Source organism: Peromyscus californicus, unplaced genomic scaffold (assembly GCF_007827085.1).
Source record: "Peromyscus californicus insignis strain IS unplaced genomic scaffold, ASM782708v3 Scaffold_7__1_contigs__length_154581171, whole genome shotgun sequence".
NCBI classification, from domain to species: domain Eukaryota; kingdom Metazoa; phylum Chordata; class Mammalia; order Rodentia; family Cricetidae; genus Peromyscus; species Peromyscus californicus.
In genome coordinates this window covers 93,247,475-93,511,957 of record NW_026294595.1, presented here as the reverse complement: position 1 = coordinate 93,511,957, position 264,483 = coordinate 93,247,475, and the positions used below count along the sequence as shown (strand labels likewise).

Here is a 264,483-nt window from a genome sequence, read left to right as displayed (position 1 = left end):
GCTCTGGACAGTCCTCCTTTCTGTCTAGTTGACCGACAGGTGATTCCTGGCTTCCCTGTTCACCCACAGGAATTCATTCCCTTTTGTTTGGGCCTCTCCCTCGTTTTGTGTTAACATTTCCTTTTGAACTCTTCACCTTTTATTGGTAAGTGGCCCCCTTTCCTGAATCTCAGGGAACCCCCAATGAGTACTTGACCACTCTCTTCCCCATAAATTCCCTGCTTGGACACGTGGAGGCTCCAGCTCACTGAAGGGCTGAGTTAATGCCTCTCACACCTTGATGTCATAAGTGAAAAACACTCAGGCCATTCTCTACATTGCAGAATTCATTAGTCTTCTTTCCTTTCAAATTAATATATTCCTGAGGCAGGGTCTTGATATGCATCCCTGGTTTCGGCCTTGAAGTCACGTTCTTCTGCCTCACTTCCTAGTGTTGGGATTACAAAGAGGAACCACTGCACCTAGCAGGATTTGTCCTGTTTATACTCCTCCCCCCTCCGCCCCACAAAAAAAAAAAAAAAAAAAGAAAGAAAGAAAAGAAAGAAAAAAAAAAAAGGAGGGCCAGAGAGGTAGCTCAGCAATTGAGAGCACTTGCTACTCTTGCAGAGGACTGGAGTTCAATTCCCCAGGCCCTGCAACTCCAGCTCCAGGGGGTCTAAAGCCCTCTTCTGGGTTCCTCAAGCACCTGTGCACTTGTGGTATTTACTCACACTGACACACACATACCCACAAAAAACATGTGTATGAGCGCCTGTATGTGTGTGTACCAGGTGTGTGCCTGGTGCCTGTTGAGACCAGAAGAGGATATTGGATCCACCTGGGACTGGAGTAAAAAGACAGTTGTGAACTTCCATATGGGTGCTGAGAACCGAACCAAATCACTTCGTTGTTCTTTTGTTTTCTGAGACAGGGCTTCTCTGTGTAGCCCTGACTGCCCTGGAACTCACTATGTAGACCAGGCTGGCCTCAAACCCAGAAATCTGCCTGCCTCTGCTTCCCAAGTGCTGGGATTAAAGGCGTGCACCACCATTGCCCGGCTCAAGATTCTCCTTTTCATGCTGGTGTAACCCTCCACCCCCCACACCGTGGAAAAACTTTCCCCCATTGCTCACCCAAAGTAGTTTCACATGGACGATCGTGGAGCCGAGAATCATTTTTCCTTTATCAGTTGCAAATCTTCCAGCTGCTCATGTTACAGGTACTGGAAGCAGAAGTAGTGGATGTCAACCCCTCTCTGGATAGTTTGGGGTTCCACAGCCCCTGGCATAGTGATGCCCGTAATGGTATGCTGGGGAAGAAACATGATTGTGCAGTTGCTGGGAAGGAAGGGTTTTGTCACGGTTTGATTCCTACCTTCCCTAATAGCTTATACATAAGAGAATATACTACCACCGGAGACATCACCTTATGCTAATACTACATTGCCAGAAGTTTATGATTACATTCATTATGTACACGATATTAGAAATACCTATATTTAAAGCTGGGTGTGGTGGTACATGCTTATAATCCTAACATCGGGTAGGAGGAGGCAGGAAAGATCAGAAGTTCAAGGCCAGTCTTGATTAAAAATCAAGTTTGAGGCCAGCCTGGGCTATATGAGACCCTATTTCAGAGAAGATGAAACAAGTCGAAAGGAAATGAGACCCTTGTGTTTGGGCTGGAGATGTTAACTCTCAGTGGTAGAGGATGTGCTTTATGTGCACAAAATCTGGAGTTCGGTTCTTCGACACTGCAGAGACAAAGTAAACGCATTTATCAGGCACTGAAAACGTCCAAACCTTGTTCCTGAGCCTGCCCACAAATTACCCGGTGTAATCCGACCGAACCAAGGAAGTAGGTTCTGTTTTATTTCCATTGTACTGTTGAACAAACAGACTCAGACAGGTGAGCTAACATGTTGGGTCATACAGCAGCTAAGTGGCAGAGTGGGGCCTGGCTCGAGGCAGGCTAACTCCATTGCTTCCCTAGCTAAACCCTGGGCTTTATTGCGCTTGCAAACCTGACTTCATCTGCAAGTTCCACTCTTACTTCAGATTCACCTGGCCTGAGATAAAATCATTTTCCAGTGATGAGCAGCCGATGTTTTTGTGATGCCTTCTGTACGGTTTGGTCCCCTGGGAAGGTCGTGTTGAAATCTGCTGTTGCGGTGGTGTCCAGAGGTGGAGCCTTTGAGTGGTGATTAGATCATTAAACAGGAGCTGGGTTCTTTCTTGAAGGACTGAATGAGTTACCATGAGAACAGGTTATAGAGTGAGCTGCTCCGTGCATGTTTCCTCTTCTGAACACACCCATCTGCTCGTCTACTTTTCCATCTTTGTTAGGACCCTGTGACAGGCTCCTGCCAGGGGGAGGTGTCAGATGTTTGACTGAGTCTCTGGAAGCATGTGCTAAGTAAACGTTTTTGTTGTTTTGGTTGTGGGCTTGAATTGGATGTCAGGAATCATGGGCCACCACTCTTCCACCTGGGGTTTCTTACCTTGCTAGCCAGCTTACTCTGGGGGTCCCCTCTGTCTCTTTATGAGTCGGGAATTCTAGGGAAGGTGCCATGCCCACCAGGCACTTAGGTGGATTTCTGGGGATCCAAACCCTGGTTCTCACACTTGCATAGCAGGTGTTTTAACTGCTGAGCCATCTCTTCATCTCTTGACCTTAGTTTTTCTTTTTGTTTTGGTTTTTCGAGACAGGGTTTCTCTGTGTAGCTTTGCGCCTTTCCTGGAACTCTCTCTGTAGTCCAGGCCGGCATCGAACTCACAGAAATCCGCCTGTCTCTGCCTCCCGAGTGCTGGGTTTAAAGGCATGCGCTACCACTGCCCAGCTATTTTTTTTGAGATAGTGTCTGTCACTGAACCTGGAGCTCACAGATTCGACTGACTAACCAGCCCCAGGAATCCTCCTGTCTCCGTCTCCAAGTGCTAGAATTACAGGCCTGTGCCACCTGCATGACTCCTCTTCCTAGCTTTAAAAGTATTTCCTGGTTTCCCTTTAAAGAGCATGGATGTCCCTACTAAAGACAGGAGCACAGAATGCTGTCCCTCCATTGAGCCCAAAGTCACTCCCCTGTTTACATTCTCTCCTGGTCTCTCAGTTCTAGTCTCTTTGCTAGATCTCTGGCCCCTGTTGCCCTCAGCTGCATGGCTCCAGGGGTTTATCCAGCTGGAAAATGTCAATAATACCTGAAACAGAAGACTAGCATAAATACAAAGTAAAACTGACTTTTTGTTGTTGTTTGAAACAGAGTCTCACGTAGCTGAGGATAGCCTTGACCTAACCCACCGGCTCACACTTCTCAAGGTCTGGGATTACAATCTTAAAACATTGTATCCAGCTCACTTGCAAAAAAATATTTCTTAGTTGAGCTAGCCACGGTGGCAATTGGCTTTATTTAATTTCAGCACTGGGGAAGCAGAGGCAGGTGCCTCCCGAGTGCTGAGATTAAAGGCATGTACCACCACCGCTGCCCGGCGCTTAAGGTTTTCTTAATGAGCAAGGTGTAGTTATGCACATCAGCAATCCTAGCTCTCTGCTATAGTGATTTTGAAACATGTCTTAAAATTTTTTTTCTTTTAATGATCCAACTAAAAGTCTATTAATTCTCTTGGTTAGTGTAGAAACAAGTTGTGTGTGTGTGTGTGTGTGTGTGTGTGTGTGTGTGTGTGAACATATGGAGCAGGTACACTTTCACACGCGTAGAGACAAGAGGACAACCTCAGTTGTTTCCCAGACATTGTCCATTTTTATTTTGAGACTTTTATTTTGATCTCGCATGGCCTGGAATTCACTAAGTAGGCAAGACTAGCTTGTAGACGGAGAATTTTTCTTTGGGCCACCAGCTCACAAATAACAACATGGAGACTTAAACAGCTTGGCCTTAGCTTAGGCTTGTCCCACTAGCTCTCCTAACTTAAATTAACCCATTTGTTTTCATCTACGTTTTGTCGAATGGATCCTTTTCTCATCTCTCCGTCCTGCCTGTGCTCCTTCCTCTGCCTCTGACTGGCGTCTTCTTCTTCTTCTTCCCAGAGTTCTCTCTCTTTCTCTGCCCAGAAGTCCCACCTAAACCGCCTACATTTTCACAGTGTGCAAATATCTCACAACAGGTGTCCGTCGTGACGCATCAGATGGAGCCCAGGAGAGCCAGCCTGCCCTGGAAGAAACCCCCTCCCTGCCCAGTACTGGGGACTGAACCCAGGGTGCTTCACACATGTTAGACAAACACCACTGAGTTACATTCTCAGCCCCAGGCTGTTCTCACATGCCTCTCCTTCTCCATACAAAAACGTTATTATAAATAAATATGTTACCTGGGCGATGGTGGCACACGCCTGTAATTCCAGCATTCAGGAGGCAGAGACAGGTGGATCTCTGAGTTCAAGGCCAGTGTGGTCTATAGAGTGAGTGCCAGGGCTACATAGAGAAACCCTATTTTGAAAAACCAAAATATTAAAAATTAAATAAATACCCGGCGGGCCGTGCGCAGTGCCTGAGTGCTCAGTGATCTTTCCCTGTCTAGTGGATTCTGTTGTGGCCTGTGGCCTTGGTCTTGCTGAGATGCTTCAAAGCCTTATTAAGAATGTCTGGGCCGGGCGGTGGTGGCGCACGCCTTTAATCCCAGCACTCAGGAGGCAGAGACAGGCGGACCTCTGTGAGTTCGAGGCCAGGCTGGACTACCGAGTGAGTTCCAGGAAAGGCGCAAAGCTACACAGAGAAACCCTGTCTCGGGAAAAAAAAAAAAAAAAAAAAAAAAAAAAGAATGTCTGGGTCCCCATGAAACCCTACTATACCCAGGTTTACCAGGAAATTTGGATGGGAATGGGGTTAATGAGCTACATCATTTATAAAATCAGGAAGGCTGATAAAAGAAGTAAAGCTTTGAAAGGCTCCAGTCCTGCACCTGCCCATGGCCATCATTAACTGCTCCCTGAGTCCACTCACGATGAATCCTGTCGGCTAAACTTAAGCAAGCTGTGTTAGGTGGGAACATGGAACATCGCTGTGCACTTACCTAAGTACCGTTTACAATGTGGCATTAATAAATGTATGTGAGTAGCACGAAAAAATAAATAAATAAATAAATAAAAGTGCTATTATAGTAACTTTTCTAAAATTATGTCTTAGTAATTTCTATTGCTGTGACAAAATATCATGACCAAGGCAACTTATTTTTTTTATTAAGAAATTTTTTATTCATTTTACATACCAACCACAGATCCCCATATGTTCCCTCCTTCCACCCCCAACCAAAGAAACTTATAACAGGAAGCATTTGATTGGATTTATGTTTTCAGAGGTTTAGAGTCCATGATGGTGGAGCACATGCATGATGGCAAGAACATCTGAGAGCTCACTTCTTGATCTGAAAGTAGGACGTAGAGGGAGACACACTGGGAACAGCATGAATCTTCTGAAACCTCAACACCCACCCTGAGTGACACACCTCCCCAACAAGGCCAGACTCCCTAATTCTTTCCAAACAGTTCCACCAACTGGGGTCCAAGTGTTCAAATATATGAACCTACTGGGGCCATTCTCATTCAAACCACCACATGGACATTGTGGCACACATCTATAATCTTCAACAGAGGCTGAGGCAGAAGGATCCATGTGAGTTCAGGACCAGCCTGGGCTATACACTGAGACCATTTTTCTTTTTTAAGATTTACTTATTTTATGTATATGGTGTTATATCTGCATGCCAGAAGAGGGCATCAGATCCCATTATAGATGGCTGAGAATTGAACTCAGGACCTCTGGAAGAGCTGCCAATGCTCTTAACTGCTGAGCCATCTCTCCAGTTGACCATTTTTCAAAACAACAACAGAACACCCTTCCTTGTGCTGCAAATAACATTCCAGTTACTCCCCAGCCCATTGACCTCTTGCACTGTAATCAACCTGCTCTTTTTAAAAAAGTGACTGGGTGTGGGGTGAGCTAGAAAGATGGCTCAGAGGTTAAGGAAACTAGCTGCTCTTGTAGAGGACCAAAGTTCAATTCCCAGCACCCACATGGCAGCTCACAGCTATGTAGCTGCAGTTCCAGGAGATCTGATGCCCTCTTTGGACTTTCGTGGGCCTCAGACACAAATGTGCATGTACATACTTCAGACAAAACATACACATAAAATAAAATAAGTACTTCTTTGAAAGTACTATATACAGTTTTTTGGAATATTTTTATTTGGTTTTTTTTTTGTTGGGGGGGAGGTGTTGAACAAGGTCTCATTATGTACCCTTGGCTGTCCTGGAGATCACTATATAGAATAGGCTGGCCCTGAATTCATAGAGATCTGCCTGCTGGGATTGAAGGTACACACCACCATGCCTGGTGGAATATTTTAAACATATTGTTAAAGAATGGTCTTTTGTATCCCAGGCAACCTTCAAACTCTCTGTACAGTCCAGGATGACTGAATTTCTGATCTCCTGCCTCCATCTCCCAGATGCTGGGATTACAGGTGTGCACATCCACGCCTTGTTTATGTGGTACTGGGAATCAAACCCAGGGCTCTATGCATGCTAGGGAAGCATTTTCTTTGTTTGTTTTTCAAGACAAGGAGCTCTCTGCACAGTCCTGGCTGTCCTGGAACTTGCTCTGCAGATCAGGCTGGCCTCAAACTCAGAGATCTCCCTGCCTCTGCCTCCCAAGTCCTAGGAGTTAGGATTAAAGGCATGTGCCACTATGACAGGCCGAGTGTCACTTTCTCTGTCTCTCGGTCTCTCTCTCTCTCTGTTTTTTGTTTTTTGTTTGTTTGTTTTTGAGACAAGGTTTCTCTGTGTAACCCTGGCTGTCCTGGAACTTGCTTTGTAGACCAGGCTGGCCTCGACTCACAGAGATCCACCTGCCTCTGCCTCCCGAGTGCTGGGATCAAAGGCATGTGCCACCACCATCCAGCAATGTGTGTGTTATTTTTTGTGTGTGTGTGTGTGTTATTTTTTAAGGTTGGGTCTTACCCTGTAGTTCAAGCTGACCCAAAACTCACTATGTAGCCCAGGCTAGCCTACCATGTGTGGCAATCCTATTGTCTTTGCATCTAAGATGTTGAGATTTCTGGCATGAACCTCCACACTCAGCTATTGCCTTTACATAAAAGTTAATGATAGTGGCCTGTGGTGGTTTAAATGATAAATGTCGCTCATAGGCCTGGGCATTTGAACACTTGGTCACCAGTCCGAGGTGTTCTTGGGGGAGGTTTAGGAAGTGTGGCCTGCCAGAGGAAGGATGTCCCTGGTGGCTTTGAGAGAACCTAGCCTCACCCTACTTCCAGTTGGCTCTGTCTGCTTCTTATTTGTGCTTGGAGATGTGAGCTCTCAGTTTCCTGACCCTGCCTCCATGTCTGCTGCTTGCTGCTGGACCTCCATGCTGTGAGGGACTCTTACTCCCCTGAATCCATATGTCAAGTAAACCCTTCCGTCTAGAAGTTGCATCTGGTTATGGTGTTTCATCACAGTGTCAGAAAAGTACTTAACACATGGCCTTCTCTTGAAAAATATTGCATTATTTCCCCCATCATTTATTCTAAAAATATAGTTGGACCTGGTGGCACATGCCTATCATCCAGGCACTTGGGAGGAGAAAGGCTGGTCTTAGTTATTTAGCAAGTTCAAAACTTCAAGATTAGCTTGAGCTAAAAACAAACACACACACACACACACACACACACACACACACACACACACACACACACTAAACCAAGGATAGAGACCAGCGGATTTCTGGGGCTCTATGGCTAGCTAGTGTTGTGGGATGTTTGTACACTGTAAAAATATATTGCTGTGGTTGGTGTAATAAAAAGCTGAACGGCCATTAGCTAGGCAGAGGTAAAGGTGGGACTTCAGGACAGAGAGAACTCTGGGAAGGAGAAAGGCAGAGTTGCCAGGCAGACATGGAGGAAGCAGCATGAACAGTATGAAGAGATGAACTAACAAGCCGCTTGGTGGAATGTAGATTAATATGAATGGATTAATTTAAGTTATAAGAGCGAGTAGGACAAGCCCAAGCTAAGGCCGAGCTTTCATAATTAATAGTAGGTCTCTGTGTCATTATTTGGGAGCTGGCAGTACAGAGAAAGACTCACCACAGACATCTTCCTCTGCCAGTCTTTTATCCTCTTTGTCTTCCTTTGTCATTGGGCTTGACAAGTGCCCATGCTGCCTGTTCATACAGAATCTCTCCATCCCCCATCTTCTTCTTCTTTTTTTTTTTTTTTTTTTTTTTTGGTTTTTTGAGACAGGGTTTCTCTGTGTAGATTTGTGCCTTTCTTGGAACTCACTCTGTAGTCCAGGCTGGCCTCGAACTCACAGAGTTCTGCCTGTCTCTGCCTCCTGAGTGCTGGGATTAAAGTTGTGTGCCACCACCGCCCGGCTTTCCATCCCCCACTTAAAAACAAATAAACAGACTCAGAGAAGCCCATTGCATGATGCCATGTGCAGGCATCTATGATGTTGGCACATTGGTGGGTTCCAGTCCATTACCAAATTCTGTAAATATTAGCCCTAACTAGTAAAAAGAGAAATCCATTGAGTCTATTTAATGAGCAAAGGAATTTATTTGGGGGTTAACTCACAACCACACGAAATTTATAGTAGGATCCGGGAAAGCTGAGCTTTGTCCAACACTGATCTGCCTGGTCCAAGATCTCAGCATCCAAACCATGAGGGAGCCAAGAGAGAGCCACTTATTGTATTCCAGGTCTTAAGGGTTCCCAGCAGCCATGCCCCAGGGGCAGATACTTCAAGGTCATAGGCAGGTATAGCAGTCACCTGCTGCCTCACTAAGGGTGGTGCTTTAAGGTCAAAGCTGGAACAGCTACCCACCACATCTCCCCCTTTTGTCTAAATAGGAAGGTTCTAACCTAATACAAAACTATATACAATAGGAATGATTATATTGTATATAGGGGAATATTGTCCAGGGGAAATAAAGGGTAACGACCTTAACAAGATGCAAGAACAACATCAAACAAGAGACGCATACTAAAATCCAGAGATGTCCAGAACATAAGTGAATGGCATGTTACAGAGATCACTCCAATAGCTGTCCTATCTTGAAGAATCTAGTACTTAATACATTCTAGCTAAGATATGAGAAGATTGTAACTATTAGTCTTCAACCCCATCAAAGACCTGAGAAAATGGGAAAATGCATGCAAGCAATTTTCAAAAATCTTTCAAGTATAGACAGAGAAATCTGGCTGCCTGGACAGTCACCTAAAATTTCTCAGCATTGTTGGAGCACCCAATTTGGCTACAGGCCTAGACTATCTAACAGACCATTTTCAGAAGCAGGAATTGCCAGGCAGTGGTGGCAAACGCCTTTAATCCCAGCACTTGGGAGGCAGAGCCAGGCGGATCTCTGTGAGTCTGAGGCCAACCTGGTCTACAAAGTCGCAAAACTACACAGAGAAACCCTGTCTCGAACAAAATCAAAAACAGAAGTAGGAATTTTGAAAGACCATCTTACCCTGTCTTGGCAGGGTTCAGTAGTTGCTTTTCCTTGTGTCCTGCTTGTCCAGAAAGAACAGCATTCATACTGTCAGCAGTTGAGGCAAGGGCAGTTCTTTGCCCAGCAGGCCATTTTGCATCAAGAAGAAGACAAACTTCCAAGTGGAAATGTCTTAGAAGCTCAACATTCTCTCGGGATCAGACCTGTGCTGCCAGGAGCAATTGTGTCTCACATCAATAGAATTCTAAGTTATTTAAATGCCATATTCTCTAGGTCTATGAAGTGTTTGAAGATTACCTACCCATCTGACCTATGTATCTGTACATCTGAACAATCTAACTAATGTAACTATAGAAATGACAAGCGTGGGTGACTGAATCTGTAAGTCTTATCTACCTAAGTAACCTAAGGACTAAGGCTTCATATAAACAAGATAAACAGTCTGTAAACAGATGTACAGTATAAGGACAATGACCTCAAAATTGTGACAGTTCACAAAATATCTTAAACAGAGGTAGAAATGTATAGTGCAATATGCAATATGATAAAAATCCTAAATATGTATCAATGTATAAAATATCCTAAACAGAGGTAGAACATACAATATGACAAATATAATTGTACATTTGTATTAATATACAAAATATTTCAAATATTAGAAATATATGTACAATACAACAAATATAGTTTTGTATTTGTATCAATATACAAATTATCTTAAATAGGAATATAAAAATAGTTTAAGCCAGGTGGTGGCGGCGGCGGCGGCGGCGGCGGCGGCGGCGGCGGCGGCGGCGGCGGTGCACGCCTTTAATCCCAGCACTCGGGAGGCAGAGGCAGTTGGATCTCTGTGAGTTCGAGGCCAGCCTAGTCTAAGGGTGATATTTTACTGAATTAGTTTACTAGTAGATACAATAATCTACCTTAATATTTTATACCTATCCATTCCTCTTTTCTTTTTTTTAAGGAGAATATTGAGTCTGATTTTTATTGTTCCATCCCCAATCCTGTAACTATTATGCATAACCTGGAGAAAAATGAAATCTTGCCAGGTGGTGGTGGCGCACGCCTTTAATCCCAGCACTCAGGAGGCAGAGACAGGCGGATCTCTGTGAGTTCGAGGCCAGCCTGGGCTACCAAGTGAGTTCCAGGAAAGGCGCAAAGCTACACAGAGAAACCCTGTCTTGGAAAACCAAAAGAAAAAAAAAAGAAATCTTTGGGAGAGGGGTGTTGTTTTTTTTAGAATTGCTTCCTGCCGTTTAGGGGGCAACAGTATCTCTGTGGGGGCCTGTGAGAAAGTTCAGATAATTAGGTCTCCATAGGGCTAGCTGTAGATTCTGTAGCCAGTCTCAGAGTAATGGGTAAGGTTGTCTGAGATTCTGGCTAGAAGTGTAGCATGATGGACCATCTTGTCTTGGAACTGTCCTGGAGAGTTTCAGTCCAAAGTTGATCACTGAGTAATGTTCATGGGTACCATGGCATCATTTGGGACTGGGTAGAGTCATTGTTATGGGGCCTCATCTTCCTTTTGGAGCCTTCAGAGATTGTTATTGGAAAGACTTTTTTTTACTGTGGAAAACTTGAATATTTTTAATATCAAAATGAAAAGTTTGGATTTATTCTGGATAGAGAAAAGATTCTCTGAAAGCAAGGACGAGCATGGGAAAAAACAGAATCATAATGACAATGGTCCCTCGATTATTGGTTTTTCTTTTGTCCCATACCGGGTGGCTTTTCTGATATGAGACAGAATCTCTTAATTTTTTTTTTCTTTTAGCAACATGCTTGGGTTTAGAGAAGGAGAGAGTCATATTCCAACTCCAAAACCAGTTTGATTTATAATTGAATTGGGACTGTAACTTTTCTAGAGTTAAAGAGATACAGACATTAGGCAGTGAGATATCACCTTGTATAGATTGGTACCAATAGGTTCTCTACTTCTGCTGTAGATGTCTGGGTATCCAAGGCCTTATGATTTCTGGAAGATGGGTATTTTTCGAGACAGGGTTTCTCTGTGTAGCTTTGCGCCTTTCCTGGGACTCACTTGGTAGCCCAGGCTGGCCTCGAACTCACAGAGATCCACCTGGCTCTGCCTCCCGAGTGCTGGGATTAAAGGCGTGCGCCACCACCGCCCGGCTTGTTTTGTTTTTTGAGACAGGGTCACTGTATAGCTCTGGCTGTCCTGGAACTCACTCTGTATACCAGGCTGGCCTCAAACTCACAGAGATCTACCTGCCTCTGCCTCCCAAGTGCTAGGATTAAAGACATGCACCACCATTGCCCAGCATGGTATTTTTAAACTCTTTTTTTTGAGACAGAGTTTCTCTGTGTAACAGCCCTGGTTGTCCTGGAACTCACTTTTTAGACTAGGCTGACCTCAAACTCACAGAGATCCGCCTGGCTCTGCCTCCCAAGCTCTGAGATTAAAGGCATGCACCACCACTGCCCAGCTAAATATTTTATTTTGCTAAAAAAGCCGGGTGGGTGGTAGTGCATATGCACTTGGGAGACAGAAGTAGGCGGATCCCTGTGAGTTCAAGGCCTTCCTGGTCTACAGAATGAGTTCCAAGACAGCCAGGGCTGTTTTGCAGATGAACCTTGTCTCAAAAAAAAAAAAAAAAAAAAAAAAAAAAAGAAAAAACCAAAAAACCAAAACAAAAAAAGAAAGCAGATTAAGACAGGCAGCTCACAACTGCCTGTAACACCAACTCCAGGGAACCTGATCCTTTCCTAGACTCTGCAGTCACCTGCATTCACATGCATACGCACACACACACACATACACATAAAAATAAAATAAATATCTTAAAAAGAGAAGTTCAAGGTCATTTTCGGCTATGTAGCAAGTTTGAAGCCAACCTAAGCTATGTTGGTATTAAATATGGCGCTTTTACCGTGTGAAGGTCACAAGGCACAAGGCACGACAAAACCCAGTATCAGAGCTTTATTAGGAAGAGGCAGTGGGACAGAAGAGAACGTGGCCAGGCCTGTGGAAGGGACACGTGAGGAGGAGGGTGAGAAGGGGGAGGAGAGAGCAGAAGGGAGGGGAGGAATCTGTGACCGGCTTTTTTAAGGATTTCCCTGCACATTCGCATGTGGGCTTATGGAGCTCCACCATACATGCACTGATTGCACGACTGTGGGCTTATGGAGCTCCACCATACATGCACTGATTGCACGACTGTGGGCTTATGGAGCTCCACCATACATGCACTGATGGCATGACTGTGGGCTTATGGAGCTCCACCATACATGCACTGATTGCACGACTGTGGGCTTATGGAGCTCCACCATACATGCACTGATGGCATGACTGTGGGCTTATGGAGCTCCACCATACATGCACTGATTGCACGACTGTGCTGCATGAATTTGCGCAATCACGCGGCACACTGATGACGTAAGACATAAGACCCCTTGCTTAACTACTGAACTGTGAATTTGTGGCCATGTAGCTGGAGTGGCGGCAGAACCTTAACATTGCAGAATTTTTGCTTATTATAAAAAAGCAGGTGAATAGGAATAGGGGCGTCGTTTCTCCCCAAAAAACTGCTTCCAGCTGGCTTGGTGGGTGTTGGTTGACTCTTCTCAGGGGTAGGGAAGGGGGCTTCTGACATAGACAGGTGTCTTGGGATGGCGGGCTGTTGTCTGCTGCCTTGGAGCTGTCTTTCTTGGCTTGGCACGCTGGCTGCTTGTGTCTGAGAGAGTACTGGTGAGACAGACAAAAGCTTAGAAGAAAGGATTATTATTATTGTTTTTATTTTTTTCTTTGGGGGGTTCCCAGGATGAGAGAGGGGGGGTTCCAAGACCAGGAAAGTTTGGCTTGCACCGATCTGAAGCAGATCCAACCTGTCAAGATGGATTTAAGCTGTTTCCAGAGCTTGCTGACTTGTCCAGGTGGATTCTTTGGAGCTCAGAAAAATTTTGAACATATTAAGAAGCAGCCATTGAGAAAATTAAAGTCTTGGGCTGGTGACCATGACATGACATTGTACTGTTTAGTACTCTGCTTATATTGGTTAGTGTTAGTGAGAGAGAGGGAAAGAGAGATTGGAACATGTTTTTAATTTTTACCTGAGATAAGCTTTATCAGAGACAGATTATTTTAAGGCACCTGTTTCCAGTTTAGCATCCAGGAGACACAGGTGATCAATTATTGAGAGCCTTTAACAGTAATAGATTGTTATATTAAAGTCTGTTTTTGCAGAGCCCAGACACTTTTGGGTCTGGGGGTGTAAATACCTTTGGACTGTTACTGCTCCTTTACCACCTGGGTATACCTGATGGTCCTTGGACTCCAGCTCTATGGTGATCCTGTAACAATTAGCTGAGTAGTTAATTAGAAGAGAGAACCAGGAAGAGAAAAACTTGTGGGGTGAAACCTCATTCTTCTGGAATTGATGACAAGGCAGTGGATCCTGATGTCCTCTGGAACTTGAGAGAGAGCAGGGCCCTGTCTGTGTCAATGTGCATGAGGAGGAGACGCTTATTATTATTTAAAAACCAACATTGGTGCTGTGACAAAACAGGCTTTCCCAGTGCTCTGCGTCCAGAACCCTGTATGGAGGTTTCTTGGACCCATGACTGCCCGCTCTGCTTTTCCCATTTGCCCAGCCACTGGGACTGCGCCTCACAACACACCGGCTACATGAGACCTGGCTCAAAAATAAAAATAAGTAAAGGAAGGAAGGAAGGAAGGAAGGAAGGAAGGAAGGAAGGAAGGAAGGAAGGAAAGAAATAGGGCTGGTGAGACGGCTCAGTGCATCAAAGTGCTTACTGTGTGAACAGCTGGATGACTGAGCTCAGTCCTCGGAGCCATGTAAAGCTGTCCCCAGTGCTGCACAGCTGCAATCCCAGCACTGTTATCAGCGATGTGGCATCAGAGAGACAGGAGAATGGCCCAGATCACAGGCCAGCTAGCTGGGAGTACACAGTGCCGTAGAAACAGCAGTGAGAGAGACTGTTTCAGTAACGAGGGAGGAGAGCTGTCCTCTGACCTCCACACATCTGCTGTGGCATGTGCTCGCCTGCACTGACACACAGGATCATACACAGAAATCAACAGGTACAAGGCCCAAGATTCAGTCAGTTATTGATCAGTGGTAGAGTGTTTGCCCCGTAAATGTAAGGCCTTGGTTCCATCCCCAGCACACAGACAGACAGACAGACACACACACACAAAATATCGCATAAAAGGACAATCATTATTTCGAGGACAATCATTATTTTGAGACAACTAAAGTCAAAAATGATGGTAGGAGTCGGTAGTTACATCTGGAGAATGGAGAAAAACTTTTTTTCCATTTATTTGTCTTTCTGAGCTGTTTATTAAAAAGAAAAACAAAACAAAACAAACCATAAAACCCTAGTCTTCTATAACTTTAAGTTATTTAAAAATGTTTTATAAAGAACTGAATAAATGAAAGCGCTCTCTTTTTCGATGGCATGTTGTTTAGATGGCAATCTGAGTCTCGACTCCCGTGTGAAGTTAGGTCTGCAGGTTTCTTGTATCAGGAAGAAGCTGAATCAGGGGAGGGTCACATGACAATAAACATGCCTCAAGAATCATAACGTGCAGTGTAGGCCAGGCTGCATAAATTTGCCTTAACAATCACAGTAGCAGAGCCGATACCAGAGCAAATTCAGACACACCCAGACACAGGGCCCGGGGCCACGGGGTCAGAGGTAGCCATCTGCCAACTCTGTCCACTGGCTGAGATTACCCTTGGTGGTGCCTCACTCTGGGCAGGAATCCTACTCCTGCAAGAACCAGAATTGTCTGGCCACAGCTGCTCAGGCCTGCAGTGGACCATTTAGTTCCAAGAAGATGGGCTGCTGAGGGGACTGAGGTGAGTGACTTTAGTCACATTCTAGAGCTATCCATGAAGACAGGTGGGAGCCCCACACCCCCTCAGGACTCACAGGCTCCTTCCTCCTCTTCTCAAGGCCTGGCAGCCTCTTGACCTTTGCTTGTCTGAGGTTTACGTTTCTGTGGGCCTCAGCAGCTGCAGAAAGGAGGCTGGGATATGGTTGCCACTGGCTGGCAGAGGGAAGCCAGGAGACTCATTCCCGGCACTAAACAAAGCCCAATTGATCTTTGACCCCTGCCCCTCCCAAGAGCTTTGGCCCTCTTCCATCTCTTTTCTTCCTTGTGGGCCTCTCCCTGCATTCTCTGTCCCCTCACTTTCCTCTGTGCCCTGGCCTGCACTGGCAGTTTCCCCCAGCTCCTGGCCCAGTCCAGTCTGTCCATGCTGTCCTCAAGTCCTGCTTCCTGTACATCTCCCAACCCTGACAGAGACAACCCAGACAAGAAGGTCCACTGGGCTTCTGAGAAGAGAAGAAGAACATCATCCACAGACTCAGAATCAAAGACTCACTTGGACATTTCTAAGTTGCCCAGGTCCCGGAGACCCAGCCGGCTAACGGTGAAGTATGACCGAAGTCATCTGCAGCGCTGGCTGGAGATGGAGCAGTGGGTAGATGCTCAGGTCCAGGAGCTATTCCAGGTGGGTAGCTTGAGGTAGAGGCTGCCGGAGATTGTGGACCTGGGGTCAGGTCCTGAGATCCAGCGAGCTTTCTTAGAGACTTCCAGGGGAGCTGGGGGGCTGATGTGAGATGCTGTCATGGAGCATGCTTTCTTCAGATGGAAGAAAAGTCTTTAACCCCTTTGTGCTACAGAAAAGGCCTTTTAACACTGCCTGGACTCAGTTTCTGAGCTATACAACGGGCTATCCATGTCTGATCTGTCTCTCTGCTAAGACTCTGCGATTCAATTGACGGTTAAAGAGTAAATGCTTGGCCAGACTACTACACATCTTCTATACATCTATGCATAGAGCTACATTGTCCGGTACTGTCCCTATCAATACTGTGGCTACTAGCTTTAAATGAATTAAGATGAGATGAAATTTTAAATTTAGGTCCCAAGTCCCATAGATATGGTTGAGGTGCTGACTGTCTCATGTACCAGCACAGTTGTGGACCTGCTCCACTATCTCAGAACGGGCAATGCAGAACTAGACAGAACAGGCAGGGAAATCACTGGTGCCATGACCCCACTGGCTTTGACATGTGCCTCTGACTGCCTTCCTTCAGCCTCAGCCTGGGAAAGGATGGGTCTTGTCCTTGGTCACAGAAGGGAGTACTTTGACTTAGACCCCATCAACTCTGATCCCAGAGTGGTAGCAACTGATTCATCAAGAACAACATTTTGACCTCTTAACAGTTCTTAACCACAGTGCAAGCCCAGGCATGCATTATTTGATTTAACCCTCCCACCACTCCATCAGGTAGGTGCTGTCTTACAGCTGAGAGAAGAGACTTAGGGCTGGAGTGCTCAGCTGGTCGAGTGTGTGCATGAAGCCCTGGCTTTGACCCCTGGCATTGCGTTCATGGTTCATGGGGGCACATTCCTAGGGGAGGCAGAAGCCGGAGGGTCAAGAGTTCACAGGTATCCTCGGCTACCTAGTGAATTCAAGGCCACCTTGGATCCACAAGTGACTTGTTCAAAGTCATACAGCTAAGAAGCCATGGGACTAGAAGTACAGATTGACCCCCTGAGAGTTTGGGCATTGATTTGAACAGCCAGTGAGAATTTAAATCTATTAAAGTAGGTTCAAGCATTGAGCAGTTATAAGCCCCATGGTGGGTTCTAGGAGATTAACCCACAGGACCAGTGCTCTTTGTTCACAGGAGTGTTTGTTAGCCTGCCTGTCTCCCTCCCTCCCTTCACTTCCTCCCTCCCTCCCTCCCTCCTTTCCTTCCTCCCTTCCTCCTTACTCCGCTCCCTTCTTTGGGTCCTGTGTTAGGGCCTGTGATTCTTGCAAGCGAGGAGGCTGTCCTGCTATGGGAATAGGAAAGGATGGGCAGATGGGTCTGGTCAGTCTTAACTGTATCCTGTGGCCGGTTAGCACACATTTGCTCTCGTCTGCTGAAGCATCCTAAGCCTACTTGTAGAGGGTAGAGAGATGCCCCGAGCTGGGAGCTAGAGGGGAGGACTTTCTTGGTCCCTATGTGTTGTGGTTTTGCAGGGCACCTCCCGCCACCCCCACTTTACTGCTTCCGGCCCCTCCCCACTGGCTACAGTTCCATTTCCAAGGTTTCTTGTGCACGTGCATGAAAAGTCTCATATTTCAGACACCTCAGGGCAAGTCCTGCCGGGCAACAGAGAAAAGCAGCAGCTAGAGAACCTTGTTTTACAAGGTGAAGATGGAGGAGGGGAGAGTGCATAGTCATGTACCCATAATACTGGAAAACAAGGCCTGTGGGAGGACCGCTCCCAGGGAATGACTGGCATAAAATGCCTGGCCTGTAGTTTCCATGGCAATTGTCCAAAGGTGCCAGCAGGAAGCAGCTAAGTGCCTGGGAAGCTCCTGGTGGCTGGGCATCTTAGACAGAGGTCAAGGTAAGTCTGAACTTGCTCAGCTTCGGTTCTACCTTCGTAGTGCCCTCCACCTCCATGGCTCTGGCCTGCCTACCCTGTCCTGCTGCACCGTTGGGAATGGTTACAGGGATGTGCCACTTGTTTAGTTTGATGACACTCAGAGGACATCCTCAGAGGACCAGTGTTCCCTTGGGTGTGTAGCTTGGCCTGGGGTCTGTGGGGAACTAAGTCTGGGATGCACACAGTCTGGGGGCCCAGAAGCTTCTGTTCTCTAGAAGTAACCTGAGGATTTGGCTCCTAGGCAGGGACGTAATCGGCTGTACATTTAAGGAGATCCCTGTTTAACAACCGGCTCATACACTATTTCTACCCCTTAGGTCTTCACTTCACATCATGCTCCTTAAAGGATTTGTCCACACTCACTACTTTTACTGACTTTTCCCATTCTTACTGTGTAGCCTAAACTAGCCCCGAACTCTAGACTTCAGAGTAGCTGGCGTTACAGGCATGTGCCATCTTGCCCTGGCTCTTCCCCTGCCCTCTGAGGTTCTGATACACTCACTCACTCAGGCTGACTGATCTGCAGACCAGGCTAGATTCTACATCCCGCTCAGCATCCATCCCCTGGGTTGTCTTCTCTAGGCTTTTTTTTTTTTTTTTTCAGAATTAAATGTGGGGTTAATCCCATCCAATAAAGCTTTTACTTAAAATATTATCACTTCCAGATGCTCCACTTGACTCTTATTTTATTTTTAGTGTTTCGACACAGGATCTTATATGCAGCCGTGTTTGGTCTAGAATTCACTATGTAGCCCAGGCTGGCCTCAAACTTTCAGCAATCCTCCTGCTTCTGCTTCCTGAGTGCTGGGATTATAGACATATGCCACCGCACCCAACCATTTTATATGTTTTATAGCTCCTGAGTGCTGGATTACAGGTTTGTGTCCCCATGCCTGGTTTATGTGGTTCTTGGGGTTCAACTCAGAGCCTGTGCATACTGCCCAAGCATTCCACCACTTGAGCTACATTCCAGCCATCCTATGGCCAGTTTTTTACTTTACATTTTGAAACAGGCTTGCTAAATTCTCCAGACTGGCCTTGAACTCCTGATCCTCCTGCCTCAGCTCTTCTGAGTGCTAACATTTTTATTCTCTCCCCCCACCCCCGACAGAGTTTCTCTGTGTAGTTTTGGTGCCTGTCCTGGATCTCACTCTGTAGCCCAGGCTGGCCTCGAACTCACAGAGATCCGCCTGACTCTGCCTCCCGAGTGCTGGGATTAAAGGTGTGCGCCACTGCTGTCTGGAGCGCTAACATTTTAAAACATGTACCACATGCCTATGCTTAATTTGGATTTTATCTTCTATTTTTCTCATTTATTTTTCTCATTTCCCTATCTGGAAATTCCATCATATCTATCATTTCTGCAATCAGTGGTGTATGTATGTGAGTGAGTGAGTGAGTGAGTGAGTGTGTGTGTGTGTGTGTGTGTGTGTGTGTGTGTGTGTGTGTGTTAGTGGGAATCAAACCTAGGGCCTCTCACTTCCTATTCAAATTCTCCACCACTGAAGTTACACCTAACTTTAGGTGTAGACATTGGGTTCTGGGCATTGTGAATTGAATGTCAAGTAGCTAGATATGTTTTAAGATTTATTTTTTACTTTTAGTTGTGTCCATGTCTCTGTGTACTCTGTGTAGGTATATGCATAAAAATATTTGGTGCCCTCAGAGGCCAGGAGCATCAAATCCTCTAGAGTTAGAGTTACAGGCAGTTTTGAACTGCCCAATGTGGATGCTGGGGATTGAGTTTACCTCCTCTATAAGAGCACTATGTGCTCTTAACCTCTGAGTCATCGCCCCGGCTCAAGTAGCTGCATTTAAAAAAAAAAAAAAAATCTTTGTTCAAGTAGCGTTTGGTTTTATTCTGTTTGATGGTAAAGTTACTGGTGGGTCAGTTTGATCTGACACCTGTTTCTTTCTTTCTTTCTTTTTTTTTTTTTTTTTTTTTTCCGAGACAGGGTTTCTCTGCGTAGCTTTGCGCCTTTCCTGGAACTCACTTGGCAGCCCAGGCTGGCCTCGAACTCACAGAGATCCGCCTGGCTCTGCCTTCTGAGTGCTGGGATTAAAGGCGTGCGTCACACCGCCCGGCTCTGACACTTGTTTCTAAGCTTTGATGGGATTAGTGCAAAGTTGCCTTTAATCCAGGAAATCATTGGCCCTCCCAGAGTAGAGTGACCTTTTTGAGGTCTCTGTATGATCAACAATGACTGTTCAGCTCATTGCTCAGACTTGATTTGTGTCCAGTCCTGTGTTAGGCCTGAGAACTGCCCACCTCTGGGCCTTCAGCCGCTCACAGTTGGTTCTGAGTGTGCATCTTAGTGCTCAGCAGAGACTCAAGAGAGTCCCTTCTGCCAATCACCCTAGCTCTTTCTGCATAGCTGTCCTTACTCAGAAATTAGTGCAGTGACTTCTAGCTACCTCAGCCTTCTCCAGGTCTCATCTCTGTCACATGGCTTCAGGGACACCACTGTGCTTTGCTTGGATCCTCTGGGAAGAGATCTTGTTTCTTTTCTTTCTGGACTCACAGCCCTGAGTTCCTTATTGTGCAAATATCTGACTATATTGTTCAGGTTTTTTTCTTGTATTACGTTATATGTATGACTGTTTCTGTCTTGTGCCTGGAGAGGCCAGAAGAGGTTGTTGGATCCCTTGGAACTGAAGTTACAAACAGTTGTGAGCTGCCACGAGGGTGCTGGGAACTGAACCCAGGTCCTCTGGAAGAGCAGACAGTGCTCTTAACCACTGAGCCATCTCTCCAGCACATGCTCTGTTTTCTTGAGACAGCATCTCCTTCTGTAGCCCAGACTGGCCTGGAACTCATGATGTAGCTCAGGCTGGCTTCCTGTTTTAGCCCAAGTGTTGGGGTAACAGGTATGTACCACCATGCCTGACATTTAATTTTCTTCTTCTTCTTCTTCTTCTTCTTCTTCTTCTTCTTCTTCTTCTTCTTCTTCTTCTTATTATTATTATTATTATTATTATTAGTAGTAGTAGTAGTAGTAGTAGTAGTAGTAGTAGTAGTAGTAGTATTGTGGTGGTTTGAAAGCAAATGGCCCCCAAAGGCACTATTAGGAGTGTGGCTTCGTTGGAGTAGGCGTGGCCTTGTTGGAGGAAGTGTGTCACTGTGGGGGCGGGCTTTGAGGTCTCCTATGCTCAAGCCACTCCCAGTGTCACAGCCCACTTCCTGCTGCCTGCTGATCAAGATATAGCCAGCATCATGTCTGCCTGCACGCTGCCATGCTCCCCGCCATGATGATAATGGACTGAACCTCTGAACTGTAAGCCACCACCTCAATTAAATGTTTTTCTTTATAAGAGTTGCCATGGTCATGGTGTTTTTCACAGGAATAGAAACCCTAACCAAGACAATTGTGTGTGTGTGTGTGTGTGTGTGTGTGTGTGTGTGTGTGTGTGTGTGTGATTTGTGTCTGACTGTAGGCTCACACATGTCATCATGCACATGTAGAGATCAGAGCACAGCTCTCTGGGAGTTGGTTTTCTCCTTTCACTGTGAAGTCATCAGCCTTGGGTGGCAAGTGCCTTTATCTGCTGAGCCATCTCGTTGCCCCTCTCCCTCATGCCCGTAGACAGGGTCTCACTGTGTAGCACTGGCTAGCCTAGAATTCACTATGTAGACCAGACTGGTCTTGAACCCAGAAGGATAAGCCTGCCTCTGCCTTCTGAGTGCTGGGATCAAAGGTGTGTGCTACCAAGAATGACCAGGGCTTTTTTTTTTTTTTTTTAAGAAGAATTTTGCTGTGGAACCCTTGCTGCCCTTTACTTGCTATATAGCCCAGGCTAGCTTCAAGCTTCCACCAATTCTTCTGCCTTAGCTTCCCAAGTGCTGAGATTACAGGTGTGTGCTCTGACATTTGACTTTTGTTTGTACATTTTGTGCAATTTCCTAGTTACCTACATGATGAGAATCATCTAGTCCTGTCATCCCTGCCCCCCACCCAGCATAAGCATAAGGATTTGGTGAAGTTTGTTTTTTTATTTATTTACTTTGGAGACAGGGTCTCATTTCAGGCTTAGTAGCCAAGGATGACCTCCTGTCTCTACCTCCCGGGTGCTGGGATTACAAGTGTTCTGGGTTTATGCTGGTCCTGGGGACTGAACTGGAGCTTTGTGCATGCTAGGCAAGCCCTCTCCCGGCTGGTTTTTACTCTCTAGATCTTAGAGGATGCTTCTTTCCTTCCAGGACTCTCCCTGACCCCCGTCTTGGTGAGCATTCCTTCCCATGTACTCCTATGATCTCTCATCCAGGCATCTGTCTGTCACCATCTATTGTAACTGCTCTTTCACTTGTCTACTGGCTTTTCAAGGGCAAGATCATGTTGTCTGTCTGTCTTGCTGTTATGGCCCTAAGACTCATCGTCATCTTTGATCCACAGCATGCCTTTAATAAGTGGATATAAAGTGTGTGAGTGCTGAATGAGATGAGTTCTAGATGGAAGACATGAAGGGGGCAGGTCTAGAGCTTAGGGAAAAGGGGATAATTCGAGCAATACTGATTTGGAAAAAGTGCAGACGTCCCCAAGTGTTAGCAGTGTCACCTGTTAGTGAGAGGAGGGAGGTAGATGAGGCCCCAAGTGTTAGCAGTGTCACCTTAGTGAGGAGGAGGGAGGTAGATGAGGGTTCCTTTCCGTTTTACTACTTCATTTACCTGTTTTATTTATTTGTAATTTACAATGCCAACTTTAATGAGTATAAATTGACATAGAGTAAAATGTGCCCTTTTGCAGTGTGCATAAAAATACAGAGAGTGCATTTTTCCCTTTATAAAATGTCCCACCACCAAGGTAAGAAATATTTCCATCACCCAAGAAGTTCCCCAAATAACATTTACCTTTAACCAAATTATGTAATTATGTAGTTTAATTGCTATCATTTTTTACGTATTTTATTTAACATAACTTAAATAGTGTAATTGAATTGCTATTGTGTCTGGCCTTGTTGCTCCTGTTGTTACCAGTTTCTCTTCTGTTTTGAGACATGGTCTTGCTATGTAGCCCTGGTGGGTCTGGTCCTCTCTATATAATCCAGGCCGACCTCGTACTCACAGCAGCCCCGTCTCAGCTTTGTAAGTGCTAGGATTACACTGGTGTGCCGTCATCTGGCCTCATATCTGTTTATGCTATGACTCATTAACTGCCGATAATATGGAGGCTGTGTGAAGGCAAGATCTTTGTTCCCTGAGGTCCCCAAGCTCACAGTGTCAAGTTCACAGCAGCTGTTAGACTCATGCTTGTGGAAAGGCAGATTCCTAATGATTAAATAGTCAAATGGACAAACAGAAATTTTGAAACCACTAAAGAAAAGTACAGACGGGGCCAGTGAGGTGGGTCAGTGGTAAAGGTGCTCGCTACACAAGACTGGCTACCTGAGCTGAATCCCTGGAAGCCATGGTAGAAGGAGAGAACCAAGTCCACAAGCTGTCCTCTGACCCACATCATGTGTTCCTGCATACACACACACACACACACACACACACACACACACTTTTTTAACGATGATTATAAAATACCCAGCTAGGTATGGTGGCACACACCTCTAATCCCAGTACTCAGGAGACTGAGACAGAAGGACAGCAAATTAGGGGCCATCTTGGGCTATCAAGGACTCCTCGAACTCACAGAGATCTGCCTGCCTCTGCCTCCTGAGTGCTGGGATTAAAGGTGTGCACCACTACCACCCGGCCCTTTTGTTGATTTTTGAGACAGCTTCTCACTATACAGCTGTAGTTGGTCTGGAACTAGCTATGTAGACCACGTTGGCCTTGAACTCTCAGGGATCTGCTTGTCTCTGCCTTCTGAGTGCTGGGATTAATGGGCTGAGCCACCACACTGGGCATTTCCCCCTAAAAGACAGGGTCTTTCATTGGCCTGAAACTCACAAGTAAGCTAAGCTGGCCAGAGGCAAGCCTCATAGATCTACCTGTCTCTACCTTTCCAGGGCTGGGATTACAAGCACTCACTGCCATGCCCCATGCCTGTTTTAATTTGTACATAACATCTATTTATTTGTATGTAGCCACACATCTGAGGTGCACATTTAGAGATCATAGGACAACAACTTGTGGGAGTTAGTTCTCTGCCTCCACTGTGCCAGTCCCGAGAATCAAACCTGGGTCCTCTGAAGAGCAGCCAGTGTCCTCATCTGCTGAACCATCTCCCCAGAGCCGTTCTCCCTCCCTTCTGAGACAAGGTCTCCCTCTGAAGTCTAGGTTGCTCTGGAACTCATGATCTGCTTTCCCCCGCCTCCATACTGACATTGCAGGCACAGGGGAAGTCACTCTTCCTGAGTAACTCTTACCGCTTTTGTGTAGAACATCGTAGGTGCTGAGGAAAGCTTATTGGACAGAATAATCAATGGGCCTTTTGAGTACGCCAAGGAGGGGATCACTGTGGAAGACCACAGATGAAGGTAGACATGGGCAAGTCCTTGACAGTAACTGCTGTTCTAGCACCAGGTGGTCAGATCTCTCTGTTACTCTGAACTAGGGTCAAGAAGCTCCTTCTGAGCCCGAGATTGATCTGGAAGCTCTCATGGAACTATCCACAGAGGAGCAGAGGACTCAGTTGGAGGTAGGATGGGAGCCTGGGGCCTGCTTCCCTGGGTGTCATGAACCGACTTCCAGCAGCACCCTAACCAACCGAGCTAACTGCCAGCTGCAGAGAACCAAGTTACAGGGGAGGGATCTTGGGAGGCTGATGGGCACTTGTGGGGAAGTCGTATGTCTCAGCTCACCTGGCTCTCTTTCACCCAGGCCATTCTCCAAGACTGCCCCTGTGACAGAGAGGTAAGACATATTCTGCTTCGGCAGTGGGAGGAGGCCTACTGGGGCGGCTAGGATAAGAGGAGCATCTGAAAGGAAAGCTTGGCCCTTGCTAACTCTTTTCTTGCTCTGGGGGACATTCGAAGATGGATTAGGGAGGGCAGCTGTGAGTTCCCGCTTCATCTTACTGCTCTTTCTCCCTCAGCCTTTTATCTCTGAGCTGCTCAGTCAACTCAAGAAACTTCGGAGACTCAGCAGGCCTTCGAAATAATACTGGAGAGACCATCTGTAGCCTACAGAACTTCTGTAGCCTCAGCCCTGACCTGGATGCTGGCTGAAAGGTCTTCAATACAGACAAGGGATGCAGAAGACAAGGAGAGACACTTGTGCAGCTCAAGTGTGTGTGCAGCTACTGCTGGGCTCTCTCTGCTGGGCTCTCTGCAAGTCACTTGTGGCTGTTGCCTAATGCTTTCCTTGGCAGCCAGGATAAAAACTTTAGGAGACCAGCTAAGTGTGTGGCGTGTGGTGTGTATCTATGCTGGGGGAAGGGAGAGGGGAAGTGATATCTTGGAAGACCAGCATCCTAAGTCCCTTGGCTGTGCCCGCATCATCTATCCATCCATCTACCACTCTCACCCCACCCCCAATGCCAACAGGTGTTGGGAATTCAAAGATGGAGATCACAGCCTGGCTTTGAAGAGATTGGGATAGAGAGGCCCAGAGGCCATGTGCATAAAGCACACAGCCCCTGGCATCACCAACAAGAGGGGCCCAACTGGTAAAGATAAGTTTTGAATTTCACCGAGGAGGCAACAGGAAGTGCCTCACTGGATCTGGAGCATTCAAGGAGGTTGAGCCCTCCTCCACTCACAGTGTAGCAGGGATCTCTAGCTGGTACTCCAATCTTGGTCACCCATATCAGTCTCTGCCCTTAGTGAACGTGGAAAAGGACAAAAGCAGAGGATATGTAGAGTGAAAGGGAGTGCCAGAGGTTGCGCAAAGTTGTTGGAAGACAGATATGGGATCTCTAAGGAAGGCAAGATGGGACAGGAGCCAGGAGGTAGGTCCTTTGTGATCAAGGCAGGAAGCAGGGCATGTATATATATAGTGTTCCTACATTCATTATTTAAGTACTAGAGAGACAGATATCCAACATGGAAAGGTCTTATGGCTAAGCTGAGCTGTCCTGAGTAGAAGGCACAATTCACTAAGATGAATATTCATACTTACTTGGTATGAGACCACCAGGATGGTGGAACTGTCCTTGCTGGGAGCTTACACTTTTTCATGAATTCCACAGGAATCTGCTTCTAGCCTACTGTGTTATTAGCACCTCTCACAGGCCTCAGGCTCAGGAGCCACAAGATTCTGGATATAGATGGTGTTGGGTGCCTGGAGGTACAGGTCAGTGGAAGAGCATACGTGTAGCATGTATGAGGTGTGGGTTCCATCCCCAGTACTACCAGAAACAAATTCACAAATAAAAAGAGTCTGGAGCTAGGGCTGTAGCTCAGTGGTAGAGTCCTTGTCTAGCATGTGCAAGACCGTGGGTTCAATCCCCAGTACAGACAAACGAATCTGGGGCCAATGATTGAACAACTTATTTTTATTAGATCCACTATAGGCCAGGGCTGGGCCCTGGAACCAGGTTTCCGGGCTCCTCCTTAGGTTCAGTCTGCTCTTCTCCATCTGCCTCTCAGTTTCAGACCAGCCTCTAGGAAGAAGGCCTTTACTTCTCTTTTCCTCTGGCTCCTCTAAGAGTCATTATCTTCAATGGACTTTTTCTTCCTTACAAGGACTGTGAAGCTCAAAAGAGATGTGTTTACCATCAGTAGAGCCAGATCTGCTCTCCCAATGGATGCCGAGACTGGGCCCAGGTGGCCATGCCAGTCCACTGGCTGCCTGTGGCAATGCCACCTCAGGAGGTCATCAGGGTTTTTCCTCAGTGTTCTCGGCCAGCAGTTCGGGGGTGGTATGCAGAAGTCTGATGCTCTTTAAGATCAAAGTTATCGTGGCCCTCCCTGGGGAGCAAAGGGGTGAATGGCAGAGATCTTGGCATCCCTCAAGCCAAGATCAGTCTACCCTTAGAACGTTCTACCCGTACCCACCGGAAGCAGCGGGCACAGTAGAGGTCTCCATCGCAGCCAGCACAGCGCAGGGCAGCATCCTCATTGCAGATACAGCACCAGGGGAGCTCTTCTTCCTCAGCCTGGGGCCCAGGAAGCCGAGACTGGGTCTTCAGGAAGAGAGAGGAATGGGGGAAGTCAAGTACAGATGAGCAGTGAGCCAGGTGCAAGGCTGTGGGCTGTGTGGAGATGCCTGTGTGGGGCTTTTCTCACCTCAGTCTCTGCCCTGCTGGGTTGGGCCCGGGGTCGGGGAGCTGCTTCCACAGGGATGTTAAAGCCACTTGCCTCATCCAGGGCAGCTTCTTCAGTGAGCTGTGAAGAGAGAGGAAGAGAACTACTTCCTGCTCTAAGCCCAGGCTCCCCTCCCAGCATTTCTGGCCTAACTTCTCAGCTCTTCACCCTTTACCTCCTGCTGTACCTTCCTGGTTTCTTGAGATAGGAAATAGAGAGCCCAACTAAAATTGGAGCTGTGGAATGTCCACTCACGTGGCCCTAGAGGCCAGTGAGTAAGAGCAGACAGCTGGCACAACAGTGAGGCAGAGGCAGAGCAGGGCAACGGGGTGGGTAACAAGGCTACCTGCTTCAGGACTCTCTGGATGGCCGTCTCTTCCTCCTCCTCCTCCTCACTGTCTGGCAGGTGATAGTCCTGGAGGGTCACTTGAATGAGGGGGCAGGAACAGAGGAAGGAGTGAGGGGAGAGAGTTCACCAGATGGCTGCCCCCCTGTCTTCTAGAACTGTTGCTTCCCTGGGGGCACCTATTTCACAGCTGAGAATCAAGCTGCTTCCCTACCCCAGCCACCAGCCCTGAGCACAGAGGGCAGTAGAGAAGCATTAGCACCTCAAGAGACTGAAGGTCCCACTGCCTCTTATAGCTGCCTCAGAGTCCTCATTCCCTGCTCTGCCCTGTCATATCTCATGGCTCTGCACAGGACACGACAGATCCTTTGGCACAGGGACCCTTAGTACCTGCGTTAGCACTGGCAGGGAGAGTGTAGTTTGGGGTGGCAGCAGGCCTCGGCCAGGGGCCGGAATAAGGAGGCTGGCTTGAGCCTTTACCTCTGTCGGGGTCCTGTCCCTGAAGTACAGCCAATCTTTTGGCAAGAGCCAGGAACCGTTCCTGCCTCGTGTTCTCCTCCCGTAGCTCAACTGCCGCCTCAGCCAGCAACCTGCTCTTCTCCTTCTCCAGGGATGGGCTGGCCTGCCCCTGGGAATCTGTGTGCTGGTTCCTTGTACCTCCCTTGTTGAGGTCATTCTGGAGGGAGGCCACTGGAAGGGGTAAGACAGTTAGGAAGGCAGAAGAATTCCAGAACCCATTTCTCAACAATTTTTTAACATTATCAATTTTTTGCTCAGTACTAGGCTTATATTATAAACAAAATTACTATTTCTTCCATTTTTCCAAATATAAAGTAATTTTGGGTTTTTTTGTTATTGTGATCTTTTTTAATTAAAGATAGGGGTTTGCTATAGAGTCCAGGCTGGACTGGAACTCTCGATCTTCTTGCCTCTGCATCACATTTCCTAGGATTACAAGTGTGTACCATCATGCCTGGCAAAACCAGTAATGTTAGTTGTGTCTTTTTCAAATGCATCAACCCCCACCCACCTGGTTAATACAGGGTGGCTATCCTAGGGTTTGAGAATCAAGGCTCAGATATGGGAGGCTAAGGTTTAGCTAGTCTGTGTCTTTCAGGGCTGGAATTAACATTTTCTGGGAGCAACAGTGAGAGGTCCTGAAGGAAGCAGCAGTCTTAGATAATGGGCAAGAAGAAATCTGACCAGAGTGGACGTGGTTCTGACATGGTCACCTTTAGTTTAGAGTTTCAGAGCAGGAGCTTTAAAACCAAGTCGGCCATGACAGCGCACTCCTGTAAGGACTTCCTGTAATCAGGAAGATCAGGAGTTCATAGTCATCCAAGTTTGAGGCCAGCTATACGAGGGCTACATGAGGCCCTGTCTCATAAAATAAAACAAACAGAAGCAAAAATAGCCGGGTGGTGGCGCACGCCTTTAATCCCAGCACTTGGGAGGCAGAGGCAGGCGGATCTCTGTGAGTTCGAGGCCAGCCTGGACTACAGAGCAAGATCCAGGAAAGGCGCAAAGCTACACAGAGAAACCCTGTCTTGAAAAACCAAAAAAAAAAAAAAAAAAGCAAAACCAGCTTTACGTAGAAGGCTCATCCCTGCCAGTTAAGGGCTGTGTGCCCGTGACTAAGCTTACCAAGTCTGTTTCTTCCGTTATACATAAGAACAGTCCTCCGTCAGATCAGTGAGGGCACCCACTGAAACTGTGTCTACAATGCAGTGTATGAGTCTCAGTTCTTGGGACACATTTAAGGGGACAATTCCCTTTTAGGGGTGGGGAGCAGACAACTGCACATGCCCAGTGGCATCCCTGCCTTCCACCTACCAGATGCCAGTAGCACCTGTGAACTGTGATAACAAAAATGTCTTCAAACATTTCCAAAAGTGCCCTCGAGGTAAAAATCATCCCGAGTTGGAATACTGCTCTGGAGCCTCCATATACCACTGTCCAAGAATCCCCTGTGATGTTGGGAACACTCCATAGCATGCCCCAGGTTCATGCTGTCTGTGATGTCTGCCGCAAGCGCACGTGGGTAGCCAGTGATTGAAATGTGGCTGGCAGTAGGAGGCAACTGGAACTTAACTCTTTTCATGTAAGCCTCTTACCCATTACCGGGGTCTTCACTGCAGACAATACTGAGTACTTAGTAGGAGCCAGGCACTGACTGTGTTATTCCATTTACTCCCCATGACTTCTACCACCTTCTACCGGACAGGTTTTATCCCACGGCTTGAGTCTACAGATTAGATTTAGACGGGTGAGGGAACTCATGTAAGGTGGTGGAATTGGGATTCGCCATCTAACTGTAGAGCCGGTGCAAGAGGCTTACACTGGCTCCCCTTGGAGCAAGCACTCGGTACACAGAAGCTCTTTAGTGCTGGCCATTCTCTGACTCATATTCACCTCCCAAGAGGGTGGGCAGGAGAGGCAGGGCATGACTTTGCAGAAGCCAAGTGGACAGGTTACCTGGGCCTCTTCGTTCCCAGCTTTCATCAATAGCCACCTCAGCTGCCAGCTGTGTGAGCAGATCCTGCGTCTGCTGAGCCTGGGTCCTGGTGTCTGGTGCCTGGTGTGCCTGTGCAGAGGAGGGAACCTCAGTGGGGAATAGGAGTGTGGGGAAGGCCACACCAGAAGTCCAGAAGTCTGAGTCGGGGCTGGTTGCTGAAGAGTTTTCAAAAGCCCATGGGAAGGGATGAATTCAAGGTCCACATAGGTGAGTAGGTCTGGCAGCTCCCAACAGGACTGAGTATCCACTCTCTGCTGATGCACTCAGTCCTGCTGCTGGGCACTTGTTCTTTGGCTTGAAAGCAGGCCTAAGGCTCAGGAGGTAGGGGTGGGAGGCCTTACTAACTCCTGCAAAGCACATCATCGATCATACATGTATCTGGGCTTCTGTAGGGTGCTTGCCCTAGGAAACCCTTCTCCCCACGCCACGACGCTCACCGGTCTCACGGCGTGAGAAGGTAGCACTCTGCCCTGTAATGCTGCAAGCCGGTTCTCCATCTCCTCTGTGGAAGGGATGGAGCCCTGGACTTCACCCTTCAGTGCGGCTAGTCTCGCCTCTATCTCCGCTTGTGAGGGCACCGACTCTGCAATTGGCAAGCAGAGGGTTTGCAAGGGTCAGAGGCAGCGCAGTCCCAAGGCCTGCACTGTGCCTTTGAGGTCCCCCTGCCCACTTCAACTCACTGGGCTTGTTTTCCTGCCGGAGCCGCGCTAGGCGCTCAGCGATGGCTTGGTCTTGTGGAGTCAGGCCCTGGCTCTGGAGGGTGCTGGGCTTTTTCTTGGCTTCCAAGGCTGCCACACGCCTGGCAGGACATGAGGTAGAGACTCTTACGGCAAAGGGGAAGACTGAAGGCACCCATCCAAATCAACTGGGGCCTCTCGAGGCAATCGTCTATGGCCTCTATTTATGTGGTACTGCAGCCCCGCCCAGCTGACCAGCTGTAGGTCCGCCTGAGAGGGAAGAACTCCCAAATGCCTTTTCTGAGAACAGATTAATGAGCTGCTTTCAGAATCTAAGAGGGGAGCCAGGAGCCTGGAGGTGGGCATTCTCTTTATCCTGCACCCAGGTGATCTGGGGACCGGAGGGTCCCGCCGCTGGGGTCCTTGTCCCTTGCCGTCCCCACTTGCCCTCCTTTCAACACTTACTTCTTGTAGTTCTGAGGTGGCGACCACTTGGAGGTATTGTCAGAAGATCCTCTAGAGAGGAAATGTGGGGTGAGAAGTCCCATCATCCCACCCATCAGTGATTTCTACCCCAAAGACTTCCTAGGCAGACCTCTGGCCAGGGATCACAAGGCCACAAGGCCTGCTCAGATGCTTACTGTCATGTCTGTCTGAACCCTTGGTCACGCCCTTCTCTCACCTGGTCAGGACGGCGTGGCACTGCTTGCAGACTTTCTGTTGAGTGTTGCCAGCCCGAGGTACCAGAGCGTTGAAGCTAAGACAGCCATTACAGAAGGCCCGACCACAGTTCTTACAGCCGTACTATGAGAAACACAAAGCAGGAGGATCCATCTCTCACCCACCCCTATTGGCTCTTCTCTGGGACTCTCTAAGTAAGCACTCACAGAAAGAAGAAACTGAAGTTGTGACCAGATGTTGGAGGAAGGAAGAGGAGTGGGATCCCTAGGGTCCAGGGAGAGATAGGGGTAGAGGGCACAGCAATTCCTTGGCTTTCAGGGTCTTGTTCAAGTCAGATAAAATTTCAGGCAAAACTCACATGCTTTCTACCATTTTCAATGTCTTACCATGGGGGTGAACAATGAAGACAAACAGAGCCCTGGGAGTCAGGTCACTGGCTAGTCAACAAAAGAGAATCAGACCCAGTGCAGATGCTATGCTTTCTCTGCTCTGGCAAGATGGTGGGGGGATTGGCTCAGGAAAGGGTGGTAACAATAGCTTCAGTTATTAAGTACTTAGTGTGTACCAGGCACACAGCTTGGACCTTAAAATCCATCATCTGACCTAACGGTCATAATTTACACACATTATCATATTTGATCCTGATGCCCACCATTAGTATCTCTATTTTAACAGGGGCCAGAGAAATTACATGACTTGTTCAATTTAGGTCTTTCCGTGCATAAGACAGGGCAGCTGAAATTTGAACCCTGACTCTGAAATTCACGCTCCTGAAGTGCTCTAGTCCTGCATATCATGAATTCATCCCACTTATTTCCAACTGTCTCCCCAGAAGCTTACAAGGAAGACCTGGTAAATCTGTGTTGAGAACAAGAAGGCCTTTCCATTGCGCCCTGGGAGAAAGGAAATATTGTAATCTAACCTGGATAAAGGCAGGCTGCCTATGAGGCAGGTTTCAGAACAGAGAGTAACGGGCACCGTGTGATACACAGCGATCATAGGACATTAAAAGACCGAGATGGAGAAAAGCAGAGAATGGAGAAGCAGGAGGCAGATGCTCCACTTGGTGGTAAAAAAGAAAAAAAGAAAGTGTAGCTTTTGGAACCTGGCAGTAATACACTATCATTTACAGAGTGCTTTCAGCTCCAGCACCTCACCAAACCCCCTTAAAAATTTTATTTTAATTGCATTATTTCTTTGTGAGTGTGTGTGTGGACATGTGCATGCCATGGCACGTGTGTGGAGATCAGGGAATAACTTGCGGGAGTTCTCTCCTTCCTGGGGTTCGAACTGAGGTCATCCAGGCTCAGCGGCAAGTGCGTTTACCCGCAGAGCCATCTCAGTGGATCTCATCATACCATCATCTTAACCCAGAAAGCGAGTGGGCATTCGCCCCACTTTACAGAAATGTTAACGGAGTTACTTCGTCAAAACCACACCACTAGAAAGAAGCCGGCAAACTGGGTCTCTGGCCTGCAAGTCCCGTGCTCTTCCCTTCGCCCCGCGTCCTCCCTTGACCCTCCATCTCTCGAGGAGAACACTCGCCTCCTTCTTGAAGAGGGTGAACTTGACAGCACAGCCGTAGCACCTGCTCTCCATGGCGACTCGGCGCCACAGATCCGAAGGATAGCCTCTCACCAGCGCAGTGCAGGCCGCTCAGACCCTCAAGTCTATGCAACCCAGCTCTACACGCCCACCTGCGCCGTCCAGCCGCCGCCCTGCGCGGGGGAATTCTGACTCCGCTCACCACCCCGCGGGCGGTCGCGGAGTGTGGGTTGCTGGGAGTCGTAGTTCATTTTCCGCGGCGCGCTCCTCCATAGTCAGTCAAACCTCAACCGGATCGCGCCGATTCCCAGGGGGCTTAGCGCCGTTGGGCCGGCTCCAAGCCAGTACCCCTCCCTGTGCGCGCTCAGACTCCTGGGAATTGTAGTACCCATTCGGTCGGGGCTGGAACCATGGCGGTGACTAAAGAGCTCTTACAAATGGATCTGTACGCGCTGCTTGGCGTTGAGGAGAAGGCGGCAGACAAAGAGGTGAGAACCTGAGCGGCATGGCAGCTCTTCGGTCCTCGCGCCTGGTCCGGGCTGTCTAGGCTCCGCCCTGTACTGGACCGGCAGCGAGTACCAGCTTAATGTCTAAAAAGGGGGTCCTCCGGGCATTTCCTGACAGGCTTAAGGACCTCGTTAGGGAGGGAGGCACTGAGGACTTAGAACTGTGTGACTGCGCCACAGTGTGTGGAGGCCACTTCGAATCTGAGAGCCAGGCCTGCTTTTCTGCGCCTGCGCAGCCCCTGTTGCACGCTGTTTTACCTGTGTGTGGAGGTGTTTCGTTTCAGTTTCTAAACTAGCTGCTTTAACTTCAGGTTGACCCTGGGAGGGAAGAAAAGTCAGCTGTCTAGGCTTTTCACCCCCTCCTCCCCTGGATTTGGCGTTGAGACCTAGGACCCAGAGAGCACGGTTTTCTTTTCCGCTTTTTAAAAATATCAGATGCTCAGTGTTGTTCTCAGCGTGTGCTATTTAGCGGGTTAAACAAGAGGATCGGAAGGCTAAAGCCGGCGGTGCCGGAGTTCACTGATTTTCAGTGCTGGTCAAGGTGCCCAGGGTGAGACAGATCAAGATGGACCTGAGGTTCCTGTTACTTACTCCTGGATTGTGTTGGTAATTCTAACAGGATAGGCAGAGGAGTTCACCGGGCTGGGCATGGTGGTGCGAACCTTGGGAACTGGAGAGAGGAGAATCAGGAGTTGAAGGCCAACTTCAGCTTGTAGAGTTCAAGCGCAGCTGGGTTTACCTGAGATCCTGTCTTAAAAAAAAAAAAAAGAGGGAAGAGAGAAGGAAGGAAGGTCATCTTTGACTATAATGTTTGTTTTTTTGTTTTTTGGTTTTTCGAGACAGGGTTTTTCTGTGTAGCTTTGCGCCTTTCCTGGGACTCACTTGGTAGCCCAGGCTGGCCTCGAACTCACAGATCTCCGCCTGGCTCTGCCTCCCGAGTGCTGGGATTAAAGGCGTGCGCCACCACCGCCCGGCAACTATAATGTTTAAGGAGTTTCAAGCCAACCTGGACTCCAGAGACCATGTTTAAGAAACAAAACAAGCCGGGCGGTGGTGACACATTCCTTTAATCTCAGCACTCGGGAGGCAGAGCCAGGCGAATCTCTGTGATTTCGAGGGCAGCTTGGTCTACAGAGCGAGATCCAGGAAAGGCACCAAAACTACACAGAGAAACTCTGTCTCAAAAAAAAAAGAAGAAAAAAGAAAAACAAGCAAACAAAAACCACAAAACAAAACAAAGAGCGGAGAGAGGTTCCTTAGTGACAGAATTGTGTGGAGGACCAAAAGCTAGGTCCCCTGATTCATAGCTCAGGTCCATGCCCCTTTCATCTCGTTTTCCTGTACAGGTAATAATCCTGAGGAACACCAGCACTCCATTTTACTTCATTTAGTTTTTTTCTCTGAATTACAAAAATATGAATCCACTTGTCTATTTCCAACATCTATCTTCCAACATCCAAAATTGAACTTAACTTTTCTGCCCAAACCTGTTCCCTCCTTGGAATCCTCTATCTTTATAAATGCCACCGCCATCTGTCTACTCAAGTAGGATATTTATTTTTTTATTCTTTTACATTGCTGAGGATTAAACCTAGATTCTCTTACCTGTTAGGTGATGCTGTACCACTGAGCTATGCTCCGGCCCATCCATTCTGAGTTACTCTTGATACCTCCTGACCTGACTCTCTCCCCACTGCCCTCTTGTCCATCACTGGGTCCTAATGATCTAGCCTTCCAATGATTCTCACACTTGTTCACCATCTCTGCCTCCTCCACCGTCTGTCTAGCCCACTTCTCTGTTGCCGGTCTGTTCTACTGTAATCTGTCATGCCTCTCCAATCCATTCTCCTCACAGAAAATTAAATGATCCTAGTACTTCCTTAAAACCCTATAGGGACAGGACTGTAATCCCAGGCTAAGGGGATTTGCAGTTCAAGGCCAGGCTGGGCTACATAGGGAGACTTTGTCTCAGTAACAATAATAAAGCAATCACAGAACAGTCAATACAATTCATCACACACATCAGTGATGTTTTTTCTTCCCTTCTGTCCTTCTGTTAGTTCATTTTTGTTTGTTTGTTTTTTGGAGATAGGGTTTCTCTACACAGCCCCGGCTGTCTCAGGACTCACTATATAGACCAGGCCAGCCTTGAAGTCCACAGAGATCCACCTGCCTCTGCCTCCTGAGTGCTAGATTAAAGGCGTGCGCCACCACATCAGGTTGTTAATCCACCTTGCTTTTACTTATCCTTCAGAACTCAGTTTAGGGTTGAGAGAGAGTCTTTGCCTAGTGTGCATGAAGCCCTGGATTTAGTCCTCAGCACCACATAAACTAGGTGTTGTGGTATATATCTGTAATCTCCACATTTGGGAGGTGGAGGCAGGAAGATCAGAAGTTCAGTGTCATCCTTGGCTGTATAGCTAGTTTGAGACTAGTCTGGGTCAGAAACTGCCTTAGTTTGCTTTCTATTATTTTGAAATCCATCATGGCTGGCCAAAAGCAATCTGGGGAGGAAAGGGCTTATTTTATCTTAGTCTTCCAGGTAACATTGCATTGCTAAGGGAAATGAGGGCAGGAACTGAAGCAGAGATCATAGGAACGTCGCTTATTGGCTTACTCCTGCTGGCTTGCTCAGTTGGCTTTATTATACAACCCAAGATCACCTGCCTAGGGATGGCACCTCCCACAGTGGGCTGGGCCCTCCCACATCAATCGTCAATCAAGAAAATGACCATCAGGCTTGCCTACAGGGCAGCATAATGGAGGCATTTTCTCAGTGGAGGTTCCCTCTTCTCAGCTATCTCTAGCTTTTTTCAGGTTGACAAAAAAAACCTAACCAATACAGAGACACCATCTTAAAACAAATAAAAACAACAGGAATGGAGAAATGGCTCAGTGGTTAAGAAGGCGTTTGTAATTGGAGTTTTCCCGTCCTGATGCCCCACTCCCTGTCCTGGTAGCTGCTTCCCAATTACCACACAGAGATTTTATATTATTTGTAAATACTCGGCCAATAGCTCAGGCTTATTGCTAACTAGCTCTTACATTTTAAGTTAACTCATACTCCTTATTTATACTCTGCCACATGGTGGTACCATTATTAGCACGACACATTATCTCCTGCTCCCTCTTCGTCTTCCTGTTGACTCCTGACTCTGCCCTTCTTCCTCCCAGCATTCTTCTAGTCTGGCTCTCCTGCATAACCTTAACCTGGCTGTTGGCCAGTCAGCTTGTTTATTAAACCAATCACAGCAACAAATCTTCACGGTGTACAAAGGGATTATTCCACAGCAGCATATACTGCTCTTCCAGAGAGTATCAATGTTTGGAGGATCTATAGCCAATAGCCTCTGCAGACATCTGCATTCCTGTACATGCATACACCCATGTACACACACACACACACACACACACACACACACACACACACACACACATATATATAAAAGAACCCAACTCAGTTTAATTGGTTAAGAGGTTTTGCCTATTATGCCTCAACCCCCATGCTGGATATGAACCCAGGACCTTGCTAGGCAAGTGTTCTACTGGGCTACATCCCAGGCTTTGCATCTCTTTCATAGCAACTGGCTCCCCTCCTTTCCAGCAGTTAGTATTCATTTCTGTCATTATTGCCTCATGCCTTAATCCTTTCTCTGCATCTACCTCTGAGAAGCAGATCTGGTTGATCAGCTCACTTCAGCAGTAGTCATCAGCTGGGCAGTGGTGGTGCATACCTTGAATCCAAGCGCTTGGGAGGCAGAGGCAGGCAGACCTGAATTCAAGGCCAGCCTGGTCTACTGGTCCACAGAGCAAGTTCTAGGATAGCCAAAACTACACAAATAAATTTTGCCTCAAAACAAAAAAAATAAAAATAAAAATAAAAAACCTACACAACTTTAGCCATTCCTAACGTGTTCTCTGCCTCCTGCTTGTAGCTCTCAGTGTGAGCTCTCAGCTTGTGTTCCAGCTGCCATACATGCCTGCCGCCATGCACGCCTGCTGCCATGCTGCCACCCGTGATGGTGTCGGACTCTCATCCCTCTGGAACCATAAACCCAATCAACCCTTGCTTCTCTAAGTTGCCTTAGTCAGGGTGCTTTATCAGGTTCTCATGGAGCCAAGGCTGTTCTTGTTTGTTTGATTGATTGATTGATTGATTTTGGTTTTCAAGACAGTCCTGGCTGTCCTGGAACTCAGTTTGTAGACCAGGCTGACCTTGAACTCACGGAGATCCATTTGCCTCTGCCTCCTGAGTGCTGGGACTAAAGGTGTGCGCCACCACTACCCAGCTCCCAAGGCTGTTCTTGAACTCCTGATCTTCCTTCCACCTCCCAGGTACTGGGATTCCAGGTGTATGCCTAGCTTCTGTTTATGTTTTAAGTTGTGGTAAACATGTATAACATAACATAAAATCGAGCATTTTTCCCTTTTGAATAGAATTTTCAGTGGTATTAAGAACATTCACATTGCTGGACCACTATCACTACCATTCCGTCGGCAGAACTTCTCCATCATCCCAAATCAAACCTTGTACCAAATAAATATAACTCCCATGTTCTCCTCCCCAACCCGTGAGATCCTAGCTGCTGTCCTCCTTTCCTTTGTGACTGATTCTGTGCACCTCCAGTAACCTCTGTCATTTTATTTGTGGCTTATTTCATGTAGTATAGTGTCTCCAGGAGTAAACGTGTAGCTTGTGTCAGAATCTCCTTCCTTTCTAAGGCTGAATTCCATTGCATGTATTTGTATTCGTTAACCTGTTGATGAATATCTGGCTTGTTTTGCCTTTTCAGTACCATGTATAAGGCTGTACAGATCTGTTTGTGCTCTGTAGTCTCTGGGGATGTAGCTCAGTAGTAGAGAGCTTGATTGTGTTGCAGCCCCTGGAGTTTGACCTCCAGCACCACCACAAAACAGAAAAACGTCTTTTGGATATAAACCCAGTCCAGAGCCACTAGGCTGTATGTGGATTCTGTGTAGTCTCTTGGGATCTGTGGTGTTACCATCCCCAGCAGCAGTGCCATAACTTCCCTCCTCCTCATTGCCAACATGCTACTTTCTATTTTTCGTGTTTGGAGTGACAATGAATTGGGCCACCTATGAGGAGTTGTTGGTTTTTTTTTTTTTTTTTTCCGGGGGCAGGGGCTGTTGAGACAGGTTTTCTCTGTGTAGCCTTAGCTGTCTTTGAACTCACTCTGTAGACAGGGCTGGCCTCAAACTCACAGTGATGGTCTGCCTCTGCCTCCTGAGTGCTAGGATTAAAGGTGTGCGCCACCACCGCCTGGCTTATATATATACATATTTCATATGTATGGATATTTTGCCTGTATGTGTGTCTGTGCACCACATGCATGCAATGCTTGAGGAAGTTTTACTCATTAAACCTAGACTTTTAAATCTTAATTCGGTTTGATTTGGATTACTACATCAGCAGGGAGACTTAATTGTCGGGGTACGGGAACCTTTCAGGTGTCCAGTCACTTGGAATTGCAATTACAGATGGTTGTGATCACCTTCGGGTGCTGGGAATCAATATTAGGTCCTCTGCACGAGCAGCCTGTTTTTATTTATTTACTTATTTATTTGTTTTGTTTTTTGTTTTAAACTCACCTTAACAGACCTGTTTCAGAGACTTTTACACCTAATACTTCTGCAGAACATTCTTTGCTCTTGGCAGCTGGCCATCTAATTGACCAGTGGGAGAGGCTTTCCCTGATGAGCTGTTTCAATTAATTGTCCCACACCTTCAATGAGCCTTGTCTTTCCAGGTGTGAGACCTCACAGGTGCATGTTATGTTAATGTCATTGGCTCAGTTTTGGCCTCTCCCATCAGGGCGTAAAAAATCCTGGCAGAGACTTCCTGTTTTGTTTGCTGCAGTTTCTAGCTCCTAGAACAATGCCTAGCTCTTGACAGATGTTCAGTAAACACTTGGGGGACGATTGAAGGAGCATACACAGTTATTTTCAGGCAACGTGAAGTTAGTAGACCAAAAGTTAATGTATTTACAAGATTTTGATTCAAATGCAAACTGCCTTGCGGAAAGGTACTGGTTTACATTCCCACCAGGTAGGTAGAAGGTCGTCCATCTCTGCTTGACTCGCTGACTTTTGACAGCAGTATAGCAGGCACCCAGTGCTTTGCCAGGGCAGGCACACCCTGAACCTTCACAAAGTCGAACTTTCTTGTCCTTCCTTCTTGTGTGTTTATAGAAACACACTTGTGTTTACATTTCCTGTAAACATTACTTCCGGTGCTGGGAACCAAACCTAAGGCCTTGTACACACTAAGCATGCCCTCTTCCACTGAGCTGTCGTCTTGTAGCCTGAAAATTTTTTTTTTTTTTTTTTCGAGACAGGGTTTCTCTGTGTAGCTTTGCACCTTTCCTGGATCTCGCGCTGTAGACCAGGCTGGCCTCGAACTCACAGAGATCCACCTGCCTCTGCCTCCCGAGTGCTGGGATTAAAGGCGTGCGCCACCACCGCCCGGCGAAAATTTTTTTTTTTTTTTTTAAGATTTATTTATTTATTATGTATACAGTATTCTGCCTGCATGTATCCCTGTAGGCCAGAAGAGGGCACCAGATCTCATTACAAGTGGTCGTGAGCCACTATGTGGTTGCTGGGAATTGAACTCAGGACCTCTTGAACAGCAGCAGCCCCTGCTCTTAACCTCTGAGCCATCTCTCCAGCCCAACCTGGAAACACTTTTATTAAGTGCCTGCTGGGTGTCAAGCTGTGGCTGGTGCTGATACAAATGTGAACAGAAGTTGTCCCTGGTGAGTGGCCACTTCTGTTTTGTTTCTAGCTTCTGTTTCTTGCTTCTGGATCTCATTTTGAAATTCAGAGGCTAGTGGTAATTTTCCTAGAAACTCACATTTTCTTTTTCAAGTTTTTTTGTTTTGTTTTTTATCATGTGTATGTGTCTATTTGTTGCGCGTGCACACATGGATGCAGGTGCCCATGAAGGCCAGAGATCTCCTCCAGCAAGATTACAGGTGGTTGTGAGCCACCTGATGTGGGTGCTAGGAATTGAACTCAGGTCCTTTGCAAGATCAGTAAGTGCTCTTAACAGCTGAGCCATCTCTGGCCCCCCAAAGCTTACATTTGCTAATCAGGTGATTTCGTACAGACACATGCCATGCATAAAGTAAGTTTTTCTAACTTATATTCAGTGAGGTCAAGAGTTACTGCCTTCATAGCGGCCATGGTTTGAGGGTGGGTGGACGCCAGTGTAGAACGCCCTGCCCTGCTGTGAACTGTAAATGTGTCCCCAGTCTTTGCACTCACTTGCAGTCGTGGCTAAGGAACGGACTTTGGAGTCAGGCTGCCTGAGTATGACTTACCTCACTGGTAACTGTGAACAAATATTTAGTTCTCTGTGCGGTGGCTTCCCCACCTGCCCAGCGGAGTGATGGCAGCCACTCCTGAAGACGTTGCTGTGAATCTGGATCCGTCCAAAGCGTGCCGTGCAGCACCTGGCGTACTACCAGGTAGTTCTGTTGTTTGTGTTCTCTTGCAAGTTCTGTATTTTGTTTTTTGAAACGGTTCTTGTAATCCAGGCTGGTCTCGAATGCCTGATCCTCCTGCTTCTCCTTCCCAAATAATGGGATTGTGACTGAGCACCACCATGCCACACTGATTGCGTGTTTTAAAGTTAAATACTTATCCGTGAGGTACACACCTGTAATCCCAGCACCTGGAAGGCACAGGCAGGAAAATTGCCCACAAGTTTGGGGCTATCCTGGTGTACACAGTTCCAGGCCAACCAGGGCTACATATCAAGATCGTGCCTCCGAAAACCTAAATAAGAGCCTGCAAGATGGTTCAGCAGGTAAAGGTGTTTGCTGCCAAGCCTGATGCTTGACAGGACCTGATTGACAGGATCAGGGAAGGCTTCCTTGAAAAGGTGTTTTTGTCCAAAACCTTAGGGAAAAAAGATTATCAACATATTTGGGGCCTGGAAAGATTGCTCAGTGGTTAAGACCATTTGTTATTCTTGTGTAGGACCTGGGTTTGGTTCCCTACACTCATGGTAGCTCACAACCATCTATAACTTCAGTCCCAGGGAATCTGGTGCCCTTCTCTTGCCTCCATGGGTATCAGGCACACACATGGTACCCATGGTATAGACATAAGTGCAGGCAGAACCACCTAAAATGGGATAAACAATCCAACCCAAAACCAGAACACCAGAAACAAGTCCTCTTGATTATTTACTGTGTCATTGATCTACAGAGGCTCTGAGACATGTCCAGGACTATCCAGTGAATGGGTGTCAGCCTCAGATCAAGGCTCAGTTTCATAGTCTTCAGTCCCTGTGAGTTTTTCCTTTGGTTTTTAGCAGCCTGGCCCTTCATTTGAAACCTTTGAAGGATATGTAGCTTATTTGATCTTGGCAGGTATTACTAAATAAAGCAGCGTTCTTAAAAAGACATTCTGATCTTTAGTTATTTTATTGTGACAGAATCTCATTAGCCTAGGCTGCCCTTATGTCTGAGACTGGATTTGAACTCCTGGCCCTCCTGTTTCGTATTCTCAAGTGCTGGGATGACTGTTGTGTGCTATCATGCGCCATCAGCCAACTTCATTTGTTAGTAGGTTTTTTGTTTTTAAGATTTATTTTTATTTTTTAAATTAATTTATTTGTTATGTATAGTGTTCTGCCTGCATATATGGCTGCAGGCCAGAAGAGGGCACCAGATCTCATTACAGATGGTTGTGAGCCACCATGTGATTGCTGGGAATTGAACTCAGGACCTTTGCAAGAGCAGTCAGTGCTCTTAACCTCTGAGCCATCTCTCCAGCCCTAAGATTTATTTTTATGTGTATGAGTGCATGTTTACATGTCCATCACATGCATGTCTCTTGCCTGTAGAGACCAGAAGAGAGCACTGGATTCCCTGAAACTGGAGTTACAGAGATTTGTGAGCTTCCATGTGGGAGCTAGGACCTGAACTCTGGCCCCCTGCGAAAGCTGCCAGTGTTCTAAACTGCTGAGCAGTTTCTCTATATGCTTACTGAAAATTTATTTAAACCACACATTTTTCTTATATTATAGACTGTGATGCATCAACATTATTTCTTTTTTATTGTTGTTGTTTGTTTGTTTTTGAGATATATCTCACTGTATAGCTCTGGCTATCCTGGAACTTGCTATGTAGACAAGCCTGGCCTGGAACTCGCAGAGATCTGCTTGCCTCTGCCTCCCTAATGCTGAGGTTAAATCTGTGCTCCATCATATCCAACTCAAGATTTTTTTTTTTTAATTAAAAATCATCAGGGGCTGAAGAGATGGCCCAGCCATTAGGAGTACTGACTGTTCTCCCAGAGGTTGTGAGTTCAAGTCCCAGTACCCATGTGGCATCTTACACCTATCTATAATGGAATCCAATACCCTCTTCTGGTGTGTAGATGAAGTACCCAAATACATAAAATACATAAATAAATCAATTGTTTGTTTGTAGTCCTTGCTGTCCTGGAACTTACTCTGTAGACCAGCCTGACCTCAAACTCAGAGATCAGCCTGCCTTTGCCTCCCGAGTGCTGGGATTAAAGGCATGCACCACCACTGACTGGGTAAATAAATAAATCTTTAAAAAAGTAAAACCATCAGTTTTGAGGTCAGATGCCAGGAACGAGCTTGAAGGAGTAAGGTGAGGTAAAGTTGTGGCAGAGGCAGCCATGCCGTGCAGGACAAGGCACAGGGCTGTGCCTAGTGTTTGTTGAGGATTCGACAGGAGATGAATCTGGAAAATGTGGTGGGCTTTGACCTAAACTGGATTCTTTGGGTATCTGGGGGTCATTTGTAGATTTGGGGTGTGTCTGATGGATGGTGTCTCCAGAGAGAGCGCTTAGCTCTTCACTGGAAGACACTGGTTCTTTTCATCAAGGTCCAGGCATGGTGGGTGGTACCCAGCCTCCAGGTCCTGTGGGTCTCTATGTTTAACTCAATTCTGGCTGAAGTTCCAGAGTTTTGAAATTGCTCAGCTGCCTGCTAAAAAGCAATGATCCTTTGTGTTTGGGAGCTGCTCATTAGCATTCACAATGATGCCTCCCATTTATATGATACCAGAGAGCTTTCCCATGTCTACTTCATTTGATGTGATCTTCAAAACAAGGCTGGGAGGCAGGCAAGGACTATTAACTCTACTTTATAGATGAGAAAACCAAGTCTCAAAGGGGTTAATTGATTTGCCTGGCATAAGGCAGCTAATAAATGCAGAGCCCCTGCCCAGACCTGAATGTTCTTCTCTCTACACTCCAGGAGCAATTAGAGCAACCAGAGATGGTCTGTGGGCCCCAGAGATCCCCCCATCTCTGTATGAGTGACAGAGACTTGACTCCATGTGAGTAAAGCCACCTGACGTTACCGAGCCCAGCAGGTGTGAACTGAGCTGGTTGGCTTGAGGAAATGTTGGACACCACAGTTTCCATTTCAGCTAAGGCAGCTTTCAAAGTAATTCCCGATTGTATGGTCCCTTCCTTTACTCTTGCTGTTCTTGAGCAGTAGAGTTTGTGTGTATGCATGTGTGTTTATGTGTTTATGAAGGAAACCTGTCATGTTTATGAAGGGAGGGTATTATGATGAATTCACTGTGGGAAGGCCAAGCTCAGAGAGAGGAGTTCTACCCCCAGGAGAGGCAGAGACAAGGCAGGATGGCTCTTGATCTGGGCTTGAGGGGGACAGCAGGCAATGGTTGAGTAGGAGCAGCCAGACCGGGGTGTCTTGTGGATCTGGGGGTTGGGAATCCACAGCCTGAGGCAAGAAGGTGAGAAAGGTTTAGGATGCAAGCTTGAGACTGAGGTGCTTAGAAAAGGTAGGAAGAAAGAGCTGAGGCCCCGGAGAGGGTGGCAGGGAGAAGAAGAGAGCTCATTCAGGAAGGAGTGTTGGGAGGGCCAAAGGAAGGGAGGACTTAGAGAGTAAAGGGATGGAGAGGCCAGAGAAGATGGACTGAGGACGCCTGCTCCTGAGTGCCATAGAGGCCCGGCTTTGGGAAAGCCAGCCAGGCTGAGCACATACTCCAGTTGTTCTGGTGCAGTAAGAGATTGGCTAGCATGAGAGAGACCTTGGTGTGGGGTCCAGGCCCCCAAGAATCATCTGAAGCCCACCAGTGGGTTCCCATTTGGGGACACTGAGCTGAGGAGGCTCTTGTGGGATGTCTGCTTCTCTACTTGTGTCCCCTGGGAGTAGTCCACAGTCCCTGAGTGCCCACACAGTTGAGGGGTTCGGTATTGTTTCTGTGTGGACAAAAAGAATAATAGTGACCAATCTCAGGCAGAGGACACTGTTGCTCATTAGTTTTCTTTGTTGTTTGGTTTTTGAGACCAGGTCTTATAGCCCATGGTGGCCTCCGTATGTAGCCAAGGCCGGCCTTGAACCTTTGGTCCTTTTGCTTCAGCATTATAAATGCTGGTATCTCGAGGGTGTGCCAAAATGCCTAGTTGGTTTGTTTTATTTATTTTATTTTATTTTATTTTGTCAAGTATTATGGTGGCACATGCCTTTAATCCCAGCACTCCAGAGGCAGAGGTAAATGGATTTCTGTGAGTTCAAGGACAGCCTGTCTACACAGAAAGTTCCAGGCCAGCCAGAACTACACAGTAAGACCCTGTCTCCAAAAACAAAACAAAAGAAAACAAAACAACTTTATCTGTATATATGTATATTGATGTTTTACTTGCATGTATGTCTGTGCATCACATGCATGCATGGTGCCCACAGAGGCCAGAAGAAGGAGTCAGGTCCCCTGGAACTGGAGTTACAGACTTGTAAGCTGATATGTGGGTGCTGGGATTCGAACTTGGGTCCTATGGAAGATCAGCCAGTGCTTTTAACTACTGAACCAGTTCTCCAGTCCTTGTTTGTTTTATTTTTTGAGACAGGGTCTCATGATGTTGCTCAGATTGGCCTTGAACTCTTCCCGAGGGGAGTCTTAGATCTGTGTGCCCAGAGCCCTGTGTTGCCTTTCTGCCTGTGACATCAGGCAGTCACTAACCCCTGGTGTTCCTGCTAGCAAGGGAACGAGGAGATGTGTGCCTCCCCCGGCTTGGGGAAAAGAGTGCCTAGGCTGTGGTCACAGAGTGTTCCCATTGCTGAACTGGGCTGGTAGTGGATGGTCTGTTCATTCTGTCCCTGTTGTCACGGCCTCCCTCCCTGTGTGTCCTTGTCTGAGTGCTGCTTGTTGGCCTGGCTCTTGAGAGCTGGCTCTAATTACTTGTACCTCTTACTTACCTGGCTCCAGGTTTTACTACAAGAAAGGACAGCCGCCTTTAAAAACTAATGATCTGTTCTTTGTAGGGTACCTTTCTTTTAAGTTAATGATGGATGGCTATTTCTATTTATGGGAGCCCTCAGCCCTTGCTTTTCTGGCTGAGTCAGGAGTTCCCCTGAAGAGGTGGAACTGGAGACAGGAAGATTGTCAGAGGCCCTGTGGGGTGCCTGGGGCAAAGCACCCTGAAGCTATCCGGAGCTCCAGCTTGTGGCTACCTCCGCTGCTCTGCTGTGATTGGTGGAACCAGTTAGGGGGCTTCGGGAGGGGCTGATGCATGACAGGCAAATGTTCTGCCACTGAGCTGTATCTGGTGTTTGAGTCCTTGATGTTTGGTTGTTTGTTTTTTTCTTTTTCTTTTGAGGGGTTTCACAAAGTGACCCATCAGGCTTTGAATTTTTTGTTTTGTTTTGCTTTTTTTGACACAGGGTTTCACTATGTAGCTCTGAATCCTGGAACTCACAAAGATCTGTCTTCTGAGTGCTGAGATTAAAGGCATGAACCATGACACCCAACTATGCCTTGAATTTTTAATCCTCCTGCCTCAGCCTCTGAAGGCCACCAGGTCCAGCTTGAGTAAGCGACATTGAGAATTGAGACCACCACATGGCTTTCGAAGAGTTGTGTTTACCTGGTGACAATTTCTTCAGCTACCACCCGTGTCAGGAGGGCTGGACAGAACTGGGATCCAGTTTGTAAGAAAGCACCAAAGTCCAGGCCAACTGGTTCAAAGTCAAAACCAGCCTTCCAGCTTCAACTGAAGACAGCGCTCTGCCCAGGGCAGGCTTAGCAGCTAAATACAGTAATAACTAGTTAATCCAGAAAGACATACTTGAGCAATGGCAGTTGGTTCATGGCCACACTGGTAGATCTCAGGCTGTGTACCTCAGCTCTACTTTTTTGGTTAGAGTATTTCAGAGCTCCTAAGGGCCAGTCATAGACTTTAGGCCCATCTCCAGCAGACTGAAAGCATTCCTGCCCACCCAGAGCATTCAGATTGAGATCACCTGTATGCTGGGTCCACTCCTGGAGTTCCTGCAGGTTGTCATGTTCCTAGTCAGCTGGAGTGGCTTACTTACTCTGTCAAGGATTGGGTGAAGAGGAGGTTTGGGGGCTTGTTTGTTTGCTTGTTTGGGTTTTCAACACTATCTCACTCTGTAGCCCTGGCTGGCCTCTGCCTGCTGAGTACTGGGATCAAAGGTGTGTGCTACCACACCAGCTTTTGGTTTGTTTAGGAGACAGGGTCTCATTTGGCTCAGGCTGCCCTTGAACTTGCTCTTTGGTGTAGGGTGACCCTAAACTCTTGATCCTTCCGCTTCAGCTTCTCAGATGCCAGGATCTCAGGGATGTGCCCGCACACCATCTTTAGGTTTAGGAACTTGTGTGGAGTGTCATACTGTTTCATTTAACCCCCCAGTAGCCTAAGGGATGGGCACTTTAGAGCCCGAGTTCAAGTGAGATTTTGTGATTTGTCTAAAGTCTTGCTGTTAGTGCAAGGAAGATTCTGAATTTGAAAATACATCTGCCACAATTCTTGAACCTTCTCTTGCTGAAACATGTTGCCTCTTAGAGTAGTGTGGCAAGAAGGCCTTATTTAAGTTTTTTTCTTTTATTACTTAAACTCATTGTAGAAAGTAAATACCAACTATAACCCTTTTTCATGAATATTTTTATATTTTTATCTGGTAGGGGTAAAGGAATGAATGGGCTGGGAGTCATTAGTGTTTCACTGGAGTAGATTTTGTGTATGTGTGATCCTGGGGATTGAACTCAAGGCCTTGCCCATGCTAGGTGAGCATTCTGCCACTAAGTTAGCTCTCCAGCTAGAATAGGTTTTGTCAAGTAAAGTAATTGTATGGTTTTTGCTGATGAATCTTCAGTATATATAACTCTATATATACTGTATAAAGTCCTCATTATACCCATTTCTTCATTTGTTACATGAGGGTAATAATATCTACAGTAGGGATTTGTTGTTGCTGTCCATGGTGTTTTTTTTTTGTTTTTTTTTTTTTTGTTTTTTTTGGTTTTTCAAGACAGGGTTTCTCCATGTAGCTTTTGGAGCCTGTCCTAGAACTCACTCTGTAGACCAGGCTGGCCTTGAACTTACAGAGATTCACCTGCCTCTGCCTCCCGAGTGCTGAGATTAAAGACATGCGCCACTACCGCTGGCGTCCATGGTGATTCTTAATTGTTGAAATTTTTCTTAATGTTCAAAATTTTTTAATTTTATTTTAGCCTGGTGGCGGTAGCACATGCCTTTAATTTCATCACTTGAGAGGCAGAAGCAGGTGGATCTCTGAGTTCAAGGCCAGCCTAGTCTACAAAGTGAGTTCTAGGACAGGCTCCAAAAGCTACACAGAGAAACCCTGTCTTGAAAAACCAAAAAAAAAAAGATAATAATAAAATTATTTTAAGTGTATGGGTGTTTTGTTTTGCCCGCATATATGTCTGTGTGCCACATCTGTGTCTGATGATCTCTGAGGCCAGGAGAATGCCTGGAATGTGTGCTGGGTATCGAACCACAGCCCTCTGGAGGAAGAGCAAGTGCTCTTAGCTGCTGAGCCATCTCTCCAGCCCCAGTTGCTGATTTCTTGAGAGAATTCCTTGGCCTATATATTCATGTTTCATAGTCTAGGAACATAGATTAGTTATAAACATCTATGGTGCTGAATCCAAAAAAGTTCTTTTTTTTTTTTCTTTTGGTTTTTTTGAAACAGGGTTTCTCTGTGTAACTTTGTGCCTTTCCTGGAACTCACTCTGTAGCCCAGGCTGGCCTCGAACTCACAGAGATCCACCTGGCTCTGCCTCCCGAGTGCTGGGATTAAAGGCGTGCGCCACCACTGCCTGGCTCCAAAAAAGTTCTTTACAGTCCAAAAATCACTCTGTACTCTGGAAGGTACTGGCATTCATCCCTCATCACCTCAAAACTTTTTCATGGACATAATTTCTGTAGAACTCTAGCTTCATTTCCCTTCTTGGTATACCCATACCAAACTCTACCCTGGCATCCTTCCAGCTGGTGGAGAATGGGTGGCATTTCAGCAGCACACAGGTGCACACGTGTCTTCCAAGGGGTCCTTTGGGACTAAAGGGGTGGACTCATGTAAAGCACTGAAAAGGCCTGTCTGTAAGCACTAACTGCTACTTTGTTTTGTTTTTGTTTGTTCGAGACAGGGTTTCTCTGTAACAGCCCTGGCTGTCCTGAAACTCACACTGTAGACCAGAATTCACAATGATCCACCTGCCTCTGCCTCCCGAGTGCTGGGATTAGAGGTGTGCACTACCACCATCCAGCTAGTTGTTGTTTTTATTCTTTGGGAATTTAAACAGTTTTTACTTTCTGTTATGAATAATGATATAAATTAACAGCAGCGTTTAGAGATATTGTATGACTTTCTAGATTCTAGAGTCTAAGGGGGCTGAAGAGATGTCTCAGCAGTTAAGAGCATGTACCAGTCTTTCAGGGGGCCCGGATTCAAGTCTCAGCACTCATGTTAGGTGGTTCACAGCTGTCTGTAACTCCTCCAACTGTGTCTGTAGGGGGAGAAGGGCAGTCCTGACGTACACACACACACAAATAATTTTAAAAATCTTAGACTCTTAGAAGAGGTCTTGTTTGCCAGATGTGGTGACACATACTTATAATCCTAATACTTGGATCCCAACTCCAGATACATGGTAAGCTTCACGGCATCCTGAGCTATATTGTGAGACCCTGTCTCAAGAAATAAACAAGGGGCTGGAGATGGCTCAGCGGTTAAGAATGTGTACCGCTTTTCAGAACACCTGTCATTCAGTTTCCAGCACCCACAGGCAATTCCAGCTCTAGATGAACACAGTGTCTCTGGCTTCTGCTGGTTTGGGCACTCTAGCACACACACACACACACACACACACACACACACACACACACACACACACCCCTACCTACACACACTTTGAAAAATAAAAAGAAATGCCAGCTATGGTGGTGCACACCTTTAATCCCAGCATTCAGGAGGCAGAGGCAGGCAGATCTCTGAGTTTGAGGACAGCCAGGGCTATACAGAGAAATCGTGGCTCAAAAACAACAACAAAAAACAAACAAAAAAGTTTTTTTAAGATTTTTTTTTTTTTTTGGTTTTTCGAGACAGGGTTTCTCTGTGTAGCTTTGCGCCTTTCCTGGAACTCGCTTTGGAGACCAGGCTGGCCTCGAACTCACAGAGATCCGCCTGGCTCTGCCTCCCGAGTGCTGGGATTAAGGCGTGCGCCACCACCGCCCGGCTTTAAGATTTTATTTATTTTTATCTCTGTGTAAGTGTTTTGCCTATGTGTATGTCTGTGTACTGATGTGTGCCTAGTGCTGTGGAGTCCGACTATGGCTCTAGAGTCTCGGACCTGGAGTTACAGATGTCTGTCAACTGCTCTGTGTAGGTGCTGAGTGCTCTTAAGCACTGTGCCAGCTCTTCTGTCCCTAAAAGTAAATCTTTTTAAAAAGTTTTTAAAAACTAAACAAAAAAAGCAAAGAAAGCAAGCTGGCTTTGGTGGTGCATGCTTCTAATCAGCACTTGGGAAGTAGAAACAGGAGGATCAGGAGTTCAAGGCTAGCCTCTGCTATGAAGTAAGTTCTAGGGAAATGTGGTATATATGAAGTCCTGTCTCCAAAGAAGAGGAGGAGGAGGAGGATAAAGGCCCTTGCTTAGGTCTGAGGATCCAGTTCTATGGTCCAGTATCAAATACTGTCCTTGTAAATTTCTTTTGAAAAGTTTTGTGTATTTATTTTAAGTGACCATCTGAGTATATGTATGTGTACCAAATGAGTGCAAAGGCCAAAAAAGGCTGTTGAGTCCCCTAAAACTGGAGTTAGCTACCATTGGCAGTTGTAAGCTACCCAATGTGGGTACTGGGAACTGAACCTGGGTTTTTTGCAAGAACAAGTGCTCTTAACCCCTGAACCATCTCACCCCCCAATGTCCCTTTTTACTTGAGAACTAATAGCTGAAAAATAGCTTTTAATTTTTGTGTGTGAGGCCAGATTTTTTTCTTGTTATTATTCATATCTTATGTTTGTTGTTGTTGTTTTTTGAGACAGGGTCTCACTTGTAGAGTGACTTATGCCTCTCTAGTGCTAGAATTATAGGTGTGTGCCTCCACAGCCAGGTGCCAGCTCCCTTACACATTTTGTGGTGTTTCACTTACAGGAAAAACAAAAAGATAAAGGGCCTTAAAATATATCGCCAGGCGGTGGTGGCACACGTCTGTAATCCCAGCACTTGGGAGGCAGAGGCAGGTGGATCACTGTGAGTTCGCGGCCAGCCTGGTCTACAGAGCTAGTCCAGGACAGGCTCCAAAGCTACAGAGAAATCCTGTCTCGAAAAACATATATACATCTGCACAGTGACATGACCTAGCAGGCTGTCTCTCTTTACCCTTGTATTGGGGTTTGGAGGGGAGAAGTGTTGAGACTCATTCTGTAGCCTCGTCTACGTCCAGAGCTTCCAGTTTTCTTGTCTCTGTGTCCTGGTGGCTGTGGTTACAGATGTGAAGCCTTCATGCCCAGTCGTTGTACTTTTTAAAGAGGAGAGCTGGGGTAGTGAGCGATGTGGTCTGGTATGCATAAGTAGGCAATTGGGAAGGTGGAAGGACAGGGCGGAACATCTGCTCCCTCACTGCCAGAGGCCTCCTGTCTCTTCAAGCTCCATCTGGAAAGCCACACTAGCCCTGGCAGGTGTGAGCGTGGGGCTGGCTGAGGCCAGAAGGTGGCAGCACAACCCCAGAGATCCTGGGCTCCGTGCCGGGAGGTAGTTTGAGTCAGGTACCTGCCTAGGCGACTCTCTCCTGCCTGCCTGCCTCTGAAGTCCTTATTTTAACTAACTTGAGTGTAGACGTGGTATTAGTTCCCTCTGAGAAACCGGGAAGCTGGAGTGTTGAGCTGCTCCTCCAGGAGTCTAAGCAACAGGTGACCTGTGCAGAGCACAGGTGAGAGGCAGAGACCTCCGAGGCAGATTGTGTGACTGACTGTACCACGTTACTGGAACCGTCTAAGCAGGCCCTGTGTGAAAGAACCTCTTGGTAGCTGTTGGTTTTTTCTTGTTTTTGTTTTGTGTGTGTGAATGTTTTACCTTCATGCGTGTCTGTGCACAAAGTGCATGCAGTGCTTGTGGAGGCCAGAAGAGGGCACCAGATCCCCCAAAATGGGAGAACTAGAAGGTTGTGAGCAGCCGCATAGGTGCCGGCAAGTGAACCCAGCGCCTCCGCAAGAGCAGCAGATGCTCTTAACCGCTGAGCCGTCTCTCAGTGAAGCGCTTGCCCAATTATTCTTTATCAATAAAAACCCAGGAGTCCGACATCAGGGTAAGGACCTGAGTGGTCAGAGAAATGGTGATAAAGGGGCCAGTGACTTTTCCTCCCCCCCTCTGTCTCTCTCTGTCTCTCTGTCTCTGTCTCTCTCTGTCTCTGTCTCTCTCTCTCTCTGCCATCCCTGGGATGATGGATGGAAGAAAAGAACCAATTCCACATTGCTATCCTCTGACTTTCACACGAACTCTATGGCATGCAAGCACACACAGGAGCACAGGATAAATTAAAAATAAATAGATATGTAATGATGAAGCTTAGCAGCTAAAGTTTCCTTCAGAAAGGTTGGGGCAGCTTCCATGCCCACCAAGAGTGTGTCTAGTAGCTGTTTGCAAATGGCTCTCCTGAGACCAGGGTCAAATGATGAGCCTGAACACTCTGCTAGAACCAGCTCCCTCCATGGCCTTCGCCTTCTTTGTTACACCGTCATGGTGGCTGTGAAAGGGAGCCAGAGCCTCTTTCAGGAGGCAGGGGATTGATCACTACATCTCTTGGGAAGGCCTACCTGTTGTCCCTCAGGGAGGGTGACTGATGATGTTGTTGTCTGACTCTTGCAGGTGAAGAAGGCATACAGACAAAAAGCACTTTCCTGCCACCCGGACAAAAATCCAGACAACCCCAGAGCAGGTGAGCCCCTCGAAGACCTGGGGAGGAAGGGGCCTGCCCACCTGACCTAGCTCTGTGTGTCTGCTGTGGGCTTGGCTTCATATGGTAGGGGTATCCAGTCGGCTGTGGGCGTCCTTACCACTCCCTGCTGGCCTGCCGTGTGCTGATACTGGCTCCTTTGAAGTATTCCCCTGAAGAAGACACGATCACCACTGTCCAGCTCCATTTATTCTCTCCTCTTGCTTTGGTTTTTTGTCCTTGTGTGTAGCTGAACTCTTCCACCAGCTTTCCCAGGCCTTGGAGGTGCTGACAGATGCTGCGGCCAGGGTAAGTGGCGCCTCCTTTACTGAATTGTGCCCAGTGATTAGAGACTGCTGTGGTCTAGAATGCCCCCAGTCTCGTGCATCTCGGGAGCTGAGCAGGGGCTCGCTCAACTGGCCAGGGTGTGAGAGCCCTTGACCCTCTGCCCTGTGGTCCAGTGCTTGCCGTCCAAGCCCCGGCGATCCTGATGACTCTGGGTTGTTCTCTGGCTGACTCTGCTCTGCCATCCCCCCACCCCATACCCCAGGCTGCGTATGACAAGGTGAGGAAAGCCAAGAAGCAGGCAGCAGAGAGGACCCAGAGGCTCGATGAGAAAAGGAAGAAGGTGAAGCTGGGTAGGTGACCTGCTCAGGCTGCCAGCCTCTGGCTTCCCTTGGCCCTTGCCCTTCGTCTCCCTTCCTTTCTTTTCGGGGCCTTTGCCCAGATCCTGGCAAAACTGTTCGGAGAGGCTGGGTCCTAAAGTCTCTCTCGGGAATGATATCAGTTACGGGGTTTACTATTAAAGTTAAGAAATTAGGGCTGGGGATGTAGCTCGGGGTTAAACGCACTTGTTGCTCAGGTAGAGGACCTGGGTTCGATTCCTAGCAGCCACGTGACAGCTCACAGCTGCCTGGAACTCCAGTTGCAGGGGTCTAATACTCTCTTCTGACGCGTGCAGTACCAGACATGCAGGCAGGGCAGGCAGAGGAAACACTCACACACGAAAAAGTAACAATAACTGTCTTTGAAGTCCAGAAGGCTGCCTGAGTGGGCACTCCCCTGAGTGCCGTGAGTTCTCACCTCCAGTCCATGCTGCCTCCTTCCCACTCACTCCAGCCTCTTCCTGCTAAGCCTCCACTCTGGGAAGCTTCCCCAGAGCTCAAGGGAGCAAAATACAGCTCAGTTTTGTAAAGTATGTTTTACATTTCTTTATTCAGTGTGTGAGTCTGCACATGCATGCCGAGGAGCACTTGTGGGGTCAGAAGACACCTTACAGGAGCCAGTTCTCTCCTTCCACCTCACGCTTGGCAGCTAGAGACTAGGCCTGCGGAGTCATCTCACCAGCCCCAATTCAATCATTTTTAATGAATTTACCAAACAAACAAATGGGCCAGGGCCTAGCTTAGTGCTAGAACACTTGCTTAGCATGGACAAGGCCAAACCTGGGTGAGAGGCAGGGGGATGCCAATTCCAGGTAATAAAGTAGGCAGAGAGGAGAGCAGTGAGCCCTGGGCCGGAGAGAAGATTTGTTACAGCAGCTGCCTGGCCCGGGGCTTGGGGTGTGGGGTATACCAGCACCCATCTGCCTATCTGAGGAGAGGCCGCTGGAACTGTGGCCACAATGACGCTTGGCAGAGGAGAGTGAGGAAGGGAAACAGTGAGGACTTGAGATCAGTGATGGGAAAGGAGTCCAAGCTGAGGCACAGCCCAGGTCAGGCTGTGGTGCCAAACCACAGTGACAGAGGCTGGCAGCTCCACCCACGGGCATCTTTGACACAGGGCCCTGGGTGCTGACACAGCACCCACCTGTACTCTGCTCACTTCGTGGAGAGAACCTGCTTGGTCAGTGTGAGCTGTTTTAACTCTTCCAGACCCATGCTGCTTGGCTGTGGACCATATCTCTTTCTATGTGTGTCCCTTTGCAATGTAAAGTGACTGGGTATGTGTAGACCCAGCACGAGGACAGGTGGGGTTTGGTGCTCATCCTGTGTGAGGTGCTGGGGAAGCCAGCCAGAGCTGGGGTGGGCTCAGGCCGTAGTAGACATGCAGACTAGAAATCAGACCATTCCACCCTTGTGCCTAGACCTGGAGGCCCGGGAGCGGCAGGCCCAGGCCCAGGGGAGTGAGGAAGAGGAGGAGAGCCGGAGCACCACAGCACTAGAGCAGGAGGTGAGCACCCAGACCTACTGGCCTGAGGGTCATTGGAGCTGGAGCGGGAGGGACCTGACCAGCTGTTGTGTTGGGAGAGCTTGCTCTTTCTGTCTTCTGTGGGAGCTGGGTGATTTGTCCCACCTACAGGTTGCTGAGCCCTAGCTTGCAGGGGGAACCTCCCAGGGACCTTTACAAGGTGAGCCAACCTGGCATTGGATCTGCACAGAACTGTCACCCCTCCGCTCCCCTGCCCTGCAGATTGCACGCCTTCGAGAAGAGGGTTCCCGTCAGTTGGAGGAGCAGCAAAGGCTGATCCAGGAGCAGATCCGCCAGGACCGAGAGCAGAGGCTGCGAGGTGAGAGTACGCACTCTCTTGTGTCTCCTCCAGGGCAGTGCACCTCATGCTGTTGATGGCCGTGCTGGCCACATCATGGAGTGGCTGTAGAGGTTCCACCTGCCAGAACCCTGTGAATGCCCCACGGTGCGCCACAGCGGTTTGTGGGAGCCTATGTGCTTTTTACAAGTCTCAGTCCCAAGCAGAGGGAAAAGGCCTTGGGGTACGTGGCCTCAGTGGAACTGAATGGTCTGTATCTCTGCCCCTGGCTCTGACGACGATGATGTGTTCCCAGCTTTTCATTTGAGAGAGCTAACTGATGACCTTCAGGAAGCGGCTGAGCAGGCTACCCAGGGATGGGATGGGATTGTATCCAGCTTCCCTACCAAACCTTTTCCAGGGAGACCTTGGACTCTCTGAAATTTTACTTTTCTTCTTTTCCCAATGTTTTTAGGAAGAACAGAAAATATTGAAGGCAAAGGAACCCCCAAACTAAAGGTGAGCCTGTGGGATCTGCAGTCCCAGCACAGTAGTTCTCGCAAGAACAGGTGCTTTCCTGTGGGAAACCGGCACCACTGTTGTGACCTTCCGGCATCCTAGGCAGGACCCTAGGACTGTCTCTCAGAGCCTGTCCCACCAGGGGGTTGTAACAGTGGCTAGTGTGGGCAAGACATCCTCAGAAGCCCTTTGAGATGGGTTCTTTTCTTTTCTTTTCTTTTCTTTTTTTTTTTTTTTTTTTTTTTCCGGGACAGGGCTTCTCTGGGTAGCCCTGGCTGTCCTGGAACTAGCTCTGTAGACCAGGCTGGCCTCGAACTCAGAGATCTGCCTGCCTCTGTCTCTGAGTGCTGGGATTAAAGGCGTGCGCCGTCACATCCACTTGAGATGGGTTCTCATAGTGTACAAAGTGTCTCCAAGACTGATCATGCCGCCTCCCTCTCAGTTTCTACAGGAGGCAAAGTGGATAGTCTAAGTTACCAGAGCTTGGAGAGAGGCAGGGAGCTGCTCCGAGTAGCAGGCTCACGTGTAGGGTCTGGTGTGGTGATGGTGATGCTGTCTTTCTAGCTAAAGTGGAAGTGCGGGAAGGAGGGTGAGTCCCAAGGTGGCTACTCCAGAGACGTCCTGCTGAGGCTTTTGCAAAAGGTATACTCTGCCAACCCCGCCACCTCCCGTCACCCCAGATGCCTCTGGACTTCATTAATGTTGCTACCCACTCTTTTCTCGTCTGTCTCGTCACCATGGGTCAGGCTAGAGCTCCCCGAGGCCAGTTCTCACTTGAGTTAGCATGTGCCCCTCTGGCCGGCTTCCCTTCCCTGCCTAAGCCTAGCCCTTTCCTTGAGGCTCAGGGTTTAGGGGGATGTGCTGGGGAGAGGAGGTAGCTGTCTGGAATGAAAGCCCCTCCTCTTTCCTGCTCCCAGAGTTGAGGCAGCTGTGCTGTGTACTAGCCTGGGTCTCAATGCTCTGCCCACCTCACCTTTGCTGTCCTGTATACCTAGGGAAATGAGAACAACTAAATCTCTCCAACCTTGCTTCCCTGGGTCCCTCGTAATAACATATTCCGGGGTTGGATCGTAGCATAATGGGCCATGCTGTGTGTCCAGTTATACTTCCTGTGGTTCTCTTGTCCCCACAGTATGGAGAGGTTCTCAACCTGGTACTTTCCAGAAAGAAGGCAGGCAACGCCATAGTGGAGTTTGCAACTGTCAGGGCCGCGGTGAGTGCTGTGTGGGGTTTGGGGGCCACTGGCAAGTCCTATCCTTCTGGACAGGGGCTCAATATTACAGGCCCTCCTAATTAGGTGCCCCACACTGCCAATGGGTCTTTAGGCCAGTTCGAGAGTTGGATCTCCCCAAAGGTCTCCTGGCTTCAAGAATGCTCTGACTTATTTCACTCTGGCTGGCTCCATACCACACCCTCCACCCTGCCCTGCATGGCCTCCCCCCTGCCCCAGCCTTGCCTCCTACCCTGCCCCAGCATGGCCTCCCCCCTGCCCTGCATGGCCTCCTACCCTGCCCCAACATGGCCTCCCACCCTGCCCTGCATGGCCTCCCCCTGCCCTGCATGGCCTCCCCCCTGCCCCAGCATGGCCTCCCCCCTGCCCCAGCATGGCCTCCCCCCTGCCCTGCATGGCCTCCCACCCTGAATGTTCTTTTTTGTTTCTCCAACTCAGAAGGTGTATCTTCTCTACTCTCCCACAAGAGCCAGAACTTGAGCATAGCATTGTTTGCAGGTTGCTGAGGTTGCCTAGATCTGCTTGGAGGACTAGAATGTTGGTTTTAGTCTTTCTGGGGGGGTAGAAAGAGCCCTTTAGAGCCGGGTCAGATGGGACAGAGACTAGATGCTCTGTTTGGCAGGAGCTGGCTGTTAGAAATGAAGTGGGCCTGGTGGACAACCCTCTGAAGATTTCCTGGTTGGAGGGACAGCCCCAGGGCACAGTGGACTTGAGTGACACAGGATTATCAAAGGTAAAAAGCCAGGAGTCACCCAGCTGGGTCTGCTTGTGGTCTGGGACCCTCTTCAGCTTCCACTTTCTCAGGCCCTTTCTTCCCAAGTCCAGACAAGAGTAAAATGGGGTGGGGGGGGGTTCCCCAGCCCATGTAGGATGGCTGACTCCCTGCTCATCCCTCTTCTCTCTGAGATACCACAGGACCCTATCCTAGGTTTTTTCTTTTTCTCCTTCCTTCCTTCCTGTTTTTTTTTTTTTTTTTTTGAGACAGGGTTTCTCTGTATAGCCCTGGCTGTCCTGGAACTCCCTCTGTAGATCAGGCTGGCCTCAAACTCAGAGATCTGCCTGCCTCTACCTCCTGAGTGCTGAGATTACAGACATACACCACCACCTGGCGGTTTTTTTCTTTTCTATTTTTGTTTTCTTCAGGCACTGGATCAAACCCAGGGTCCTGCCCATAATTAACCCACATGCTACCACTGAAGTACACCCTCAGAGCTACACAGTAGTTGGCCCATGCCAGACATAGTGGCACACGCCTCTAGTCCCGACTCTCGGTGATTTCTGTGAGTTCAGGGCCAGCCTGGCCTACAGAGTAAGTTCCAGAACAGCCAGGGCTACACAGAGAAAACCTGTTGAAAAATCAAAAAGAAAAGAAAAAAGTTCGCCTTGTTTACCCTTCATGGGTGTCTCCTGTTGGAGCTCTCCTCTCTGCCCAGAGGGCTTCTGTCTGTCTGTTCTTGGTCATGGGGTAAAGGATTTGGAGATTAGGCAACCCAGTGTGGGGTGAAGAGACCAGAAGGCAGGTGTCTCTGCTTCTCACTCCCACTGACTCTGATGAGCACATCTCCTCTAGAGAGAGCATCATGTCCCATGTTGAACCTGGAGTGCTCAATCTGGTGCTCCACTTGTGGCCACCTTCCAGCTCCCGTGGGCCCAGGGCCCCTTCTTCGTCCTTACAGCTCCACATTGGCTTGTGTTCGCTCTGTGCTTCATGGTCCAGTTTTTTAGCCTGACTGCAGAGGTTGGGGCATAGGCTCCCGGTCACTCTGTTGGAGGGATGATTGCTTTGGAGGCAGGAGCTCCTGGCACTTCCCTTTTCTGAATCAGCCTGGGTACCTGCTGGCATGTCCACAGCCTCTTAGAGATCTCAGGGTCTCTGCCTGGTTACCTGTCCCTATACCTGCCTGAGAGATTGGGAGCTTCTGGGGAGTGTGCTGTCTTAGTTACTTTGCTATCACCGTAAGGCAACTTATAAAGGAAGGCATTTAATTTGAGGACTCATGGTTCCAGAGGTTATAGAGTCCATGATCATCAGGGTAGGGGGTATGGCATTAGGCAGGATGCTGGTGCAGTAGCTGAGAGTTTATCTGCTGAGATAACCACAAGGCAGAGGGAGAGCTAACTGGGAATGGCATGGGCTTTTGAAACCTCAAAGCCCGCCCCCAGTCACGCACCTCCTTCAGCAAGGCCACACTTGCTAATCTTTCCCAAACAGTGCTGCCTGCTAGGCACCAACATTCAAACATATATGAGTTTATGGGGGCCATTCTCCCTCAAACCACCACAGTGTCCCAGACCCTGAGAGAGGAGGGACATGAGCTGGTCTAGGCCAGCTCAGGATCTTGACTTAAAAGAAGCCTCTACCACTGGGCGGTGGTGGCGCACGCCTTTAATCCCAGCACGTGGGAGGCAGAGGCAGGCAGACCTCTGTGAGTACTGAAGCCAGCCTAGGCTATAGAGTGAGTTCCAGGAAAGGCGCCAAAGCTGCACAGAAAAACCCTGTTTCGAAAAATAAAACAAAAAGAAGCCTCTACCATTCAGTTTCAGCACTCCACATTCCAGGTTGTATTAGAAAACACTCTGTAGATTGTGTTAGAAAACCTTTATTCATTGCCTCCTGCGTGCAGAGGAGCCTCTCAGCTGGCACGTCTGCACAGGAGCAGGAAAGAGAGACCTCATAGATGTGTCTTTGCGGAGGCAGGTTGGGCTCAGCTTCCCTCTCTCCTTCTTTCACACTCGGAGTGCCTGGGGCCAGACCCACATGGCCCAGTGCTTCTGGGTTCTGGATTCAGATGTGGCCAAGCCACAGACCTGGCTAGTAACGCAGTTGGCAGCGTTGGTCCGTTTGGGACAAGGCAGAACTCTGCAGGCCTGTTGGAGGGTGCTGGAGCCTTTGGTGCATGGTCCTTTCCTTGACCTAGTCATCCCCTCTGCTGGGAAGGAAGGCTGCTGTTTTCACAGCCCTTCCCAGAGGCCCCCATACAGAATACTTGTGGGAGTTTCCAGAATACTCCTCTGCAAGCTGCTGGTTCCTGGAGCTGCTTCCTCCCTCACAGGGATTGCTTGGGGTTCTGTGGGCAGCTTGAGTCTCATGCTCTCTGTTTCGCTAATGATGGTTGGGCATTTCCCGCCTTCTCCTCTGCCTGCCTCACCTACTCTGTCAGCCCCTCCTGCGTTTGCAGCCGAGGCCGACATCTTCCTTTCCTTATCCATACTTCTGACATTTCCACACCTTTCCTTATCCATACTTCTGACATTTCCACACTAGTGTCTGGCCAGCACCAGCCAGTGGACTTTGATCTAACAATGTCAGTGTTTATGCTGTGTCGTCCAGTATGGTAGCCATGAATCAGGTGTGGCTGTTGATTTAAAATATGGCTAGGTGGGCTGGAAAGATGGCTCGTCAATTAAGAACACATACTGCTGCTCTTCCAGAGGACCTGAGTTCAATTCCTAGCAGTTCATATCAGGTGGCTCCCAACTGCCTGTAACTCTAGCTCCGGGGGCATCTAACATCTTTGGCCTCTGCAGGCATCTGTGTATACTTGTGTGTGTGTGTGTGTGTGTGTGTGTGTGTGTGTGTGTGTGTGTACAATTAAAAATAATTTTTAAAACGTCTTTAAAATGTGGCTAGAGGGCTGGCATGTGGCTCGTTTTGGTGGAGTACTTGCTTAGCGTGCATGAAGCCCTGGGTTTGATCGCCAGCACCACCTAAGAAACTGGGTATGGTGACACATGCCTGTAATCCCAGCACTCAGGAGGTGGAGATAGGAGCGTCATAAGTTTAAGGCCACCCTCACTACATAAGAGACCTTTTCTCAAAAACAAACAAAAATTGGCTAGGGTTAAAAGAAACTGAATCTTTCTTTCTTTCTTTCGTGTGTGTGTGTGTGTGTGTGTGTGTGTTGCGCATGCACAAGTGGAGGTCAGAGGTTGATGTTAGGTATCTTCCTTGATTGCTCTCCACGTTTTATTACTGACGCAGAGGCCATTGCTGGACCTGGAGTCTGCCAATCTGACTAGTCTAGCCAGCCAGCCTGCCCTGGGACCCGTGGTGTCCGCATCCTGAACGCTGGAGTTGCAGGTGGGCTGGCACCCCTGCCCAGCTCTTCTCTGTGGGTACTGGAGGTCTGAACGCGGGCCTTCCTGCTTGCGTAGCACACACTACCCACTGAGCCGTTTCTCTAGCCTCTGGAACTGAACTCTCAATTTGCTCGTACTTCAATTAAATCAACAATCCCATGAAGTAAGTGGTAACTGTCTGGCCTCCCCACTCCCTCTTAATCTCAGTTAGATTACTTCTTCCTAGATGTTTCCTGTGATTTCTCTGTTGGTGGTGGCTTTTAGAGCAGGTGCAGGGCACTGTCTGTCCTGCCCAGTCCGAGTCCTGCTCCCTGACTCGCCCCATGCCACCCTGTCTCTCCACTGACCTCTGGCTGGTTCCTGTGCTTGCAGGTGTGGTTTCCTTTTCCAGACCTTTCCAGCTTCCTTCAGGGCTCCTGCCAGAAAGTGACCCCATAGATTCCCAGCTGGCGTCGGTCCCTTCACTCTGGGTGCCTTGGAGGACTGGTCAGCAGCCAGAGGACAGGCTGAACTGTGGCTTATGTCTCCACCTGCTCTTTAATCCACACTGTTCCTTCCTTCCCTAAGTCCCCAGGCTCCAGTCACCCCAGTTCTCTCTGCCCTCACCCGAGTCAGAAGTGGGGCTCACCAGGGAACTGCTCCTTTAGCATCTCCAGAACTTCCTCCAGAAGTGAAATTCCCAGGTCCACTTTGAAGGAAAAGAAAGGGTCATTGAGGTCCGGAGTAGGTGTCCTCGGGAAATGGGGAGTGTCCACAAGGTCCTCCTCTGAGCACTGGTGGAGGTGGCCTGTCAGGGAGATTGCTGAAGGCAGGGTGGCCGAGTAGGCAGCCGTGTAGGCTGCTGGGGGCTCCAGAATGTTGGGGCAACTGGAGCTCTCTCGGTAGAGACGTGGGGGCTTGGGTGGGGCCAGCAGGGTGGCTCGGGGCTGCTCATCCCCCCACAAGGGCAGACGCCGGCCATCTGGCCTCCCTTGAAGTTCCCGGATGACTTCTCGGTTGCTGTACTCTTCATGGTCACCACCAGCAGTGCTGGCCTGGCTAAGTATGCTACCCTGCCGCCCGAGTCGCCGCCGCGGCCGCCCCAGGGTTATTCTCTTGAAGAAGGAGGCATTGCGGAAGGAACCTTTCCGCCAAGTCTCCATGGACCTCCCCAGTCAGCCTGCAGGTCAGGCATCTGAGAAACCCCACAGAGGGGCTCAGCAGCAGCCGGTGACCATTTACTAGAGTGCTGGAGGCCAGGAACCAGGGAACCACCCGTCAAGGGCTAGCGGCAGACGCTGTGGGTTTCTGCTCAGCGTGGCCCTTTGTCTTGTTGCGTCTTGGATCACGGTGAGACAGGACTAGCAGGAGGGAGATTTTGTCTGGGAGATCCGAGTGCTGGGAGGGAGTTCCCACCTGGATAAGAGTGGCCTGGTTACTTGATCGGCATGTGGAAAAAAAACCAAAGGAAGCAGCCCGGTACTTACAGAGCAGAGCAGGAGTACCACAGGGCTGAGGGCCTGGTGGGCAGGGCTGGACCTCCGGAGGGAGCATGCACTCCTTCTACAGGCTGGCAGCAGCTGGCCCGGTCCCGTCTCAGGTGGTTCCTGGCATGTGCCGATCCCCTGGCAGGTGTAGGACTGTGCTCTCTGCCAGCATCTGGGGACTCTGATTAGTGGCTTGGCTGTTGTGCCAGCGTGTGGTAGAGATGTTTTCTTTTCAGCTGACTCAGTCAGGTGGGAAGCTGGTTTCATGCTCTGAGGTAATTGCAGCATCCGCAGGCTGGGATTGGGGCAGCTGTGACCAACACCCCAGGGCAGTGGGACGCTTCAGATTCCTCTGGGGACTGGTCTGGGGACAGCCCTGCTGGTGTGTCACCAGGTTACTTCCTTTCTAGTCAAAGCACCTCTGCCACCGTGACCCTGCAGGCCTGTCTGGCTCCCTAGCCCCAGCTGTCTCTGGGAAGAGCCCAGGGAGGTAGTAGAAAAGTTGAAAGGCAACTTTTGGAACAATTGTTGGGGAAGGAAGAGAGGAGACCTGCCGCTGGTGTGGGTGACTCAGCCCCTGGGCTGGCTGACAGGCCCTCATTAGCCAGGCCACAGGAATGGTGGGGAAGGATGTGGAGGGTGTGTTTACAGGGAACAGCCCCATGCCTGTAAAGGGCTTGCTCCTCCCGGGGTGCTGGGGGCATGCCAGCGGTGACTTGAAGTCTTCATGGTAGAGCAATATGAACTTGAGGGAGGGGCAGTGCCCTCCGCACAGCTGGGACATCAGTGTGGCCTCTCAGCTTTTCAGTCTCCTCTTCACCCCAGAAGGCCAGCACCCTACTGCTCCTGTGGTGCTCCGGTCCTTTCTCTCGGGCCTCATCTGGGGACCCTCTTGTAGAGGGGTCCAGGACGTGTGAGGCTGCTGTGGATTGCCATGGTTGGGGGGAGGGTGGCTGATAAGGGCTATTCCTAGGGGTGGTGGAGGTGTAAGGTCAGGGGGACCAGACGGGGTATCACTTCCTGTTTATCTGCACCCCTGATTACAAACGAGTTAGCCAGGGCCGGGCAGCCTAACTTCAGCCACTCCCATGGTATTTCCTGGGTCACCGACTTCCCAACCTTCTACTGTGGGAGGGCACCAGTGTGGGCTGCCCCCAGCAGGACTCCACGACTCTTTTGTTGCAGATGGGCCACCACACTTGCAAACGCAGTCCTGGTTTGCCTCTGTGCCAACTCCGCTGGGTTTCCCACCCCCCTATCAGCTGTAGGATCATAAGTAGTATCGCAGCTCCAGCTGTGCTAAGGGAGGAAACGGTCTGATTCATACCGTTGGCCCTGACAGACTGTGGGCTTGGCAGTGCGGTGCTCTGCTGTACTTCACAGCCTTGGCCCATTGGTGGCTGCCTGTTGTCCTTGGGTTACTAAAGTGTACCCCTTCTCTGTCCCCGGCATGGATAGCAAGATCATAAAGAAAGCCAAGGGCCCTGCCCTATAGTAGCCTGGCTTTGTGTCTTTAGGAGGCAAGCTGGACTCAGGCTAGCTTTTCTCATCCAGAGTGGGGCCCTTTGAGGCTGTGTAGAGGGCAAGCTCCCTTGTGTACCCTCAGCAGGAGCCAGACCACAGCAGGTGGGGGTGCTCTGCTGTGTCCAGCAGAGCCTGGGGATCCCTGGCTGTGCTCTGCTGTGTCCAGCAGAGCCTGGGGATCCCTGCACCTCAGACATCTTCCTCTGCTGGAAACCTGCCAGACTGAAGCCATGGGTGGAGGGAGAGTATCAGATAAAGGGCTGAGGAAGTGAAGTGGGAGGACCAGGCCAGCGCACGGGAAAGTGATTCATGAGCAGGATGTAGATAGATGGGATGTCCTGGGTAAAGGGAGACTGGGGGGAGCTGATGGAGAAGCAGCCTGGGGAGCACAGGCCTGCTTTCTCTGAAGGCTCCTGGAGGAGTTGGAATCCAAGATGCCTAGGTCCTTCCTTTGCCCTTTTTCCTCTTGCACCTTTAGACTTGGCTCTGTCTGGGCCTTAGACTGAGTCTATAATCTGTGGGGCTGGGCCCCGCTAGCCTGATTTCTGTCCCTTCTGTCCCCAGGGCTCAGTGCTGTCAGAAAGGGACTATGAGAGTCTTGTCATGATGCGCATGCGCCAGGCAGCTGAGCGCCAGCAGCTGATCGCCCAGATGCAGCAGGAAGATGAGGGGCAGCCCACGTAGCCCCGGCTCCGGCTCTCCCACCCCACACCCTTTTCTGAATCGTCACCAATAAACTTTTTTTTTTTTTTTAAGTCTACTTTTCTTTGTCTTGAGCTGGGCTTTATTTGAGAGAGCTTCACTCAGGCCGAGGGCTTCATCCATGGATAGGGACAGAGCGTAAAGAATGTCGCATTTCAAGAGTCATTACACAACAAAGCTGAGGAACGTCCTCTCATGAGAGCATTTTATTGGCTTGGACTAGCTGTGCAGGATCCAGGGAGTGTTCTCTGGGTAGCCTGCCTTCAGCACATGGCCTAGAGCAAGAGCCAGGGTCAGGCCTCTAGCTGTGGGAGCTGAAAGCACCAGGAAGTGGCCTCCTGTGCCCAGCCGACTGGAGCAAGGTTCCTTAGGCCGTTCACGGCCTGTCAGTGTTGGACAAGGAAGCGGACAGGAAAGTGGGCGGGGCAGACAGTGTTGCAAGGATTGGGGGTCAGGGCACATGGTGGCCCCCAAGAACAGGAGCCTTGTCCACAGTCAGCTCACCCAGGTCATTCCTTGTGCAGGCACCACACCAGCGTCTGGCCCACCCCTGTCATGCTCAACACACGGAAGCCCTTGAGTTCCAGCTTGTCCAGGACTATGCGAGGAGGGTCGTTGACATAGTATTCATAACTGTGAAGAAACCAGGAGAGCGGCATAAGGAGACACCGTGCAGGTACCTCTGCAAAGCTGGTGTCTGCTCAGAGCCAGGCCTGTCTGCTGGGCGCTTGCCTGCTGAGAGGCTAAGTGCTTGTTCTCTGTTCTGCCCCTTGCTACACTTGGTTTTATTCTCTCCAGTCTGATGAAGGGGACATTACTGATCCTGTTGATACGTGAGGAAACAGGCTGGTCAGCTCTGCCTGCCATGAATAGCAGACCCCAGGATAGCCTCAGAGCTGCTGTGTGTTAGTCTGAGCACCCCACTAGGCTGTCTGCCCTCCTCAGGGACTCAGGCCCTTCTCTAGCTGCCCTGCAACCCTGGAGCAGCAAATCAGGTCAGCACCTGGATCCATGGGCCCTTTGCTGGCGCAGAAAGATTGATTTCCCTTGAGTTGTAAAGAACATGAAGCGGCCGGGCGGTGGTGGCGCACACCTTTAATCCCAGCACTCGGGAAGCAGAGGCAGGCAGGCGGATCTCTATGAGTTCGAGGCCAGCCTGGTCTACAAAGTGCTTTCCAGGAAAGGCACAAAGCTACACACAGAAACCCTGTCTCAAAAAAAAAAAAAAAAAAAAAAACCCATGAAGCAGATAAGGAGCCCAAACCCCAAGCTTGGCATCTTGAAGCAGATGCCTCAGGAAAAGAGATGGAATTGGCTCCTCCCTGCTTTGATCAAGGGGCTGGGATCTGATTGTCTTCTCTTCCCTTCTTGCACTTGGGACTCTGGCAATTCTGAGGATCAATGAACCCACTTGGTGTTTCTCCCCCCATAGTAGGGAAGGTGTGCTGGTTTGAATGAGACTGGTCCCCACAGGCTTGTATAATTGAATGTTTGGTCTCCGGCTGGTAGAACTGTTTTGGGAAGCATTAAAAACAGTGGCCTTGTTGGAGGAGGTGTGTCACTGGAGGTGGGCTTTTAGTTTTCAAAAGACCACTCCAGGCCTTGGGTCTCTCTGCCTCCTGCTTGTGGATCAGATGTGAGCTCTCAGCTACTGCTCCAGTGCCATGCCTGCCTGTCTGCTGCCATGCGCCCTGCCATTTTGGTTGTGGGCCCACTCAATGCAAGTCCCCAGTTAAATGCTTTCCTTTATAAGTTGCTGTGGTGGCTTGAATGAAAAGAGCTCCCAAGGGCTCATATATTTGAATGCTTAGTTACCAGGGAGCGGAACTGTTTGAGAAGGATTGGGAGGTATGGCCTTGGAGGAAGTGTGTCACTGGGTGTGGGCTTTGATGTTTCAAAAGCCAAAGCCAGGCCCAGTGTCTCTCTGACTGCTGCCTGCAAATCAGGATATAAAGCTCTCAGCTACTGCTCAGCACCTGCCTTCATGGTGCCATTCTCCCCACCATGATCAGCATGGGCTTATCCTCTAAAACTGTAAGCAAGTCCTTAATTAAATGCTTTCTAAGAGTTGTCTTTGGTCATGGTGTCTCTTCACAGCAGTAGAACTCCTAAGACAGTTGCCTTGGTCATGGTGTCTATAGCAACAGTACCCTAAGACATACAGGGTGAGGAAGCAGAAAGGGAAGTGGTGGTGTTTGGACACAGATGATGTGAAGGATGCTGAGGGCAACGGCCAAATGCCAGGCAGCCAGGAGCTGGAAAGAGGCCCCGGGTGTCCTGCTCTATTTCCGGGGCTGGGCTCTGTTTGTTACTCAACCAGCCCTTAAAGCAAAGCTTGTCTTTGCTGATGGGATCCACTTTAGAGCAGAGAGGACAAGGCAAGGAACAGCTCATTCCCAGAGCCCCAGACTCAGGACAGGCTGTCCTAGACTTCCACTGAAGATGAGCTGCTTTGTGAAGGAAGGCTAGGGGCTTGTGGGAAACTCCCTCGCTCAGCTTAGAGCCCTGTGGGGGACTACAGAAGAAAGCAAGCCCTATAAGTGACTTGATGGTCGTGTAAAGAGCAAGGCTTGATGGTCGTGTAAAGGGCAAGGCTTGATGGATGTGTAAAGGGCAAGGCTTGATGGATATGTAAAGGGAAAGGCTTGATGGTCGTGTAAAGGGCAAGGCTTGATGTCGTGTAAAGGGAAAGGCTTGATGGTCGTGTAAAGGGCAAGGCTTGATGGTGGTGTAAAGGGAAAGGCTTGATGGATGTGTAAAGGGAAAGGCTTGATGGTCGTGTGAAGGTCAAGGCTTGCTGGTTCTGTGAAGGTCAAGGCAGGAGGAGGCACTGCTAGGGAGAAGGAAGATGCTGGAGGGTACCACTTCTTACAAGTTGTTTCCCAGGACACTTCTCTTTGAGGCTCCCAGGTGCTGCATCAGCTCCGGGTCCGAATGCTCATCACCCACCATGGTGGGGCCCACCTCCTGCAAGGTAAGCCACAGTAGCTGCTTAGCTGGCTGCTGGGCAGCAGCGGCAGTCCTCCTCCTCCTCCTCCCCTCCCCATGGCCCCGAGGAAGCCATAGGTCAGTGGAGGAGGGGCGCAGCTAAGAGGGGAGCAGGGTGGGTCCTCCCCACTTCCTACACTGCTGCCTACTGGCACCTCCCGGCCAGATGCCACCAGCCATGTTTCCTGTGTACTGGCATCACCTGGAGAATGGAAGAAATGAAAGTACCTGTCCACACAGAATTTATATACAGGCATGCAAACTTGCCAATTTATAACCACTACCAAAATGAAAACCAAAACAACAAAAACCCATTGTATGTTCCTATATATGAACTATATATATGTAGTTCCTATAGCAGAACTACCCATAACAGCCAAAAGGTGGGGACACCTTGCAATGCTTGTCAGTTGATGAGCACAGAAGTAAAATGTGGCAAGTCTTAGCCAGGTGGTGGTGGCACACACCTTTAATCCCAGCACTCGGGTGGATCTCTGTGAGTTCGAGGCCAGCCTGATCTACAGAGTGAGTTCCAGGACAGGCTCCAAAGCTACACAGAGAAACCCTGTCTTGGAAAAAAAAAAAAAAGAAGAAGAAAGTGGCAAGCCTGTAATTCCAATAGGAAAAAGCGGTGAAGAGAGGAGGAAGCTAGCCTGGAGGGCAGCCTGGGCTACAAGGTGAAACTATTGTTTAAAAAAAAAAAAAAAAAGGTGGTGTAGCCTTACGATAGACTCCTATTTGGCAGGAAAGACATCCTGATACATGAGACAGTATCAATGGACTTTGAAAACATGGACATGAAAGCAGCCAGGCCCAGGAGAACACATAGACAATGTAAAGTTAGTAGCTAAAGCTCATGGACACATGTTAAATTGATTCTAGTGATGGTGCACAGCTCTGAATATACTAAAACCAGAAACCCTCACAGACATTGAATTGTGTGCTTTCAACCAATGAATGCATTGGTTGCATTGCATATCAATAAAACTACAATTTAAGAGAGCCAAGCCTGGTGGGACATGCCTGTAATCACAGCACTTGAGAAACAAGACCAGCCTCCAATCATAACAAATTCGAGGCTAGTCTAGGCTACATGAAGAAAAAAAAAAGATAAAAATTAAAAGAATAATTACTATTTGAGGGGGGACATTTCCAAGCTTGGATTCCCACATTCTCCGAAGTTTCTGAAGGTCTGGGGAAAGTGCCCAGCAATCCATATTTTAACAACGGTACAGGTTCTCAAACCTCGGGCGCTGCCAAGACCTCTCCTGCTCTATGATGAGCCCACACGTCCTGCTTCATCCTGTGGGAGCTAGGCATGTACCCAGGGCTGGAACCCTGGAAGAGAGCGCGCCCTGCTGTTCAGCTGGGGGAGGGTATTGTTGGAGGTTTTTTGCTCTTTTAGGGGGCCCGCCAACCCAGCTCCCAAATAAATCCACACATGGAGGCTTTTTCTTAATTACGAATGCCTGGCCTTAGCTTGGCTTAGTTTCTAGCCAGCTTTTCTATGCTTTAGATTATCTCGTCTGCTTTTTGCCTCTGGGCTTTTCCTTTTCTATTCCTGTATACCTTTCTTTGTTTCTTACTCTGTGGCTTGCTATGTAGCTGGGTAGCTGGATGGCTAGCCCCTGAAGTCCTCCTCCTTCTCTGGCTCCTCAATCTCTCCTCTTCTTCCACATTTCTCCTTCTCTATACACTCTCTGCCTGCCAGCCCTGCCTATCCTTTCTCCTGCCTTGCTATTGGCCAGTTCTTTATTAAAGTAAAGACCATCAGGTGTTTTACATGGGCACGGTAACACAGCTTCACAGAGTTGAACAAATGCAACATAAACAAAAGTAACACACCTTAAAATAATATTCTACTACAGGAGGTGGCATCATGTATCCTTTGAAAGTTACAAAGGGGCTTCTGAGGCGTCCAGTACAGTACCTTTCCCCCAACGCCCATGTGAGGAAACTGCACCGAAGGATGACCTCTGACTCCCGCAGACTCCCGCGTGGTGCTCTCCCCAGGCCGCCTTTAGCCCTCTCCTCCCTCTCAAGCCCGGAGTTCTTTCTGTGCACCAGAGCTAGCCCTGCCTTTGCCTTCGTGCTGGCCCTGGCTGCAGCACTTGTGAAGCGGGTCCTTGGTGTCCCCGCGGAGCTCCCCGCCCACCCAGCCGCCTGACTCTACTCAGTGTCCGCGCCGCGGGGGCGTGGCGGGGGGGTTTGCCGGGGTCACCAGGGACTGTCGCAGTCACCCACGCCGGATACTCACCATGCGGATCTGGGTGCTGATGAGCAGGTAGGGCATGGTGCGTGGCTGGGGCGGCCCGTGACCACAGTCCCGTTACTCCCTTCTCTGGCCGCGGGCGGCGCTTGGCGGCGGTGCGGCCACCGCGCGGGCCAATCAGGAGCGCGCATCGCGGTCCCGCCGCCCCGGAGATCAGGAGGCGGGTGTGTCCCGGCGGACTCCACTAGCTGCTGTGGCCGTGGCGGCCAGGGCTCCTGTCGCCCCTTTGCCCTCTTCCTGCAACACCTCCACGCGCAGGCTCCAAAGTCCTGCGGATACCTGCTGGTTCCCGCCTGTCCCTACAGTGGTGCAGGGCGAAAACTGCGCGGTGGACCCGGCTGCAGCCAAGGGGACGCGGGGACTGCGTGCCTTTACCAGGACGCGTCCCCGGAGAACTTAAGTGCACGGGGCTAGGCTAGACGCGAGTGTCAGGTCCTTGCGCCGTCCCGCGTCCCGGGCTCTGTCATTTTCAGTGTGGCTGAGGGTCTTTGCACGCCTTTGGCCCTGCACATTAAGTCTGTGAAGCACCCGCGCGCTTGGCTGGGCTCCAGTCTGTCAGTCCTTTGGGCGCGGAACCCGGTCCTCCTGCGGAGAGCCGAGAGCACGCGCGGATCACAGGGTAGCACCTGGGGCAAAGACGAAGCGATCCCTGAACCTGATACCCAAGGGAGGGCGTCGAGTTCACAGCCAGCTGGTCCACGCCCTCATCTAGATGCACCAGAAGCTGACAGTTCAACATTCTTCAATCGACACGTTGTGATTGGTTCCCTAAAAAGCAAAGCAGAGCAAAACACCCTGGAACACCCCCGCCCCCGGCCTGGAAACCTGCCCTTCTTACCTAACTGGTCTAATTTATTTATATCGTCCCTTCCTGCCCGGAACCAGCTCTCTCAGTCTCAAGGATTTAACTTAGAGGAATAAGGCACATCCATGTTTAGAGCTCAACCCCCAGTATTGGGAGGGAAAAAAGAAAAGCCGCCTCATAGGACCTATAAAGAACTCCCACGGCCGGGCGGTGGTGGCGCACGCCTTTAATCCCAGCACTCGGGAGGCAGAGACAGGCGGATCTCTGTGAGTTCGAGGCCAGCCTGGGCTACCAAGTGAGTCCCAGGAAAGGCGCAAAGCTACACAGAGAAACCCTGTCTCGAAAAACCAAAAAAAAAAAAAAAAAAAAAGAACTCCCACAGGGGCGGGCATGCAGCTGCTGGCTCAATGGTTCATTCAGTGAGTTTGATCCCTAGCAGCATGCAAGGCAAGGTCGGGCTAGACGCCGCGCCTTGGGGACTGTGAGCTAGAGTCTGTCTACCCTAAGAAGTTGTTGTCAGAGTATTTTATCACAGCAACAGGAAGGAGAGGGGGGGAGAGAGAGACAGAGAGACAGAGAGACAGAGAGAGAGAAGCAGAGAGACAGACAGACACGGAGGGAGGGAGGAATCTGTCTCAACCACAATCCAAGATCACATAAGCGAAAACAAACAGCAAACAAAGCCCACACATCAACAACAGAAAGAACCAATAGGAACAACAATAGCAACCGACTTGACTAGGCACTTCATGAAAGAAGCCGTGGAAATGATCCTCAAAACCTTTAGGAGTCCTAGAAATGCAACGTATTTATCGAGTATCTGTGTGTTCACGTACCTTGTCATGACTCACTCAGGAAGGTCATAAGACGATTTTCAGGAGTTGGTTCTCTCCTCCCACAGTGTGGGTCCCAGGGATCGAATTGAAGTTGTCAGGCTTGGCAGCAGGTATCTTGCCACCGAGCCCTCCACGACCCCTAAACCTCAATTTTTTTTTAATTTATTTTATTTATTTTTTTTTTTTGTTATTTCGAGACAGGGTTTCTCAGTGTAGTTTTGGTGCCTGTCCTGGATCTCACTCTGTAGACCAGGCTGACCTCGAACTCACAGAGATCTGCCTGGCTCTGCCTCCCAAGTGCTGGGATTAAAGGTGTGCGCCACCACCGTCCAGCCTAAACTTCAATTTTAAGCCACCAGATACTGTCGTACAGATAAGAAAGAAAAGAAAAAATTTAAATTAGTTAAGACTTCCGGGTGTGAAGTTCACAGTGGTGGTTCCAGCTACTTACTTCAGAGACTGAGGGAGGAGAAACACTTGAACTTGGAAATTAACACCAACCAGGACAACATATGAGATCCCATGGGGTTGGGGGAACGTGGCTCACGTCTAAGCCTAGCACTCAGGAGACAGGATTGCTTCAAGGTCAAGACCAGCATGTGGCACAGTGTGAAATATTGTCTCAAAAAAGGCCCCCTGTCCCACAGGACTAGAGAGCGGGCTCAGAAGTCAGGAACACTTGCTGGTCTTCCAGGGGCCCCTAGTTCAGTTCCCAGCACCCATATCAGGTGACTCACAACTGCCTGTAACTCCAGATCCAGGGGAGCCAATGGCCTCTTCTGGCTTCCACAGGCACCTGTACACTCACCTGCTTAAGGCTGGGCCGTGTGACAGCTGAAAACACTTCCGTTGAGATCACAGATTGTGACTGATAGTCAAATTCGACCCTTGTGACAAAGCCAAACCTCCCTAGATAAACTTTAAAGCCGGGGTGACGTACACCTGTAACCCCAGCACTCAGCAGGCTGAGTCTTGGGGATGGAGTTTGAGGACAGTCTAGGTCACCTCGCCCTGAACATGCGTGGTCTCGGAAGCTCATCAGTCAGGTCTGGTTAATGCTTGGATGGGAGCGCTGGAGGACAGCCGGGGCTACATGGTGAAAACCTATCGAAAAACAAAACAAAATTTACATACAAATCAGAGGTACGTACAACTAAACAATATTTTGTTTTGTGATTTAAGACACAAAAGTGTCAATTTAAGCTTAGAAGGTACAAGCATTATTTGGGGGCATTGGGAACTGCAGTTTGGTAGACACAGGTTTAGAAGGCTGAGTCAGTGTTCCAAAGCAAGCAGGAAAGTGAAACAGCGTGAGATAAAGGTCTTAACTCATTATACGATAATTATGTCAGTCAGCTTCATCTTACTGTAATGAAATACCTGAGGTTCTTAAAGGGAAAAGGTCCCGAATTCAGGAGGTAGAAGGATGAAGGACGGGGAAGTGAGGCAGGCCTGGGCTACATAGAAAGAAAGTCTCCAAAAAACAAAACAAACCCCCAAACCAACCAAACAACAACAAAAACTGGCTTGGCCGTGAAGAGTGTGATTGGCTGCTGTGTAGTCATGAGAACATTAGTTCGATCCCAGAAGCTATGTAACAAGCTAGGTATCTCCACTAATGCCCAGAATGGAACCCAGCTTCGAGGAGGGCAGGGACAGGACCACCACTGGTCTTTGCTGGCTTCCAGCCTAGATGAGAAAATGTGAGCTCCAGGTTCAGGGAGAGACTGGCTGAAAGAGACAAGTGGCTTGCAACAAAGGACACTCAGTGCCTTCCTCTGGCCAGCCCCCATGAGTGTACACACACACACACACACACACACACACACACACACACACACACACACACCTAACTAGAGAAAGACCGTTTTGACTAGTGTTGTGGAGTCCCACCTCAAGATCAGGTAGCTCCATCATTCTTCGATTCAGGCAAGGTCAGTGCACCTTGGCAGAAGCATATGGGTGGGGTGAAGTACCCCGAATCCAGGCAGCAGGAGACAGACTGAGGCTGGGGCCTTCTGGTCTCCACAAGGGCTTGCCCCAGTGACTGAAGACCTTCCCTAGGCCCCACCTCCTAAAGCATCACCATTTCCCGGTAATACCACCCTCTAGATCAAGTCATTGATACATAGACATTTGAGGGACACTCAACCAAATTGTAGCCATAACTGAAATTGTTAATCTCAGCACTTGGCAAGAGGATCACCTTGACTTCAAGGTCAGCCTAGGCTGCAAAGTGAGATCCTATTAAAAAAAAAAAAAAAAAGAACAGAAGATAGATAGGTAAATTAACAATTACTTAAAAAGAAACCACTCCTGAAGCTGAGAAAGAATGCAGAAGCTGTTTGACGTGGACCTCGTGACCCACAGAGCCGAGACCTTCGTGAACCAATGGAACTCTCTGAAGCAGGAGTCCAGCTGCCTCCTGATAACCATCTTGAATCTCTGGGCATGCTGTAATTATCTGGTTGTCTCAGAGGCCTGCCGTTGAAGGGTGGGGTTCAAGTTCTTAAGCAGGAGCCTGAGACGTGCCTAAGCCGTGAGCCCTTAATGGCATCCTGACTTCATTTGGAAAGCCTCTCCTTCACTGAGCCCTCTCCCCTTCCCCCATCTCCCCCTCCTCCCATTCCTCCCTCCCTCTAGCCCTTTCCCTCCCCCTCTCTCTGTTTCCATGTAGGAGATCACCCTAGGTAGCCCAGGATATCCCAGAACTTGCAATCTTCCTGCCTTAGCCTCTAGTGCTAAGATTATAGTTACGAGTTGAAAGAGTCTGGCTTGAAAGGGTCCTTCAGCGTTGCTTCCATAGTGCTGTTCCTTTTATTCTCCCAAAATATGTGGTCAGATTAAAAAAAGGACAGACAGGATAGGTAGGTATACTATCCAGGGAGCCATTACCTCTGAGAGAGAAGGGAAATTGGGGGTGGGGGGCACTTATGGATTTATTTGTTAGGGTTTTTTTCTTTCTTTCTTTCTTTCTTTCTTTCCTTCCTTCCTTCCTTCTTTCTTTCTTTCTTTCTTTCTTTCTTTCTTTCTTTCTTTCTTCCTCCTCCTCCTCTTCTTCTTCTTCCTTTCTTTTTTTTAGGCAAGGTCTCACTTTGTAGCTCAGGAAGCCCTGGAGCTCATTATGCAGTCAGGCTAGCTTTGAAGTCTTAGCAATCCTTCTGCCTCAGGCTCCCAAATTCTGAGATAACAAGAGTGAGATGGTTTATGTAATGCTGGGATCAAACTCAGGGCTTTATGCATACTAAGCAGTCCCTCCACCTAAGGACTGAGTCCTAAAAATAAGAACATGGTGTGTGTGTGTGTGTGTGTTTGTGTGTGTATCTATGTATTTATGTGGGCATTACACATGTGTTTAGAGGCTAGAGGTCAATGCTGGATGTCTGGGGTTATAGGTGTGCTAGGGATGTTGACTTGTCAGGGGACATTCTGGCATCCAAACCCCATCCTCATGATTGTACTGCAAGCATTATTTACCCATGGGCTACCTTTCCAGTTCGTCTACCTTATCCAATTGGCCAATGAGTCCAGGGATCTGCCTTCACACCCCATCCTTCCCATCAGCTCTAGGTCACCTTGCCCAGCTTTTACTTGGGTGCAGGGGATCCAAACTCAGGGCTATTGCTTGCACAATAGACAACTAAATCGTCTCTCCAGCCTCAAGACCTTTTTTTTTCCCTTCTGTGTGTGTGTGTGTGTGTGTGTGTGTGTTAAGATCCTTAGAAGTTAGATATCAGGTAAGGCTACCACCAAAAGGCACCAGACTGTCACTTTTTTGGGCAGAGCCCGCCACATGAGGCAGATGTTCTGGGCTGGGCAGAAGTTTGGGGTCTGTTCTGTTTACCTCTCTCAGCTGGCCTGTGGAGGGGTGGGAAGGAGACCTGGAATGGTGCCAGGGCTTGCTTTATTGCATTCACAAAACTGGTTTGCAGATGCACCTTAAGATAAAGCTCTGTCTGGAACAGCCCATCACAGCTCCAGCTGCCCATGCGGTCTTTCTCCTGCCTGATAACATCTTTAATATCCAGGAGGAAATGAATTCCCTGCCTGGGTTGCCTGTCCCCCTTTTTTCTGTCAGCTTTTATGGATTGCTTCTGCAGCAGGGCACAAGAGTGCTGGAGCTGAATCTAGTGTATGAACCCACCCTCCTTCCCTCAGATCTCTCTGTTGCTTCTTTCCTTGTCTTTTTTGAGATAGGGTGTCACTATGTAGGCCAGAATGGCCTTGAATGTGGGTTGGAGTCTCCTGCTTTTGCCCAGGATTACAGGTATGAGCCACCATGCCCAGTCCTAGCACACAGACAGAGCTTTGAGGACAAGTTTTGAGACAGCTTTCAGGAGTCAGTTCTCTCCACTGTGTGGTTTCCAAGAATCAAACTCAGGTGAACTCAGGTGCATCCTTCCCTGCTGCATCCTTCCCTACTTCATCTCTCTTTTTTTTTTTTTTCCTGAGACAGGGTTTCTCAGTAGCTTTGGAGCCTGTCCTGGACTAGTTCTGTAGACCAGGCTGGCCTTGAACTCACAGAGATCCACCTGGCTCTGCCTCCCGAGTGCTGGGATTACAGGCGTGCGCCACCACCACCTGGCTCCTACTGCATCCTTACCTGCTGCATCCTTACCTGCTGCATCCTTACCTGCTGCATCCTTATCTGCTGCATCCTTACCTGCTGCATCCTTACCTGCTGCATCCTTACCTGCTGCACCATCTCACTGGTCCTCCTTTTCTTTTGAAGTAGGGTCTTGTGTTACATTGCGTCCCATAAACGTGCACAATTACCATGTGCTAGCTTTGCTCATTTTTACTTATTTATTTTACTTGTTTGTTTATTGTTATTTTCCAGACAGGGTTTCTCTGTGTAGCCCTGGCTGTCCTGGAACTTTCTCTATAGGCCAGGACGGCTTTGAACTCACATAGATCCTCCTGCCTCTGCTTCCTGAGTGCTGGGATTAAAGGCATGTGCCCAGCCTTTATTATTTTTTGTTTGTGTGTCAATTTTCTTACAGATTCATCCCTTCACAGTATTTTATTCCAGTAAGAGTTTCCTCCCATTTCGAATGAAGGAATGGTGGTAACCCACGTACATAAAAACCGCTGGGATTTTTCCATCAAGATTACTTGTGAAGTCTGTATTGTATTTCAGATCCCTCCCGTGTTATCACATGTGTGGAGATCTTGTCTTGAGTACACAGTTTATACTAAAACACTGTTTGCCAAACACAGCACTGAAGTGTAAATCTAATAAATCTTTTCAATAAAAAACAGGAGACATGGGGCTGGAGAGATGGCTCAGAGGTTAAGAGCACTGGCTGCTCTTCCAGAGGACCCGGGTTCAATTCCCAGCACCCACATGGCAGCTCACAACTGTCTGTAACTCCAGTTCCAGGGGACCTGGCATCCTCACACAGACATACAGGAAGGCAAAACACCAATGCACATAAAATAAAAAAAAAAAAAAAAACAAAAAAAAAAAAAAAAACAGGAGACAGATATCGGGGTAATAACTTGAAAGATCAAAGAACAGAGGAGTAGTCCCCAGTGACTTCTCCGGATCCCCTGACCAAAAAGGGTCAAGATCCTGTCTCTACCCCGCCTTATCACTTCCTGTCTCCACCTCTTGAGTACTGGGATTAAAGGTGTGAGTCACCAGTTTCTATGGTTAACTAGTGGTAGCTCCGCCCTCTGGTCTCCAGGCAAGCTTTATTTGTCAGAGTACAAACAAAATATCACACAACACTGCACATTCACAGCTTTTTGCCTTATTAGTGTGCCTTGGTTTCCGCATGCTATTCCACCTGATCATCAGTTCCCCAGACTTTGTCTGAAAGGCACTGATGTAACTGGGTCTGCAACATCCACACTTCTACTTATTCTGGGCTGGGAAATGCTGTCAGGCTAGTGTGTTGATTGTGGGGGGCCCCAAACAGCTTGACCACACAGCTGCCATGACAGGCTTAGAGGCCCAGACACAGCTTCTGTGACAGGCTTACTGGCAGGCGACACCCAGACCCAGGAGAAGCCGTAAGCTGACCCCACCCAGGGAGGGCCTACATCTAAGGGAAGTACCTGACGTCCCAAACATTCCAACCATTAGATAAGGTTAGACAAGATGGCCCTGAATCTAGCACACACCTATTTCTGTATTTTATAGATACCTTTAGACAAAGATCAGCCAATCAGTGTCCTAAACCCTGGAAATCCCCTCACCCCAACCTCTGCTATGATAAAAACCTATCCTGCCTGGGCTCATCGGATAGAGAGACCAAGCTGGGAGCTTGAAAATAAAGGCTCTTTGCTTTTACATATGGGGTTCGGTCTTTGTGGTGGTCTTTTGGAGGTCCCCACCATTGGGCATAACATTGATACCCAAGGGTCTTGGGAAAGCTGTACTTCTCCATTACCACACTCTCCCATACAGCTATTCTGTGTGGGGGTGGGGAGGTGGGGGAGTGGTGGGATAATGTCCAACAGTCGCCACTCCTCCCAGAAGAAATCCACACAATGATAGACAGAAGCCATCCATGGTCCGTTCCAGCACCTTGTGAAAGATGGCAAGTGCAGCAGAGGGCCTTGGAAGAGGGAAGCTGTGGCCCACAGAAAATGGGGTTCATCTACACCGCTCCAGGCTCCCTAGCGTCACTCCTGGCAATGGCAACATCCGAGGGCAGATGGTACTCAGCATGGCTGCCACAGGAGATTAGAGCCAGATTACATCAATGGCTCCTCAGACCTAAAGGGAATCTGGGAGACCAGGATACCAGGGTGCCTGGAGGGCTCCCACCAGATCATCTCTGTTAGCCCAAGACTCCTCAGAGCTGTTCAAAGCTCAGGAAAGTAGCCTTTGGAGTGACCTGGAGACCAGACTGGTTCACCCCAGCCCTGAGTGACTATGTTACCAAACAAAATTGATATGTCTCAATTTTTAAGAATTGGAACATTCTGCCTGAGGCCAACCCAGGGCCCAGCTGCCCATCTTGTGAAACCCAACAACTTGGAGGTGTTGGTGAGATTGCCCTACTGAACAATCTGCTCAGCTGAGATCCTGCTGGATGGTTGTGACTTAAGGCTTTAATCCCAGCCCTCAGGAGGCAGAGACAGGTGGATCTCTGTGAGTTTGAGGCCAGCCTGGTCTACAGAGCAAGTTCCAGGACAGCCAGGGCTGTTACACAGAGAAACCCAGTCTTGAAAAAAAAAAACAGTTTATTAGAACTTTGAGCCAACTTTTCTATAGACTATTATTATTGCTGGGCAGTGGTGGCATATGCCTTTAATCCCAGCACTTGGGAGGCAGAGGCAGGCAGATCTCTGTGAGTTCGAGGCCAGCCTGGGGTACAGAGTGAGTTCCAGGAAAGGCGCATAGCTACACAGAGAAACCCTGTCTCAAAAAAACAAACAAACAAAAACAGATTATTATTATTATTATTATTATTACTATTATTATATAAAATATCCCCAATTTAGGGGAAGTGAATACAAGCGAGGACAATGGAAGATAAAATATGAATAAAGTACAATCGGACACAAGTACAAAAATGTCATAATAAAACCCACTGTTTTGTATGCTAACTACAACATTAGTTCTTAGTTCCTGTATTCAAAACTTCTTGTGAGTGTGGCAGTCTATGGACAACCAAGGGTGTATGTCCTTGCTGTCTACCTTGTTTGAGGCAGGGTCTCTTGAATCAAGAATCTAATTAGTCTTATTAAATAAAAACCCAGTATAGCCAGGCGGTGGTGTCGCACACCTCTAATTCCAGCACTCGGTAGGCAGAGGCAGGCAGATCTCTGTGTGTTCAAGGCCAGCCTGGTCTACAGAGCAAGATCCAGGAAAGGCGCAAAGCTGCACAGAGAAACACTGTCTCGAAAAACCAAAAAAAAAAAAAAAAAAAAAAAAAGAAAGAAAAACAAAAACAAAAAAAAAAAGCAAAACAAAACAAAAAACCCCCCAGAGTCAGACATTGAGGGTGAAAGCTGAAAGATCAGAGAAACAGAGCAGCAGCCACCAGAGACTTCTTACCTCTATGAAATCTCAAGCCAAATGTGGGGGGAGATCCTGTCCCCATGAAACCTCAGACTGAATGGAGCTGAGATCATGTCTCCACCCGCTTCATATTCCTGTCTCCACCTCCCTAGTGCTAGGATTAAAGATGTGAGCCTCCCATGTGCTGGGATCAAAGGCATGATCCTCCCAAGTGCTGCGATTAAAGGTATGTGCCACCACTGCCTGGCCTCTGTGGTTAACTAATGGCCAGCTCCAAACTCTGATCTCCAGGCAAGCTTTATTTGTCAGAACACAAACAAAATATCACACAACAGTCTCTCCTGTCTCCACAGCCCTTCTGCTGGTAGGAGAGCTGAGATTACGGACACATGCTATCATATCCAGCTTTTACATACATGGTTATTGCACTGTGAGCACGTTACCAACTTTGCCAAGTCAAGGATCCATGCAGCCACAATGTTTTTTGTTTTGTTTTTGGAGGGGTTTGAGACAGGGTTTCTTTGAGTAGTCCTGGCTATTCTGGAACTCACTCTGTAGACCAGGCTGGTCTGACTCACAGAGATCTGCCTGTCTCTGCCTCCTGAGTGCTGGGATTAAAGGCATGCACACTACTGCCCAGCTTCACAATGTTTAATGACAGTGGAAATATCTAGGCCAGTCCTTCAAAATCCCTAACTCTAGTTATCTATTGATCTTTAACCCTGTGTCCATCTTTAAGCTGTGAGATACTTTACATGTACATGAAGACATTTGGAGCCAGGCAAATCTGTAATCCCAGGATTTGAGAGGCCACAGCAGAAGGTCAGCCAGAGCTTGGCTTTCAGGCAAAGACTTGTAATCCCAGCTCCTGGCAGAGTGAGGATGCAGACATGACAAGTTCAGTGTCTTCCTGTGCTACAGAGCGAGTACAAAGCTAGCTTGGGCAACTTGAAATCTGGTCTCAAAAAGCACCAAAAAAAAAAAAAAAAAGATTGGCGATGAGGTTCAGTGGTACAGAATTCCCTAGTATTTGTGATTCCTGAGGTTCTGTCTCTAAAACCAGAGGTGGGAGGTTCTGGAGGTCAGTCTGGCTACATAGTGATACCCTGACTTAATAAAGCAACAATAAACAAAATAAAGATAGCAGAAATGGTATCAGAACCAGTTTAAACCATCAAAATCAAATGCAAGTTTAAATATACTGTCAGATAGCCAGATGTGGTGGCACAGGACTTTAATCCCTGAACAGGCGAGGCAGAAGCAGGTGGAGCTCTGTGAATTTGAGGACATCCTGGCCTATATAGTGGGTTCCAGGTCAACCAAAGTTATGTAGTGAGACACTGTGTACTGGCTGGTTTTATGTCAACCAGACACAAACTAGAATCATTAGAGATGAGGGAGCCTTTCTGATGAGAAAATGTCTCCATAAAATCCAACTGTAGCTGGGCCCTGGGGGTGCAGGCCTTTAATCCCAGCACTCAGGAGGCAGAGTCAGGCGGATCTCTGTGAGTTGGATGCCAGCCTGGTCTACAGAGTGAGATCTAGGACAGGCACCAAAACTACATGGAGAAACCCTGTCTCGAAAAACAAAACAAAACAAAACAAAAAAATCCAACTGTAAGGAAATTTCTTTTCTTTTTTGTTTTCTTCTTTCTTTCTTTTTCCTCCTCCTCCTCCTCCTTCTCCTCCTTCTTTTGTTTGTTTTTTGAGACAGGGTTTCTCTGTGTAATATGCCTGGCTGTCCTGGAACTTGCTCTGTAGACCAGGTTGGCCTCGAACTCACAGAAATCTGCTTCCCTCTGCCTCCCGAGTGCTGGAATTAAAGGTGTGTGCACCATGCCTGGCTCTAAGACAATTTCTTTTTTTTTTTTTTTTTTTTGGTTTTTCGAGACAGGGTTTCTCTGTGTAGCTTTGCGCCTTTCCTGGAACTCGCTTGGTAGTCCAGGCTGGCCTCGAACTCAGAGAGATCCGCCTGGCTCTGCCTCCCGAGTGTTGGGATTAAAGGCGTGCGCCACCACCGCCCGGCGACAATTTCTTAATTAGTGATTGATGGGATTGATGGGGGAGGGCCCAGACCATTGTGGATGGGGACATCCGTGGGCTGGTGGTCCTGGGTTCTATAAGAAAGCAGGCTGTGTTTTTTCTTTATGGTTCTTAGTTGTTCTTTTGCAGAGCTGCCAGCTTAAGTCGTACTGGGATCAAGAAAAATGGGCCTTGGCAGTTCGTGTTCCTGGAGTTGTATCCATGCCAGTGGATGCCCACACGCTCCAGAAGAGAATTTGACATTGCTGCTGCTGTTGTTGCTGTTATAGCAGTGGCGGCCACTGCTGCTACTGTTTCTGGGATTACCATTTCATAATTGGTTACTACAGCTAGCACAGTGGAGACCCTGGCAACAAAAGTAGCTTCCATAGTTAGTTAATCTCCCATTCTATTGGGCATGATAAATTTAATTCAATAGTTATATACATTTCGATTGGCTTTGAAAATTATAAATTTATAAACTCAAGTTCCATTTGCTTTTGGGATACCATCTTACAAGGACTCCAATTTGCAGTAAGGCTCGGTAGGGAAGGGAATGGCTCAGTTGCCTTTAGCCTACTAGCTATGGGTGGGATAGGACCTCTGTTGGTCTATTCTGTTATCGAACACACAGATTGCAAACCCAGTGCCACTTTGAGATCTTTGGCAGCAGTTAACTCTGCAGCTCACACACGATTGAGCCTGTATAATAATGAGTATTCAAAGACAGGTAATGCCTGGGGGCGCTCACCAACCTAAGACAGAGTGCCTGTGTGGCCTGGGCAGGCGTCTCCATGACGGGTAAGGTGACCTGCTGACGTCCCACACAACCTAAGTCAGAAGCTCATTTTTTAGTAAAAGGGGGACCTGTAGGGCTCTGGTTCCCGTTTTGGGTAACTGTTGCCTTGCTTGCTGACCTTGACCTTGATATCCTCCCTATGCTAATTCCCTGCTGGGTTCCACCCTCCTGAATGCTTAAGGGAAGATCCTTGTCTTTGTATCCTGCATAATGGGCGTTAACAGCTTAGATGCAAGATTGTAAAACATCGGTAGCGAACTTCTGCTCTCTGGGGTTCTCCCATTGTGCTGTAAGCCTGTATTTAAGACCTCCTCCCTCCTTCAATAAACGGCATTCGACATTAAATAAATAAAGAAAAAAAAGAAAGAAAAAAAAAAGAAAAAACCCAGGTTTAATGGGTAAAATGCTCCTGGATGATTATTCCACACACACCCCCTCCCCCAGAGAGAAGACAGGGAAGAGAGACCGAAAAAACCAAGTGTCTTCTCTGGGGGGCAGTTTAAATACCCTGTGGGAGTGGTCTTGAGCAGGGTTTGAGGATAGAGAGATGGGGGAGGGGGATTGAAGTGGAGGTTCCATCAGAATAATCCAGACTCTTTGGGCATATGGACGGAGGGTGCCAGGTGCTGCTGAGGTGGAGTGCTTCCATCAGAACATACATGAAACCTGAAATTTACTATCTTAACCATTTTGTCTGTTTGTTGTGGTTTTTATTTTATTTTATTTTATTTTTTATTTTGAAACAAGGTCACACTATAACCCTGGCTGGCCTGAAACTCATTATCTATGTACACCAGGCTTGCCTAAAACTCACAAAGATTAAAGGCTGCTGTATACCACCATAAAAAAAAAAAAAAAGAAAGAAAGCAGGCTGAGTAAGCCATGAGAAGCAAGCCTGTAAGCAGCACTCCTCCATGGCCTCTGCATCAGCTCCCGCCTCCAGGTTCCTGCCCTGCTTGAGTTCCTGCCCTGACTTCCTTTGATGATGAACTGTGATGTGGAAGTATAAGTCAAATAAATCTTTCTTCCCCAAGTTGCTTTGGTAATGGTGTTTCATCATAGCAATAGTAACCCTGACAAAGGCACCCTGTCTCAAAAAGAGTAAAAACAACAAAACACAACAAAAACAAAAACAAAAAAGTGTCAGATAAATGAATTTATTTTTTCTCTATTCTGAATAGAAAAATATTAAAGCTCAACTTGGGTGAAGGGTATGCTTGCACTATAGGCAAATGTTCCATCATTGACTTACACCAGCAGCCCGATGATATGAAGGATTCAATTTTTTTTTTCTTTCGAGACAGAGTTTCTCTGTGTAGCTTTGCGCCTTTCCTGGATCTCGCTCTCTAGACCAGGCTGGCCTCGAACTCACAAAGATCCGCCTGGCTCTACTTCCCTAGTGCTGGGATTAAAGGCGCATTTTTTAAAAATTTATTTTTATTTATGTATTTAATTTTTCGAGACAGAGTTTTTCTGTATAGCCCTGGCTGTCTTGGAACTTGCTCTGGAGACCAGGCTGGCCTCGAACTCAAGAGATCTGCCTGCCTCTGGCTCCTGAGTTCTCCCATTAAAAGAGTGCGCCCGGCTTTAAAAGTTTTTTGAGCCAGGGATTCGCTGTGTAGTCCCGGCTAGCTCTGAACTTGCAGTTATCCTCCGGCAGCAGCCTCCCTGGCCTGACGCTGGTTTTCGTCAGCTGGCAGAAGTCGGGTCCCAGGGACGTAGGGACGTCTTGCCGAGACCCAACAACGGACCTGCTCTAATTTCGTCTGGCAATGGCGCTGTTGTTTAGGGTTTAGTGAATGGGTTGAACAGAAAATCCGTAAACGACGAAATCAGCCGGAAGTAAAGACAGTGTTAGGAAGAAGTGGAGGGCGGCGTCTTCCAGGACTGCAGGAGCACATTCTGGGCGCAGCACCGAGGGACCCGCGTCAGGGCAAACGAGGTCCACCCAGGAGACTGGCGCTCCCCAGCCTCCCGCACAGGCGCACAACGCGACCGCAGCTGTGGCCCCGCCCCCAGAGTCCGGGTGGGAGGCGGAGCCTTGCGTCATCTCCACGCGCATTCTCACAGTGCTGCGAGCAGGTGGCGCGGGTTAAGGCCGTCACGATCATTGACAGCGTGAGGCCGGTGTGGCTGCTATTGCTATGGTGGCTGGTGGCCGGGTAAGGGTCTGAGTTGGTCTCCTGCGGGGCCAGAGCGGCTTCGGGGGCGCCGGGAGGCCGAGAGTGTGCAGCGGGCTGCGAGGCTGCCACGTGCCGTGCAGGGAGGAGGCCAGGGGCGCGCTGGACCAGAGCTGCTGCCCCCCGGCAGGGCGTCTGTCTGTGCCGGGGAGCTGCGGCATTGGAGGGGCCAGACTTGGGTGAGGCTGTGGGCAACCGGTCCTGCCTCCGGGGTGGAAGACCAGGCTAATAACTCTCTCCCTCTCGGTTCGCTCCCGGTTTTGATTTTTTTTTTCTTTTACTCCGGCTGCAGGTGCACTATGTCTAGATTGTCGGCCCTCGCCGGCTCCCGCGCCGGCTTGGGACTGTTACTTGGTTCTGCCGCCGGCCTTGGATTCCTGTGCGTCCTTTATAGCCAGCGATGGAAACGGGCCCAGCGCCATGCCCGGAGCCACAGTCTACCAAATTCCCTGGACTATGCGCAGGCTTCAGAGAGCGGACGCCAGGGTATGAGCACAGGTCATTACTTACTGATGACCCCGGGGATCGGGCTGTCTTTGGCAAAGCAGGTGGACTGGCCCGTTGGAAGAGCTGAGTTTCACTCTTTCAGGAAAACGTATCGAAAAGGACAGCTGTCCTCTTTCCTCTGATTCCAGGAAAGCTTAGTGCAAGAAGACTGTGTAGCTTTCACTTTTAGTTCTGGTCACACTCATGAATGTGTACTAAGGGCATTTGCGTAGTGTTGGGTGAGGGATGTGATAGACAGAGGAAGAGTCTGAAAGAAAGAAAAAGGAATAATTTTGTAGGAATTAAGCGCTCTGATAGCTTGACTAGCAAATTATGTATTCAAATGTGAAGGAAATTTGGAGAATACTCAATCCAAGTTTTTAAAATCCTTTTCATGAAGGAAAATTCAAAGGGATTGTGTAACTTTCCCAAGGTTGTTACAGAGTAAGTGGTAAAGGTGGACCTGGTCATCTGGTTCAGTGTACTTTCCACACTCATGCAACTGGAGCCCAGTGGCTGAAAGCCAGCAGTAACAGGTGAAATGTGTTCCATTTCATAAAAAACCTTCAGGTTAACTCACTGAGCAAAACATTAGGGCTTGGGATCTCTCCCTCTTATTTGGATAACAGAAGCTTGCTTAGATCGTCTTCTTTCATGTTGACTGAAAATGTTTTCTCGGACGACCAGTGTAGTCAGATATCCTCTTACTCTGTGCTAACTGGAAATGTTAGTTTTGCAAGAGTGTTCGCAGACTTATCACCCTAGATTGCAGCTGTCAGCATTTGATAACATGGTGGCAACGTGGCATGGCCAGTGTCCTTTCTGCCCTTCCCTTGTCCTTTGCTCGTTTGTCATTTCTTAGTCCGGGTCTGTTCTCCCCTGAGGTTGGGAGAAAGCGGACACATTCTAGGTATAGTCCTGAGCACTGCTGGCCTAGGTTGCTCCTAGATTTCCTTTAACAAGGGGTGTATGTGTGTCTGATCCGTGGGCCCTCCTTAAATGGCTACCAAGTTCCGAAATTTCATTGAGCTCAGTTCAGGGTGAGCAGATTGAGCTTGGTAATAATGTTTTTCTCATGGAGTTTGGCGAGTTTTTCTCCATGGACCTTTCTTTGTGACTGCCCATTTTCTTTTTGCTCCTCTCTGATAATACTCATGGCCTCAAGAGAGGCAGTTTATTATTTGTTGTGAGATCAGAATTTGAACAAACTCAATTTTTGTTTTACTGTGTAATTGGTATTGACTGCATGGTATTTGGCACTATAAAGCCAGCGACAATTTTTTTCTTTTTGTATTTTTGAGACAGGGCTTCACATAGCTCAGGCTAGCCTCAAACACTCTGTAGCTGAGGCTGGTCTTGAACTCCTGATCCTCTTGTCTCTACCTCTGAAATGCAGCCACTCCTGCCAAAGGTCCTGATAACAGAACAGCCTTCCTGCCTTCTAAGTACCACACCCTTGCCGGCATTTTACATTAGCTGCTGTGTTCTAAAGGTTCTTTGAGCAGATAGTCTTTCTTTAGAGATCATGGACTTAAAGGCTGTGTGTGTGTGTGTGTGTGTGTGTGTGTGTGTGTGTGTGTGTGTGTGTGTGTATGCACACTGGTGTGTCGGCGGGGTAGGCACTCCTTTGTGGAGGTCAGAGGACTACTTACGGGAGTGGTTCCCTTCCTCACCACGTGGAACCTGGGCATTGAACTTAGGTCATCAGCTGGAGCAGCAAGTGCTCTTATCTTATAGCAAGTCATCTTATTGGTCCAGACATCTATGTTTTCTGTTTTTTTCTCGATAGTGACTTGGAACTTGTACTATGACTTAGCTGTGGAATGTGTGCTCTCAGAGGCTCAATTTCTTTGTAAATTGAACTCCAGGAGAAGAAAGTGACCCAGGATACTGTTGCATGCCTTTAAACTCAGAGCTCGGGAAGCAGAGGCAGGTAGATCTCTGCCTGGTCTACATAGCGAGTTCCAGGACAGCGGGGGCTACATAGACCCTGTCTAAAAACAGAACAAGAGAAGCAAATGCTCTAGAATTCTAGGTTTGAGGGTTTATTTATTTATTTTTATTGTCCCCCCCCCCCCCCCCCCACTGTATCCCAGGGGTGACTGTCTTCTGTTCCCTGTTCCCCTTGCTTCAGGAATGCAGTTGCGGGCCATCCCAGGGGAAGCTGGCGATGCCGCGGTGCTGCCCAGCCTCCCGCAGGAAGGACAGGAGAAGGTGCTGGACCGCCTGGACTTCGTGCTGACCAGTCTGGTGGCATTGCGGCGGGAGGTAGAGGAGCTTCGGAGCAGCCTGCAAGGGCTGGCCGGGGAGATTGTTGGGGAGGTCCGGTGAGTGACCTGGTCTCTCTTGCTTTGCCCAACCCCTCAACTTGTCCTGGTTCCTACAGCTTTTTCAGCTGCAGTGTGTTCTGCCTTTTCTGGTCTCTCTAAGGAACAATGTTGCACGAATCCTAAATGGTCTTATAATAAAAACCTGGAGCCAGATATCAGGGTGAAAGCTGAAAGATCAGAGAAACAGAGTAAGCCACAGCTACCACCTCTTACCTCACCAACTCTTCAGCCCGAAAGAGCCTCTCCAAGAGTTCCTGTCTCCTCCTGCCTTATAGTCCTTTCTCTGCCCAGCCACATCGCTTCCTGTTTCAACCTTCCTAGTGCCGGGATTAAAGGTGTGTGTTCAGGTGCTGGAATTAAAGATGTGTACCACCACTGCCTGACCTCTGTGGCTAACTCTGTGGCTAACTCTGTGGCTGGCTCTGTCCTCTGGTCTTCAGGCAAGCTTTAGTTCTTAGATTACAAATATATCACCACAGAACAAGCCCATTTTATAGTTGCTAACCCAGTGTGGGAGAAGCTGCGCATCTGGTTCCTTCCTTTTCCCAAGAGCCTTGCTGCCCTTGTGCCCTTTGGGCTACAGCAGCAGCTCGTCCTGTTTGTTCCTCCCGATTTAGTCTGCCAGACAGCTGCCCCTGCTCTCCTGAGAGCACAGACCCAGAATTTTCTCCTTCCTCGGTCCTTGACTGAGGGAGGAGTGAGGGAAAGACAGGCTGTGTGGGTCCTAATGTGCCCTCTGGGATATGCCCCGCTTTCCAGATCTCATCTAGAAGAGAACCAGAGAGTGGCCCGGCGGCGGCACCGGTTCCCTTTCGCCAGGGAGAGGAGCGACTCCACAGGTTCCAGCTCCGTCTACTTCACCGCCTCCTCGGGGGCTGCGCTCACGGATGCCGAGAGTGAAGGAGGGTGAGTGTCTCCTGGAGGCTGTGAGCTGCAGCTGCGTCGTGCTTGTCAAAATACCAGTTACCAAAATCCAAACCAAGGCGCCCTAAGTCAGCTTTACATAAAAGTAGGGGTATGACTGAGTGCAAGCAACTTCCCAGTTTATGCCATCCAGACAAATAGCAATGTTAGCAGTTGTTATTTCTCTGAGTTGACTTTTTTTATATTATTTTAAAAAATACAGTTTATTTTATGTATATATTTTTCCTCTATGCATATAAATGCATTGCTTGTACGCCTGAGGCTTGCAGAGGTCAGAAGAGGGCACTAGATTCTTCTAGAACCAGAGTTACAAATGGTTGTAAGCAGCCACGTATGTTCTGGGAACTGAACTTGCTAAGCCGTCGCTCCAGCCTAGGGCTTTTTTCTTTTTCCATCGTTTTTCTGGGCATTCTTGTGTGTTATCACAAGGGCTTGCTGAGCATTATTTTATAACTTCATTCTTTCCTTGAGTAGCTGAGCAGGGTGTGCTCAGTCTGGGAGTCTGTCATGTACGCCCCCTCCCCAGGCCTCACTCTCCTCCTGACAGAGTCTGGGAGCCTGTCATGTACGCCCTCTCCCCAGGCCCCACTCTCCTCCTGACAGAGTCTGGGAGTCTGTCATGTATGCCCTCTCCCCAGGCCCCACTCTCCTGACAGAGTCTGTGAGCCTGTCATGTACGCCCTCTCCCCAGGCCCCACTCTCCTGACAGAGTCTGGGAGTCTGTCATGTACGCCCTCTCCCCAGGCCTCACTCTCCTGACAGAGTCTGGGAGTCTGTCATGTACGCCCCCTCCCCAGGCCTCACTCTCCTCCTGACAGAGTCTGGGAGTCTGTCATGTACGCCCCCTCCCCCCAGGCCTCACTCTCCTGACAGAGTCTGTGAGCCTGTCATGTATGCCCTCTCCCCAGGCCTCATTCTCCTGACAGAGTCTGGTCCATGCTCTCTTGCATCTGTACAGTGGGGAGGTGACTCTTGAGTGCTCAGCAGATCCGGTTATAGGATTTACCATGAGGCAAGACCGCAGTGGGCAGGACAGTCTCTTTCAAGCTTGGTCGAGGGAAGGACTTTGTAATTTTAAGCCACAGATCCGTTCTGAAACTTTGGTCCCGAGGACAGTCTGACGTGGCTGGTGGCGGCATTTACCCCATGTGCCGCTGGTGCCGGTCATCCAGCTGGCCTTCAGACTTAGAGGCTGATTTTTCTCCTGGGTGGCCTCTGTTGGCCTTTGTTCCTCCTCAGGGAATAGACTGGATCAGAGAACAGCCAAACTTCTGTCAGGTCAGAGTGGCTGAGCTAACTAGAACATGCCCATGGCAGCTGGAAGTTAGTCAGCCATTCAGGATACTCCGGAGCAGATTCACCCCTTAGCAGGCACACCTTGTAACACCAGGTGCCGTTTATTTACTTCCTCTGATGTTGTCTAAGCACCTTAGTGGTGTTTTCTCACTTAATCCTCATGATGATCCTGTGACCCGGGTTCGGTTTCTCAGATGGAGAACTTGAGCTTATTGAGGTTTGACACTCAGACAGGTTATACAACTACCAAGGGCAGACTTAGTGTGTCTCCTGCTGATCCCATTGTCCTGACAATCTGGTTTATCTGCAGCCATGTTGGAGTCCATGACCTGAGGAGTGGATTGGTCTTCAGGGCACATAGGGCTGCCATTAGCACATATGTGGCATGTAGCCCTTGGGAATTCTTCCCATTGACTGAGATGCCACAGCTTACTGCCCAGGAAGGGCCCGACGTGCAGCAGGGTTTCCTCTTTCTTTAGTCTTGTTTGTTTAGGAGGCTGTTGTTTTCTCCTGCTTCTTCCTAGTTTTCTTTTCACGCTGGATGGGAATCAACCCCAGGACCTCCCGTGTGCTAAGCATGTGCTCTGCCATGGGGTTGCATGCCTAGTCCCTCATTTGGTTTTCCTACAAAAATTAAGAATAAAATTACTGTCCTTTTTCATGTTCCTGCCATTGGTCTTTAATGGCAGGTTTTGGTTTTGGTTTTTTAAGACAGGGTTTCCCTGTGTAGCCCTGGCTGTCCTGAAACTTGCTCTGTAGACCAGGCTGGCCTCGAACTCACCTCTCTGCCTCCTGAGTGCTGGATTAAAGGTGAGCACCACTATGCCTATCTTAGAACTAGTTTTTTTTTGTTTTTTGTTTTGTTTTTTTTGTTGTTGTTGTTTTGTTTTTCGAGACGGGGTTTCTCTGTGTAGTTTTGCGCCTTTCCTGGAACTCCCTCTATAGTACAGGCTGGCCTCGAACTCACAGAGATCCGCCTGGCTCTGCCTCCCGAGTGCTGGGATTAAAGGCGTGCTCCACCACCGCCCGGCAGAACTAGTTTTTTCAGTGTACCCAACAGTGTTCTGTCAAGAGATGCTTCCTTAGACTATGTTAGAGACGGGAACAGAAATGACCTTCATATAGGTTGCATCTAAAGAACTGACTGCGATTAAGGAGCATCTCTGTGAAACCTGACGAACTAGGTCACTTGAATGGGAGACCGATGGTTGAGTGTTTTCACGTGTGTGATCTCTGTATATGTGTGTCTGGAGGCTAGAGAGGACTAAGGCTGTTCTGTCATATGAGTCTTCACTTATTTCCTCCAGACAGGTCTCTCACGGACCTGGGGCTAGGCTAGTGGCTAGTTACCCCGGCGGCGAGCTTCCTGTCTCTGCCTCCCGTAGCACTGGCACTGTGCTTACAGGTGCACAAACGCCATCGGGCTTCTGGGGATTTGAACTGAGGTCCTCATGACTGTGCAGCAAGCCCTCTTATCAGTTGAGCCTTCCTCAGCTCTGTGGAGCCTTTTTTGAGGAATTGGTATTTGTTTATGTGTATGTATTTGTGGCTGTGTAAATGTGTATGCTCCACATGTATGCAAGAGCCTGTATAGATCAGAAAGGGGGCACTGGATCCATTGGAACTGGAGTTAGCTGTTGTGTGGGTGCTGGGAATCGAACCAAGGTCAGCAAGAGCAGGTAAGAGTTCTTAACTGCTAAGCCGTCTCTCCAGCTGCATGAGTTTCATTTTTTAAAAAGATTTCATGTGTATGAATGTTTTGTTTGCGTGTATTTATGTATACCATTTGTGTGCCTGGTGCCTGAGGAGGGCATAAGACCTCCTTAAGCAGAGGTTAATGGATGGTTGTGAGCCATCTTGTTGGTGCTGGGAACCAAACCCAGGTTTTCTGCAAGAGCAAGTACTCTTAACCACTGAGCCTTCTTTCTAGTCCCTGGTTGACCTTTCTAAGAGTGAAGAACAGGTCGGGCAGTGGTGGTGCACACCTTTAATCTCAGCACTCAGGAGTCAGAGGCACGTGGAGCTCTGAGTTCAAGGCCAGCCTGGTCTTCAGAGTGAGTTCCAGGACAGGCAGAGCTACACCGTGAAACCCTGAAGAACAGGAGGAGAGATTTTCTCAAGCTGAAAGTGTAAAACTTAGACTGTTCATAATTATTTGTTTGCTTTTTATTTCTTTATTTTTATTTTTTGAGATAGGGTTTCTTTGTGTAGCCTTGGCTGTCCCGGGACTCAGAGATCCACCTGCCTCTGCCTCCTGAGTGCTGGGATTAAAAGCGTGCGCCACCACCACCCGGCTCGCTTTTATTGCTTTTTAAAGAAAAGTTTAGCATAGAAGAAAGACTGGGTGGTGACAGGAACACCAAAGCACTGTTCACCTGATGATTTAAAGAAATCATCTAGACTGTGGCTCAGCCAACTTACTCTGGGCAGCTTAGCACTCAGGAGGCTGACGGTTGGAAGTTCAAAGCCAGCCTAGAGTTACAGGAGTAAGTTTGAGCCTAACTTAGACTACTTCTGTAAGACCCTGTGTCTCCAAAAGTGACATCAACAAGTTCATCTCCTGGTTTCATAAACAAGTTTCACCTCCTGGGCCAGAGTGGGTGCTGACTGCATGGGTGCTCACTGGAGCATCCATGGCCACAGGAGCAGGGCAGGTCAGCAGAGGGACGGATGCCTTTCTTAATTATAGCTGCACTAGGCTCAGCCCTTGTCTGATCCTGTGGCATGTGAAAGCTGCTGGTGGTGCAAGACTCTGGCTTAGCTGGCTGCTATCTTGGGGAATCATTTTTTCATCACAGTAGATGCCATTTAGGTCAAGGGGAGATCCTGGGAGGAGGTCATAAACTCTGAAATGGCTTTAAGCATGTGTACCTTAGGGAGGAAAGATCTTTGAGGGATGATTCTGTAGGCTATTCTATTGAGAGCTGATCCCCCCACACACCATCCCTGTCCCACCAGCCCTTGGCCTATGATGACTTCACTAGAATCTCCCCATGCCTGCTTCAGACCAGCCTGTCACATGTGCTGGCTGCTCCCTGGCTAAGACAGGCCCTCTTCTGCTTCTTGCTCCATGTCTTTGCTTATTCTGTTGGTTTGTTTGTTTGTTTTGCTTTTGCAAGACAGGGTTTCTCTGTTCTGGAGCTTTGTAGACCAGGCTAGCCTCAAACTCAGAGATCTGTCTGCCTCTGCCTCCCAACTCCTGGGATTAAAGGCATGCGCCACCACCGCCCAGCTGCAGTCTTTCTAAAATTTATTTATGGGGCTGGAGATGGCTCAGCGGTTAAGAACACTGGCTGCTCTTCCAGAGGACCCGGTTCAATTCCCAGCACCCACATGGCAGCTAACAACTGTCTGTCACTCCAGGATTTGACACCCTCACATAGACAAACATACAGGCAAAAACAACAATGCACATAAAATAAAAATTAAAAAAAATAAAAATTTCATTTATTTATTTTTTTACAAATTTTACATTTATTAATTTCTTGTGTGCGTGCATGCACAAGTGTGTGCCACAGTTGCATGGGTAATCAGAGGACAACTTTCAGTAGTTGGTTCTCTCCTTTCATCATGTGGGTTCTGAGGCTCGAACTCAGGTCATCAGGCTTGGTAACATGTGCCTTCACTTGCCAAACTGTCTCACCTACTCCGTATTCCTTCTTCCAAATAAACGAATTTGAGCTTCAGCTGTCGACCGCAGTGGCAGAAGCAGAATCATTGTGCAGGTTTGTGAGTGTATTCCCGGGGCATTGTCCCAAACATGGCTTGATATTTTCCCTGAAGAAGCCAGCATGCCTTTAAATACAGCCTCCCAGGTGCCCCGTGAAGCATTTGCGTCTCTCTTTCCTCCTTGAGCACTGAACCTCCGTTACTTCAGGTCTTCTGTGGCTTATCTCTACTACGGAGATCCTCCTAGGCATAGGACACAAGCCTGGTCTGTCCCAGGCTCAGCTCTCTACTGGGAACTAGGAGGTCAAAGAAAATAGTCAGCATCTGGAATAGACAGGTGGGAAACTGAATTGTTAATTTCTAATTCATCAGCTCAGCTCTCTGTTGGGAACAGAGCAGGATAGCTTAGTCTCCTGCACACTCTGGGAACTCTGTGTTTCTCTTGAGTACTGATCTCAAAAGCCTTGGGGCATGGCAACCAGATGAAATCCTCTGGTAGATTTCCACAAGGGTTGGAGGTAGAAGGTAAGGGAATGTTGTAAATAGAGTAACCCTGGCACATAGCAAATCTCTTTTCAGGCCCTAAGAAGCCATGGATTGTTGCCATGATGTGAGGCTGTTTGGTGTGACAGAACTTGAGGTGGAGCTGAGGTACAAAGCTCTCAGCTGGCCTCCCGCTTCATGGGGCCCTATTAGCTCTTACTGTGGTGGCATCAAGGCCCCATCTCACCTCTGCAGCTCCTTGGGATGTGAGTTCTGGCCTTCAAGGCCCAGAGAAAAGGCAGCAGAACCAGAGCAGTACCCCAGGAGTGCTGGAGGCACAGTCTCCCATTTGAACATTCCCCAGCATATGATCTCCCTTCTCTAGCAAAGAAAACCACTAGGATTTCAAGTTCCATACCAGTTAAATTCCTTACCCATTTTACTTTGGCCCTGGCTTAATCCTCTCCTCTGGGCAGGTTATTGCCCAGGCTCTTTAGGAGTGGTTCTAGCTTGCCCTTGTGTGGTCTCATTCATCAGTACTCAGATTGGTTATGAAGTCTGGCACTTTCCCTTGTTCTTTTCACCTCTAAGTTCTTACTGCAAACTGCTAGAAGGGAAGGATATGAGGGTGATCTTTAAATGTCATGCTATCATGCAGTCCGACCCCATCTGACAGGTGTAGCCCTGGCTGCCCTGGAACTTGCTATGCAGACCAGACTTGGTCTCGAACTCAGAGATCTGCCTGCCTCTGCCTCCCGAGTGCTGGGATTAAAGGCGTGTGCCACCATACCTCGCTCCTACGGGTTCTTTTTTTTTTTCTTCGAGACAGGGTTTCTCTGTCCTGTCCTGGAACTCACTCAGTAGACCAGGCTGGCATCGAACTCACAGAGATCCACCTGTCTGTGCCTCCCAAGTGCTGGGATTAAGGTGTGTACCACCACTGCCTGGATTTTTTTTTTAAAGACAGGGTCTCTTACTGGCCACAAGGGTAGACTAGCTAGCCAGTGAGTCCCAGGATTAAAGGCATGAGCCACTGCCGCCGGGCGTCCTGTGGGTTCTTTAGTTGATGCTCTTGTTTTCAAATAGAACAGAAGCTGCTCTGAACAGCAGCAATCAACTGTTTAGACTGGAGCACCAACTCGGCTCACTCACTTGGTGCCTTCTGGACCTCATCCGAGTGGCTTTATAGATGACAGTGTTTTTGTCTACAGTTCTGCCAGATGTTAGGCTGTCTCATATGGGCAGAGACTGTCGTTTGTTTTGTGTTGGCCACAGGGGAGCCTGCCTCTATTCTTCCCTCCAGGGAGGAAGAAGGTTTGCTCCCAAATGAAATGTAGAATCTTCCCTGTGCTTCTGTAGGGCTCTCTGGTGTCTGTTTCTGGCCCCTGGAAATCCTACTATGTCCCAGGCCCATTTCTTGTCTGATTTAACTAGCAGTTAGGGAAGCGCCCTCATCAGCTGCTGGTGGACAGAAAACTAAGACACTTGACTCCCTCTGTAGTGTTGGCTCGTAGAAATCACCCGGCTTACAACAGCCCCAGAGACATTATCCTGTAGGGATTGTAGCAGCTGAGAGTGACCTCTGACACCCTTCCATATTCCCAAGCGGCTGCTACTGTCAGTGAGGTTTGGTTGACTTGGTCACAGGTACAAGTTTGAGAAAGAGATTGAGAAATGCGTGGCAGTTGCTCATGCCTCTGAGGCTGACACCCACTCAGGTAAGGTTCTGGCAGATGTCTTTGGCTGATGAAGATGATTACCGAATTTAGCTCATCAGTATGGCTCTGATCGGCTCCACCTGTGTTTGTAAGGTCATTTCCTCCCCACCTCCTCCAGTCTTTCTGTTGTTTCAGTCCCGGGGATTGAACCCTGGGCCTTGTGTACATAACAGGCTCCCCCACACCCCCACACCCTCCATACCCCCTGCCAGCCCTAGTTCTTTTTGGTTACATTGAAAAAGTTTCATTGTGCGTGTATGTGAATGTAGGCATGCACATGGGTTGGTCCTCTCGGGTCATCAGATGTGTGCGCCAGCACTTATACCCACCAGCTATCTCACCACCAGGCTGGCTCCAAATGTGCTGTGCAGCCAGGCGTTACCTTGAATTCCCGATCCTCTTGCTTTTGCTTCCCGAGTGCCGGGATTATAGATGTGTGTCACCACACTCAGACTGCATCCTAATTTTCTTTTTAAGATTTATTCATGTACTTTATGTATATGGGTGCTTTGTTGGCATGTATGTCTACGTACCAGAGGGCACCAGATCTCATTACAGATGGTTGTGAGTCACCATGTGGTTGCTGAGAATTGAACTCAGGACCTCTGGAAGAGCAGCCAGTGCTCTTAACCTCTGAGCCATCTCTCCAGCCCCATGCAGTCTAATTGTTAAACATTTCCCCCCTTTTTGCTTTCTGCAGTTTGGTAACTAAACAGAGGGATCTTATCTTTGACTCTGACCAGCACACATCCCCCAGCTGACTGGATACCTCTTTCCTCCTTGATCATTCCCTAGCCAATAGTTCAAACTTTCACTTGAAGACGAGTTTCTGCCCTTACATAAGAAACGATCTGGCTCAATGGACAACAATGCTGTGTAGTTCCTCTTCTGTGGTTGGAGAACAAACCCTGGTTTTGAGTAAATAATCCCTTCCTAATCCCGTCATTTGATTCTCTACCAGGTATACAACAGCCAATGCTGAGTCCGACTACGAGCGGGACTCCGACAAGGAGAGCGGGGATGGCGAAGATGACGTGAGCTGCGAGACTGTGAAGATGGGGAGGAAGGATTCTCTGGACCTTGATACGGAGGGAGCGTCAAGTCCAGCATCTGGAGCCTTGGAGGCTGATGGCTCCTCAGGCCTTGAGGATGTGCTGCTGCTCCTGCAGCAGGCAGACGAGCTGCACCAGGGCAGTGAGCAGAGCAAGCGGGAGGGCTTCCAGCTGCTGCTCAACAACAAGCTGGCGGTGGGTGAGACTCCGCCGCCGCCTGTCCCCTCCTCCTTTGCCCCTCTCTTGACTCTGACACTCCAGGGAATGAAAAAACAGAGTGAAAAACAAAAAACCAAGCCGGGCCAAAAGTGGTGGTGCACACCTTTAATCCCAGCACTCAGGAGGCAGAGGCAGGCGCAGGCGGATCTCTGTGAGTTCGAGGCCAGCCTGGTCTGCAGAGTGAGATTCACGGAGAAACCCTGTCTCACAAAAACCAACCAACCAACCAACCAACCAACCAACCAACCACCTCACTCTCATGGTTTCTAACCTGACAAACTACTCGGGAAGGAGATGGGGTCCTGAAACAGCACTTCCTACCCCACAGCTTCCTGCCCCTGAGAAAGGAGATGGGGTCCTGAAACAGCACTTCCTACCCCACAGCTTCCTGCCCCTGAGAAAGGGCGTGGGTTTTTCCCCTGTAGAACTCCGAGGAGCCCCACCTCTCCGAAGGGGAAAATGCAAAGGACCCGACTACTTGTGCCCCTGACTTCCCCCTGCCCCCCACCTGGTTTCTTCTGTTTTCCTTGAGGCAGAGTCTGAATGTGCTTGCCCTACTTGAAGTTTCTATTTGAAGTGACTGTGTGTAGGTCATTCACCAATTCCCTCAGGCTCACAAACCAAATTTACTCTGTAAATTCCTCCCTGAAGTTAGAAGTCACCCCCACCCCTTGAGGCAGGTCTCACTAAGTAGTCCTAGCTGGTCTCAAACTCCAGATCCACCTTCCTCAGCCTCCTGAGTGCTGGGATTAAAGGTGCAGGCCACCGTTTCCAGCAGAATTCTCCCTTCTTATGAGCAGTTTCATATGTCAGCCAGAGACTTCTTTTGCTGTGTCTCATTATATCTTCTTGGAGTTGACCTTCCATCCTGGTAATAATAGAGGCCAAAATGTTCTTATCCAGTGATTGTGCAAGCTATCAATGAGAGATAATGTCTCCAGTTAACTGCACATGGCCAGTTGTGGAGTGGGAAGGCTGTGCACAGGGCTTGTCAGATGTCGGGGATTATACCACTGTCTTAGAAAAAACATACAGTGTAGGGAGATGACCAGGGCCCCCATTCTTCATGGATGAGGAGACTCATTTATTCCTCTTTGGTCTATAGTATGGAAGCCGACAAGACTTTCTGTGGCGTCTGGCCCGGGCCTACAGTGACATGTCTGAACTTACTGAGGAGGAGAGCGAGAAGAAGTCATATGCCCTAAATGGTAAATGCTGACAGGTACCTGATGGGTATGTAACCAACTGTGCAGGTACAGATGGCCCATTGCTTGAGACCCAGATGCTGTGAGGGCAGGAATAGTGGTTAGTTACTCAGCGGGGACACACTGGCTTCCAGGGCCTCTCGCTCCCTAGTGACTAGTAGAGACAGTAGCATAGGTGCTTGTTTTTAATGTTTATGTCGTGGTCTTGTTGTTCTTTGCTTTGACTTCCCAACCAGAAAGAGGAGGAGGTGTTGCCTACTGCTTAGGACTCTGGAGTCAGCAGGACAGATTCGAGACTGGGTGTAGTATGTATGTGTGCACCTAAGAGAAGTAGTTTGGGAGATCATTGCTGGCTTATTTGTTTCCTAAATCTCTACTTTGGAAGGTAGAATGCAACTGAGCCATGCTGCTCTTAGGACTTGGCCTTGTCAGTCATAAAGTAAGAGAACCTGGGAACTTTAAAAATGAGAATGAACTGGGTATGGCGGGTCACACCTGGAATCTCAGTACTTGGAGGCTGAGGCAGGAGGACTGCAGTGACTCTGAGGCCAGCCTCAGTTACACTGTGAGTTTTAGGTTCAATTATTAGTTAGTTTTTTCTTCAAAGGATTCTGCTTTCAGCTAGGTGTTGGTACCAGTACCCAGCAGTTAGGAGGATTGAATTTGAGATCAGCCTGAGCTATCTAATGAGACCCTGTTTTAAAAATAAATAGAATTGCTGGGTGGCGGTGGTGCACATCTCTGATCCCAGCACTCAGGAGGCAAAGCCAAGTGGATCTCTGTAAGTTCAAGGCCAGCCTGGTCTACAGAGAGTTCCAGGACAGCCAGGGCCACAGAGAAACTGTCTTGAAAAACCAAATAAATAAATATAAAAAATAAAAAAGTTCTTGGAGACGGTTTTACTGTATAGCTTTAGCTGTTCTGGAACTGGACACATGGACTGGGCTGGCCTGCAGCCTGCAGCCTGCAGCCTGCAGCGGTCCTTTTACCTTTACCCCTTAGGGCTGCACCACAACACTCGGGGAATGGAAAACTTTGTGGGGTTGAAGAGATGGCCCAGCGGTTAGGACCACTGACTACCTTTCCAGAGGACCTGGGATCAGTTCCCAGCACCCATAGGGTGGCTCACAATAACTTCAGTTCTAGGGAATCTGACACCTTCTTCTGGCCTTTGTGGGCACCAGACATACCCATGGTGCACAGACATGTCTGTAGGCAAAACACCCCTAGACATTAAAAAGTTTGTTTTCTTTCTTGGTGATGGTTCTAATTAGTATTTGTGCTGTTTTGATCTCTTGGTACCAACAACCAAAAAGATTTCCTGTGACCATTTCTCACTTCTCTCATAGGACTTTTTTTGTTTGTTTATTTGTTTTTTCATTTTTTTTTTTTTTTTTTTTTTTTGGTTTTTCGAGACAGGGTTTCTCTGTGTAGCTTTGCGCCTTTCCTGGAACTCACTCTGTAGTCCAGGCTGGCCTCGAACTCACAGAGATCCGCCTGGCTCTGCCTCCCGAGTGCTGGGATTAAAGGCGTGCTCCACCACTGCCCGGCTTATTTGTTTTTTCAAGGCAGGGTTTTTCTACATAGGCTCTCCTAGAACACTGTAGACCAGGCTGGTTTTGAACTCATAGAGATCCACCTGCCTCTGCCTAGTGTTGGGATTATAGGCATGTGCCGCCGGGCAATGGTGGGTCACACCTTTAATCCCTGCACTCGGGAGGCAGAGGCAGGTGGATCTCTGTGAGTTCGAGGACAGCCTGGTCTGCTGAGCGAGATCCAGGACAGGCACCAGAACAACACAGAAAAACCCTGTCTCAAAAAAAAAAAAAAAAAAAGGCAAATTCTTGGAAGTCAGTTGTGGCAGCAAAGGCATTGGACCATAGTCCGAGCATTCAGAGGCTAAGGCAGGAAGGTCAAGAGTTTGAGGTTACCCTAAGCTACATAGTGAGACTATCTTTAAAAACAAAGTCTGGAAGCTCTGCAGGGGCAGGGCTGATGGCTAAGGGGAGAAAGTGCTTGCTGTGCAAGTGTGAGGACATAGTTTGTGTCCCCAGCATCCCTGTCCTGGGTGGACACAGTGATCTGCCTGTAATCCCGGCACTTGGGAGGCAGAGGTAGGATCTCTGGGGTAGGCAGATCTTTGTGAGTTTGAGGTCAGCCTGGTCTACAGAGCGAGTTTCAGGACAACCAGGACTATGCAGAGAAACTCTGTTTCAAAAAAACAAACAAAAAACAATTTTTTAAAAATCAAGCCGGGCGGTGGTGGCGGCGCACGCCTTTAATCCCAGCACTCGGGAGGCAGAGCCAGGCGAATCTCTGTGAGTTCGAGGCCAGCCTGGTCTTCAAATCGAGTTCCAGGAAAGGCACAAAGCTACACAGAGAAACCCTGTCTCAAAAAATCAAAAAAAAAAAAAATCAAAAAAAAAAAAAAATCAAATCATGGCCAGGCGGTGGTGGCACATGCCTTTAATCCCAGCACTCGGGAGGCAGAGACAGGCAGAACTCTGTGAGTTTGAGGCCAGCCTGGTCTACAGAGTGAGTTCCAGGAAAGGCGCAAAGCTACACAGAGAAACCCTGTCTCAAAAAACAACAACAACAAATCAAATCATGAAAACTTAGTAATACATGAGCCTCCTTAAGCCTGTTGGAGACAGTTTCTGTTGGTTCCTTTCTCATGTTGAAATGCTAAACTTTACTTCAAGAACATCAAGTAGGCATAAGGAGATAGTGGGTTGGTGCCAGGCACAGCACTGCTTGTAATCACAGTGCTTAGGAGGTGAAGGCAGAATCTCAAGTTCAGGGCTAGTCTGAGCTACATGCGGAGCCCATGTCTCAAAGACAAAACAGAGATAGCTCAGCTGCTGGAGCTGGAGCTGGGGAAGCTGGGTGCCAAGCAAGTGGTCGTTCTTCCTGCACTGCTTCTTGTGCAAGTGTGCACAGGAGCTGCGTTAACTCTGGGTCTCCCTGTCTTCCAGGAAAAGAAGTAGCAGAGGCCGCTCTGGAGAAGGGAGATGACAGCGCTGAAAGTCACCAGTGGTAATAAGATCCTGCAGGCCTTAGGAAGACCGGAGGAGAGAGACCCTTTCTTTACCCTGGCCAGAGGCATTCGCTTGAAGAACTAGGGGGCCTGGGGGCACTAGTCGGAATTCCCACACGCCTCACCATACCCCAGTCAGGGCAGGGAAGTGTGCTTTGGGAGATGCTTTGGAGGCTAAGGCCAGAGAAAACACAGGCTTTGCTCTGCTGGGGCTAAGAGGATTGAGTGTCTTTCCAGGAGTCCCTCTGGCCACACACCTGGTTTTGAGTTCTTGAGGAAAGCTGGGACAACCTGCACTTCCTATCCTGCAAAAGCTCTTTTCCCCAGCTGTGACCCCACTGGCTTCTTTGGTTGGTTTACATGAGAAAAAGATGTGAGCTTATACCCAAGAAATTCAACGATCACTTTATTAAACCTTAATGGCTTCCCGGGCTGAGGGTATAGTACAGTGGTAGACTGCTTGCCTGGCACACCTAAGTAAGGCCCTGGTGTGATACTCAGCACCACACAAAAATAAAACCCAAAAGACTCCCTCAGTGAGTCCTTTCATGGGCTTTTGGGAGACAGGTTTTGCCAACTGGCTTGTGCCAAGGCCAATTCATGTCCTGGGCCTTGATTCCAGCATCTGTTTTAGTTAAAAAGAAAAAAGAAAAGAAAGGTTTGTTCTTCCACTGTCCTTTGCTTTTCAAATCTCTACCCTCAGATTGTAAGCTGAGAGGCTGTGTTTTCCCATCTCTGGCTGAAACTTTCCGAGCAGAGGTTCTGCTCAGAAGCCAGGTAACTGTTTCTGGGTGTTGTTGCTCTCTCTGGGCTCTTGAGGATGAAAACAAGCAGTTGTGGTTTTTTTTTTTAGTTATTCCTAAGGAATAGCTATTTGATTGTCCATGGAAATGAGCCCAAGTGTCTGATACAAACATACCCCTCCACCCCACAAGGTATTTTTAGCAAATATATGAAAAAGAAACTTGGGCATGGGAAGACATCGTTGTCAACTGCTTCTAGTACCGGGTGTTTGGGGCAGAGGACAGGTAGTTAAGGCTTTCTTCTGGTGTCTCTGTGTGTGGTGCTGGGAACTGAAGCCAGAGGCTGGTACTGTGCACTCTACCACTGAACTAAGTTGCCACATTGCCCTTCAAAGTTTGGGTTGGAGGTGGGGTGGGATGGTGGGATGGCTCATGTAGGTAACGGCACTTGCAGGGCAAGTCTGGGGACCTGAGTTCCATCCCCAGGATCCATGTAAAGGTGGAAGGAGAGAACTGACTCAGTTGTCCTCTGACCTCCACACTGTGTGTGTCATGGAGTGTGTTTGTAAACACACATTAAGTTTAGAATTTTTATAGTTCAGTGCTTAGGAGCACACACTGCTCTTCCAGAAGACTCCCACGTCAGGTGGCTACAACTGACTCTGACCCCAGCTCAAGCACTCTGATGCCCTCTTCTGGCCTCATTGGACACTGAGCTCACATGCCCAGTATACATAAACACATTAAAAAAAAAAATGTATCTTTAAAAAAGTTTGGATTCTCCTGGCTTCTCAAGTGGCACTTGTCACTAAACAAAGACCTTACATACGCTAGGCAAGTACTTTACCCTGGGCGACATTTCCCAGCACTGTAAGACAAGACTAGTTTGTTCCCTGGCAGGGAGGACGTGAGAGAAAGTAATTTAACAGATGGATCTTCCTCTGTTCCATTGGTTCCCAAGTTAACAAAAACCCTCGAGCATTTCATTTGACCATGCTGAAAACACACATCCTCCTGCCTAATGATACACTACCTGTGTGTTTCTTAATCTACAGGGACTTCTAATACAGTCAGGAGGTAATGAAAAGAACACACTTAGACGTCTCTTGTAGTTAGCTGCTGGTTTTTCAGAGTTTGCAGTACTGAAGTCAAACCCAGAGCCTCACACGATGGCAGACCACTAGGCTGTAATCTAACTACCAAGTTTTCACGATACCTGTGACTACTGTATGAAAAAAGGGACAGTTAAAGATCTGGGTTGAGACCTTGCCTGTTTTTGTTTTACACAGGCTTTGTTATGGTAGCCCTTGTTAGTCTGGTACTTGCTCAGGCTGGCTTCAAACTTGACACAAGCCTTCTGCCTCAGCTTTCAGAGTGATGCAATTACTGAAATGTGCCATCACACCTGGCTAAATGTTCTGAAGTGTAAAGGGGAGAATTACTTTGTGTGTGAGTGGGTGGGTGTCCAGCAGGGAGAGAAAGGGCTCAAGAAACAAAAAATAGAACCTAGAATTACTTTGGAGAATTATTGTAAGCCTGCTACTAAGTATTAACTGGGACCACGATGAGTCTAAGAGGAGAGTATTAGTTACAGATGAAACATTCTCAATCATACTTAGGAGAGGGAAGTGTAACTACACGCAGGTGATGCACTACACACATCCCCGCACTCACAGTCCGACCCTCGTCCCTGAGCTTGCTGCTTCCCCCTAGGTATGCAGTACTCTGTGGTCAGCTGGCTGAGCATGAGAGCATCTCCAGGCGTATCCAGAGTGGCTTTAGCTTCAAGGTGAGGACAGGCTTGTTCCCTTGCGCGGGCCCAGTCCAGGTTCCTTGCGCCCTTTGACTGGCTTTCCCGCGGTCTTGGTGCTTTGCTGTTCCTTTCTGAGCGACTCTGGGTTTGATGTTAGTTTGCATCTTCTCCTCAGGAACACGTGGACAAAGCCATTGCACTTCAGCCCGAAGACCCCAGGAGTCACTTTCTTCTTGGCAGGTGGTGCTACCAGGTGAGTACAGTCTAAGGCCTGAGATGTACCTGTCACACCAATCTCCAGAAGGTCCTCAACGTTCATCCTAGTCTGGCTCTTATTTCCTCTGAATCGTTCATGCTTTGGTAGATGACCCTGTCGTATGTAGCCCAGGCTGGCCTCGGACTAATCTTTGTCTCAGCCTCCTGCGTGCTGGGACTAGAGGTGTATGACACCAAGTTTAGACACCGCTTTTGATGCAGAATGTTCTGTATTTACCGTTCCCAAAGGAACTTTGTGACAGCTGGTGACTGCATTGGAGTCACACTTGATAGGCACTCCGCTACAAAAGCTATGTCCCAACCCAAGAAACGTAAAGAATTCTGTGCTTGTGTATATGTGGGTGCACACACTCCATGGGAGTGTGTGGAGGTCAGAGGACACTGGTTCTCTTCTTCAATCATGTGAGTACCGCAGAGTTGGCAGCCAGTGATTTTACATTGCTGAACCATCCTGGTGGCCTGAAATTTTGGCGATGGGATTTCACGTAGCCCCAGACTGCCTCTGAATTGACTCTCCTCCATCTAGTGTTGGGATCACAGGCACACGATACCATGTTTGGCCCAACAAATGTCTTCAAAACCTATTCACACCTTCATTTTTTGGTGGCAGGTCTCTCACTTGAGCTGGTTGGAAAAAAAAACGGCTACAGCCTTGTTCGAAAGCCCTCTTAGTGCCACTGTGCAGGACGCGCTCCAGAGCTTCCTAAAGGTAGCAAGAGGGGAATGGTGGGTGGAAGCCAGTGGCCTGTTCCTGGGATCCTAGCTGGTGAAGTTGTATTTCCTAGTTGAGGATAATTTTGTATTTACCTATTTTGAGGGAAAATGAGTATTTGGAGTTTATAAAAATATTAATTCCCAGACACACTATATCAATCTTGTGATTATTTTGTAGAGCTTCTAGTACCTAAACTTCAGATGGAATTGAATTTATGAACCTCTTAATAAAGTGAGTTTCTTTTTTCTCCAGGCTGAAGAGTTACAGCCAGGATTTTCAAAAGCTGGACGGGTATATATTTCTAAGGTAAATTCACCTTCAACATAGGTGGAAATACTTATGTTGTATTTCTGGGATCTTTTGACGGTAGGGATTAAACAGTCTATGCTCTGCCATACTGTTTTTTGAGAGCTATATTGATCAGATGTACTCGTAAGAAGATTCTCAATTGCTCAAGCTGACCTTTAACTCATGGCAATCCTCCTGCCTCTGAATGTTGAGGTTATTAGTTGTGAGCCACTGTTTCCTCCCCCCATGGTTTTTCAAGACAGGGTTTCTATATGCAATAGCCCGGGCTGTCCTAGAACTCGCTCTGTAGACTAGGCTGGCCTTGAACTCAGAGATCCGTCTGCCTCTGTCTCCTGAGTGCTGGGATTAAAGGCGTGTGCCACCACTGTCCTGCCTTTCCCCTTTTTTTGAGACAAGGTCTTGAGATATAAAACACCTGCCTATACTTGCCGAGTGCTGGGATTAAAGGTGTGCACTGTCATCCTCAGCTTCTGGGCTAACATATACATGGGTCTTTCTTTCTGATCTCTTTTCAATTTTCTTCTCAGTGCTATAGAGAATTAGGAAAAAACTCTGAAGCTAGAAAGTGGATGAAGCTGGCTCAGGAGCTGCCAGATGTCACTAATGAGGTAAAATAGTATTTTTTTTTTAAAGACAGCATTTCAAAATGTAGTTTTTAGGCTGGCCTCCATCTGACCATCGTGTCTGAGTCTCCCAAGTACTAAGATCAGGTGTAGCAGCAGTATACCACAGCTTAGCTTGATAATACTTTGTGTGTGGATGGTATGTGTATGTCTTGACTCATGGTCAGGACAACCCTCAGGTATCAGTCCTCGCCTTCCACTTCGTTGAGACAGGGTCTCTGTAATCCATCACTGTGCATCTTCAGCTAGCTGTCCAGAGCTTCAGGGGATTGATTCTCCATCTTCTTCTCTCATCTCCCTTAACAACCCTGGCTAGGTCAGCTGTGTCATTGCACTTGGCTTTGATATGTGTTCTGGGTCTGCATTCACATCCCAATACCAAAATGGCAAATGCTTTACGTATTGCCCACCTCCCCACCATGCTCCAGTAAAATTTTTTTTTTTTTTTTTTTTTAGTTTTTCGAGACAGGGTTTCTCTGTGTAGCTTTGCGCCTTTCCTGGAACTCGCTTTGGAGACCAGGCTGGCCTCGAACTCACAGAGATCCGCCTGGCTCTGCCTCCCGAGTGCTGGGATTAAAGGCGTGCGCCACCACCGCCCGGCCAGTAAAATTTTTTAAAAGAGCCTTTAAATACTGATTTCTGCCACAGAGTCACCTTTCCCAGGAAAGAAAGTTTACCATTTTATGTGGAGTCTCCTACATGCTATGCGATCTGTCTCCTCCTTTACTTGAGGTGTGTAAGGAAGAGACAGATTGCATAGACTCCAAGCTACCATAGGGAAAGTTCGGAGGAAGACTGGTAACAGCTCAGTATAGAAGCAAAGGGCCCTTGTCAGGGTCTAGTGACTGGGGGAAAGCTTAATTCTGATTCTGTACTTGATTTGTTTTGTCTCCTAGGATTCAGTTTTCCAAAAAGACCTAGAAGAATTGGAAATAATTTTAGAAAAATAATCACATTCCAGTGACTTGGGGGCTACTACTTAAACAGAGAAAAGAAAATCAAGTTGCCTTTCCCCCCCTGTGACACCACTGAGTTCAGGAAACCAAGCAAGACTGGTTTAGGGGATGTCTTGATCCCTGAGGTCTGACTGCTACTACCATCATCCCTCAACTTTCTATGTTATCAGTTAATTTATTATAATCTCTTAATCTAAAATTGGGGATGAACTTGCTGCTTAGGTTTCTGCTTTCTAACTCTTAAGTGAATTCCTGAGAAATCAAGACTGTATAGCCATAGAGTTAAGTGTGGAGAACAGCCCAGAAGGCCCAGAGCTGAGGACGGAGTAGCAGAACTGTCTTTCAACCGCCAGTGAGATAGATGAACACCGAAGAGCCACGGCAACCAAGCGTAGGACTTGTAACCTTCTTTGCTAATATTCATATTTATTGTCCTAAAGTCATTCCCTGCCCATGAAGACAAGAGGAACCGCCAGCATAGCCCAGCCACTGCCCTCTTACCACCCATCATGTAGACTGTACCTGTATTCTTGGGGTGAGGGCTGGACCATGTGACTTCCAGGGTTCTGGCAGCTTCTGGGATGGCAGCATCGGCCAAGGGTTTAAAAATATATTTTGGAAGTGACCTGAAGAGGTGCCTGGAATATTTTTTGGTACAAATTTGAAATAAACTAAATTTGATTAGAAGGATATGTTGTCTGTTTCCATTATTTGACAACTTGAGAGTATTTTTCCTTCCACAGAGGAAACTGAAGACAAAAAGCATGTGCACCAAACATTTGGGCTTCTTACCTTTTCAGCAAAAAAATTTTAGACTTATTTATGTGTGAGTGTATGTCCCGTGTGTTTGCCTGAGGGAGGCCAGAGAGGGAATTGGGTCTGGAGGCTGAGTTACAAGCTTTCTGAGTCATGTGACGTGGGTGCTGGGAATCAGACTCAAGTTCTCTGGAAGAGCACCAAGTGCTCTTAACCGCTAAACTATCTCTTCAGCAGCAAGAAATAGTCTTTTCTATCAAATTCTATTGAAACTTGGGTTTAGGACAAAAATTCTAATCTTTATTTCACCACTCTGTAAGTTTCTCATGCAAATGTTTTAATCCCCCTGCTCAGGAAAACGTTTGTTTACACAGAGGTCGCCCACTGCATTCCAGAAATGATGGCCTGGAGCAGAGACCCCTTTCCTCTTCCCTGTAGACTTGGCTGCCCTGGAACTCAGAGATCTACCTGCCTCCTGAGATTAAAGGCATGTCGAACCATACCCAGCCCCCCACCATAAACATTAGCAGCAGCAGCTGTAGAGATGGCTCAGTGGTTATAGACACTTGCTACTTACAGAGGACCCAGGCCCAGTTCTCAGTACCCACATGGTGACTCAAAAACATCTGTAACTCCAGGTCCAGGACATTTGATGACTTATCTCCATGGGCACCATGCAGGCATACATGTAGTACATACACACATACAGGAAAAACACATTAAAAAAAATTGTGTGAAGGTGCTAGATTGCTCTGGAGCTGAAGTAAAAGCTCTTTGTGAGCTACCCGCTCTGGGTGCTGGGAACTCAGTCCTCTGACAGGCAAGCAGCGTTTTCCCCTGCTGAGCCATGTCCCCGGAGCCCGCAGTGCCTTAACTTCCTGGATAAAGTAGGTCTAGCCTTGGTCACTGCTGTGATCCTGTCCTGAGATGAAGCCAGTGCCCTCGAAACTCAGGTCAGAGGCTTGGGTTGGTTTTCATATATATCTAATTCCCCCCCTAGATACCAGCCAGAACCTTGAACCTGTTCCCCTGACTTCCTGGGCCTCCTTACTGTCTCTCCCATCTCCATGCCTAACTTAAAAAACACGACTACTTCTCCAGCTCTTTACCTCTTAGAAGCTGCTAGCATTTTCAGCTTACCCATTCTATTGCTTTTCTCTTAAACTTGAATAAAATTGCTTTTGAGCTTCCTTCCAAATCTGTTTTAAAATTCTTTATTAATTAGACTCAAGAACCCAAAAGGAGACCATAGTTTCTGAAAATATTCCGAAAGTAGAATCATTTGGCCAATGTCAGACCTCTGCAACACAAGACTTAGAGAATGAAAACAAAGACATAGTAAATCAGCCTAGAATCTCACTCCTAGGCCAAAGGATACAAGTGCAGCAATTTGAAAATGTAGGCTTTCTTTAGTTTTCAAATCTTACAACTATAGCAATTGGTCATAACTGCTCAGTTCTGAAAGATTATGGAGATTATTTTGCAGTACTCAGTTGGCATGAGAATGACTCGTAGATATAGCACATGTACTGCACACAACTACCTTATTAACAGCTGCAGAACGAATTTGCTTAAGTGAAGTCTTAGTAATTAAAAGAACATGTTTTGGGATATTTAATTGCACCGTGACACTCTGAGGCTACTAATATAGTTAACCCTGAATCAGGAGGTGAAGTCAGCAACCAGCTGACCAAATTAGCCATGGAGATTTGAGGACCCAGGATTCTTCAGAGATGGACCGGAAGGAGTAGGGAGGGGCTTAGAAAGATTCATGGGCTTTTTTGATCTGGGAATTGTGGTCAACTGGTTGTTCCTCTGCCTATATTTTTTTGTTTGTTTGCTTGCTTTGAGACAGGGTTTCTCTGTGTAGCCCTCACTGTTCTAGAACTCACTCTGTAAACCAGGCTGGCCTTGAACTCAGAGATCCACCTGCCTCTGTCTCCCCAATGCTGGGATTAAAGGTGTGCCACTCTGCCTGGCGTCTGCCTCTTTCTTGATTTATCAGGTTTTTTTAATAACAGAACAATTTAGATAAATGTCTCCAGAACAAGAAGCACTATAGGACTGATAGTCTAGCATGCCTCATGCAAGACTCCTTAACCACAATCATTTTTTAAATTATGTGAGAGTCCAGGCATGTACTTTTAAAATTTGCATCTTACGTATAGAGAAAAAGAATGTGGAAAGCACCCATTCCCTGTCACATCTCAGGCATTTTATTTTACCATCATTGAGAAGTGAGAGAAGACTCAGGTCTTTCCAGTTTTACTTCTCTTGAAACATAAGATTGTCTGATAGCTGTTATTTCATATCTCTCCTCCAAACATCAAAGAAATCAGACATTGATATACTCTATAAGAAATAAACTATAAGAAATGAACATTTCAGATCAGTTTGAATTCTGACCCGTCTCCTGTTTCTGCCACCAGAAAGCAGATACAGTAATTGTTTTCCCGGAAGCCATGTCCTGGCGGTCACATCAGGAAGAGCCTGAAGAAGCCCAGGGAGCTGCCCTCTTCATTAGACTGTACAGCATTTAAAAGTGTATCACAGAAAAAACGGCCCTGATGACTCAGTCCTTGGCGTCTCCCACTCCATCTGCGTTAATGGCAAACATGGCTTCAGCTTCAGGAAGACAGGGAGAGTCGTAGATTTTGCAGATTCTGGTCTCCCCTCTTCCTTTCCTCAAGTACAGCCTGACCCAAAGACAGACAAACACCAAGTTATAAACAATTCTATTCCTATGACAGAACTGTTTCAGACATGCCTAACTTCCTAAAGGGATTTTTAGGAACTTTTTTAGTGTATTTGGCTACCTCCAACTTGGAGGAATCCATTTCTGCCACGACTCTCTTATTGAAAAGCTTGAAGAAAAACATTATTTTATAATTAGGGAGGCATATCAAATATTCATGTATTTTTTCACACTTGGGAGATTTTAATTAGATCTAGGCATTTGTGTCTGTATGTGGCTATGTGCATATGAGGGCAGGGGCCTGTCGGAGGCCAGAGTTGCTGGATCTCTTGGAGCTGGAGCTACAGGAGGTTGTGAGCACCTCATGGAGGTGTTGAGAACTCAACTTAGGTTCTCTACAAGATCAGAACATGATCATAATCATTGAGCCATCTCTCCATCTGCAAAGCAAACACTTGTATCAACCAAAGCACAACAAATTTAGTGAGGCTTCCTAAGTGTTTATACTGCAGCAATTTTAATAGGGTTTAATAGGGACTAAGTGGAAGTGTTTTCTTATGTCTCTATCATACCCATTCCAGAAAGCCTCTGCCATCACCTTACCTTGTTGTTGATGCATGGGCAATGATGTTTCCTCCAATGGGTTTTTTGGGATCTGCAGCAAACATGGCTGCTCCATCTACTTGGGCTACTACCTGGTTGGTGATTACCACGGCTACACCAAACTGATGAGGGAAAAAATGTCAGTTTTTACCACAGACATACCAAACCATTAATGCTCACAACAAAGCAATGGCTAACTAACGTTCATGTTTGATAATACAAGGTACTTACGTCCTCAGAAGGCTCCAGCAATTTGTAACCACTGAAAGCCATTGAATTCTTGGTTTCTTTACTACAGCTTACCTCATCAGCAAGTCGCAGCAGCATCCTCAGAAATCTGGCCAAATGCATTTGCCTGGCTGAAAGCTCTCCTCGACCTGAGTAGTCTGTTCTGTAGAGGGCAGTAGCGCTGTCCACAATAAGCAGTGCGTACCTACAAGAAAAAAGAATTCTTTGTCAAAACCTCCCTTCCCCACCACCCTAAAAGTTTATATGTATTCCATATTTTCCACTTTTCTTCTTTTTGAGACTGGGGTTTGTTACTTATGCAGCCCAGGCTGTTCTGAAATATATGATCCTCCTGTCTCAGTCTCCCAACTGCGAGGATAAAACAGATGAGCTACTGACACCAACTTCCTAGTTCAAACACAAACGCACGTTTTATTAAAATGTTTATAAAATGTCCAACCCGAGACACCCTTTGGTGGGTACCTTCTGTTGTTTTTGGCAGGTGTCTCGGGGTTTCTATTGCTGTGAAAAGACACATGACCACAGCAACTCTTACAAAGGGAAACATTTGTAGAAAAATGCTATACCTCCAGCCATAGCTTCGTCTTTCACTAGTGACTTGACTGAAACCATAAAGCAACTGTGCCAGAAGAAGAACTGAAGAGCAGAGAGGATAGCGGGTAAAGCACTTGTCATGTAGGTGGGAGGACCCCAGTTTAAATTCCCAGAGCCCACGTAAGCCAGCCAAGGGAGCATGTGTTTGCAATCTAGAAGCCTATGGACACCAGCCTGGCATACACAGCAGAGGACAATGAAGGGATGCTGTCTCAAATGAGGTGGAGAGTGGGAACTGACGTCCAAAAGTGTCCTCTAACCTGCACATGTGAGTCACTTCATATGCAAGCCCACACTCATGTATGTGTGTGTACACATAAACACTTACACATGTCACACACCAAATACACACAAAAACATTTTTAAAAGAAAGGAACTGGGGACTGGAGAGATGGCTCAGCTGTTAAGAGCACTGTCTGCTCTTTTAGAGGACCCAAGTTTGTTTCCCAGCACCCATACTGGGTAGCTCGGCCTGGAACTCCAGCTCCAGGGGATTCGAGTCCTCTTCTGACTTCTATAAGTCTCCCAGACATGAGCCATACATTCACAGAAAAAAACACCTAAGTAAATTTTAATAATCTTTTAATAAATCTTTTTTTTTTTTTTTTTTTTGGTTTTTCGAGACAGGGTTTCTCTGTGTAGCTTTGCGCCTTTCCTGGAACTCACTTGGTAGCCCAGGCTGGCCTCGAACTCACAGAGATCCGCCTGGCTCTGCCTCCCGAGTGCTGGGATTAAAGGCGTGAGCCACCACCGCCCGGCTCTTTTAATAAATCTTAAAAGCAAACAAAACTAAAAAAAAAAGTATCACTATATTATATTAAAAACAAACAAACAAAAACCAAAGCTGGGCAGTACTGGTGTCCGCCTTTAATCCCAGCACTGGGAGGCAGAGGCAGGAGGATCTCTGAGTTCAAGGTCAGCCTGGTCTACAGAGCAGGTTCCAGGACAGCCAGAGCTACAGAGAAACCCTGTCTTGAAAAAAACCTAAAAACCCCTCTGCCCCCAAAAAACAACCAACCAACCAAACAAACAAAACCCACCACACCAAACCAAACCAAAAGAGAAAAAAAACCCTACACACAAAAATAGCTCTTGAAATTTAAATCTCTATTTTTATCCTGTTTCTATTCATATTACCTTGATTCAGGTAAAGGGCTATGGGGAGAGATTTAACGTCTTTTACTGAATGCGTACCTGGATTCTACCATCATAGCCGATGCTTGATAAAGGAGCTGGGTTTGGTGGTCTGTGTTGAACCCTCGAGCATAAGCTACATTATCTAGGACATCACTGCCAGAGAGACCGTATCTAGAAAAGAGATTTTTAGGCTTCAGACAGAACTCAAATACATGAGAAATTAATACCTAATATTCCTTTTTTTTTGGTTTTTTTTCAAGACAGGGTTTCTCTGTGTAGCTTTGGTGCCTGTCCTGGACCAGGTTGGCCTTGAACTCACAGAGATCCGCCTGCCTCTGTCTCCCGAGTGCTGGGATTAAAGGCGTGCGCCACCACTGCCCGGCAATACCTAATATTTCTATTATCCAAATAGCTAAGAAGTAGTGTTCCCAGTGGTTTCAAGACTCACAAATATGAGTCCCTTTCTATTAGAGGTATAGGCAAACCATTTATAGAGACGACAGCACCAACTATTTTAGACTAGAAGCAAGACCTAAGGATACATCAAATTTATTCTTTTGCCCTCCTAAGTACAATGAGAAATTTCCAAGTATGAGGTAACAATATTCTCTTGGAAAAGCCACGAACTACAGAATTAGGATAAACAAAAATAACAAACCATTCAAAGATTAGTTATGTTAAATGAATACTTTAATATTTATGCCTCAAAGACTGCTTTCTTTTGCAGCTAAAAAGAGCACATTATATATCTATTTTCATAGAATGATCTGTATTTCCTTCCACTTTGTAACTGCCACCTAAGACATAAATGCTCAAAGTGGCACAATCTCTCTCTCCCTGGGGCCTCACCATGTTGTCACCCTGGCTGGCCTTGAACTCAGACATCTGCCTATGTCTGGAGTGACAGAATTAAAGAAAAGCATGCCTCACTATGCCTGGCCCAACAATTTCAGTCTTAGTAAATATGTAACAACAGGAGAGATTCCCTCTTGATTATTCATCTATGAGGACTCAGCCAAATGCCTGCTATAAATTTTTCTGGGAACTTTTCTAGAGGGTGTATGACTGTTTCCTAGGCTAGCCTCAAACTCCTGGGCTCTAGGAATTCTCAGGGTTCAGTCTCCAGGGCAGCTGGATAACAAGTGCCCACATGCCACACTCTGCCAGCTTCCCTTCACCTCTACTAATCTACTAAAACAGATTTAATTCTCTTCCTTTTGTGTTTCTAAACTTGGCTTGAGTCTTAACACTGGAGAAGAAAAAATGGAAAAACTTGTTTTGGTACCTGCCCCCACCCATTTTTGAAACAGGGTCTGTGTTTAAGGCCAGCCTGGAACTCAGATCCACCTACCTCTGTCTCCCAAATGCTGGGATTAAAGACTTGTACCAACATGTCCAGCCCTTGGTTGTTTTGATACAGGGTCTAACTATGTAGCTCAGGCTTGCTTAGAACTCTTGTGTAGCCCAGGGTATCCTGAAACTCAATACTTTTTTCTCTGCCTCTGGTGTGGTTAGATTTTGAGTGCATTATCATACCTACATTGTTTGAGACATTCTCTCAGCCCAAATATGGCCTTGAATGCCACTATGTAGCTGAGGCTGGCCTAGAACTCTTGATCTTCCTGCCTCCAACTTCAAGTATTAGGCATTGTAGACTTGTACCACTATGCCAGGTCCATTGTTTTGGTCTTCTGTCTTTTTTGAGACAGGGTTTCTCTGTAGTTCTGGCTGTCTTGGAACTTGCTCTGTAGAGCAGGCTGACTTTGCCTGCCTTTGCCTCCTGAGTACTAGATTATTACTTGACCCCCAACCCTAAGATAATACTCTCCCTCTCTTTATCCTTATGATGGAATCATGAACACAAGCTCCCAAAGAATTAGAGCCCATTAAATTTCATTTAAATACCTTTTAAATTGAAAAATTAAAAAAAATCATGTTGTTGTACACTGCATGACATGTGTGGAGGTCAGAGAACAACCCCCAGGAGTCTGTTTTCTCCTTCTACCTTGTGGGTGCTGGGGATTGAGCTGAGGGAGTCAGGCTTAACAACAATGCCTTTACCCAATTAATCATTTTGTTAGTCGTAACATTATCTTCTGGATTATTAAATAAGAGAAAAACTGTGGACAACAGAACGTTACTTGGGTCAAAAATGATTGGATACGTTTCTCATTGTTTGGGGTGTGGATAAAAGTAACAGTATTTATTCAGTACTTGATTAATATACAAAATTCGATGGAAAGATGTAGAAGCTCATTGTTTTCCCTAAAGGAATTTATAGTCTTACAAAAGAAGCACACAGGAGGTAGAGGACGGTGGATCTCTGAGATTTGGGGGCCAGCCAGAAGATACAGAAAAGAGGAGTGATGACTTTCTGGTCCATGTTTCTCCCCAAAGTCTGTTCTCAGTATCAGTCCCTTTGCCTCTGTGCCTCAGGGTCCTCATTTAAAGTAAAACTTGTAAAAAAGTGTAGAACCCAGAAGTGTAGGGAACTTCTGGAGAGCCTTTGTTCTCAGTGAAGAAACCCCTTTGTTCCAGCAAGATGTGTAACTAACACTTGCATAGTATTTTAGAGAACTGTCTGGGAGACTCTGGTTCTTACTCTTTCTTTCTTCCTTTTTGTTTTTTTTTTAATTAAAACCATCCTAATAAACTGGGTATGACGGTGCACGCCTTTAATCCCAGCACATGGGAGGCATCAGCAAAAGGATCTCTGTGAGTTTGAGGCTAGCCTGGTCTACATATCAGTTCCAGGACAGCCAGGTCAACAGAGAAACCCTGTTTCAAAACAAAACCCTAAAAAAAAAAAAAAAAACAAAAATAAACTCCCCCAAACCCAAAACAACCAAATAGATAATTAAAAAAAAAAATCAAGTGGCTATAAATTAAAAGTTTTATTTTAAACTTTATATTTAGTTCTTTTTTTTTTTTTTTTTTTGGTTTTTCGAGACAGGGTTTCTCTGTGGAGCTTTGTGCCTTTCTTGGATCTCACTCTGTAGCCCAGGCTGGCCTCAAACTCGCAGAGATCCGCCTGCCTCTGCCTCCTGAGTGCTGGGACTAAAGGCGTGCGCCACCACCGCCTGGCATTCACTGATCTTATTCATCTATTTTTTTATTTTTGAGAACCGGTCTTATTATGTACCCTTTGGACTAGGATGGCCTTCAGCTTAGAGATCTGCCTGTCTGACTCTTGCCACTATACCTGCTGAGTAACTCTCCCTATACATACCTTTTTTTTTCAGTACTGAGAATCAAGCTGGGTGGGGTCTCATGTAAGCTAGATAAGTACTTTAGCACTGAGCTATATCCCTAGCTGCATATCTATTTTTTTTTTTTTTTTTTTTTTTTTTTTTTTTTTTTTTGGTTTTTCGAGACAGGGTTTCTCTGTGTAGCTTTGCGCCTTTCCTGGAACTCACTTGGTAGTCCAGGCTGGCCTCGAACTCAGAGAGATCCGCCTGGCTCTGCCTCCCGAGTGCTGGGATTAAAGGCGTGCGCCACCACCGCCCAGCTGCATATCTATTTTTAAGTTATAATCATCTGTAATGACTCCTGTAGTTTTATAATGAGCTTTAAGTTGAGAATTTGGGCTGGAGATGGCTCAGTGATTAAGAATGGTGGCTGTTCTTCCAGAGAGTCTTCCTAGGTTCAATTCCCAGCACTCTACAGTGACTCACAACCATAATATAGACCAAAATTCCAGTTTTGGATAGCCAATGCCCTCTTCTGGTTTCTGAAGGCAAAGAATGGTGCACAGACACACATGCAGACAAAACACCTACCCACCCTCAGACACAAATAAATAAATAAACATAAATAAATGAAACTCTAGATTTTTCTACATAAATCATGAGTTTGTCAATTTGCAAAAAAGCTTGTTAGAATTTTGACATGATATATAGATTCTAAAAAATTTCAATTTGGTGATGTAATCTTGGATATATATGTATTTTTTTTAATAGGAATTTTTTTTAAGATTTATTTATTTATTATGTATACAGCATGTATGACTGCAGGCCAGAAGAGGGCACCAAATCTCATTACAGATGGTTGTGAGCCACCATGTGGTTGCTGGGAATTGAACTCAGGACCTCTGGAAGAGCAGTCATTGCTCTTAACCTCTGAGCCATCTCTCCAGCCCATAATCTTGGATATTAAAAGATATTGGGCCAGGTGGTGATGGAGCATACCTTTAATTCTAGCACTCAGGAGGCAGAGGCAGGTAGACCTATGTGAGTTCAAGGCCAGCCTCATCTATAGAGCAAGTTCCAGGACAGCCTAGGCTACACAGAGAAACTCTGTCTAGGGGAAAAAAAAAAAGATATTGGTGATTACTGCCCTTGTAGAGGACCTGGGTTTAGCTTCCAGCACTCACATGGTGGCTCTCAACCATGTATTGTTTTGTTTTTCAAATTCAAAGAGGTTCACCTGCCTCTGCCTCCAAATGTTAGGATTAAAGGCTTAGCCACCCCTCACCCCCGGCCCCAGCTCACAACCATTTATAATTCCAGTTCCAGAGTATCTGACACCCTCTTCTGGAGTCCATATGTAATCCTTACACACGGTACACAGACACACATACAGGTAACACTCACACATACAAACTAAAAAATTATTCTTAATTATGTTTATAATTGTCATGCCTTCCTAATGAACTGATCTTTTAATTATAAAAGTTCTTCCAGGGCAAATGAGATGGCTCAGAAGATTGGCACCAAACTTGAGCTCAGTTCCTGGACCCCACACGGTGGAAGGAGGAATTCACTCCCAGAAGCTGTCCTCTGGCTTCCACATGCACACCATGGGTGGGCATGCCCACGCCTATACAAATGAACACATTAAAAAAAAAGGGTTTTCTCGACTTTAGTAGTTTTCTTTGAGGGGTGCTGCTGCAGTCTTTTAATTTCTCTTATGGTTCCTGATTGTGTTATCTTTTTCAAGCTTTTCATTTTCAACCTGTCAGTTGAATCATGTTTTTTATTTAGCCTGTGAGATCTTACAGTGTTGAGTAAAGAATGTCTTACATTATTAATAGTTCTTTTAAACCAGACAATTGGGATGTAGAGTAATGAGACACTTTCTAGGCAAATTAACGTTTTAAAATACCCTAGTAACAAGTTAAACACATTCTTCTAATTTAGTGACCTACCTCTCAGCCACTGCTAGCAGCCGTTCTGGCCTAAATGTACCCTCAGTGTCAATGTACATGGCCTTTCCTTCACCTCCACCACGATCAATGGGAAGCTGGAGAGAAAAAAGGAACAGTGGAAACCACTACTCTTCTGATGCAGTTTGCCAAGTTCCCCATGGTAAATCTAATTTCCTCCACTCCAAATAAGGGTGAAAACACTTTAAGACACTGGGCATCGGTAGTACACACCTTTAATCCCAGCACTCCAGAGGCAGAGGCAGGCGGATCTCTGCAGCCTGGTCTATAGAGCAGTTCCAGGACAGCCAGGGCTACAGAGAAACCCTGTCTCAAAAAACCAACCAAACAAACAAAAAACCTAACACTTTAACCCTGAAAACACATACACACTATATTATAATCTCAAAAAATAAAAAATTATAATTATAAAAGCCAAACAAACAAAAATCCAACTTTAAAATAATGAACTTGGTTGGAATGGTGGGTCACACTTTACCTGTATTCCCATCCAGGAGGCAGAGGCAAGAGGATCTCCATGAGTTTGAAGCCAGCTCAGACCACATATTAAGTTCCAAGACAGGCTGGGTTACAGTATGAGATCTTGCACCAGGAAATAAAACAGCATGGGGCCAGAGAGATGGCTCAGTGGTTAAGAGCACCAGCTGTTCTTCCAAAGGACCTAGGTTCAATTCCCAGTACCTACATGGTAGCTCACAACTGTCTGTAACTCCAATTCTTGGGAATTTGATGCCCTGCTACATTTATGCGGGCAAAACACCAATGCACATCAAACAAAAATAAATAAATAAATAAATAAATAAATAAATAAATAAATAAATAGCTCCATAGTTAAGAGCACTGCTTGTATTTCCAGAGGACCCAGGTTTCATTCCCAGAACCCACCTGTACTCTAATTCTAGGGGATCTAAAATGCTATTCTGGCCTTCATGGGCACCAAACATACACAGACATACATGCACAGGCAAAACACCCATACACATTAAAATAAAACAAAATGACAATCAGAGGCAACAGGACTTAATACAAGTTAATAATAACAGACATGAAACACATAAAACTAGTGTTTTGTCAGAGTCATACTGCTTTGAAACAATCCAAAGTACATGATAAAACTACATATTGAGACTGATCAGTTCAAATGTCACACATGTGATAACAGGCAATGATAGCCCATCTCTGTCATCACATATGAAGAGGATCAGTTCAAGGTCAGCTATGTAGTGAATCTGAGGTCAGCCCTGGCAACACAAGACACTACCTCAAAACAAACAAACCCATCTGTGATGATGATATAGTTGTAATCTAAGAAATAAAATTTGCCTGAAGACCAAAGGACAGAGCTAGCCAGAGTTAGCCATAGAGGTCAGGCAGTGGTGGTACACACCTTTAATCCTAGCACTCGGGAGGCAGAGGCAGAGATCCATCTGGATTTCTGTGAGTTCAAGGACACACTGGTCTACACAGATCAATCCAGTCCAAAAGAGAAACAGAGCCAGGCAGTGGTGGCACACACCTTTAATCCCAGCACTTGGGATCACACACCTTTAATTCCAGCACTAGGAAGGTTGAGACAGGAAGTGATATGGCTGGGCAGAGAAAGGAGTATAAGGCAGGAGGAGACAGGAACTCTGGCTTCATTCAGTCTAAGGAGTTGGTGATGTTAAGAGGTGGTAGCTATGGCTTGCTCTGCTTCTCTGAAATCCTAAGACTAATTAGGATTCCTGCGACACCCATCCTTCCTGAGTATGGTGGCTCAAAGGCACTTGTAATCCCAGTGCTGTGAGAAGTAGAGGCAGAACCTGAGCTTGTGTAGTCCAGGGTGGTTTTGAACTCACAAGAGATCCAGATGGATCTCTGCCTCTGCCTCCCGAGTGCTAGGATTAAAGGTGTGTGCCACCACTGCCTGACCTCTATGGCTTACTCTGGCTAGCTCTGTCCTCTGGTCTTTAGGTAAATTTTTTTAGATTACAAACATATCACCACATTTCCTCTTTTTTGTCTAAAATAATAAAAAGGTTAAAACTACTATAAGAAAAACTATATACAATAAATACATTAACTATATACAATATATACAATCAAGAATTACATTAATAATGTCCAGTCCATTAACAACTGACAAATTCAGAGAATATACTCCATTATTTATCATATTTTGGTGAACTCAATGTGTTGTACCTAATTCACTTTCTATTCTAACTAGTATTACAAACTGAAAACTATCTTTTGATGTCTTTCAAACTTACATACTTTACACCTCTTTAGTTTCTTCTCTGAATTTGTTAACAAGGAAAACTGTAACTATCTAGTCTTCAATTCCCTCAGAGACACAACAAGGAAATAATATTACCTCAGTAAGTACAAACAAGTGACTTCCAAAAAATGTGAGAAATGACAGAAACAGCTGGCTGCCTGGACAGTCACCCAAGGTTCTTCAGCAACGTTGGGGCTTTTATCTTGGGCCTACAGGCCTAGCATATCTGACAGATATTTCTGTGAAGCAGGGTTTTCTGAAGGGCTGTCCTACCTTGTCTTAGCAAGGTTCAGCAGTCCTTTCCTTTGTGTCCTGCTTGTCCTTTTGGACAGCATACTATCAAAAGCTGAGGCTAGGGCACTTTCTTGCCCAGTGGCTACCTTTTGCCACAAAGAAACCTCATAAGGATGTTCTTCGATGCCCATCATCTTCTCTGAAGTAGATTGGTGCTGCCAGGAGCAGACATGTCTCATTGTCATTGAAAAAAAAAAAAAAAAAACCCCAAAAACTATGTTATTAAAATACCTTAAATGCCATATTGTGTAGATCTCAAAGTGTTTGAAGACCACCTGTCTATCTAAAATATGTTTGACCTTGAAAACATGTCTAACCTAACTACAAGTTCTATTTCAATATGTGACTGACTACTAATTAGCATTTTTTATTATCCTAAATAGTTTGTAATAATAACTTTCAAGGACTAGCAATTTACATTACATTGTTAAATGAGCTGTATAGGTACAATACCTTGAACAAGATTAAAAGTACATGTACAGTATGTTCTAATATAATTAATTTCAACTTTGTATCAATATACACAATTTGTATACAATATACAAAAACCCAAACCAATGTAAAAATTTTAAAAGTAGATTCAATAACCTTTTATCTTATATCTATATTCTTTTTTCTTTTCAAACAAGAACCCTGAATCTAGTCTCCTTTGTTTAGCTTTTTTCCTGACCATTAACAATGACAACTTGTAATCAACCATCAAAACAATGACAAATATCCGTAACTCATTGAATGACCCAAAACCACCCACCCCACGTCTTGGGAATGTGGGCATTGTGTTCTTAAATTTACTTCCTGCTGTCTGGGGGCAAAGGCATCTTTAGGGGATTTTGAGAAGAAAATTCTGGGTTGTCAAGTCCTTGGAAAGGTAGCTGTATCCTTTGTTGTCCAGGCTCTGCAAAATGGGAAAGTGCAAGGCTTGTCTCAGGTCCTGGCTAGAGTAGTCTGTGAGGCTGGATCATCTCAGCTAACCATCTAGAATTTGTCCTGAGCAGTTTGTAGTCCAAATCTTTGGGTGGTATCTCAGCTTAATGGCGTTATCATAGTCCATGTGGAATCATCATAGTGGGGCCCCATCATCCTTTTGGAGACTTCAAAGGTCACTGTTAGGCTTAGTCATGATTCACCGCAGAAAACCGATAGACTCAAACCCAAAATCATGTACAGGAAGCTGGATGAAGCCTTTTTTCTAGAATTAGTACTCTATGACCATTAATATCATGAACAAAGTTTAAAAAATATATGTATTAGTCTTACAAATTTTGATATAAAATTCATACTTTAAAAGTTTTAAACAGTCAAAATAAAACCAAAGGATCATGAGATTAGTAGTAATACAGAATAGTCTCTTAATTTTCGCTTTTCTTCTGTCCCATATCAGGTGGCTCTTCTGATATGACAGAGATTATGCATTTTCTTTTAACAAGCATGCTTGGGTTTAGAGAAGGAGAGAGACACTCCAACTCCAAAGCCAGCTTTAATTTTTAGTTGAACTGGGACTACATAAAGACCATTTGCGTTATATGTGTCTGTAGAAAGCAGCAGAAACAAACATTTAGGAAGATTTATGAAATTTTATCCTGTTAGATATGTGCTATACCAAGAGGCCAAATTACTCTTTTTTTTTGGAAATTTTTTTCTGGATGATTTATCCTTTTGCTTCAGAAGTCACATTTATCCAGTGGTCTTCAGATTCCTTAGCCTTCATTCTCCTGAAAGACAAAAACAAATCCCTTCCCCAACCCTAACTTTGGGGAGGTTCTCTTTTGGCAAGTTACATCTGATTAAATGAAAAGCATTTGTTAGTTGTTTAAGTCAGCTAAATTGAATGGTCACCCTGGTTGATGAACTATCACCTCTTCTAATTAAGAGGTCTCTCTTGTTCAAATTGAACCTTTATCAATTTTGATGGTATCCATAGCTTTTCTTCTCCTGTGGAAACAAAAGCAAAACCTTGTCCCCAACATAACACATATCCTGGTTTCCATTCTGAGGTCAGCACATCCTTAAAGTATATAGGCTGATTTAATTCTGTAGTTTTTTTTCTATTATCCAATGTCTCTCCGCAGCTGTTCCTTTTTCATTAGCACTGAGAAAATTCAAAGTTAATAAAGCATTATGTAATCTATTTCTGGGGGGGGTTGTTACCCCTTTCTGTTTACTTAGCATACCCTTTAGAGTTCTGTTTGATCTTTCTATGACTGCTTGGCCTGTAGGACTGGATGGTATAAATGTAATATGCTTTATACTGTAATAAGGAAAAAAATTGTTTCATTTTCCCAAGCATATGCTGGAACATTGTCAGTCTTAATTTGTACAGGTATAACTATGATGGCCGTAACTTCTAGCCAATGTGTGAATCAGCCTTTTCAGAACTCAGAGCAGATGCCCATTGAAATCCTGAATAGGTATCAATGGTGTGGTGTACATATTTTAATTTTCCAAATTCTACAAAATGAAACACATCCATCTGCCAGATTTCATTCCTTTCAGTACCCTTTGGGTTACTTCTTGCAGGTAGTCGAGTTTGGTTGTATAAGGAACAAGTAGGATATTTCCTTATAATTTCCTTGGCTTGTTGCCAGGTTATGGAAAAATCATTTTTCAAACCCTTACTATTGACATGATGTTTTTTTATGAAATTCTGAGGCCTCCAGCACACTTCCTTTCAATAGTTGATCAGTTTCATCATTACCTTGTGCTAGAGGGCCTGGCAGACCTGTATGGGATTGGATGTGTGTTATATATAAGGGATGACTCCTATTCCTGATTATTTCTTATAACTGAATAAAGAACGAAGTTAATTCTGAGTCACCAGGGATAAATTCAGCAGTTTCAATGTGTAAAATAACTCTTTCTGCATACTGAGTCAGTAACTATGTTTAGAGGGTCCGTAAAATCCATTAATACCATCAGAATGGCATATAATTATGACTTTTGGACAGAATTATAAAGACTTTGATCCACTTTACTTAAATTTTCTGATTTGTAACCTGCCTCTCCTGATTTGTTTGCATCAGTATAAAACGGAGGGGCTCCAGATATTGGTGTTTCCCATTCAATGTGAGGCAGGATCCAGTTAGTTCTCTTTATAAATGGAATTCTGTTGCTTTTGAGATATTTGTTGTTAATCTCTCCCAAAAAATTACTACAAGCTCTTTGCCAAGGTTCACATTCTGCCATAATTTGTCAATTTCATCATTGGTTAAAAGTAGTATAATTTCTGCTGGATCTGAACATCTCCATAATCTGTTTTAACAAGTTTTTCTAAAACTTGGTAGTCACATTAACCAACGTTTTTAATGATAAAATAGAAATGATCAAACAAATATTTATAATTGACATTACATAAATTCCAACAACATTAATTATCCTCTCATTTAATTGTTCCATTTTCAGACCATGTAGTGTATTATCCATTGTAATAGTGTTTCCCATTTTCTTTTCCCCCGAGACAGGGTTTCTGTGTAGTTTTGGTGCCTGTCCTGGATCTTGCTCTGTAGACCAGGCTGGCCTCGAACTCACAGAGATAGATCCGCCTGGCTCTGCCTGCTGAGTGCTGGGATTAAAGGCATGTGCATCACCACCACTCGGCTGTTTCCCATTTTTTTTGTTTTTGTTTTTTTTTTTTTTTCCGAGACAGGGTTTCTCTGTGTAGCTTTGTGCCTTTTACCTGGGACTCACTTGGTAGCCCAGGCTGGCCTCGAACTCACAGAGATCCTCCTGCCTCTGCCTCCCGAGTGCTGGGATTAAAGGCGTGCGCCACCACCGCCCGGCTCTGTTTCCCATTTTTTAATGTAGAAAAAAACCTCTTAACTAATTCCTCCCTTTAAGAAATCCCAATTGACTCACCAAATCTGCTGACAATGACGATTCAGATGACAGTGTGACAGCAGCCCCCCCCCCCCCCCCCGGGGAGGGGGCAGAGAAAGCCACAACCCACCAGGAGAGGGCAGAAGTGAAAAGAGCCAGCAGTCTGCATAGGGGAACGCGTGAAAAGCAGCTAATTCTGGTGTTTGGAGCCTGAGCCTGTGGAGTTGGCTGTCTGCACAGGGCAATGGGTGAAAGCAGCCCACTCCTGCAGTTTTGGGAGCTGAAAAGCCTATGGAGTTTGCTGCAGAGAGGCTGTAAAAAAAACTTAGCTGGCAAGGTAGGGGATGTCTTTCTGTATGTTGTAAATGTGTGTTGCTCTGATTTGGTTGATAAATAAAATGCTGATTGGCCAGTAGCCAGGCAGGAAGTATAGGTGGGATAAGCAGAGAGGAGAATTCTGGGAACAGGAAGGATGAGTCAGGAGTTGCCAGCCAGACACAGAGGAAGCAAGATGTGAAGACAGAACTGAGAAAAGGTATCAAGCCACATGGCTAAACATAAATAAGAATTATGGGTTAATTTAAGTGTAAGAGCTAGTCAATAGTTAGCCTGAGCTAATGGCCAAGCAGTTTTAATTAATATAAGCCTCTGTGTGTTTACTTGGGTCCAAGTGGTCGCAGGGTTGCAGAAGCTGAGCAGGACCAGGAAAACTTTAGCTACAAGGCAGGGTGGAAACTCCGGCTGAATCCAGCTCCAGTCTGAGCCAGTGGCTGCAAAGCCACAGGCAAGTGGCTTTTTTCATGAATTTGAGCCCCATGTTGGGCGCCATATGTTGCATGAATCCTAATAGGTCTTACAATAAAAACCCGAGCCAGATTATCAGGGTGAAAGCTGAAAGATCAGAGAAGCAGAGTAAGCCACAGCTACCACCTCTTACCTCACCAATTCCTCAACCTGAAAGAGTCTCTCCAAGAGTTCCTGTCTCCTCCTGTCTTATATTCCTTTCTCTGCCCAGCAATATCACTTCCTGTTTCAACCTTCCTAGTGCTGGGATTAAAGGTGTGTGCCACCAATACCTGGCTGTTTCTCTTTTAGAGTAGATTAATCTCGTGTAGCCTTTGAGGCCTTGAACTCACAGAAATTCAAATAGATCTCTGTCTTTGCCTTCTGAGTGTTAGGATTAAAGGTGTATACCACCACTGCCTGAGCTTTGTGGCTAACTCTGTGGCTTGTTTTGCCCTCTGATCTTCAGGCAAGCTTTATTTCTTAGATTATAAACAATATTTCACCACTACAGAGAAAACATTTTTACTTAAAAAGACTAGATACTGCCAGGCGTTGGTGGCACACGCCTTTAATCCCAGCACTAGGGAGGCAGAGCCAGGTGGATCTCTGTGAGTTCGAGGCCATCCTGGGCTACCAAGTGAGTTCCAGGAAAAGGCGCAAAGCTACACAGAGAATCCCTGTCTCAAAAAACTAAAACCAAAAAAAAAAAAAAAAAAAGACTAGATACTGTGTTTAATGAACCATATCAGGTTATTATTGTTACACACATTTTTTTGAGACAAAGCTGTTACACATATTTTCTGAGACAAAAAGTGTAGACTTGCAGGGCTAGGGAGGTGGCTTATCAGTTAAGTGCAGTGGCTACTCTTCCAGAGGACCAGAGTTTGATTCCCAGCATCCACATGGTCACTCACAACTACTGTCAAACTCCAGTTTGGGGTGGTGGTAGTGGTGGTGGTTTAGTACTTCTTTTTTTTTTTTTTTTTTTGGTTTTTCGAGACAGGGTTTCTCTGTGTAGCTTTGCGCCTTTCCTGGAACTCACTTGGTAGTCCAGGCTGGCCTCGAACTCACAGAGATCCACCTGCCTCTGCCTCCCGAGTGCTGGGATTAAAGGCGTGCGCCACCACCGCCCGGCAGGTTTAGTACTTCTTTTGGTCTCTGAAGGCACTGGGCATGAACATGGTACACAGACATGCATACAAACAAAACACTCATACGTATACAAATAAATAAAATTTAGACCAATGAAGAAAGGCAAGTAAATCTAGAAGAAATGGTAGGAAAATATTTTGCATCAGTCATTTGGAACTTTCTATGATATGGATTGATTTTCAGTAGGAATTATCTTCTAACTACCTTTGGAATTCTAGAGAAAGTACGTTTTATGTCCATCCTAATAGATGCATAAAGATATCATGAGTCAACCAATGTCTGCTGAGCTGATTAGCCCAAACCCCAACAACTCACCTGGCATGTTACAGCCAATGTATGACAGATCTGTGTCTTCCCAGTTCGGAATTCTCCAAACATCTCTGTGATAGATCCAGTCTCAATTCCACCTATGAAAGTAAAAAGTAACTCATATAAAGTAACTATTTAGAAACTATAATCACGGAAATGTTCTTGGAGCACATGGATGTTCCCATAAAACTCCCATTTTCTTTTTTCTTTCGGTTTTGTGAGAGCTAGTTTCTCTGTAGAACAGCCCTGGATGTCCTGGAACTCACAAAGATCCATCAGCCTCTGTCTCCCAAATACTGGGAATAAAGGTGTGCACCACCACCTGGCTAAAACTCCCATTTTCAATAATCAGTAATTTGTTAATTTCTTTTATTTTTGTTTTTTCTTTTTTTTTGGGGGGTGGGTGGAGGAGACTAGGCTCACTAGTATACACCTGTACACCAGCTATGTGGGAAGATGAAGCAGGAGAATAAAAAAGTTTAAGGCCCTTCTGAGCAATATAGGAAATTCAAGACCAGCCTGCACAATATATTAAGACCCTGTCCCATCCGGGCAGTGGTAGCGTACGCCTTTAATTCCAGCACTCAGGAGGCAGAGCCAGGTCTACAACTCTAGGAGTTCGAGGCCAGCCTGGTTTACAGAGTGAGCCCCAGGACAGGCACCAAAATTACACAGAGAAACCGCCCCCCCCCCCCCACAAAAAAAGACCCTGTCCCAAATGTATAGGAATGTAACTTAATGGTAGAATGCTTGCTTAGGATAAAAGGCCCTAGATTCAATTCCCAATCATCACAAAAAATATAAAAATAAAAAATAAAAATCACCACTTACTTTAAAATAATTACAGATTATTTTATATATAGGGGTTCTGTGCATTTATCACCTAGTCTCCTCAGAGTTAACTTTCCAACAAAAGCTGACATTCATTCAATCCGCAGCATGTTCAAATCTCCAGTTATCCAGGTATTTGTTTTGTGTTGCTATAGTTTTATTCCATGTATAGTTTCATGTAATGTTACCATAATCAAGTTACAAAATTCAACAATGAAAAGACAACAAGCGGCTTCTGCAGTTTTAATACAATCTAGTATTTACCATTCCTTGTGATTCTCCTCGTCCAATGCATGTAAATGTATCATTCATGTAATTCTAAAAGCCTAAGAGATATGAAGTCTCACCATTCTCATCTTGAAGAAAACAGGCTTAGGGACATTAAATAATTGTCACCAGAAAATTATTTTCACCATTAATCCAGTCAGTAAATACTAGGAATGAGAATCGTTTTTTTGTAAGACAGGATTTTATGTAGTTTAGGTTAGCTTCAACTCACTCCATAGCTGAGGCCACTATATCCAGTGGGAAGGGGGTCATCATCATCATCTTTTTTTTTTTTTTTTTTTTTTTTGACAGGGTCTTTCTTAGCCTTGGCTGCCCTGGAGGGAAGGGGATCTTAGAGGGGTTCAAACCGGACAGATAAGGTGGTGCATGCCTTTAATCCTAGTGCTCATTAAACAGAGGCAGGGGGATTTCTGTGAGTTCCAGGCTAGCCTGGTCTATAGAGTCAGTTCCAGGCTAGTCAGTGATCTGCAATAAACAGCAACATGTACTATACTTGGAGTAGTATTTTTTTTTAAAGATTTATTTTATTATGTATACAGTCTGCCTGCAGGTCAGAAGAGGGAGCCAGATGTCATTACAAATGGTTGTGAGCCACCACGTGGTTGCTGGGAATTGAACTCAGGACCTCTGGAAGAACAACCAGTCTTCTTAACCACTGAGCCATCTCTAGAGCCCTTGGAGTAGTATTTAAACAATGTACAATGTTTTGTACCAAAAAGTATAGCTCAGTGGTGGAGGACATGGGTCTCTGGGCTCAATCCCTTCCCATGTGGTTTTTTTGTTTTTAAATTTTTCTTTTCTTTCTTTCTCTCTCTCTCTCTCTCTCTCTCTTTCTTTTTTTCCTTCGGTTTTTTGAGACAGGGTTTCTCTTTGTAACCCTGATGGCCCTGGAATTCGCTCTATAGACCAGAAAGTCCATGACCTCACAGAGATCTGCCTGCCTCTGCCTCCCGAGTGCTGAGATTAAAGGCATGTGCTACCAATCGCCCATGTTTTTAAATTTTTGTTATCAGTACTGTGTGTATGATGTGTGTGAGTTTAGGCAGGCATAGGTCACAGCTCACATGTGGATGATAGGATAACTCTGGGAAATAGGTTCTCTCCCTCTTCTGTGGATTAAAGGGATCTAACTCAGGTCATCAGAGTTATGAAGCAACCACTCCCTGAGCTATCTCTCTGCCTTCCTCCATTGTATTCAACCAGTCATTAAATTTTAATCTTGTGATAGAAAATACACACACACACACACACACACACACACACACACACTCATATTTATTTCCTTAAGTACAGGGAACTTAGTCTCTAAATACAGTAACAAAGATTAAATTATTTCATTTATAGCCAGAGCTACAAAGTGAGAGATTGTTTCAAAATCAAACCAAACCAAACCAAGCTGAACAAAACATCAATTTAAGGACATCCTTGGCTCCCGATTTAATTCCTAAAACCACCAAAAATAAGAAAAAATTAAAATCATCACTTATTTTTAAAATAATGTTAGATTTATAGAATGTTACAAAGAAATACACATACAGAGAAGGTCTAGGTAATCTTCACCTAGCCTCCTCCAACGTTACCATCTTTCCCAACTATAATATAGCATCTATTGAGAAAGCTGGCATTCCTATAATCTACAATATATTCAAATGAGCCTGGAATATACAAGATCTGTCAATACAAATCAGCAAACAAAACCCTAAACTAAAAAAAATTTACAAAAGCAAACCTACAGAATTAGCCAGTCAAGGCCTTGAAGAAATCTACAGTTCATACTTCTCTATGTCATATTCACATCTAAGATGAATTCTACACTAACATTCTGGTTTGTTCTGGCCACAAGCTGTGTTAATTAGGGTTTATAAAATACGATAAGAGATTACTATACCTTGAAGCAGTTTGTCAAGCTCTTTGGAGCCAGTAGTAATCTGTATGATTTCTGACCGTCTTTGGTGAAATTCAGTTGCAGTGGTGAAACCCATTGGAACTAATTTAGCTGCCTCAGTCTAGGAAAAAATAAGAAAAATTAAACCAATAACATGACACAGGCAAAGAAACCATTATCTGGAAAAGTTGGGACCCAAAATGCTTTAGACTGTGACTTTTATACATCTTGGTGTACTTGGATACTTTATCAGTTGAACATCCTTCACTGAAAATCCACTGAATATTCCAAAATCTGAAACTTCTTGAGTGTAAGGTTTTTGATAAAAAATTTCAGACTTCTGCACATTTCACCTCTTATTTTACATTAGAGACAGTCAACCTCCATGTACACTAAGACAAGCCCAGGTCATGACAGGAAAACATCTGTGTGCTAGGATGACAGGAGGGTAGCACCACAGGAGATTAAAAACAAAAGAACTGTACATATCTGACTTCTCTATTTTGTGACGATGTAGTATGTCTTTAAGATTTATTTTCGCCAGGCAGTGGTGGCGCACGCCTCTAATCCCAGCACTCGGGAGACAGAGGCAGGCGGATCTCTGTGAGTTCAAGGCCAGCCTCGGCTAGAGTGAGTTCTAGGATAGGCTCCAAAGCTACACAGAGAAACCCTGTTTCACAGAAACAAAACAACAACAACAACAAAATATTTATTTTCATTTACTATGTATGTATACAGTGTTCTGCCTGCACGCCAGAAGAGGGTATCTGTTGCTATTATAGATGGTTGTGAGCCACCATGTGGATGCTGGGAAATGGACTCAGGACCTCTGGAAGAGCAGCCAGTGCTCTTAACCTCTGAGCCGTCTCTCCTGCCCCGATGTCATGTCTTTATACCTTACTTCCTGATTGTCATCCCTTAACATTCTGCCTTGCAAAACAAGGACACATGCCATTCCAGACTCTTCTTGCTTTATGTCTAATTCTTCATCCCTATCAGGTATACATTTTCTGTTTTGGTTTGTTTTTTCCAGACAAGGTTTCTCTGTGTAGCCCTGGCTGTCCTGGAACTCATTCTGTTGACCAGGCTGGTCTCGAACTCAGAGATTCATCTGCCTCTGCCTCCTGAGTGCTGGGATTAAAGGCGTATACCACTATACCCAGCTTTGATTTCCTTTTTTTCCTTTTCTCTTCCAATACCTCTGCAGACTTATCATCTATTCAGATACCTATAGGTTTTGCTTAAGTCTGAAAAGGAATCAATCAGTTTGCCTGCAAGTACAATAAAACAAAATTAACTCTAAAACACAAAGCTCCACTATTAAATTCTCATGTGAATAAAGAGTAGGAGTTTGGAGCTGCAGAGATGGCTCAATGACTAAAAGTACTGGCTGCTCTTTCAGAGGACCTAAGTTCAATTCCCAGCACCCACACAGTAGTTCACAACTATCTGTAACTCTAGTTCCAGAGATCTAATGCCTTGCCCTGGCCTCTGTGGGCATGCGCACAAATGGGGCACATAAACATACACAAGGACAAAGCACCTACATACATAAAATAATAAAATAAAAATTAAAACAAGGAGTAGGATTTATTTTGGTGTCTTTGATCTTATACTTGGCAGAGAAGTGCTCTAAATGTATCAGTATTTTCTCACACATCTCCCGAGGCCAAAAAAGGTATATTCGTAGCCCTCATCAAAAAAAAACCAGGCATTGTTTGTCATTTCCGATCTCTGTTGGTACTCATTTAAGAAAATAAAGTTTTCAAATATTAAAAAAAGAAGAAAAAAAAAACCACCAGAGAATTTGTCTGTACATGTTTCCTGTCTCTTGTTCTAACAAATCTCTGTGCATACTTACAGGAAGTTGTAAGCTACCTAACATAGGTGCTGGGAACTAAGCTCAGATCCTCTGCAAGATGAGTATATACTCTTAACCACTGAGCCATCTCTCCAACCCCTCAACATGGTTTTTTTTGTTTGTTTTGGTTTTTTTGAGACAGGGTTTCCCTATGTAGCTTTGCTTCTTTCCTGGAACTCACTTGGTAGCCCACACTGGCCTTGAACTTACAGAGATCCACCTGGCTCTGCCTCCCAAGTGCTGGGATAAAAGATGTGCGCCATCACCGCCCGGCTCAGCTTTTTATTAAACCAATACCAGTGACACATCTTCACAGTGTATAAAAAGATTATTCCGCAACAAATACACTTGTAGGAAAAACACTCATACACATAAAGTAGATAAAATTTAAAAATGAAAGAAAATAAAGGCTGGAGCACAGATCAATAGCAGAGCATGTACTTAAAGCATACAAGAAGTCCTGGGTTCAATTCCCAGCCCAGAGACAAAAATCAAACCAAAACAATGTCCAGCTCATATCTTACTATGTGGGAATAACGACATTAATAATTTAGTGCATCTATCCCTAGTGCACATTCTATGCATGCATACAAAATACACACATTTTAATGGGGCCCTACCCTTGCACCGGGATTTATATACTGTTAATGATTAATGGGGGAAAGAAATGTTTTCTTTGGTGGGGAAGAAGAGGATCAAGAGTAGGAGGAGACAATTGAGGGTGATGGGGTATGATTAAAATATATACATGTTATGAAAATGTAATTATATATTAATAGAGGCTAATAAAAGCATTAAAAGATGTATGAATGTATACTGTTAACTTGACTTTATTGTTGTGATTGAACCCAAGGCTGTGAGCACACTAACTTACCACTCTACAACTGAGCTACATTCCCAACGCTCATCTGCTATTTATATCAACATTTTACCAATATGCGCTCTCTCTCTCTCTCTCTCTCTCATTCTGAAGTACTGATATTAACCCAGGGACTAGCAGATGCTAGGCAAGTATTCTCCACTGAGCCATATACTCAGCTTCTCTTTTTCCTTTTTCCTTTGAGGCATGGTCTCACTAAATTAAGTTGCCCAAACTGGCCTTGATGAATTCAATCTGTATCAGAGACTGGCCTCCAACTTCCTGCCACAGGTCCCACAGTAGTTTGAACTAAGGCTTGCACCCAATGATGTGGCATCAATATTCTTCTAAATTGTTCTGTGGCTGCATACATAATAAACATATTTTGGGGGCTGGAAAAATGGCTCAGTGGTTAAGAGCACTTGTTGGTCTACCAGAAGACCAAGGCTTGATTCCCAGTACCAGCATGTTGGCTCACAAACATCTATAACTCCAGTTCCAGATACTCTAACACTCTCTTCTAGTCTCTGAAGGCAAGTGTGTGGGGCACAAACACACATGGAAGCAAAACACCCACACACATAAAAGAAACTAATTTTCAAAAAAAAAATCTCTATGAGAAGAGATCATATTCAAAATAAGGTGCACACCAATCACGGCTGGTGGGAACGGTAATCAGTATTTTTGGCAGTATTTATATCAAATTCCATGATATTACAATTCTCTACAGGAAATCTGAATTTAAGATAAAAACTCACAACAACTAGGCACTGGAGGTACACGCTTTTAATCTCAGCACTTGGGAGTCAGAGGCAGGAGGATCTCTGTGAGTTTGAGGCCAGCCTGGTCTACAAGCGAGTTCCAGGACAGCCAGGGCTGTTACACAGAGAAACACAAATAAAAACTGCCAATAGTCACCTCTAGAAAGAGGACAAGAGAACGAAGGAAGCAGACAGCCTGTCACTATATACCGTCTGCCCTCCCCGCCATCACATAGCTACTCTTACCAGAATTTTCTCAGCTTTGGCTTCACTGATTCCCTTAATATTTATTAGTTCCTTCTTTGGTGCATAAGCAACAGCCTCCACTGTATGGAAACCAGCTTCTTCCAATTTCTTCACATCATTGGCATTTACGCCACATTGCTGTAAGAAAACAACAGATGAACATGGATATTACACTTTAGAGAGGTATTTGAAGATCACTAATATATGCAGAACCTCTAAAACGCTTGTCTACATATAAGTTATTAAATAACAAACTATCAACCTTTTCATTATCAAAACTAATAGTTTTGGGCTGGGGAGATAGTGAGATGTAGTAGTGTTTGCTATTACCCTGAGGAGGTTGAGACAGGTGGATCCCTGAGACTCACTAGCCAGCCAGTCTAGCCCAACCAGTGAACTCCAAGCCAAAAAGCGTGTCTCAAAAAAAAAAAAAAAAGAGTAGATGGCTCCTGAGGAGCAATACTGAGGTTGACCTCTGGCTCGTACATGCATATGTACTAGGACACACATGAGTTTTAAACTAGAACTATGTTAATGCATGTTAAAATGGACTTAGAAATTGAGATTAAACTAGTAGCAGAGCATGGTGGTGAATACCTTTAATCCTAGCACATGGGAGGCAGAGGCAGGCAGATTTCTGAGTTCCAGGCCAGCCTGGTCTACATAGAGTTCCAGGACAGCTAGGGCTACATACAGAAGCTCCACCTCAAAAAAACAAAACCAAATCAAAATAACTATTTATTTTTTTTTAAAGATTTATTTATTTATTATGTATACAGCATATATGACTGCAGTCCAGAAGAGGGCACCAGATCTCATTACAGATGGTTGTGAGCCACCATGTGGTTGCTGGGAATTGAACTCAGGACCTCTGGAAGAGCAGCCAGTGCTCTTAACCTCTGAGCCATCTCTCCAGCCCCAAAATAACTTTAAACCAGCGTTTTCTAATGCTTCCCACATCAGACATACAGACATTGCTATTTCTCAATGCTAGGACAAACAGATAAGACTGCCCCCAGAGTAAGAGCTACCTTGGCATAGCAATATCCTTTTGGAAGAACAAGGACTGGAAAGCTCTGCTCTAATGATTGACATTATGGATGGAGAAAATGGGAGGCTGGAGAGATGGCTTAGCAGTTAAGAGCACTGGCTGGCTCGCAGAGGACCAGGGTAGGGTCCCAGTATCTACAAGGAAGCTTACAACCATCACTAATGCCAATTAAAGGGGATTGGACACCCTCTTCTAACCTGTGCACATACTGCATGTAAGTGATATACAAGAAAGCAAAACACTCATACATATAAAACAAAAAATAAATAAAACACAAGGTGTGGTGGCTCCGTGGATGTGAGTGATTGATTGCCCTTAAGTCTGATGATCCAACTAGATCCTATGGTGGTAGGAAAGTTGTCCTATGACCTTTACAGGTGTGCTGTAACACATGTGCACCCACAACAATAAACAGAATAATAAGCAAAAATTTTAAATGGGGAAAATGGTAGGGAAGGGTGTTACAGGAATCCTGTCATCTGTCAGCTAACCAATAGAAAGGAGCATTTGGGTCAGAGAAGCGGAGAATGGAGCAGGTGACTCATTCGGATTTCCCACTCAGTCTTGTGATAACTGTGCACAGATCTTGTTTGATAAAAATGGTAAAGTAATCTTTTGACTTCCTTCTTCAGAAGGGCTCATTAGGCCTCAATCCCTACCTCGCCAGAGCTATTTGTAGTTAACGGTTACTAGGGAAAGGGGGAGACATTTTCTTCAGCAACATAGCCACTGATAATTGCCTTTACTCCTGTGAATAACTGCTGTGAGATGTTCTGTATGGCAAATGTGTTGCTGATTGGTCAATAAATAAAACACAGATTGGCCATTGGCTAGGCAGGAAGTGTAGGCGGGACAAGGAGGAGAATAAAGCTGGGAAGTGGAAGGCTGAGTCAGAGAGACACTGCCAGCCGCCACGATGACAAACAGCATGTGAAGATGCCGGTAAGCCACGAGCCATGTGGCAAGGTATAGATTAATGGAAATGGATTAATTTAAGCTGTAAGAACAGTTAGCAAGAAGCCTGTCACGGCCATACAGTTTGTAACCAATATAAGTCTCTGTGTTTACTTGGTTGGGTCTGAGGGGCTGTGGGACTGGCAGGTGATAGAGATTTGTCCTGACTGTGGGCCAGGCAGGAAAACTCCAGCTACAAATAACCCCTTGCCCAAGCTCATGTAAACAACCCTAATTAAACTTACTGGGTCAACAAAACAAGCTAAAATATATGAAAGAAGGGGAACTGGCTGTGAAGAGAAAGGGAATCAGTAGGAGGGTGACAAATGAGGATAATAGAGGTGATTATGGTCAAAATACATTATACAGATGTAGAAAACATCGTAACAAAACCCATTATTATGTATACTTAACATATGCTAATTAAAAAATTTGTTTAATTTAAGGGGGCTATGGGAAATAGGCATGGTAGCATATACCTCAGCTACACAATGACTTTGGGACCAGCCTGGGTTCCAAGCACCTACAGGGTGGCTCACAACTGCCAGCAACTCCAGTTCAGGAGGATCTGAAGCCCACTTCTTTTTTTTTTTTTGCTTTTTGTTTTTTTGAGACAAGGTTTCCCTGTGTAGTTTTGGAGCCTGTCCTGAGATCCACCTGCCTCAAAGGCATTAAAGGCATGCACCACCACCGCCTGGCCTGAAGCCCACTTCTGACAACATCTATGGGCATTAGACACATAAGTGGTACACACACTCATGAAAGCTAAATACTTAGATACATAAAATAATAAATCTAAAAAACGAAACACAAAAACAGGTATGCTGATATATGCCTATAATCCCAACACTTGGGAAGTAAAATTAGGAGGATCAGGAATCAAGGTTATCCTCAGCTACACAGTGAACTCAAGGCCATGCTAGTCTACATGAGACCCTGTCTCAACATTAAAATAGCTAGTCTGAAGGTTGAAGCTCATTGGTATAATACTTGCTGTCTTAGTTTGCTTTCTACTGCTGTGACAAACACCATGACCAAAACCAACTTGAGGATAAAGTGTTTATTTCACTTTACAACACACAATCTGTCCTGAAGGGAAGACAGGACATGAATCAAAGCACAGACCATGGAGGAACACTGCTTACTGGCTTGTACCTAATGGCTTCCTCAGAACCCAGGACCTTCTGCCCAGGGGTGATACCACCCACATGCTCTTCCACACCAATCATTAAGAAAATGCCCCACAGACTTGGCTACTGGCATTTTCTCATTTGAGGTTTCCTCTTCCCAGATGACTCTAGGTTGTGTCAAGTTGATTAAAAACTAACCAGCACATTTGCCTTGACTACCAGAGGGCCCCAGGTTCAAAGCCTAGGACCACTAAAAAGCAGAAACAAAAGCATTAAAAACATTATGGGGGATGGGGGTCTGCAGAGGTAGCTCAGTGGTTAAAAGCATTTGTTGCTCTTGCAGAGGACTCAAGTTCAGTATCCAGAACCCACCTAGCAGTTCACACTACCTGTTAACTCCAGTTCCAGGGAACCCATGCCCGATTCTGGTTTCTATAAACACCAGGCATTCACATGGTGGATATACATACATGCAGGCAAAACACTCACACATAATGTCTTCTGGTTACTATTGCTGTGATAAACATGATGGTCAAAGCCACTTGGGGAGGAAAGGGTTTATTTGGCTTACACTTCACATCATTGTTCATCACTGAAGAAAGTCAGGACAGGAACTCAAACAGGGGCAGAAACCTGGAGAAGGAACTGATGCAGAGGCCATGGAGAAGTGCTACTTAATTGGCTTGCTCTCCATTGCTTGCTCAACCTGTGCTCTTAATGAACTCAGGACCACCAGCCCAGAAATAGGCCCATCCACAATGGACTGGGCCCTCCCACATCAATCTCTTAAGAAAATGTCCTACAAGCTTGCCTGCAGCTTGATCTTACAGAGGCATTTTCTCAATTAAAGTTCTCTCCTCTCAGATGATTACTGCTGTGTCAAGTCAACATAAAACTAGCCAGCACAAACATTAAATAAAAATAAAGAAATCCAGGGCCAGGGGAGGATTCTAGCAGAGGAGGCAGAGGCAGGTAGATCTGTATGAGTTGAGACCAGCCTGCTCTACATAGTGAGTTCCAGGCCAGCTAAGGCCACATAGTAAGACCCTGCCTCAAAAAAACAAAATAAATCTCAGGAGGAAAAGAAAGGTGCATCTCTGTGAGCTCAAGACTAGCCTGGTCTATATAGTGGGCTCTAGGTAGAGACCCTGTTTCAAAAGAAAAACACTAAAAAGAACAGGACAAAAAAAAACCCCAATAAGATGAATCAAATAATCTTGACACAATACAACCTGTTAGAGATAACAATAATTTTGTGTTTATAATGGAGAGCTAGGAATTAAAATTGTTTAGCTAGTACCATTTCCTTCAATAAACCTTCATTTCAATATTAAACTTTGATTGTGCAGAACTAGCCCCAGTGTCTTTAAAAGCCCTATTTAAAAAATATTACTTGGTGGAAATTTATTTCATCTTCCTATTAAAAATGTAATAGATCAATCTAAACAAAACATTATGGGGGCTGGAGAGATGGGTCAACGGTTGAGAGTGCTTGTTGCTCTTGTAGAGAACTGGAATTCAGTTCCCGCACCGATGTCTGGTGGCTCACAACCCCTCGAACTCCAGCTCCAATAGATTTGACACCCTCTTCCTTCCTCCTTGGGTAGGAGCATCTATGTGTGCTTATATGAATACACACAAATAATCTAAGGTTATGACCATGACCTCTGAAGGTTGATCACAAACTCCCATAAGTTTGAGAAACGGTCTCATGCAGCCCAAACCGGATACGGAGCAAAGGATAACCCTGAACTCCTGACTTTTTGCTCCACCACGGAAGTGAGTGCCACCAAGCTCAGATCCTTTAAGTAGTTTCCAGAGTCTTGAAGTTTGGGAAGATTGGAAAATTATATAAACCGAGACAGAAGATTGAAGTGTTCCCTCCCACTGGGGCCTTTGTATAACCTGCAGAAATATTGTACAGATTTAGTACCTGATATTCTTTGTTTTGCTTTTTTGTGTGTATGGTATATGTGCATGTGCTCATGTGTGTATAAGTTTGAGTGTACATGCACAGAGGCCAGAGGGTGATTTTGAGAGTCTGCCTCAGTCATTTTAACATTATTTTTTGGGACAGGGTCTCTTACTACACCTTATTCTCACAGACTGGCTAGACTGACTGGCCAAAAAGCCCCAATGATCCTCCTGTCTCCACCTCCTCAGTGCTACGATTACAGGCATATGCCACTCTGCCTGGCTTTTGTGGGTGCTGGGGATCCAAACTCAGGTCTTCATTGTTTGCACGACATTGACTGTACCCTCAGAGCATCTCTCCAAGCCTCTTGTTTGTTCTGTTTTTTTTGTGGCTTGGTTTTGAGACAGTCTCACTATGTAGCTGTTGTTGTCTTGGAACTTGCTATATAGACCAGGTTGGCCTCCAACAGAGGTTCTCCTGACTCAGTTTTCCAACTCCTAGAATTGTGGGTGTGAGCTATCACACCTAGCTAATACTTAGTATTCTTAATGTTGAGTCCTAAAGTAGAGCTGGGTCTTACATCTTAACAACCCCACACCCTTCAACCTGCCTTACAACAGCCTGCTCGGTAGTATCTTCCACCTGGGCCAGTGGAGAGAAGTTGTTCCCCTTTCCTACATGTGTTCCTGGGTTACACCACTAATTCCCTCATCAGCATTTCTATACTTAGTATAAGAAGCAATGGGATTCCACCTTCATTTCTAAAGTTCAGCTCTTAGGGAGAAAACAGAGTAGGAAGAGAATTGTCGAAAGAGACTCGACCAGACAAGTCATAATACAAATCTTTATAACAATCCTGTTATTACAAGTCTTAATAACAACCCTGTGCTTTTCTGTAGAAACTGACAACCTCCTGAACCCCAATCTAATTTCTGTAAAATTTAATTTGTTCCATTACATAGAAGAATGTATTACAGCATTGTAAATAAATACTTAGCAACTAAGAACATACCTCTAACCGTGAAATAGGTTGTGGACCGAAGCTTTCTTCTTCCACTGAAGTATCTGCATTTGCATCAAGCTGCATTTGCATAGCCATTACTAAAAAATACAGAGAGTATTTTTTCAATCAATTCAGTCGGTATGAATCAACACTAGAGAAATACTCTTGGGTGATAAAGAATTGTAAGTTTAGTTTTCCAACAAACCTTTGAAGAATTATAGCCAGCCCTCCCTACCCACAGATGAAGAACAATTGCAACTCTTGAAGAGGATCCAGGTTCAGGTCTCAGCACCCACAACCGTCTTTAACTCCAGTTTCAGGAGATCCAATAGCCTCTTATGACCATGCAGGCATTGGACATGAATGTTATGCTTATAGATATAGAGGTAAAACACTCATACACATAAAAAGAAGCTTTAAAAAGTCAGGCATATTAGCCGGGCGGTGGTGGCGCACGCCTTTAATCCCAGCACTCGGGAGGCAGAGCCAGGTGGATCTCTGTGAGTTCGAGGCCAGCCTGGGCTACCAAGTGAGTTCCAGGAAAAGGCGCAAAGCTACACAGAGAAACCCTGTCTCGAAAAAACCAAAAAGTCAGGCATATCTACAGCTCTGAGCTACATGCAGCCAATGATAGTTTATTCAAACAGATCTTAAAAAAAAGATATTTTTACAAGGCAGCAAGTTCCAAGCCTTACCATACTACATAGTGAGTAGAATTTCAAAACACAGAATATTTTCTTTTTTACTATTAATTTTATTTATTTTCATGTGCATTGGTGTTTTGCCTTCATGTACATCTGTGTGAGAGTGTCAGATCCCCAAGAACTGGGGTTACAGACAGTTATGAGCTGGGAATTGAACCTGGGTCCTTTGGAAAAGCAGCCAGTGCTCTTAAAAACTGAGCCATCTCTCCCCAGCCAGAACATTTTTATCTTCTTAGAATGATACATAAAACAACAACACGGGCAGTGGTGGCGCATGCCTTTAATCCCAGCACTCGGGAGGCAGAGGCAGGCGGAACTCTGTGAGTTCAAAGTCAGCCTGGGCTACCAAGTGAGTTCCAGGAAAGGTGCAAAGCTACACAGAGAAACCCTGTCTCAAAAAACCAAAAGAAAAAAAAAAAGCAACAACAATCTAATAGGAAAACACAGGCTAGAAATAGGGCAAGTGGTACAGTCCTTGTCTAGCATAGGAGAAAAGAGGCACTGAGTTGAATCCTCAGCACTACAAAGCAAATAAAAAACTGACTATATTTATTTTATTTTCAGCACTGAAGATGGAATTCAGGTCCCTGAACAGGTTAAATAACTATTGAAATAAACCCTTATCTCTGACTACATTTAAGTTTATAACTTTAAACCTTGGGATGTAGATCAATTGGTAGAGTTTTTGCCTACGATGCATGAAGCCTTGGGTTTGATGTCATGTACTGCATAAAACCAGGCATGGTAGGCATGTCTGTAATCCCAGCATTTAGGAGGTAGGCAGGGAGGTTAGGAAGTCAAAGTGGCCGGGTGGTGGTGGTGGTGGTGGTGGTGGTGGTGGTGGTGGTGGTAGTGGTGGTGATGCCCACCTTTAATCCCATCACTCGGGAGGCAGAGCCAGGTGGATCTCTGTGAGTTCGAGGACCGCCTGGTCTACAGAGCGAGATCCAGGAAAGGCGCAAAGGTACACAGAGAAATCCTTTCTTCAAACAAACAAACAAACAAACAAAAAAGTCAAGGTCATATATAGCAAGTTTGAGGTTAGCCTGGATTACCTAAAACCCCTGCCTCAATAAATAAATAAATAAATAAAAATAAAACTTCTACCCATCAAAGACATCAAGAACATGAAAAATCAAATCATAACAGGAGGAAAATATCTGCCACATACATAATCACAGGTGGATAATCAGAATACAAACATAAAGAACTTGTTCAAATAACGAAAAAAAGAACAGAAATCAGATAATTAAAGAGGAAGGTATCTCTACAACAAAAACATGAACACACATGCAAGCTCTTCAGTAACCAAGACAATTAGAACCACAAGAGGAGAAAAAAGCTGTATGGTGGCTGATGCCTGCTACAAGTTCAAGGACAGACTGGGCTGAATAAGACTACCTCCAAAAGAAGCCTCCACCCCCACTCCAAAGTTCGTAAGATAGTACTATACACCGATCATAAAATAGCAAGTGAGCGGGGTTGGGGATTTAGCTCAGTGGTAGAGCGCTTGCCGCAAGTGCAAGGCCCTGGGTTCGGTCCTCAGCTCTGGAAGGAAGAAAACAAAAGCAAGTGAGGGCAAGCATGTGAACAATTAAACATTCACCACTATTGGCATATTTATGTGAAATTTAAAAACAGGCAAAGATGCACTAGGGAAGCAGAATAGCAAAGTGAGTTCAAGGTCAGCCTGGGTTAAGATCCTAAATCAGAAAAAATAAAAAGACTGGAGAGATGGCTCAGCGGTTAAGAGCATTGGCAGCTCTTCCAGAGGTCCTAAATTCAGTTCTCAGCAACCACATGGTGGCTCACAACCATCTATAATGGGATCTGATGCCCTCTTCTGGCATAAAGGTGCACATGCAGATAGAGCACCATATACATAAATAAATCTTAAAAATCCCAGCACCCACATGGCTAACAACTGTCTGTAACTCAAAGATCTGACCTGCAGGCAAAGCACCATAAAATAAAATAGAAGTAAATAAAAGTTTTTTTTTTTTTAAAGAAGTATTTAGCCTTCATGGTGGCAGTCTCCTGTAGCCCAGCACCTAGCGGGCAGACAGTAGGATTCAGAGTTCCAGACCAGTTTCTGAGTTACAAAGTCAGACCCTGCCTAAATAATGTTTTCTAAAAATAGGCCAAGTTAGCGAGCAGTGTTAGGAATCACTGTTTAGCCATAGGGTGAGGGGGAAATATCAGATAAGAAAGGATAACAGAGGTTTTTAGAGTGATGACATTTGATTTCTTTGACTTGGTGATTACACAGATTCATTTTGTAATAATTTGTGTATGCACTCATTTGTGGTTTTTGTATTTTATACTTCACTTTATTACTATTTTTTTTAAAGTTCTTTTCAGATTTATTTTTTTGGGCAGAAGTATTTGGTCTGCATATATGTATGTGTACCACAAGCATGCCTGGTGCTTGTGGAGGTCAGAAGAAAGCAAGGGATCCACGGGAAATGGAGTTATGGGTGGTTCATGTGGGTGTTGGAACTGAACTCAGGTCCTTGGAAAGAGCAACAAGCGCTCTTAACGGCTGAGCCATCTCTCCAGTCCCCCTACATTACTTTTTCCCTGAGACATACTCGTCCATATATAGCTCAGTTTGGCCTTGAAATTGCATCCTGCCTCTCCTCTCAAGTGCTGGGATCATAGGATAGGTGTGAATCATCTGGCCAGGATTCTCTTTTAGAAATTTGTGTTGCACTTTTCAGTCTTTACTCTGTTTACGCAATCTTTGAACTCCTACCTCAGTCTCCAGAAATCACTGGCACCAACCACTATGCTCCACTTAAAAACAAAACAAAACACAGTAACCAGGAATCTGTTAGGCTTGGCCCTAATATTTCACAGCTGTGAGCACATCTCTCAGGCTCTCGGCTTCCTGCGTCGGGGCCACAGAAATGAACGTGAAAGTCTTCAGCTCCAGCATTTGGGAACCAAGGCAGGAGTTCGAGTCCAGCCTGGACTAAGGCGTGAGCCAGGTCTCAAAACAAAAGCCTGAAGAAGGGTTCGTTTTCTCCACAACGAACCCAGTGGACCAGTTAGCGTCGGTCGGCTGGCCCCAGGCAGGTGCCCAGCTCCGCCATCCTCGCGTTTCTCAGCGCAGAGGGGCCCCCAAAGCTGGCGACGGGAGCAGGGGCCCGAGTCAGCCGAGGAACCCGGGCGGTTCCTCCGGGAGGGCTCCGCCCGCGCCTCACACTCACCGGTCCGCAGCCGTGCGCCGCGCGCTCCTTCCGGCGGCCCGCTCTGCACACACCACAAAACCCCCGTCACCGGCTCGAACCACTGCGCAGTTCCTCTGTAGGGTCGTCTGGGACGAACAGGAGCAAATTTCAGCCTTCCCAGCCGCGCTTCCGGGGACACCACGGCTTTGCCCGGGAACCGGCCTGCGAGCACTTGCCCCAGCGACGCGCGACTTTCAGAAATCCCGCCAAACCCTCACGGCCCGTCACGCCCGCACCCCTGCGACGTCATCACGCCTTTCTCGGACCCGCCTATAGCCACTTCCGCTGAGAGCTTGACGGACGTGCCCGGCGACTTTGAAGCTGAGTGATTCCGTAGGTCACTTTTGCCTTCCTCTGTGACTGTTCTGACTTGACCTTTCCCCTTACCTGACTGAAGACTACAGGTCCCCAAAGGCTACGAGGTCGGCCCAGGACTACATCACCCAGCATGCACTGCTGCGGGCGCTGCTCTGTAAAATTCTTGCGCACGGGTTGTTGGCCTAAGGCGGAAAAGGTGTTTGTGGTGTACAGTTTTGTCAGAATGCCACCCTTGGGCAGGTGGGGTGTTTCTGGGAATCAATGTGGGCGAAGAGGTGAAGAAGCTGGAATAAAGGGGTAAAACCTGCAAACAGAGCCAGCCAGTTGTGGAAAAAAAGTACATTTAGTTGGGCGGTTGTTGGGACGGGTGAATCTAATCGAAATACATTATATACATTTATAAACCCACCAAAAATAAGATAACTCACTCTGTAGTGGGTTTTGGTGCTTATTGGAACTCCAGAAAAGAGGGCTCAGAATTGAAAACATGTTTGTGTAGTTTGTCAGGAACTTTGACCTATAACTTAGGCTTTTTGTTTTTTCTTGTTATATATCTATGTGCTTTGAGCCTGGCCTCGAACTCTTTGCAGCTGAGAATGACCTCAGTCCTTCCCCCACCTTGGTTTTCTGTGCTAGGATTGCAGGAGTGATCCACCACTATATTCTGTGCTGGGACTGAACCCAGGGCTGCATGCATGCTAAAAGGCACTTCAACAATTTAGCTGCATGCCCAGCTAGTAATTATTATTGAGACTGGTTCTCTGTAACCCAGGCTGAATTCAGCTTCCCAAAGGGTTACAGACATAATCTACCGTGCTTGACATTTTTTTGTTGTTTTTGTTTTTAGAGACAGGGTTTTTAGAGACAGGACAACCCTGGCTGTCCTGGAACTCGATTTGTAGACCAGGCTGACCTCGAACTCACAGAGATCCACCAGCCTCTGACTCCTGAGTGCTGGAATTAAAGGCATCAACGAAGCCCGAGGGCTCTGGGCGTTTCTCTGGATAAGTTTCCCAGGGTGATCTTGAACTTTGAATCTTCCTGCCTCAGACTTCCATATAGCTGGATTTATTAGGCCTTACAGGCTTGTGCCACCAGGGCTGGCTGTGGGGTGCTTTAAAGTTGACCAACGTTTTTATTTAATCCTTACACTATTGTTGAATAGAGACAAGAACAACAAAAACAGGGTTTTGTTTGTTTTTTAAAAACATTTTTTTATTTTTATTTTTATTTTTTTTTATTTTTTATTTTTTGGTTTTTCGAGACAGGGTTTCTCTGTGCAGCTTTGCGCCTTTCCTGGGACTCACTTGGTAGCCCAGGCTGGCCTCGAACTCACAGAGATCCGCCTGGCTCTGCCTCCCGAGTGCTGGGATTAAAGGCGTGCGCCACCACCGCCCGGCCATTTTTTTTTATTTTATAATTTAATTTTACATATCAGCCATGGATTCCCCTGTCCTCCCCACTCCCGCCCGCGCCCCCCCCCCCCTTCCCCCAGCCCACCCCCCATTCCCATCTCCTCCAGGGCAAAGACTCCCCTGGGGATTCAGCTCAACCTGGTAGATTCAGTCCAGGCAGGTCCAGTCCCCTCCTCCCAGGCTGAGTGAAGTGTCCCTGCATAAGCCCCAGGTTCCAAACAGCGAGCTCATGCACTAAGGACAGGTCCTGGTCCCACTGCCTGGGTGCCTCCCAAACAGTTCAAGCTAATCAATGTCTCACTTATCCAGAGGGCCTGATCCAGTTGGGGGCTCCTCAGCTATTTGTTCATTTGTCTATGTGTATGTTTGAGGGTGGGCCCTTACTTGTGGAGGGCAGAAGACAACTTCAAAGCTTTTTGATTCTACCATGTATTTGGCATTGAACTCTGGTTGTTAGGCTTGATGGCAGCCACCATCTCCTCCATGGAACTCTTACAATATTTCAGGTGAGAGACAGAGGTTTGAACTAAATAACTAACAATGACAAAAGAGTTCAGGGAGCATTTGGTTGTAGAAGTAACCAAACTAATTATAGATAGCAGGTGAATAATAAATTGTTCCTGGAAATTTAGAATTGGAATCTAGGCAAACCTAAGCTTAGAAACAAGAGGCAAGACACCTATGGCTGTGTAGATGTCAAGACAAGGTTTATTCTCAGAAAGGTAAGTAGAGATAGAAAGTGGGAGCAGAAATTAAAAAAAAAAAGTTTTGCATTCTGATGACTTCAGCTCTTTCCAATTCTTCAGAGACCCAGCAGCATGTATTGTTCTTGAGATCAATAAGGTATGCATCCATTCCAAAAGAGAAGAATGAATCAGCGGACTAAATTCCATTCTTACAATGCTTAAATTAACCTGGGTGGTTTAGTTTTTGTTTTTTTGTTTTCAAGACAGGTTTTCTCTGTGTAACAGCTCTGACTGTCCTGGAACTGACTCTGTAGTCTAGGCAGGTCTTGAACTCACAGCCTCCTGAGTGCTGACATTAGAGGTGTACACCACCACTGCCTGGCCTAAACTATAAACTACATAATCTCAGTGATTTTTGTTTTGATTTGAAACAGGGTGTATGTAGCCCAGGCTGGCCTCAAATTTGCCATGTAGCTGAAGATTACTTTGAACTTTGGATGCGATTGTTGAGATTACTGAGGTTCACCTCTCTGACTGGTTTATGTGGTGCTGAGGATCAAACTCTTGGTTTCATGAAGCCAGGCAAGCACTCAACCAAGTGATCTACATCTCCAGCCCAATAATGACCTGAAATCCTGGGGAATCAAGCTCTAATAAAACCAGAATTGGCCGGGCGGTGGTGGCGCACGCCTTTAATCCCAGCACTCGGGAGGCAGAGCCAGGTGGATCTCTGTGAGTTTGAGGCCAGCCTGGGCTACAGAGCTACACAGAGAAACCCTGTCTCAAAAAACCAAAAAAAAAAAAAAAACCAAAAAAAACCCCAGAATTGAATCAGCAGAAGTGTAGCCTTTTCACTGAAGAAAAAGTTGGCTTTTTGGTTTTGTTTTTTATGTAGCCTAGGAAACAATCCTGTCTGCTCAGCCTCCTGAGTGCTGGGATAAACAGGTGTGTAATATAATGCCATGCCTGCCCAGCTAATGTAGATGATGTTGAAGGTTCATTGTTCAGATTCCCACAAATTGAAACAGATACAAGTAATAACAATTTAGTATATGATAAGGCATTAGAAATCAATGGTGGTAAAGATCTTTTATCAAATGCGCTAAAATAGTGCATAGCTAGCCATTTTTTCGTGACTACTTCTCAATCCTCCACAGTAGTTGGCACAGTGGAAATTACATTTTCTTCCTGTTGCTCTTGCTTTTAGAAAACTGCCATTCTGGCTTTTAAGCTTCTGAAAGAGACTCAAAAACAGTATTTGGCCTGCTTTCCTTCTTTAAACAGGGTCTCACTATGTAGCCCTGGTTGGCCTAGAAATTGGTATGTAAATCAGGCTGGCCTCAAACTCAGAGATCCTCCTGCTTCTGTCTCCTAAGTACTGGAATTTGTGTGTACCACCATGTCAAGCATAAACATTTTTAAAGGAGATTTTTATATTATATACTCGTTTTCTATTTTGTCATAATGGGGATAGAGGCTAGAGCCCTGTGCATGTTAGGCTTTACCACTGAGCTATATCGATAGCCTGCAGTATTTGGTTCTCATTTTGTTGTTGTTGTTTTTTAGATAGGCTCCCACTATATAGCTCCAACTGGCCTGGAACTCACTGTATAGATCAGGTTGGCCTCAAATTCACAGAGATCTACCTGCCTCAGCCTCTAGAGCCAGTGGTTCTCAACATTCCCAATGCTTTGACCTTTTAATAGTTCCTCATGTTGTGGTAATCCCCAACCATAAATTATGTTGCTACTTCATAACTGTAATTTTGCTACTGTTATGAATTGTAAACATCTGATATGCAGGATGTCTGATAATTGATTCTGTGAAAGGGTCGTTCAATCCTGAAGGATTGAACTGGAGAATGAATTAATCTGCAGCAGAGAAAACAATGACAGCATAAAATTTACAGGCAAATAGATGGAACTAGAAAATATCATCCTGAGTGAGGTAACCCAGACTCAGAAGGACAAACATGGTATGTACTCACTCATAAGTGGATACTAGATATAAAGCAAAGGACAATCAGACTGCAACCCACAGATCTAGGGAGGCTACCTAACAGGGAGGACCCTAGGATGACTGTGACTTATAATAAGTTTTCATTTGCCCAATCACTCATTATGCTTTTGTGAAACATTTCACTATTAGGATAAGAATTTGTACCATATCAAGCTGATGAAAGGATATGCTGGCTGTACTCTCAGGAGGGAAGGCTAAAAGCTTTTGAGATTATAGATATTAGCCTATAGAAAAATGTCTGCCATAAATCAAACAGTGAAGGGGAAGATGAATAGGAATCTCACTTATACAACTTAAGTAAAAAACATAGCTCTCTGAACAGATGAAGATAGATTTCCTCTGTATCCCAGAATCTAATCAATATTTATATGTATAATTCAACTATTATTTGGTTTAAAAGGGCTTATTGGGAAATGTTATCATTTTTACTATTTTCTACAGAGAAAATACTTTGCAGTTTCAAATAAGACTTTCAAAAGGAGGGAATTCCGACAGGTAATATAATATGGATGAACCAGAGGGCACTACGTCAAGTGAAATAAGCTAGTCAGAAGATAAGCACTCAGGATCCCACTTAAATGAGATCCCTAGACACATCAATAGAGAGAAACATAGTAGATGCCAGAGGCTGAGGAGGGAGGCAGTGTTTGATGGGAACAGAGTTTCAGTCTGGAAAGATGGGAAAAGTTCTGGAGATGGGTGCTGGCTGCAAAGTATTGGGAACTGTTTAGTGCTGCTGAATTGTGCACTAAAAGGTAAATTTTATATCATACATTCTACCACAGTACAATATTTGGATAAAGGACCCACCCCAAGCCAGGCATAGTGGCTCACATCAGTAATTCCAGTACTTGTTAGGGTGAGGCAGGTGGGGTGCTGAATTATAGGCATCTGCCACCATTCCCAATTTATGCAATGCTGGGGACTTCCAACTGAACTATATCTCCAGCCTACATCTGCTGAGTTTTACAGCCCAGCACATGACACAGATGGAACCGGCCAGATTGAGTCTCTCCCACCAACAACTTCCAAGTAATGACTGAAGGAGTGATGGATTTGTTTTAAAATGTTTACATTTATTTATTATTAAGGGGTACACTTGTACCACGGCCACCGGGTGGTCAGAGGGCAACCCATGAGAGTTGCTTCTCTCCTACACCATGTGGGCCCTGGGGATGACTCTGGTCACCAGGCTTGGCAGCAAGCACCTTCACTCACTGAGCCATCTTGCCAGAGATAGGTATTTAAATCCAGCGTTCAGTCAAGGTCTAGGGAGAGGCCAAGAGTAAGGGCCTGAGTGCAGAGTAAGCAACAAATGGAATGGCTTGGAGGTAGGAATGATGCAGAAACTGCTTTGAAGCATGGCTAAAAGAGAAGCTGAAGGAGCTGGAGTGTTGAGTCCCCAGACTATGCATGCACTGTGAAGGCCTCGGCCATTCTCTGGATGTCTTAGCATCGGCTTGAACATTAAACTCCTGTCAGTTGTGAGTTAGCCATCTGAGCCTGGCTTGTCCCCTGGTAACCTCTGAGCCCTATGATACCGTCACCATCATTCTGTGAAGGCAGAGATTTGGGTTTCCATGGCTGGGAGTAAGGAACTTGGACTTTTGAGTGCTTCTCTTCACCCCTGTGCTTTGCAAAGCTTCCCACATGCATGCCTCTTGCAAGCAAGAATCTCCCTCCCTACTGCTTCTACAGAGCCCAGAGCATGCCTGACACTAATGGGTTCTTAATCCTATATTAACCCTAGTACTGGTAACACTGAGGCATGAGGATTATGGATTCTAGGCCAGCCTGAGCTACATAGCAAGACTGTCTAAAACAAAACAAAGGACAACAAACTAAACTGTTGTAGAATATTATTTTAAGGTGTGTTACTTATGTTGCATTTGTTTAACTCTGTAAAGCTGTGTTACTGTGCCTGTCTGAAACACCTGATGGTCTAATAAAGAACTGAAGGGGGGGGGGGGAAGGATCTCATGCCTTTGATCCCCAGTACTTGGGAGGAGGAAACAGGTAGTGATATGATTGGGCAGAGGAGAAAGTGTTAAAGTGGGGTAGCGACAGGAGCTCAGCCCTCTCGGTCTGAGGATTCGGTAGAGGTAAGAAGTCTTTCTAGTGGCTGGCTGTTCTGCTTCTCTGATCTTTCAGCTTTCATCCCAATATCTGACTACAGCTTTTTATTAAGACCAATTAGAATTCATACTACAGGCAGTATCCATGTGTTGCTCATTATCGGTTTGTGATTAGGGTGCAGCTGGTGTCTATGGCCTGGAAGAACTTGACAAAGTGGACAGATGACAATTAAAACTATAACCACTGTGGTTACACATTTGAGGGTATTGCTCTTGTTCTCATATAGCCCAAACTTGATATCTAGCCAAGAATGACCTTGAACTTTTGATATTCTTGCTTCTACTTCCTGAGTGCTGGGATTACAGGAGTGTACCACCATAGTAAGTCTAGGCAATGTCTGGGATCAAACCCAGGGCTTTGTACATGCTAGATGAGCATTCTCCAAACTGAATGATAGGATCTCATGAAGCCCAGGCTGGTCTCCATCTTGGTGTGTTGTTGGTATGTATGGGTTCAGTGCAGTTCATGGGAGGCTTGCCTGAAAATTAATTTTGGAGTCCAGATTAGCTTTAAACATGTGATACTCCTTCAGTATCTCAAGGAAACAAAATTACAGTTCTGTACCACCAGGCGCCTTCTACAAAATCTTTTTCATTTATTTGTTTTTGTTTTTGGAGACAGTTTCTCTGTGTTCCCTGACTATCCTGAAACTTCACTCTGTAGACCAGGCTGGCCTCTCAAACTCAGAGATCCACCTACTTTGGCCTCCTAGGTGCTAAGAATTAAAGGAGTGTACCACTATAACCAGCAAAAATATTTTTTTAAAAGACTTATTTTAACTTTATGTGTATGAGTGTTTTGCCTGATGTATGTATATATGCCTTCTCCAAGCCCAGTGCTCATGGAGGCCAGAAGAGGGCATTGGATGTCCTAGAACTGGAGTTACGAACAGTTGTGAGCCGCCATGTGGGTGTTAGGACAACTCTGCAAAAGCTGTGAGCACTTTTACTGCTGAGCCACCTCTCAAGCCCCACTACAAATACTCTTAATAGAGATACTAATTATAAAGGATTTCAAGTAATCGATGCACTTTAATAATGAAAAAAATCCTTTAAAATGAATAAAAGAGAAACTTAGAAAATACAAAAATTGCCAAAACTGTAAACAGAGGAAAACACAAATACCTATATAAATACAACTAAAATCATGCTCTAATGCTAGATGCCATCATTATAACCAAATCATTCGTGGAGCAGGTTTTCAAGTTTAGAGAATACATAAAAGAAAACCTCCTAGACATATAGGGAAAAAATAATTCTAGTCAGAAGGATAAATTAAATTTTATGGTAAACAGATAATACTGATAACTTTACAAGTATTTTATGGATCTCTAACACTTAAGTCAAAATAGTTTTGTGTTGACTTTTGAAACCTAAAAGACTCTGTGATCTTTTGATGTATAGCTCAGAAGTAAAAGCTAGCAAAAGTAAGATAACATTTGAGGAACTAAAAGGACTTTACACAAAAAGTAAATATTTAAGACAAATTAACTTGAAAATGTAAACATGGTTTAGAATTAAATATAAAGAAACAAAAGTTAGCATGATTAGGATTTGACTAGCACGTGGGGAAAAGTCCTTTCACATTTGTCTACCTCAGAGAATACTATTCATTTACTAAACAATTTTTATATTGCTTTAAAAATGTGGCTTCAAGAAGCAATAGTTTTGCAATAGTTTTTTATGATTGTGAGAAACTAGTGTTGCAATGTGATATTGTTTGAAATGTCACTACTTACTTAAAAAAAGATTAAAATTCTAGCTGTAAAGCATTCTTTACAGAGAAGGAAATAGCCTACACTGAAGGCATATTATCTCTTTACTACGTATCTTATATCACAAAAACAAAAACATTCAAATATTTACATAATATTTCAAAATGAATGAATTTTTCCTAGAAAGAGTACACTTAAGACAACATTAGTAGGCACTGTAGAAAAAAATACCAAGACTCTTAAGAAAAGATGGCAACCACTCCGATATTTGAGTGCTTCTGCTTTCTTTTAATAGCATTTCTGAAATGGAGAAAGAGGATGAGTAGTTTGTGGACAGAGACATTCTTTTGTTTTAGTGAGATAAATCTCACTCTATTGACCATACTGGTCTTGAAGTCATGAGATCAAGCCATCCTCCTGTTACAGTCTTCTGTACCACAGGCTGACAGACATGTTTCTACTCTAGACATATCTGCTAGGAAAAGCCATAAAGACACAAGATGTAAATAGGAGAAAATGGTCTATCTTTGTGTCAATAGTCCTACCTCCTCTGAAAAGTTACTCAGAGCTTATAGTAAGGGAAAGAGTACCACTTTTAAAAAGAATTGATTTTGTGGTATTAACCTTAGGGCTTCATGCACACAAGGTAAGTGCTCCATTAATGAGTTACATTAGGACAAATTTCCCACATGTCCAATCACTTACCCTTGAGGATAAGGATAAGCAAGTTGATACATGCTATTTGAGACCTCACCATTTTTGACTAGGTATTTTAAAACTAATTAAACAAATTAACTATGATGTCATCAGGAGGCATTTTGCTAGTTTTCTATGATGTTAAGGCAAAGGATAAACAGCAATGGTGACCCTGATGTATCATTTAAGTATTTTTTCTGTTTGTCTGTTTTATGACCAGGTCTCATAGGCAGCCCAGGATGGTCTTGACCTTGTGATCTTATCTCACCCGAGTCCTGTGTTTACAAGAGGGCACCTCTATGCTTGGGTAAACACATTTTTTTCCTTAGTTGTTATAGTTGTGATGTGTGGATCTTATGGTAAAAGTTTCAGTCCTTAAGTAGATCTTGGTAAATTTGCTTGACTATATTCTTCAGGCAGTTGTCCTCTAAAGGCACTTTGGATATAATTGCAGCAATTTCATCATGGCTAGAAAGGACAAAAAGGTATTAATTAGTTTTCCTGAAAAACTTACACCTGTCTCCAATTCAGGACTATTCATTTCCTTGATACTACCTCTTAAGTTTCTAGGAAGCACAAACGGATATTTCTGGAAACAAGCAGAACTTTAATAGAAACTGTATTCTAAAATAAGGCTGAATAAACAATTCTGAATATTATCATAAAGTATCTTGACCTGGTTGCTTTTTTGTTGTTGTTTGCCTATGGTGCTAGGGATTAAACATAGGCCCCTGTACATGCTAGGCAAGCATTCTACCACTGGGTTTTAACTCCAAACTCCCTAATTACTTTTAAAATAGGATTGATTACATTTTATTTTTAATTATGTGTATCTGTGTGTGTAGGAATGGCACATGTGAGGGCAGGTGCTAGAGTAGGCCAGAAGACAACACTGGGTCCCTTGGAGCTAGAGTTACAAGTGGTTGTAGGCTGCCCTGTGTGGATGCTCGGAACTAAACCCAGGACTTCTGGAAGAACAGCAAGCATTCTTAACTACTGAGCCATTTCTCCAGCTCCTGTTTCCCATACCCCCACCATGTTTTGTGTTTGTGCATGTATGCACATGTGTGTTCCTGTGTATGTGTGTGTGGGTATAGACCAGAGGTAGACAAACTGTCTTCTTAGTTGCTCTCCAACTTATTTTTTGAGACAGGTCTTTCACTGATTGGCTAGACTGGCTGGCTCGTGACTCTCGGGTTCCTGCTGCCTCTACCCTTCCAAGAACTGGGGTTCTGGATGTGTACCACTGCACCCTCCTTTTACATGTGTTAGGGTTTGGAACACAGATCCTTATGCTGGTGTGGCAGGCTCTTTACCAATTGAGCTATCTCCCTGGTCTCTAAGTTAATTCCTTTAGCAGTGAAACTCCAAACTGTTGTTGTTTAGTGATGAATTTAAGGAAGACAGCTTCTAATATGCCACAGTGTTGTTGAAAAAGTTATAAAGTAGATCATACTCTAATGGGAATGATCTTGAACTTCTGATCCTGCTACCACTTCCTCTAAGGTGTGTGGGATTACAGGTGTGCATCTGTACATCTCCAGTTCCAAAATTTTAACTTGATTCTTGTCTTAGGGAGAAGCGTTAAGAAACTGAAGCCACCATAAAAGACTAGACTGGACTCCAGCATCCACTGGCGACAATAATAAGATCATTGACTTTAGAAGAACCAATACTAGAAAATGGAGTCAGAAAGAAGCGACACTTACTTCTCAGTGTATTTGTTGACACTTTCAAGGACCTTTGGAATGAAATAAGAAGTGTACAAAAGTAGCTAGAACTTCTATCGAGCTGGATATTTACTTACTCAGTGTTCCCAAGGTGATTTTGAATGGTGAATACTAGTGGGACCAAGGGATAATGTGCTGAGAGAGACAAAGTTATCTCAAATTTTGTAAATGCTGCAGAACTGGAGAATAAAAGCCTCAATCTATAAAAGATAAGATACACAATTAAAAATATAAGACCAAAATAGATTAAAACATGAACACATTTTTCTTTTATACTTGCATATAAAACTTAGGTAGCTGTTATTTCTTGTCCTTATCAAATAGAAAAGGTAAAACATCTAGAGCAAGATATTATTTTAAAAAAGATATAATAATTACTTCCTAATTGACTGTAATGAAATACATTAAGTGTGTGTGTGTGTGTGTGTGTGTGTGTGAGAGAGAGAGAGAGAGACAGACAGACAGACAGACAGACAAAGAGTCGGGGAGAGGGAGAGAGAGAGGAGAGAAAGAGTTTGTATAAGTATGCACATGCACAGTATGTATGAAGGTCAATATGTTGGGTACTGATCCTCAAGCATCTTCTACCTTTTGTGTGAGATGGGGTCTCTCAATGGTCTGGAATGACATCACAAAGGCTAGGCCAAACGATTCTAAGGATCCATTTCTCTCTGCCTTTAATCTTGCCACTGCTAGGATTATAAGTGCAGGCTATAACACTAGTCTCTCTCTCTCTCTCTCTCTCTCTCTCTCTCTCTCTCTCTCTCTCTCTCCCCCTCCCTCCCTCCCTCCCTCCCTCCCTCCCTTTCTTCCCTGGCAGTCCTGGAACTTGCTATGTAGACAAGCCTGGTCTTTAATTCAGAGATCCTCCTGACTCTGTCTCTGGGATTACAGACATGCACCACCATACCTGACTCATACTGGACTTTTCAAAGCAAGAGTTCAGAAAATCTGAACTCAGTTCTTGACACTTGTAAGGCAAGTGCTTTACTGAGTGAACTCTGAGTTTGTTTGTTGATTCACAATCATAGGCTATAGGTGGTAATCCTTGGCACACTCTGGAGGTTAAGGCAAGAGGATGACAATACTTTTGAGGCCAGTTTGGGTTATAAGGTGAGTTGTTCCAAGGAGAACAGAGTGATGGCTCAGTGATTAAGGTGCTTCTTGCTCTTCCAAAGGAATGGAGTTCAGTTCTCAGCATCAGCATCAGGTGGCTCACACCTACCTGTGACTAGCTCCAGGGGATACAATGCCTTCTTCTAACCTCTGCAGGCACTCACACATGTGACATACATTTACATATACACACAAACTTAAAACAGAAAAATGAAAAAGCCAAGTGGGATGGTGCATACCCATAATCCCAGCACTTGAAAGCCAAAGGGGAAGGATCACTGCAAGCTGGACAATGTGGACAACATCTCAAAAAATTAAGTTCTTGATGAGTTATCTTCTATTACTGCTTAAAACATATCCTTTTACATTCAAAGCTGAAATCCTAACTTTGATTATCTCAGATGTGACCTCACTTAGAAATCAGGTCATTGTAAATTTAATGAGTTAAGATGAGGTGTTACTACAGCATAGTGGTCCTTTGTCTAGTATGACTGGCATCCTTATTAAAAGGGAAATTTAGACATAGACATAATGAAAGAATACCATGTGAGGATGAAGATAGATATCAAAGTTATGCATTTAGGTTCCCTAAATTGCCAGTAAACCATCAGAAGTTAGGAGAAAGGCATGGAAGGGTCATTCACAGCTCTTAGACCACCATCCCTACTAACATTCACCCCAGACTTCTAGCCTCCAGAATATTAAATCAGTTAACTTTCTGCTTTTTAAGCCACTCAACTTATAATACTTTATTATAACAGCTCCAGGGAACTGAATATACTCACTCAGTATTATTCACATTTATATCCATTAGGCTATAATTTGGCCCCCATCTCTTTAAAAATTCAATCTCCTCTCCAAGAAGTCTGCAATGGTTCACTACCAGTGAGAGTTCCTGAAGCATCTAGAAAAAAAAAAAAGAACAAAAAAATGACTCTGTGTGTGTGTGTGTGTGTGTGTGTGTGTGTGTGAGAGAGAGAGAGAGAGAGAGAGAGAGAGAGAGAGAGAGAGACAGAGACAGAGACAGAGAGAGAGAATATCATACTGAAACACATTACTTTGGGGTTCAGGGATGTAGCTCAGTTAGGCCTAGCAGATGGAGAGATGGCTCAGTAGTTAAGATTTTCAGAGGCTCTGGGTTCGAATCCTAGCACCTACAAATGGCCAACAATCAGTAACTCCAGTTTGAGGAAACTCTGATGCCTTCTTCTGGCCTCGTCATGCAGTGCACACAAAGATATACATGCAGGCAAAACATCTATACATGAAATACAAAATAAATCTAACCAGGCGGTGGTGGCACATGCCTTTAATCCCAGCACTGGGGAGACAGAGGCAGGCGAGTAAGTTTGAGGCCAGCCTGGTCTACAGAGTGAGTTCCAGGATAGCCAAGTCTACAAAGAAACCCTGTCTGGAAAAAAAAAAAGCAAAAAAGATAGAGAGTCTGGGCCTAGCATGCACAAAGCCCTAGGTTTGATCCCGAGAACTATATAAATGAGGCGTGGTAGGGCATGTCCCTAATCTCAGCACTTGGGCAGTGAAGACAGGTAGATAGATCAAAAGTTCATGGTCATCCTTGGCTTTGTAAGTCAGACTAAGCTACTGAGAGACTGTTTCAAAATAAAACCAAATAACACCACCACCATTACTTTGAATGTGAATTAAAACTCAAGTACAAAAAGAAAACTGCTACCTCAAAAAAGCAAAAAACAAAACAAAAACAACCAAAAAAACCACAACCTCAACGAAAAATTTCAATGTTTAATAATCCCCAAAATGTTGAACAACTAAATATATTTATAATTTCAGGACACTATAATTTTTTTCAGAATTTCAACTCTGCTGTTTGGGACAAATAGTGTAAGGTTTCCTTTACATGCCTCGTCAGACTTTACCTGGGGTACCTGATGTTGGGTTGTACATTTCTTCTTCCAGGACTCTTGTTCCTCAATGTACTGAAAAATAAGCTTATGAACTAAAAGGGAGGAAGGAGGAGCTTTATCTTCTGAAGAAGGGAAAAAAATAAAAAATAAGGGTATTATATTTTCATGTATTTTAATAAGGTATATTATATTACATAAACTAGAAATATTTTCAAACTACTAAATGCACATTTTTTTTCTTTTTCCTTCCTTCTTTCTTTCTTTCTTTTTTTTTTTCCTAGAGCTGAGGACCGAACCCAGGGCCTTGCACTTGCTAGGCAAGCGCTCTACCACTGAGCTAAATCCCCAACCCCATCTCTTTCTCTCTTTTTAAAAATCAAGACAGGGTCTCTCTGTGTAGACCTGGCTGTCCTGAAAGTTGCTCAGTAGACCAGGCTGGCCTCGAACTCACAGAGATCCACCTGACTCTGCCTCCTGAGTGCTGGGATTAAAGGCACGCACCATTACCGCCCAGCTAATTTTTATTTTCAAACAAGTCTATAACATATTCGATTATATATAAGATATTTTATAAAGCTTTAAGCCTAAACATATAGAACAGTGCTTAGTTGAAAGCATGAATTTAAATGGAACATATTTCTGAGTTCAAATCTAGGCTTTCTTTACTATCTAAGGAACTGTAAGCACACTTAATTTTTCTGATCTGTAGTTTCCTAACTGGTAAACTAGAAAATAATATCTACTTATAGCACTGATAACAAGTAATACATGTGCCTGGTATAGACTAAATACTCATAGCGCTAATTTCAAATACAAAAATAACTATTATTAATCATTGTTCAATATCTAGTACTAATAAAGTAATTTCTTTTAAAATCTGCTCAATATTTAGAATACTATACAAGCAGTTTTTGTTTAAAACACATTTAAGGACAAATTATACCTATAAGTTACCAACAAAATTTGGAGGCTTAAATATTTTGAACTTACCATCTAACAGAGACTGAAAATTGAGCTCATTAATCTTCCTGTAAGCCTTGTCCAAGAAAGGGAGACCAACTAAGGAAAATCAGAAAAAGAGATTTTTCTTTCTTTCTCATCTCATTTTATTGGAATCTTACATAGCCTATGTTGGCTTCAAAGTCCTATGTAGCTGAGGATAGCCCTGGATTTTTTATTCTCTTTTACTCTCTTGAATTATAGGTACTTATTATCATACCTGGTTTCTGCAGTGCTGGAGACTGAACCCAGGACTTTCATGAATACTTATTATCATACCTGGTTTCTGCAGTGCTGGGGACTGAACCCAGGCATTGAGCTCTATCCCCAGTCACAAAGGTTTCTTTTTTCTACTTTCAAATTCTATTCTTCTGCCGGGCGGTGGTGGCGCACGCCTTTAATCCCAGCACTCGGGAGGCAGAGCCAGGTGGGTCTCTGTGAGTTCGAGGCCAGCCTGGGCTACCAAGTGAGGACCAGGAAAGGCGCAAAGCTACACAGAGAAACCCTGTCTCAAAAAACCAAAAAAAAAAAAAATTTCTATTCTTCTGAGGTAGCAGGATTCTTATCATAGGCAGTTGAAGGTATATCCTTGAGTCATATTATTTTCTGTATATGGTGAAGGACATCCTGATATTATTCAATGATATCAATTTAGTAGGCCTTTGAAAGAAATTAAACTGCAGACCATAGCTATACTTATTTTTCTACTTTTAAAGGTTTATTTTTTCCCCCTTTTTAAAGAAATTTCAGTCTTGTTTGTTTGCTTCTTCAATTTTTTTTTTTTCCTTTGGTTTTTCGAAACAGGGTTTCTCTGTGTAGCTTTGCGCCTTTCCTGGAACTCACTTGGTAGTCCAGGCTGGCCTTGAACTCACAGAGATCCTCCTGGCTCTGCCTCCCGAGTGCTGGGATTAAAGGCGTGCGCCACCCCGTCATGCTTCTTCAATTTTTTGAGACAAGTTCTCTCTATGTACTTCTGGCTTCCCTGGAACTTGAGATACACACACACACACACACACACACACACACACACACACACACACACACCAGGCTGTCCTTGAACTCACAGAAATTGCCTGCTTCAGCCTCTTGAGTGCTAGGATTAAAGACATGTATTACCAAGCCTGCCTTCAGACTTGGGTATACCAAAACCAACTTACGGGCTGGGCATGGTGCCACATGTCTTTAATCCTAGCACTCAGGAGTCTCAGAGGCAGATGAATTTCTGAGTTTGGGGCGAGTATGGTCTACACAGTGAGTTCCAGCACAGCCAGGGCTTCACAGAGAGCCTGTCTCAATAAATGGAAAAAAAAAAAACAACCCCTCAGACCCCCTCCAAATAAAACCCAATTTATGGGGGGAAATAAAGTCAACACCCACACAGGAAGGGAAAAAAAGACAACATTGTCAGGGTCACAGAAGAACCAAGAGAATATATTTTTGTAATTGAAAACTGTATTAAGAGATCTTACCTTGACTATAACTTCTATGCAAAGATAATATTTGCCCCAAGAACCAAATAAACAACAGCAATGATGGTGCATACCTTTAATCCCAGCATTCAGGAGGCAGAGGCAGCCAGCTTAGTCTACATTTCGAGTCATCATCTCAAACAAACAAAACATCAAATAAAACCATACAAGCACCGGGCGGTGGTGGCGCACGCCTTTACTCCCAGCACTCGGGAGGCAGAGCCAGGCGGATCTCTGTGAGTTCGAGGCCAGTCTGGGCTACAGTGTGAGTTCCAGGAAAGTTACAAAGCTACACAGAGAAACCCTGTCTCAAAAAAACAAACAAACAAAAAAGAATAACAGCCATTTGAGTAAATTCAAACACACACACACACACACACACACACACAAAGTAGGGAGGGGAAGAACATTATTTGGCTAGAGAGGATTTTATCCTCTGAAAGAACTCAGTGCAGCTCTACTTTTACTCTTACTGTTTTTGTATTCTGAGACAGGGTCTCACCATGCAGCAGATGATGCTGCCCCAGCCATGCCACCATGCTCAGCTCTTTCACCTGGGAGAGCAGTAAAGCATAAACTTGGCATGCAGGAGTTCCCGGGTCAGTCTTTAGCAAACTTCCCCAAACTATTATCACTAAAGTTACTGACCCTTCTAAGATTCTCAGTGGTATTACCTTTTTGTCAGTAGTTTTTTTATTTTTTATTTTTCATTATTTTTTTTGGTTTTTCGAGACAGGGTTTCTCTGTGTAGCTTTGGAGCCTGTCCCGGAACTCACTCTGCAGCCCAGGATGGCCTCGAACTCAGAGATCCTCCTGCCTCTGCCTCCCGAGTGCTGGGATTAAAGGCGTGCGCCACCACCACCCAGCTGTCAGTAGTTATTATTGTAATTAAATACAAGTTTTTATCTTTAGTGTGTGTAGGTATTCATTACTCCAAAGAGGATTATTTTAGCTTTGCTACTTACCTACTGGTTCTCCAAAGGTGATGGTAAGTTCTATTGTGTCATAAACAAAGGTAAATACAGCTTGATCATCACTCCACTCAATGACATCCCACTCAGACAAACTAGAGGATAAAGAAAAACAAGTAAGTTTATCCTCTTTCTTCCTTTCTTTCCAGTGCTAGGGAATCAATCCAGAAAATTACTAGCCCGAATGCAGAATTTCCGATACCATTAAATAGTACCATTAGCAGCTACTTTCTTTGTTCCCCACTGGATTGGGAAATAGTATTTCAATTTAAATAATTTGAATGGCCAGGTGGCTTACACATTTACAGCCCTACCCCTTGGGAGGCTGAGACAAGGCAGAACACCTTGAGTTTTACGTCAGTCTGTGATACAGTGAGATGTCTCAAAATACAAAACAAGTACTGCCTTTGGCAACATACATACTAAAATCAGAAGAATATAGAGAAGATTGGTCTCACCCTTGTGCAAAGATAATACAAAAATTTGTGTAACATTCCATATATACATATGGAGACTGATCACCAATGAAGATCTTTTGAGGAAAAACAACATAAAACAAAACCCTCAAGAAATAATATGATCGCACAATCTTGTACTTTGTTTGCTTATTTGTTATTCTGGTTTTTTTTTTTTTTTGGAGCTGAGGATTGAACCCAGGGCCTTGTGCTTGCTAGGCAAGCACTCTACCACTGAGCTAAATCCCCAACCCCTCTGTTTTTGTTTTTGTTTTTTTTTTTAGGTTTTTTGAGACAGGGTTTCTCTGTGCAGCTTTGCGCCTTTCCTGATCTCGCTCTCTAGACCAGGCTGGCCTCGAACTCACAAAGATCTGCCTGCCTCTGCCTCCCAAGTGCTGGGATTAAAGGCGTGCGCCACCACAGCCCAGTCTGTTTTTGTTTTTTTTGAGTAAAGTTCTTGCTGTGTGTCCCTGGTTGGCCTAGTACTTGTTATGTAGATGAGGCTGATCAAGAATTACAGCAAAATGGATTGGATATTGTTACTATAATTCTTACTTAGTAACTGTTCTGTTTTTTATATTTTATAAAATTTATATAAAATTATATAATTGTATATATATAAAATTTTCCTATGTTAAAAAAATCTTCCTTTTTAATTAGATAGTAAGGGGGAAATGCTGTGGAATAATCTTTCAGTACAATGTGAATATGTATTGCTCTCATTGGTTAATAAAAAGCTGACAAGATGGTAGCCAGGCAGGAAGTGTAGGCAGGACACCCAGATACAGAGCACTCTGGAAGGAGGAAGGACTGAGTCAGAGAAGTCATGAGGGAGATACATAGGGAGCAGGAGATGAACATGCCATGCTAATAAAGGTACGGCCACATGACAGAGCATAAATAAGGAATATGGGTTAACTGAAAATGTAAGAGCTCGTTAGTAATAAACCTGGGCTATTGTCCAAGCATTTATAATTTAAAAAAAAAATCAACAAAACACCAGATATACAAGTACCAATGCCAAAACAAGAAACAGAAAAACTAAGGTCAAAGGACCTCTCCAAAATTACTAATCCTGGTAATGAAGGAACTGGATGAAACTTCAAAGAATCCAAAAAACTGATTAAAAATATGTTCAAAGAAATCAAAGTGAAAACAAATGAACTCCTGAATAAATTCAAAGAAAACACAAATAACAGCTGAATGAATGACATAAATAAAATCAATATAGGGGTTGGGGATTTAGCTCAGTGGTAGAGTGCTTGCCTAGCAAGCGCAAGGCCCTGGGTTCAATCCTCAGCTCAATAAATAAATAAATAAATAATAAAATAAAATCAATATAGTATAGGAACATGAAACTCAATCAAAAGAAATACTGAAAAAAATCAAATTAAAAATGAAAAATTCACTTGGCGGGGTGACGCCCACCTTTCCCAGCACTAGGGAAGCAGAGGCAGGCGGATCTCTGTGAGTTCGAGGCCAGCCTGGGCTACAAAGCAAGTTCCAGGACAGCCAGGGCTGTTACACAGAGAAACCCTGTCTCAAAAAAACAACACAAACAAAAAAAACCAAAAACCAAATAAACAAAAAAGAAAAATTCAGTAATTCAAACAAAAAGTTCTATGCAAAGTCTTAGCAATAGAGTGAATCAAGAGAATGATGGGAAATCAGGACTTGAAAACAAGATGAAGAGATTGAGACATAAATAAAGACCAATTAATTAGAAAGCATAATCCTAACAGTGAGGCAGAGACAGTAGGATCTCTGTGAGTTCAAGGCTAATGTGGTCTACATTGTCAGTTTCAGGCTGGCCAGGGCCACATAGTGAGACCCTGTCACAAAAAAATAAAAAAAAACCCCAAATCAACCAACAACCAAACCTAGGAGAAAGAGATCCAGAGAGCTAACTCTTCCTTTACAGCCCTTTGTGTACACAAGAGAAGTCATTTTGGCATATGGAGCCAAGAAAAGCAGCCTCAAAACAACCCACCACCTGTACTTTGCTTTTAGACTTCCTAGCCTCTAGAGTTGCCTAACAATTATTATTTAAGTTGCCCGATCTAGAATGTATTAGAAATCTAACATAAGACAATGTGGTATTTTCTCAAGGCCAAACTGAATAATGGAACAGAAAGAGGGGCCAAATAAATAGACTTGACTTATAAGAACCACTGGCACTTGCAGATCAGTGGGAAAAGAATCTTTTAGTCAAAGATTGTTGTTGGGACAGGTGCTTATATCTCTATATTCTAAATTGGCCTCTTATCACATACCACTTTCAAAGGTCAATCCATGCAGAAAAAAAGACTTCAGAGTTAGTGCCAGGTTTAAAGGAAACTCAGAAAGAAATGAGCTATAGGAGGATTCCTGGCGGTTAGATGAAAGCCAGCATTCCTCAGGAACTTATGAAGCTGGTTTCCCTCTACCTCTGGCAGAGGGGCAAATGTCTACCTGTGGTGCCTATCAGCACATCAAAGTGCAGGCTGGCCTCCAGGCTTCCTCAGCATCACAAGGACCTGGTACACATGTCAGAGTCCACAACAGCATCCTCGCCCTTCTCACCTCCTTCCCACCCTAAACTCCCTCCAGCTCCAGGCCTTCCCTCCCAGCTACTCACTGTCCTTATTACCCCATTATGCTTTCTGCTCTGCTCTGCTCCTGCTACTCTCACTGTGTTTTCTCTGTTCTCTGTGCCCTGCTAGTCTCTCTCTCACAGATAGCCCTGGCCATGTCCAGTCTGCTGTCCATGTTCAGTCTACTTCTTTTTCTCTCTGCTTTGGACTTTTCTAGATGCCTATGGCTGTTCTCTCTCTCATATCTACAATAAAAACTTTCACTTTAACCATTAAAAAAAAAAAAGGAATTACAGCAATACTCCTGCCTCTGACTCCCGAGTGCTGGGATTACAAGTATGTTCAACCATACTTGATTCAATCTGATGCATTTGGAAGAAATCAGAACTTGGGGGGAGGGGTCTATTTGATAGAAGAATTAAAGATATATTTTTTAAATATTCATTTTATTTTATGTATAATGTATGTGTCTGAGTGTGTGTATGAGTATCACATACATGAAGGAGCCTGCTGAGGTCTGAGGACATCAGATACCCTGGGACTGAATTATAGGCAGTTGTGAGCTATCATGTGGGTACTGGGAAGTGAATTGGGTGTTTTGCAAAGGCAGTGCTCTTAACCACTGAACTAGCTCTCCAGACCCAAAATATTAAAAGATATTTTAAGATTAACCTATGGCCCTAAATGCTTTTAACATACTTTTGAAGTACACTGACATTTTTTTAAATGGCTGTGCCATACTATAGGTCAGTGGTTCTCAACCTACGGGTCTCAACCCCTTTGGGGTCAAATGACCCTTTCACAGGAGCTGCCTAAAATCATCGGAAAACAGATATTTACATTATGATTCATAACAGTAGCAAAATTACAGTTATGACGTAGCAACAAAACAATTTTATGGTTGGGGGTCCCCACACCATGAAGAACTATATTAAAGGGTCACAGCACTATTAAGGTTGAGAACCACCGCTATAGGTTTGGAAAGCCCATAGCAATTGTTGGGTGTTGTGGTGTTGGAGTGTGGGTATTCTTGAGAAGCTAAGGCACAGTGATTGCTTGGACCCAGAAATTGTACGCCAGCCTGGGCAACACAGGGAAAGCCCAACTCAAAACACTAAAAACTCGAAAAACCCTCCAAAGATCTATACCAGCATATAAGGTACAGGATAGAACAGAAACTGGATGACACCTGCTTTCTCTTACCTCAGTTGATCCAGTAATTCTTCAGTTTTATTTGTTTGTTCTTTTATAAACTGTATCTGAGCAAGGGTCTGCGTTTTCTGTTTCTCTACTTCTAAGAACTGTCTGCAAATAAAATCAGGAATTCACAGAAAAACAAAGTATTTGTTAGTGAGTTTAGAATAGTAACAAAAGTTTTGGGGCTGGGGAGATGACTCAGTTAATAAGCTTCCTTGTGAATGTGTAAGGACTCCAGTTTGGATCCCTGGCACCCAGTGAAGACCAAGCAAAGTTGTGTATGTCTGTAACCCTAGTGTCGGGTCTCAGAGAATGACAGATCCTGGTGCTTGCTAGCCTGCCAGCTCAGAACCAACTGAGCTCTGGGTTCAGTAAGAGGCTTTGTCTTAAAAGCTAAGGTAGAGGCTGGCCACGTGGTATACCTTTGATCCCAGCATTCAGATGGCAGAGGCAGGCAGATCTTTATCAGTTCAGAGCCTGTCTCATCTACATAGTAAGTTCCAAGTCTGCCAGGGCTACATAGTAAGACCCAGTCATAAAAAAAAAAAAAGGTGAACAGAGACAAAGATACCTGATGTTATCCTCTGGCTTCCACATACATGCAGGTACACATGTACACATATACATTACACATACATAAACTATCCACTAAATGCCCTATGATGACGAGTTATAAGCTAGATAGTTGTCAATGAGATAATTTAAAAAAACATTAAAATAGATCTATTTAGAAAAGGTATGTATCATTGTCTCTCAGTTTCAAATCCAAGAAGATATCTTTGGGGTTCCATGTTCTTTTTTTAATAATTTATTTATTTTTATTTTATATTCATTGGTGTTTTTGCCTTTATACAAGTCTGTGTGAGGGTGTTGGATCCCCTGGAACTGGAGTCACAGATAGTTGTGAACTGCCATGGGGGTGCTGGGAATTGAACTCAGGTCCTCTGGAAGAGCAGCCAGTGCTCTTAACAGCTGAGCCATCTCTCCAGTCGGAAAGTCTTTTTCTTCAACATTTTTAAAAGATTATTAAGTGTACATGTGTGCATCTGCATGAGTTTATATGCACCATCACATATGTGCAGAAGCCCAAGGAGATCAGAAGAGGACATCAGAACCCCTGGAACTGGAGTTACAAGCAGTTGTCAGATGCCATGTGGGGATTGAGAATTCAACCAGGGTCCTTTGGAAGAACAGACTAGTTTTCTTAACTGCTAAGCCATCTCTTGCCCCTTAGAATGGTTGGTTTTATGTTGTTGTTTTGGTTTTTCGAGACACAGTTTCTCTGTAAAACAGTCCTGGCTATCCTAGAACTCACTCTGTAGGCCAGGCTGTCCTCGAATTCACAGAGATCCAGCTGCCTCTGCTTCCCAAGTGCTGGGATTAAAAGCGTGTGCCACCACTGCAGGCCTAGAGTGTATTTTTATTTTACTTTTATTACACGTGTGTGTGTGTGTGTGTGTGTGTGTGTGTGTGTGTGTGTGTGTGTGTTGAGATAGGATCACTATGTAGCCTTGGCTGGGGCTAGCCTGAAGCTCCCCATGTAGACCAGGTGGGCCTAAAATGCACAGAGATGAAATCATAAGTCACCACATCTGGGAACTTCATATTTCCTTTAACATCCAACTGTTAGCTGACCTTTCGAGCTCCTCCTCTTCAATTTTCAGCTGTTCCAGTTCTAGGAAAACAAAACAAAATAAGACAAGCATAAAAAGGACACCAGCAGAAAGTTGCCACAAAAATCACTTAGTTTACTGGAAATTCTGACCTAATATCATTTAACATGTAAACGAACACAAATTGCTTTCCTCGTTGGACTTAAAGTTGTTTTTTGTGATCGAGTCTTTTTTTTGTTGTTGTTGTTGTTGGTTTTTCGAGACAGGGTTTCTCTGTGTAGCTTTGCGCCTTTCCTGGATCTCGCGCTGTAGACCAGGATGGCCTCGAACGACCGCACAGAGATCCACCTGGCTCTGCCTCCCGAGTACTGGGATTAAAGGCGTGCGCCACCACCGCCCAGTTTAAAGTTGTTTTTAAGACAGTCACCTGGAGTGCTAGGATAAAGGTATGTACCACCAAACTCCACTGGACTTATCTCCTTATCAAAGTAAGTTACCTTTCTCTGCATCTTTCATTTCAGAATCCCATTCTTCCATAGGGTCATCTTTTTCTTCATTCTCCAAAATCCTAGTTTCTAAGGTAAACATCAAGCATTAGAGAAACTCCAGTCAAAAGTAATTCATTAAATATCAGAGATAAAAAGAACAGATGACTCAAATTGAAGTATTGGGAATATTTACAAATATTCATCATCCTCTGCCAATAAAACCCTGAACTATAATTTTGTAGACGTCTGGTAGCAGATAAGTGAACTGTGAGCTAATGACAGTGATTTGTACTTTAAAAAAATTATTCACTTGTTACTATTATTATTATTTGTAGGGGGGTAAGCACTTGGAGGTCAGAAGACAACTTTTGGGAGTCAGTTCTTTGATGGGAACTCAGGTAAGCAAGCTTATGCAGCAAATATTGCTGGCCCTTCTCTAGTACTTTTGAGACAGTGTCATGCAAAGACATTGCTCAGGCCAACCAATCTTCCTGCTGAAGTCTCCCAAGTAGCTAGGATTACAGGTGTGTCACCATGCCCAGTTTGTCTCAAGTTAGCATTAAAAAAAAGTTTTGTTTTTTTTTTTTGAAACAGTCTCCTGTAGCCCACGCTGGCCTCACTGAGTAAGCTGATGATGACTCTTGATCCTCCTGTACCTTCTAAGTAGTGGGGTTAGAGGCATGTGTTACTGTGCCTACTCCAAGCTTAAATTTTACCTCAATAATTAAGCCTACCCCTTCTTTTTCTTGAGATAGGGTTTCACTATGTAGCTCAGGCTGGCTTGTAGACTCTAACTCAGACTTTATGGCGCTTGAAATTACAGATGTGTACCATGACAACCAGCTTGCATTTATTTTTCATCTGTTCAAACCCCTATACCACCATTAGTGCTTAATATACACACGGCTGGTTCATTGTTCATGAAAAATATTTAGAACTCCTTATGTCTAGCCCTAATAACAAATCTAGTTTTGTTTTAGATCACATTCATTCTCTCTCTCTCTCTCTCTCTCTCTCTCTCTCTCTCTCTCTCTCTCTCTCTTTTTCTTTCGAGACAGGGTTTCTCTGTGTAGTTTTGGTGCCTGTCCTGGATCTCATTCTGTAGACCAGGTTGGCTTCGAACTCACAGAGATCTGCCTGGCTCTGCCTCCTAAGTGCTGGGATTAAAGGCATGCGCCACCATCACCTGGCTCTTCTTCTCTATTCTAATCTGGCTTTATCTTCAAATCCATGTAGTTGATGTATTCTCTACATAAGAGATTTCTGCATATATTAATTCTGAATAGTCTGTTGTGTTTTGTGTATGTGTGTGTGTGCACGCGTGTGCATCTATGGTTTGTTGTTTGTTTTTTGGTCTTTTTGGTTTTTGAGGTAGGGTTACTCTGTGTAACCCTGGTTATCCTGAAACTCACAATACAGACCAGACTGGCCTTGAACTCACAGCGATCTGTCTGCCTCTGCCTCCTTAGTGCTGGGATTAAAGGCAAGCACTACCACGCCTCCTTGCCTGAGTATGTGTTTTAAAGAAAAGGTTTCACTCTGTAGCTTAGACTGGCCTCACACTCACAGCAATCCTTCTGCCTTTTCAAGTGATGGGATCAGAGGTGTGATCCATGGCTGGCTTCTCTTTTTTACTTTTTATACTCCTATTCATCTTTCAGATTTTAACTGAAAAGTCTCTTCTGTACAGGGCAGGCTGCTTTGATCTCTTCATCTTAGGTCAGATTTCTACTGAAGTATTACAGCACCTTTAACATCTTCTACAAAATTTATTTTTTTGGAGGGAGAGTGTTTTGTTTTCTTTACCAAAGTTCTTATATAACATAGCTAGCCTCAGCCTACTAATCCTCCTGACTCCATTCCCTACAGGCTGAGAGATGCCAAGTGTGTAACACCATACCCAGTTTATTTGTTTAGTGTCTAAAGTTGTTTCTGGATTAAAAATTCCATAAGGAGCTGGGCATGGTAGTACATGGGGAGGTGAGAGAGGATCAGGAGTTTAAGGTCACTCTCAACTACTTATTTAGAGATCATTCTATCCTGTCTGAGTTAAAAAAACAAAAGGCCCACAAGGGCACAAAATCTTACTTGTTTTTGGTTTCTAGTGTGTTTCTATTATGAGTGCCACACACTCAGCACATAAAAGGTACAACTAGCCGGGCGGTGGTGGCGCACGCCTTTAATCCCAGCACTCGGGAGGCAGAGCCAGGCGGATCTCTGTGAGTTCGAGGCCAGCCTGGACTACCAAGTGAGTTCCAGGAAAGGCGCAAAGCTACACAGAAAAACCCTGTCTCGAAAAACCAAAAAAAAAAAAAAAAAAAAAAAAAAAAGGTACAACTAAGCAAATTTGCCAATGAGTAATGAAAGAAGAAAAGAGTAGATATTTAGTGTTACCTAATGACCACTGTGGTCATTAGGTAACATATAGTAACTTCTATTTTGTTTGTTTTTGTGGTTTTTCCAGACAGGGTTTCTCTGTGTAGCTCTGGCTGGAATTCACTCTGTAGACCAGGCTGGCCTCAAACTCATAGAGATCCACCTGCCTCTGTCTCCCCAATGCTGGGATTAAAGTCTTCACCACCAGTGCTTTTAACTGTTGAGTCATCTCTCTAGCACTGCCCCCCCTTTTGAAGGATCTCATACTATTGGGGCTAGCCTGGAACTGAACAATGTAAACCATGCCAGCCTTTAAATCAAGGTAGTCTTCTGGCCTTGGCCTCCTAAATGCTAGGATACAGGTGTTGAGCCACCCATACCCAATCATTTTTTGGTTTTGTATTTTTTTTTTCTTTTTTTGAGAGTCTCAAGTACCTCAGGGTGGCCTTGAACTTAGTATGTAGCTGAGGATAATCTTAAACTTCTGTTTTTTTTTTTCTGCCTCAACCTTCAGAGTGCTGGGATAATAGGCATGCAAGTACATTCATACCTGACTTCATGGGATGGTGTTAGGGATGGAACACAGGGTTCTGTGCAAGCAAAGCAAATACTTAAAACCAACTAAACTACATCCCTCGCCCTGCTTTAAGGATGACAGTTATGTAAACAGATTCAATGGAAATGAAGACTTTAAATATATGATAAAAGGAGAAATCAGTAATATAAGATTCCTGAGAAGACATAATAGAAAGCAAATTTATTTTAAAAATTTTTTAAGAGACAGAATCTTGCTATGTAGTGCTAGCCAGCCTAGTACTCACTACGTAAGCTCAGGCTGGCCTCATTAGTAATTCTTCTGCCTCAGTCTCTGGTGCTGGCATTACAGGGTGTGTACTATCACACCTGGCAAAATCAGTTTAGATGGAAAGATTGGCCTTAGGGAAAAGAAAAGGAGGATGAAAGAATGAATAAACAGATTAAAGGTCTGGTGTCTTTGATGCTAGAAAGTTTGGACGTTCTAGTCTGATGGCCTCTATTTCTTTTATTGTGAAGTAGAAAGTAAAGTAATAAACAGAGAGAAGTTATTTTAAAACTATGCTATTCATATACTCATTTTCAATTAAATGCAGGACACATGTATTAGACACTTTTACTGTGCAATCCATAATGCTAGGGACTTAAAGAACATGGAGAAAAACATGCTAATTTTGTCTGCATGGAACTTACAATTTTTTAGATTTATTTTTATTTTGTGTGTGTGTAGACACAAGAGTGGACGTGTGTGCATGAGCCTGTGTATATGTGTGTATCTGCAGATGCCAGAAAAGGGTGTTGGATCCCCTGAACTAGAGTTCTAGGCAGCCATGAACCACCTGACCTGGGTGCTGATGGGTTAGTTTAATTAAGAGAGGACAACACAGGAGCTAAAGGGAAAACCTGGGAATAAAGAACAGAACCAGAGTCAGGTGGTGTGATGACACGGAAGTTAAGTAAGATAAATGCTTTAGGAGGAAAAAAACAATCAGCAATGTCAAACAAGGAAACAGACTAAAGACTAGGGGATGTTAAATTTGATGAATATGTGGAATTTTGTGATCTTAGAGGAGACAAAGGAAAGCAAAACGAATTCAGTTAAGATTCGAAAAGGCCAAAGAGGATGGTTACACAATTTCCAGATAGAGATAATCCATCTGTTAAAAATGTGAGCCAATGAGACTGTACAGCAGGTAAACAAGCCTGAGTGAGATCTCCGAAACCCAGAATGGTCCAAGAAGAGAACTGACACAGAGCAGTCTTCTGACCTCCACAGGAAAGTGTAAACAGGGGCTGGAGAAATGTGACTGCTCTTGCAGATGATCAGGTGGGTGCTAGGACTTGTGATTCTTAGCACCCATACTGCAGCTCACAACCATCTGTAACTCCAGTTCCAGGGGATCTAACACCTTCTTCAGTCCTCCATGGGCACTGTGTGTACATGGTGCACATGCAAGCAAAACAACCATACACTTAAAATAAAAATAAATAAATCTCAAAAAAAAAGAACCTCAGAATTACACACTCTAAGAAACAAACAGGTGTGATTAGAAAACAAAACTACAACAACAATAATAAAGCAGAACACTGGGCCCAGAGGCATCCACTTATAACACCAGCACTCAGGAGGCAAGGAAAGAGGATCACAAGCTACAAGAGTAGCTTAGGCAAATTCCAGGCCAGCCAGGGCTACAGAGAAAGACTCTGTCCCCAAAATAAGCAAGATTATGGTATAGGTTATGAAGAGCTTTGAAAAACGACTTAAATTTCTTGGGCAACTATTCTTTATTGTGTTATGGATGATTATAGTAAAGGAGCTTTTATTATTACTTTTTATTACCTTTATTTTGTGTGTAGGGGTATACACTACAGCATGCCTGTGGAGGTCAGAGGAAAACCTGTTGAGAATCAGTTCTCTTTTTCCACCACGTTGGTCCCAGGAAATCAAACTCAGGTCATCAGACTTGGTGGCAAGCACATTTATGCACCGAACTATCTCATTAGCCCAAAAAAGGGTTTTTCGAGACAGGGTTTCTCTGTGTAACAGGCTGAACTGGAACTTATTTTGTAGACCAGGCTGGCCTCGAACTCAGAGAGATCCACCTGTGTCTGCCTCCCAAGTGCTGGGACTAAAGCTGTGCACCACCACCACCCAGCCCAAAAAAGGGTTTTAATTTGCTCCAATTTAAGAACTGAAGCTGCTAAAATAGTATAGTAAGATCCAATTTCATACCTTATAGAGCATTTACAGAAACTTAACTCTTAACTTTATGTAGTTCCTGGGGTTGAGCCTAGGGCCTTTTGCATGACAGGCAAGCATTCTGCCACTGAGCTCTGTCCCCAGCCCTAGGAAAGTGTTAAATACTTTACCTCTTTCTACTTCAGTGAGACAGTTATTGATCTTCTTAAGTATGTTGTCCATCTCATTTATTTTTATCTCAAGTTTCTTCTTCTCATTCTAAACACAAAATATTATAGATTATAAAGCTTAACCTCCAAACTTTATGATAGTTCAATTACTGTCATGATCATAAATGGCAAATTTTCTTTTCCTTTATTTGGCAATATAGGGATTGAACATGCTGGTCACATGACCTACTGCTGTCCTTTATTCCTATCCATTTTTTTTATCCTTTTATTTAAAGATAGGGTCTTGCTAAATTGTTGAGGTTGTCCTTGAACTTGTGATATTCCTGCCTTAGACTTTTAAGTAGCTGAGATTACCGGCCTGTGTCATTACACTGGCATAAACAGGCAAATCTTAACATTAACATCAAGACTTTTAGTCTGGACCTATAAATTTTTTAAATTTCATTTTAAAAGATAAATGAATTAATTCTATATTACTCATCATTATAGCATTTCTTTTCTATCTGTGTTTCATGACAGTGTGGATATATTTATTGCTTTAAAAGAGCTTTTTTCCCCCTGTGTTCAGATAGATATGGGAAACACTGGTCAAACAGAAATACAGCCTTTTCAGTGTGGGTTTTTGTTTGTTTTTGTTGCTATTGTTGTTGAGATAGGCTCTTGCTATGTGATACAGAAATTACGGCAATATTCCTGCCTCAACTTCCTGTAGGTATGTGCACCAGGCACAACTATTTTTTAATTTTTATTTCTGTAAAAGAAGATACTGTATACAGTGTTTCTATACTTATTTGCCAGTAAAGTGTTTTATTAAGCAGAGGGACCTGCTTGCTTGCTCTTGTGTACATGCTTAAGTGCCCAAGATCACTAGCATGAGTACCCTACTCCTGTCTCTCAAACGGGAAATTCAAAAATGCTAAGCAAATGTTCTACCACTGAACTACATTCTCAGCCCTATGTAGAGTCTTTTTAAAAGGATAAACACATGCACATACATACACATGCAACTGACTATGAATATATAGTATGTATGAATGGGGAGAGAGAATCACAAATAGTTTATTTCAAAAAGTAGAATGGATGACAATGAGATGAGACACAGCCCATATTAGTAACTATATTTCATTTTACTTATATTGCCAAGGTTTGAAGCTTTTGATTAAAAGAATCTCATTTTTTAAAAACAAGCTTTTATCCTAGCCTCATTTATATGTCTCCTAAGAAGCATTATTCATATTTTACACCTACTATAAATTGCTATATATTAACTACCTCGAATTACCTCAGCTGAATGCACCAATTTGTTATACAGAGCCACTTTTCCTTGGTGAGTGAAGACTTTCGTCATCTTGGTATAACGTGATTTTATTCTGTTCAGATAAATCCCATAGGTCTTCAGCTGTAGGAGAGAGTTAAAGAGCACATTATACTAAAAAAAGTCAGATAAGGTAAGTAAGGTCTGTGAAGGCAGGTGAGATTGCCTACTCTAGATTCTGATTCCTAAAGAACTTTTCATTTGCGAATTTAACTCCCTGATGATCTAGAATTCATTATACAGACCAGATTGGTCTTAAACATGTGCTCTTCTAGACTCTGCCTCTAAAGTGCTGGGATTACAGGATGTGCCATCACACCTAATTTCAGCATATCTATTTAAGAATATAATCAGCCAGGCGGTGGTGGAGCGCGCCTTTAATCCCAGCACTCGGGAGGCAGAGCCAGGCAGATCTTTGTGAGTTCGAGGCCAGCCTGGTCTACAGAGCGAGATCCAGGAAAGGCGCAAAGCTACACAGAGAAACCCTGTCTCGAAAAACCAAAAAAAAAAAAAAAAAAAAAAAAAAAAAAAAAAAAAAAATATATATATATATATATATATATATATATATATATATAAAATCAAAGACTTCAATTTTGATTGTTGCCTTTAATTCACTTATTCATTTACAAACTATTCATTACAAACTAGAAAATGACTGGCTCTAAGTTAACAAAACATTATTATATATTAGTGCACATGTAAAATGGACTAATAAATAGCTAATCAAATAAAAAAATCTTCATTTAAATCTACAGGAGCCGGGTGGTGGTGGCACACACCTTTAATCCCAGCACTTGGAGGCAGAGGCAGGCAGATCTCTGTGAGTTCGAGGCCAGCCTGATCTACAGAATGAGTTCCGGGACAGGCTCCAAAGCTACACAGAGAAGCCCTGTCTCGAAAAACAAAACAAAACAAAAAAATCTATAGGAAATGCCAATAAAAAGGAGGGAACATCATATATAGTTTACATGCTTAATTAGTCATTACACATTGGAAAGGTTATATCTAAGTTACTTGATAATAATTAGATAAGGCTACAGCAGCACACTACATCTAAAACTGAATTAAAGAACTCCATACCATCAAATAAGTTTCTTCTTTTTCTTTTTTTCCATTGTTTGTTTTTTATTTTTTGAGACCAGGTTTCTCTGTATAGCCCTGGCCGCCCTGAAACTGGCTCTGTAGTCCAGGCTGGTCTTGATCTCAGAGAGCCACCTGCCTCTGCCTCCCAAGTACTGAGATTAAAGGTGTATCAGGCTAAGTAACAGTTTCTTATCTTGAAATGTGTCAATCCTTATTCAGAAAAGGACATAAAAATACCTCTTCATCAGAGTAGTCTTTCATTTTCTCCCACAAGTTCCTATTTACATCAGTCAGTAGTTTATCTTGGTTCAATGCAGATACCTTTAATCTAAAATAAACAAAAGTTAATATAGGATTTAGAATTCTTTGTTTTTAAAGTATTATTTATTTATTATGTATACAGCATATATGACCGCAGGCCAGAAGAGGGCACCAGATCTCATTACAGATGGTTGTGAGCCACCATGTGGTTGCTGGGAATTGAACTCTGGACCTCTGGAAAGGCAGTCAGTGCTCTTAACCTCTGAGCCATCTCACCAGCCCAGGATTTAGAATTCTGCTTGAAAAAGCCAGCTTAAACATACAGCCAAATTTAACTATTTTCATTTTTTTCCTACATAAAAGGGGAAATTCACTCAGAAAACATGGCCAGCACGATGATACAACACTTAAAGAATACAGTTAAGAGTGTCTCAGTGATTCTGGGGAGTGGAAAGGATCAGAGAATCAGAAAGATGTGTGGAGGGGAGTTGCAGAATGGCAGACAGACACATGATAGGGGATAGACCAACTGGGATAATGACCCTGGAGGTCCTGGTACCTTTAGGGGACTGAGGAGGTGGAGTTGGGGGAGGTACTGAATTCCTGATTGGGCAAAGACTTGATTTTTAGTGTTAAGCCAGGTCTAGGCAGTCTCCAGGACTGAGACCTGCAGCTTTCCTGCCCCTGGTAGATCAGGCCAGGGGTCCCAAACTCTAGACCTTCCACCCTGGGAAAAAATATGTTTCCAAACTTTTGTCAATGACTGACTTGAAACCCCAACAGGGTTTCCCTCTGTCTACTGTCTGCCTACTGTAAGTTTCTGAATCTACCACTTCCTTTCATGACTACTAACAGCCTAGGTTCTCAACTCAAAGTTCAGCATCTCTGAGAGGGCAGCAGCTTCCTATGGCGGTTCAGGCTCACTTCACCCCTCCCCACCCCCCCAAAACCAATCTTCTTTCAGGCAGCAGCTAACGGAGATCCTCTAGTGACCTTGCCAGCTAACATCACCACTCACACCCCTGGCTAGAACCTCCTGTCTACTCTGAACATTCAAGCTTCCCACCCCTGCCCACTCCCTACCCCTACTGTGATTCCTACTGTGTTATTCTGTAAGCCTGCACCTTGAGTGGGGGGAGGGGTTGCCCTCCTCCTCAGGCTTTTTCCAGGAATTTCTGGCCCCTGGTTCTCCATAGCCTACCTACAATGAATACATCAAAACTCAGCTCTAATGTACCTTCCTTACAAAAACTTGCCCTAACTACCTCCAGGATGGCACCTTCCTATCACCATCTGCCTCCATCTCCCCTCCCAAATGCTGGGTAACAGTCATGTAACACAACACCCAGTTTACAAACCCAAAAGTAAATCGGGTGTTAGTTCATGCCTTTAATCCCAGCACTCAGCCAGCACTCAGAGGTGCAGACGGGGATCTCAAAGTTTTTGGCTAGTCTGGTCTACATATTGAGCTTCAGCACAACCAGGGCTACACAGAGAAACCTTGTCTTAAAAAAAAAAATCTGGCCGGGCGGTGGTGGCGCATGCCTTTAATCCCAGCACTCGGGAGGCAGAGCCAGGCGGATCTCTGTGAGTTCGAGGCCAGCCTGGGCTACCAAGTGAGTTCCAGGAAAGGCGCAAAGCTACACAGAGAAACCCTGTCTCGAAAAACCAAAAAAAAAAATCTGTTTATCATTTTGTTCATAATGATATGAAACATTTTATATAAATAACTTCTATTGTTCATTGTATCTGCTGTGTATAGATAGTATTACTACTTTATGAAGTGGAAAAGAAGGGTAAATGACTTATGCAAGGCTCCACAACATTGTAGACAGCCTGGGTTTCCATTCATTCATGTCATACTATCAATTAATTCCATCCATTTCCCCATGCTGCTGTTATTCTATTTAAAATACCACAAAGACCATTTGTTTATTATAACCCTCCAAAAACAATCACAGGGGAAAAAAACTTTCTTACTCTTCAATCTTTTGGCGAAGATGCTCACAATCTTCTCTATAAATCTGTATCTTAGGTCCATAAACATACTGTCTCAACATCAGATCCTCTGGGGTAGGTGACGTGTTTATAGTAAACTAAAGAAAAAAGAAAGAAAGAAGGAAAAAAGTCAATCAATCAGAACTGGTCCACTTTCTTTTAAAATCTAAGACAGAGCCTTACTATGCAGCTTAGGCTGGCCTGGAATTTGTACTCCTCTTGCCTTAGTCTCTTGACTGCTGGACTGCATGCTTATGACACCATGTCAGACAAAACCAAATGCTGTTTGTTCTTTTCCTTTTTTTTTTTTTTTTAATGTGTAGCTTTTGAGCTTGTCCTGAAACTCACTCTGTAGTAGCCCAGGGCGGGTCTTGAACTTACAGAGGTCCACCTCCTCGGGCCTCCTGAATGCTGGGATTAAAGGTGTGAGCCACCACCACCCTGCCTTTTTTTTTAAGGTCTCATATAGCCTAGGCTAGACTCATGTAGCTGAGGATCACATTGAATTCCTGATCCTCCCAAGCACTAGAATTACAGAAGTGAGTACCCCAATACCTGGCTAAAACTGGCATTTTGAGAACAAAACCACATACAAAAACAAATTCAAGTTTTAGAAAGAATGACTTTGGGGTTTTTGTTGTTGTTTTTAGACAGGGTTTCTCTGTGTGTGTAGCCCCGGCTGTTCTGGAACTTGCTCCATAGACCAGATCCGCTTCAGACTCACAGAGATCTGCCTACCTCTGCTTCCTGAGTGCTGGGATTAAAGGCATATGCCACCACCTCCCAGCTACAGTGCCTATTTTTAAAAGTCATACAAACAGGGCTGGATGTGTAGCTCAATATAGGGTATCTGAGGTTCTGGGCTCAATCCCCAGTACTGTGGGGGGAAAATTATACAAAGTGCTATATGAAGTTCACACAGCAAGTTACAAGTTCAAACCTGAATTCAAGTCTCTAACTTCAAAGTCTACTGATCCCCAGGTGTTCAGATGAGCTAAGGGTATCGACTTATAGGATTGAAAGTGGTTTAAAAACGATTACGAGCCAGGCGGTGGTGGCTCATGCCTTTAATCCCAGCACTCGGGAGGCAGAGGCAGGCGGATCTCCGTGAGTTTGAGGCCAGTCTGGTCTACAGAGAGAGATCCAAGAAAGGTGCAAAACTACACAGAGAAACCCTGGCTCGAAAAACAAAACAAAACAAAAAACCCAAAACAAAAACAAAACAAAAGATTATGAATTATTTTAAGAAAATTGAGGGGGCAAGGTGGCGCCAATAAATTGTCCTCTGACCTCTAAGCATTTACATGTATGTATGTATGTATATACACATATACATATACACACAATACATAAATGTAATTTAAAAAAAAAGAAAAAAGAAAGAAAATCAATACCTAAAAATGAAGCTTACCACAATAGAGCCAATCCTGTTGGCAGACATGTGGGTGAGCCAGCCCGGAAGTTGTGAGCATGGGAGAGCTGTCCCCATTACTCATCTGACATGTGGTGGCATGGGCACCTCCCCACCCTCCACACCCCTCTGCCCATCAACCTCTGAGGCAGGTAGGAGAGCTGCCCTGCCCCTCATCAGCTGCAGCATTCAGGAGAGTGGCCCCTATGCCATGCCTGGGCAACACTGTAGAGCTGGCCCTGAAGGTATAGGTGTGGGAGAACCAACTCTGAGAACGAGAAAGCTGAAGAACGGGATAGGCTCCTTGCTCATCACAGCAAGGGATAAACTAGCTGAGGCAAAGCAGGAGAGCTCACTCTGGTGGTGAGGACAGAGAGAGCTGGCAGGCTGATCACCCCTGAAACTATCTAGGCCCAGAATCAGGGTTATGAGTTGGCCCACCCCCAACATCCACCCAACCTGTGATCTGCTGGAGCAAACCCAAAGCTGCAGAATCTATACAACACTAGGCAACAACAGGATAACCAAGGGCCCCCTATCCATAGTATAGCAGAAACCAGAGCCTCAAACCAGACCAATGACTCTTTGCAATGAACACTTGCAAGTAAAGATAAATGGACTAATGGGTATACTGTATAACTCACTGTGTCAAACTACAGCTTCCATGATGAGACAGATTTTCTTTTTCTCTTAATTTTTATTTTATTTTATTTTATTTGGGGGGAGGATATTACAAGGACAGAGGGCAGATATGAAAAGGCGGGGAAATGGATGGGGTGGAGATGCATGATGGAAAGATACAAAGAATAAATAAAAGAGAAAGTTTAAAAAAAAAATTAAGCTTACCAGGAACCACTTTATTTTAAATAGAATGGAGAAAAAAAAAATCAAGGCAGGGGTTCATGCCTGCAATCCCAGCACTTAAAAGACTGAGGCAAAAGAGTCTTGTCTTTGTGAGTTTAAAGTCATCTGCTACATAGTAAATTCTAGGCTAGCTCAAATTAGGGTAAGACCTTCTATCAACCAACCAACCTACCCACACACCCATCCAAGAAAAAACACAGTTATGTTTTAGAGCTCTAGTTTAAAGACAAATGAATGTATTTAATCCTGTTTTGGAAAAATCTAAATCAGATTTTTATGTCATTGCTTATGAAAACACCAAATAACATTCCATCCATTATTTATAAGCAGCACAGCACAGAATAAGTTAAACTTTGGACTTACTTATCGATTAATGGGTAGAAGAGAGTGCTTACTATGAAAGCATGAGGACTCTGTTCAATCCCAAGGACCTGTATGTATATATTTTGTTTGTAAGTATGCATGTGCATCAATCATGCCTGGTGCCCTAGTTTGCAAAAATAGGGTGTCAAATCCCCTGGGAGTTACACAGTTGTGAACTGCCATGTGAGTACTGGGACTCAAACCTGGGTCCTCTGCAACAGTAGAAACTGCTTTTAACCACTGCTCCCATCTCCTTGGGACCCACAGCTTTTTATTTTTGAGACATGGTCTCATGTAGAGCCCTTGGGCCTTGAAATATACATGTAGTCAAGGATAAACTTGAACTTCTGGTCCTCCTGGTTGTACCTATCATGAGCTGGGATTACAGGTGTGTACCATTACATCTAGCATAATTCCAATGTTTTTTTAAATTTTAAATTACATTTATCTATTATGTGTGGAGCATGCATGCCACAGCATGAATGTGAAAGTCAGTTCTCTCCTTCCATGTTGGTCCTGCAGAATCAAAATTAGGCAGTCAGCCTAGTGTCAGGACCTTTACCCAATTTGCCATCTCACTGGCTCAATTATCAGGTTCTTGTTTGAGACACAGTTTGACTGTGAAGCCCTAGTTGAGCTTTAACTCACAGAGATTTGCCCTGCTTCTGCCTCTCAGTGTGGGGATTAAAGGTGCCTGGCTACAATTCTCCAGTTTTTGTTTTTGTTTTTTTTTTCGTTTTTCAAGACAGGGTTTCTTTGTATACCCTGGCTGTCCTGGAACTAGCTCTGTAGACCAGACTGGCCTCGAACTCAGAGATCTGCCTGCCTCTGCCTCCTGAGTGCTGGGATTAAAGGTATGTGCCATCACAGGCCTGCAATCCTTCAGTTGTTAAAGACTATTTTTAAATACATAAAAATCAAAACTATATGTAATGGTTCAAACAGAAATGGCAACAGTAAAATATAGACTGTATTTTCTAAACACTATTTCCTACTAAATGAAATCAAGGCTCTTTGTAAAAGAAAAGAAAGTTATGTAAATACTACATGGCATCTCTATCCAATACAAAGCTGATCTGTTTTTTTTTTTTTTTTTTTTTTTTTTTTGCTCATCAGTTAAGAACATGTGTTGCTCTTACAAAGGACCCAGATTCAATTCCCTGCTACCCACATAGTAGCTCACAACTGTCTGCAACTCTAGTCCCAGGGGATCTTGTTGTAGAATATTAGTTTAAGATGTGTTACATTCTTTTATGGTTGATTTGTTTAATTCTGTAAAGCTGTGTTACTTTGCCTGCCTAAAACACCTGATTGGGCCAGGTGATGGGGGCACACGTCTTTAATTCCAGCACTCAGGAGGCAGAGCCAGGCAGATCTCTGTGAGTTCGAGGCCAGCCTGGTCTACAGAGTGAGATCCAGGACAGGCACCAAAACTACACTGAGAAACCCTGTCTCGAAATAACAACAAAAAACAAACAAACAAACAAACAAACTACAACAACAACAAATCTGATTGGTCTAATAAAGAGCCAAACAGCCAAGGCCGGGCGGTGGTGGCGCACGCCTTTAATCCCAGCACTCGGGAGGCAGAGCCAGGCGGATCTCTGTGAGTTCGAGGCCAGCCTGGGCTACAGAGTGAGTTCCAAGAGTGGCGCAAAGCTACACAGAGAAACCCTGTCTCGAAAAACCAAAAAAAAAAAAAAAAAAAAAAAAAAAAGAGCCAAACAGCCAATAGCTAGGCAGAAGAGAGAAACAGGTGGGACTGGCATGCAGAGAGAATAAAGAGGAGGAGAAATCTAGGCTGAAAAGAAGAGGAAGATTGAGAAAAGGAGAAGGATGCCAGGGGCCAGCCACCCAGCCACAGAGTAAGAAGGGAAGACAGACATATAAAGAAAGGTAAAAAGCCCAGTGACAAAACATAGAAGAAGCCGGGCGGTGGTGGCGCACGCCTTTAATCCCAGCACTCGGGAGGCAGAGCCAGGCGGATCTCTGTGAGTTCGAGGCCAGCCTGGGCTACCACGTGAGTCCCAGGAAAGGCGCAAAGCTACACAGAGAAACCCTGTCTCGAAAAACCAAAAAAAAAAAAAAAAAAAAAAAAAAAAAAAAAAAAAAAAAAAAAAAAAAAAAAAAAAAAAAACATAGAAGAAGAGAAACAGGTTAATTTAAATTAGAAAAACTGGCTAGAAATAAGCCAAGCTAAGGTCAGGCATTCCTAAGTAAGAATAAGTCTCTATGTATTTATTTGGGAGCTGGGTGGCTGGCCCCCAAAGAATTAAAAAAAAAAAAAAAGCCAACTACATTTTGGCATACCAATTTAAGGCTCAAATTACCATGTAGGGCCTCTACCAACTGAGCTACATCCCCAGCTCATGGTTTTGTCTTTTAACAAATACTCTGGTGAAACTTAATTTTTAAGCATCATATATTTTAACTGAGATGACTATTTTGCCAAGAAATTGTACTTACTTTGGCTGGAAGATTGCTCTGCCTGGGTTTCTGTATTAAGATGTGGACCTGAAGAAGTATGAAGAACTCCTTTATTGTGATTTGTCCATCCTTGAGTTTCTTTAAAAAAAAAAAAAGGACTTTATATGAACACTCAAAGTAAACTCACTTTGACTCTAACTACACCATTCATTTCTAAACAGCTTAATCTACTGAGTTATGGAAATAGCCAAACATTAGTAAATTTTCTTAAGTTGATTTTTATATAAGATTACTACTGCTATTATTATTAAACAAGGTATCCCTCTGCAGCTCAAATTTTTGCTATGCAGCCCGGGTATGGCCTGGAATTCATGATCTTAGTCTCTCTAGTAAAATGAAAAATGTGGTCCACCACACCCAGTCTAACATTTGTAAGGTTATTTAAAACAATTTTCAAAACTCAATTTATCTCTTAATATTAATATTTCTACTTATTACGGTCTAGTTGCATGATCCCTCCAAAACTCACATTAATTCCCAAAGTCATATGTTAATAGTACGTGGTGGTAGACAATTGGATGGGGTCATAATGTTAGGGCCCCCAGGACTGCATAAGTGGCTTTTTAAGAGGAAAATTGACTCAACTTGGAAAGCTTGCTCTATTGCCATGTCACCTGGAGATCTTGCAGAATTCCTCTGGCCTGACAACATCACTACATATGTGCTTGTGGCAGTGTTATGCTTTACAAAGCCTAAGAACCACAAGCTGGTCTGTATAAACTACCCAACTTGTGGTGTTCAGTTATAGCAAGAGAGAACAGACTTACAGAATACTTCATATAAATACTATGTTGAATCCTTAACAAAGAAAACTAGCCTTGGGGCTGGAGAGATGGCTCAGTGGTTAAGAGCACTGTCTGCTCTTCCAGAGGACCAGGGTTCAATTCCCAGCACCCATATGGCAGCTCACAACTATCTGTAACTCCTCCTCCAGGGGATCTGACACCCTCACACAGAAATAAATGCAGGCAAACAACAAAGCACATAAAATACAAATAATTTTTTTATAAAAGAAAGAAAACTAGCATTTTCTATATTTGAAGTACTTAATTAAAAAAAATTCTAGGGCTGGGGATATAACACAGTTAGTAGAACATCTGCCTAGCATTCATGAAGTTCTGGGCTGGATTCCCAATATGACATAAAATTGATCATGTGGCCCACATCTGTAATCCTAACACTCTGGAGGGTAGAGGCAAGAGCATCAAAAATTTAAGGTCACTTTCAGATACATATCAAGTTTGAGCTAGCTGAGACACATGGGAGCTACCTCAAAAACAAAACAAAAAACTAAGCCAGGTGAGGCATTCATCTGTAATTCTAGCACTTGGTTGGTAGAAGCAGTAAGATGAGGAGTTCAAGGCCAGCAATGGTTACATAGAGAGTTTAAGGCTAGCCTTGAATGCCTGACATCCTGTCTCAAAGAACAACAATAAACTCTTTAAAAAAAAAAGTATATTAAAAGTGAAAAATAGCAGAGTGGTGGTGGCGCGTGTCTTTCAGGTGGATCTCTTTGAGTGAAGAGGCCAGCCTAGTCTACAGAGCTAATTCTAAAAAGCAAAGGGTAAGCAGAGAAACCCTATCTTGAAAAACAAAAAAAGAAAAAGAAAAAGTGAGAAATAAGCTAGGTGTAGTGGCGCACGCCTTTAATCCCAGCAATTTGGAGGCAGATGCAGACAGATCTCAGGGAGTTTGAGGCCAGCCTGGTCTACAGTAAGTTCTGAAACCAAACAAAAACCACTGTGAGAAGCAGTGACCTGTGGAATGGCTTGGTAGGTAGGGCACACAGCACCAAGCCTGACAACCTGATTTCATGATGGAGAGACAAACTTCTGCAAGCTGTCCTCAGACTCTCACATGTGCACTGTGGCACACACACACTCAGACACACGCACTTTAAATAAATGTAAAAATAATTAAAGTGAGAAATGCTTTAACATACCTCCCTCAAACTCTCTTCAGAGATACTGTCACCGAGAAACTGTGATTCCATTTGGCTATTGCATTGTGCTAGAAGCAAAGCAAAATTTATATAATAAACAAGTCAAAGCTAAACTATAAGGCTTGGAATAGTGGAGTACACCTTCAGTCCCAACACAGGATAGGCGGAAGCAGGTAGATCTCAGTGAGTTTAAGACCAGCCTGGTCTACATAGCCAATTGTAGGCAGTCAAAGCTACAAAGTGAGATCCTATACCAAAACAAAATCAAAACAAAAATATAAAGTTAATTTTAGTTATTGTGGTTGTTTGAATAGGTATGGCCCCCATAGATTCATGTGTTTGAATGCTTGGCTCATAGGAAGTGGCACTATTAGGAGGTGTGGCCTTGTTGGAGGAAGTGTGTCACTGTGGAGGCAGGCTTTTAGGTCTCATTTATGCTTAAGCCATTCCCAGTATGACAGTTCACTTCCTGTTGCCTACCAAGACGTAGGTAGGACTCTTAGCTCCTTCTCCAGTACCAAGTCTGCATGCATACCACCATGTCCTGCCATGATGCTAATGGACCAAACCTCTGAAACTGTAAGCCACTCCTTTATGAGAGTTGCTGTGGTCATGGTGTCTCTTCACAGCAATAGAAACCCTAATTAAGACAGTTATCTTTCAGATTTATGTGCTGTTCATGATCCTGATGCTTCTATCTACTAGGATGTTTCTAGGAAGCTATTCATGTAGTAAGACAAAGTATCTGTAATATAGTTTTAATGCTCCATTCAATGTTTCCCTACTAATTAGAAGCTTTTGGAGGAAATGAACTATCCCTCTGTAGTATAACACTTGTCATTTCATTAAAATTTTTTAAAAATCAAATGTAAGTGAAATATTATCTTAATTATCAACCCTATAACCCTGAAAGGGTTTATATAACATTCAAATATTTGCTAAACTGAAATACACTTATTAATCAAAGATTCAAATAACTGTTATTATTTAGCCTTCATAAAGATCTTACTGCTAGCCAGGTGGTGGTGGCAAACATCTTTAATCCCAGCACTCAGAAGGCAGAGGCAGGCCGATCTGAGTTCAAGGCCAGCCTGGTCTACATAGTGAGATCCAGGATAGCCAGAGCTTCACAGGTAAATCCTGTCTGGGGGCAGGGAGGGGGTAAGAGAGGGAGTCTTACTGCTGAGGTCTGGAGAGATTCCATCAGCCTTGATTGAATCCTGATCACTGCTGCAACTAGATGGGGTCCTGCTCAGGCTTTTTATCAATACACTGTTGACATTTTTATTGATATCCTCTTCAGTATGATGATCAAAAATCTGAAATTACCAAAGAAACATCAGCATAGGGCCAAGTGAAATGGTTTAGTCAGTAAAGTCACTTGCTATATAAGCCTAGTAACCTGAGTTTCATTCCCAGAACCCATGTAAAGGCAAAAGACGATAACTGACATCATAAATTGTCCCATGATATCCACATGCGTGTTGTGACATGTTCCTCCTTCCACATTAAGCATGCACACAAGTGTGTACATACATACTACATTTTACTTACATACTTAAAAACACCAGCATAACTTTATAAGCTTGGTATTTATAGAGACTAAATGTTGAACACAAACAAAAATACTATTTCTAACAAAATTTATCTATATAATTCATATATAATAACTTACTAAAGTAGAATATGAGGTAATTTAGACATTAAATGGTACTTAATGTGCTATACAGTATAAACAAACTGTTTCTCGGATATACGTCACTTTAGAAAGATACCATAAGCTACCAACTGTCAAATTTTCCAATTATTTAGCTGCTAGTCACCAATAGGGAAGCTACATCAGAAGAGGCAACCAGAGTCTGGATAAAGTACTTGCTGTGCAATCATGAGGACTGGAGTTCAGATCCCCAGTGCCCACATAAAAGCTGGGCATAGGGGCATGTACCCGTTATCCCAGGACCGGGGAGCAAAGAAGGGAGGTGGAGAGCAGCAGAACCCTGGGGCTCACTGGTCAACATAGCTGAATTGTGGTGAGCTCCAGGTTCAGTGTGAGACTTGGTCTCAGAATAAGGTGAAGAATGATAGAGGAAGACACCTGACATCAACTTCTTGCCTATACATACATGCATACAAAAATGTATCCCCCAATACACAAAAGAAACGTAGAGTAGAATATTTACTGTACACGTTAGCCCTGAGAGTAGACAGAAGGAATGCATTTTTGGTCCCTACTTCATGAAGATTCATTTGGTTGAAATCAAATAAATCATGTAGCCCTGCTCTTATAATTTAAGTCATTTAACTTAAGCATGGTTATTTTAATCCCAGCACTCAGAAGGCAGAGAGGTATGTCTCTGAGTTCAAAGTGAGTCTGTTCTATATAGCAAATTCCAGGCCAGCCAGTACTACATGAGACCCTGTCTTATAAACAAAAACAAAAACACCCTAAAAATATTTGATTTAGCTTCAAATATCATTTTCATACACCCTCCCTTTTTTCTTTTTAAAGTAGGATCTTGCTATGTTGTCTAGACTATTCTCAAATTACAATCCTTAGTCTCTCCAATAGCTGAGATTACAGGCATGGAACAGTGTCTCCATTAATACAGGTTTTCTGAAGGCAAAAAAAATACTTGCCTAAATGCTAGGATAAAAGTTTTACTATTAAAGATTTTTGCAGATGTAATCCTAGCACCTCCAATAGTGTCTAAGGCAGGGCTAGGAATGTAGTTCAGTTTTTAAGATTGCATTAAGCCCCAGCACTGCATGAACTTGGTATGGTGGTACACATATGTAATCCCACCATCGCAGAGGTCGGATCAGAAGATCAAAAGTCCAAGGTATTCTTCAGTTAAGTTGAGTTCCAGGCCAGTCTGGGTTACATGAGATTTCTGTCTTAAAATCGAAGTGTTTAGAGGCTGGAGAGATGGCTCGGTTAAGAGCACTCACTGCTCTTGGAGGACTGGGTTCAGTTCCCAGGACCTATATGAAGGCTCACAATCATCTGTAACTCCAGTTTCAGGAGGATCTGATGCCCTCTTCAGGCTTCTGCAGACATCAGACACACAAGTGACATACATACATACATACATATATATACATACATACATACACACACACACACACACACACACACACACACACACACACACACACACACATATATATATATATGCATACAGGCAAATACTCATACACATAAAATAAAATAAATAGATCTTTAAAAAAAGAAGCAACTATTGGGCAGCACTGGAGGCAGAGGCAGGTGGATCTCTGTGAGTTCCAAGACAGCCTGGTCTACAGAGGGAGTTCCAGGACAGTAAAGGAAACACAGAGAAACCCTGTCTCGAAAAAAAAAGAAACAAAAAACAACTAGTAGTGTATAGTGTTCAATATTTAAACAAAATACTAATTTTCATAAAATCTAGTCAGATTTAAGTGTTATATTACTATTATTAATTTCTCACACCTTTGGCTATTTCTCATCACCTCAACTCAGAGCCACTGAAATTATCTTCTATGTTTACTTATATTGGTTTTTTGTTTTGTTTAGACCATATATCTTACAAGTTTTACTTGAACTCAGCCCATGTTGGCTTCAAACGCATGATCCTTCCACTTCAATCTCCTGAGTGCTGGAATATTAGGCATGTGCTATCATACCTAGCTACTTATGTGGTTCTTTTCCTAAAGATTTATGTTCATTTTAAACTATGCATATATGTTTATGTCTGTGTAGGTGTTTACACATACAAATGTAGGTACCTGGGGAGTCCAGAAGAGGGTGTTGGATCCCATGGTGTAACGAGCAGTTATGAGGTACCTGATGTGGGTGCTGAGAATTGAACTTGAGTACTTTACAAGAGTAAGTGCTCCTAAGCATTGAGCCAACTCTCTAGCCCTCTTACATGGTTCTCTTTTTTTTTTTTTTTTAAGATTTATTTATTTTTATGTGCATTGGTGCTTTGCCTGCACATATGTCTGTGTGAGGGAGTCAGATCCCTTGGAATAGGAGTTAAAGACAGTTGTGAGCTGCGATGTGGTGCTAGTAATTGAACCCTGATACTCTGGAAGAGCAGCCCGTCTTAACCCCTGAGCCATCTCTCCACCCCGCCCACCCCAAACTCCGCCTTATGTGGTTCTTAATAACAGTTTACAAATCTCAGGGCATTTCTAATATTTATTTTACCACCTATAAAACTGGATTTGAATGACAAGTTTTGTTCTTTCCAAGTTAGCCAAATGAGGGTTTTTTAAAAATGGTCTTTCAATAAATAAAAATATCTTAGTTTACTTTGAAGTATTAAGCTTGACCTAGGCATTCTTCCAGCCACTAAAGAAATACGCTCTTTGACGTGTCTTGACACAGCAAGAAAACCTTGTCAAGCTTTTACTTTTGCAGTTTGTGCCTGTGGCCATGTCAGAGGAGCAGCAGATGGCAACTGAAGTCCAGGTGTCAGCCCACCAGGAGACAAATCCCTGGTGGGTGAATCTCAGAGAAGCACGGCCCCGAGACCACAGACTCCAGAATGTCTTTTGCTCCTGCTGTGTCTTCACATGTTTGCCACTGCCATCTTTCTTGGGTATCTGGCATGGTGAGAAAAGGTGTGGGGAGATCCCTGCTGCCTGTAATGTGGTATGTTTATCTCATGGAAATATCCCATTCTATTAGGCATTTTTACCTGTGGATTATTATGAAGATGATTTCTTCCTAAGCTGTACTGTCTAACTGGTAATAATGTTAGTTTAAATAGAGTTTTGATGATAAAAAATAAAACAAGGAAATGTCACACAGCTACAACACATGAGTTTCTATTGAGGAGCCCTATAGACTGTGGCTTAGGTTAATGATTAAGAAAAATAATTGAGTCCCAGTAGCTCAGCTAGTTTAAATTCTTTTAATCTTAATGTTGGGAGATATGTTCACAGGTTTTGGAGTGCATCATAGCTGAAACAAAGCTTTAAAAACAACTTAAAGTTAGACTAAGTTTTTTCAAATAGCTTTGAGGTAAAAAATCCAAGAAGACAATCTAAAGTTTTAGAAAGGCACAGAGTTGAGTGAGAAACTCTTTAAGGTCAGGGAACAAGAACAAAGCAGCCCAAGTATCATTAGCTGACGTGCCTTTCTTGCTAGGATTGGCTGATGACCAAAGGTGATGATTAATTCCTTATACCCATTTCTGCCCTCAATCTCCTGATATAAAAAAAAAAAACTACTGATGAGTGGGTATGTAGGCTAAATATTTAAAGGAGAGCTAACTGATTCTTTTTCAAATAAAGAAGTTTAGATTGGTGATTCCTTTAAGATTTCTTATAAGATTACCTGTCAAGATAAGTAATAAAGTGATTAGTCCTTTCTTTGTAACCACAAAACGCAGTCTGCCAGTAAAAGAATATCTTGCTTGCCTACACTGTTAATCTGTAACAAGTTGCTTGGGTATGAATGTACGTGGGTTCTTGGGATAATTTGTTTATCACCTGTAATACGTAAAATATCACATACGGGATATGGAAAACATGCTGGTTTTTACTTGTATTCATTATAATCATTCACTTAAAAAACAGAATGTAATCACATTATAATTTTTATATTGCCTGGAAGATTTTTCTGTGGTATATAAGTTGTAAGGGAAAGAATAAAGATAGAGTTAAAATGAGTTAGAAGGAAAACATCAAGAATGAGAGAATAAAGATAGAGTTAGAAGGAAAACATCAAGAGATACAGAAGGGACATTTCTGGATAGAGATAAGAAAAGAGAATACAGAATCAGAATACAAAAGAAGATAAGGTCTGAAGGAAACCATCAAGAGAGTGTGTGAGTGTTTTTTCCCTTAACCCCCTCAGATGAAAAAGTCATACTACACGCTGACTCTGTGGATTCCCTTTGAGCCCTGCGCTGCTGGAGGCTGGCCCCGCCAGGCAGCAATAAGTTTGAATGGTAGAAAGGCTCTTGATTCCTCAGATATTTGTAACACGGAAGCTTCATTTCAAGGTAGCAATGGTAGTAGCATATGCCTATAATCCCAGCACTTAGAGGATGAAACCAGCGTGGACTACATACTTAGACATTATCTTAAAAAATAAGCATGTATGAGCCTGGCATGGTGGCGCACGCCTTTAATCCCAGGACTCAGGAGGCAGAAGCAGATGGATCTCTGTGAAATTAAGACGTGGTCTACAGAGTGAGTTAGTTCCAGGACAGCCAGTACTGTTACAGAGAAACCCTGTCTTGACAAACCATAAGAGGAAAAAAAATGTGTTAGATAACTCAGTAAGTAAAGAACTTACCATGCAAGTCTGATGACTTGAATTTGATCCCTAGAACCTGCATCAAGGTAGGAGAGAACCAACTCCACAAAGCTGTCTAAGTTCCATATATACGCTATACCCCTGGATAATATCTGCACTTTTTTTTTTCTTTTTGAGACAGTATATATCTGTGTCCTGGCTGTAGACCAGGCTGGCCTTGAATTCACAGAGGTTTGCCTGCCTCTGCCTCCTGAATACTGGGATTAAAGGTGTGCACCACCACTGCCAGGTTTATTTATACAATTTATTCCATTTTTGTGGGTATCTGCCACTATAAATTTTTTTTTTTTTTGAGCTAGGGTCTTGTTTTATAGCCCAGACTGGCTTCTAAGTCACAGCAATCCTCTTGCCTCATTCTTCAGAGTGATGGGATTACAGAGATAGGCCACCATATCATTATCTTAAAGTCTCTTACCAATTGACCCCTGAAAATTCTATACAGGAATATTTCTCTAACCTATAGTAGGTAGAAGTAGTTTCTACTTGCTTAGAAACTTAAAATTCAAAAACATTCATAAGTTTTAAAATACAAATACAGCTGAGTATGGTAAGTATATACCTGTAATCCTAACACACAGAAAGTTACAGCAGCAGAATTCTAGAGCATCTATCTCGAAAGCAAAAATACAAAATTCAAGAACATTTTTTTGGGTTCTAGACAACTTACCTCCTGATCTTGTGTACTATCATGTGTTCTGATTTTTTTCTCATTTGTAACATTATCATCTTCTTGTACCCAGGTTCTTTTTTGGGCACTGCAGATTTCTATTTTGTTTTCAGATGGTAAAATCTCTTTATAGCATGTGTCAGTCAGAGCCTTTTCTTCAATGTCTAGGCTAATAGAGTCTGAGGAAAGAATCTCACCGGGATATATAGGGAGATTTTCCTCATTTATATACTGAGATGGACTCAAGTTCAGTCTGGCTGCAACAGATCCAATGCCTGAATCTTTACTAGAGACTGGCTGAGTTTCTAAGTGATTTAAGTCAGTTGCATCTGCTGGAATCTGCTCCAGGTCATCAACACCAGTGATACTACAATTTCTCTTGTTTGGTAATTTGGGCAAAAAGATGCCCAATGAACATCTTCTTGTTTTGTCTTTGACAACTGCCTTTAGTGGTACAGAGGTAGTTTCAGCTCCATTATGAAGATTTTTACTTTCATCATCTCCACCACCACTGGAACCTAGACTATATATTCCTGTAGCCTGCACTGTACTCATGTTATTATGTGCCTGAATTCCTACTTCAAGTAACTGTTCTGCAGGAGGTAATACATGAACAGTCTGAAAGCCTAAAACCTCCTCAGTTTTTCTATTCAAATTACTCAGACTTGGTTTGACACTACTAAAACATGAAACATTAGATGAAACTATAGAGTCTGATGCTTCTAGAATACAGGTATCACCTTCAGGACCATTCAAATTTTTTGTTCTTGCCATTCCCAATTTAGTATACTCATGAAGTACTTTCTCTTTGGCTTGACAATCAATGAAAACAGTATGGGACTTGGTGACATCCAGATCACCAAGATTATCTACAAACATTACAGTTTTATCCATAGGTATAGTAGTTATTTCATCTGCTGGGTCAGTTTTATGTTCTGAAGCAGTGATTTGACTTCTAGAGATCTCCATGTCCTCTGGCCTGTGTGTAGACAAAACTGGTTTAGAAGTTTCTGCCAATGGCACAAAACTCAAGTCCTGTCCCTCTTCCAGGCTAATTTCATTATTTATTCCCATCACAGAACTCTGAGTGGTATCTCTATTATTTTTATCATTCTCTGGAAACGTAATGGTCTTATTTGTGAGCCTAAGGCTTTTTCTTCTCTGAGTTTTGCCTGACAGAAGCTCATTTTGAAATCCAGGTTTTTGTACATCTTTGGCATTTTTCCAAGCGGCCAATTTAGATGTCTCAGGGTCATCATCAGTGTCTTCTCTAGACCCACTATTAGACCCTTCCTCCACTACTGTTAGCTGGCTACCTTTCGCTGCTGGATGGTTGTTTTCACTATTTTTTGAAATGGAAACAACCTCTTCAGCAAGAGTAGACATCCCTTTTGGCTTTTGTAGGCATTCTTTCTTGGATAATTCAAAGTCAGTTCTGTCTGGAAGCACACCTTTCGCCTCTGCTTGATAGTCAATGAAAACAGTATGGGACTTTGTCATCTCTAGTTCCTCGTGACCTTCTATAGACATCACAGTCTTATCCAGGTGACTAGGAGTTACTTCAGCTGGTGAAATAATTTTACATTCTAAAGCAGTTGTGTGACTTCTAGTGATTTCCATTTCATCCTGTCCACATGCATACAAAATGGTTTTAGAAGTTCCTGCCATAGGTACTAAATGAGACTCATGTTTCTCTAATAAAGATCTATGGTTTATTTTGACCGTATAACTCCTGGTAATATCCATATCATTCTCATTACCCTCTGAAAATAAAATAGTTTTATCAATTTTTAGTCCACCAGCACTTTTTCTTCCACAAATTTCAACATTTTGCTTTTCTTTCAAAAATTCAGATTTCTGTATACTTCTGTCCTTTAACATGTCCTTAACATTAGTTGTTACTACTCTAGTTTTTTCTATAGGAATGCTCACATCTATTTGTCTGTTTACTGTAGTGAGCTGGCTGTTTCTGTGCTCTAAATCAGTCTTCCTTTGTTCTTGTACTTCGGAGGGACCAAATCCAATTACAATAGTGTGGCTCTTGGTTAGATCCATAGTTTGTTCCTCCTCTGAAGAAATTATCATCTTATCATGAAAACAGTCAGGTGTGGGATCACCTAAGTTTTTCCTCTGTGGCTCAATAAGTTTAGAATTTTGGTCCTGTAATGCATGTTCTAGTGCTACTTGTATATCCTGAACTGGACCAGAGGAGGATATATTATGGTTTGTTGTTATATCCTGATTATAGTCAACTGACAGAGGAGACATTTTATTAAGACAAGATGAAATCTTCAAAATTGGATGTTTTTCTTTTCTTTGGATGTCAGTTAGGATATTTTTGGATATAATGCTTGTTTGTTGGAATGGTTGGGTAAGACTTTTGGTCATTTTTCCCCATTCATCTGAAGGGCTTTTGCTGTGAGAGTAAGATTTAGTGACATTCTTTGAGACTAAGTCAAAAGTTGTAGGAATAACTTGACTTCTTAACTTATTTGTATGACTTTCAGTCAATTCCATATCTTCACCTGCTAAGAGTTCAACCCTGTCAGGCAATGACACAGATAAAGGATTTGTCAGACTTTGTTGTAATCTTTCCTTAGATACTTGAGGAACTGTAATATAATTTACATTCATTTTCTCTTCTTCTGACACAGTTGTATGATTTTGGAGCATCATTTCTTTTTTAAATACTGGTATAATTTCTTTTTTAATGTTTTCTTGATCTTGTTTGAATATCTCATTATCTATTACAACTGTGTGGCTCTTGGTAATGTCCATGTTATCCTCTTCTGAATAAATAGTTTTCTCTATGAGTGGGCCAGCATCTGGACTGCTACACACTTTAGAATAATTACCATCAGGCTTCAGCAAATTTTTTTCCTCTCTCATACTTGATAGACACTTAGTCAGTTCCATTGCATCATTGCTACTAGAATAAAAAATTGTCTTATAACCTTGAATAGCTGGACTAGAACAGATAGATTCTGGAGTTCTAGCCAATGTGCTGGCACCTTGATTAGAAGTCTGTATGGCTGTATGAGTTTCTGACTCCATACTCTGGCTTTTGGTAACATGAACTTTATTTTCAAGGTTTGGAAAGGAGTCTTGAAAAGCAGCATTTAGCTTATCCTTAAGGACTGTTTTCTTCTCTGGAGCTTTAGTTTCATCAGCTGTTGTAACATTCATTACGACATTCTGAGTTTCAGTTTCTCTTTCAGATAAATTATTTTCTGATGGCAAAACCTGCATTGTATAGTTAGCTGTCAACTCCATACACTCATTGCTATAAATTTTAGTTTCATCCTTAGATCCTCCTAAGTTGTTCTCCCTGGATGGAGGAATCCAAGTCTGAATACAGGCTGTATGACACTCGGTCAAATTCATCCCATCATCTTGTTCTCTAAAGATTCGTGTCCTATTACTACTATTTTCATCTACATTAAGAGATACATGCATCTGATGTGTAGAAGAAGCACTGTTTGATTCTTTGGAGTGAATAGGTATCTCAGAATTTTCCTTATCAAGAGAAGTACTGTATTTTCCTGTTTTCAATCTTTTTATGAAGTTGTCAGAATTTATCTTTTCTGAGAAAGTATTTTGACCTATGGAAATTGTGGGGCATTCTAATTCCTTTTTAATTCTTGAATTCTCAGCATGACGCTTTAAATTCTCCAGAAAGGATGCAGTATCTATCTTCGTGGAATTTTCACTTTTGGTACAATCTGAAAGGCCTTCGGTAATCATCACAGTGTGACTTGCTGTCAGGTCCATTTGGTTTTCATCTGAAAAAATGACTGTCTGGTCATTTGCATGTTTCCTTTCATGGTTGTAGTCTACAACTGAAAACTATAATGAAAAAGAAAAAGAAAAAATGAGACCAATATAAGGCTTTTTTGTAATTTATTATTTTATTTTTATTATTTTATGTGTATGGGTGTTCTGCCTTCATGTTTGCCTATGTGCCACTTGCATGTCTGGTGCCCATGGAGGCCAGAAGACGATGTCAGATTCCCTGGAACTGGAGTTACACATGGTTGTGAGTTGCCATATGGGTGCTGGGAATCAAATCCAGTTGTCTGGAAGAGCAGCCAGTGATCTTATCAACTGAGCTATTTCTCCAGCTCCAAAAATGTAAGTTTTGAAAAAGGTATTTTATAACATATACTATATAAACACAATTAGTAATAGTTTCAAGCTATATTGGTTTATTTAAATCAATGGTGTATTATATTATATGTAATTTGTTACTACATTTTTTTCCCTAGGGCTAGGGATGTAGTTCAGTTGGTGGAGTGCTTGCTTACTATGAATAAAGCCCTGTGATCAATCCCCAGCACAGCATAGACCAGATATGTTAATCCACACCTATAATCCCAGTACTCAGGAGGTACAAGCAGGAGGATTGGAAGTTCAAGGCAGGTGGGCAGAGTGGTGCACACCTTTGATCTCTGCACTCTGGGAGGCTGAGGTAGGGAATCTCTCTGTGAGTTTAAGACCACTCCAGTCTACATAGTGATCTCCAGGACAGCAAAGCTACACAACACAGTGAGACCCTGTCTCAAACATCAATAACAAAAATGTGCAAGGTTATTCTTGGTTTCATAGTTAAGTTTGAGGCCAGATTGGGTTGAAGACCCTGTTTCAAACATAAATTTTTGGGGGGGAGGTGAGGGGGTGGGGGGTGTTAAAGTCTCTCAGTAAATTACTTTTTGGTAGTTTAGGAAAAATTAAAATTCGAAGTTAATCACATGCCTTCCACACTGACTAAAAAAAAAGAAAAAGCACTGAATATATGAAATGCACCCATAATGAAAATTCTTTATTGAGTAGGTCACTCCAACTCTAAATAAAAAGGCTTAGAAAGGCATAGGTACATAATTCATATTATACTCTGTACTTTGGATGTTTTGTTTTTGAATATACAGTCTCCAATACCTTGTTATTCAAAGTACAGTCTGGGCACCTGCTGCCAGTATCACTTAAGAGGTAGAAATATAGATTCTTGGGGTTGGAAAAATGACTCAGCAATTAGGAGCATTTTCTACTCTTCAGAAGGTTCAGTTTCCAGCATGAAGGTTCATACCAGCAATGGCAGCTATCAACTGTCTCGAACTCCAGTTCCAGGGAATCTGGTGGATTCTGGCTTCTCTGGGCACCAAGCATGCACATGGTGCATACGTACATGAAGCAAAACATTCACACACACATTGTAACAAAATAAATATTTTAAAAAATGAGAAATATAATCTCTGAAGAGTTTACTATTTTCAACCAGACACAAATTCATCTATCTACTTACACACAATGCATACACATATTGTCTGTGTGTATGATGCTGAATATTGAATACAGACCCTTGCACATGCTAGACAAGCTACCACTGAGCTACATCTTCAATCCAAAAAAATCTATATTTTAATAAATTTCTGAGATAGTTCATGTACTCATTAAAGTTTGAGAGATCTTGTTATTATTCAAAATGGATCTAACTGTCATCAACTAATTGGAAATATAGGAAGTTTTTATAGGCTATGATAATTCACTTTGGTAAATTATCTCAAAATTATACATTGCCGTAAGATTTTGTTATTTAACTGTGACATTAAATTATGAAGATACTTGCATGATCTCATACCTCTTTTTGTTGTATCTGGGTCTGAATAGGAGCACAAAGCAATGTGTTCATACCTACGGAGCAAACAGAAAAGAATTACAGTAAGAAAAACATAGTGCCAGGAGTCTGATTTTCTTTTTTAGGACCTTCCTCAGTTAGATGTATTTACTAGTGGCCTGGTTGCTTGTTTGTCAACTTGATACAAGCTAGAGTTACCTGGGAAGAGGAATCTCAGTTGAGAAAATCTAAGTCTATTAAGCAGTTCCTTAATGATTCCTGTGGTAAGGTCCATACACTGTGGGAGGTAGCATTCCTGACCAGGTGCTCCTGCTTTATATAAGAAAGCAGGCTGAGCAAGCCATGTTGAGCAAACCAGTAAGCAACATTCCTCCATGGTCTCTGCTTCAGTTCCTGCCCCCATGTTGTTCCTGTCTTGAGTTCCTGCCCTGACTTCCTATCATAATGGACTACAACTGTAAACAAAAATAAACCCTTTCCTTGACAAATTGTTTTTGGTCATGGTGCTTAACACAGCAATAGAAACGTTACTAAGACAACCAATTACTAAGTTCTTCATAAAGACTTATGAATTAAACATTTTTAAGACTTTGAGCTCATATTTTCCTCCCCCCATCCTCCTTTACCAATGCTGGCAATCAAACCCAGGACCTCACACATGGCAAGCAAGCTTTCCATTACTGAGTTATACTGTGGTCCCTAAAAGCCCTTTTTTAATGACAGAGAACCATGATTATTATATTCATTTTGGAAATAAAATATTTTATATCTGTGTTAGTAATTTTATCTACCTTTTTGGTTTTTTGAGACAGTGTCTATGTAACCTTGGTTGGCCTAGAACTCACTCTGTAGATCAGACTGGCCTCAAACTCAAGAGATCCACCTACCTCTATCTCTCAAACACTAGAATTAAAGGTGTATGCCACCACACCTGGCATTATTTTTATATTTTGTCTCATATATCCCAAGCTGGACTGAAACTTGCTATATAACCAAGGATGACCTTGAAGTTCTGATCCTCCTGCCTCCACCTCCAGGGTGCTAGGATTACAAATGTATACTACATCTGTTTTTCATTAATTTTCTTAAGATTTATTTATTTATTGTGTATGAATGTTTTATCTGCATCAAAGAATCTACATAAAGCAAAAGATTATGATTAAGAGAAGTATTTTGGTCATACTCACCAGTAATTGCACAAAAATTATCATCTGAATTCTTATTCCTAAAAAAAAAAATGTGATTATGAAGAATCACACAGCTGAAGGAGTAAGGAAAATAGCCAGGCTAATCACACCACTTGAACACTACATAGTGAGTTCCAGGACAGAGTTATACACAATGAGATCCTGTCTCAAAACAAAACAAAAAGACTAAGGAAGATAAAAGGTTTTCACAGGGTAACTAGTAGAAAATTAGAGACCCTTACTTGAATGGTCTAAATAGTGTGTTAAACTAAGAACACCATAAAAACATGCTTTAATATATGGTGATTTTTTTTTTCTTTTTTTGAGACAGGGTCTAATAGCCATGGCAGTCCTGGAACTTACTATGTAGACCAGGCTGGCCTTAAACTCACAGAGATCTACCTGCTCTGCCTCTTGGGTGCTGGGGAATAAAGGTGTGCTTTCTTTTCTTTCTTCCCTTTCTTTCTTTCTTTCTTTCTTTCTTTCTTTCTTTCTTTCTTTCTTTCTCTTTAATTTATTTATTTATATTTTAGGTATGAGTGTTCTGCATATATACCTGCATGTCAGAAGAGGGCATCAGATCCAATTATAGATGGTTGTGAGCACCCATGTGGGTGCTGGGAACTGAACTCAGGTCCTCTGGAAAAGCAGCCAGTGCTCTTAACTGCTGAGATTTCTCCAGCCCCCACAGGCATTTTTTTTTAAAGACCTGTAAATCAATTCATTTTCTAAAACCTGAACACTAAAAAAAGTAAAGAAAAAAGAACCCAAGTATCTACAGTAAAAAGCTGACTATATACTATTAGATAATCTAATTTACGTTGTTTTTCAGAAAAGCTAAAGATCAAGACATAAAGATCACTTCTGCAAGAACACTCAAAATAACTGACTGTGGGAAATGGATCATCCAAAGAAGAAAATAATTGTTTACTTTTCATGTTTTGTTCTTCACTACTTCAAAACCATGGCTATTATTAATTTGATGCACTTCAAACAACTTTAATTTTAGAATCTTAATAGGTGGGGTAGAGACACAGCTTAGCAGTCAACAGGACCTTCCAGAGGACCAGGGTTCGATTCCCAGTACCCACATGGCAGCTTACAACTGTCTATAACTCCAGTTCCAGGGGACCTGATGCCCTCTCTGGCCTCTGTGGGCACTGCATACACATGGTGCATAAACATGTATTGAATATATGCACACACAAGCAAAAATATAAACACATATGTACATGTTGTTCTAGTTGAGCACTTACATGAAAAATTATAATTTATTTAATCAGCCTTTATGCCATCATAAAGGATCTTTATGCCATTTTCATGATCCTTCATATCTTCAAAGCTTTGGTGAATAATCTTACGTAGTCATCATTTAAAACATTTATAAGTAGATTGGTGAACTAAATTCCCACACATGAAAGTTATACTAGGTGATGAATTTAAGAATTTATATATGAAAATGGAGTTTGTTATCACTACTAAAACTATATGCTTATTTTTCAGATATAGTAATACATATACTAAATTCTACAGTTTGTATTTTGAATTAATGCTAAGTGTTTCCTAATGGAAAGGATGCTAAAATAAAAATATTTAAACTTCCATTTAATAGGAATAAATAACCATTTAAACATAATCAGTGCATGCCCCTTACTTACTGTAGAGTCAGCACATTTTTTCTGGATTCTGTCTCTAAAAATAAAATAAAAAATTAAAGTTAGCCGGGCGGTGGTGGCGCACGCCTTTAATCCCAGCACTCGGGAGGCAGAGCCAGGAGGATCTCTGTGAGTTCGAGGCCAGCCTGGGCTACCAAGTGAGTTCCAGGAGAGGCGCAAAGCTACACAGAGAAACCCTGTCTCGAAAAAAAACCAAAAAGAAAAAAAATTAAAGTTGTTCAAAGATGCTTGATCAAGTATTAGAAAAGCTATATAAGGATGTTAACAGCAAAATTTTAAAAAGAACTTATTATTTAACCTTTCTGTCTCCCTGACTAGACATATACTTCATTTCTTTTTTTCTTCATTTTTTTTTTTTTTTTTTTTTGGAAGGGTCAATTTGCTATATATAGCTCAGGCTGGTGTTGAACTTATCTTTCTGCCCCAGCCCAAGAATGCTGGGATTACAGATGTGAGCCCCCACATTTGGCAAAGAATATACTTTGTGTGTGTGTTATACATAGATGTTTATGTGGGTGTGCACACATATACAATGCACATGTGTGGGCAGGAATGTGTAAGCCAAGGGTCAATGCTGTGTGACGTTCTCTATCACTTTCCACCTTATTTTTTGAAACAGTATCTTTCACTTAACCTGAAGCTCACTGATTTGGTGAGCGGTTTGCCAATGAGTTTCAGGAATCCTCCTGTCTTAGCCTCCTCAGTGCTAAAATTAAAGGCATATTAGAGTTTGAATGACTGATGTTTTCCATATTCTTGGGCATTTGAACACTTGGACCCTAGCTGGTGGCAATGTTTGATAGGTTTAGGAAGTGTGGCCTGCTAGAGGAAGTATGTCTCTAGCGGCAGGCTTTCCAAGTGTAAAAGAGGCTCATCTGCTGTCAGTTTCTTCTCTCTACTTCATGTCTGAAGTGCAAGATGTAAGCTCTCAGCTCACTACTCCAGCTACCATGCCTGTCACTTTCCTGCCATGACAGACTCATCCCTCTGGAACCATAACCCCAAATAAACTATTTCTTCTATAAACTGCCTTGGTCATGGTGCTTTATCACAGCAAGAGAAAAGTAACTAATACAAGGTATGTACTACCACACCTGGCTCCTGCACACTTCATCACAATAGCCTACACTTGGCTTTGAAATGGGTACTAGAGATCATGCAGGTATGACAATCATCTTACCTATCCCTTAGGATACATTATTTGAATAGTAAGACAGGGCTGGCAAAATGACTCAGCAGGTGAAGGCATTTGCTGCCAAGCATGACCCAAATTCAACCCCAGGAGACCATGTGGTGGAAAGAAAACAGAATCTTGACTGTCTCTTGACATCCACACATCTTATGATGTATGCATGTTACACACACACACACACACACACACACACACACACACACACTCTCTCTCTCTCTCTCTCTCTCTCTCTCTCTCTCTCTCTCTCTCTCTCTCTCTCTCTCTCTTTCTCAGTGCGTGCACCCAGACAGATGTGAAGTTAAAAGTACATAACCACAGAAAAATTGTAAACAAAACAGATTACAGGAACTGCAATTACATATTTACCTGCAATTTCTGAATTTCTCTCTGTTTTCATATGAGACTCCGTCTGGAATACTCTAGAAGTGAAAAAAATAAAGACTACTGAAAAGCTTCTTTTTTAAAAATTTTACTAGTTTTATTATTCATTTGAGAAGTACTTTTTGTTAGTGTGCAAATTTGCTTTTCACTCTAAAAAAACGGTAAAATTTTCTAATTATATGTATACCAAAGAATTGCTTTATTTTAGTTATCTATCTATCTATCTATCTATCTATCTATCTATCTATCTATCTATCTATCTATCTAGGGATGGGCTTTTACTATGTAGCTCTAACTAGCCTAACCTGTAACTCCCTATATAGAACAGGCTGAGTCCGGGTGTAGTGGCATATAACTTTAATCCCAGCACAACAGAAACTGAGGTAGAGAATCTCTCAGTTCGAGAGCAGGCTAGTCTCCAAGCAATAATATACTCCAGATTCAGGGGGTCCAGCACCCTCTTCTGGCCTCTGGAAGAGTAGCCACCTCAGGTCCCAGCAGCCATGACAAACCCTGTGTATTTCCTCAAACCATAAAAAAAACCAAACTCAAGAACAAAACTGTTCAAACTTTATTTAAATGATATTCCAATAGCACTTAGCCAGCAATATAGTACCTCCAATGAGCTGACACTAATTCCTGTCTTTGGTCTCTAAGAACAATGATGTTTGTATATAAGTAGCTTTTTGTGAATTTCCCACTGCCCCTCCAAATCTATCCCCCAAAACTTGTGGGGGTTTAGTTTTTGTCTTTTTGAAATGAGATCTTGCTGATTTGTCTATATTAATCTTAAACTCTTAGTCTCAAGTAAGTTTTTCTATCGCTGTGTGCCAAGTAGCTGGTACTCAAGGTCTGCCAAAGATAAAAAGTAAGTTCAAAATAAGCCAGGGCAAACCATCTTTAAAAAAAAAAAAAAAAAAAAAAAAAAAAAACCCAAACAACAACAATAAAAAACCACCAATAACCACAAAAAAATATGGACTTTAAAAAGTTTGGAGAAATATAAATATGGAATGAGAAAGAACGTTGATCAAACCAAAGAACTTTGCCAAGATTTCTAAACATGAAACAATATTGCCTCTTCCTAAAATGTTTAATCTAGTTACTTCACAAAAGGCTAATATGAGGTAGTCTAAGGTAAACAGAAAATAAAATTTTAAGAATTTGGCATTTACAGAAAAGAGCTATTTTTGAAATAACCTCTACTCCACAGGAATTTCTCACAAATAGCTGAGTTGAGAACATTTCAATTCATTCAATGTTGAATGAAAAAAAACAGAATCTAGAGTTATATATGGTATCTCACACTGGAAGTCAGTATTAGAGCTGGGCAGTGGTGGCGGATGCCTTTGACCCCAATATTCAGAGTCAGCGGCAGGCATATCTCTGTGAGTTCAAGGCTAGCCTAGTCTACAGAGTGAGTTCCAGGAGAGCCAGGGCTACACAGAGAAACCCTGTCTTGAAAAACCAAAAACCAAAAAAAAAGAAAAAGAAAAGAAAAGGTGGAATACAGGAGTTCAAGGCCAGCCTAGTCTACACAAGATCCTATCTCAAAAAACAAACAAAAAACAACAATAAACAAACAGAAGCACAGTCTACAAAAGGAACCGTAAGATTAAGAGAAAAGCATAATTCATTAAAAAAAAAAAGATAAATATTCCCAATGGACAACCTTTAATCCCAGTACTCCTGAGGCAGAGGCAAGCAGATCATGTGAGTTCGAGGCCAGTCTGGTCTACAAAAGGGAATTCCAGGACAGTAAGAGCTGTTACACTGTTGGAGCCCATATAGGCTTCCTAGTGGCTTTACCCAGCAGAACTGCATACGAGGATGATTTGATCACTGGCCTGAGTACCAGGCGTTTGTAAAGGTCTACGCTTGGCTGTAACTAGCAAGGGGGAGGTCCTTTGCCCCACCCCTTGGCATTGTTAGAAATAGCCCTTTGGAATAAAGTTCTGGGCCCACAGATAAGGATCCAGGCTCACCCGAGGCTATCCTGTGTTTTCTCTCTGTGTCTCTCCCCTCTCCCCTCTAAGTCTCTTATCCTTCATTCCTCAAGAGTCCCTGGGGTAAATAAATGTGGGAGCTGGTCTCCCACATTACACAGAGAAACCCTGTCTTGAAAAAACAAAAAAGGAAAAGAAAAAGAAAAAATATTACCTAGAACTACACACCAAAGCAGTTGAAAATTGTATATATAGTTTGTTATGGATTTCAAAACATAAAGCAATTACTTCTATGAAAGAACACAAAGAAATACACTAGAAACAAAGGAAGTTAAGATAGCAAAAATGAAATTCATGATACAGAAGAAAATAATAAAACCACACAATTAGGACACAACTGGGAAACAGTACAATTAGTCTACAAAGGTAATAAGTTTATCCTATATTTCTAATTTTTAAACCTAGTTTTTTATGGTGTATGAATGTTTTGTCTGCAGGTATTTCATACACCACATGTGTGCCTGGTACTCATGGAGGCAAAAAGAGGACATCAGATCTCCTAGAACTGGAACTATACACAATTATGAGCAGCCATATGGGTGCTGGGCATGGGACCTGAGTCTTCTGGAAGGACAACCAACCAGTGCTCTTAACTGTGGAGCTATCACTCCAGCCTCGACATTTCTAATTTTTTAAAAAACATTTTTTTTTCAGAGCTGAGGACCGAACCCAGGGCCCTGAGCTAAATCCCCAACCCCTTAAAAAACATTTTAAAAAATTTTTATTTTGTATGCATTGGTGTTTTACCTGCATGTATGTCTGAGTGAGGGTGCAGATCATATGAACTGGTGTTGCAGACAGTTGTGAGCTGCCATGTGTGTGCTAGGAATTGAACCTGTGTCCTCTAAGAACAATGAGTGCTCACAACTCCTGAGCTATCTCTCCAGACCCAGTATTCTAATTTTTAAATTTCTTCCTCTACTTTTGTTGGTGAAAACCTCTAATACAATGTTAAATAGCAGTTACCACCGTTTTGTTATTGCTTTTAAAGAATTATTCTGCTCAGCTGGGCGGTGGTGGCGCACGCCTTTAGTCCCAGCACTCGGGAGGCAGAGGCAGGCGGATCTTTGTGAGTTTGAGGCTAGCCTGGTCTACAGAACGAGATCCAGGAAAGGCACAAAGCTACACAGAGAAACCCTGTCTCGGAAAAAAAAAAAAAAAGGAATTATTCTGCTTCTCGTATAAAGATAATGCTGGCTGTAAAATACTTTACATTGGATTGGATTGTTTTATATTGTATACAAATTATATATATTGAAATTGATATTGTTAGAAAATGTTATATATATTTTTCTAATTGTACCGTTCATCTAACAATGTAATGCAATTTTCTGATCCTTGAATGTTATTACCAACTATTAGGATATAAAGAAATGAAAGTTAGTAGTTAGATATTATAATAGAACTTGTAGTTATATTAGGTATGTTTTCAAGATTGAGTAGATATATTTTAGATAGACAGGTTATCTTCAAACCCTTCAGAGATCTACAGAATATGGCATTTAAAATGTTTTAATAACTTAGAAAATTTTTCTTTTTTGTTATGACTATGAGACATGTAGGCTCCTGGCAGTACCAATCTACTTCAGAGAAAATATGGGCATTGAAGAAACTGCATATGGAGTTAACTTTCATTGTGGCAAAAGTTAGCCACTGGACAACAAAGTATCCTCGAATCAACAGGACAAAATGGACAGACAGGACATAAAACAAAGGATTACTGATTCTTGCCAAAACAAGTGTGGTTATGGCTTTATCAAAAGGCATCTTCAGAGGCCAGGACAATATGGCACCATCCCTGAAGTGGCCTTCGCAATTCGGAAAAGGTACAGTGCCCTTTTCTTCGAAGGCAGCTGAACAGGCAGTGGGCCGATGGCCTCTGATGTGCAATGGAACAGCAGCTGAAACAGTTATTCTTGAAGAGTAACTAAGCTCACGCCTCTCAATAGTAGACTGGCATTTGATGGAGGGATATGGAGAAGAATGGGATGCTGAGATGAAGCCATATATACACAGCCAAGAAGAATGGACAGCTGAATTAAAAAACCATCAACAATTTCCAGAATTTAAAATCTTGAATCATGACATGACACTAGTGGAATTCAGGTGTTTCTGGTACATGGACTACTCTCACTCAATGTGAGGTTGAACTGTTGACCTTGTGTACATCCTACTTCACAAATGAGTCTGTCAGATATGCTAAGCCTATAGGCTGAAGATGATGCCCCAGCACTTCGGAGAAACCTCAGGTGACTGTCCAGACAGCTGTCTGTTTCTGTCAACTCACAAATTTTTTGGAAGTTGCTTATGTGCACTTCCTGTTTTTATTTTTGTTAGCTAATATTATTTCCTTCTTGGGTCTCTGAGGGAGTTGAAGATTAGTTAGTTATAGTTGAAGTTTAGTTAGTTATAGTTGAAGATTAATTAGGATACATTTTGGACTTACCAAAATAGGATAGATAATGAAATTATTTTCTCTGAATTTGTCAAATACAAATGGACTAGACATTGTTTAGGTATTTATTACTTGTATATATTGTATATAGTTATTGTACTTTTGTATATAGTTTTTCTTATATTGGTTATAAGCTTTTTCTTTTTTTTTCCTTTTTATTAAAATAGAAAAGGGGAAATATGGTGATAATTTATTTGTATTAAAATATTATTTGTATGTTAATAAATAAAGTTGCCCGGGGGTCAGAGCTATTAGCAAGCCATAGGAAAGCAGGGCAGTGGTAGCGTACGCTTGTAATTCCAGCACTTGGTAGGCAGAGCTGGGTAAGTCTCTGTGTGTTCAGGGATACAGCCATTATTGGATACACATGCTTTTAATCTTAATACCAATCATGGAAAACCTGGAGGCCTATACAGACAGGCTGTGAGGAGGCGGTCATGTGGTTGAGTTTACAACCAATGAGAAGGCAGGACAGGAACTCTATATAAAGACTTTAACACAGGGGTAGCTCTGGTTCGGAGAGGTAGGACCACCGCAGGAGGAAGGGTAAGGTTTTAGCTCTTAGCTCTGACCTCTTGGCTTTCTTCTTTGCATTGGTTCTGTGTTTATTATTTAATAAGAAGGTTGGATACATCTACAGGGCAGCGGTGGCGCACGCTTTTAATCCCAGCACTCAGGAGGCTGAGCTAGGAGGATCTCTGAGAGTTCAAGGCCAGCCTGGTCTACAGAACGAGATCCAGGACAGGCACCAAAACTACACGGAGAAACCCTGTCTGGAAAAACAAAAACAAAAACAGAAAAAAAAAAAAAAAAAAGATAATGCTGAATAACAACCTTTAAAATAACAATTTTGGCTGGGTGGTCTACAGAGTGAGCCTGGTCTACAGAGTGACTTCCAGGACAGTCAGGGCTACACAGAGAAAAAAGAAATTGTATCCACACATTCACTCACATCCTATGTACACAACACCCCCGCTAATAACAAGAAAAACATTAAAAATTTTTACTTTATGTGTATGGGTATTTGTGCACATGTATGCCATGCCCACAAAGGCAAGAGAGAGCTCAATCCCCTAGAGCTGAAGTTACAGATGGTTGTGAGCTGCCACGTGAGTGCTAGGAATCAAACCCAGCTCCTCTGGAAGAGCAGCCAGTGCTCGTAACTGTTGAGCCATCTCCCAGCCCCATAAATACATTTTTTTAAAGAATAAAAAAAAAAATGTGCCAGCAAGATGTCTCAGTAGATAAAAGTACTTGATATCCAAGCTAACAACCTGAGTTCAATCCCTAAAACCCACAGTAGAAAGAGAAAACTGCCAAAAGTTATCCCCTGACCTCTATACACATGCCAGGGCATCCATTAATTTGCACTCACAGATACATATGATATATGTATGATATATGCAAACACTAATAAAAATTTTTAAGTAAAAGGCATTTTTCAAAATAAAATAATTCTCTGGTGCTGAGTCCATAAATCAGTAAAGGGCTTGCTATATGAACATGAGGACTTGAGTTTGGATTCCCAGCATAGACATAATAAATCTCTCACCACTGTCGAGGTAGAGAGAGGAGGATCCCTGGGACGCATTAGTCAGCAAGTCTAGCTAAGTCCCAGAGTTTTATGTTCAGAGAGAGACACTGTCTCAAAAAGTAAGGTGAAGAGGAAGATACCTGAAATGACACACACTCATGCACACAAAATAACTATTCTTAATGTTTATTTATGCAAAACAAGTTTACCCAAATAAATTACCACCAACATATTTGATTTGACACAAAGAAAAGCATTACCTGTAACATTTTCCTTAACTTTCCTTTTAACTTACTTTATAGTATCTGCAAAGCTGACTCGGCGAGAGCTTTTTCTAGTTCTTGGAGCATTAGATTCCTAAGAGAAAAGAATATAGGATACAATTCTTAATAAAAATCACTGTGAATTAGGTCTCATACGATTAGAAGCAGGGATCCAGTCCTATTTTGAATTAATGATATAAAATTCCTCCAAATAGCCCAATATAGAAGCACTTAGTGAACATAAACAAGATTTTCCATATACTTTTTTGGGGGGAGGGCAGTTCTAAGGATGAACCTATGGCCTCATGTGAATATGATTTTCTTTTATTGTTGCTTTGTTTGTTTTGAGACAAGGTCTCAATATATAATCCATGTTGATCTCAAATTCATGACCCTGTGCTGCAGCTTTCTGACTGCTAGGATAAAAGGTGTATACCACCACTCCTAGCTTGAGAATGATTTTCAGTAAGAGTTAAAAGAAGCATATTATTATTGCTTTTGGGCCTTTTGACTAAATCAAGTATAAAATAAGCATACTGACACAAGCAATATATAACAAGAAAGACTGAGCACAAAACAGGAGCTCTGTGGCCAACTATACCTTATTACAATGTTCTTCTAAAATTAAAAACAAACTTATTGTTTGTTTTTTTTATACAAGGTCTTACTATGCAGCTATGATGAGCCTGGAACTCTCTATGTAGACCAGGCTGTCCTAGAACTCAGAAATCAGCCTGCCTCTGCCGCCTGAGTTCTGGGATTAAAGGCATGAAGTACCATACCCATCTAAAAAACCGTTTTCACTGTAGTAAAATACATATAAGTTACTATCTTTTGTAACTGTTATAGTTATTTTAGACATGGTATTCTGTAGCCCAGGTTGCATTCAAATTTGCTATGTAACCCATCCAAGAGTGAACTTGAAACTTCATCTTCCCAGTGCTAAATTACAGGCCTGTGCCATCATGCTGAGCTACAAATAATTTATCATCTTAACCATTCTGCCTTGACAAGTACTTACACTTTTTTGTTAGTGGTAAAAAAAAAACAAATTAAATTTATCATCTTTACCTTTTTTTGTTTCGTTTTGTTTTATTGAGACAGGCTTTCTCTGTGTAGTCTTATGTGTCCTGGAACTTACTCTGTAGACCAGGCTGACCTCAAACTTAGAGATCTACCTGTGTTTGCCTCCTGAGTGCTGGGATTAAAGGCATATGTCACCACCCAGCTCTTTATCATTTTTTAAAAATTGATGTGTATATTTGTGTCCATGTGAGTTTATGTGCATCACATACATATAGGTGCCATGGAAGTCAGAAGAGAGTGTCAGATCCTCTGGAACTAAAGTTACAGGTAGTATAAGCCACCAACTGGAACTGAGTCTGGGTCTTCTGTAAGAGCAATAAGTGCTCTTAACCACCCTCATCTTAACACTTTTAAGTGTACAGTTCAATAGTGTTATTAAAAACATCTTGCTGTGCCGGGCGGTGGTGGCGCACGCCTTTAATCCCAGCACTCGGGAGGCAGAGCCAGGTGGATCTCTGTGAGTTCGAGGCCAGCCTGGGCTACCAAGTGAGTTCCAGGAAAAGGCGCAAAGCTACACAGAGAAACCCTGTCTCGAAAAACCAAAAAAAAAAAAAAAAAAAAAAAAAAAAAAAAAAAAAACATCTTGCTGTATTACCACTCTCTAGATCTTCATCTTACAGAATCAAACTGTACTTGTTGGGACTAGAAAGAAGGCTTAATGGTTAAGAGCACATACAGCTCTTGCAGAGAATCAAAGTTCATTTTCCATGTTAGGAGGTTCCCAACCACCTGCAACTCTAGCTGGTTAAGTGGGGAATCTGATGCCTCTGTGACCTCTATGGGCACTTGCACTCATGGGTACCTAAGACACACAAAATTAAAACAAACAAAAAAATACACTTTGAGATCCTCCCTCCAAATCCTTGTCAACCATAATTCTATTTTGGTCTCTATCAATTTAACTATATATCTCATATAAGTGGTAACAAGTAGAGCTTATCTTTTTGAATTTTTTTTTCAGTTAGCGCTTCAAGATTCTTGCATGTTGTAGTATATGTCAGACTTCTAATACTGAATTGCACTATATAGAAAACCACATTTTGTTTATTTAAACAAAATGGATAGACATTTAGATTTCCTACCTCTTGACTACTGTGAGTAGTGTTGCCGTGACGATGTATTATCTCTTTTTTTGTTTGTTTGTTTTTTTTGTTTCTCTGTGCAGTCCTGGATGTTCTAGATGGAACTCGCTATGTAGACCAGATTGGCCTCAAACTCAGATATCCATTCCAGAGTGCTGGGATTAAAGCCTGGGCCACCACTACCCAGCTTACTATGTATCTCTTTAAGGGGGCTGGAGAGATGGCTCAGTAGTTAAGAATATGTACAGCTCTTTAAAAGAATTTAGGTTTGGTTCCCAGCACCCAAATTGGGCAGTTCACAACTAGCTGTAATTCTAGGTCCAGGGGATCTGACTATCTCTTCTGGATTCTGTGGGCTCTAGACATAACCAAGGAATACATACTGATATGCAGGCATTCATATATAAACATAAATTAAAAACAACCAAGAATAGTATGCCATCTATATTAAGCAATCTATATTGTCAAAGGTCTAATCAGATACAGTAGGCATGACAGACAGTAGAAAAAGTGCTTGCCATATAAGTGAGAGGACTGGATTTCCAATCCCTAACTCCATGTAAAAAGCTAGACAGGCCGGGCGGTGGTGGCGCACGCCTTTAATCCCAGCACTCGGGAGGCAGAGCCAGGCGGATCTCTGTGAGTTCAAGGCCAGCCTGGGCTACCAAGTGAATTCCAGGAGAGGCGCAAAGCTACACAGAGAAACCCTGTCTCAAAAAATCAAAAAAAAAAAAAAAAGCTAGACAGGTAGACTAGAGAGATGTCTCAACATGTAAAGGCTTATACTAGTTCCCGTGTTAAGGTAAGAAATCAATATCATTCCCTATTTTAATCCCAGCAGGGGTTAAATTATTATCAACAAATAAGAGTTTTAAAAATATAAATGCCAGCTTATTCAAGAATTTGGATTTTAATACTGCCACAGGGCCTCATGCACAGTGCGTAAGCATTCCACCACTGAGTTACAGCTCAAGCCCAAAAGTGTTATGGCATATTTTGATCGGATCACACCCTGATACTCCCAAGACTGCCCAATAAAGTTATACCTTGAATTGGGGGCGGAGCCAATGACTAATTAATGGGAATTGGCCATAGAGAAGCCAGCAATTTGGATAGAGAAGGCACACAGGAAGGAAAGGGTGGGGACTAGAGTTTGAGCTCTCTCAGTTCTGGGACAAGGGAAGAGACATGTCTCTTGTGGTATCTCTAGCCAAAAAGCAAAGTCAGCTAGTTGCTACACAGCCTCTCTGAGCTAGTAGGTTTTCACCCCATCCTTTGACTTCTGAGTCTCACTGATAAACAGAACAATAGAGACTTAATTCAAAGCCAATGGGACCAGAAGCCCCACCAAGCTGCAGTCAGAGGGGTGCTGAGTGGCTATGGAGAGGCAGATGATAATTAAAATATCAATAGATTTATGTGCAGCTGCTAAGCCAACAGAAAAACATCACAAAAGTATTTGAACAGTAACATGGAAGCAATGAGATACTTACTTGTACACATTTAAATGAGAATCATTTATGGTATTGTCTCTTCACATAGCTAATAAAATTCATGATGGTCACTGAAGCCAGACATGATGATAGATATCTATAATCCTAGCACTTGGGAAGCACAAGCAGAATTGCCACAAGGTCAGAGTCACTCTGGACTATGTAAATGAAACCTAATCTCAACAAACCAAGTCCCTCCACAAAACAAAATCACTGAAATTCCAAAGCATCTGCACTAGAGACTTACCTGAACTGTCTCATTTCCACATTTGAGGTCCTGAAGAGGACTCCTTGGGGGTTTCAAAATCTAGAGGCAATAATTAGAATTAGTCATGAAAATCTAACATAGCTCCTAGTCAATTTAAGTTATATGAGTAGAAAACTAAAATTTCCAATAAAATCCCTGAAATTCCTCAAAGTCATATTGTTCAGTGTTATGTGGCTGATTTAATATGCATTCTCCTGGCCCATTCTTCCAAATTCTTTTGCACAAAATCACCTCAAGTGGTCTAGGTAAAGCTCCACACTAACTCAAGGTTAATGAGACCATCCAACAGTCTGAAATTTCTTTGTTCCTAATGTTCAGTTCAGGAATGAGGGCATGCCCTAATAGGATAATCACACTAACTCAATTCAGTTCTAAGTCTTGTTTTCCTATCTTGAGGAAATACATAAAACTCTTCACATAGAACTTAAACATGAAAATAAGGAGAGCTAGATATATCATAGCAATCAAGAGATAATCATATAAATTATGCCTGTTAGCAAAACCTACTCAAAAGCAGTCAAAATAGAAAAAAAGAAAGAAAATCTTAGCAGGATTATGCTAGAATTTCTCATGGGTAAATTTTGCATATAAGCACCCTATACTGTTTTATTTTTTGAGTTTCATAATATAACATGAATTTAATATGTAAATCAATGTGGGTGAACTTGTGGCTTATAATAGTTTGAATGCCAGGTTAAATATATTTTTTAAGAGAAAAATATTATACATTTTAAGCATTTACAATAATGAAGTATAATTTACATAGGATAAAATGTATTAAACACATTTGAAAATATCATAATGATGTAAAATATGCTAATAAAAGTTTATTAAATTATTTAAAAGTGCAAAGACATGAATTTTAGCATATTTACTGAACTGTATAACAAGATTAACTATCTGAATCTTTATTCATAAAGCAATAAGAAGCTAGTTGGGATGCCAAAGTAAAGACACAATCAATATTACTATACTTGTATTCAGTAAAAATAACAGCATTAATTTAAATAAAAATATTTCTTACTGAGGAATGCCGTCTTCTAACAGGCTTCTGAATATTGTCACTAAAAAGAAAAAAAAGGGAAAATTATGTATATGTAGATTAACAACTGAATTTGTAAAAGCTATCATCACCTCATACCTCATCCCTTATATGTTACAGTATAAGACTTCAATGTTTTATCTCTGTGAGTTCGAAGCCAGCCTGGTTTACAAAATGAGTTCCAGGGCAGCTAGGGCTGTTGCACAGAGAATTGGGTGGTGGGGGGAACTTTCTTTAGCTGGACACACACCTTTAATTCCAGCACTCAGAAGGCAGAGGCAGAAGGATCTCTGTGAGTTTGAGGCTAGCCTGGTCCACAAAGCAAGTTCCAGGACAGCCAGGGCTACATAGAGAAACCTTGTCTAAAAAGAAAAAAAAAAAAGAAGAAGAATTTAATGGTTTTTTTTTTAGTTTTTTGTTTTTAATTTTTTTAATTTTATGTGTATCGGTGTTTGCCTGCATACCTGTGTGAGGGTGTCAGATCTTGGAGTTATAGACAGTTGTTAGCTGCTGTGTGGGTGCTGAGAATTGAACCTGGTTCTCTGGAAGAGTAGTCAGTGCTCTTAGCCCCAAGCATTCAATGTTTTAAAGGCCCACTGTGGTCAGCTGAAGAGAAGAATCACAAATTTGGGACCTGCCCTGGATACCAAGTAGGTTCAAGGCCAGTATGGGCAATTTTATGAGACACTGTCTCAAAGCAAAATGTAAAAGTCTGGGGCTATAGCTTAGTGGTGGAACGCTTGTCTGGCATGCATGAAATCCTAAATTCAACTTCCAGTACCAAAGGGGTAGGGGGTGAGAGGAAGAGGCTGGGAGTGTAGTTTAGTGGTAAAGCATATGTTTAGCATGCTGAAGCTTCTTATGCCTAGATTAAATAACTATTCAAACAATGACTGAGTGTGGTAGTACACACCTTTAATCCTAGCACCTGGAAGCAGCAGAGATAGGTGTATCTCTGTGAATCCAGGCCAGCCTGGTCTTACAAAGCAAGTTCCAGGACAGCCAGGGCTGGTACAGAAGAACCCTGTCTCAAAAAAAAAAAACAAAACAAAAACAACAACAACAAAAAAAAAAATCATGTTCTATAAGACTATCTCTTGGCTGGGTGGTGGCCTTTAATCCCAGCACTTCGGAGGCAGAGGCAGGCAGGGTCTCTTAGTTTGAGGCTAGCCTGGTCTACAGAGTAAGTTCCAGGACAGCCAAGAACTGTCTCAAAAAACAAAAAACAAACAAAACTCCCATAATCAGTACCACATAATTTATCATATCTACAGAGGTACAATTATTAAAATAAACAATCTCTAAGTCACCAGATACTAACTGGGTACTATGGTATGATTTTTTGACTGGGTTTTTAAACTCCCAAATGCCTCCTAGCCAAATAGATAACGGTGAGGTGTAAAAAAAAAAAAAAGACAGTTTAGAGACTCAAATGATCTAGAGAATTCTTAACTAGTCTAAAGATCACAGGCATTATGTTCTACCAGCTAGCTGTTCCAAGGAAGAATGTGAGTTTTTGGTGCCACACTTGGTTTTTAAAGAAAAACTGAAAATCTAATTATTGTATGAAATCTTGAGACTTTTGCAATTTGGGCAATTAACTGAAAAATTAAGCATGTATAAATTAAAACTAAGAGCTGGGTAGTTGTGGCCAATGCTTTTAATCCCAGCACTTGGGAGGCAGGGGCAGACGGATCTCTGAGTTCCAGGCCACCCTGGTCTATACAGAGCAAGTTCCAGGACAGTCAGGGCTATAAAGAGAAACTCTGTCTTAAAAGAACAAACAAACAAATAAAAAAAAAAAATAGGGACATGTGTGGTGGCACATGCCTTTAATCCTAGTACTCTGAAAGTGGTACTTCTCTATGAATTCTAAGTTAGCCTGGTCAAGTTTCAGGCCAACCAAGAACTTCATAATGAAATTATCTCAAAAAACATTATTTTTAAGTGGCAAACAGATCACTAGTTTATGATGCTAATTTTGGAGAAATCATTTCACCTCCTAAGGCCTTAATGAGATGAAAAGTGGTACCTATGCTAGTCCTTCAGGTCCTCAGTTTCGGGGTTTTTTTTTTGTTTTTGTTTTGTTTTTTGAGACAGGGTTTCTCTGTGCAGCTTGGTGCCTTTCCTGGAACTCGCTTTGTAGACCAGGCTGGCCTCGAATTCACAGAGATCCTCCTGCCTCTGCCTCCCGAGTGCTGGGATTAAAGGCGTGTGCTACCACCGCCGGCCAAGTCCTCAGTTCTTACTCTAAGTGAACTTTTACAAAGATATGGCAGAAGGGCTGTCACTTTATAACACTGACTTCTTTTACTTGAAACAAAATAGAAAACAATTTCAGATGTCACTAATAGTTCTTAACTAGTTTGAAAAGAATCTTTCTTATGGAAAATATTTGAGCAGCACTGAATGAACTTACTTCTCTTCATTAGCCTCTGAAGACATCCCATCCATTTTTGACAACTTTTTTCTGTAAAAAATACATAGTATTAACAAGTAAGAAAGATGATAAAAATGATAATCTATGGGAGATTAGGAGCATGGGTGAGACTTTATAGAGTTATTTTGTAAATACCAAAAATAAGAAGCAAAAACCACATTGTGAGTTCTAAAACATAAGGGATGTAGGACAGTTTAAGTACTGTTATACTCCCCCCCCCTTTTTTTTTTTTTGCTTTGTGCTGTGGCACAGGGAAAAAGGCAGGGACTTTGCCTCCACTTTACATCTGGCTTCCCAGCATGACTTTCTGGCAGGTTCTTTTTAGGTTCAAAGTTTTGCTCAGGTTGGCCTAGAATTATAACACAGTGCTAGTACTCCAGGAGTAGTTGCCACACACACCTTTTTTGTTGTTGTTATTTATTCTTTTCATGTGTGTGTGGTTGCGTGTGTATGTATGTACTTGTATAATACAGAGGAGGATGACGGGTGTCATTTGGGCTAGGTTGGCTGGCCATAGGGCTCCAGGCTCTGTCTGTCTCCATCACCCAGTGCTAGGTTATTGGCACATACAGCCTTTATGTGGGTCCTGGGGATTTGAACCCAGGTCCTCATGCTTGCAAAGCACATGCTTTACCCACTGAGCCATCTCCCCAGTCCCCACCCCCAAAGTGACGTGCTCGCGCTTGCGCTCGCGCTCTCTCTCTCTCTCTCTCTCTCTCTCTATCTATCTATATCTATCTATCTATCTATCTATCTATCTATCTATCTATCTATCTATCTATCTATATATATATATCAAGTTCCAGGCCAGCCTTGGCTATAAGCCATTCTTCCTCCCTCCACACGTCTCACAAAAATAAATAAATATAAATAAATAAATAAATAAATAAGTAAGTAAATAAGATAAAACCTGTAGACTAACTCTGAGTGTGATGATATGGAGTTTCCAATAAAAATCTGGTCTAGTTTGCATAATAAATAATATATAACACTTAACCGCATAATAATTCAATCCCTAAACGGAAGTCAACTAGATATCTTTTTTGGTTTGTTTGGGTTTTTTTTTTTTTTAATTTATTTATTTTTTTTCGGGACAGGGTTTCTCTGTGTAGTTTTTTATGGCTGTCCTGGATCTCACTCTGTAGACCAGGCTGGCCTCGAACTCATAGAGATCCGCCTGGCTCTGCCTCTGGAGTGCTGGGATTAAAGGTGTGTGCCACCACCGCTGGTTCAACTAGATATCTTTTTTTTTTTTTGAGCTGAGGATCGAACCCAGGGCCTTGCGCGTGCTAGGCAAGCGCTCTACCACTAAGCTAAATCCCCAGCCCCTCAACTAGATATCTTAAATGGTGAATTTATCTTAAGAAAATTAAACTATGCTGGGTATCCTGTAATCCTAGCACCCAGGAGATAGAGGCAAGGGAGATTGCTACAGGTACTAGGATGAAAGGCATGTGCCAACCACACATAACCTTTATCATATACATGATACTCAATTTTTTAATTTTATTGCCTAAATTGCAAAAAATCTCAAGATTTTATACAATAATTAGATTTTCAATTTTCCTTGAAAAAAGGATGGCAACACAACTCACATTCTCTAAGTTGCCAGGTGGCCTTGAACTCACTCTGTACCAAGACTTGTCTTGAACTTTTGATCCTCCTGTCTCAGTCTACCAAGTAACCTTGATTACAGGAAAGCACTACTAGACCCAGCAGTATTGCTATTTTACATGCTACAGTTGACTATTCAATTCGAATTCTACTCAGTGAGTATTAACCCTGGAAAGGACATGAAATAAGAAGTTAAGGGCCATTGAGGCAGCTCAGCATGTAAAGGCACTTGTCACTAAGATAGCTACCTGAGATCAATCCCTGTAACCCACATGACAGAAGGAAAGAACCAGAACCGACTCCCACTAAGTTAGCCTCTGACCTCCACATGTGTCATGGGTGTGATGGATACACATACACAAGATAAATAAATACATACACGTTGCTTTCACTGAATGCATTAACTAGAAACTTACTTCCAGGTGTCATGTCGGGTTTAAAAATAATAGCTACAAAATTTGATAACTAGTATTAGCATTTCTACCATTAACATTAAATTAATACCATATACATGAACTACTAATAGTAAATGTTCTTACTTTTAGCAATAAAGACAAAAAGAAACCTAAAAGACAATATCTTATTTCACACATTGTTTATATATAATAAAAGCTAAATTTAGGGAACAGTGATTCATTTTAAGCCTGAAATAAGTATGTGGGTTTGGGTTTTGTTGTTTATTTGTTTTTTGTTTTTAAGATAGTCTCACTATGTAGTCCTACCTGGCCTGGAACTCACTTAGGACCATGCTGGCCTCAACCTCATGGTTTTCTTTCTGCCTCTGCCTCCTGAGTGCTGAGATTAAAGTAAAGGACAAATACAACTGGCTTGGCTGGTTTTAAATATATAAATATGTAATTTTTAATTATATATATTTATTACATGTAATGTATATGAGTGTTTTGTTTGCATTTATTTTTATCAGTGCACCACCTTTGTGTCTAGTGTCTGTGGAGACTAGATTCAGAAAACTGAATCCAGGCGCTGGAGAGATGGTTCAGTGGTTGAAAGCACTGCTGCTCTTCCAGAGGGTTTGCTGGAATTCAATCCCCAGCACCCACAAGGCAGCACACAACTGTCTGTAACTCCAGTTTCAGTGGATCCAACACAATCACACAGACACACATGTAGGCAAAAACACCAATGCAGCCGGGCGGTGGTGGCGCACGCCTTTAATCCCAGCACTCAGGAGGCAGAGCCAGGCGGATCTCTGTGAGTTCGAGGCCAGCCTGGGCTACCAAGTGAGTTCCAGGAGAGGCGCAAAGCTACACAGAGAAACCCTGTCTCGAAAAACAAAAAAAAAAAAAAAAAAATAGTAGCAAAATTACAGTTATGAAGTAGCGATAAAACACTTTTTTTTTTTTTTGGTTTTTGAGACAGGGTTTCCCTGTGTAACCCTGGCTGTCCTAGAACTAGCTCTGTAGTCCAGGATTGCCTCAAACCTGCCTCTGCCTCCTGAGTGATGAAATTAAAGGTGTGTGCCACCTCACCCAAATACAACGAAAATAATTTTATGGTTGGCGGGTCACCATAACATGAGGAAGTGTATTAAAGGGTCGCAGCATTAGGAAGGTTGAGAACCATTGCTCTATAGGAATAGTTTCAAATTCCGTACTTAAAACAGACTTAAAAAAAATACTAGGAAATATTAACCTAAGGTAACTTAAACACTGTTGTTTAAGTCTTTGAGAATCATTCTTCTCCAGCTTGTGGACTACTTAGCATTTAACTAATGAGATTCAAAACTTACTAGAACTTGGAAAAACCAAAAGGGGGTGTGTATGGAGTGCTTACTGGAAGTCTCTAATTCTATTAAATGTGTATTTTATTACATAACCCACAACAGAAACCCTTTAACAGAAACAAGCCAAGCTCTTAGACCATTACAATAACCTTACTTATAAAATGCTTTTTGATTACATTCATACTGAGTATCGATTGGTTTCAAAACTGCATTTGGCATTTAGGGATATACTTATACTTAGAGGTGTTTGGATATTATTTGTTTTTTAAACAGCCATTCTTGAAAACTATCAGGTACTGTGTGAACGACTAATTCAAAATAGTACCCAGCTACATCACTGTCGATTATAACAATATATCATTGTGAACAGTTTTAGCAACTGGTATGAATAAAAGCTAATGAGTTTTTGTTTGTTTTAATCAAAGTGGTGCAATGTTCAAGAGACAAACTTATTTAATTAGTAATTTGACTAATTAAGAAAAAAGCATATTACCTTTATCTTCAACTTATATTTATCAAATGGCCACTAAGTTGTTAAGACATAGTCATTAAGTTTATTGAACCTAGTTATATAATAAATGGAACTGTTAAGTATTTCTTTTGGACTGATTGAACCAAAAAGTTTAAGAATCACTTGTCTAAATAATCCAGGAGTCTGCAAAGTATTCACACTAGGCCAAAACAGTCTTTGAGGATTTTTTTTAATTGAAGAAAATAAACAACAACAACAACAAAACATTATGTGGCAGAGAACAACACAGTGAACTACAGCCAGCAAAGCCTAAAATACTATCTGGCTCTTTGTCCACTCCTGAACTTATACAACCAAAATCTATAGTAAATATTTTCCACAGTCTTCATTGATAGATTCTAGATCTATGCTGTCAAATACAATAGTTATCTACACTGAAATTAAAACAAGTTAAAATTCAGGGGTTTTTTTTGGTAACCATAGCTGCATTTCTTTGTAACCATAACTACACTTTAAATGCTCAAAACATGGTTGCTAATGGATCCATGTTGGACAGTGCACATATAAAATATTACCATTATCACAGAAAATTCTATTGGAAAGGCTCATCCCATCCAGTATCTAGAGTCAGTATCTTCTCTTGTTCTCTTAACATCAAACACATCATGTATATCACCATTCCAACATTTGTTATTCCATTTACATATGTTTATCATCTTGTAAAGCTTTCCAGCCATTCACACAGTCAGGAAGTACATTGCTTGAACCTAACCTTTAATGACCAAAATCTTACAATATAGTCTCCTTTCATATCTATAAATCATCCCTCAACAATTTAGCCAAACAATGAAATGCCATCTCCATGAAGTCTATTTTACCATAATATAACGAACTATAAGACATAGAAGAAACTCAACTGAACCATTTAACTGAAGCGCAAACTAACTTCAACCTTTGGTGTCTAGAATAAACTGCTGCTTCGGTTTTTAGCCACAGCCTTTATTTATCTCTGTTATTCTGTCTTAGTCACTGATCTATTGCTGTGAAGAGACACCATGACCACAGCAACTCTTATAGAAGAAAGCATTAACTGAGGGCTGACTTACAGTTTCAGAGACTTATCATCATGGTGGGAACAGGGCAGTAGGCACGGTGCTGGAGGAGTAGCTGAGAGCTTCCACAGGCAGCAGCAGAGAGCCTAGGCTTGGCATGAAAGCCCATCCCCACTGACACACCTCCGACAACAAGGCCACACCTCCTAATTCTTCTAATCCTTTCCAATAGTGTCACTTTCTGGTGACTAGACATTCAAATATAGGATCCTAGGGTGGCCATCCTTATTCAAAGCACAACGTCTAATACATTTTTAAAATTCCAGTGGGCAAAATTTTTCTTCCCATTCAAGGGGGCTTAAATCCAAGCCCGATGATGGAAAGGGAGTTTTATAATCCAATTTGTGCCACACTGATAACGAGTTAATTAATGTTGGACCCGCAGAAACCCGAAACTCCATTCTTGTGCTCAGACGAACCTACAATTGAAGATTCCCTCCCTGCCTTCCAGTCACCGCGGCCGGGAACCTTCGGAGGAAGAGAGGCGGTGACAAGACCCCGGGGCCCTGACGAAAGATGGCGGGTGGGGCGAGCCCGGAGGCCGGCAGGGCGCCGCGCCCACACTAGGAAGCGGCGGGAGGCCCCGGGTCGGGATGGAGCAGCGCCGGGAAAGGGGAAGCGAGACGCGCCGGTCCAGGCGGAGGGGGAGCGGGCGGGCCGCTGGGGCTCGCGCGTTCACCGCTGGGGCCCGGACCTTCCGGGGCCGCCGGGCTGACCGAGCGACCCTCACCAGCCCGCGTCCGCCCGTCCGCGCGCAGACGAAAGCCAAGCCCTCTCGGGAGCCCAGAAGGAAAAGGAGGACTCTTACCCGCCACAGTCCGCCTGCTCCACTTGTTTGGGGTCCGCGCGCTCCTTCGGAAGGGGACGTCACTTCACAACGTCCGGCCAGTCTCTGAGAAGCATTCAAATCTAACCGCCCGAGTGGTGCGCATGCGCACTGCTGCACGCCACGACGCCCCCGCCCCTGAGGCTTCAGGCCGGCCCCTCCCCTAAGACGTCTTTAAACCTCTCTGTTGTCCTCTGCGCTAACTTAAGTTTCCTCAACTTTTTCTCGTCTTCTACAGAATTTTCTTCACCTCTCTCAAATATGGAGCTCTTGTGCTGAGAACGGCCATCTTCTTCCGACTGTCTGCTCTTGCCAACAATCGGACTGTTGGCTTCCGTACAAAATGGCGACCTCCATGATATTGCGTCACATCCCACTACTACTACTCCCTATAGCTGCCAGGAAGGACTAAGCTTCTGGGACGAGGTGGCCGAGTGGTTAAGGCGATGGACTGCTAATCCATTGTGCTCTGCACGCGTGGGTTCGAATCCCATCCTCGTCGGAGGCACCTTTTTTTTCTTAAGGTTTCCACCTAACGTGAATTTATAATTTACAGGATGAGAATAATTGAATATTTCACCGAGTTTTAATCCCTACTAGGTTTTATCTAGCACTGTTAGTCTCAGCACGGAGGAGTTTTTCTTTGCGGTATTAGGATTGGAAGAAAATATTTGAAAAGCAGCTTTTGAAGTGTTATGACCTCACAGATGAAGAAAAGGCAAATAAAAGTTTTCTAGGAATCAGAGAATGTACTGGATTTAATTTCTTACAAAGTAAAAAAAGCACAGAAAATATAACTACAGCTCACGTGTTCAGTAATGATCTGGAACATGAAGTGACCTTGCTCTGAGATAAGTTTCAGTTATTTAAAGGGCTCTTATTCGGGGATTGTTGTGGTTGTTTTTAAGTTTTTGAAACCAGAACTTTATTTTATGACTGACTGAAATCCTCAAGATGAACTGCATGCGGCAGCAGCTACCCCCTTAAGTATGTACAGATGCTCATTCACAGAATCTTTGTCTGAATCTGCGGTAGACAGTTTTCAGGTGCCTCTTGTGCCCTGTCCCGGGAGTGTTTGTCTCTCAACCTGGGCACTCCATTTATACTTTCTCTCGCACTTGGCAGGGTAGCCACACTTGCCACAGGTCGGCTTCTGAAGGTGGTAGACCTAGAGCCAAGCGTGCACAACGTGTGCCTCTTATTGGGGTGTTTTCCAAAGTGTTCCTTTCGACTGTCATCTTGCTTCCAGGGGTGTTGTTTTGAGACAGTCTCACCGTGTAGTCCAGGCTGGCCTCAAATACAAAATCATCCTGCCCAAATGCTAGGATGGCAAGGATATCCCACTACTCTGGCTATCTCAGGGTTTGTAATACCTTTCCAGACGGTGAAGTACCATATTGCATTACAAAGGCTACCTCTTCCAGTCCTCAAGCAGGTTACGGGTTTGGTTTCCAGTGCATACATTAAAAAGATGACTATGACATCTGAAACCTTGGTGAGATCTGGAAACCACTGAACAGGAACATGACTACCTTTCCAGAAGACAACAAGCTGAATCTTCTAGATTTAACCAGAGAAGAGGATTAAGAAGCAAGAAAAGAACAGATTTGCCTCTTGTGAAATCATCAGAATTCATTGAATTCATGTTTAACAACCTTCATTTTTTTATACATAACTAAAAGCACCATGCATTTTATGTGGGTTATGTTCTACAGAACCCTGTGATCATGTGATCATGTAGAACTACCATCCTGTGTGGTAGTGACAAGTTCTTAGTGAATGATGGTTTAACAGTCCCCAGTGAGGCATCTGCCCAGCACAGTGTTCAAGAACCCAGCACCTGGCAGGTGCTTCAGCGAGATTTGTGGCACCGAGAGTCTGAGAGTTGGAAGGCAGTATCCTGCCTCCTCCATTTTCAGTCCAAATTCCCTGGGAATGTTGATCCTGCCACAGCCTGAGCACGCTTAGTCAGTTCTCTTCAGCCACATCTTCCTGTTCATTTTCTGTCCTGGCAGGACATAAATCCCTTCAGGGCCTTGCAGACAACTCAGTAGCATATTGGGAGGGAGAGGCAGATTTCATCTTCATTTGCATAATCTCTCATTGAAAACACTCTTTTCTTTTTTGGGGGGGGAGGGGCGGGTTCGAGACAGGGTTTCTCTGTGTAACAGTCCTGGCTGTCCTGGATCTTGCTCTGTAGACCAGGCTGGCCTTGAACTCACTGAGATCCATCTGCTTCTGCCTCCCGAGTGCTGGGATTAAAGGTGTGTTCCTCCCACCGCCCCGGTCTAAATTTATATTCTTTATAAATTATCCGGTTTAACAAATTTTGTTGTACAGAAAACAGCTTAAGACAGTATTCACTACTTCAAAATTATGGTCATTTTTAAACCTGCCATTAGATTTTTGTAACATTGTACATTAATAGAAAAGGATCTGGATGTGGTGGCACATGTCTGTAATCTCAGCACTTCGAAAATCAGTTCAAAGTCATCCTCAACTATTTAGTCAGTTTGAGGCCAGCCTGGGCTATACAAGACTCTGACTCAAAAAAAAAAAAATTTAATACATAATTTACTATTCCACAAATTTTAAAATATTTTTGTAAGCATGTGTATGTATGTGGATTTTTAAATTGTATTTTATGTGTATGGGTGTTTTGACTGCATGCATGCCTGTGCACCTCATGTGTGTTTGATACCCATATATGCCTGAAGAGGACACTGGGTCCCCTGGAACTGGAGTTATAGGCAATTGGGAGTCACCATGTGGATGTTGGAAATCAAACCCCAGTCCTCTGGAAAAGCAATCAGTGCTCATAACCAATGAGCCATCTCTCCAGCCTTGCATGGAATTCTTTTTTGATTGTGTTTGTGTTCATCTGTGTGCACATGTAGGCCAAGGGTTGATAACAGATTTTTTTTTTTTTTATTAATCTCAACCTTATTTTTTGAGGCAGAGACTCTCACTAAACCTAGAGTGCGTTGATTGGGCTAGACAATCTGACCAGGGACCTTCAGGGATCTGGTCTCCAACCCTACCCACCTGGGAATTACAGGCATGTACCACGATGCCCAGCTTTTATGGGAATCCTGGGGATCTGAACTGAGGTCCTCATGCTGGCACTTTGCCAACCAAGCCATCTCTCCACCCCCAATTTAAAAATATATTAAGGGACAAAAGACAAGGTTCAGTTGTTAAGAGAGTGTACTGCTCTTGCAGAGAACTCAAGTTTGGTTCCCACTATCCACATCAGGTGGCTCAAAACCACCTATAATTCCAGCTCTGAGAGATCTAGCACCCTCTTCTGGATTCTGTGGGTATCCACACTGGTGTGCATAAACATACATGGACACATACACTTAATTAAAAATACACACATAATTAAAAATAAAAAATAAAATATTTTGGTACTTGTATTCCAACATTCATAGTTGCCTTTGCATTCCAACAGTTTATTTTATGCATAAAAAGCAGTTCTTGCCAGGTGGTGGTGGCACACGCCTTTAATCCCAGCACTCAGGAGGCAGAGGCCAGACTGTTCTACAGAGTGAGTTCCAGGACATCCAGGGCTACACAAGACAGTGAAACCTGTAGATGGATTTTTGTTTGAGCTGTCAGCTCACAAAAAATGACAGAGACTTATTAATTATGAAAGCTTGGCCATTGCTTAGGCTTGTCCTACTAGCTCTTATAACTTAAATTAACCCATTTATATTAATCTACGTTTTGTCTTGTGGCTTTTTACCTCTCTTCCATCTTGTACCTCCTGTTCCCTCTCTGTGTCCTCTATCATCTTTCCCACGCCTAGATTCATCACCTCTTCTCTCTCTCTCTCTCTCTCTCTCTCTCTCTCTCTCTCTCTCTCTCTCTGCCTAGAAGTCCAGCAAAAGCTCTTCCTGCCTAGCTATTTGCCATTCAGCTCTTTATTAAACCAATCAGAAGGTACCTTGGCAAAGACACATCTTCACAGTACATAAAAAGATTATTCTACAACAGAAACTGTCTCAAAAACCAAAAAAAAAAAAAAAAAAAGATAGAAAGAGAGGGGGTTGGGAATTTAGCTCAGTGGTAGAGCGCTTGCCTAGCAAGCGCAAGGCCCTGGGTTCAGTCCTCAGCTCCAGAAAAAAAAAAAGAAAGAAAAAGAAAAAGAAAGAAAAGCCGTTTTCTGGGACTGCAGAAATGGTTCCTAGCATCCCCATGGCAGCCCACTCTGTCTATAACTCCAGGTCCAGGGAATGTAGTTCTGTCTTCTGACCTCCTTCAGCATCAGATGTGCACATGGTACACTTACAGACACACAGGCAGAACACTCACACCCATAAGATAAATAGAATAAATTGAAGTGATTTCCAGACGAGATCCATGAGCTTCACTAGGCTGTCAAAGGCATTTGAGTCACAGCAAAGGTGAAGAGTCCATGAGGGAGCTAGCTGTGTAGAGACCCTTCAGTACTCAGTCCCAACAGAAGGTGCGAGCTTGAGGCTAGCTTGGGCTATATCATCAACCCTATCTCAAAAAAACAAAAACATATAAATAAAGAGCTTTTTATTTATTTATTTTTTATTTTATTTTTTATTATTTATTTATTTATTTATTTATTTTTGGTTTTTTGAGACAGGGTTTCTCTGTGTAGCTTTGCGCCTCTCCTGGAACTCACTTGGTAGCCCAGGGTGGCCTCGAACTCACAGAGATCCACCTGGCTCTGCCTCCCGAGTGCTGGGATTAAAGGCGTGCGCCAAGCTTTTTATTTTTATGTGGATGCTAGTGTTTGAACTTGGCTAATCACTTTACCAGCTAAGTCATCTCTCCAGCCCCTCAACTAGTTGCCCAGGCTGGCCTTGAACTTTTGATCCTCCTGCTTCAGCTTCCAGAGTAGCTGGGATTATGGGCCTGCACCGCTGGCCTGGCTCTACCCTCTGCCTGAAATAGGCCTCTAATCTCCCACTCCTTATCCTGTAACTAGCAAGGCTGTTTGTTACTGCCTCTCCTTCAGCTCTCAACTTAGATATCCTAGTTAACTTTACCTGTCAACTCAACACAGCCTAGAATCACCTGAGAAGGGAGTCCCAACTGAAGGGTCGCCCAAAGCAGATTTGCCTGTGGTTTTCTTAATTACTAGTTGGTGCAGAGGGGTCCAGCCCATTGTGGGTGACACCATTCCCTGGGCAGATGGTCCAGGCCTGTATAAGAAAGCAAAGTTAAGAGCATGCAAGCAAGCCAGCAAGCAGCATTCCTCCATGGGTTCTGCTTCCAGTTCCTGCCCTTCCTTCTCTCAGTGTTGGATGGTAACCCGTGAGCTGAAACACACCCTTTCCTCTCCTAAGCTGCTTTTGGTCAGAGTATTTTATCACAACTGGTAAGAAACTAGAAGAGAAGTCACTCTCATCAACAAGTATCCCCGAAGCCGGGCGGTGGTGGCGCACGCCTTTAATCCCAGCACTCGGGAGGCAGAGCCAGGCGGATCTCTGTGAGTTCGAGGCCAGCCTGGTCTCCAAAGCGAGTTCCAGGAAAGGCGCAAAGCTACACAGAGAAACCCTGTCTCGAAAAACAAAACAAAACAAAACAAGTATCCCCGAGCCCTGGGTTCTGTACATCCCTCCACTTCCTTCCACTTCCTTCCACAGAGTCTTCTCCTCTCACTGGCTGCGGAGCCTTTGTCCCTCCCCTACACATAGCCCTCTGCATCCCCGCCCCCAGCACTCGTCAGGCAGTGTCAGGTGCCAGCTAATGTAGAGTGGCACTGAATCATCGCCTGGGTTTTACCAACTTCTCATAATGATGATTTTTTTTGGGTCCAGTTTCTACAAATAAAAGGTAGTTGAAGCTGGGGTAGGGGCAGCTGCAGACCTGTAATCTAAGCATTCAAAGAGGTTGAAATAGGAAGAATATGAATTCCAGGCTAGCCTGTGCTACATGATGAGAGACCCTGTCAGAAACGACAACCATGACAACAAAGCAGGTAGAATCTTGTTAATCATTCTTACTTCACTATTTTTATTCTCTGTGTGTAAATGTTTTGCCTGGCTGCACATCTGTGTACCATGTGCATACCTGGTACCCTTAGAGGCCAGAAGAGGGTGTTGGATCCTCTGGAACTGAGCTAGAGATGGTTCTAAGACTCCATGTAGATGCTGGGAATCAAACTCAAGTCCACTGCTCTTAAATTACGGAGCCATCCCTGCAGAACCCTTTTTAAAGTTTTTATTTGTATTTTATGGATGTATGTATGTATGCCTGTGTTCAGTACCTACCGAGGCCAGAAGATGGCACTGGATCCCCTCCGAGGGGAGTTACAGATGGTTGTGATCTACCATGTAGGTGCTAGAATCAAACCTGGGCCCTCTGGAAAAGCAGCCTGTATTCTTAGCATTGAGTCATCTCTGCAGCCCCAGATGAGTTATTTTCACCAAGGAAAATCTTCAGGTGTTCTGAAAACTATAATACACTAAAAAATCTAGGGCTGGAGAGATAGCCCATCAGTTAAGAGCACTTACTTGCTCAGCAGAGGAGTGGGATTCAGTTCTCAGCACCCAGATGGCAGCTTACACCAGGTAGCTGTTAGGATTCTGCCACTCCAGCTGCATGACTACACATGCGCAGTTCAGTCGCTAAGCAGGGGTCTTGTGTCTTACATCATCCTTGTGCTGCGTGATTGAGCAAATGTGCCTAGCGTGGTCACACAATCAGCATGTGCGTGGCGTAGCTCGGTAAACCCACATGTGCATGTACAGGGGAATCCTTAAAAAGCCGGACACAGGGGGCTGGAGAGATGGCTCAGCGGTTTAGAGCGCTGACTGCTCTTCCAGAGGTCCTGAGTTCAATTCCCAGCAACCACAAGGTGGCTCACAACCATCTGTAATGAGATCTGGTGCCCTCTTCTGGCCTGCAGGCAAACATGCTGTATACATAATAAATAAATCTTTAAAAAAAAAAGCCGGACACAGACTCCTTCCCATCTCCTCTGCTCTCTCCTTTCCCCAATCTCTCTCTTTTTTTTCTCTCTCTCTCTGCATGTGTGTCTCCCTCAGGCCTGATTACTCTCCTGCCCCCCAATAAAGCTCTGATACTGGGCTTTGTTGTGTCTCATGACCTTTTTGCCCTGTAACAGCGCCGCTTATCATTTTTTAAAACCAACATTGCTGTAACTCCAATTCCAGGAGATCTGGACTCTCTGGGTACCAGGCATTTGTGCAGTGCAAATACATAAATGCAGGCTAAACACTCACATACAAAATAAAAATGATTAATTAAAAAAAAAAAATCAGCCGGGCATTGGTGCCTTTAATCCCAGCACTCCAGAGGTAGAGGCAGGCAGATCTCTGTGAGTTCGAGGCCAGCCTGGTCTACAGAGTAGTTCCAGGACAGGCTCCAAAGCTACACAGAATCCCTGTCTCAAAAAACAAAAACAGCAACAACAAAACAACATAAAAATCAAGAGTAAAAAAATGAATTAGAAGCTCATTTTAAAAACCATTTATCCTTGCATAGTTTCTTACACGTATTTAATAAATTTTAGTCATCGTCAACCCCATTACCCTCTCTCATCCCCAGTTCCTCTTACACCAAAATCCTTCTTTCCAACAAGTCCCCTCCTGCTGTCATATGGTGTTTTTTTTTTTTTAATGTGTGACACACTGAGTTGAATGAAGGCTGCTTGTAATGGGTGGGAGGTTATTTTCTGGGGCCTGGGCAACTTTGCAGTAGTTAGACCACTGAAGAAAATGACATTCCGCCGGGCAGTGGTGGCTCATGCCTTTAATCTCAGCACTCAGGAGGCAGAGGCAGGTGTATCTCTATGAGTTCGAGGCCAGCCTGGTCTACAAAGCAAGTTCCAGGAAAGGCACAAAGCTACACAGAGAAACCCTGTCTCGAAAAACCAAATAAATAAATATATAAATAAACAAATGACATTCCTTCCCCCAGCCACCATTAACTGTCAATAGCCCCTCAGGGAGGGGTGGCCCTTCATGAGCCCCTCTGTCACCATGTTGAAATGTTGATGGACTCCATCTTGTGCTGGTCTTGCAGAGGTAACCACAACTACAATGAGAGCAACGGCCATGGCATTCCTAGAAGGCTTTTTAAGGCACCCTCCTTATCCTCTGGCTCCTGAAGTCTTCCCCCTTCCTCCAGATGTTCTCTGAGTCTTGGCAGGTTTGGTGCACTCATCCCGTTTCAGGAGGCTCACTCTTGAACCTCTCACAACCTTGCTTCTTTCCATGACTAGTCGTTTCCTTCTTACTCTGAGGTGAAATTACAGTATGGCTTGCCATGAGAATACCAGGGTTCTCTCTCCTGTTGACCTCCTGATCCATAACTACCAGTACCTCAGCTCCTTTTTCCGTACCGAATGAGAACAATCAACAGTGGCACATTATTTTAAAACCGGGGAGGGAAAAATTACTTGAATTAGTAAGAGAAAAGAAATCAAAGTGATAAAAGAGTGCGAGGCGCCATCTACTGGATAACTTGCAACTTCCAGATTTGGATGACAAAAATGATTGCAACTTTTTACTTTTTAAATCCCATCAGCAGGCCTCTGCTCAAAAGAACACCCCATCAACACTGAGGCTACTCCTCACACTATCCTGAACTATTACAGGACACTCCAACCTCTAGTCTCTAGAAAACTATGAGGAAGGACTGATGCACAAATCCATAGTTAAGACATCCATAGTGTTTACTGACTGAGTGCCAAGAAATGGGTCTTCATCCTCTGGATCTAGCTTCAGGTAGACTCATTCCCCTGGTTGACTATGACGTTCTCAGGGAAGAATTGTGTTTAGCTGTCGATGCTCCACAGTGCTGGATGATCACACATCAGCAACTCTTATGACTTAGTTCTGAAGGAAGAACATGTAATGGATAGTTGTTTGTGTGTGTGCACGCACAGGCACACTCGCTTGCTTGCTTAGTCTATGTCTTACTATACATAAGAAGTCTTCTGGAGTGGTGGTGTATGAGTTTAATTCCAGCATTTGGGATTTAAAAAATAATCTTCAAGACAAACTTATAGATGGTTGTCTATAACTCAAACAATTGGAAACCTTAGGAGGAAGATCCTGAGTGTGAGGCCAACTGGAATATGTAGTAATCTGGGGGCTATCCTGGGCTATGTAACAAGATCCTCTCAAGAAAAATAAAGATAAAGAAGAGAGAGAGAAGGAAAGGAAGGATGGAGGCAGGGAAGAAAGGAGAGTGAAGGGAAAGAGAAAAACCCAGACTTCTAGACTTGCAAAAATTGTTTTTGTGTGTGTTTGTGTTATTTTCTTGTTTGAGACAGGGGTCTCAGTATGTAGACCAGGCTGGACTAGATCTCAAAGAGATCCTTTAATCCCAAATGCTAGATCCAAAGGTGTTCTCCACATTACCCAGTAAAGATTGGTTTTGAGCAGTAGGTAGGTAGGAGTGAGCATGGTCTCTTCCTTACCATTAGGAAGAAGTGTGTTCCTACAGGAGACTGCCTCAATCCAGGAATTCTCTAGGACTGCAACACTTGAATCACATTTTTCTTGCTCAAATAATGAAATGTTTTGTTTTTTTGAGACAGGGTTTCTCTGTGTAGCTTTGGTGCCTTTCTTAGAACCCACTCTGTAGCCCAGGCTGGCCTCGAACTCACAGAGATCCACCTGCCTCTGCCTCCTGAGTGCTAGGATTAAAGGCATGCACCACCACTGCCCGGCTCAAATAATGAAATGTTTGCAAGAAAAAATTAACAGGAATAATTATATCATTTGTATTTTAATTGAATTACTGAAGTGTATTTAAGAATCTTATGACTCGGGGTTGGAGATTTAGCTCAGTGGTAGAGCAAAGGCCCTGGGTTTGGTCCTCAGCTCCAAAAAAAAAAAAAAGAATCTTATGACTCAAGATGTCTCAAGATGTGTTGTGCCACTGAGCCTGAGAACTTGAGTCCCAGGCTTGTATATGTGTATGGCAGTTTGTGTACACACACACACACACACACACACACACACACTTACACACAAACACACATGCAACTTAAGAAAGACATTACCCAATTCTTTTGATGTGGCTAATAGTTGACAAAATGTGGCTTTGAAAACACAAACAGGCTTCACGTGAAGAGAGTTAATGGGTTTGGAGTAGAAGGGCACAGTCATAGTCATGCATAATGCTCATTTGTAGAAGGCAGGGGTCCTGAGCAGAGTAAGTGCCGTGGTGGTAACAGTCCTGACTCCGATGAGCATGCCATTCTAAAACCTGGTTGGTTCCTTAAGCTGCACTGCTTTGGTCTTTGTTGTTATTTTGAGACACAGTCTCACCATGTGGCCCTAGCAGAGGCCAGAAGAGCAGATCAGATCCCTGATGCTGGAGTTTCAGGGGGTCGTGAGCCACTCTAAGAGCAGTGAGTGCTCTTAACATGGAATCATCTCTCCCGCCAGCCTTGTTTGGCTTTTTCTTTTCTTTTTCTTTTTTTCTTTTTTTGGTGTTAACCAGAACCCTTTTATACACTTTTAAATTGGGCTGTTAATTCTTTTGTTGTTGAGAAAAGATCTCATGTCCAGAATAATAGTAATAAAGAATACAACAACAAAAAGACTAAACTCCACTGTGAGCTATTACTTTACACTCACTAGGAGAGAAATATTATGGTAAGTTAATACACAGATTGGGGCTGGAGAGATGGCTCAGCGGTTAAGAGCACTGGCTGCCCTTCCAGAGGACCCAAGTTCAATTCCCAGCACCCACATGCAGCTCACAATTGCCTGTAACTCCAGTTCCAGGGAATCCGAAACCCTCACACAAAGTATATACAGGCAAAACACCAGTGCACATTCTGGAGAGATGGCTCAGTGGTTAACAGCACTGACTGCTCTCCCAGAAGACCTGGGCTCAAGTCCTAGCACCCACATGGCAGCTCACAACTGTCTGTGATTCCAAGATCTGACACCCTCACAGTCATATGTGCAGCAAAACACCAATGCAAAGAAAATAAAAATAAATTAAATAAACCTTTAAAAAAAAAAAGAAGACAGAGATTATGGGTCCACTTATGTGAAATGCCTAGAACACACAATCCCTAAAGAACAGACTAACTCTACCAGAAGTTGAGGGAGGAGAAAAGGGAATGATTGCTTAGCAGGTACAGATTTCTTTCAGGGGTGAGAAAACATTTTGAAATCATGAGAGAAGGTTGCTCAAGTTTGTGGACATAATAAATGCCAATAAAGTGTATATCTTAAACTGGTTAATTTTATGCTATGTGAATTTTATTTGAATTTTTAAAAAAGCAAGGCATGGTGCTTCGTGCCTGTGTTCCCACTGGGGAGGCAGAGGTAGGATTCATGGTTCAAGAGCAGCTTGGGCTACAAAGAGAAACTCAAAAGTCCTAGGGGACCAGGAATGGAGTTTAGCTGTAGAGCACTTGCCTTTCTTGTGAATGGACCTACATTCCATCCTAAGCACGGGGGAGGCGGGGAGGGGTTGTCAGAAAACCAGTAAAAACAGATATGCAAGGTGCTGGAAAAAAATGACATATTTACAGTCCTGTAAGTCCCCAAATGAACTAAAAGGAAGGAGGTAGCAAGTACAAGCAGGTTCCTTTACAGTGAAACCTCACTCTTCCCCAAACCCTGAGTATCAACCAATGGGATCAGTCCCTGCCCCAAGGCCTAGCCTTGTTTCAACCCAAGAAGCCATTCTCCCACTGACCACATCCCTCAGTCTTCCTGCCAGTCATCCTGCGCCCAGACTGGCATGGGTGAGACATACTCAAAGTCTGGCCCTTTATAGCGGAGGGCATGCAGGAACATCACAAGATCTTGGGGCAAGGGATCCTGTCGCAACACCCGGCACTCAGCACAGAGTGGGTCTGTTTCTTGATTCGTAACATCTGCTTTAGCTGTCTTCTCTGGTGTGTCCAGATCCTGAGAGGCTGCCTCAGCTATTCCATCTCTCTTCTGGGCTACTGTAGCCAACTCTTCCAGGCTGCCCTTGGCCAACTCTGAAGAGGGGGCAGTGGAGTCCATGAGTCCTGAGGCCAGGTCACCCTCACAGAGATCTAGCACATTCAGGCTTTCTTTGGCCTGATGTTCTGCAACCAGGTCCCGGAGAAGTTCCTCATCTGTCTTTGGAATGTGGCCACCCTGGCCTCGAGAAGGACCCCAGGCAGCTGAATTGTAGATGGGGTCATTGAGGATGGGGTGGCCCAGGAACTGGAGGTGGACTCGGATCTGGTGAGTACGGCCTGTAAGTGGTCGGCACTGTACCACACTGGAGTGGCCATTGTAGCTCAGTCTCTGGAACACAGTCTCACAGGGCTTGCCCCGGGGATCCACACGGCACACTCCTACCTTGTAAGACACCACTAAGATGGGTTCCTTGCAAGTTACCTCCTTGTCAGGGAACTCCCCTTCAACTCGGCATACGTACTCCTTCTCCAGCTACAAAGGAGGAAAAGGGGAAAAGTCAGTCCAAAGCCAAAGTGCAGAGTCTAAACCCGCTATAGGATGCACCAGCGCATCTGAGAGAAGAAGATTCAAACCCTAGTGCTAGCTTTGTCAGTGTCTCCACCCTGGGTAAGTCAGTTAAGCTCTGTACATCCCCACACCTCATCTAGGAACAGGAACTCCGGCTGGAGAGAGAGCTCTGCAGTTAACATCACCTGCTGCCCTTGCAGAGGACCTGGGCTCGGTTCCCTGCATCTCTATGGTTGTTCAAAACCATCCCTAATTCCAGTTCCAGGGGATCTGTCCCCTCTCTGACCTCTGCAGGCACCATGCACACATGTGGTGCACAGAAACACACACAGGCAAAACACTCGTATAAAATAAAAGAATACATCTAATTTAAAAAAAAAATATATATATATATATAAAATCAGAAAACATTTATCTCATAGGGCTGCTATTAGCATTTAGTAAATTGGACTCTAATGTGCTGGGGATTAAGTCTGGCATGTGCTCAATAAATGCATTATGATCCAGATGCAGAATTCCAAGTCTCCAGATCATAACAACTACCAGCCAATACTCTTACACCTCTCCAGCTTTATCCAGTCTTCCTTCTAAGCAAGCCGCCTCAGAATCTTAAAAATGTTTAGTGATTTCTGAACAGCAAACTACCATGAAGCAGTACAGCCATCTCCAAAGACCTTCTGAAACATACAGGGCAGGCTGTCTTTGGCACTTTCCGTGCTGAGCCTCCTCAAAGTAGGAAGGATGTAGACACACCCCAATTTGGATTCCATGACCCCTGTCTAACACAAAGCACGAGGGAGCCCAGGAAGCAGTCTCCAGCAGACAAAAGCCTGGCTCACCTGCCGGTCCCGAACTTGCTCATGGATCTTCTCTGAGACTGCAACCGTCTTGGCAAACATGAGCACTCCTGAGGTGAGGCGATCGAGCCGATGCAGCGGGTGCAGCTCCTTCAGTTGGTGCTCCTTGCCTAGGATGAAGATGACCGTGTTGTGTCGGAAACGGCCACAGGGGTGGACAGGAATGGAGGATGGCTTGTCTATAACAACCACGTCTTCGTTCTCAGCTAGCAGGCGAATGGGCTCAGCTGTGACTGGTGGCTCATGTCTGTGCACCGTGTTCCGCAGGAAGTCGTTGTCCTGTCAAAAACATAGGCAGCCAGTCAGCCTGGGGCAGCAGCCTATAGACAGCCAGCTTCCTCAGCTCCTCATTGACATGGAGGAATGGTCACAGTGAAGCCTTAAGCACAAAAAGAAGTGGCTGTCGTGTGATGTCATTTTGTAAAAATACACACAGGCACACACCTAGTGTTGAAAACTACACAGGTGGTTGAATACCTTGGTGGTGAGATTGTGAGTGTTTTCTGGTTTTGCTTCTTTGTGTAATCTTTACAGTAAAATTGTATTTTAAAAATTCTTTACGACATTTATTCACGTGTGTGCACGTATAAAGGCACATGCAGAGGCGAGAGGTTGTGAGTCTTAGTGGCAAGGACCTTTACCTGTTGAGCCATCAACCATCCTGATACAAATATATTTTGAAAGCAAATGTCTTTTAAATAGGGGGGAAACCTCTATTCGTTACCAGTTATAACCTTCAACAAACAACACCAAGCCGTGAGTCCGGAGCTCCAGGCTCTACATCTAGATTGGACACAAACTCACTACACATTCTTGGGCAAGTCATTTTACCCGCTCTGGGCCTCAGTTTTCTTACCTGTGAATGTGAGAGTTACGACAGACCTGTGGTTTTCAAAATCAGTATGAGAGGTTATTGCCAAATCCTGAAATTACCCTTTTCTCCTTATAATCACGGTGAGCCAGTGTAATCACAGGTGTCTTATGGAATTAAAAAGAAAAAAAAAAAAAAAAAGCCAAAGCACCTGGCTATCTATCCCTGAATTTCTAGTTCTCTAACACCAGGATCCATGACAAATACTTCAGGCATTAATATGATCACACATTTCGAAAATTGCACTGTTGCCTTTCTTCCCTGTTAGAGCGCACAACAACATGCTTAACTTTGTGCCTGATACAGTTAAAAACACATGAGTAAGGTATCTACTATTATTATTATTTGTACAGAGATCTGTCATGCAGGGTGGAAAGTAGGCAGCCCCCTTGACAAAAGGCAGATAAAAGAGGAACATGAGAACTTCCATTCCTGGTTCTTTAAAAAAAGGATTCTGGCCAGCCCCATCGGACACCACCTTGAGCACGATGCTGAGGTCCTGAACTGGTTCCTCGTTGAGATGCAGGCGTCCCGCCCGGACTGCAGCCTCGTAGTACGCCAGTGGCTGGGATCGGAACTCGGTGCTGAAGACGTGCAACAAGCTGCGGCCCACCCAGCGACCTTTACAGTAGGTCTGGAAGTCAAAGTAATAGGGCCGCACCTTGCGCAGGCCGCCCTCGAAGTAGTAGGTGGTCTCTGCAAAGTGCTCATCGCCAAAGCTGACCCCAGTCCGCCGTTTCTTCGGGGGCGGCACGACCCGTTCCCCGGCGGCGCCTCGCCGCTTCTTCCTCTTGCCTGAGTCGGCGACTGGAGCTGGGACCTGTTCCCCCGCCGCCGCCGGCTCCAGGCCCTCGGGGAGCGGCTCTCCGCCCCCGTCACTACCGGGGTCTCCATTTTGCTGAACCGGAGCCTTCAACTCGCCCGCTGCCTCGGCCTGGGTACAGAGCGCCTCGGCCATCGCCTCCCTACAGCCACCCCAAGCCCTGGCAAAGCTGTGGGACCAGAGCGCCAGCCGCCACTGCAGAAGGATTCGTAGGCAGACGGGGACACCCCGCCACATGACAGCGAGGCCAACGGCTCCAGGGTCGCAATCTGATGGCGTCATATGAAAGCAACCAATCAGAGAGACCCATTACGGAGGTTTGCAAGAAGCAGTGAGTTGACTTAGCAGAGTTAGGTGTCTGAGGATGTCTTCCCCCAGAGTGGCTTATGAAGGAAAAAATGAGCGTACACAGACTCCCGTCATCAAAGAGATCAGAGGTTATTTCCCAAAGGAAGTCTTCGGGAATGCTCCACGTAAAAGCGCTGGATGGAGATGATGGTACACATTCCATATAGATATGCTCTACTTCCCCGGGTCTGTAAAACAGTTTACTTACAAGAAGCAGAGCGGGCAAGGCAGCGCACACCTGTAGTCTCCGTGCTCAGGGGGTAGAGGCAGAAGTATCATTAGTTTCAGTTCTAGGTTACCCAAGAGCGTGTCTCAAAATAAAAACAAACAACCAAATAATAATTATTATTGTTGTTTTAAAAACAAAGAAGCCGGGCGGTGGTGGTGCATGCCTTTAATCCCAGCCCTTGGGAGGCACAGGCAGGCGGATCTCTGTGAGTTGGAGGCCAGCCTGGTCTACAGAGTGAGTTCCAGAACAGCCAAGACTGTTACATAGAGAAACCCTGTCTCGAAAAACAAAAACAAATGAATAAAAAGAAAAACAAACAAAAAGCAAACAGGCAGGACACAGAGAACCAGTCAGAATGAAAGTTGCTACGACTATCACTGTACCAAGAACTGTTCTGTCTACTATACTCTTTTGAGGGGCAGTGTTGGGGAATCCTAGAGTCTCAAGCACTCTACCATTCAGTTATATCCATTACTACTACCGTATGATTTAAAAGGGTACACGTTATAGTCTACTACATATCTCAATAAAGCTACTGCATCCATATCTATATATTTGTATTATACACACACACACACACACACACACACACACCAGAAGCAATATTTTTCACACCTGTCCTTCCGACTAACAGTACCAAAAGAACTAGAGATTTCCTATTTGATTTCCATAAACTCTTATCCAGAACAGCTTGCACATTAAAACCTCAAATGGATCAAAAATGCATTGCCAGGGACTTCTGTGTGTATATATATGTGCTGATTACATGCAATTGTATATGTGAGTGTGTATGGAAGTAAGAGAAGAACCTCAGGTGTCCTTTCTCTGGTGCTACCCATCTTGGGTTTTTTGTTTTTTTGTTTTTTTTTTAGACAGTCTCTGTCTCAGTTAGGGTTTTCTTTTTTTTTTTTTTTTTTTTTTTTTTGGTTTTTCGAGACAGGGTTTCTCTGTGTAGCTTTGCGCCTTTCCTGGAACTCACTTGGTAGTCCAGGCTGGCCTCGAACTCACAGAGATCCGCCTGGCTCTGCCTCCCGAGTGCTGGGATTAAAGGCGTGCGCCACCACCGCCCGGCCAGTTAGGGTTTTCTATTGCTATGAAGAGACACCATGACCACAGCAACTCTTTCAAAGGAAAACATTTAATTGAGGTGGCAGCTTGCAGTTTCAGAGGTTCAGTCCATTATCATCACTATGGGGAGAATGGCAGTGTGCAGGAGCATGACAGTGAGCAGATGTGCTGCTGGAGCTGAGAATGCTACATCTTGCAGGCAATGGGAAGTCAATTAAATGTCACACTGAGGGAAGCTTGAGCAAAAGAGACCTCAGAGAGCTCACCTCTACAGTGACACACTTCCTCAAGCAAGGCCACACCTCCTAATAGTGCCACTCCCTTTGGGGGCCATTTTCTTTCAAACCACCACAGTCTCCCACTGAAATTACAAACACGCCACCTTCTTTATGTCAATTCTGGGGATCAAGCTCAGGTCTGTGTCGCACGGCAAGCTCTTTACCAGCTGAGTTATCTGCCCAGCCTGCTATAGTTCTTAAGTGCAAAATGCTGAGATCCATGTTGGCTAACTTCATCAGAGAGGGAATTACTTACTGAAAGGGCATTGGTGCCTCTTAAGATTCATAAAAGAGCTAAAGTATAGACTCAAAGAGACCAAACCAAAGGAAGCAAAGGCCTCTGGAAACCAGCCGTTGCTGGAGAAGAACCCAGTTGGGATGCTGCCACACTGTGAGATGTGGCAGCTGTGCCAAAGGACTTTCTGCCCCACAGCCTTCTTGTTCCTTGAAAAATCTCTAAAAAATCTCAACCTCTTTGTGTTCCTATCTCAAGATCCAGAATCTTCCTTCCACCAAGGAGGGACTAGGTCTGTCATTATTTACAGAGTGCCTGTAAATAGACTAGAACCCTGTTTAGTCTTCACAGTGAGATTCCTCCAAATAGGTAGACATTTGGATGCTAGCATCTAAAAATTGGACAACTGTCTAGTCCAATTCAAGAATGTGAGCATGAACTTTTTTGTGAGCATTTATGATATAAAATGTTAATGTTGGTTTAGACTATTCTTATCGAATGTATTAGCATTCTGGAGAGGATCAAGAGGAAATTTTTAGCTAAATTCTTCATTATATCAAAAGTCCCACAAAGGCAGGCCTTGTAATGAATGCCTATAGCCCTAGCACTTGGGAGGTGGATGTGGGAGAGTCAGAAGTTCTAGGTCATCTTTGACTACAGGCTGAGTTCAAAACTAGCCCAAACAAAGGGCTCATCAAACCAAGTGAAGGACTGAAGTTGTTAGTCTTACTCCACAGCAGACTGAGGTATCTGAAGCTACAGAAGTTCTTATGCTGAAATGCCAGCTTCCCAATCAACTGCTTTTTAAAAAGAGGTTGAACTTTTTGCTGGCTATGGGTACTTTAGAACAGAATTGTTTCAAAAGGAAAACACTATCTCTTGAATGAGTGGTCTTACTAAGAAATTTACTGGCTGGAGAGATGGCTCAGCAGTTAAGAGCACTGGCTGCTCTTCTAGAGGTCCTGAGTTCAATTCCCAGCAACCACATGGTAGCTCATAGCCATCTATAATGAGATATGATGCCCTCTTCTGGAATGCAGGCATACATGTGGACAGAGCACTCATATATTAAAAAAAAAGAAAAAAAGAAATTTACAATGAGGACTGGGAGTAGTGGTGTATGCCTTTCAACACAGCACTAAGAAGGCAGGTGGATCTGTTTGAGTTCAGCTTGATCTACATAGAGAGTTCCAGACAAGCCAGGGCTACACAGTAAGACAAAAGAGAGAGACAGAGACAGAGAGAAGGGGGAGACAGACACAGGCAGAGAGAAACAGAGAGACAGCAAGAGGAAAGGAAAAGAAACTTACAATGAGGGTAACATTTTATCCAAAGAAAATTACACATAAGCAGGCTTTCTGCTTCCTAGAGTTAGTACAGACTCAGTTTGACCTGATCACAGCCATCTTGAGTCATAACCACAATTGCCTCTGAGTAACCTTAGTTGGCTTTCTCTGCATACATTTCCCAGAACATTGTAAGTACACTATATGGTATGTGGAGCTTCATAGCTGGATCTCAGCACAATCAATGCCTGATGTCCTTGATATTGGGTTAGCTCAAGCAGGTATATTCTACCTTGAAGTCACTTTTGCTTTTACCAGAATATAAACTTTCTTCTGGCTGAAATTACAGATATCCCTCATTGCTCTTGTTGCCAGACAGGACCACACTTCCATCAGCAAGTCCCTTGAACTCTATACAATCTAGGGTCTTTCTGCCTCTTTCTTCCTTCAGTCTCATGTGACCTAGAGCCTGTTTTTCACACTGGATTGTTCTGGAACAGAGTTGGGAGAATTAACAAATTAATCCAATTAAAACACTTAGAATAGTGCTTAGCAAAATTGTTGGATGTAAAAACAAATCAAAATCTCATTCTCCCACTCTTCTTGACTTTTGAACAGAAATCTGCACTTCAGGCTGATTTATGTGGAAGGCTTGAGAAGCACTAATATAAAACATCCCAGCATTACATGTACTTTATGGATATGTAGCACCTTCCAAATACATTTAAAAATTTTAATATAATTGAGTTTTTGTGGTATTGGAGATCAAACCCAGGGTCTCACACATACTGAACAAATGCTCTACCACTACACTATACCCCCCAGACCTTGTCCCCTTCTGTTAAGTAGAGAAACTTCTGACATTACATTATTACCTCCAAGAGGTAGAAGCCACAAACTGGCTATGATGGTTCCTTTTGACTACCAACCTTATTCAATTGAGACACACCCGAGAGATTAGTTTTTACTAACCTAGCATCTTATGAACTAATTAGTCTGTACTAGTCTAGCACACTTCTGGGTATGTCAGTGAGGGCATTTCTGGGGAGGGGGGTTGATATGTGGTACAGAAACAGAGGTAAAGACATACATGCTCAAGATGGAATAAAAATAGAAAAAGAAAGAAGCCTGAACCATCACCGACGGACACTAGGGTCCAGCACATGAATCAGATTTGGAGGACTTGAATGACCTGGTAGTGTTCTAAATTGTTAACTTGTGATTGTGAATTTAAGAAAGTACTTTTTCAGCAACTGGGTTATTCACAGCTACTGTTTAAAGGCATCTCATCTTGGCATCCAGACATCTGAGAGGCCAAATAGGAAATCAAGAATGTGTTTGGAAGTCAGTTAGTAGTGGCACATGCCTTTAATCTTAGCACTTGTGAGGTAGAGGCAGGTGGATCTTTGAATTCGAGGCCAGCCTGGTCTACAGAGAGAGTTTCAGGACAACCAGGGCTACACAGAGAAACCCTGTCTCAAAAAAACAAAAACAAAAACAAAAAAACACAAACAACAAGACTGTTTTTGGTGAGCATTTGATCAGTGTAAAGAGTGTGTGTGACTTATGAAGACTTGGCACATCCTAATGAAACACTGGGAACTCTATTCCCATGCCGCTTTCTGTGAACCAGATAATACCAGATTCCTTTCTCTTATTCTGTGAGTAAACATTGCCACAACCTTCACTGTTACTTATTTTGTTGTTCTTAGACTCTGTGCTTTCCACTTCCTTCAGTTCGTAGTCTAAGGATGCTTACAGATGTGAGCAACAGGATTCTGTGCTGGCATTTGCATATGGTAGCAGTTTGCTGTTACCTTTGCCATAACGATGGGATTTGGCCACATCTCAAGACAATACCCTCTGCCAAGCTACTGTGCTGATGATTGGCTGATGTGTTTCATCACATCTTTCTTTGTGATAGAGTAACAGCCTTAGAACTGGGAATAATGGGGCTCAGCTGTTAAGAGTGCTTGCTGCTCTTTTGGAGGACCAGGTTCAATTCCCAGCATCTCCATCAGAAGTCTCACAACCACTTGTAACTCCAGCTCCAGGACATCCAACACCCTCTTCTGACTTGTACAGACACCAAATGAAAGATATACACATAAATAAATTTTTAAAAAATCATTTGGAACAAGGAATAACTAAAGGAACGTGTTGATAATCTTTGGAGGATTGTAAGATAATTTTACCTTCAGATGGGATCTTTTCTTGTAATTCAGGTTAAACCTGGAACTAACTACATACCTCATGCTGGCCTTGAACAACTCCTGCCTCAGTTCTAGAATTACAGGCATGCATCACCACACCTGGCTAGTGCAGGTGTTATAAAAACTGTTTCTCTCTGTCTCTGTCTTTCTTTCTACCTCTCTCTTCCTCTGTCCCTCTCCTCTCCCCTCTCTCCCTCCCCACACTACCCTCATTCATACTCCATAACTCTTTGGTGCCGTTTGTAAATCTGTCTGTCTCTCTGGTGGACCACCTCCTACACTAAGCTGTAAGGAGCTTTGGGGCTCATACTCACTTTTGTGTGTCCTGAATTCACACTTAGAATATCTACAGCAGAGTAGGAGCTTGGTATTTTTTCAACTAAATGAATAAAGGAACGACTCAGAAGTTGGCGAATGAGGCCCTGATGTCCTGTGTCACTGACATGCTCTAACTTGGGGTAGTCGAGGGGTAAAGGCAACACAAATATTCAGAGAATTGTCTGGGAGGTAATTGATACACGACTTACTGCCCCAAAATCTGTATTTTTGCCCAAGATTGGGAAATACACTGGACAACAGACCAGGCAATGACAGGTGGAAAGGGCTGCACCTAGAGCCTTGGGGCTTCGAGAACCATCTAGACATATAAGACAGGCAGGCACCTTCTTTCCGAGGGGCTTTAGAAATCAAGACCTCTCGGGACCAAGAAAAGTCTAGAAAACTGGCTTCACTATCCGAGTCGGGGATGGCAGGGTGGAAAGCTGGAACTCTGGGACCTGCTAACAATCAGTCAGGTCTTGGAGAGGAAACTCTGGATAAGCGATTCCACCGTTCCCTGGCAACTACTAGTTCCGCCCACCGACTGCCGGCCCTCTGGGCGTCACTAGCTCTATTCTACCAATCAACTCACAGGATGCCAAAAAATCAGGCATCAATTGGAGGGCTCCTGAGCCCCGTCACTCAGAGACTCCGCCCCTCACGGCTTCTTCCTGACTGCCAGCGACAGACCTGAGCCGGGCGTTTGGAGACTGCTGGGCAGGTGATTGCGGTAGGTGGGGGGCCACGGTCCAGTGTTTAGCATCCCCTCCTATGGCCTGACCCCGGAACACAACTAGGGTATCAGGGACCAGATCATCAAGGCCAGTCAATTCTTGAGGCCGAGTGACTGAGGCCTGGGATCTGGACACACGGTTTCGTCCACTGTTCTGGACATTCTGGGTCAGGGACACGCGGGCTCCCGGGTGAGAGCAGACTTGGGGTTTGGGTGTGTTCAGAAGACTTCCATGGAGAATCTAAGGACTCCGTGACATATCTGTTCCTCTGACTTTGGGCCCTCGCGCTGTCTGGACTGTCTGCTGGAATTTTTCAGACTTTGCCCTCGTCGGCTTTCCTGATCTTTAAAAGCCCTCTTACAAGCGGGAGCCTACCTATTCTATAAACCTAGATGGTTATGGAAATCCCTAGGCTCTGCGCATAGCCCGTCTCATCGATCTCAGCGTGGGCGGCTTTCAGTGCGTTTCCCAAGCAGGCAGAATGTTGATGCTGGGTAAAAATAAGGATTTTGGAAGCAAAACATCATATACCAGCAATGCAGCTTTGAGCAAACTACTCATTTGATCTTGTTATTTCTTCTTCCCGCTTCTTCCTGGTCTTTTTCCTGCTCCTCTTCCTTCTTCCTCACCAGTTCCTGGAATTCATAACCTTTCTGTCTCAGACTTCTGAGTGCAGGCGTCACAGATGTGCTCCACCACACCTAACTGTGTCTGTAAAATGATGAAAATGCCTCTCCTTCAATGTTTGTATTCAGTGCTAGTTATCTGGGTGATTACACATCACATACATTTATTGAGTTATCACACGTTACCACATAAATATGGGCAACTAAAATAGTAATAAAAAAATTAAGTGGTAAAAAGTATGAATGGGGATGTGCAGGAACTTGAAGAATACAGCCCAGCTGCTGCTGAAATGAGTGAATGCCCTTGCATTATGACAGTGCTCTTTGACAGACACTTTCACCAAGCAATGTTTTTGCTGTTTTCTTATGTAAGACTGTCAGTCTGTGCCCCACTGAAGACAAGCTTTAACTGACTGATGATAGAACAGCTGTGTGTTAAAGAGATCTGCAGAGAACAGTGTAGCTAGCTGCTTGTGCATGTGGAAGCAGCACAGGTATTCTTGTGTTTCTTGAATATATAGAATGCAGTTCTGGGACTGTGGTTTCTCACACTCCTGGATGGATTCTCATCCTGTAGATGAAGGCCATCTGGAGGAACAGACTCTTCTGTCCAGCCAACTGTAAAGCCCTGGGCTCCTTTAATGTATTTCTTAGACTCCTTTACCCATTCAGGGTGTGTAGTGTGTGTGTGTGTGTGTGTGTGTGTGTTTTAATTTTTTTGACACAGGGTCACATTATGAAGCCCTGACCTGGAACTTGCTATGTAGGCCAGCCTAGCCTCAGACTCACAGATATCCACCTGTCTCTGCCTCTGGAGTGCTGGGACTAAAGGTGTGCACCACCACACCTGGCTATACTGTATTTTTTTTTTAAGATTTTTTTTTCCAAGACAGGGTTTCTCTGTGTAGTTTTGGTGCCTGTCCTGGATCTCACTCTGTAGACCAGGCTGGCCTCGAACTCACAGAGATCCACCTGGCTCTGCCTCCGAAGTGCTGGGATTAAAGGCGTATGCCACCACCACCCAGCAAGATTTATTTATTTTTATTTTATGTGTGTTTCTCCTGCATGTATGTATGTGCACCACATGCGTGCTTGGTGCTCACAGAGCCAAAAGAGGTCATTGGATGCCCTGGAACTGGAGTTAAAGATGATTGTGAGCTGCCATGTGGATGCTGAAGACCAAACTAGTCTGCAGGAGCAGCCAGTGCTCTTAATCTCTGAGTCATCTCTCCAGCTCCTATACTATAGCCTTTCTCTTTCTTTCTCTCATTCATTCATTCATTCATTTAGAGACAAAGTCTCACTGTGTGTTCCTGGCTGTCCTGGAACTCACAGAGATCTGCCTGCCTCTGTCTCCCAAGCTCTGGGCCTAAGGCGTGCACCACCACACCCAGCATTATACTGTACTGGAGCTGGTCTTCACTCACTTGAGCTTCTGTTTTTCAGCTCAGACTCCAAATGAAAATGTTTGAGAGTCTTGACTCTTCAGCTACAAAGTCTGGCCGGGACCTCTGGGCTGAAATCTGTTCTTGTCTGCCAAGTCCTGCCCAAGAAGATGCTGCCAGCAACGCCTTCTCAGACTCCTTTCTGGATTCATGCCCTGCAGGTGAAGGCCATACGGAGGCAGCGGACTCTGTTGTAAAGCCATCTGTAAAGCCCTGGGCTCCTTTGCATGATTCAGAAGTGTATTTAGCATCTCTAGGTAAGTTCTCTGTCTGTCTCTGTGTGTGTGTCTGTCTCTCTCTCTCCCTCCCTTCCCTCTCTTTCTCCCCTCACCCCAGCCCCTGTGTTTTTTAAGGAGGCAAGTTCTGTTACATTATCTTTAATTTTCTATTATGTTTTTTTGTCCTTGCCACATGTGGGCCAGATGTGATTCTAGGGGATGTCTCAGGTTCTTGGCTGGAAAGGAACACCACCACCCCTTTCTTTCTTTCTTTTTTTTTTTTTTTTTTTTGATTTTCTGAGACAGGGTTTCTCTGTGTAATAGCCCTAGCTATTACAGGCTGGCTCAAACTCACAGAGCTCCACCTGCCTCTGCCTCCCAAGTGCTGGGATTAAAGGTGTGCACCATCATTGCCCGGCTAAAAACCTGTTTTATTAAATAGACTAATTGTGGGAATGGGAGTGTGTTGCCAGAAGGGTCATTCTGTTTCTGTTAGTGATTTGAAAAATAAGATTTTTTATTTAGTCGTCTGCATCTGTATGTATATGTGTATATACAGACATGTAGGTACCCTCCGAGGCCGGAAGAGGGTGTCAGATCCCCTGGATCTGGAGTTGCAGGCAGTTTTGAGCTGCCCAATATGGTTGCTAAGAAGCAATTTCAGTCTTCTGAAAGAGCGGTAAATGTTTTTAACTAATAGCCATCTCTCCAGGCCCCTGTTGGCCATTTTAAAAACACTTCCTGAATATATTTTCAGTGCCCTGTATTGTCGCCATAGTATAAATATCTAGAGAGATATTAAAATTAAAACTGTTTCCCCTTGCATGAGAAACTAAAATTGTTTCATGCAAGGGGAAAGAGACTGTCAGTCTAGGACAATGTCTTATTTACTTTTCTATTGCTGTGGGAAAAACATCATGACCAAGGCATCTTGTAAAAGAAAATGTTTAATTTGGGGTTTATCATTTCAGAGGGTTAGAGTCTGTGGTGACAGGAATAGCTGAGAGCTCACATCTTACAAGGTGGAGAAAGAGAGAGACAGAGACAGAGAGAGAGAAAGAGAGAGACTGGGAATGGTATGATTCTTTGCAAAGCCTGCCCCCAGTGACCCATCCTCTAACAAAGCCACACCTTCTAAACTTCCCAAACAGTTCCACCAACTGGGAAGTAAGTATTCAAATGTATGAGCTTTTGGGGGCCATTCTCATTCAAACCACCACAGGCTGACTTTGACTTTTTTTTGATATTTCTTTATTTATGCTGCTTTTCAAACCCAAGGTCTCATACATACTAGACAAACCAAATTCTACCTCTGAGCCATATCCCCAGGCATTCAACACCCCCATTTTTTAGACAAGGTCTCATGTAGCCCAGTTTGGCTTTGAACTTATTGTGTAGCTGAGGATGACCTTGAATGCAGTTGGAAAGGTGGAAGACATGATGTGGGATCCGTGTGAAATTTGTAAGGGAGCCAGCAGAGAAGAATGATGCTTGCTGTCGTGGCCAAGGGGCGGAAGGGTTCTGTTTGTGGTAGACAGAACATCTGCTTCACAGTGATAAGAGGCAACAGTCTGGGAAAGAACCAGATCTTTTGGCTGGTAGGTAGCACGAGACCAGGACTTATAAGAAACATTCTTGGAGCTGGGCAGTGGTGGCTCACCCTTTGATCCCAGCAATGGGGAGGCAGAGGCAGGCAGATCTCTGAACTCAAGGCCAACCTGGTCTAGAGCATGAGTTCCAGGACAGCCAGGGCTACACAGACAAACCCTGTTTCAGAAAACAAACAAACAAACAAACAAACAACAACAACAAAAAACCCACTCTTGGAGATAATGATAATGATGATGTTGATTGGTAAATATTGGTTAGAAAGTTAAAACTCCACTGGCCTTTTCTAAAATCAGTTAAGAAATTAACTGGTAATTAAAATTTCCTTCTCGAGGAAGCCGGGAGCCTTTTTGCAGCCCAGGAAGGGATTAGGTAATAATGGCAGGCAGGTTTGGAGTGTCTCACAGTACCTGGCTCTGCTTGCCTGTTAAAAACCACACCTGTTTGGGAACCTAGCATACTCAGAAGCCCATTCTACCCCCTAAAAGTACCTATCTCCATGACAACTGAGGCTAGACAATTTGAAGATTGTTTTTATTGCCAAATAAACTTGTGCCAAAAAGAGTCCACTGATAAGAGTAACAATTAAAAATTCAGCCAAGCCGGGCAGTGGTGGCGCACGCCTTTAATCCCAGCACTCAGGAGGCAGAGGTAGGCGGATCTCTGTCAGTTTGAGGCCAGCCTGGGCTACAGAGTGAGTTCCAGGAAAGGCACCAAACTACACAGAGAAACCCTGTCTCGAAAACAAAAACAAAAACAAAACAAAACAAAAATTCAGCCAGATAAATGTTAGATACACATTATCCTTTTTATATCCTTAAGGAAAAAGAAACCTTAAACATTAATGTTTATCAACTTCAGGTGTTTTATGTGGGTGAGCTCTTGCTGGTGACTTACAGAAATACAAGGTGTTTATTGTTTTGGTCAGTGTCTGTTAGCTGATGTAACTTTTTTAGAAATGGAAACAAAACTGCATATTATAAAATTTCTATTGGTTCTAAGATCAATGTCACCCCTCAAACAGCTATCAATTGCTTGTTTTGAGCATTCTGTTCTTAGGGAGACAGTGTCTACTCCTTCCTTATGGGGTCCCAATGACAAAACTAGGTACTATAACCCGAAGTTCCCCCTGGGGAACCAAGTGATTTCTTGGTCTTGTTTACAGAGCATAGGTGAGGGGCTATTAACAGGAGCACGGATGGCCCCAGAGCAGCTAAACCTGAAAGACATCACCCAGTATAGATGACGGCGTCCCCTCAGCCGCCCTTCCCCAGCCGCCCTTCCCCAGCCGCCCTTCCCCAGCCCATGTAATATAGCACCTCTTGAGGCTGCCCACATGCAATAGGGCAGAATGGCAGGAAGTGCAGGAAGGGGAGTCAGAATCTTAGGTGAGGGTCCAACAACCGTCTTCTTCTAAGGCTGTGGTTCTCAACCTGTGACCCCTTTGGCAAGCCTCTGTCTCCAGAAATATTTACATTACGATTCATAACGGTAGCCAAATTACAGTCATGAAGTAGCGACAAAAATAATTTTAGGGTTGGGGGTCCCCACAGCATGAGAAACTGTATTAAAGGGTCGCAGCATTGGGAAGGTTGAGAACCACTGCTCTAAAGGAATGTATGTCAACAGTGGCAGGCTGCTAGTGAGGATCTCCTGCATGCAGGCAGCTGGGACACCATGCAGACTCCCACACTGCTTCACAATCAGGATATTGTCTGAGAAATGTAATGTTAGGTGCTTTCGTCAGTGAACACACTAGAGTGTACTCACTCAAAGTGAGACATGTGACATCACCTACCTTATGAAATCACTATGACATATGTGGCTTGTCCTCGACTAAAACATTACAAAGTACATGACTGAATTATACAGCTGAAGACTAAATTAAACAGAAAGTAATGGTGATGTCATTTCTTGTGCGCTTCAAAAGAGATCTCCTCAACAATTCAAATGCAAAGAAGAGGAATTAAACATCTATCATCAGGAAGCCCTGTGGACCACTCTCAAAGGGATTACAGGATATTTGCTTTTATTAGGCTCCAACATGCAGGCCACAAATTGAGGAACTATTTAAAATGTTGGAAGATATTTTTCTTTAATCAAGAATTGAATCCCACATAGAGATTCTAAAGGTCTCTTATTAGTGCATTCCCATCAAGTCAATTTCAGCATCTAATGAACCACTGGTCTCTCATCATTTTCTCTAATTCTCTCTCATGAGGGCTGGAAACCACTTCATGTCCTTGTAACCAGAAGAAAAACCGTTTACTCCTCAGAGACACTCCTTTCCAGTAGTTGAAAATAGGAGATGGAATACACATGCCAAGCCAGGGAAAACAAGCATTCCTTAGAGAGATACCTGCTGGGCTGCTGTGATTTCAAAAAAAAAAAAAAAAACCACAAAAAACATGCTGTTGATTTATTTATGAGAGCCTATGGCTCTCCCTTTTTCCAGGGTTAAACATTTCCTCCATACAGTACAGGACTGGAAAAGAAGCATCTTCAATCCACTTTTATTTTTCCTCTAAAAATGGGTTTGTTTTTTTCTTGTTGTTTTTTTGCAGGGACTGTGGATATATTCATCAGTAAAAGGCTTTTTTGTTTTTGTTTTTGTTTTGGTCTGTTTGGGTTTATATTTGAGACAATGTCTCCAGTAGCCTGGCTTAGCCTTGAATTTGCTGTATAGCTGATACTGGCTCATACTCTCTATGTTAAGCTCATTTCTTTTCTCTTCAGAGAAGAAACTAAGAAGAATCAAAGGTTTAAATGAGGAAGTAACTTCCAAGGACATGCTTCGAACTCTGGCCCAAGCTAAGAAGGAATGCTGGGATCGATTCCTCCAAGAGAAGTTAGCGTCTGAGTTTTTTGTGGATGGCCTTGATTCTGATGAGAGGTAATTGATTGACAGCTGGTTTCACTGAACATACTTTTCATTCACTAAAGAACTCAGGGAGAGTGACATCAGAGTACTGCTATCAGTTGATACTGATAGCTCTATGAGCTGAAATCAGTCCTTGGAAGGTTGTTCAGTTTGCCCCTAAATCAACAGTGGGTTTTTCAGAATGGCAAATATCCTCAGCTACATCTTGGCCACATATTTAATGGAGTTGAGGATGAAGTACTGTCTTCATTTTTCAGTCTATGGTGCACTGGAGAAGGAAGTAATGAACCAACAGAGCCATGCTTTCTTATCTCCTAATCGTCATTGCTGTAGAGCTTCTGTCTTAGTAGAGCCCCTTGATGTGGGTGGGTCAGCCCCGGAGTGGTGGTGCTCAATTTAATCCAAGCACTCGGGAGGCAGAAGCAGGTGAATCTCTCTGAGTTCAGCCTGGTCTACACAGCGAGTTCCAGGACAGTCAGGGCTACACAGAGAAACCTGAAAAAAAAAAAAGTGTGTGGATCAAACAAATATATATATATATATATATATATATATATTTTTTTTTTTTTTTTGGTTTTTCGAGACAGGGTTTCTCTGTGTAGCTTTGCGCCTTTCCTGGAACTCACTTGGTAGCCCAGGCTGGCCTCGAACTCACAGAGATCCGCCTGGCTCTGCCTCCCGAGTGCTGGGATTAAAGGCGTGCGCCACCACCGCCCGTCTCAAGCAAATATATTTTTAAAGCATCTTTTATGTGATGTCACTGCTTGGTGTTTGGAGGGTGATGTATTAGTTACTTTTCTGTTGCTGTGATAAGACGTCGTGACCAAGGCAACGTATAGAAGGAAGAATCCATCATGGTGGGGAAGCATAGCAGCAGGTAGGCATGGTAACTGGAGATGGAAGCAGAAAGCTGAGGGTTTACATCCTGAGCCATAAACAGGAAGCACAGAGCGTATACTTGGGATGTGGGAGGCTTTGAAACCTCGAAGCGCTCCCTCAGTGGTGCACTTCTTCAAGCAAGGCCACACCTCCAAGTCCTCCCCAAACAGCATCGTTGACTGGAGGCCAAAAGTGTTCAAATGTCTGAATATATGAGGGACAGTTCATTCGAACCATCACATTTCACTCCCTGGCCCCCACAGGCACATGAGTATATCACACAGCAAAATGCATTCAGTCTAACTTTGAAAGTCCCTGTGGTCTTACAATCTCAACACTGTTGTAGAGACCAAAGTCTCTGAAACCTAAGGTAGTCTCTTAACTGTAACCCTCTGTAAAATCACTGGCCTACTCCAGGTTCAGTGGGAGACCCTGTCTCAAAGGAACAAGGTGGAGAATGATGGATCAAGACGTTGGATGTCTTCTTTTCACTTCTCAGTGTATACCCAAGGGTTTGTGCACCTGCACACACACATATCACACATGTGCATCACACACATACACACAATTTAGAAAATTGGTGGGAGGAATAACAACTATCATTTTAAGTAAAGGCCTTAGGGGACTATGGCTTTAGCATGGAACACATAGTTAATATTGGTTTTGAGAGTCCCATTGTGTCATGTGAAGATGCTACTGTCAGAATCAAGGCCGATGTCTGAATAAAACATCATAGTCACACTTCATTTAATTTACAAAGCACTTTCCCTTGCGTTCTCTCACATTTTCAGTCAGCATACCCTCAGGTTCTTCAGAAATCAGTGCAGTATTTTAAGGTCAGCCCAACTACTCTCTGGAGGTTTACAAGATAATATGTTTATTTCTGTCTGTAAAGGCTCAACATAAGTGAGTCTTAAACTTCCCCAAACAGGCAATTTGAAGTTATGTAGATTCCTGATCCATTCATAACTTGGCACAATGTTCTGTCTTCCCAGAAACCTCCCTCTACTCCAACACTAAGAAGACAAAACTTTGGCTCGGGGTGGTGGCGCAGGTCTTTAATCTCAGCATTCAGAAGACAGAGGCAGGTGCATCTCTGAGTTTGAGGCCAACCTGGACTACAGAGCAAGTTCCAGGACAGCCAGGGCTACACAGAAAAACCCTGTCTTGAAAAACAAAGCACACACACACACACACAAAAAGGAGCCGAAACTTTCTCTTACGTAGTCGAGAAAGAATTCCCTCTTTCTGAAGTCAGGCTTCTCTGCTCATGGACTCACACATAAAACTCAGTGAGCAGAGGGCTGGAGAGATGGCTCAGAGGTTAAGAGTACTGGCTGTTCTTCCAGAGGTCCTGAGTTTAATTCCCAGCACCCACATGGTGGCTCACAACCACCTGTAATGAGATCTGGTGCCCTCTTCTGTGTACATAATAAATAAATAATAACAATAACAACAACAAAACTACATGAAGAAACCCTGTCTTAATAAAATAGCCGGGCGGTGGTGGCGCACGCCTTTAATCCCAGCACTCGGGAGGCAGAGCCAGGCGGATCTCTGTGAGTTCGAGGCCAGCCTGGGCTACCAGGTGAGTCCCAGGAAAGGCGCAAAGCTACACAGAGAAACCCTGTCTCGAAAAACCAAAAAATAAAATAAAAAATAAATAAAATTATTAAAAAAAGAAACTCAGTGAGCTCCCGCTTTTGTTTTGACTTCCCTTTTCGATGGAAATAATTTGAACAGTTCCATGAGAAGGGTGGTAGATGAAGGGTCTCTTTCACCTGATTCTCTGGAGCTGTGGGCATGAGTCAGCCTCCTGCTTATTCTGACCTCTGGCACTGGGCTGGCTCCGTCCCTCTTACCTACATCTGTGGGGACGCTTCTGTCATTTTGCGGAACTGAAAGTGAAACAGTAGTTATGGGGAACCACTGGAAACCACTGGAAACCACTGGAAACCACTGGAAACCAGTGGAAACCACTGGAAACCACTGGAAACCACTGGAAACCACTGGAAACCACTGGAAAACAGTGGAAACCACTGGAAACCACTGGAAACCACTGGAAACCACTGGAAACCACTGGAAAACAGCGGTTATACATGTGTTTTCAAACTCAAAGTTTGCATTTTAAACAGGCAATTCTGCATTTTGTGAGGGCAGGTAGGAGATTCCTCATGTGAGAGATGCTACTGTTTAACACATAGTTCTATGGCTTTGTGCTTTTTGTTTGGTTGGTTGGTTAGTTAGTTGGTTAGTGATATGGTCTCATTCTGTGTAATCTAGGCTGGCCTTGAACTTGTGACAGTCCTCCTGCCTCAGCCTCCTGGGTGCTGAAAACTGTGGGTGTGAGCCACCAGTACCCAGCTGCTGCGTGTCATTAAAGAGCATAGCATGGTGTTCATATTATATCCATTTCTAGTTTACTGTGACTGTGTGATAACTGTAAGGTATAGGTTCCTGGGTGCTTAAGGGAGGTGGAGGGAGATATGAACCTGACACCTGACCAGCCCCCCTCTACACAGGCAAATGAAGAGTCCCCTGGCATAGTGGCCATTCCTTGGTGGGAACATTGGATGCTCAGGTGTTTCTAGCTAGGGGTCTTAATCCTCCCTCCCCCAAATTACAGTTCTTACAAATAAGCTCTGTTAGTGTAATCGAGCCTCACACCGTCTTAGGTAGAAAAGATCTCAGTTCTCTGTCTCACCCATAATTTGGTATTTGTTTGTTTCATCCCCTTGACAATTTCTCGCCTTTTCAGATTGGAGGGAAAAAAAGATAAAGTTGAGGCACAGGCTCTTCAGCTGTTCTCATCAAGCCTTCAGAGAGCCTGCTTTCAAGGGGCTCTGGCGCTGCTTAGAGCCAAAGTGCCCACTAGGGGGTAAATGACGCTGCTGAGCTGCCAGGACGCACGGCGGTCAGTCAGAGCAGTAGCACGGTTCTCCGGTTCTCCGTGTTAGCGGGGAAAGCGGAGGTGGGAGGACGGTGGTGGTGGGCGGCAGCACTGCAGTATTTGAGTAACCGAGCTAACCATTAAGTAACTAATCAGCGAGGGCTGACCTAGTCCTTCCTTTCTTCTGTTCTTTTCTAGCACCTTGGAACATTTCAAACGGTGGCTTCAGCCAGATAAAGTTGCCATCAGCACAGAGGAGGTCCAGTTTCTCATCCCTCCAGAGTCGCAGGCTGAGAAGCCAGAGGCCGGGGACAAGCCAGCAGCAGGAGAACAATAAATTACGCACACATAAGCCAAGCAGCTGTCTGGGGCCCGGGGGAAACACTGCTCGAGAGAGCTCAACAGCAAAGTGAAATCCGGGGAGAGAAAATGCCCAGACTTCCAGTCCACAGAGCAGACAGCTGCTGGCCCCCGAGGACTTGCTTGGAGCTGGCTTGTGTGACTGTCTCGGATGAAGTGACTGACCCAGTGTGTGCTGGATCAGAAAGCTTGACTGAGCTCTCTTGCTGCAGGTGAGAGGTTTGCAAGGATCCATTGAAGGACAGGGTGTGGAAGAGCCTGGAGACACTGAGCTCTTGTGTATAATGTATCGGTTAAGTGAGCCGTATTTTTTTTTCTCACATCTGGGTCTTCGTGTCTGTGTCTCAAGCATTCCATAGCTAAGGAGTCAGGAGCAAGTGTAGCCAAGGCGAATGAAGTCAGCCTCCTTGAGTCCAAGCCCTTGTGGGGCTTTCTCACACACTCATTGTAAATAGGAGGACTCGAGGGAAATGGGCTTTTCCTTTTGATTTGTTCCTTGTGTCAAAAATGGGAAAAAAAGAAGTGTGGAACGTGGGTGTTTATATCTGTGTAGATATATTTCCTGTTTCATGGCTTCTCCCCCAGCTTCTTTTTGTACCAAGTTCCAAATTAGACTTGTAAATATGCTTTAGTGTTTGACACAACTCTTGACTAGTTCCAAACTTGCTCCCTGCGGCAACTTTCCTGACTGAGCTTGCATTTACTCTTTGTTTATTGTGTTGTTGTTCATGTGAAGTTTGAGTTGTCTATATAAAACTTTGTCATTGGAACAAGTGTGTAGTGTGGATGGTACTGTTGACCCATTGCCTCTCATATGAACTCCCAGGAGGGAGGGAAGTAAAGACAGAGGTATGCTATGGCAGAGGAGCTAGCAACCTTTGGCAGCCTCTTGTTTTTGTGTGTTTGTTAAGATTTACTTGTTTGGGCTGGGCAGTGGTGGCTCATGCCTTTAATCCTAGCACTCGGGAGGCAGAGGCAGACGGATCTCTGTGAATTCAAGGCCAGCCTGGGCTACAAGGTGAGTTCCAGGAAAGGTGCAAAGCTACACAGAGAAACCCTGTCTCGAAAAAACAAAAACAAAAAGAAAAAGATTTACTTATTTGACCAGGCATGGTGGCCCAGGCTTTTAATCTCAGGACTCAGAAAGGCAGAGGAAGACCATTAACTCAAAATCTGTAAGTGTGAGGCCTGCCTGTCTATATAGCGAGTTCTGGGACAGCCGGGGCTACATAGAGAGACCCTATCTCAAAAAAGAAAAAGAGAAGATTTTCTTATTTGTTTATTTATGAGGATGTGTGTTTGCTTGTGTGAGTTTCTGTACACCATGTATGAGCAAGAGCCCATGGTGACCAAAAGAAGATTCAGATCCTTGGCTACCAGAGTGACAAGTGGTTGTAAGATGCCATGTGGGTATTGGGAACTGGACCCAGGTCTTCTGCAAGAGCAATAAATGCTCTTAACTCTGATCTATCTCTCCAGCCCTAAGTCTAGGGCTGTTTTTAATACATGCTTCTGACAGTCTAAACATTCTGTGGTAAGGTTCTGGGGTTGTGGCTACTGGGAAACAGTGAATCCATAATGATGATGAGCAGTGTGACCAAAAATTTTCAGAGAACACTTGCTCTTTTTTTTTTTTTGGTTTTTCGAGATAGGGTTTTTCTGTGTAACAGCTCTGGCTGTCCTGGAAACCCTCTTTGTAGACCAGGCTGGCCTTAAACTCACAAAAATCCACGTACCTCTGCCTCCTGAGTGTTGGGATTAAAAGCATGCACCACCATCACCCTGCCACACTTGCTCATTTTTAAATCAAGTATTTCCCTTATTGCAAAGGATAGGTGCCAAATAGGTCATACCATATGCTTACTTAATGATAGAAATACTTTATAATTTCCAGATACACTCTTCTCATCCCTTTTTTTCCCCATCAACTACCGGAATTAGCTTTATTCCTACGGCTGTTGGTCAGTAGGATATATTTGACATAAAAGGTGGCCTTGGGTGGCACCTTGGGGAAGCCTGAACAGTGATGGAATCTGGCACTGAACTAGGCTGTCAAGCTGCCATCTCTGTCCGTGGGTCAGATGACAGACCTCACTATTCCTCCAGGGCCAGCTAATGGCTTCAGCTAGATGGAGAGGATTAAAAGAAAAGGACTAAGGTTTTTCTTCATCCTGTATGATAAAAGAAAATCATTCTTCCTCAGTCATGACAGGAAGAAAAGCGGCAGGGTCCTGAGAAACCTTGCCGAAGAGCAGCTGGTCCTGGGATGGAAGGACAGTGTTCTTGTACAGCAGAAAGTAGTGCTTCTATGATCAAGGCAAAAGCTTAGCCTTTTCCTACCTTTACCTCCTATTTTCTACCTCAAAAATAGATGTTTTGGGGTCTGGAGAAATGGCTCGTTAGCACTTGCTGCTCTTGCAGAGGACCTAAGCTCAGTTCCTAGCAGCTACACCAGACAGCTCACCACTGCTTGTAACTCCAACTCCAGGGGATCCAACACCCTCTTCTAGATTCTAAGGGCACCTACACACACACACACACACACACACACACACACACACACACACACAAACACACACACGGACATTTTGGTATGAGAAGAGCGGAGGGCTGATTTAGAGGAAACCCTGGCAGAGGTAGGAGAGGGAGGCTCCAGATCTCCAACCATCTTGATTCATTCTGAGACAAATCTCCATAAAAGGGACTCCAGTGAGTTTTAGCTATGGACTCTTAGCTGTTTCAGAGGTGACAGCTTAAGTAATCATTCCTTTTAAAAAGGTGAAGCCCCATTAACCTAAACCAAATCTCTTATGAGCTCCCAAAGTCAATGAATCTATGAGTATATAGATTTTTCTAGGCTCTTGAAGTGGTACTACATTTGAAACCAAGTGTTTGGGGTGCTATCTCTGTCCTGTGGCTCACTGTGTGGTCATGAATAAGTCAAATGACCTCTTTGTGTTCCAGTTCCCTTTCAGTAATTAGACTAACCATAGGAAAAATAAGATTGGCCTGAAATGCTGATGTTTCCTTTCACCCTGAAACCTTAGGGAGAACTTCCTCAAATCGGTGAAATGTGTGAGTTGGGAGAGCCTTATCACCCCACCTTCCTTCCTTCCTTCCGTCCATCCTTACTGAAACAGATCAAAAGGTAAAGCAAAGCTGTAGCAGTACTCAACCTTGCAGCCAGCGAGGGATAATTACCAACCAGGGATAAGGCAGTAATGACCTGGTAGAGCCAGGGAAGTAAGCTAAGTGACTGCCACTGTTTTTTCTGGCACATGCACTCATCACCCAGGCCTTGGCAAGGTCAGTGCTGGAATGGCACAGGCTTGCATCCAGTACCTGCTCCAGAAATAGGCTCCGGACACATTCACACAGCATAAACAAGTATCCCGCCAATGGTTGCCAAGGTGTGTCCCTTCTAGGCAGGCCTGCCTAACTGGGTGATTGCTGGAAGAGAAAAGACGCCCTGAGCCACTTCTTGGATCCTGCCTTCCCAGGTCACATGAAACTGCTAACGTTTCCTCGAGACTCCTCATCCAGCATTGCTCTGCTTCAGTTACAGGATTCAGGACAGGACAGTGCCATCGGAATCACTGCTTGCTTGAGCCCAGCACTGGACTGTCTGAGGCAGAGAAGCACTCATCTAACCAAGGTGTGCTGGCCTCTGCTGTGCTCAGGCGCTGGGTGTGGTGATAAACGAAGTAAGACCCCAGCAGAAGGAAGCGTTAGTGTAGGGCACTTTGGGAGCACCTGCCCGGGAGAGACGAGAGCCCTAGGCCAGCTGGTGGCAGGTGTGGGAGAGACGCCACTTAGGGAAGCTGGTCCAGAAGAGCCAGTAGGAGCATGGAGAAATAGAGGGTCGAGAGTAGGGGGCCTAAGTGTGTACAAAGGCCTAAGGCAAAAGGGGGTTGGAAGGATCTTGAGAAAGTTGTTCAGTGGGGCTGAAGCCTAGAGAACAAAGAAAACAACAACAACGACAAGAGATAATAATAAAGCAAGGCCACGTGTGAAAGCTGCATCACCATGGTAAGGAGTTAGGAATTGATGGTGGAGAAGCAGCACTAATGGGCCATTTAAAGAGAGACGGTGACAAGATCTGATCCGCATCTAGAAAGATGGCTGTGCTACTCTGGGCAGGACCTGGTTAAGTGGATAGGAGGAGATGTACAAATTATTCCCTTATAGCAGGGACAACGACGTCCCCATGAGATGAAGCAAGCACAGGGCCTGTGTTTTGTTTTGTTTTCTAACTCAATTCATTTTAAGTTATTTCCCTCTGTTACATGGCAAGTACAATGATGCCTGGCAAACGGCATTTCCCGATGATGGCCGATTCGGGACATCACGTCTCACACAGTCACACTCCAGGGTGATGTGTGCACTGAGATGTTGGGTCGATGTTCCCTGCCTTTGGACTTGGTGGACTTCATGTCACTGCCTTGCTAATGGAGCACAGCACAAGTAATGTGAGTCTGAGGCTGTTGTAATCTGAGGCGTTCCATCTGCTTCTCCCTCCCTCCCTCCCTTTAACCCTTTCCACTCCTCGACCCCACAGTCAGTCAGGTTATTTCCATTCCTGGTCTTTAATCAAGCCTACCTAACACTAAGTGGAATTAAGACAAGTGGTCTCTGCCAAACCCTGAGAAATCCATGGGCAAACCAAATATTAAGGCTTAAATCTCTAAGTCTGGGTTGGATTTGCTACTCGGCCATAGTCAATAGATGACCGTGATTTAGGCTTCAGATGTCACATAGCTAATTTCAACTATTTTATCTATAGCCTGTTCTAGTTTCTGATGATTACAGAATTTTAATACACTGACTATAGTATGGATGGAAGCAAAATTGGAGGTGGGAGCCCAGCTTGAAACAGTTACATTAGTTTAAGAAAGACATGGTAATGGCTTGGGGACTTTTGTTTCCACTTAGGCTATAGAATGGTGGAAAGAGAATGTCTTCTGTATCCTAAGAAAGAGACGTAGCCAGATAGCCTACATAATTAGGTAATCTTTTTTTTTTTTTTTTGGTTTTTCGAGACAGGGTTTCTCTGTGTTGTTTTGGTGCCTGTCCTGGATCTCGCTCTGTAGACCAGGCTGGCCTTGAACTCTCAGAGATCCGCCTGCCTCTGCCTCCCGAGTGCTGGAATTAAAGCAGTGTGCTACCACCACCTGGCTTTTTTTTTTTTTTTTTGTATGCTACTCCAATTATAGCTTTTCTTTTCTTTTTTTGGAGACAGGGTCTCTCTGTTATGTAGCTCTGGCTGTCTTAGAGCTCAATATGTAGACCAGACTGGCCTCAAACTCACAGAGATCTGCCTGGCTCTACCTCCTGTATGCTGGGATTAAAAGTATATACCACCTTGCCAGCAAAGGTTGTTTATGTTTTTTGTTTGTTTGGTTTTTTTGGTTTGTTTGGTTTTGTGTGTGTGTGTGTGTGTGTGTGTGTGTGTGTGTGTGTGTGTGTGTGTGTGTTTGATGCTGGAGATTGAACCCAGGGCTTTCCTCTTGTTAAGCAAGTCTCTGCCAAGGAGGTATATCCCCAGCTTCTATCATAGGTTTTCTTAAACTGGTCAGAAAGCTGAGATCACAAGGCAGTCACGTAACACCCCTCTCAAGAGCCCTAGGTACACATACATGAACATACAACTCTGGCAAAGATGTAGTTGTCATGCAGTGGGGAAGAGGAAATCTACAAACATGTTAACAACTGTGTAAAGACTATGTGTGGATGATCATATCCATTTAGAATAGCTTGAGATTGGCTTGGGATGTACCTCAGTGGTGGTACACTTGAGCAGCATACACAAGACCCTGGGTTGGATATTCAGTACTGGAAAGAAAAGAAAAGTGAGATACCATTTCAGACACAGGAAATCTATGCTCACCAGCAGCCTTGTTTCAAGCCTTGTCTCCTGGGGCCCTGAGAGAAAGTAGGAACGGAGTAGAAGACAGGAGAGGCCTTCCTCCTTGGAGGCACAGCCCACAGGAATTGTCCAGGTGGTGGCGGCTAGAAGGAAAACAGAAATTCCTCAACCATTTTCACCATTGTCTCCTATAAGTAAAAGCCTTAAGTCACTGGGGGAAGAGGCAAAAGCCTCTTGCTTCAGGAAGAGGATGAAAGCAAGACCCATTTGTTTTCAGCAAGTACAAACTAATCATAGTCAAAGATCCATTGCTTTGGGGAAGAGAGTAGAAACCACACACACACACACACACACACACACACACACACACACACACCCACCAGTGAGCTGGGTATGGTGGCTCATGCCTGTATCCTCAGCAACCGGGAGGCTAGGGTGTAGAGTTTGAGCTACAGAGTGAGTTCCGGGTCTCAGGCCCTGAGAGGAAGAGAACAACGAGGAGGCAGAGGAGAAGGAGGAGGAAAATCGGTCAGGAGCAAGAAACTGTAGGTCGTAGAAAAAGCAAAGATCTGCTGTGTTACAAGGAGGACAACAGCCATGGCCATCTATAATCAGCTATAGGGAAAAGACAGAGTTTGGTCTTCATGCGGAGGAGGAGCAAAATTGGGAAAGCCCTAAATCTTATTGTTTAGTATTAAGATTTTTTTTAAAAAATTTATGTGTATATGTGTGTGCCTGATTGAGTTTATGTACACCTTGTGTATGCAGATTCCTGCTGATGCCAAGAAGTTGGCAGTGGATCCCTTGGTACTGCAGGGACAGGCCGTTGTGGATGTCAGATGTGGGCGCTAGAGTATGAACCCAGGTCCTCTGTAAGGGCAGTAAAGTGCTCTTAACTACTGAGCCATTTCTCCAGCCCTAGGTCCTAACTCTTGAAACTCAGCACTATGGACCTGCTCAAGACTGAAGCTGAGAGCAAGTGAGATGGCCCGGTGTGTAAAGGCAGCCGCTGCCATGCCTGATCTATCAGTCACGGTTCTCTAGAGGGACAGAACCGATAGAATGAATCCATACATCTATGGAAAGGGGATTTGACAGAGTGGCTTACAGACTGTGATCCAGCTAGTCCAACAATGACTGTCTGCCAACAGAAAGTCCAAGAATCCAGTAGTTATTCAGTCCATGAAGCTGGATGTCTCAACTGGTCTTCAGTATATGCCAGGATCATGAAGGAGTAGGCTCTAATGCCAGTGAAGGAATGGACTTGCCATCAAGAGAGGGGGCAAGCAGACAGAGAGAAAGAGGGAGAGGGAGGGAGAGGGAGAGACAGATTCCTTCTTCCACATCCTGTATATAGGCTGTCACCAGAAGATGTGACCCAGATAAAGTGCAACTTCCCATTTTGAATGATTTAATTAAGAAAAAATCCCTCACAGGTGTGCTCAGCCCCTCAGTTTAGTTCCAGGGGTAGTCAAGTTGACAACTAAGAATAGCCATCACACCTGATAACCTGAGTTCAATCCCCAGGACCCACATGGTAGAAGGACAGAACCAACTCTTGCAAGTCTTTTTGTTGTTGTTGACTGAGACAAGGTTTCTCTGTGTAACAGCTCTGGCTGTCCTGGGACTCTCTCTATAGACCAGACTGGCCTTGAACTCACAGAGATCCACCTGCCTCTGCCTCCCCAGTGCTGGGATTAAAGGCGTGCGCCGCCGCCGCCGCCGCCGCCGCCGCCGCCGCCGCCGCCGCCGCCACCACCACCCAGCCTGAAAGTCATTTTTGTGTGTTGTGAAAGACTTCCACATGTGCTCTATGGTGCATGTATGTTCGAGAACACACACAAATAAATGTAATTTTAAAAGTCATTAAGGCTGGGGCTGGAGAGGTGGCTCAGCAGGTAAGAGTACTTATTACTCTTGCAGAAAACCCAAGTTCAGCTCCCAGCACCCACATGGTGGCTGACAACTAGTAACTCCAGTTCCAGGGGATCCAATGCCCTTTTCTGACCGCCACAAGCTGTTGCACACATGCATACACATATACACACTCAGGAACACACACACACACAGAGTGAATAAATGTTTCGTTTTGTTTTGTTCTAATTGTTATGGCTGGAGCTAAGCTGGGGTAGCAGGGACACAAACTCCATCCTGCCTGCATGAGGCTAAGAGCCTGGCATCAAATGAGCAACAACTGACGTGGACAGTTGCTAGAGGGACAGCAAGGGGGACAGTTGAAAAGCCTTGGAGGTTAGCGCAAGAACGCAGAAGTCCCTGACGTCTGCCCCAGCCAAGTGGCCCCACATAGAGGAATTTGAGGCCTGGGATGCCTGAGAGATAATGAGAAAAATGAAACCCAAACTTCCTAACTTCTAACCAGATTGACTTAACCCTCCTACACCAGCAGGCTGCAGGCAGGGTCATGTCCACGTTCAGGCTTAAATGCTATTTTCTATTGACCTCAATCTCTGCCATTGTACACACCATGGGCATTCAGTTAGGAAAAAAAAAAAAAAGCAAATTACACCCCCCCCAAAAAAAAACCCACCCACAACACACAAAAGGCATGAAAGAAAAAAAATCTCCACTTGCATTTGTTTAAAATTAAGTCCTAGATGACACAGATGTTGACTTACCAGACAGGGGCTTTTGAATAATTATGATTAATTTGTTAAAAGGTCTAGTGGAAAAAAGTGAGCAACTTGCATGAACAGATGGGGAATCCTGCAGAGACACAGAAAGTATAAGTCAAATGGAAATGCTATAAATACAAACTTGCTATCTGAGATAAAGTGCTCCAACAGGTTCTCAGTAGCCAGGCAGAGGAAGGAGCTGCTGATCTTGAACACAGGTAAATTAAAAACCATATGAACTGGGCATTGATGACACACGCCTTTAATCCCAGCACTCGGGAGGCAGAGGCAGGCGGATCTCTGTGAGTTCAAGGCCAGCCTGGTCTACAGAGAGAGTTCCAGGACAGCCAGGGCTACACAGAGAAACTCTGTCTTAAAAAACAACAATAACCATGATAGAGGGAGACATCGTGGGGATAGGGAAAAACCGGGTGCTAGGGAAGTTCCCAGGAATCCACAAGGGTGACCCCAGCTTAGACTACTAGCAGTAGTGAAGGGAGTGCCTGAACTGGCCTACCCCAGTAATCAGATCGGCGAATACTCTAACTATCAACACAGAGCCTTCATCGGATGGAAGCAGACCCAGAGATCCATAGCCAAGCACCAGGCTGAGCTCCAGGAGTCCAGCCGAGGAGAGAGAAGAGGGATTCTATGAGCAAGGGGTATCAAGATCATGATGGGGAAACCTACAGAGACAACCGAACCAAACTAATGGGAACTCATGAACTCATGAACTTTAGACCAACAGCTGTGAAGCCTCCAATGGCCCTCTGCATAGTGAGACAGTTGTGTAGCATGATCTGCTTAAGGGGCCCCTGGCACTGAGATCGGGATCCATCCCACGTGCATGAGCTGGCTTTTTGGAGCCCACTACCAATGGTGGGACAACTCGCACAGCCTTGAGGCAGGGGGAGGGGCTTGGACCTGCCTCTACTGAGTGTACCAGGCTCTGCTGACTCCCCATGGGAGGACTTACCTTGTTGGAGGAGGGAATGGGGGATGAGTTGGGCAGGGGAAGCCTGGAGGGGCGGGACAAGGGAAGAGAGTGGGGATCTGTGGTGGGTATGTAAAATGAATAAAAAATTCCTTAATAAAAAAAATTCTAAAAAACAACAATAACCAAAACAAACAAACAAACAAATACATCTGAACCGGAACAACAAAGAGAAAATGGGATGAAACTCGAACAACCGAGGTACCAAGAGCTGTTCCAAGGGACAGTAGCAGTAATATTTGTTTGATGTCAGCCCCAGAAGGTGGAGAAGGACCGAGGCAGAGGAGATATTTGAAGAAATGATGAGCGAGGATGTGGCAGTGAGGCTAAGACAAGTGACAATGGGAAGCGTTTCTTCCACAGACTTGGCAGCTGAGTGAAGGGTAGAGAGTGGCGGGATCGGAGCCTGGTGTCCTAGTCCGTCTTAGAATTGCCTGTGATTCAGCAGGTTGGCAGGGTCTTTGTCCTGGTGTCTGATGGAGTCACAAGATCTAGGCAGAGGAGGATATAGGCTGGAAAATAGTATGGTAGGATTTTAGAAAAGCATCCCCAAAGTGTGCACGGACAAGATGGCACACGGCTATCAACTTCGTCAAAAATTCTTATTTTATTTGTGTGTATGTGTGTGTGCATGGGCCTGCAGCTGCCTTCAGAGGCCAAAAGAGGATCCCCTGAAGCTAGAGTTACAAGTGGTTGTGAGCCTTCTGGGTGCTGGAAACCAACCTCCAGTCCAACACAAGAGCAGCAAGTGTTTTTAGCCCCTGAGCCATCTCTCCGGCCCCTTCTTTTCTTTTTCCTTTTCTTTCTTTTTATATTTGTTTATCTTATTATTTTATGTGTGTGTGTTGCTTGCACGTATGTCTGTGTACCCCATATGTGCCCGGTGCCCCTGGAGGTCAGAAGATGGCATCAGATCCTCTGGGACTGGAGTTAGAGATGGATGTGAGCTGTCCTGTGGGTCTGAGAATCAAACCCAGGTCCTCTGCATGAACAAGAAGTGCTCTTAACTGCTGAGCCAGTTATCCAGCCAATTATATCTTCTTTACTGAGGCAGGATCTCACTTTAATTCAGGCTGACCTGAAACTCACTATGTAAAGAAACCAGACTGGATTTAAACTCTTGTCAATCCTCCTGCCTCAGCCTCTCAAACGCTGGGTTTACAAGTGAGAATGACAGTCTGTCTGTCTGTCTTTCCTCTATGCAGCTCAACACTGAGACGAATGATTTGGATAAATAAATTGAACGTGCTCTACCAAAAGTCATAGGCTTAGGTAATAGATTAAGATCAGAATTGTAACATTTTTTTTCCTTATAGCAGAGTGATAGGACAAAGGTGAAGCCTAAAAGAGATAAACAGAGGTCCAAGAAGAGCTGCATATTTTGTGTCCGTCTGAGGCTGGACCTTCCTGTGTAGCCCAGGCTGGCCTGAAACTTGCATTCTCCTGCTTCAATTTCTTGAATACTAAAACTATAAATGTGAACCATCATACTCAGTACTATGTGTTAACTTGTTGGTTATAATGACAAAAGCCAGGCTCAACCTAGCCTAAGTCACAAAGGGACACTGGTTATAAAGGACACAAGTGGAAACAGCTTTAGGATCATCGGGATCTGAGGAGTCTCACAGTGCCTTCATCCTCCGCTCCTTTTCATTCTTGATTTTTCTCTGGCTCACTATAGTGCAGCCGCTCTGGGCTTACCCCGTCCTATTTAACAATTCTGGAGAGCCTTGAGGGGGTGAAACAAGAGGATTTTGGTTTCGAGGCTAGCCTTAACTACAGAAGAGAGTTCCATGTTGTTGGGCTGTGTAGCAAGGCTCTCCCCGCTTGTGAAAGAACAGAAACTACGGAGGAAAGATCTTGCTTTCCAACTGCTTTCTCAGGGAAGGGCTCTGACTAGTCTAGATCACGTGGTCATCACTTGGGTAATGATTCCAGCCCAGAGAAGACGTATGGCTAGGTTAGAGGGTTTTTTTTTTTTTCTTAAGATTTATTTATTATGTATACAGCATGTATGACTGCAGGCCAGAAGAGGGCACCAGATCTCATTACAGATGGTTGTGAGCCACCATGTGGTTGCTGGAAATGGAACTCAGGACCTCTGGAAGAGCAGTCAGTGCTCTTAACCTCTGAGCCATCTCTCCAGCCCCTAGGGTAGAGAGTTTTATAGTCACCGGTGCCACCAGGAGCGCATGAGAACGAACCGGGAAGAACTATAGCTATCCAAAAGGACGTTCTAAATAAATAAATAGATAAGCAAATAAGTAAACAAACAAATAAATGGTGTTCAGAAGCCAAAACAACAGGCGCTCTGTGTCTTAACAGTCCAGCTGAGTCGGCAGTGTTAGGTTAAAAAAGAAAAATTACAGTTCTGGGGCTGGAGAGACAGCACAGCAGGTCGGCGCGCTTGCCGCTCTTGCAGAGGGCCTGCGTTTGGTTCCTAGAGCTCACGTGGTAGTTTATAACCATCCTGACCTCTGGTTCCAGGAGATCTAACACCATCTTCTGGCCTCTGAGGGCACCAGGTTTGCACGTGGTGCACTTACACACATGCAAACAAAACACTCACACACATGAAATAACATAAATCTAAAAGAAAAAAGTTTAATTACAGTTCTAAGCCAATGCGGTGGCACATCCGTTTGGTCCCAGAACTCGCGTTGCAGAGGTAGGTGGATTTCTTTCTTTTTTCTTTTTCT

The 264,483-nt window shown here is 44.3% G+C and overlaps 10 protein-coding genes and 1 non-coding gene across 17 annotated transcripts; 5 read left to right on the top strand and 6 right to left on the bottom strand.

Moving 5' to 3' along the window:
• The first annotated feature begins 15,612 nt into the window (after window positions 1–15,612).
• Ppp1r14d (protein phosphatase 1 regulatory inhibitor subunit 14D) lies at window positions 15,613–25,145 on the top strand. Its single transcript, XM_052724364.1, has 4 exons — window positions 15,613–15,947; window positions 24,385–24,468; window positions 24,651–24,683; window positions 24,865–25,145. The coding sequence occupies exons 1-4, from the start codon at window positions 15,690–15,692 to the stop codon at window positions 24,928–24,930; spliced, it is 441 nt and encodes a 146-aa protein (XP_052580324.1). The 5' UTR covers window positions 15,613–15,689; the 3' UTR covers window positions 24,931–25,145.
• Window positions 25,146–26,245: 1,100 nt separating this feature from the next.
• On the bottom strand, window positions 26,246–32,946 carry Zfyve19 (zinc finger FYVE-type containing 19). Its single transcript, XM_052723283.1, has 11 exons — window positions 32,781–32,946; window positions 31,237–31,358; window positions 31,020–31,070; window positions 30,558–30,676; window positions 30,315–30,460; window positions 29,838–29,946; window positions 27,843–28,052; window positions 27,363–27,442; window positions 26,999–27,097; window positions 26,768–26,895; window positions 26,246–26,680 (listed from the first exon to the last, which is right to left on the bottom strand). The coding sequence occupies exons 1-11, from the start codon at window positions 32,832–32,834 to the stop codon at window positions 26,602–26,604; spliced, it is 1,197 nt and encodes a 398-aa protein (XP_052579243.1). The 5' UTR covers window positions 32,835–32,946; the 3' UTR covers window positions 26,246–26,601.
• A 130-nt stretch (window positions 32,947–33,076) lies between these two features.
• Dnajc17 (DnaJ heat shock protein family (Hsp40) member C17) lies at window positions 33,077–64,560 on the top strand. 3 transcript variants are annotated; one of them, XR_008214898.1, is made up of 12 exons: window positions 33,077–33,268; window positions 52,452–52,521; window positions 52,769–52,827; window positions 53,069–53,156; window positions 54,605–54,690; window positions 54,931–55,027; window positions 55,461–55,504; window positions 56,069–56,146; window positions 56,637–56,717; window positions 57,358–57,468; window positions 60,718–60,978; window positions 64,370–64,560. XR_008214898.1 is itself a non-coding variant. In XM_052723284.1 (11 exons), exons 1-11 carry the CDS (start codon window positions 33,191–33,193, stop codon window positions 64,487–64,489), a joined length of 912 nt encoding a protein of 303 aa, XP_052579244.1. In that variant the 5' UTR covers window positions 33,077–33,190; the 3' UTR covers window positions 64,490–64,560. The 3 variants fall into 3 exon arrangements, 2 of the variants coding, with proteins under 2 accessions (XP_052579244.1, XP_052579245.1); XM_052723284.1 differs by lacking the exon at window positions 60,718–60,978; XM_052723285.1 differs by lacking the exon at window positions 64,370–64,560 and having other exon boundaries at window positions 60,718–61,390.
• On the bottom strand, window positions 59,139–63,937 carry CUNH15orf62 (chromosome unknown C15orf62 homolog). The gene has a single exon (XM_052723286.1). The coding sequence runs from the start codon at window positions 61,955–61,957 to the stop codon at window positions 61,427–61,429; it is 531 nt and encodes a 176-aa protein (XP_052579246.1). The 5' UTR covers window positions 61,958–63,937; the 3' UTR covers window positions 59,139–61,426.
• A 126-nt stretch (window positions 64,561–64,686) lies between the features above and the next one.
• Gchfr (GTP cyclohydrolase I feedback regulator) lies at window positions 64,687–70,714 on the bottom strand. Of its 2 annotated transcripts, none has more exons than XM_052723288.1 (3): window positions 69,753–70,714; window positions 67,380–67,474; window positions 64,687–65,140 (listed from the first exon to the last, which is right to left on the bottom strand). In XM_052723288.1, the coding sequence occupies exons 1-3, from the start codon at window positions 69,786–69,788 to the stop codon at window positions 65,017–65,019; spliced, it is 255 nt and encodes an 84-aa protein (XP_052579248.1). In that variant the 5' UTR covers window positions 69,789–70,714; the 3' UTR covers window positions 64,687–65,016. The 2 variants fall into 2 exon arrangements, with proteins under 2 accessions (XP_052579248.1, XP_052579249.1); XM_052723289.1 differs by lacking the exon at window positions 69,753–70,714 and adding an exon at window positions 69,426–69,678.
• A 13,529-nt stretch (window positions 70,715–84,243) lies between these two features.
• Window positions 84,244–106,871, top strand: Rmdn3 (regulator of microtubule dynamics 3). Of its 2 annotated transcripts, none has more exons than XM_052724243.1 (13): window positions 84,244–84,369; window positions 84,680–84,885; window positions 87,008–87,200; window positions 87,963–88,109; window positions 96,255–96,540; window positions 97,670–97,772; window positions 100,745–100,805; window positions 103,263–103,338; window positions 103,478–103,555; window positions 104,189–104,287; window positions 104,546–104,599; window positions 105,130–105,210; window positions 106,122–106,871. In XM_052724243.1, the coding sequence occupies exons 2-13, from the start codon at window positions 84,687–84,689 to the stop codon at window positions 106,173–106,175; spliced, it is 1,431 nt and encodes a 476-aa protein (XP_052580203.1). In that variant the 5' UTR covers window positions 84,244–84,369; window positions 84,680–84,686; the 3' UTR covers window positions 106,176–106,871. The 2 variants fall into 2 exon arrangements, with proteins under 2 accessions (XP_052580203.1, XP_052580202.1); XM_052724242.1 differs by having other exon boundaries at window positions 84,254–84,369; window positions 84,680–84,873.
• Window positions 106,872–109,137: 2,266 nt separating this feature from the next.
• Window positions 109,138–144,208, bottom strand: Rad51 (RAD51 recombinase). Its single transcript, XM_052724244.1, has 10 exons — window positions 142,691–144,208; window positions 138,784–138,872; window positions 132,722–132,859; window positions 128,998–129,115; window positions 125,997–126,088; window positions 117,362–117,456; window positions 112,273–112,386; window positions 110,539–110,668; window positions 110,236–110,357; window positions 109,138–109,633 (listed from the first exon to the last, which is right to left on the bottom strand). The coding sequence occupies exons 2-10, from the start codon at window positions 138,868–138,870 to the stop codon at window positions 109,510–109,512; spliced, it is 1,020 nt and encodes a 339-aa protein (XP_052580204.1). The 5' UTR covers window positions 138,871–138,872; window positions 142,691–144,208; the 3' UTR covers window positions 109,138–109,509.
• A 6,877-nt stretch (window positions 144,209–151,085) lies between these two features.
• Window positions 151,086–220,013, bottom strand: Knl1 (kinetochore scaffold 1). The gene is made up of 26 exons (XM_052725207.1): window positions 219,661–220,013; window positions 213,890–213,940; window positions 211,453–211,492; window positions 210,408–210,467; window positions 206,532–206,593; window positions 200,227–200,279; window positions 198,651–198,684; window positions 196,993–197,030; window positions 195,809–195,861; window positions 190,174–194,019; window positions 184,377–184,515; window positions 183,197–183,264; window positions 181,234–181,332; window positions 176,112–176,227; window positions 174,108–174,198; window positions 172,752–172,868; window positions 171,470–171,557; window positions 166,199–166,276; window positions 165,724–165,763; window positions 164,095–164,196; window positions 159,858–159,958; window positions 157,415–157,483; window positions 156,437–156,546; window positions 155,327–155,445; window positions 153,503–153,625; window positions 151,086–152,163 (listed from the first exon to the last, which is right to left on the bottom strand). The coding sequence occupies exons 2-26, from the start codon at window positions 213,922–213,924 to the stop codon at window positions 152,064–152,066; spliced, it is 5,781 nt and encodes a 1,926-aa protein (XP_052581167.1). The 5' UTR covers window positions 213,925–213,940; window positions 219,661–220,013; the 3' UTR covers window positions 151,086–152,063.
• An 85-nt stretch (window positions 220,014–220,098) lies between these two features.
• Trnas-gcu (transfer RNA serine (anticodon GCU)) lies at window positions 220,099–220,180 on the top strand. The gene has a single exon. It is a non-coding gene; the product is annotated as a tRNA-Ser (tRNA).
• Window positions 220,181–230,893: 10,713 nt separating this feature from the next.
• Window positions 230,894–234,934, bottom strand: Rpusd2 (RNA pseudouridine synthase domain containing 2). The gene is made up of 3 exons (XM_052725376.1): window positions 234,331–234,934; window positions 232,964–233,260; window positions 230,894–232,088 (listed from the first exon to the last, which is right to left on the bottom strand). The coding sequence occupies exons 1-3, from the start codon at window positions 234,910–234,912 to the stop codon at window positions 231,366–231,368; spliced, it is 1,602 nt and encodes a 533-aa protein (XP_052581336.1). The 5' UTR covers window positions 234,913–234,934; the 3' UTR covers window positions 230,894–231,365.
• Window positions 234,935–241,262: 6,328 nt separating this feature from the next.
• Ccdc32 (coiled-coil domain containing 32) lies at window positions 241,263–253,065 on the top strand. Of its 3 annotated transcripts, none has more exons than XM_052724517.1 (4): window positions 241,263–241,371; window positions 243,457–243,712; window positions 248,018–248,174; window positions 252,130–253,065. In XM_052724517.1, exons 2-4 carry the CDS (start codon window positions 243,469–243,471, stop codon window positions 252,266–252,268), a joined length of 540 nt encoding a protein of 179 aa, XP_052580477.1. In that variant the 5' UTR covers window positions 241,263–241,371; window positions 243,457–243,468; the 3' UTR covers window positions 252,269–253,065. The 3 variants fall into 3 exon arrangements, with proteins under 3 accessions (XP_052580477.1, XP_052580476.1, XP_052580478.1); XM_052724516.1 differs by having other exon boundaries at window positions 241,292–241,380; XM_052724518.1 differs by having other exon boundaries at window positions 241,307–241,380; window positions 243,462–243,712.
• The last annotated feature ends 11,418 nt before the right edge of the window (window positions 253,066–264,483 follow it).

Coding starts and splice junctions, on each gene's coding strand:
- Ppp1r14d (XM_052724364.1), top strand. CDS start 15,690: ATGCTGTCCTCAAGTCCTGCTTCCTGTACATCTCCCAACCCTGACAGA. Junction 15,948..24,384: donor AGGTCCAGGAGCTATTCCAG/GTGGGTAGCTTG, acceptor ACTCTGAACTAG/GGTCAAGAAGCTCCTTCTGA. Junction 24,469..24,650: donor AGCAGAGGACTCAGTTGGAG/GTAGGATGGGAG, acceptor TCTTTCACCCAG/GCCATTCTCCAAGACTGCCC.
- Zfyve19 (XM_052723283.1), bottom strand. CDS start 32,834: ATGGAGAGCAGGTGCTACGGCTGTGCTGTCAAGTTCACCCTCTTCAAG. Junction 30,677..31,019: donor CCACCTCAGAACTACAAGAA/GTAAGTGTTGAA, acceptor ATGTCCTGCCAG/GCGTGTGGCAGCCTTGGAAG. Junction 29,947..30,314: donor CTTCTCACGCCGTGAGACCG/GTGAGCGTCGTG, acceptor TCCTCTGCACAG/GCACACCAGGCACCAGACAC.
- Dnajc17 (XM_052723284.1), top strand. CDS start 33,191: ATGGCGGTGACTAAAGAGCTCTTACAAATGGATCTGTACGCGCTGCTT. Junction 55,505..56,068: donor AAGGAACCCCCAAACTAAAG/GTGAGCCTGTGG, acceptor CTGTCTTTCTAG/CTAAAGTGGAAGTGCGGGAA. Junction 57,469..64,369: donor GTGACACAGGATTATCAAAG/GTAAAAAGCCAG, acceptor TTCTGTCCCCAG/GGCTCAGTGCTGTCAGAAAG.
- CUNH15orf62 (XM_052723286.1), bottom strand. CDS start 61,957: ATGGAGACTTGGCGGAAAGGTTCCTTCCGCAATGCCTCCTTCTTCAAG.
- Gchfr (XM_052723288.1), bottom strand. CDS start 69,788: ATGCCCTACCTGCTCATCAGCACCCAGATCCGCATG. Junction 67,475..69,752: donor TCAGCACCCAGATCCGCATG/GTGAGTATCCGG, acceptor CTTACCTTGCAG/GAGGTGGGCCCCACCATGGT. Junction 65,141..67,379: donor AGTGTCCTGGGAAACAACTT/GTAAGAAGTGGT, acceptor GTTTCTTCACAG/TTATGAATACTATGTCAACG.
- Rmdn3 (XM_052724243.1), top strand. CDS start 84,687: ATGTCTAGATTGTCGGCCCTCGCCGGCTCCCGCGCCGGCTTGGGACTG. Junction 88,110..96,254: donor GATGCCGAGAGTGAAGGAGG/GTGAGTGTCTCC, acceptor ATTCTCTACCAG/GTATACAACAGCCAATGCTG. Junction 104,600..105,129: donor GACGGGTATATATTTCTAAG/GTAAATTCACCT, acceptor TTTTCTTCTCAG/TGCTATAGAGAATTAGGAAA.
- Rad51 (XM_052724244.1), bottom strand. CDS start 138,870: ATGGCTATGCAAATGCAGCTTGATGCAAATGCAGATACTTCAGTGGAA. Junction 110,358..110,538: donor TGCTGCGACTTGCTGATGAG/GTAAGCTGTAGT, acceptor TTCCCTCATCAG/TTTGGTGTAGCCGTGGTAAT. Junction 109,634..110,235: donor GCCCATGCATCAACAACAAG/GTAAGGTGATGG, acceptor TCTTTGGGTCAG/GCTGTACTTGAGGAAAGGAA.
- Knl1 (XM_052725207.1), bottom strand. CDS start 213,924: ATGGATGGGATGTCTTCAGAGGCTAATGAAGAGAA. Junction 176,228..181,233: donor AGAGCAATCTTCCAGCCAAA/GTAAGTACAATT, acceptor TTTTTTCTTTAG/TTTACTATAAACACGTCACC. Junction 157,484..159,857: donor CACCTTTGGAGAACCAGTAG/GTAAGTAGCAAA, acceptor GATTTTCCTTAG/TTGGTCTCCCTTTCTTGGAC.
- Rpusd2 (XM_052725376.1), bottom strand. CDS start 234,912: ATGTGGCGGGGTGTCCCCGTCTGCCTACGAATCCTTCTGCAGTGGCGG. Junction 233,261..234,330: donor ACCTCAGCATCGTGCTCAAG/GTGGTGTCCGAT, acceptor TGTTTTTGACAG/GACAACGACTTCCTGCGGAA. Junction 232,089..232,963: donor AGCAAGTTCGGGACCGGCAG/GTGAGCCAGGCT, acceptor CCTCCTTTGTAG/CTGGAGAAGGAGTACGTATG.
- Ccdc32 (XM_052724517.1), top strand. CDS start 243,469: ATGAAAATGTTTGAGAGTCTTGACTCTTCAGCTACAAAGTCTGGCCGG. Junction 243,713..248,017: donor AGTGTATTTAGCATCTCTAG/GTAAGTTCTCTG, acceptor TTTTCTCTTCAG/AGAAGAAACTAAGAAGAATC. Junction 248,175..252,129: donor GGCCTTGATTCTGATGAGAG/GTAATTGATTGA, acceptor GTTCTTTTCTAG/CACCTTGGAACATTTCAAAC.